Source organism: Balaenoptera acutorostrata, chromosome 1 (assembly GCF_949987535.1).
Source record: "Balaenoptera acutorostrata chromosome 1, mBalAcu1.1, whole genome shotgun sequence".
In the NCBI taxonomy this organism is placed as follows: Eukaryota; Metazoa; Chordata; class Mammalia; order Artiodactyla; family Balaenopteridae; genus Balaenoptera; species Balaenoptera acutorostrata.
This window is the reverse complement of record NC_080064.1, coordinates 159,536,260-159,820,025: the sequence shown is the minus strand read 5'-3', so window position 1 is coordinate 159,820,025 and position 283,766 is coordinate 159,536,260. Positions and strand designations below refer to the sequence as shown.

Below are 283,766 nucleotides of genomic sequence, written 5' to 3'. Positions count from 1 at the left end.
TACCCAAAGGTTACATACTGTAAGTTTCTGTTTATATAACATTCTTGAAATGACAAAATTATGGAAATGGAGAACAGATTAGTGGTTGCCAGGGGTTGGAGAGAGAGGGGTGAGAGGGAAGAAGGTATGGGTATAAAAAGGCAAAATGTACACCTGAAACTAACACAGTGTTGTAAATCAACTATACTTCAATTAAAAAAAAAAAAAAGGCAACGTGAAGGGTTCTTGTGGTGATGAAAATATTCTAAATCTTGACTGATCAATTTCCATATCCTGGCTATGATATTATTGTACTATATGTTTTGCAAGATGTTACCATTGAGAGAAATTGGGTAAAAGGTGTTATTTCTTACAACTGCATGTGAATCCACGATTTATCTCAAAATACAAAGTTTAATCTAAATCAAATAAGGAAACTGAGCCTCGGAGTAGTTAAATAATTTCAGAGCCAGAATTCAAACCCAGGTCTGTCAGACTCCCAAGCCTGAGCATTTCAACACTTGGCTCTATTCAAGGGAACCATGTGGGAGGACCCCACAAGCCTGCAGTTCATCACACCAGGTGGCTCACTGGTGTCATGGGCAATTTTTTTACTGGGGACTACTGTCCTGATAAGGCCATTACAGAATGGCTTGAAAGAATTATTTGGCAAGACCTGTGGGTTGGTGCTGAGGGCCAAGATTTGATAACCAGGTTTTCCCTTCCTAAGGTGTGATGTGGGAGGGACCACTCACGTGTTTGCGTTTCCACTTTTGTCTCTGGCTGTGTGTCCACATAACTGTGCACTTTCTGTCAGTTTCTCCGTGGATATGACCATTTCCGGGTGGAGGGTGAGGTGATGTGTAAATTATGCATCTGTACGCAGGTCGGTGTGTACATTGTTCGGATGCACTCGTGTCAGGTCTGCGTGCGTCACACCCACATAACTTGCTTCTATTAGGTTAAACCATTTGATAATACCTCCCCCAAAGCAAAGCCGACTATTGAGCCAGGCTGTCACGAACTGGGTCTGTGTACTGTAGATAAACTGGGTAATTGGACTCTCCGCCTCCTCATCCAAAACAAACACAAACCGCCCACCCCCACACTGGAGGGAGTCTAGTCCCCGTCATCTGGGTACTTGGCTCTAGTGCCCCGCTTTCCCTGAACAGTAGGCAAGGTGAGCGTCTCCCGCCGGGCCCTTTCCCTCCCCAGCAGGCCGGGCGCCGCCAGGGCTTCTGTAAAGAGGTCAGGGCTCGCTTCGCCGCGGGCGCACGCGGGTTCCTGCACAGGTGTGGCGGCTGATGGTGGGGATGTGCGTGGAGCAGGCTCGCCGGCCTCCCCGCACCCCACCCTCCGGCGGCGGTTCCGCTTCTCCTTCCTGCTGCTCATTTATTCTCCTCTTCTGCGTGTGACAGCGGTGTGCGGACCGGGGAGGACAGAGCGCCCTCTCCCCTGCTCCCCGCGCCGCTCTCGGGTAATGCGCTGCCTGCGCCTCGCCGCCGCACTCCTCTGGCCTGGCTGTGTAAGTGGCGCGGGGGCAGGGACAGGAGTTGGCGGGGAGGAAGAGCCGGGGGAGGCAGGCGGCGGCGCCGAACGGTGTTAACTCCTTGCTTCGCCGGGAGGCAGCCTGGCACCCTGAACCCCGGAACGCCCCCGGCCCCGGACGCGTTCCACGCGTTCCACGGGTTTCCGACCAGCTGGCTGGGAGCGGCGGGGGACAAAGCGGTGCGGGTTTGATGCCGCCGCGGGGTGGCGCCCTCGCCGCCGCGTCTTCCCTTGAAAGTTGGCGGGGGGTTGGGAGCCCGCTCGCCCGCCCACGCCAGGAGGCCCGGGCGCCGGGCCCGGCTGCCCTTGATTCGCCCCATTCCTCCCGCAGGGCCAGGCTCGGACGCCGCCGGACCGCTGAGTCTTGAGGGACAGTGAAGCGCTGGCCGGCGTCGGGGCCCTTGCCGGGGGTCGGGCGGGAGCCGGCGAACAGGAGCGAGATGGAGGCGGCGAGAGGGGGCGCGGAGTAGCCGGCGGACCCCTGGCTCGCACCTCCCCCGGCGCTCCGCGGGGGCGCGGCGGGCGGGGCCCCCGGGGCTGCCATGGAGGTGCCCAACGTCAAGGACTTCCAGTGGAAGCGCCTGGCGCCACTGCCCAGCCGCCGGGTCTACTGCTCCCTGCTGGAAACCGGGGGGCAGGTCTATGCCATCGGGGGATGTGACGACAACGGCGTCCCCGTGGACTGCTTTGAGGTCTACTCCCCCGAGGCCGACCAGTGGACCGACCTGCGCCCCCTGCCCACAGCCCGGGCCGGGGTGGCTGTCACCGCCCTGGGGAAGCGGATCATGGTGATCGGGGGTGTGGGCACCAGTCAGCTGCCTCTGAAGGTCGTGGAGATGTACAACATCGATGAGGGCAAGTGGAAGAAGAGGAGCATGCTGCGCGAGGCCGCCATGGGCATTTCTGTCACGGCCAAAGGCGAGTGGGGCCAGGGCTGAGGGCGGGCAGAGAGACGGGAGTGGGGGGCCACGGGGAAAGGGATGGAAGCCAACACTGAGTTGGAGGCCACTATCACACTCCTGATCCCCAGTTGATCTTTACAATGGACACTAAAACTAGAGACCCGCTGGCCTTATTTTACAGATGGGAAAATTGAGACTCAGCAAGTGAAGCGTCTAGTAAATCCATATGATGCCAGAGCTCCACTCCACCCCACCAGGTTCCTCCCAGCAAGCTGGGCAGGCCGGGCCAGAGGGGAGAGCCAAATGGGGTTAGTGCAATGTCCCTGTACATCCCTTCATTCAGCAGAATGATTGGGCCTTCCACCCACAGCACCAAATCCCCTGAAATCTTCCTTGCAAGCGCCACCACCTCCAGACAATTATTTGGGGTCCTGGGGATGTTCATGCCATCCTCGTACCATCACCAGGCCCCACTGGGAGGGCTTTGGGACCTGATTCCAGGACCTTCTCCCCACCATCTGCCTCCTAATCTCAGAGACACTGATGAGTGGACACCAGAATGTTCCTGAGGGTCGTGCTTCTGTGGCATCTTGCCCAGGTTCACTAGGTTCTCAGGGCATGCATGTGCTGATCACATAGCTTTGATTCTCATTTTGCTTTTTCCAAGCCCATCATTTCTTTCTTTTCAGGCCTGGTACAGCCCAGAGCACAGAGGGGGCTCTGAAAGCTCTTTTGCTAAAACACACAGGGTTTTATGGAAAATGGCCCAGCAGGAGTTAGGAGACCCCAAGTGCAGATCAGACAGGCTTAGTGGGATGCAACCTTCCCTTCTTCTCTTGCAAAACCATTTCAGCTGCCTGTCAGGTCTACTGTAGATCAGAAACCAGTATTTCTTGAGCACCTGCTCTGTCTCTGGCACAGTTCTAGGTCACAGGGAAGAAGGAAAGAGGCAGAAGATCTGATCCCTGCCTTTAGGAGCCCGGGTCTTACCAATGAAGGTCAGAGAGAGAAACTCTTAACTCAAAATCCCTGAGGGCAGAGTAGCCAATGCGGCCTCCTGAATTCCCAGTAAGAAAGATGGAAGGCACGGAGGCCCATGGGGAAATAGAGAGGGAAAGGGTAGTCCTTTATCTGCAGATCTCAATAAGTGGGGCTGAATGATTAAGAACCAACATTTATTGAGTCCTTACCATAGGTGCCTTATAGGTATTAACCCCTTTGACCCTCACAACCTGTCTGATGAGGTAAGTGCTATTATTATCCTCATTTTAGAGAGAAGCAATGTGAGGCCCAGAGAGGTTAAGTAACTTGCCCAAGGTTACGCAGCTAGCAGGTGATGGTCGAGTCTGTGCCCTTAACTATGGCATTGAATGGGTTCAATAGTTAGTTTACTAAGAATTTACATGCCTGTGTGCCATGCTTTCTAGCAGCTGCTGGGGCCACAGATTAACAAATCTCAAGAACCTAACAATCTATTGAAAGAAGAAACATACAAAGGTTATTTCAGTAACGTGTGGCAAGTAGGGTGATGCAGGTGCCACAGGAGGTCCTGAGCCGCCGCTCTCAGCCCAGCCTTGCAGTTCAGGGACACCCAGGTGACTCTGAAAGGATGAGTAAGAATTGGGTGCAGGAATGGTAATGTGGTCTGGATGTGAGGGTTCCCAGCTGGAGGTGTCCGGGTGAAAACAGGAATAGAAGAGGCGGAGTTTGTGTAAGGTAAATTTCTCATTAGCAGGCCCCATCTCCCAGCCACAGGCTAGGGTTGGGATTTTTTTCCCTCTCTTTAGTAAGATTGGAAAGTAGAAAGAAGTAGTACTCATCCCTGCAATCCCCTTGAAGAATGAAAGTCTCATAGAGCCAGAAGCGGGGAGGACTGGCTACTAGGAGACAGAATCCCGGGTAGGGGTGAGTCCCTGGGTAAAAAGAGGGCCCTGGGGGTAGGGCTGTGTCCTTAACAGGCTGCGTGAGGTACTGGGGTGAGGCCCAGGGAAACATGGAGGCGTTGCCTATCCTCTCTGCTGCGCTGTGTCACCTGCAGCCAAGAGCAGTAGAGAGTGGGGGGGAACTCACTTCTCTGGGCAGGGCTTCTTATAGGGGCCAGTTTTCTCTCCTCCAAAGCCTCTCCCTCATTCACCCCTAGCCCATTCAGTGCAGGGTGCCTCCTGGAGCCCAGAGCTTTCCTGTGCATGAAGGAGGATAGCCTTCTCCTATCCGGACAAAGAAAGAGACGGCAGCAGGCCAGTGTCCCACAAGGCCAATAACAGCAGGGCTGACCTCATTTCCAAAGGCTCCTGCTAGGTCTAGAGAGTTCTGATCTGGGAGTGCCTGGGGAAGAGGCCACTATTGGAGGGTATCAGAGGAATACCCCTCCTCTTTGGCATCCCTCTGGCTGCCCAGGAAGGAAGAGAATGGAGGGGATAAGACCTGCAAAGTGTTGTCCAGGCCTAGACTCCACTGCAGTCTACCTCTGTGCAAGTATTTCGGGTTTAACCAAGGGCCAGACACCAAGGGAGGCTAAGGCATGTAGGCCTGACATGGCTTCAAGAAGACCCAGGCTTGACTGTGGCAGGAACTTTTAATGGTGCCACCAACCCATTCTCGGGCAGAGCGGTGGTTGGGACCTGGCCGGGCTTCAGTGCTTGTGTTCCAGGGGTTAACAGAGCCTGGCCATGGTAGGAGCTGAGTACAATGGGCCTGTCTCATAGTGTCTGTTGTATGGCCTTTCTCCTTAGATTACCGAGTGTACGCGGCAGGCGGGATGGGCCTGGACCTCCGTCCACACAACCACCTCCAACACTATGACATGCTCAAGGACATGTGGGTGTCTCTAGCACCCATGCCCACCCCGAGATATGCTGCCACCTCATTCTTGCGAGGTTCCAAGATCTATGTGATGGGTAAGGACAGGTTGTCTGGCCCACGTCTGGCCCTTCTTCCCTCCCCCGGGTCAGTTCCGGTTGGAAGCAGTGCCTGTGTGCTGAGCATCTCCTGGGCACTGGGGGTTAATCATGCTGCCCCACCCCTCAGGGAGCTTCCTATATGATCTGATAACAGTCAGAAGGGGAAACCCAGCCCCAGTCCTCAGGGACTTACTCTTCTGCCCAACCTTTGCCCTACTCTGGCCTCCAGGGGGACGACAGTCCAAGTACGCGGTCAACGCCTTCGAGGTCTTTGACATCGAGACTCGCTCCTGGACCAAGTTCCCCAACATTCCCTGCAAGCGGGCCTTCTCCAGCTTTGTGACCCTAGATGACCGCTTGTACAGCCTGGGTGGCCTGCGGCAGGGTCGGCTCTACCAGCAGCCCAAGTTCCTCCGGACAATGGACGTGTTCGACATGGAACAGGGTAAGCTGGGCACCAGTCCCCGGCTGCGCACCTCCCTTCTGGCTGAATCCCCCACCTTACCCCCATCCCATCCATCCACCCAGGCTCACTTACCCAGCTGGGTGAGCCTTTCAGAGTCTGAACACCCTTCTCCATTCAAGGCTACTCTTGGGATCAAATTCTTTCATCTGTACAGGGTTCCCTTTGATTGGTTGGTTGGTTGTTTTTATCAAAGCCTTTTCCACCTATTGTCCATTCTTACAACATCCAGCCAGAGTCAGGTGAGGAAGGGCTTTTTCCTGTTTTTTACTCGTGGAAAAACAGAAGGATCCTGACTCTGACACTCTCTGCCTCTAGTCAGCCTCCTTTCCAGCTTAAAGCCCGTGAGAACAGAGGTAGAACAAGGTGATTTGTCATAAGAGATTATGGTTCCTTGGATTGCAGCAAGCATGAGAGAGGGTAGAGTGTCATTTCAGACAGCAGGAGACATTGTATATGCACTGAGCACACAGGGTAGATGGAGTGGAGATGCTGCCTTGGGTGAGAGCAGTTTGGGACTCATGTGTATTTGGAGGGGCGGGTGGTCAGCATCTGATTCTCTCTGTGTATCTCCTGCCATCATGCATGGCCTGTAGGGGGATGGCTGAAGATGGAGCGCTCATTCTTCCTTAAGAAGCGGCGGGCAGACTTTGTGGCCGGCTCTCTGAGTGGACGGGTCATAGTGGCTGGAGGACTTGGTAAGGATAGATCTTCCGGGCTGGCACTGTGGTTCTGGTGCTTGGACTCTAGGCACTCTGCATGAGCAGGAGAGGGTGCTGGCTCCTTGCACACCGCCTGCCTACTGCTTTACTCCAAAGAATTTCAAAGCACTCCCCTCCTCCCAGCCTAGATGTCATGTCTCCATGGACAGGCCTCAGTTGCTGTCTATCTGTCCTCTTACACAGGAGAAACTGAGGCCCAGAGAGCATAAGGGACATACTGATAACCATGTGACACAGGCTTGCCAAGCACAGGTCCCTGGGGCCCTATCCAGGAATGACTGGAGGTGAAAGTGTGGCAGGAATTGGCCTTGGTCCTCTTTCTCTTCTCCCTGGATACCCAGCTCTGTCACGGAGTAGAAAAGCAGTCTGATCAAATCAGTTATTCTAATGAATTCAGGATTTGCTGTATAAGACCTCCCAGAGATTAGGGTATTTTGAAGGCGGGACCCCAACATCAACAGGGGAGAGACAGATGGGCAGCAGAGCTTCCAGGAACCCAGAGTTTACTCAGTGTGGACAGACACCCTATTTACCCACACAGGAAAGCAGCTTGATGTAAGCTAGACCATGTGAGCAGCTTTCTTAGTAAAGGGCAGAAGAGAGGCAGTAGTGTCTAGAAACTTCTGGTAAAAGCAGGCGGTGGGGAAAGAAAGTTACTCTTGAGATGAAAAGACAGAGAAGGCAGGAAGAACAAAGCAGCTGTTTGACAAAAGGGTGGGGAAGGAGCAATTCTGTAGCCAAGGAAGTTGAGGTTGATTGGCTTCTGCTTGTGCTTCCAGAGGCGGGGAGCCAGATGGGGGGACTTCCCCGGGGCAGATAGGTGACTGGACTCCTTTGTAAGGTCCGGTTCCCTTGGCACTTTCAGGGAACCAACCCACTGTCCTGGAGACGGCAGAGGCGTTCCACCCGGGGAAAAACAAGTGGGAGGTCCTCCCCGCCATGCCCACGCCCCGCTGTGCCTGCTCCAGCATCGTTGTCAAGAACTGCCTCCTGGCCGTGGGGGGTGTCAACCAGGGTCTGAGCGATGCGGTGGAAGCCCTGTGTGTCTCTGACTCCTAGCTGGCTCTGGGCCCAGCCATCGTGTCCTGGACCGGATCACCCCACTCTGGACAAGAGGAATGATCTCATCAAAGTAGTTTGGGCTGCTTCCCCGGATGCCAGCTCCTGTCAGCAGCCAGTGGGGTTAGGCCCTAGGGCTCTAAATGACCTCCCCACCTCCAAACCCTACCAATCCGAGAAAACTGTAAGAAGTCTCGATGACTCTGCCATCCCCCTTCCCCTGTTGGAGCTCAGGTGACCTCTGGGGAGAGCCCTCACTTACTGCTCAGGCAGAGAAAGGTAGGTAGCAGGAGTATATGCTACCTCTCTTCCTGTGGGTTTACCTCTCCCATCTCCAGGATAGGGGGTAGGCAGGGCAGTTCTGACCCAGAGGATAGCTACTTGTAGCTGTCCTTTCCCTGGATCTGCGCTAGTCTGAAGGTCTCTTGGGATGGAAGATGGAGAAGGGTTGCAGGGGTCCCAACCCCTCTTCTCTCCATTTGTCTACATCCCTTCCCCCTTTGGTGACCAACTGTGGGCCTGCCCTGGACCTCATCTACTCAGCAAGAATTGGCCCTGAAGCTGGAGGCGGCTGACTTGGAAGGGAAGTCGGGTTCACGTGCACTGGTCCAGGTCAGAAGCCCTGGCCAGGAAGGACCCATGCCTCTCGGGGTCCTGATGGGAATGTAATGATGGGACTGGAGCAGACTCCCAGCCCAGGGTCTGCTCCCCACTCTTCTCCTCACTTCATTTCTCCTTCGGTCACCCCTCCCCACCAGAGGCACCAGAGGCACCCCTCCCCTTTGTCACTGACAGCCCCAGAGTGTTTCTGTGTGAAACCTTATTTACACTGTGGCATCAAAATCCACAAAGGATGGATTAATTGCACTCTGGTTAACAGCAGCAGCACAATGATTAAAATCTATATTCCTATCTTCTCTGGCACCCTGATGCAGGGGCGGGGTGGACGGTGTCTTGATATGCGGAGGGGACCGCATGAAACAGTCCCTCTGACATTCTCAGGCTAAATGGGGCCCCAAGGGACCACTTGTTCTTGGCTGTTCCCTCTGAGGAGGTTCCACCTTCAAACCACCCTGCCCCGACCAGTCACCTCACTCCTAGGAAAACAGCACACTTTCCTCTCCTGAGCGTTGATGCCCACAGGCGTGTTGGGAAAAGGCTGCACTCATTAACTGACTTCTTCGTTGGGTTACTCCTGTGACTGGCCTCAGTTCATTCAGCTCGAGCTCATTTCTGTCTTGCCCACAGTAGAAAGGTAATTGCTCACTGATGTAAAAACGTGAAGGACATGCCTCCTTTTAGCTGGTATAGCTGCTTTCTAATTCCAAGTTATTTTTAAAAGCTGTGCTAACACGGGGGATACAAAGATGAAAAAAATACGTGCCCTGGAGGGGTGGGGGGGGGGGTCAGAGAGCACTCACCGCACGCTGGTATGACTATTTCTCCTGAAGCAGGAACACCCGTCTGAGGGGTCAGGGGGAGCCTCCTGGAGGGGGTAACACCTCCACTGAACCTTCACAGACAAGCGGAACCAGGGTCTTTATGGGACAGTCGTTTTGCCTCCCTTTCTCTCGTACCTGATCTTTTTCTTTACTTGGGCACTGGAAGGACACTGCCACCTGCTGGCCCAGCCTTTCCCTCCCACCTTGGCATCCTGTGGCCACGGGTGCCCCCTGCGGAGCAGACTGCAGAGAGGCCTTCCCTACTGCTTCCAGACCCCCACCCCCAGCCCATTTCCGTTGAGCCCCCTGAAGTGATTGTTAGAAAGAGGGGCTGGGGGAGCAGGTTAGGGGAAGCATTGCAAAGCCCAGCCCTCCATTCCACTTCAGTCTCTGCACTGCCTGCTCCCACCCTCCCCAATCCCTCCCCAAGAAAGGCATTTACAAATGGGGTCCCTCCACCCCTTCTAACAGGAAGCCTAGCCTTGTGTGTAGGAGGCTTTCCAAGCACACCAAATGGCACCAGACCTGTGGATGGGACTGAGGCATTTTAAATAGTTGGGGTACCTTATGGCTGTAGCCACCCCTAAAGGTTCTTCCCATTATGAGAATGGGGGACTGACCGCTGCAACCTGTGAGGGCCACTCAGGGCTCAAGCTGGTATCTGCTGAGGACTCACCTCTTGGAGGTCCATGCTGGGAAGACTTTGGGTGTGGCTCACCGAGGAGCGAGGGAAATACGGGGTGTCAGCGGCACACCTCATGGCTGTACCTCATGGTGCTGCAGAGGCCGCTCAGGATCTGGGGTCCAATGGCCTGGCTCCGGGCCTCACTCCCGTCCCCGCCATAGGCCTTCTCATCCCCGTCCCTCTCTGGGAAGTTCCCTCCCCTCTCTTGTCTTCATTTCCCAATGTGGAAAACAAAAGCAATGACAATGCCATCTCACAAGTTGGCAAAGCACCAGCTTCAATCCTCAGATCAACTCTGTGGAGAAGGCAGTATCCTCGTGTCTTGCACATGAAACAACTAAGCCTCCAAGAGGTTATATAACTTGTCCAAGGTCACAAGCTAGTAAGTGACCGAACCAAGTCTGATTCTAAAACCTGTGACCACAGTACTGCATTGCCTCAAATGGAATAGCACGTAGGAAAGGGAAGAAAATCAGCTGCTCTGTACTATGTAAGAGTTCAGAATGTCAAACCTGGAAAGATGGAGGGCTCCAAACATTCCTATTGTTTCCCAAGGAATGAGTATGAGGATTAGCAAGGAAAGATTGGGAAGGGCTCCCTAACGTGAAATGAGCATAGAATATTCCTAAATTTACATCCCAGGAAAGTTCCCTTCTGGCTCTGTGACTGTGTCAGCTATTCCAAAGCATTGTTTGACACTGAACTCCAGTCATGTGTCTGGCATGGTGCTGGACTTGGGATTCCTGCCCTCCAGTCGTTGCAGTCTTGGGAGGGAGACGGGGACTAAATCTGCAGTTAGTATTTGATGAGACAAGTGTCAGCCTTTGCTAGTGCAACCCAGAGGTGCCCCATCCTTACTGGTTACAGAGAACTGAGAGGAACTGAGGGGATCAGAGAGGTTTCCAGAAAACAAATCTCAAACTGCACTTTGAAAGAAGAGGGAGGACAGCCAGGCAGAGGAGGATGACCCCAGGCTTTGAAGCAAGAAATATGGGTTCAAATCATAATTGTCATGTGCGGATTGATCTTGGGTACGTTGTTAACCCCTGAATCTCAGTTTCCTTATTTGTAAAATGAACAAAATAAGGCCTCACTGAGGTTAAGAGCTACCTGCTATACACAAAATGATTTGCATATATAAGGTGAGTAGCTGCATTATTATTTTTTGTTGTTGAGGGAGAGACAGAGGTGTTCTCAAGTCCACTGAGGGACAACATGCACATTGCAGAGAATCTAGGGAGATGGGCTGGAAGTACAGGCAGGGCAGATCAAGAGGCCTTACGTGCCTTGCTAAGGAGTCTGGACTTTATCCATATGGGAAACTGGGAGCACATTAAGGATTTTAAGTGGAGAAGCATCATGATCAGATTTGTGCCATTGGAACATAGGATAAGCCAAGTTCCTCTTCTGAGGAAAACGAAGTAAGTAAAATCACCAAGGCACCATCTAAGATCAGAAAGAACCCCAGGGACTTCCCTGGTGGGGTAGTGGTTAAGAATCCGCCTGCCAATGCAGGGGACCCGGGTCCAAGAAGATCCCACATGCGGCGGAGCAATTAAGCCTGTGCGCCACAACTACTGAAGCCCGTGCGCCCAGAGCCCACGCTCCGCAACAAGGGAAGCCACCGCAATGAGAAGCCCGCGCGCCACTCATGGCAACTAGAGAAAGCCCGCATGCAACGATGAAGACCCAACACAGCCAAAAAAATAATAAATAAATAAACAAATTTTTTTTTTTTTTTTTAAAAAGAAAGAACCCCAGTTGGGGTTGGTATCCTCAGAAAAACACGTGGGCCGAGCTTGTCAGGCCTCCTCTGGAGGAAGGTCCATCTGCTGGGCAATTAAAGTGCCAGGAGGGTTTAGAACCACAGAAAGTGGACAAGTCCCTCCCTTCCACGGCTTCTTCTCCTGCAGAATTTCTAATGATCTCTTGCATTTGCTTTGAGCTTTCTGGGCCACAGATACCCTGAACAGGAGGTGGGGTGTCATCGGCCTTTTCCAAGCCCCATCTTGTAGAAGAAGAAACAGAACCGGGAACCCTATGACTAACCCAAGTGGCACAACTAACAAGTGATGGAACGGAGATTCTAATCCAGCTGCCAGGGTGGAGGGGAGTGCACACCCCCACCGCCCACCATTCTGAGCTCTGCAGTAAGAGATGGCATCCCCGCCCCTGGGTGGCGGCAGAACAGGACCAAAGCCTCAGGCCAGGCTTGGTGAGATCAAAGAGTTGCGTGGGCAGGCGCTTCTTGTTGGCATTAGACAACTGCAGAAGTGAAGGCATGAGGCAGAGCACAAGCAAGAGCTGAAGAGACGGGCACATAAAAGGACCCAGACAGGTTGGGCAGATAAGTTTCCATTTTATTGGTTTCCTAGGGCTGCCATAACAAAATACTGCAGACTGGTGGCTTCAAAAACAACAGAAATGTATTGCCTCACAATTCTAGAAGTCTGAAATCCAGAGGGAGGGGGAACCTTCCTTGCCTCTTCCTGGCTCTGAGGACTGAGCTGATCTGGGAAGGCTTCCTGGAGGAGACTGCTGTTATAACTGGGCCTCAAGGGAAGGGAGACTTGGGTGCCAAAGTGCACACAGGAGTGGGGAGTGATGTGAAAAAAGATTAGAAGGCAAGCTGGAGCCTGTGCCGACCTTGAATAGTGGGTCGATGCCTCGAGAAGAAGGGTTTGAGGAAGGTCGGCATCAGTGTGATATGATGGTTGTGGCCGCCTCTCCAAGCACACCCCTCTCCATCGGCGGTGCCAGGAGTGACGGGGGTGGGGGTGGGGAGTAGGGGGGAGGAGCCCATCTCTGGGAAAGGGTGGCGAGCCAGCTGGCTGCAAGGGCACAGTGTCTCTAGAGTGCCCTGTGTTACGTTCTTGTAGAGTCTGCATTCTCCCTCAGGATGTGACCCTTTAATAATTTAAACTGTGGGGTGTTTTCCCAAATATCCAGTTCATTTGAGCTCCCCAGGCAGGTGTGTGCCTGGTTCAAAGAACCCCCAGAGCCCACGTGTTCCTGACGGCATGAAGCAGAGCACCAAGAAACCACCGTCCACAGCCCAGAGGCCAAAGTGTCCCTCTTTCCAAGAGTGATGGACCCCTTTACAGATTATGTGCAGTTGGTATTTCATACCAGACAAACTTCCTGCGACTCCACCCAGCATGCTCTGGGCCAGCCTGAGCCCTGCACATGCGCACACTCACAAACATACACACACACACACACTCACCTCTCTCCCTTTCCCCTCCCCTCTCTCTTTCATGCTCACACACACCTCACACACCCACATCACACACCCACATACCCCTCAGTCTTACACAGACCTTACATGTACACTCGCAGATTTACATTCACATAATCACTCATGCTCACATACACAACTCACACACCTCACTCTTATGCTTCACACTTGCCTCACGCCCTTACAATATAGCTCACACTCACACATGCCTTAAACTCTTACACCTACACACTTCAAATACACCCCACACTTTTACACATCTGCATGCACCTCACATGCATGTGCACACCCGTTCACGCACATGTTTACGCTCTTACACACGCCTTGCACTCACACATATGCCCCTCACACTTACACTCTGGTACACACCCTGGGAGCAGGCGCCCGGGCTCAGAACCCCTTCAGTGTGGACGGTGGGTTGCCAGCTCAGGAGCATTCACTGCTTTGACATCCACACTGCCGGCCCCTCCAGAACCTCGTGCACAGTTTGCTGTAACAGCCAGGGGGACCTTTGCACCCTCAATTCCCTAGGACCTTAGGAAAGACTGGGATCCATCTATTTTACAGGGGAGGAAACTGAGACCCAAAGGAGTCCTGTGGCTTCCCCAAGTTGTCACGAGTTCCGTAAACGGGGCGGGGCGGGGCGGGCGGGGGGAACCGTTTGTGGCTTCCCTGCTTACCTTCACATGCTCAGCACCTGGTCCGTGCCCGGCACGCAGCCAGCACTTGATAAACCTGGACTGAGACGGTGAATGGGTGAAGGGAAAGAACGGGGAAAGACCCTGGTGCCCCAGTCCAATTCCTAATTTAGCCAGACTGAATTCTTGAGACTTTTCTTTTTTTCATGCAAAACCTCCCAGCCGCCTACCTCCTCTGAAGAGGAAATATCTGGCAGATGACTCAGAAGGTCAATGGGGTGAGGGGCTGGAGGCCCGGAAGTGTCTGAAGACTTGATGCCTGAGGTGACACTTTAGAAGTGGTGGCTTTTCTAGGTGGTTCAGGGAGAACTCCGTCTCCCCCAGGCTCGTGGGGTCCGCCTCCCCCTCCCCGCACCCTCCACATTGCTGCAGTGTGGAGACGGGGCGGGCGAGGAACTCCGGGCTTGCGGTTGGTGGCTCCAGCCTCGGTCAGCCTCGGAAGGGAGGGTGTGGATGCGCCGGGAGGTGAGGGACCCCTGAGGCCCCATTCACTGTCGCCAGAAGGTGGCCCACCTTGCCTGCCTTACCTGGAGGACCAGAAGGAGGACTTTGGGGTGACCGGCCTCCCATTCAACAGACAACGGGCCTTGGTCCTAATCTCAGTTTAGCAATTCACATTCTTAAAAACAAACGTTTATAAGGCAATAATAATTTACAAATCCCTTTCCCAGGCTCCCCACTCCAGATCCAGCGTCCCCATCTGTAGGAGAAGGGACTGGATTGGAGCTGCCCTTCCAAACTGGTCTTACTCTGCCTCAGACCTCAGGTCCCAGCACCTCGGGGAAGCCAGCTCAACCCTGGGTGGAAAACGACCATCTCATCCCTCGCCTCCAACCCCCTCCACATGGCGGCTGAATTCCTCTGCCCTTTCAGTAACCGTTCTCATCTGCAAACCTGCCTGCACCATCACAGCTGAAACACCCACCCTCAGCTGCCCCTGGTCCTCCAGGTGATTCCCAGCCTCCATCTTGACTTCTAAGACCCTTCACAAAAGTCCTGCCCTTCCAGCTTCCCCTCCTTACCTCTGCCAAGTGTGGCTTGTGGGAGACCACTGGGAGCAGGCAGTTCCCTAAACTGTCCCTGCTGTTCCCCTCCCAACCCTGCCCCAGCCCATCCCTCCCCGCAGAATGCAGAATACCCCCTCCTTGTGTACCCCCACCTCACCCCCATACACACAGGGCTCCTCAGGACACGATGAGATTGTTAACCCTCGTGGGCCCAGAGCATCACCGCGCTGGGCACCAGAGCCTAAATGTGTAACAAGTGACTGAATGGAATAAATGTGTAGCAAACGACCAAACAGAATGAAAGTCAGACAACCAAGGGCCCAGAGAGCACCAGCTTTGAGAGTAACCTTTACAAAGCCCCCCTTCCTCTGAGCACATCTGGCTGGTATGAGGAACCAGAGCCAGGAAATCAGCAGTATTTCAAATCCCCCTGCTTATGGGGTGGGCTCTCTCTCCCCTTCTCCCCGGGCTCTGACAGGAGTGATAGGTCAGAATTGGGCTTTTCATAAGCTGTGGGTGACAGCCAGCCTATTAATCCAGGCTGGTGGTAGCAGCCCCAGCACCAGATTGTGCTAGTGTCATTCAGGGCCAAGAGAAATGCTAGCTCCCGCCTTCCCTTCCCAAGGGCCAGGAGCTGGTGACCTGGCTAAAGAATGTGCTTGGCTAGGGGTTTACATTCCAGGATCAGTTTGGGAGGCAAAGGGCTTAGGTTGCCAGTGGGAGCCAAGCATGGGCAGGGAGGCGGCACCGGGCAGACCTTCCTCCCTCGTCCCTTCTGGGCATACCTCCCATGCCCTGCCCTGTCTGGTCCTGCCTGGACCTCTTTGGACCTCCCTGAGTGCATGGTGACAGCTGTGGAGGCAGGGCCAGGAGGAGGAAGACACTCAGCCCCCTCAAGGGAGCAGCATTTAAATGGAATATAAAGTACTGAGTTCTAAGCCACAGTACCCACAGCCATAAATCCCCAGCTGCTGGGGAGCCTTTTCCAGTTTACAAAGAGGCTCCACGTTCAGGATCTCCTTTGGCTAATAGGAACTGAGCCTTGAAGGGACTGAGTCACCTGCCCTAGGTCATGTGGCCAGCAAGGGGCAGAGCTCGGTATGGAAACCCATTCTCTGACTGCCATTCTGAGGCTCATGTACCCCCTTCTTCATCTATATCAACAGCCTCTGTACCCCAGAATCTAACCCAAGGCCCTGACTTCACAGGGTCAGTGAAGGATCAGGGAGTATGAAAGTATTGACCCCTGTAATGATAGGGGTTTATTTTTATTTACTTATTCTCCATCTCATTCCATCAAGGATCTCAGATGACTAATGGCAACAACACACCAGGGTTAGTTGGTGGAAAGTACTTGGTGACTGGGTACCCAGTGGAGGAATCCCATGAAAGCTTTTGTCCCAGTCATAAGCATAGGTGCCCCCCTCTACCTCCCAACCCCACAGCAATGGGAATTACACAACCTCAGAGACTGAGAAAAGAACATAGAAGTGAGGGGCAGAAAAGGAGCTCTTTTTGTTTTGCCGTTAACAATGGGGTAAGGAGACCCCTTTCCAAAGTACTGACTAGAAGCCCTAGACTTTAAAGCTACACAAATATCCACCCACCCCACCTCCCAACTCTCAACAAGAACCCTTGTCTGGCATTAAAAAACAAGCAGTGAGAGTAATTCAAAAGCCCTTCCTTTTCTCCCACCAAGTGAGACTGCTCCCTCCCTCCCCCAGCACAGAGCTCCAGCCTTGGGCAGTTTCAATGACCACTTCCTAGCGCTGAACGCTGAACTTATCTTAACAGTCCTTTGTCCCAGATCAGATCAGCTGTAGCTCAGGGGGACAGCCCCTTGCTGTCATAGCTCCCATCCACACAAACACACACTTGGGTCTCAGCCAGAATGGGGGTTGGGGGGAGTGGACTTGGGAGGACCAGAGCCCAGCAAAACCCCAAGCAGACTGAGAGGAAACCATCAGTCTGACAGCTTCACATCTTGTTTCATCCCACAGCAAGCCCACGAGGGGTCCTGAGGCACGTTTCAGGTTGAGTGAACTATGACTTAGAGAACTTAGTCTACTTGAGACTTGGGTAAATCAAGAATCCTCTCCAAGCCAAAGTATGATGGTTGAGAATGCTATTTCTGGAGCCAGATTGCGTAGGCTCCAAACTGGTTCCACCACTTGCCAGCTCTGTAACCCCATGTGGGCAGGTATTTAATTTCTCTGTGTCTCAGTTTCCTCATCTGTGCGATGGGGATAATCATATGTTAGAACCTATTTCATAGAATTGTGGTGAGGACTGAATTCATTCATACAGTGACTAGCACACAGTAAGTGTATTAGCTGTGCAAAAGATAATAATTCTTATCCAGAGAGTTGCCGAGAGATAAGGGATAGTCATAGTCAGTTAGTGGCAGAGCAGAGCCTGGAGCCCAGGGTGTCAGACTCCTGAGCCAAAACATCATGCCAGGGGTGGGAGCGGGAATGGGGGTCCTGAGTGTCCTGTAGTGAGGGAATCAGTTGCCAGGTGGGCAAAAGAACAGGTATGACTGAGATTTCTAATTTGTCCCTACTTAAACATTGCAGAGAAGTTACAACAGAGTTGAAATGGAACTCAGAGTTGATTTATCCAAATCCCTTTCTATAGATGAGGAAACTGCCCCCCAAAGAGAAAGTCCTTGGCCATGACCACAATGTGGGTAGTGGTAAAAGAGGAGCTGGAACCCAGGACTCCTTTTTTTTTTTTTGGCTGTACCGCACAACTTGCGGGGTTCCCCGACCAGGGATTGAACCCGGGCCCTCGGCAGTGAAAGCAAGGAGTCTTAACCATTGGACCACCAGGGAATTCCCTGGAATCAAGGACTCGTGACTCCTGTCCGTCTGTGTGTAATTTCCCTGCTGCTCCAGGTGGGAGACAGTGCAAACTCTCTGGCTTGGGGAGCAGAGCTAGCTTCTCCTTGGTCACATCCTTCCCAGGCCTGGCCTGTGAATAACATTCAATTTCCCATTGTAATTGAGAGCTTGGGGACTGTTTTCAGTGTTTGCAGCACAAAATTCCCCAGACTCCTGGTAAGGCTTACTAAATTTATATTGTAAGCGGCTCACCAGTTCCATCTTGTGTTTCCGAAGCCCATGTGGGCACCACAAGACAATGTGATTCTTAGGGACTTGAGTTGTGATGTAAGACTGACAGGGTTTGCCTCCCAGCTGTGTTACTCGTAGCTAGGACTGAGTGGTCTTGGACATGACACTATATCTAAGATGCTTAGAACCAGGGCTGGCTCAATAAATGTCAGATAACATTATACCTATTATTGTAGTTGCTCAGTATATATTTGTTTAATGAATGAATGAATTAATTAAATGAACAAATTGCTCATTAAATGAACAAATTGCCTAAGCGGACCTCCACTTGGAGTCACAGCATCGGGCATCCCATAAAAGTTGCTAGGCTTAGTTCGGTCAGCAGAGGGCAGCATTGATTCAAGCATCTCAAATTGCCAGAGACTTGCAGAATTCACAATCCTGTTTTCGGATGCCCAACTCCCAATCTTGGAGGGCCACTTCTAACGTGCAGGTTCCTAACCAAGCAGTTCCACCAGTCCCTGAGAAAGAAAGGTCAGCACCTTCAAGGCCATATTGTCCACCACCTGAGAGTGTCAGTTACAGAGGGCTGTAGCTCAGAGCTCTGAGGAAGGGAAATATAATGGTTGAGGTCTCAGGCAAAGAGGTGGTAAGCTGAGCCCTTTAGCCTGCTGCAGCCCTTTTTCCAGAGAGAAGGAAAGAGGGGCCCAGGCATCTATACTGAGATAAATCCCAAGGCAGGAGATGCTCTAGGGCCTGGGAGCTCCCCTGCAGATCATCAGATCCAGAAAGTGCTTAGCTGGCCCTCTACTTTCCTGCCCCCACTACTCTCTCAGCATCTCCCCTCACTCCTACCCCAGCCCCACCCCATCCCTGAAGGTCTTTCATCACAGTTTACCCTCCCTTCAAGGTCCAGCTGGCCTCCTGTGAGGCCCTCCCTCAAACCCCTGAGCCAGAATAAGACCCATCCTTTCAGCCCCACATGGCATTTTGTACCTGCCTTTTTTTTTAAATAAATACATAGTTTAAATTTATTATAGTTTTCATCTCTCCAAGGGAATGACTGAATTAACAGTGTAGATATGGGGATGTGAAATTTATGGTATGAGACCAGACATAGGGTAGTTGCAAGAAGTTGCTTATTTTTTGGTTAACACTCATAAAACTTTTTCCCTCATATTTTCTTCAAGCACTTTTAAAAATAAATTTATTTATTTAATTTTGGCTGTATTGGGTCTTCGTTGCTGTGCACGGGCTTTCTCTAGTTGCGGCGAGCCGGGGTGGGGGGGAGCTGCTCTTCTTTGAGGTGCGCGGGCTTCTCATTGCGCGGGCTTCAGTAGTTGTGGCTCGCGGGCTCTAGAGCGCAGGCTCAGTAGTTGTGGTGCACGGGCTTAGTTGCTCCGCGACATGTGGGATCTTCCCGGACCAGGGCTCAAACCTGTGTCCCTTACATTGGCAGGCAGATTCTTAACCACTGCGCCACCAGGGAAGTTCCTTCAAGCATTTAAGTGCCTCTCTTGTGCCCTAAATTTGTGCTACTGACCAAACCACCTATCTAACCTTCTTCTTAGCTTTTATTTTACTTTTCAAAAATTTTTATTGGAGTATAGTTGACTTACAGTGTTGTGTTATGTACGTGTCTTGAGAGCCTTCCCACTTTCTGCTTTGGATTAGATGGTACTTTATCTTATTTCCCTTACTAAACTGTAAACTTCCTGAGAGCAGGGAGCTAATTCTTAGTTGCCCCTCAAGAGTCATCTTAGATGTATTTCTTTTTCAGTAGAAATACCCCAGAGCATGGCCTTGGTACCCTCACCTGCCCTCCCACGAGCACCCTGCACTTCACACATCACAGCAGTCCTTACCCTGAGCCACATTAACATCCTCTTCTGCTGGTCTGGACACACACAGACACACACAGATTGTGAAGTGCGCAAGGACTGGCACAGATGTTTGTTCCTAACTCTCCCCAGCGAAGCACCTAGTAGGCTCAATAAATGGTTAATCCCAGAGCCCCTCACACAGTGATCACCAATAGTAGGCTTACCCCCAGCGCCCCGCAACTGGCTGGTGGGGCGGGCAGGATTGAGATGGCTCAGCTCAGCCCAGATTCCTGGGCACATCCGAGCACATGACCCAGGAATTCCCCAATATCTGCCGGCAGCCAAGTCCCCTGACGTAATCAGATTCTCTGTCAGGCATTCTCACTCTGAGACAGACCAGGTCTCCCTTTAAGGAATCTGAGCATTGAGTTTCAGCAGTTAAGATCATTTCCGAGTTGTATGCTGTTCCGGCTCTGTGTCTGTTTGTCTGCCTCCCTGGCCTGTCTGCTGTAGGCAGACAGCAGCCAGGTCCATTCATCACTAAAGCCCTCTCTTGTAGTTCCTTAGAGGCTGGAAGGCTGCATCTTGACTGGAACTGAGATCTCTTTTCTCTGCAGACTTTGGCTATCATGGCTTGCCCCCTAAATGGGGATTCACATTCTTTTTTTTTTTTTTTTAAAGGCTTTTTTGTTTTTTTTTAAATTTTATTTTTATTTATTTATTTATGGCTGTGTTGGGTCTTCGTTCCCGCGCGAGGGCTTCCTCCAATTGCGGCAAGCGGGGGCCACTCTTCATCGCGGTGCGCGGGCCCCTCACCACCGCGGCCTCTCTTGCTGCGGAGCACAGGCTCCAGACGCGCAGGCTCAGCAACTGTGGCTCACGGGCCCAGCCGCTCCGCGGCATGCGGGATCCTCCCAGACCAGGGCTCGAACCCGTGTCCCCTGCACTGGCAGGCAGACTCTCAACCGCTGCGCCACCAGGGAAGCCCGGGGATTCACATTCTGATCAAAGGAAGCTGAAGTGAGGGCAGGGAACGTCCAAGAGGTACGGGAGATCTACCCCCAACTCCCCACCGCCCCCCGCCCCCTGCAATAGTCAGTTTAGCTGGAAACAGAGGGAAATCACTTTAGCCTTTGAATTCCACTGCACATGCATTCCTTTAGTTCATAAGCATCTATTGAGTGCCTTTTTTGTGCCTAGCAGTGGGCTAAGTGTTAGGGATACCTGGAATCTAGATAAGGTCTAGATTAATCTAGATTTCATAGAAGTTTTGATTAAGCTTGAAAGGGAATTTTAGGCTCATCTGTATGATTCTTTCATCTTACTTATGAGAAAATATTGATTCATCTGGCTAACTGTCTCACATCCTTCAGGTCTCAGCTTAAAAGGCTCTGTCTGCAGGAAACTGCCCCAGACCAACCTCCTCCTCTCTGGGCTAGGGGCTCCCTCCTGTTATATACCCCAAGGGCATTCTGTTCTTCCCCCATTGTGGACACATCTTCCTCTGTCTAGGATTTGCTTATTTCTCACTAGACTGAGAACTCTCAGAGACCATGTCCACCCTGGCACCATCATATCCATAGGCCAGCACCTAGTGGGCACCAGTATTTGTAGAATGACTAAGTGATGGGGTAAAAGGCCACAGACATGGTTGGTGTCAGTCAGAACTAGAACTCAGGGCTCCTAACACTCAGCCCTGTGCTTGCTCTTATATTACCCATGCTTCCTCTTGAGAGCCCTAATCTATCTAGATGGCCCCAGCTACCTGGGCCCCAGGAATGGATGCAGATCTCATTGGGGAAAGGAAACAGCACGTCGGGGGAACTTTCACCTGGGCCTCATTCTATTTTCACAGATAACCCAGGGGAGGCCGGCAGAGAGAAGAATGCCAAACTGGCTATCACCTCCTGTGGTCCTCCAGATTTGGGGAAGCAGGGTTGGTTTCCTGCATAAGTGGATCATCTCCAGCTATAAAGGAAGCCAACGGCCCCATTCTCCCTCCCTAACTCTCAATAGAAAGGATCAGTGGAAGTGGGAAAGCGGGCAGACACTAAATATAAATTTCAGTCACTGGGGATCTAGTCCTTCTTGATCTTCAGCATGTCCTGAATACACAGCTGGAGGCACCATCCTCCCGAAGCCTCTGAATCCCAGCTCTGCCAGTTTCTCACCAGTTGTGTGGCTTTGGGCACAGGATTGAGCTACCAGGAAGACTCAAGGGGAGATGTTCCTTTCTCCCCATTACACTCCACATCTAGATGGAGGAGAGCCTGTAGATATTCTCATTTCACTCTAAATGACACTCAGTATGGGGATTCTGGACCTGGGGATTCTGCTCCAGGCCTTAAAAACCAAGGCATATGTCATGACCTACCTGGCTCCAAAATCACAGAAAGGAAAACTTGAGTGGGCAGCTATTTACAGGTTTAGGGACACAAGTTAAATAGTAGGAGTGAGTGTAATATATTTTTTAATGAATGAATGTTTCCCTTTGTTTCTCTCCACCTCCTCCCAATGCTTCGTAAATTCCACCACATCTTGAGGGACCCACTCAAACTTAGAGCCTTATTTGCTGAAGAAGTAAGAACTTTCCAGAACTGCATTTCTGGGGTACAATTAAGGTTGATCCAACTGAAGACAGCTGAATACAGAACCCTGAAACAGCTCTCCCCTAGCCCTCCAACTTGACAGTCTGCCTCCATCCCATTCCATCCCTCCTTCCTCCTTATGGTCTTAAAGAAGTGGTCAAGCGACTTTACAGATTTTGACTTGAGAGAAGCAAATTACTCAGGATGGGGAAATACTTTGGTGACCTCTAGTACTGTCAGATTGCCCCTTGCTAACTGAGAACAGCACAATGGAAAGACAACAGGTGCCTCTAACCAGGACCAAGAGCCTCTCAGGGGCAAGAGCTGTTCCAGGGCCCCTCAAAATTTCTGGACCCCAGTGGTATCAACCCCCGCCGCCACTCACCCAACCCCCCCTCAACACCCCCCAACATCTCCGCCCCGCCCCGCGTAGCCGCCCCTGGCGTAAGGTATTCCCCTTGCCTGCCCCTCAGGGGCCCAGGTGGGCGGGGCTCCATTGACACCTTTCCCAGCCGCTCCGGGAGGAGGCGGAGCTGGGGACCCGGCAAGCCAACGCTGGCGGCCCTGGTCACGCGCCGCCGGCGATCAGGCCAATGGGCGCCGGGGGGTGTGGCCAGAGCCTCTACTTCACGGCGTTTATAACAACTTGGAATTCGGCGCCTGGTTGCGCGCTTTGCTGCGGCTGTGGATTCTCGCGCCGGGGGTGGGCAGGCACCCCGGGCTCTAGCTCTCTCCGCGCAGCCGATTCCCCCTCCGCCCTCGCTCACCTGCTCGCCATGGAGTCCTTGGCTTTTCCCCGGCGCCTCGGCCCGGCTCCCTCGGCCACCGCTGCCCTGGCCGCGGAGATCGTTCGGCCTTTGACCGACGGGCTCCTCAAGTCGCCCAAGCCCCTAATGAAGAAGCAGGCAGTGAAGCGGCACCACCACAAGCACAACCTGCGACACCGCTACGAGTTCCTGGAGACCCTGGGCAAGGGGACCTACGGGAAGGTGAAGAAGGCGCGGGAGAGCTCGGGGCGCCTGGTGAGTGCGGCTCCCTCTCGCGGCGCCAGCCGGCCGGGCTCGGGACTTAGCCCCAGGAGGCGGGTGATGGAGGGTGGGCCGGGAGCTAGTGCCTTGCTCGGTGGAGTTGCCCGCATTCAGTCTTTACCGCGGTGAGGTTGCGTATGTGTATGGGGTGCTGGTAGTGTTCACTGTAGATTTGTCTGTCCATGGTTGTAGGGACAATGGTCGTGGACCTGAGAACCTCACCAACTCCGGTTAGCAAGTGATGATTGCCAAATAAGTGAGGCGGGGTGCACAGAGGACGAAAAGTGTCCTGAGATGAGAAGGCTTCCTAAAGACGATGAGACTTAAGTGGAATTTTGCTTGTAACAGACTATCCAATAGAGTGGGATGGGAAGAGGAAGTAGAAGGCACCTGATCTTAGCAAGGGGTTAGTAAATGTGTGTAGTTGAATGAAAAAGTGAATGAAGTGTCCAGTTCCTCAATTCAGTTCTAATAGTCTGGCAGCCCAGCATACTGTGGAGATATCACCCCCTCCCGGGGGGCGCGGGTGGGTTTGACATTTAGGTCCTTTCCAGGTCTAAGATTGAGTCAGAGTTTCATTATGATGGGTTTTTAATTCTGGTAAATGTGAAACCAGGCTCTGGTGAAACATCCACTGTGCCCCAAGATACCTTTGGGTTTGGGGCCTTTTCAGGTATGTGTCCTGTTCATTTGGGATGTGTGTGTGTGTGTATAGTAGTAGTAATCTGTGGTACCTTGTGTAATTTACTTTATCTCTGTACTCTGTTTCCCCTTCTGCAAAAATGAAGAAAACACAGCCTCCCTCACAGCTGCTATGAGGTTTGAATGAGATACAAATATGAATTTAAATTGTTGCTGACAATAGAACCCGCAATGAGAACTGGTATTTATATTTGAAAAGGCCAGCTCCGAAGGGATAGCAGTTTTGCCAAAAGTTAACAATGGTCCCCAAACTTGAGTTTAATGTGCCTAGGAATCACCTGGGTGCTTGTTTAAAATACTTCTCCTCTAGTTCCACACCCAGAGGATTTTATTCTGAAGGTGTAGGATGGGGCCAAATAACCTGTATTTGGGGGGACGGCTGCGCCCTGCAGGCTTGGCATGCGGAATCAGGATGCAGATCAAACCTGTGCCCCCTGCAGTGGAATCGCAGAACCTTAATCACTGGACCGCCAGGGAAGGCCCTAAATACTCTGTATTTTAACAAGCCTTTTAGGGCAGGTGGTTTAGGGATTGTTTTGCCAAATCCAGTTGGGTGCTGGTTATGAGATGTGCATGTATGTGTGTGTGCCTGCGTGGATGGCCATGGTTTGCCCTATCAGCTATGGCAGCAGTTACCTCCCCAGATTGTTTGCTTTTGCAGCCAGTAGCTGGTTTGAAATTCAAGAAGTCATTTCATTGGTGAAGGAGAGTGGATGCTGGGGAAAGGGAGTGGATTATGGCCTCATCAATAGGACCGAGTATGTTTTTCCTGCTAACACCTGGCACGGTCCCCAGTTGCCTGCTGCCAGGTTACAGCTATTGGGCAATCATGTACTTCCTGGCTTTCCTTTTCTTTCTCTTTCTATAAAGTGTGAGGGCCCGGTGAGGCTCCAGGCTGGAGACAGCTGGGCCCAGGCTTTGTCAGGGGCTCAGCTGGAAAATAGCTGCTTGTGGCTCTTGCCTCTTTTGGGGGGCAGACTGGATTGGGGGGACTGGGGTGGCCTGGAAACTGAGAATGAAGTTCAGAAATCCAATTAAGCTCTTGACCTGGGTCACCGCATGTGTGTCTCTGTGTGTGTGTGAAAGAGAGAAAAGGAGAGATCATTGATTCTGGAATGAGATAAACCAGCTTTCAGTTTTCAAACCTCAGTGGCTGTAGGCAGAGATTCCAGCTCTTATTACATCAGAACAGAGAGAATTCAGAAGGTGCTCCCTGGCTTCATGTCTCTTGTTGTATGCAGGGAGCCAAGATCAGGAGGAGTGGAACCTACCCTAAAGCTCCCTGATCCATAGACCACCCTGTACTTCTGCTGGGAGCTTGCTCAGGGTCTCCCTCCTCCTTGGAGAGCAGCTCTACGCGCTGCTAATGGTTTCTCAAAATTCTGGAGAGGAATCTTCCCCCCACCGCACCCCCATTCCTGTCTCTTCACTGTCCTCCCTGAAGAGAGACCAACCTGGTGCCCACAACCTCCCCTCAAAGTGAACTGAGGGTTCAGAGGAAAGCCCGCTGGGTGACTTCCATCTCAATTTCTCTCCACCACATTTCGCATTCCCACCCTGCCTGGATAGGAGTCTCAGGGGCCAGATGTGATTGTCCGGAGGGAGGGGCAGGTGGGCAGGACTAATGGCTCCTCCAGGAGGGCATTAAAGGAAAAACCAATATTTGCTCTGGATCTTCTAGCTCTGACTACACTCCTGGTATCCACATGGCATTTCCTCCTTTGACTCTCGCAGCTCTCCTGACCACCCCTCCCCTAAAAAGAAAAACACCTGCTAGGGTCCCTGGAACGGTGGCGTCCCCCAAAGCCTTTAGGTTGATCTGCATGGAATTTGTACTCCATGAGGAGCACAGGGGAGTCCAAGGGGACAGTGATCTGGGGCAGGGGTACTTCTGTCTCATATATTGGATTGTTGCGTGGGATTTCAAAATGTTTGAAAGTGACTGAGATGGTCTGATTCCTTCATTGACAGATGGGGACACTGAGGCCCAGAGAGGGAAGGTGACATGTCCTGTGGCTGGTTAGTGGCATGCCTGCAACATAGGCTCCTGACCTGACCACCCCAGGCGCTAGATGACCAATACTGAGTCTTGGACTGGGAGTTGGCTTTGGGCTGAGCCCAGGCTTGCCTCAGTGTGCTTTGTCATTCCAACAGCTAGCTCCGACTGCCTTTCCCAGAGCTCCAGGCACGCTGAGGGTGGGAGGAGTCACTGGGAACAACCCCCACCCCCATACATACTGACAGCGTCGAGAGATCCCGAGTAGGTGAGCTACACTACATTCAAGGCTTTTACTTTGTCAGGAAGACTGCTCAGCTCGGCATCAGAGTGCAAGCATTCAAAATCCTGGCTCCACTGCTTACCAGCCGTGTGACCTCTGTGTATCTCAGTTTCCTCATCTGTAAAGTGGGGATTATAATAATTCCTACCTCGTGTGGTCCTCATAGGATTAAATAAGATAATATATGTAAAGTGCTCAGCACAGTAGCTGACACACACAGTGTTATTATCCCAGCAAGGCTGGCTTTGTTGAGGTCCTACCCTCCCTCTCCTGGGGGAGGGAGAGTCCCCCCACCCTGGGTCTGTCCTGCCCTGAGCAAGAGAATGGCTTGTGCTCAGCTTCCCTAAGCCCTTTGGTCTCTGCTTTGTTCAAAGTCCCAGTCTCTCCTTTAGCCCCTGATCCAGAGAAGGGCTTCCGCCTGGCCAGCTGCCAGAGGCCTCTTCTGTGTGATGCTGGCCTCCCAGCTCCTCCTGCACCTGCCTGCTCAGCAGCAGGGAGGGAGACTCCAGCTGCAGGTGACTCTTGTCCTTGGGCTCTGGCCAAACCACACAAGAGGGCTGGGCAGGGAAGCACCTTGCCTGGCAGCCTGGCAGAGTGGGCAAAGAAAGGGTGGGCGCAGCATGGGGTTTAGGGGAAGCAGCTCAGCCTCCCCTCGGAGCCCATTCCTGCTCCCAGCCTGGTTCTCTGGCAGGCTTGGTGGGATGGTGAGCCATCCCCACTCTGCCAGCCCTGGCCAGCCCAGCCCAACCTCTCCTCCATTATCTAAATGGGTCATCCTCCAGCTCCTTGCCCCACCTCCCAGAGGCAGCTGCTCCGTGAAAGGCCAAAAAGGAGTCAAGGATCTTGGCTCCAACTCTGGGTGATAGCTATGACCAGAGATGCCCAGCTTGTACCCTCTCTCCCGGCACCTGAAACCAGTACCTCTAGATCTTCTTTTTCTAAGACCTTTCTGCCATCCTCTCCTGAACCCAGATTATTCTTGATCTGAGTTCCTGTGGGGACTGGGAGGAGAGAAGGTAGTGTTTAACCAATTGAGCCCCAGCACCCATCTCTCCAACGTCTTTGTATATCTGTAAGTGGGATAAGGGTGGCTGGTGGTACTGCACAGCCTGGCCCATGGCAGGGTGTGGGGCATTCCCTTCTCCAGGGGTAGGAAGCAGGGAGCTGGAGGCAGGGCAGAGCATCTGCAAGGAACTTTTGTCTTCTGAGGTGGTGGCTTCTCCAGGCAACACCCCTCCATCTTGGGTCCTGACAGCCTTGATATGTTGAGGAACCTCGGAAGAGTCACCTTTCTGGACTTTAGTGTTTGCCATTTGCAAAATGGGATAAGGAGTTAGCCCTGCTGCCTTTCCAGCATGCAGGGCCACAGGGGCAAGAAAATCACTGGGCTGGTATCAGTAGGAATTTTGCTCAGACAGGTAAACATAGATATAGCATGGGGCCTCTGAATAAACCTATTATAACAATCCTTGGCTAGCACCTTCCTGGCATAGTAGCACGTGACCCATTTCTGAAGAAGCTCAGCAGAGAATGCTAGAGTTTGGAAGGGAGCTTAGAGATCCTAATGTGCAAATTCGTATATAGTTCCTTTCCTTTCTTTCTGGCTTGTGCTCAAACCTTTCTCTCTGCCTGAAATGCCCTTGTTGCACTGCCCCCCTCAAAGGCCTGCCCGCCTCGGCTTGGCAAACCCCACTCTTCCTTCAAGATCTAAAACAGAGTTTTCTCCCAGGGGTGATTTGCCCTGCTCCTCCAGGCAAAGGAAGCTCTCCAGTGCTTCTGGAGCCCCTGGGCATGCAGGGATCTCAACCGTCATGTTCATCACACTAGACTGGACCGAGGGCCTTGGCGCGGGGACTATCCAATTTTTGTCTGAATCCCCAACACCTACCATAGCGCCAGGCACGTAGTAGGCATTCAGCAAATGTTTGGAGAATAAATGTCCTTTTATTTTTCAGATGAGGACATTAAAACTAGCCAGGCCAGTTAACCGGATCATTTAAGTGACTTGTCTTGAGTTACGTAGCTCCAAAGGGGCAAATAAAGACTAGATACCTGGGCTCTTGACACCCCTCCACTGATCTGGTGTTCACATTTATATTCTCATTGTTGTGCCTCGGTTTCCTGCCCCCTCTGAGTAGGGTGGCCGTATAATATAACATCTCAACTTGAATACTTTGTGGAGTAAAAGGGGGCACTATTAATAATTCTACGGGATGACCCAGGATTGTCCCCAGGGAGGTGGCCTTCCTACCTCTGGGTGATCCATTCAGCGATTGTTTTTCTCTTCCTTTCCTCTAGTCACTATATTTTAATTCTAAAGAATGGTTGCTCAACTATCTTGCAGATGAGAACAAAGGTCCCTCAAAATGAGTTCTCATAAACATGGTTGACTCTCCACCCATGCCTTGGAGAAAGGGCAGAAAGTCTTATCTGGGCACTGGTCCCATCAGTCAGGGATCAGCCCAAAGACTTAACAAATAAATATTTATTTGTGATTTGTGTTCACCAGTAAACAGTTGAGGTCTGTCCAGTGGGACTAGGATAGGTGGGGGAACAGTGGCCCAGCCCCACCAGGGCAGTGATACATGGCTCTTCTTGTCTGTCACCTGCTTGGGGACTGGTGGAGGCCTGATGACATAACTTGTTTCTTTCCTGGGAAGTGCCAGCCAAGCTGTGGTCTCCTAAGACCTAATACAGACAATGGGGGGGGGGGGCGGTCCTTGACCTCACCCCCTGAGGCCAGAGCATGAGCTTGCAGGAGGACGGAACTGTCCACTGAGGATGAACAATTCTGATTTTAAACCGTAGGCTTCCAGAGTTGAAAGAAACAGATCTCAGGATCTAACTTGTACACCCTCTACCCATGCAGGGACTCCTTCTAGCACCCCTCAGAGCCCTTTATTTTTTTGAAACCTCATTTCTTTTAGGCCTTGTCTTCTTTAGAGCTCTGCTCCCTAGCCCACGATGATTTATCTCATTGTATATGTTTGTGTGTGTACTATTGTACATCCAAGATATGCCTAGTTTTTGCATATGTGTGTATCTTAAGCTCTCAGATATTTGTTTCATTATCTAGGTATGTGATTTACATGTGATTTTTTTTTTTTTTACTATCTATTAATTCAGTTTCATGGGCCTTTATCTGAAGAGCTCATGGCATTTTATCTATTGTCTGATTTTTTTTTTAACAGGAGAAAAACAAATTTAATTTCACATGTACAGGAACCCCCCCAAATATGGGGCTCCCCAACAGTCTGGCAGTTGAGGTTTACATGCCATCCTGAGCTAAGGAGAAGGGGGTAGGGGTCTGGCACTTGAAAGGGGAGGAAGGCAATTCACAGAAAGATGGGAAGAGCAAATGCTTGGTAGATAAATGTTTGCTGGGCCATGCAGATAAGTCTTCCTGATGAAAAAAGTTATCTCTGCTAATAGCTCTCTCTCTGGTACAAGCCTCCTATCTAAATTCTTTCATGCAGTTCAGCGAGGGATAAAAAGCTCTTCTTGAGTCTGCTGAGCCTTCATTGTCTTCAGCTCGAAATCATCCACATGCCAAAGTGACAGTTTGGGGTAGCCTGCCCTGAGCCCCACCACCAAGTAATGCAATTACGTTTCAGTGCAGGCATTTATGTTCATATTTATTATCATCATAGCCTTTAAAGTCTTGGCAAACATGTTCAGTTGCCACTGGATTGGTGTGTCCTCATGTACAAATGACAACTCTCTTTCATTTGTACCTAGAGTTCATTTTTTGCAGTTATAAGACCATACTTCTTTTCTGCAGTGATAATTCATAACTGAAAAATTATTAGAACATTATCTGATATATCAAGACAGTTGCAGCTCTGGAGCTTCTATGTAGGAGAGACTTTAATGGCTCTAGTGGGTTGGAATTAGGAGCAACAGGAGTTGTCTTGAAGCTTCACTGTATTGTCTGATTTTTAAAACAAAGAATTCAGAGAGAAAAGAACTAGTCCATAGAATCTCCCCTTCAGGGAGAGAAAAAGGGTATGGAGAGGTGTTCAGGAACCAAGCTCCAGGCTGGTTGGAGGAGGATTTAAGCCCCTTCCCCCCATCCCCACCCCCTGGTCAATTCTAAGCCAGGGATTTTTCTGCTTAGCTCATTGGGGTGGTTTGGAGCAGAAGGGGTGGGGGGCGTGAAGAGAGCGCCTGAGGCGCAGCCCGGCCCCTGCAGCTGCAGCGTGGGCCCCTCCAGGGGCTTGGGCAGGAGACTCCATGGTGACCATCCCTCCTGCTGCCATTGTCCTGCCTGCCCTGCTCTGGGAGGGCGAGAGAGCCGGGCCTCCACTCTTTCATGGATGCAGCTCCAGGAGAGGAGCGGGGTGGAGGGCACGCCATCCCTGGCCCGTTGCCGGGGTGACCAGGCCCAGGGCATTGTGAGCTGCTCCTCTTAGAGGATTACGGCTGTTCCGCATTCTTGTCTGAGGGGGACGAAGGCCCGAGGCCCGCGGTCCGGAGCGGAGCCGGAAGCCTTTGTCTGCCTCCAGAGCCCTGTGAAAGGGGGATTAGCGGCCCCGCCCCTTGGGCTCTGGGTTCCCTTTTTTCTGCCTCCTTTTGAACCTTGAGGGGAGGCGAACCCTCCTGGGAAATGAATGAGAAACTGTTTTCCTCAGCCTGTGCCTTGGGATTTCTCATAACTTGCCCGGCTCCTATGAAGGGGAAGTCTTATATTTACCATTTGTGTCCTTGGACAGGACTTGTTGGGAACTGACCAGCCCTGTGACACCCCCACCCCATACCCGCCCAGCACCTGCTGCCAGCGTTGTAGCCTCCGAGGGCCCTGGGGCATTTATATGGTCATTTCACAGAGTCAAAGCAGGAAAGCACCCCAGACATCTTAGTCCAGCCTGTTTATTTCACAGAAAACGAGGCTGGGGGAGGGCATGGGCCTTGCCCGTGAGCACAGCCACAGAGCCTGGAGGGCCCAGGTCCCCTGACTCACCACGCGGTGTCTTCCCCACACTGCATGCGCCGTTGGTACTCTGTCACCATCGCTGCTCAGTGAAGTAGAACAGAGAAGGGGGCGAGCTGCCTTAGCCTCTAAGAGCTTTGCTTAAACTGCTTCTTGGCAGTTCATTCTCCACTTCCTCTTGCCTCCCTCCACCCTTCCTGAACCCACCACATGTACCAGCCAGAGAGTTTAATCCTTAAATGGCATTTTCACCTTTATGGACAAGCTAGCAAAGCCCAGAGGACTCTGTTTAACTGTCTAGTTGTTTGTTTGTTGCTGGGGGAGAGACATTACTAACCTAGACCGAAGAGACTAGCATTTTTTTCATAATGTTTTTGGGTGATTTTTTTGTGTGTGTGGTAAAACATATATAACATAAAAGGTTCCCTCCAGCCTCTCTGCTGCCCGCCCCAGTGAAGGATGGAGAGGCTTCTCTGGGTGCACGCTGTGGCCTTTGTAGCAGCTGTAGGCAGATCACCAGGGTCAGGGCTCCCAGAGTGTCCTCAGGGACACCTTTACCTGCCAGACCTTTCTCCTCACTCTCCTGCATTCTCTGCTCCCAGGTGGCCATCAAGTTGATCCAGAAAGACAAAATCAAAGATGAGCAAGATCTGATGCACATTCGGCGAGAGATTGAGATCATGTCATCACTCAACCACCCCCACGTCATTGCCATCCACGAAGGTACAGAGGCGGAGCATTTGAAGCTGTGTGTGTGTGTGTGTTTGTGTGTGTCCAGTCGGAACAAATGACACAGAGGTAAAAAAGACACAGGCTTTAGGCTTGGGCAAAAGCTGGATTTGAAACCCAGCTATGTGACTTTGGGCAACTAATTTAATTTAGTCTCTGGGCCTCAGTTCCTCCTTTGTAAAATGGGATAATCCCACCTACATCACAGGGTTGTTGCAAAGATCAAATTAAATGTCACCAGGGAATTCCCTGGTGGTCCAGTGGTTAGGACTCTGAGCTTCCACCTCAGAGGGCACGGGTTTGATCCCTGGCCAGGGAACTAAGATCCCGCATGCCCTGTGGCACTGCCGAAAAAAGAATTCAAATTAAATGTCACCAAGTGCTCCGCTCATGGGAGGAACTCCACAGATTGTAGGCATTTTTGTTCTTAGGTTTTCTGTACTGGAACACTGTCTCCCCAGACCAATGAGATCCTTAGCAATCTGGGGGAGGCTGGAACATACGGGGACCTGCACCTGTCTCAGGTGTGTGGGTGCTGTTTTTCTTCATACATCCAAGAGCCAGGCCTCCTGTCCTCTGAATCATTCCCGCCATGGGGCTGGCTCCTACTTCTCGTCTCTTGAAGCCTCCTCTTGCTCTGACATCAGTGCTGGCTTTCCACTACAGCTGCCCTGTTCCCTGTGACCCAGACAACAAAGTAAGCAAGAGAGGGTGATGAGGGAAAGAGCGGGAGCAGCCTCCCACACACACCTGTCTGCTTCCAGCCTTTACATAATATCAGTTGGACAGGAAGCGAGGAATGGCAGGAGCAGCAGGACGGAGGGAAGGGAGCCTGTGGCTTTGCCCTCGGTCTGAATATTCCTGGTAGGAAGGAAGAGAGGTCTCCTCTCTCAAGTTCCCTTTAGGGGAAGACTAAGGGCAGAGCCACTGACATGGCCCTGTGGCCTGAGCCTGTCCCATGAGGAGCCCCGGCAGGTGGCTGGAAGGCTAATTGTTTCTCTGTTTATTTCCCCCAGGGAGGAGTGGGCAGATGACAGAGTATTGGTTAAGCCAGGCTAAGCTTGGTGATTGGGCTGTGTGTGTGTGTGTGTGTGTGTGTGTGTGTGTGTGTGTGTGTGTGAATTCTTCCCCCCACCCATATCTACAGCTAGGTGTGGGAACTGAGCTCTGAAGCTTAGGCTGTAGCTGCTACTTACTGCACCTTCAGATTCAGCAGATGTTGGGGTGTCATAGTTACTGTGTATCTGGTAGAGCGCCCCCAGATCCATCCCCATCCACAGACTTTAAGAGATATGGACTTGGGGGGAAGGCTGCAGTCCTAGGAACTGACTTCTAACATAGCTGCTCTCCAAAATGTGCCCGGGCTGGCTCCTGACCCCCAGTTTTATGGCACAAGGCTTGCACACATCCTGCAGAGATGTGGAGAACCACAGGGGTGGAACCTCAGCTAGGCACCCCCCAGCAGTCTGGGCCACTGTGCTCCCCTAGGAAAAAGCACAGTCCTCCTGGCCATGTGTCCAACTGCCTGGGAGCTGGGACTCTTCTTGGGAGAAGCCTCCTCTCTTAGCTCCTTCTCACAGGCTAGACAGTAATCTCTCTGGGGCTGGCTGAGCAAGCCAAACTCATAGGACTCGTTTGACACAAAGATGCAATGTCACAGACATACATGTTTTGACACACACCCTGCTGAAGGGCCAGTTTGGTGAACCAGCCATTCTCTACTTTTCCAGGAGGCAAGACAAGGCCTGAGGTGGCCATAGGACCCCTCCCTCACATGGAGATGAGCCGGCTGGAGTAGGCTGACTGCCAGGAGCCCAGCCAGTCAATTAATTACCAAATATTTATTGATCGTTTCTATGTACAAAGCCCCAGCCTGGATATTCTGGACGGGAAGTCAAAGATGTTAAGGGTGATAAATATCTCAGCTCTCCATGGTACTTTACAGTTTACAAAGCACTTTCATATACTTTTATCCCTCTTCTGAGCCTCGAGTCAGGCATTATTATGGGCATTATTTTTCAAGTTTATGCATGAGGATGCTGATAATAAATATAACAGTAGGTACAGTCTATTGAGTGCTTGCTTGTATGTCAGAGCCCACACCAGCGTGCTCAGCCAGCCTGAGAGCTGTGACTAACTTTTATCTATTTCTCGCCCCAGCTCTGTGACGTTGCTATCATTATCCCTCTTCAAATCAGGAAACTGAGGCACACTGATTGAATAACTTGCCATGGTCACCCAGCTAGTAAATGATGGGGCCAGGATTCAAATCCCAAACCTACGTTCTTACTGATGTATCTAGAAGAGATTTGCCCAAGGTCACGAGGCAAAAAAGTACTGGATTCTGAACCAGAGAGCCTGATTTTTCATTCTCATCCAGTGATGTCTCAGAATTTGCAGGGTAGTGTTAAGAATCCTCAGAAGCCTGAACTTCCAAGGAAAGGGAGGGTGAGCCAGTTCCCTTGGCCTTAATTCGTTGCTACTGGAAGGTGTTGGGAGCATCAAAGGGCACTGTCCTGCCTCATTAGCAGATGTCTCTGGTGGGAGGTCCTGTCTGGTTTGGGGGCCTGGGAGTGATACGTGTTCCCTAGTGGGGAGCAGTGCACTCTGGAGGGGCCTGACATTCCTGCCTTGCTCTGCCCCAGTGTTTGAGAACAGCAGCAAGATCGTGATCGTCATGGAGTACGCCAGCCGGGGCGACCTATATGACTACATCAGTGAGCGGCAGCGGCTCAGCGAGCGCGAAGCCAGGCATTTCTTCCGGCAGATTGTCTCCGCCGTGCACTACTGCCACCAGGTGAGCGGCACCTGCCTCAGCCCTGTGCTGAGGGGGTGGTCCCTGGGGCTCGGGGGCTGGTTTCACCAGAGAGATTTCATGACTGGTCCAGGATCACACAGGGAGATCGAAAGAGGCAAGACTCAATTCTGGACTCAGCCTAGGGAACGTTGGTGTCTCTGGCTTCAAGTCTCTTGGCTGGGGTTGGAAGGACCATGATTTGTTGTAGTATGTACCAGTAAAGATGGGCCTCCCAGCCTACCTGTGCTCACCCCCACTCGGCCCCCTTTGTGTTTCCCTCACTGTCCAGACCAGGTCCTCATGTCCTTCCCTCCCTGGTGGCCTTCCCCTGACCCTCATCCCTCCCTCTTTCAGAACAGGGTTGTCCACCGGGATCTCAAGCTGGAGAACATCCTCTTAGATGCCAATGGAAATATCAAGGTGAGCCTCACTTCTTGTTTAAAGCTGCTTCTCTCCCCCTCCCCAGCCTGTCTACACTGTCCCTTGCCAAGCATCTCTAAGCCCCTAGGGGGTTCCAGAAGGAGTTGAGCAAAGCTCAGACTCTTATATGGGTACTGATAAGGACCTTAGCCATCATCCATTTCAGTACCTCATTCTATGGATTGAAAGCTGAGGCCTTACGATAAGCAGTGATTTGCATAAGGTCCCATGGCTAGCGAGTTGCTGAGCCTCAGCTAGAACCAAAGTCTTCTGACTCCCTGACCAGTGCTCTTGACGTCACAAGGCTGAAGTAGTCTAGATCTAAGGTTGGCTTCTGCTCACGGCCTTGGGACTGGCATGGAGAGGCCATGGCCTGAGTTCTCCCCACCTGCATGCATGCACATACACGCACGCATGCGCACTTTAATCTGCCGCAATTAGGTAGCCCTTTAGCACCTTTCACCACAGCAAGCACTCCAGAGCCAGCTTCCTGCTTTCTGCAGCTGCTGAATTCCCGTGTCTAAGTAGTTAAATTTAGCCCTGAGAAGTTCAGGTTGATGTGATAAACTCAGGTCTCAGGGCTGGAAGGGGAGATGGCAAGGGCTGGCCCCTGCAGATACCTGGAAGGGCTCTGACTCTGCAGTCGGACCCTCCTCAGAATCTTCCCGAACCCAGATCATAGTCCTTTCCCCAGTGACCCCTGACCTGTGCCCTGAGGCGCCCTGGCACTGAGTTCATTTTCCTTACCAATTCCCGGAGTAGGTGGGGCTCTCTTTGATGTTGACCAGGGAGGGGGAAGCCAGAGCCAATAAATCCACACAACCCAGGCAGGCACGAACTTTCCCATCTGCACCAATCATCTGCCTCATTATAGGCTTCAACTGATAACTGCTTGATAGGAGGGCAATAAAACCCATAAATGAAGGAGCCAGAGTTCATAAACAACTTCTCCCCACCCTGGGCACACATGACCCTCTGCTGGGGATGAAGAGGTTGGGAGCAAAAGGGCATTGGCCTCAGCCTTTGTCTGAGGATAGCTGGCGGAAGGGTCTTTCTGAGGAATGAGAAGATGGGCTTGGGGCCCCTCAAACCCTCAATATCAGAGGGCTCAGGAAGTCCTGTAAGAAGATCCCTTCTCCTGGGCTATAACCATGGCCGTAATCTTTGTTCTTCCTTCAGTACTGCTTCTCAGCTTTACTGGGCTGACCCCAGTCCTGCCACCATGTTCCTGTCCGGGTGTGGGCAGAGAGATGTATTCTTTGATGGGAAGGGCAGCCCAAGCCCAAGTCATGGGGTAGCTTGCTTCTGAGGTTCATGGCATTGGCATGAGACATTGTCTGTCCCCCTCCAACTGGTAGACTCTTCCTTCAGTCAATAAGTGGCCATGAGTCCCACCCATGAGTCACAGCTGTGCTAGGAGTTGCAGGAGGGGTGGGGGCAGGAGGTCGGCATGGGGAGCATATTGATGTGGCAGTATGAGGAGACGGAACTGACAAGCAGGGGCTACCATGAGCCACTGGAAATTGTAGGGCTTCATGGGAGGAGGAGATCTCAGGGCAATGGAAGGCTTCCTGGAGGAGGTGGGCTTGCTGGGTCAGGAGGATGTGTGTAGGCAGAGAGAGCATCCCTGGAGTAGAGTACAGCGTGAGCAAAGGGGCCTGGGGAACAGTGAGGACCCTGGAGCTCCCGCACACCTCTGCCCAGGCTCTCCTCATTGACACAACTTCCAAAGGGCTCTTTCTTCCAGGGCCTGAGCTGTGTTGGTGGTGCCTGGTATGGGGTAGGGGTCATGGGCACCCTTTCCTCCTGCTAGGGCCTGGGTTTCCCCGGGGTCTGGTGGGGGGCAGACCAGGAGCTATAGAACAACACAGGCCTTGGTGTGACCCCTGCCTGTGTTTGACCCAATTCTGCAGATCGCTGACTTTGGCCTGTCCAACCTCTACCACCAAGGCAAGTTCCTGCAGACATTCTGTGGGAGCCCCCTCTATGCCTCGCCCGAAATCGTCAATGGGAAGCCCTACACGGGCCCAGAGGTGAGTGTCTGGACTCCTCTGCCAGCCTGCCTCAGCTTAGATCCTGAGAGAGGGATGAGCTAGTTTTCTAGTTATTCCCTTTCTCAGATCACAGAACTCACTTCCCCGCCAAAGTAGTGTGTGGCCGGGTCTCTAGCGGGAGTGGCAAAACTGGAACAAGAGCTTAAGTCTTCTGACCCCCAGTCTGGTTCTGGGCCCCTCACCTTCCACATTCCCATTACCTTTCCCAGCCCCAGCCAGCCTCCCTGGAGGGATGGCATCTGTCATAGCCACCACTCCTGGCCCAGAAGGGATGACCTCGTCACTGATCTTGTGTTTGTGGCTGCTTCTCCCAGGGGGAGGCAAATGACAACAGCTCTCCCCATGAACCTCAGTGCCTTCTGCAGTGTCACCCTCTCTGCCTCTGGTACTAGAAGGAGGTGGTCCTCAGATACACTGGGCTCTGAGTTCTCCAGCATGGGGTCCCTTTTCCCCACGGTATTGAAGGTGAGGCTGGAAGCCCTCTAGCCTGTGGCATGAGGAAGTCCTGGCTGATCCTCTCTCTCCCTCAGGTGGACAGCTGGTCCCTGGGTGTTCTCCTGTACATCCTGGTGCACGGCTCCATGCCCTTTGATGGGCAGGACCATAAGACGCTGGTGAAACAGATCAGCAGTGGGGCCTACCGGCAGCCGCCTAAACCCTCTGGTGAGTGAGAGGTGTAGGTGTTCTCATCTAGGTGCTGGGTGTCCTTTGCTAATTCCTGAGGCACGAATTAAACAGTGACAGTAAAGTGAAGAGGGCAGCCCACTGTAGATGGAGTGTACCTTCCACCTCAACTCCTGCTGTCATCTCTTTGCCTCCTATGTCTGTGACCTCCGAGGAAGGAAGGGATAGCTCCTTCCTTCCTTTATGGGCAAGCTTTATCATATTTGGAAAGTGCTTCCTAAGGTCTAACTTAGATCCTCTTTGCTACAATTGTCTCATTTCCTACTGCTTTTGTCCTTGTCCTCAGAAATCTTTTTGTCCTTTCACGTACGCTGTATAAGGCGAGAAGAAAGGTGTGAGGACCTTGGTTTACTCTTGAGCAGTCCCTACTCTCCGAGGGTTGCATGTCAGTGGAGCAAAGGGGGATACACACTAACACATAAACATGGCTGTGGTCCTGAGGGGTGGTGGGATGGAAGAGGAAATCGACAGTCAATCCAGGAAAGCTGGAGACTGGGGAGCCAGCCTGGGCTGCGGCGTATATGGAGCCCTAGGTGGGAGTGGCATATCTGACACAGGAGTGAGCAGTGTCTTAGCACACATGGGGGTAAGCCAGTGAGGGGGACTGTGGGTGCCCATGCTCATGGCTATGGATCTGAAACCCTTCTTCTTCTTTTAGACGCCAGTGGCCTGATCCGGTGGCTATTAATGGTGAACCCTACCCGCCGGGCCACCCTGGAGGATGTGGCCAGTCACTGGTGGGTCAACTGGGGCTATGCCACCCGTGTCGGGGAGCAGGAAGGTCTGCACGAGGGAAGGCACACCGGCAGCGACTCTGGCCGGGCCTCCGTGGCTGACTGGCTCCGGCGGTCCTCCCGCCCCCTCCTGGAGAACGGGGCCAAGGTCTGCAGCTTCTTCAAGCAGCATGCGCCTGGAGGCGGGAGTCTCGCCCCTGGCCTGGAGCGCCAGCATTCGCTCAAGAAGTCCCGCAAAGAGAATGACATGGCCCAGACTCTCCAGGGGGACCCAGCCGCTGACACCTCCCCTCGCCCTGGCAAGGGCAACCTCAAGCTGCCGAAAAGCATCCTCAAGAAGAAGGCATCAACCTCCTCGGAAGGGGCAAGGGAGGGCCCTGAGCTTGGCCCCGTCCCTGTGAGCCCAGGACAGGCTGCCCCCCTGCTCCCCAAGAAGGGCATCCTCAAGAAGTCTCGCCAGCGGGAATCCGGCTACTACTCCTCTCCTGAACCCAGTGAGTCTGGGGAGCTCTTGGATGCAGGGGACGTGTTTGTCAGTGGGGACGCCGTGGAGCACACGCCCCCCCAAGCCTCAGGGCTGCTGCGCCATCGCAAGGGCATCCTCAAACACAACGGCAAGTTCTCCCACGCGGCCCTGGAGCTCACAACCCACACCACCTTCGGTTCTTTGGATGAACTGGCCTCACCTCACCCTCCAGCCCGGGCCAGCCGCCCCTCGGGGGCAGTGAGTGAGGACAGCATCCTGTCCTCTGAGTCCTTTGACCAGCTAGACTTGCCCGAACGGTTCCCTGAGCCCCCACTGCGGGGCTGTGTGTCTGTGGACAACCTCATGGGGCTTGAGGAGCCCCCCTCAGAGGGCCCTGGGAGCAGGGGCCTGAGGTGCTGGCGGCAGGACCCCCTGGGGGATAGCTGTTTTTCCCTGAAGAACTGCCCGGAGGTGACAGAGGCCTACCAGCAGGCACTGGGGGTCTGCTCAAAGCTCAGCTGAAGGTGGGGGGCACTGCCCCATCCCGGCTAGCTCTAAGATGCAGCTGGCTGCACCCTGAGGGGAAACTGCCTTCCTCCCTGCCTCCCAGGACCAGCATCCCAGCCCAGAAGGCTGAGATGGTTTGCAATTGAGCCCTGGGGAGGGCTGGATGTGGGAAATGGGCAAGTGAAGTGCACTGAAGGTTCAATGTCTTCAGCCCCATGGATCCAAGAAGGTAGTAGAAGGGAAATGAGTAGAGAAGTAGAGAGGAAGGCCCAAGGCTGAGTCCAGGTTGCCTGTTTCTCGTACACATAGTAGGGCCACAGAGAGCTGGAAAGAGCGCTCTCAGCGCCCAGCTCCTATAAAGGGTAAGTTTTGTGCCTGGTACCTTCCTGCCAAGGTGGGGATGGAAACTCTTTATTCACATACACATTCCCATCTCCGCCGACCACTCAAACTGGAGTGTGGCACCCCCTAATGTGCCTGGGGTGCCCTGGGAATGGTCTTCTAGAGTGTGCCCTTCCTTATTTATCTGAGCAGTAAAAGAACACAGCCTCTGTTTCCTCAAAGGTTCTCTCCCCTTTCACATCCTCCAAACCTGGCCCAAGCCTCCTGGAGTCGCTGCTATGAATCTAAAAGACTTGAAAAGGCTCAGGCTGCTATTGGACATCATCTCAAGGGGCCCAGATTCCCCTGGACCCCACCTTGGACCTCAAAGACTCTGAACTTCTCTAGCCTCCAAGCTGCTCCTGCTACTGAGAATGGATGTATCTGTTTCTCTGGGCTTTCAGGGCCTAGAATGTTCTTATTTATTTTTATGTTTTCAGCTCTGCATTTTTAAAATAGTGAATCTTACTGTTTTCAATAATGTGAATACTATGTTCTGGGGAAACGCACTATGACATCTAAGTTTTGTGTACAGGGAGATATTTTTGCAATGATTCCCTACTGATCAAGGGGAAGCCGGGGGGCTTTTATAAATCTACATGTCCCATCGCACTATCTGGAAGGGGTCTCTGGCTCCCTCACTCCACGCCCTGATTCTATCTACCTGATGGTCCCTCTTCCCTTCTGTGGTGGCTAGAAAGAGCCACCCCATTAAAAACCAGAACGATGATTGGAAAATAGCTTCTGTGGTTCTATTTGGGGAAGTGGGGCACAGGTCTTCAAGTTTTCTCTTAACACACACTCCCTTGGGCTCTCACAGGTGGGAAAAAGAGAACCTGCTTAATAAAAACAAAACACACACCAAAAACCGAGCTCTTAGCTCCAAAGGACTCCCTGTTATACCTCCATCAGCGGTTCTGCCCTTGTAAACACACAGCAGGGAGGGTGCCCTGGGCTGAGGGTCCCAATTTGCTCCTCCTGCCTTTAGCACTAAAGAACTGGGTTTGGCAGATTATACAGCCCTGCCCCCACCCTTCCCCCTTCTCTCCCATCCCTCCCCCATCTAGCTCCGTCCCCTGCTGTTTGTAGGCACCTCCACCGCCTTTATTCTCTCCCTCCAAAGAAATCCCTTTCCCTCCAATGCAGGCAGCTGCTCCCCACTCCGCCCCCCAACCGCCTGACGCTTAGAGGAAGTAAAGAATGCGTGGAATGCCCCCCTCGTTGGCCGTCCCTCTCCACCCCCTGCAGAGCATTCCCCGGACGCCCGCTCCATTGAGAAACTCCCAGGCTCTGAGGGCTAGGATGAAAGGGAGGATAAGGACAAAGTGCAGGCGGGCAGCCGGCTGGCTCCAGCTTCAAGCAGGCTCCCTCCCCCATACCTCACCCGGCTCTGGTGTTCGCAGGCCCCCAAACAGTCTGCTCCCCGTACACCTGCCCTCCTGCCAGCCTTCGGTGCCTGCCGGTGTGGAGCATCTGCACTGCCCTCCCCGTCCCTGCATCTGGGGAGCTGGCAAAGTTGCTGAGTCTGGGGAAGAAGTGGGGAGGCCAGGCAACTATGGGATCAGGATGGGAGAGTAAACAAGAAACCGTTTAGGCTACAAATGGGGTATTTCAGTCTGATAATTTTGAAAAGGCTCCATGTCTCCTGGTGATGGGGTTCCCACCTCCAGCCTTTTCATGGAGACTTTTCAAAGCTCTTGCAGCCCCGAGGCTCCACCACTTGAAAACAAGGCAGGTCCAACTGAGTGCTGGAGCTCTGGGCTAGACTGTGGGTAGACACAGGAAAAATATAAGGGAGGGTCTTTACCCAAGAAGCATAGAGTTCAGATGTGGAGTTAACTGTGTTCATTTATTCATTGACTCAGGAATCAAGCCCTATTGTGTGCTAAGCTCCGTGGAAGACAGAGGTAATTGCTCTGTTTCTGGCGCAACGCATAAGATCCTAACCTCAGAGAGGTTGCAGACTGAACAGCAAGCCAGCATGCATAAAAATAAGTAAAATTCAACAGAAAAATTTTTAGTTCAGAGAATGTTGAAGGGGAGTTGGGATGATGAGAAAGAAGAATTGCAGCTTAGGAGATAACAGGGCTACCATTTATTAAGTGCTTACGTATCAAACACTTGATATGTTATGTAATGCCCAGGAAAGCCTTGTTAGTTCGGTACAATTTTTAATCATTCTTGGGTCACAGAGGAAGAAATTGAGACTCAAAAACATAAAGTAACTTGCCTAGTTAGCAGGTGGGAAAACTCAACTCAAATCCAGGTCTGAGGGATGCCAAATCTTAGCGGAGTGGGCGATGGGGGGCTCATTTAAACTAGATTGGGTTGGAGAGTTGGGAGAATATCAGTGAATGGAACTACAAATACTCATTGAGACACTATTACATGCCACACTCTTGTCCAGGCACAAGGAGTACGGCAATTCCTTCTGCCCCAAATGCCTTCCCCTTACCTCCAAAGCCCCAAAAGGGAGCTGGGAAATAAAGGGTGAGTGAGAACACGGAGAAGCTAGCGTGGGGAGACAGGACGGGAGGAGAGAAGGGACGCCAAGCCCCTGCAGCCCATCCTACTAGCACTGCTGGCGGGGTGGATTTCTAGGAAGAGGAGGGGATGCAAAGGTACTTGGTCCTGAGATCTTTGTCCTCTTTGAGGTCTGTTTGCTTAACCTCTTCCAAGCCAGGGGCTGGGAGGGGTGGGCAGGAGAGGGCATGGATGTGGCGGAAGCCCGCTGGGGAAAGAGACTCTGGGTGGGAAGAGAATGTCTATTACTCCAGCCCCTAGAGACCCAGGCTCAGGGATTCCATTTGCACGGAGCTTCCCCTCACTTGCCAGGATGCTTCATACCAAAAACATTCCAGAAAGCAGGCTCAAAGAGATGACTCTGGGCCCCAGGGGGGGAAGGCTGGAGCCCTAGGAATATTTAGTGCCACATCAGTGCTTCTGGAATGTGAATAACCCAGACAACCACCGGGGGCAACTTTGGGAGACAGGAAAGGGCCTTCAGAAACCAAGACAAGAAAGTCTTGGTCAGAATTCTCACCTTACCCTCAGCCCTTTCCTGGGACAAGTCCATCCAGGCTGTCCCTGAGTGGAAACCCCCTCACTGGGTAGTACCGAGGCTCCTCTGCGCAGAGCGGGGAGACCCCCACGGCAGGCATGTCAGGAGGAGCCCTTCCCTTCTCCCCAGACCCCATCCAGTCAGGCTGCCTTGGACCTTCTGATGGGCTGGTGGGAAGGGGAAATGGCACTGCAACAGTCCCCCGCATGACACAGCGCCCACATCCCACTAGAGCTTCTGCTCAGCTCTGCAAGTCAGAATCCAGAGACTCACTGACAGCCAGAGCATGTCTGGACCGTGATGAACCCAGGACAAAGGGCTAGCTGAGGAGCCTGGGCATTTTTAAGAGGAGACTGCGGTTGGGGGGATACAGTTGTATACAAAACGGACAAAAATCTCTACCCTTATGGGGTTTCCATTCCAGTGGAGGAAGATAGACAAAGCAATAGATATAGTAAATAGGTGAATTATATAGTATATTAACAGGTCATAAGCATGAGGAGAATGGGAAGTGGACAGGGAATAACGTTTTAAAATGGGGTGATCAGAGAAGGACTCATCGAGAAGGTGGCATTTGTGCAAAGACCTGAAGGAGGGAGGTGCTAACCACATAGATATTTGGGGGAACAGTGTTCCAGGTGGCGGGAACAGACAATAGAAATGCCTTAAGGTGGGAGCAGGTCAGGCAAGTTCTAAAACAGCCATTGTGGTTTTCGGGCGAGCAACGCGGCGCCTGCCATGCCGGTGGTGATGGTTCTGCCGTGGCCCGCAGCCCAGGGACTCCTCCGGAAATGTTGGGAGCAGCTGCAGCGGAAACTTCGGCAAAGCCAGCCAGGCTTTCCCAGTCTTCAATGGGGACCAGCATTAGCGGTCCAAGGTCCAGCTATACTTACAGAACCAGCAAATGATACCAATGGAAGTAAGGAGATTTCCAGCTTCTTGGAGAGCATCTTTTGGATGGCAGCTCCCCAAAACAGACACAGCATTGAAGTTAACAGGTGTAGGAGAAGAAACCCTCATAAGCTTATTAAAGTTAAGAACAATAGAGACATTTCTCCTGAATGTGGTCACCTGAAACAGAAACACGTCCTCTGTGGCTATTGCTATGAGAAGGTGTGTAAAGAGACAGCGGAAATCAGACGACAGATAGAGAAGCAAGAGGGAGGCCCTTTCAAGGCTCCTACCGTGGAGACCATGGTGCTGTACTTGGGGGAGACACCTTCCAAGCAAGATCAGGGCAAGAGGATCATTGAGAGAGAACGGAAGCGGCCATCCTGGTTCACCCAGAATTGACACCAAACATGTTTCGAGAGGATAACTTCACATAAGACGTTTCTCCTGAAAAAGAGGAAGATTCTTTGTTTTTATGTTGGTTGTGTGCTTGTTTTTAAATCATCAGCATAGCCTAAAACATTCTTTATAAGCAGTTAGTTTTTTGTGGGTAATTTGAAGAATGCATCAGGAGTAAAGTCTGAAAATGTTTGTTTATGCAGAGGCTCAGTGGATTTATGTGTCTGTTTCTATTATACTATGAAGTTTTAGTAAACAGAATTTTCAGGACAGAAAAATAAAACCTAATTTAAAATTCGTAGCCAGAATTATGCGTCCAGGCTCTGGTGTTGTTTGTTTGCCACTGGTTTTTCTTACAAGAATACTTACACAAATGCTTTTGTTTAAGTAACACCTGAAAATAGGTTATTTAAATTCTGGGTGTCGCTTTTTTAAGATGGTAGATGTAGCAGTAAGAAGAAGTTCGTTTTGTCTGGTTTTTTTTGTTTGTTTGTTTTAGCAAATTAAAATTGCCTTTGTGTGGCACTTTAAAAAAAAACAAAAACAAAAACAGCCATTGAGGCTGGAACAGAGTGAGTGAAGGAGAAAGTAGCAGAGAGAGGGTCAAGATAGGCAGCAGGGGTCGGGGAGTAGAGCACCTAGGGCCTTGTGAGCCATTACACAGGTTATGGTTTTTTTCTGAGTGAAATGGGGAGCCAGTGGGAAATTTAGAGCAAAAGGAATGGCGTAATCTGACTAAGGATTTTTTTTGTTAATTCCTCTGGCTGCTTGTTGAGAATAGCCAGGGGGTGGGGGTGGCCTGAAGGACTTGAGGGATGGCGTGTCCACTATTCGAGAGGGGGAAAGGAAGGTTGCAGGTGGAGGGGGGTGGGGGAAGCCAGGGAGTGCTTCGACCTCCAGGGGCGATAAGAGGTATAAGGAGTCTGGAATTTGGGAAAGAGATGTGAGTTGGAGATAGAGATTTAGGAGTTGTTGCTAGGAAAGAATTTCTGCTTTGGGTGGAAAATCACCTTAGTTGATCTCTGAAGTCCCTGAGTTCTAAAGGTTCTAGGGTTTTATTGAATAGGAAAGCAGTTATTTGTATAGCCGATCAGTTGTTTGTGAAAGCTTGACAGCGGGGGAGGTGGGTGTTGCTGAGTTGGGAAGGCAGGTCTGTCTGTTTGGAAGACAACTTCCTCTCCTGAGGAAGACAACGGGGCTTCTCCCATCCTTGGGAGAAGGCTGGGGGGCAGGGTGGGGGGGGGGAACAGTCCGTTGTAGAACCGAGTCTTCCTGTGCGAGAGGGCTGTACTAAAAGACTTCTCAAGACCCTCCCGCTCTGAAACTTTACGACTGCGCATCTCCTAAGGCTTTTACAGATTTTACAAGAACATTGGAAATGTCACCCTTGGGCCAGGGCTCTGCCTCTGACACTGGCAGAGGGGATGGGAGTTGCCTTGTACAACCCAGGCCCCAAAGAACAAGCCAGCTCCCGGATTCCCAGTTCTCTTCCTGTGTTTCAGAGCTTCCTGCTTCAGATCACTGGGGAGCTGGAGCGCAGCCCACAGGGGCCTGGGAATCTGCATTTTTAACAAGCCTGGTGAGTGGCTCTGATGACACCAAAGTTTGAGAACTGACTCCAGGTGAGAGCCTTAACTTACCTCTACAGAGCTGCTGCCTTCAGAGGAATTTTATGCCACTGGGCACACAGCTTCTCTCTGGGATACAAACCTCTCTTTCTCCCTCTCTCACTCTTATTCTGCCTCCTTTTGGCTCTAAAATCCTCCCCTCGCTGATTGTTTCTCAGCAGAATTCCCCATTGCTTTTCAGGCTCTTCCCTCCTCACTCCAGCCACCAGTCCTCTCCCCCAGCTAATCCCACCTTCTCAATTTCACCTTTTCCCCTCTGGGGGCATTTAGGTCAAGTTGGGGGAATGAGTCATCCTAGGGTTGGGGAGAGGGGCTTTAAGTCCATAAATGGGCAAAAACTCTGATTTCAGGTCTCAGTCTCTAGGAAAGAGCCAATTTCTCCCCCACTGTCCCCCGCCCCCAAAGGAATTCCCCAGAGAAAAGGAAGGCGTTGGGAGAGGTGTTGACCAATGAAATTTTAGAAACAGCAGTTTTTTAGGAGATAGGAGACTGACTCAGCTTCCCTGATAAACAGACAGTGCCCGCCAGGATTTTCCCAGCCCAAGAGGCCAAAATCCCATTTCCGGGTGGAAACGAGGGCCCAGCCAGCACCACCCCCTCCCTACTCCTCACCGCTTTCCCCTCCTAGGAGAATGCAGCTCCAGGCGGCGCTGACCTGGGCTCTGGACAGCACAGGCACTCAGCTGTCCCAGCAGGGCTGACCACATGCCTCACCCAGACCCCCGGGGAAAGGGTGCAGTGACCTTTTAAATTTCCCCGGCTGGATTCTGAATCACCCTCCAGCCTGGCCTGCAGTGTCTTCCTGATCCTTGGCTGTGCCCATCAAGCAGCTGGGCCCCTGGTTGGTAGCAGGCCAGCCGCTGGCATGGAGCCCCCCTCTGCTAAGGGACCCCTGGCTTGCTCTGCCTCCCAGCCCAGTGCCCAGTTCTCTGTGAATGGAAAAGCCGTTGGCCAGGTGGCACCTGGGGAGAGCTGGCTGTCTCCTCCTCAGAGCCTCACACAGTGGCCAGGTCTCCCTTGAGACCCTTTCACAATTCAGGGTCTGGGCCTCACGTGGCTGCTCAGAAACCTTGCTTGCAACAGGCCCAGGAGACTAGGGGGCAGACTCACAAAGCTCCAGGAGATGAACAGACCCAGCCAGAATGTCAATTGTTGATTTATAATGAAAAATATAACTGCTGCGAAACCAGCCAGACACTCGGGTTTGCTGATGAGCACATTCGCTGTCTGTTGGCCATTTCACACGAGGGGAAGCCGAGATTCAGTGGGAAGGTTACTCGGGGAGCACGGGAGCTGGGCAGGGAACGCTGTGACCATGAACGGTCTTCGTGGAGTACCAGCCTCTCAGCCAGGCCGCACCAGGTGGCCGTGTTCAGGACGCGCTTCCCCAGTACAGCTCTGGAGGACATCCCACACATGTATTTGTTGCCCCAGAGACAAGCTCCTGGCTTAGCACGTTCCTCCTTTAGGCAGAACACAGTGCAGTCACTTAGAGAGCCCCTTTCACAGCACACTCACACCAGTCCTGTTGCCCCAAGGATTAAACTGGATGACTCATGAATGTGCTTTGTAAGCAACGCCTCCCCAAAGAAACTAAGGAGTGGGAGAAGGTACTCAATAAATGTTTAATAAAGGGCCTCCACCTGCTCTCCCGGCCCCAGCCCCTTAGAAATGGGACTCTGATAGTTGAATCAGTGAAAAGCCATCCCCTAATAAACCCATCCATGTGTATTGAGACCTTACTTTGTTCTAGGTGCTGTGGAAAATACAGAAGCAATAAAGGCATGGTTCCCCCCTTCAAGGAATTTGTATATAATAAAGTTGAAGCTATAAAATAACACCTACAGGATGATCGTGAACAGCCCAGAGGTGAGTGTGCTAAGGGTGTATGTCTGGTACAAAAAGTGTGTAGGACACTCATGTTCCATTGGACTTGGTTGTAATGGGACCACTTGTGTGGACGAGGGATGGACCACTGGCTGTTTTGGGTCCCCACTCTTTTGTCACTAGATTGGTCAGTAAAGGAATAAGCCCCCCACTAACTAAAGTCTCTAGGTGTCTAGGCCCCAAGGCAGGGTCTCACTTGAGTCCACTCAGTTGAAATGTGAGGGCCCAGCCGTCCTTCCTCACAACCACTAGCCGTGGCAGGAAATGAGAGAGAGGGTCAGAATGAGCAGATGAACACCAGGGAGGGACGGGGGAGTAAGGTGGTCAGCTCCCTCCTTGCCAGCCATGGTTGGGGCCGGTTGGGGCAGCGAGGACATTGGTTCTTTGACCCTGTCCCCAGGAGCCCATCCATTCTTTTCTCCCTGCCTGGAGGAGTTTACCTTCTTTAGAGCCTCTCAGAGCCTCAAGATGAGGCAGAATTGTAACTCTCTCTCTGACTCAGCTTGGTCCACTTCATAACTTGTGTGCCACCCCTAGGTCCCTTGGGTCCGAGTCTTTCTAGACCCATTTTTTTTCATCCCTGCTAAGGCACTAGGCAAGATCGGGCCTCAGCCACCTCCCACCCCCACTACCTATCTCAGAAATAAGAACCAGCTTGGAATCACATTAAATTATGTGTGCAGTGTGTCATATCCACCCCAAATCAATGTCAGGGGCAAGGTTGCTGCTACTGATCGCCACTGAAGCCTCTGGTGTTGCTCTAGTGCACCAGCTCTCAAAGTGTGGTCAGGGACCCCTGGGGGTTCCCCCAAGTCCTTTCAGAGGAAAACAAGGTCAAAACTGTTTTCATCATAATATGAAAACATCATTTGCCTTTTTACTTTCATTCTCTCATGAGTGCACAGTGGAATTTTCCAGAAGCTTCATGGTGTGTGATATTATAACAGACCGGATGCTGAAGGAGACATAAGACTCCAACTCTGCACAGCAATGTGAACATACTTAATACAATCAAACTACACACTTAAAACAGTTCGGATGGTAAATTTTATGTTATGTATTTTGTTACCACAATTAAATTTTTTAATTTTAAAGAAAAGAATCTGTCTCTTTTCCATTAAGCCAAACATTAAAAACATTTGCAAAAAATGTAGAACAATGCCACTCATCTCACTATTTTTTTTGTTTGTTTTGGAAAATATAGCAAGTTTTTGTAAAAATGTTTTGTATATGTAAATGTGTAATGAGTTATTACTGTCACTTTTTTAAACTTATTTTAAAATAAATTAATAAATATTTTTAAATTTATGTTTTAATTTCTAATATGGTAAACATCAGTTTACCCATATAAATGCTCTTTGAGTGTCCTCAATAAGTTTTTAGAGTATAAAGGGATCCTGAGACCAAAACATTTAATAACTGCTGCTCTACTGAGAAGGAATACAGCAGGTAGGGTTGCCAGATAAAATACAGGATTCCCAGTTAAATCTGAATTTCACATAAACAACGAATAATTTTTTAGTGTAATATTACCTAAAACATGCTGAACTAAAAAATTATTTGTTGTTTATGTGAAATTCAAATTTAAATGGGTATTCTGTATTTTTATTTGCTAAATCTGGCAACCCTGACAGCGGGAAAGATTTAGGTTAGACTGAGAACTTGAGTCAGATGTTGGGATTCTGACCCAGGAAAGGATGGAGAATTTCTGACAACTTTGAGAAAAACAAATGGGTCTGCGGGCCCTAAATGCTGAGGGCTGGGGGTTACAGCCAGGAGGGGGCGCAGGGACAAAGGGTCTTCCCTGAGCTGGGCCCGAGACTCACTCCAAGAAACCCAGGCAGCTGGAGGATGAGCAAAAGCAGTGGAAAGTGAGACCCAACGTTGGGAGGACTGAGGTCTCCGGAGGATGTCAAAAACATGAGGCAGTGAGGTCATTTGGCCCCCCTGACCTCTGCTAAAAATAGTTGTGGTTGCCATAGGGGTGAGAGCTGTCAGGAAGCCAGGGGTGAATCTCCATGTCTGGTTGGGGCTGTGCAGAGATATAGCTGGGGCGGTTGGGCCGTCAGGCCAGGTGGCAGGAAACCTAAGACACACGTTTGGGGCTAGAAATAACAGAGACAAAGAACTAGTCTTAGGAGCAGCCCAGGGGAGAAGGGCCCACACCTCTAGCTAGAATGGAGGCCAATGACAGGTCCCTCCTCCCATCAGCATAGGGAAGCTCTAAGAAGCTCTTTCCTTTAAGAGAGGCAGGGGTGCCCCAGAAATAAGACTAGGAGGGAGGTTTTGGTGCTTTTTAAAAAAATTATTTTATTTTTTTGCCTTCAACATGTATTTAGCATTACTCTATACTTGGCATTGTACCCAGCCCTGAGGATTCTGAATTGAATAAATGTGGTTCCCACCCTCCAGAGTCCGGTGGAGGAGAAAGATGCATAAAACCAACACAAATTTATGAACTCTTTTTTATAAGAGTTAATGATCAAAGGCCCGAGCAGCAACCCACCTACTGCAAACCAGGCCCCTCCCTTTAGCAACCCCCAGCCCCAGCCTGGGCTGCAAACCAGCTGAGGGTGGAGAACCACCCAGATGCCTGCAGAGCAACACGCCAAGTTCCAGACCCTTTCTCTGCCCACACATCTCTGCCAACTGTTTGGAGCAAAGGAAAATAACCCAGTTTGGGGAAAGACATAAAAATGACAGTATTCTTTCTTGATCCTTCTCCCTCGCCACATCCCAGCCTGGGAAAACCTGTTAGATGTTTCTTGAGAGGGTTTCAAAAGGCCATTATTGGCTTCCAGTTAAAGTGGGTGAGTGTGTGTATTGCGGCGGGCTGGCTTTCGTTGACCATGGAGGTTTGGGACCCAGTTCGAAGTCACAGAACAAGTAGAGACAAAAGACAGTCAGTCATTTCTGGAGTCTAGAGCTTACTGAACAAACATAGATTGAACCCCTATTGCCAGGGACCAGGGTGGGATGTTGAGTCCAGAGCTCCAGCCTGCTAGGGGCACCGTCATTACACAGGACATTGGGGAAAGCTTCATGGAGGGAGTGAGCTGAGTGTTGCAGGCTGAGGAGTTTTCTGAGTCAAGTAGAGGGGTTTTTAAGGAGCAAGAATTCCTTGCAAACTTAAACACTGACCTCAAACAGTCAAGTCTGGTGCCTGTATGTAAACCTCATTCACTCAGATGTGCTCCAATATCCTGACTGCCACCCCCTCTCCAGCCCCATTTTATCCTCGGATGTGCTCCTGCCAAGTAAGGTGTCTGCTCTCTAGGGAGAGGCAGGGTCCTGGGGCTCTTCTTCTGTCCCCCGGGTTCCTGGGGTTCAGGCTCCAGGCCTGGTTTCTGCCCTTGTCTCTCCTCTCTCACAAGCTGCAGCCTGGTAGCTTGGCCCCTCACTGCTGTGCCACGAGGGAGGCTGTTAGAAGCACAGCTCAGCACGGGGGCAGCTTGGGTGTGTCTCTCTGGAGCAGCAGCAGGAGCCCGCTGGGCACGGTCAGGAACGGTCAGGACCAATCTCCCCTGAGGCCAAAGGCAGCCATTTCTCTGTTGTGTCTTCCCCACGGTCAGACAGACTGTGTTGGCTCCTCTGAGGCCCCATGTGAGAAGGAGAGTGTTGGCTCTGCCCAGATTGGCTGTGCGACCTTGGTCAAGTCAGTGGACGTTGACCTCCTATTTGTTCAAGTATAATCTGTACTCTAAGGTCTGTCCGAGGCAATATGTGTGAACACACTTTGTGAGCTGTAAAGCACAGCACTGGTGTGAAAGGCTGTTACTTTGTGGGAGTCCTGAGCACCCATGGTTAGAACAGGGAGGCTGTCTCAGAGTTTACTTTTCAGGCATCATCTTCCAGATGGGGATTCCTAACCTGGGGTCCCGATGTTCTGCAGGGAGTCCTGGTGGCATTTGTAGGTTTTTTGAGAAGGCACGTTTTCTGGGAAGATGATGCAGAGCTTTTCATCAGACCCTCAAGAGAGTGGACAAGTGAAGACCTGTTGAGAGCCACTGCCTGAGCCTTGGGCTTCATCCCTGGGGGGTCATCTGCCAGGGAACCCCGACCCAGGAAGGCCGAGGGGCCTCCGAATCGTTGGAGGCAACAGTCACGCAGGCTGAGTGACCTATGTGTACCCACTCAACAAGGACATGTCTAAACAGCCACATGAGTCCAAAATCGCCAAGGAGGTGTTTGCTGAGCCCAAGTTCAATGCAGGCCAGCAAGACAATAGAGCTCATGGGATCTATATCATGCCAAAGTCTAGGAGGTGATTGTTCTGTACTGTTCTCTATGTTGGCCTTATTTTGACTGGAATGCCAAGTCCCATTCTAGATACCATGTTACTATAAGAATGCAGATAAATGGAAATATTTCCAGGGGACACAGGCCAAGCTGTCAAAATGTCTTGAAACCAGTCTTAGGAGGAATGACTAAAAGAACTGAGGGTATTTGGCTCAGAGCAAAGAATTACAGAGTAGATGGAGACTGCGAGTGGACATTAAATTCTTGAAGTGCTGTCTAGTGGATTCTATAGGGAGGCAGATAGTAACTCAGTAAAAGGAAATATTTTCTAACAGTGAGCTTCATGGGGTGGTTGGACTGGAACTCCCCACTACCCCACATATTTGGTCTTTTGGAAGGGAAAAAATTACAGGGTCTAAGCTCTATCCCAGAAGAAGAGGAAGAAGAGACAATGACCATTCCTCCCCTGGGACTCAGGGAGAATGGGTGTTGCCTTGTAGAGGGGAGAAGGGGCAGGGCAGGGAACAGCAAGCCAGATCTGGGCCCCTGTGGCCTCTGCCTGCTTTCACAAAGGAGTCTTCTCTGACTGCCTGGATCAACTGTGGTCGAATCCCTTCCTCCATGGACCCTGCTGTCTTGCACACAGCGGGGAGCAGGGCTGGGTGAGGAGAGAGGAAGCTGATGGCCAGAAAGGCTGGTCTCCAGCTCCCTTGAAAGACAGGATGGGCTGTCCTAGGCAGGCCAGAGGGGTGGGGATGGGAAGATGGCTCACTGGTGAATCACCCATGGCCATTGTCTGCTCCTGCTCCCTCTGGGGAGGGTTGCTGGGGGAGACAAACCTCTGGCCAGCTGGGCCGATGAGGACAGGTTTCCCACTCCTGTCCTCACAGCTCTTGGGGCCCTCCTGGCCCACCACCCAGCAGGGGAGGGCCTGTGAGTTGGCCTTGGATGGATGTTGAGGGGAGTTCCTCCAACTCCGCTCACCCTTCACGAAGGATGGGGGTCCCACAGAGGAGCCCAGAGACGTGGTCTGCAGGGGAAGCTGCCCGGCCCTGTCTGGCACAGCCGAGGAATCTGGCAGGCGTGCCCCCTCTCTAGTGACCTCACCTGAGCCTGCCAGGCACACCCTCCCTGCCACACCCTTCCTAAACCTCCTTCCAAACCTGCCCTCACCCAGCAGGCCTGTCGAGCACCGCGCCCCACCCCAGGGCCCCAGGGGAGCCTAGGGAGAGTGAGGTAACTGCGGGTCAGCCCCTCACCAGGGCCTGGTCTGGTCTGAGGCGCAGGGCTGGCCTCCTGCCTCCAGTCGAGTCTGGGTCCCTGATGACTTCTGGGGTTGGAGGTCACAGAAGTGCAAAATGACAGACTGTCAGTGTTGTTATATATATGGAGAAACTGAGGTCTGCAGAGAGCAGACACAAGCAGCAGGACACCCAGTCTGCAGTGGGAAGCTGGGGGACCGCGTGACGGGGGACTGCTGCCCTCCTGGCTCCGGCAGGCCTCTGACTTGGGAAAAGTCTGAGGTTTAGAGCCACCTGACAGTTCTCCTGCTGCCTCCCTTGCTTCTTTGCTTTTTTGGACCCATATGAAGGTGTTCTGGAGGGTAGGAGCGAGGTTAAGAAAGGGATGGCCCTGTGGGGTCAGCAGCGTGGGCTTTGGAGCCAGACAGGCATAGGTTAGAACCCTGGTTCCTGCCACCTCCTGCCAGCAGGACCTTGAGAAGTACCTAGGTCTCGCTGAGCCTCAGTTTTCTCATCTGCAAAATGACAATAATTACTATCTCGAAATGCAGAATGTGTTACATCTATTATCTCGTTTAACTCTCACAGCAAACAGTTTGAGGTAGATATTATCTCCAACCTTCAGATGAGAAAACTGAGGCTCAGATACATCGTGCAGGATCTCGGGAATCCTGATGAGTGGTAGAGCTGGGACATAACCTGTGACTGTCTGATCCCAGGGCCCGCGCTCTGGACCACTCTGCTATTCTGCCGTGGCCTCCGAGGATGGCTGGGAGAAATGACGGGGGTGAGGTAACAAGATATAGCGCCCCTTCCCCAGGACCTGATGAGGTGTCGCAGGGAGCAGGGCTGGGTGAGGGAAGAGGAGAGAGGGGCTTCTGGGTCCAAAGCAGAGGCCACTGCGAGGGTCCCGGGCCTGTGGCACTTCGGGTTAGTGGAAGGGGAGGGACCGGAAGTCTTCTCGAAGGTGGATGAGGGCAGAGCCAGTGAAATAGAGATTCTGTGGTTAAAGCAGCCCCTCAGTGTTGCTGAGACCGTGGGGCTGAGGGAAAGGCAGACTCAGGAGGAACACGTGCCAAGCTGCTGACAGGGCTTTCCCCTGCGGAGGGACAACATTTTTACTCTCCAGCCCCCATATTGTTTGCATTTTTTACACCGACTGTGCATTATTTGAATTTTCTTTTAAAGGAAAAATAAAGGCTAGAAAGATGTATGTCAAATGCTAATAGTGGGTGGAGGGCATCATCTGTGACTGAAGTTCCCTTAAATTTTCTACGACAAACATGTATTAATCATTCTCAGGAAATATTATTTAAATGAGATTATACATGTCAAGTGTCTGGAACAGCACTTCTGCCATGATGGAAATGCGTTCCATCTGTGCTGTCCAGTACGGCAGACACCAGCCACACGTAGCTCCTGAGCACTTGAAATGTAGCTAGTGCAGCCGAGGAAATGAAATTTTAATTTTATTGAATTTTAATTAACTTACATTTAATTTTAAGTAGGCCTGGCCTTTGAGGGTTCAATAAGACAGACTGTGAATGATGATGCCGGGCTTTATTTATTTATTTTGGCCGCGCCACGCGGCTTTCGGGATCTCAGTTCCCCGACTAGGGATTGACTGAACCTGGGCTGCGGCAGTGAAAGCCTGGAATCCTAACCACTAGGCCACCAGGGAACTCCTGATGCTGACCTCTAGAAGAAAGTTTGCTGCCCTGTCACCATCTGAGGCCTTCCTGATGAGTGCCCTCTTCTCTGCCCTCTCTTTCCTCCTCGGCTTCAGAGCTTCCTCTACCTTCCTCTACTGCCTCTCCCTCAGCCACCTTACCTTCCTTCTCCGACCCTGTACAGAGCACAGGGGTTCCTCAGCCAAACCCCTCCAGGTGTGCTTGCCGTGATGTGCACAGCTGCAGGTGAGAGCCCAGGCTCAGCACCGCCTCACTGTGGCAATCTCAAGCAAGTCACCACCTCTATCTGGGCCTCAGTTTCCTCATATGTATAATGGGAGTCTTGGCCAGAGATTCCATAAAGGCCTCATGGCCCTTCACCTAGCTGCTGAGGTCACAGGCTGGGATCACTGGGCATGGCCAGGGGTACTGGGCACTGCTGAGCAAGAGAGACTTAAGTGAGGTGACAGAAAGGACTGTCTGGCTGGAAGGCTTATGAGGTGCTGGGATGGGCGAAAAATGTGTGATGAAAGATGTGTCATCGAGGGAAGAGAACTTTGCTAATCCAGCTCCCCTCCAGCAGCTAGCTGTTCTTTCTTAGATCATAACTTCGTTTTAGCAGTTACCAAGCTCCGTTGTCTTTTTTTTTTAAATTTATTTTCGGCTGCATTGTGTCTTCGTTGCTGCCCGCGGGCTTTTCTCTAGTTGCGGTGAGCAGGGGCCACCCCCTGCTGCAGTGTGCGGGCTTCTCACTGCGGTGGCCTCTCTTGTTGCGGAGCACGGGCTCTAGGCACGCAGGCTTCAGCAGTTGTGGCACTTGGGCTCAGTAGTCGTGGCTCACGGGCTCTAGAGCACAGGCTCGGTAGCCGCGGCGCGTGGGCTTTGTTGCTCCGCGGCATGTGGGATCCTCCCAGACCAGGGCTCGAACCCGTGTCCCCTGCATTGGCAGGCAGACTCTCAACCACTGAGCCACCAGGGAAGCCCTCCGTTGTCATTTTTTTACCTCTGTCTTCCTGGATAGATTTTGAGATGTTTGAAGAGAAAGAGTTTGTCTAGTTCACCTCAGTATCCTCCATCTCTTACATAAAACATGTTCATGTAGGTTTGATGAACAGATGAATAAATTGTTCCTTTGGATCCTCCCTAGGCTTTTCCCTCTGGGATTGGCATTAAGCTCTGTGGCTCAAAGGACTTAGCCTTGGGAAAAAATAGAAAGTCAATGGAATTTGTAGAAAATTTTTTTTCCCTTTCTGCCTCCTTGAAAATGTTTTTTCTTCAACCTCTCAAACCCTAACCTTCTCTTTCTCTGGCAGAGTAAAGAAAGTGTTCAGTGGGATAAACGAATTCATACTAAGGTGTGAATGGCTCAAGGTTTACCCCTCGTAGGGGCACCTGCGTTTGTACATGTAACAAGCAACGCTTAGCCTACCTGTGGGTGTCAGGCTTCAGCTACAGCTGCGACACGCAGAATGTCCTCTCTCCTGCACCCCAAACCTGTGAGCCAGATGCCATTTGCTTTCCTATGGGCAGAGGAGGAGGCTAATCTGAGCTGCGGTGGCGTTGTCAGCAAGCCTGGGTTTGTCCTGGGGCAGCCATTCACCAGCTGTGTCCATGAGTAAGTTCCCCTCATCTTTCTGAGACTCGGTTTGCTATCCGTAAGTGGAGTCTCATGTCACCTCTCTAGCTACCCACTAGGGTTATGGTGGAGATAAAATGAATCCATGTACACAAAAAGCATTGTTAGCTGTGAGGCCTTGGATAGGAAAAGGGATTGATATTGCGATGACTTTGGGCCGGGGGGGGAGGGGTCTCCCCACACCCTCAAAATCATACCTGAGCAGACCACGGCTGTGCGTGGAAGTCACCTCCCTTTTAATCTCACAGCTGCCAAGTGGAGAAGAGAACCCTGGCATTCTCTCATCTTTTGCCCTGCTCCCGGGGAAAGGTGAGAGGGAGGCCAGGAGAGCCTTTGGAGCCAAACTTGCTCTCCGACTCACCTCCAGATGCCCTCCCCCCAACCTGGGCGTCCAGCAGTGAGGACTCCCCACGGTTAGAACACCGGTCCCGACTCCTCTGTCTGCATGCATTCCTGCTCACAGACCTCACCCAAACCAAGCCGCCTCTCCACCACACTGGGAGCCTGCCCTTGAGTCTGCTTCACAGAGATACTTCCTGGATTTCCCAGAAACTCACTAGCTTTGTCAATCTCTCCATCCTAAATTCTCCATTTGTGTGGAGGTGGGGACCCTAAAGCCCAGAGAGGTTGCATGACCGTCTCAGTATCACACAGCATAGTTGAGTGTTAGCCCCCAAGTCCCTAGACTTCCGGATGGTCCCAGATCTTCCTGAGGAGAATGCTCACCCTTTCCCTTCTCTCCCCAAACTCCCCTCACCTTCCCTTTCTCTTTCAAGCACCAACACCCCTCTGAAACCCCCAAGTCCCATAAGTTCTGGAGTGGGGGTTCCCTTCCCCTCTTCCCTCTCCCTCTCACTGGAGTGGCCTTAGAAGCCCCTTCCCCAGGTATCCTGCCCTCTGGGGTGTAGGCTGGGCAGTACTGATGCCTGAAACACCGCATATCCCTTCAAACCATGTAACGATGCCTCTGTCTCACCTGCAAGCCCAGAACCTGACCAAAACTATCTGCTTGGGACACTCTCCCTTCTTGCCTCTTGCCCATCCTTCAGTGCTCTGAGAAACCTCCCCAAAGGTCCCTATCAGAGTGGAGCTCTCCCTCCCTGGACTTCCCACCCCATCCCCTGCTGTAGCATTTATCTCTTCCTGCCTCTGTGTTAGAGGGCTGTGTGTGTGTGTGTTTGTGTGTGTCCCCATGTGTGTGTGTGTATGTGTGTCCCCACTAGGCTGTGAGCTCCATGAGGGCATGGACCATGTCTTACTTTTCTTTGTGTCTGAGTGCCTGGCACAGAGCAGGTGTTCAAAACTGCATTTCTTGAATTTCATTGAACCTAAAGCTAGTGGTTTGGGTTACAGGCTACCTGGACTACAGGCTGCCCATCTCTGATGAGAGCTCCAAGACCAGCAGAGAAGGAAATGCAGAGGAAGGAATGGGACCCCTGGTTAGCCCCTTCCTCCTCAGCATCCACGCTGCCATCGCTCAGGTCTTCCCATCCTTGGCCTGGCCTGGCCCTGCCTGGCTGAGAAGATGAGGAGGGGACCAGCCAGAGACATATAACAGGTCTGTGCTGGTGACTTGTCTCTTGCATGAGTTTATTTAATGCCCAATTTCGTGGGAAATCTTCTCCTCCTCACTTCCACCTCAACTCTGGGTGCTTGGGGCTGGGCTCAGGTAGAAAAAGAACAAAGGGACCCAAGAGAGTGTACAGAGAGAACTCAGCCTTCCTGTAGAAGCCCAGAGATCAGAGCGCCCAAACCAGCTGGAGACCCAGATCTTTCTAAAGGATTTACTTTAGTCTTCTCTTCAGTGAGCTGAAATCGCTACAAGAACAACCAGAGTAAGGCAATTAAAGGACCTTTAGGCTGGGAGGTTGGCCGGCAGCAGGGTCCAGGCACCCAGAGCTTGTGGAATCTCCTCCGGGTGCTTTTGGAAGCAGAGCCAACTTGGTGGGTGGCTGCCTGGGGGCAGGGGCATGGCAGAGGTGGTCTATTGAGCACCACTGGGCCCCTCATCTTGACAGTTAGACTTTGGAGGGCGGGGGAACCAAAGACAGGGATCGGCTACCGGGGAGGGAGGGCTCTTCTGCGAGGACCCGAGTGTGGGAAGCAGTGCCGCCGTCACCGACCTAGACTGTCCTTCTAGCTAGCTGGGTGACTCAGGTCCTGCTGGCAGGTTTGGATGTGCTGGGACAAGTCCCAGCCTTCCCTCCCTCTCCAGCTCTGTCCCCGCACGCGTGGTGGAGGCCGAGCCTCCTCCTTCCAGCTCCACTGGGGGGTTGGCTACAAGCCTTCAGCCTGAGGGGCCACTGCCAGCCACTTTCTCAAGCCCTGCCCCAGGCCTGGCCCCGAGCAGGTCAGAGCCCTCTGTGGGGACCCCAGATGGCCCAGCAGCATCCTGACAGTTGTCTCCCTTAGGGAGAGAGATCTGGGAACCTGGGGTGCAGGCACCCATATTTGACATCTCCTCCGAGCCTCACGAATGCCCTGCCACTTGGGCAGCCCAGGCATCCTTATTTCGACGAGGAGACGGAAGCCTGCAACCTCACAGCCAGCGCTGAGTGGCTGAACCTCCACTCAAACCTGGGCCTGCTGATGCTGATTCCTGAGCACACACCTGGGCCCGTGGTCTGGAGGAGGCTGGGCCCCAAGCACTGATATACTCACAGGACCCAGGTGGAGGCAGCCGGCCTGGGCCAGGCAGGCCTCATTCAGTCCTGTCTCAAGCTGGGGCCTGACTCCCTGGGACTGGGCCGGCTTTGTCTGCAAGTCCTAGAGGAAAGGTGTCTGGAATAAGCAGGCTCTCAGCTCGCAGGGAAGGGGAGTTGTGAGGGCCTCTACTGAGCCTTCAGGAGTTGGAGGCCAAGACCTCCTCAGTCACCCTCAGCCTTGCTCGTTTCTGTAGGGTCTGCCTTAGACGTCTCTGAGCAGTTCTGCACTTGAACATCCCCTTGGCTTCAGGAAGGAGGAGGAGTCATAACTTGCCTTGGTTAGTCCCTTATTACGTTCTAGGCACCAGGCTAAGGTGTGACACGCAGAATGTCCTCTCTCCTGCACCCCAAACCTGTGAGCCAGATGCCATTTGCTTTCCTATGGGCAGAGGAGGAGGCTAATCTGAGACTGGAACCTTGTCTGAGGTGAGTGGCAGCACTGGGACTGGAGCCCAGAGCTGCAGGCTCCAAAGCCCAGGCTCTTACATTGGAAACCAGACCTCACTTAAGGGCCCTGTCACTGACGGGGGTCTGCCACGTGGATCCATCCAGGTGTCCCGGCTAAAGTTCCCCTCCTCTCCCACCCTGTGGCCCCAGGTCTTTCCTCCTTTGCCTCCCCCTCTCCCCAGAATCACCCTTGAGTCACCTGGAGGTGCGGGGGTCAGGTCACTGCCCTCTGCCCCGTGCCGTCTGAAGGCTTTGGTGTGGGCCCAGGCTGCACCTGCTGCAGCGCCACCGTTTCCACGAGGCTGGCAGGGAGCACCAGCTGTGCACGGGCACAGCGAACATGGCACAGCAAGTATGCCGGCTCCAGGCCAGCCAGCTGCCCGCCAAGTGCTGCTGGAGCACTACCGCACCAAGCAGAGATGAGTTCTCAGCTGCCCCCAGCCTGGGCCACTGAGGCTGCGGGAGTGTGCTGGCCTGGCTGGGCCCTCTGAACCCCAGGTGTGGGGCTGGGACCTGCAGGATGGACCCCCGGGGAGAAAGCCTGCCCGTTGGTCCTGCAGTCTAAAGGAGGGCGGTCCCCTGCAGAGGCCACCCTGACTCAATGTCCCACCCTGTGACCCCTGGTGGGAGGGGCAGGCAGGTCCAGATTGGAGCAATTTGTCCCCTTTTTACAGAGTGGAGAGAGGCTCAGACATAAACAAGGAATGGCAGTGACTGTCAGAGGAATGAAACCCAACTCCTAGTCGGGGCTTGGGCTTAGCGAGAAGCCCCTTGTCACAAAGAGGCAAATATAGGGTCTGCCTGTTCCGTCCTTTTTTGCAGAAGATGGCTCTGTAGCCGGGGCTGATGTTCCCCTCTCCTAGGGCTGTTTGTTTACTTTGCAGCCTCAGGATCAGCTGAGAATGTCATCCCCCAGCCTCCCACTTCCCTCCTCCCTTTCAGTGTGGACTGTGGCTGGCAGTGACATTTAAGAACCAATGCAGGGAAGGCACCTGACCTTGGGGAGGAATGTGGGAAATGTCTGCAGCCTGGAGCGGCCACCCCCCACCTGGGGCCCAGGAATGTGGGCTCCTGGCCCAGAGCCCGTGGCCCCCAAGGGAGGTGTGCGTGTGGTTGAAAGAAATGGGGGGTGCAGGGCCCAGGAGTGACATTGTTGGAAGGCCCTGTAAGGTCACCTGGTGAAACTCCTACCCGGTTATAGAGGGTGAAGATGAACCATCAATGCTGCCCTCCTGCCAGCGCCAGCACAGCACCCTCTCTGATCCAGTTAAGGGCACAGTCCCTGACTCCTAAAGTCCCCTAAAGCCCAAGGTCATGGATACGTCTGTAACCTGACTTCTCAGACCTACAGAACCACAGAATGTCAGAGCCCTTTGAAATTAGCAGCTACTGCATCCATCCATATTACAGATGTAGAAACTGAGGCCCAGAGAGATGGGAATTGACCACAGGTGCACTAATTATGGGCCAGGGGTCTGGGGTAGGTGCTTTCCCTACAGCCCTCCTGCCTTCATGAACTGGGGGCATCTCCTTCTCGCAGTAGGGAAACTCAGGTGGGCCCACTGAGCTCCCACAGGGTTCCTGCTGGGAATCCAGTGCCTTCTGTGGGTGCCCTCAACTGTCAGGGGTGGGAAATACAGTACCAGAGCAGACACTGAGGGCCTGGCCTCTATGCTCAAGGCAGGTGATCTCTGCTCTGGCTGGACAGAATTGAAAGGCCAAGCTAATGCCAACAGATGCTAGTCTTTGGAGCTGAACCCTAAGAAAGTGCTGAATAAGGACTCTGCTGCCCTCCTGTGGCCATACCTGGGCATGACTGCTGTCATCGAGGCCTCCAGCTGCTTATGTTCTCCAAACTAAGGAAATCTCTCCCAATTCCCCTCCTCCTAGAAAGCACTCCAGCGGGGCTGGATGGGGTGGACATCATCTCACCTCCGTATCACCCAGGCCAGAGCTTTGGCTGTGGAAAGCAAATGGGAAGGGTGGATGACGCTTTGTTCAATGTCAGATCCTGGAGGATGAAGGCCGCAGGCCAACAGGTGAGGTCCAGTCTGTGTTACCCAGAGTGCTTGAGTGTTGGGAGAGACTCAGTGGTTTCCATGGAAACAGCCTAATCAACCAACGCTAGACGGGATGGTTTGAAAACTTAGAGGATATGGATGGTTTGAAAACTTAGAGGATATTTATTTCTCGGGAAGGTCCACAACAGCTGGCAGGCACTGCCCTCCCCTGTTCCAGGGGATTTCTCTCTCCTTTTCCGAGAAATCCCCTCTCTTCTTGGAAGTGCGCTTGGGGAGGCTGGGATGTGAAGAGAAACCATACACAACACTCCAGAGCCTTAAAAAAAGGAAAGCAACAGACAACCTCCCCCACACAAATACACACATACAGAATAAACAGACGTATAAAAAGAGGCTGAGGCTCTGCTTGGGAGAGTGGGGTTGGGCGGCTCTGCCCCACTTCCCCCAGCCAGGAGTCTCCAGATCTAAATGGCATGGAAGTGCCTGACAGCCAAGCAGCAGCCCTGGCTTCAGAGAGAGGACCGGGGAGGGAGGTGGGGGGGGACCTCTCCCTGGAGCTCAGGGGGATAAGGGACAAAGGAACAAATAAATAAATAAATAAACAGAACCCTAAGAGTTTGGGCTGAGGCTCGGGACCCCTGGGGTCTCTTTCCCTGAAAAGAGCAGATCCAGGGACAGGCAGAAAGAATAACAGGGAACACACAAATCCAAAGCCACACCCAACTGGCCTCCAGAGCCTGCATCCTTCAGATCCCAGAAGGGCCCAACCCAGAACCCAGCCTCAACCCAGCTCTGGAGGAGGGAGGGGTGAGCTGGGGAGCTTCCCCAGGGCCAGTGGAAACTCTTGCCTTCATCCTGACCATCTCCACAAAGAGGGAGCCGGAGCTGCCTCCAGCATGGGCTGTTCCCTAGGAAAGCCAAGGCATGGCCCTCTCCTGCCCCTCTTCTCATTGGCCTTCCTGACCCATGGCATCTGCATCAGCTGGGAGGAGCCCTTGTGTGACTGTAAATAATCAAAACAGTCCATCCGGGTGTCCTCTGCTCCATTTGGCCACCGACGCCCCCACCACCTCCAGCCAGGGCTACACTTACGGCTCCCTTCAGGCCAACAGGGAGGAGGCACTGGACAGAAGAAGCAAGGACAGAGAAGGGGGCAGAAGTTGCTGGAATGGACAGTTTGGGCAGGAAGCCAAACTGGACATATGAAGAAGTCCAAGGACTCGGGAGTCCCAGGGTCCCCCCGGAGAAGCATGGCCAGCGGGGGGCTGGGGAGAGCACGGGGTCAGGACAGGCCGGCCGCTCAGCTGGGCAGTAGCACGTGCTGCAGGAGGTAGGTGAGGGAGTCCCAGTGCTTCCAGAGGAGGAAGAGGACGAGGACCAGGAGGGCGGTGCTGGTGATGCGCAGGCGGGTCTTCATGAGGGGTGTGATGAAGTTGGCGAGAGTGGACACGAACACCAGCAGCACGGCCATGAGCGCCAGGATCACGTTGATGAACTTGCCCAGCAGCGCCCGTGCGTTGGCGTTCTCCACACCCTCCAGCTGCACCACCTGTTGCTGTTGCTGCTGCAGCTCCAGCTTGGTGACCCGGGTCAGGCAAGACTCCACAGCCTCCTGCAGGGACACAGGGGTGGGTGCATTGGAGCTCAGGGCGGGCAGACCCCCAGCCTAAACCCTACCTGCCCCTCAGAGGAGGTGACAATGCTGTGCCCCCTCTGAAGGCCAGGCAGGGTAGAGGGTGATCAGCTGCAGCTAGGGGCCCGAGTTCTTTAATGATGACTATCTGGGGAGGCTGGTGGGAAGTGGAAGTCTTGATTAAGGGGAAGGGGTGGAACCAGCCCACTCCCAGATTCCTCTTGAGGCTGCTGTACCTGGATGTCCCGGGCCCTTTCGTAGGACTGGTAGGCCACCTTCTCCTCCATGCTGGCCAGCTCCTGCTTCAGGTTGGTCATCTCATTCTGGTGAAGCTCGGTCAGGTCGTTGAGCTGCTCCTCCAGCCGCTCATACCTGGCGGAGGGAGAAGGTATGACACCAGTCCCAGCTCCCCAAGCCTCTTGTCTCCCCCCAGGATCAATTTCACTCATTCTCAACAATGACTCAACCCACCCCAGGTGTCCAGCCCTGTCCAATTTTAACAGCAACAACAATGAAAGCTACTACGTACACAGCACTTCTTACATGCAGGCTCTGGGCTAGGCACTTTAGCCACATTATCTCATAGGATCCTCCCCACAAACCTTCAAGATAAGTACTAGTGTCATTCCCATTTTACAGATGAGAAGACTGAGGCATAGAGAGGTTGAGGAACTTGCCTGAGATCACAGAGCTCATGAATGGAGGAGTCAGGGATTGACTGACTTCAACAACCTCGGCCCTTAAGCCCTGGGCTAATAGGCTCTCCTGGGTACCAGGGACACACGGATATAGAGACACAATCCCTGCTCTGAAGGCACAAAATATCAGAAGATGACTACTATGTGGGGGCGGGGGGGTAGTTAGTTTTCAGGCAGGTTTCCCCCTCAATTTTCCAAACCTTCTTCACATATAAAAAGAAGAAAAAGTGCTAACTAAAGAAAAGATCCCTAAGAATCCCAAGGAGCAAGTGCCAAATGCCACACGAGAGGCACAGAGCAAAAGCAGAGCAGACAGAAGGAAAGGAGGGGACAGGCTGACTCAGGACCCTCGGCTGGATGTTCACATGGACCATGCCAGACACCTACATACGGTGACTTTACAGGTTTGGACTCAATCCTCACAAACCCTATGAACAGGGATTCACGTTATTCCCGCTTCACAGATGAGGACACCAGGTACGGAGAGTATTAAGAACTTTGTTCAAGGTAAAGAGTAAATAGTAGAGCTGGGATCTGAACCCAGGTAACCTGGCTCCAGAGTCAGTGCTCTTAGCCAGAGTCTCTCCAGATAAGAGGCCATGTAGCTGGCTCCTGCCTCGGTTTCCCCTTTTGTACAACAACCATGTAATCATCAAGTAGGGATGCTCAAAGCTCCTGAGACAGGCAGAGCCTTCCTTCCACAGGCCCCATAATCCTAACTTCCAGCTGCCCTGGAAGCTGGTGGAAGGGTCCTCGGAGCCTCTTCCTGGCCCCTTCCAGCAGCCCAGGACCCTTCTAGATGCTCCCCCGTCTGCTGCTACCACCAAGTGTGAAAGCCGGTGCTCGGCCCCTCTCCCCAGGGGTGGGCCGGGCGGCACACACCTGTAGCGCTCCTCCTGCAGGCACTGGGTCATGTAGGTGTAGTCCCTCTGCAGCTGAGCCTTCAGGTCCTCCATCGAGTCCTCCAGGTGGGACTGGCCCTCCTTGATCTCCCGCAGCTCTTCCAGCACAGCATCCAGGTTTCCGGGGGCTCCGTACAGCATGTTTGACTTGGGGCTCCCCAGCGCCGCAGCGGGCCCAGCCCCCGAGTTGCTGCCCGCCCCGGCCGAGCTGGCGCTGGCGCTGGAGCACTCATCGTCGCTGCCGTACTTGGGGCTGGACACGAGCGTGGCACTGCCGCTCAGCGCCCGGGCCGCCTCCTCGGGGGGCCCGTCGTCCAGAGGGTCCTTCAGGTGGGCGATGTTGTCAGCGCTGCCAAACTTGTTCCGGATGAGGCTGGCGAACTCCCGGGGCTTGGACACCACGGCGGTGTGGGTGGCCTGTGAGAGGCCCGAGAGGCTGCCCTTCACGCCCTCCACCACGCCACCCCCAAAGCCGCTGATGCCGGCGCGCATGTTGGCGCCCACGTCCTTCAGGCCCTGCTGCATGTCCCGCAGCACATCTTTGGGCTGCCGCGAAGGCCCGTTCTGCTCAATCTCCCTCAGGCGCCGGCGGTAGTGCTCCAGCTTCTTGTGCAGCTGGGCGATGGTCTGGGCCGACTTCTGGTTCTTCTTCTCGAACACCTGCTTGATGCGGGACACCTGCTGCTTGTCGGCGTTGTTGGCGAGCTTCAGGTACTCTGCCACATTGTCGTCCCGCGCCTCCTGCTCGATCTTGATCTGCTCTGTGATCTTCAGGATCTTCTGGTGCAGGTGGTCGATGGCGGCCTTGGTCCGCTGGGGGTCCGGGGCCCCGTCCGGCACGTCCAGGCTGATGGGGCCATCGGTGTCACCATGGCCAGGGCCGCCAGGGAGGCTCAGGGCCACGAGGTCCCCCTTGTCGACCTGGGGAAGAAGGCAAGCAGAAGAAGCGTAAGTCAATCAGGAAACCAAGGGAGGGGGCCCACAGGAGTCTCTCGTGTGTCCCTGGACAACTCTGGACTTGGTTTCACTGCCTGGAAAACGGATGTAGGATGAACAGGAAACTTTAAGAGTCCGAAAGAATAACGGCAATGACAACAGGATTCCCTCACAGCTGCCGTTTAGGCAGGGCTTGCACATCTGCTCTTTACCCGATCCCCACAGCAAGCCTAAAATGCAGTCTAGGAAGACCTGCTCCTCCTTTGGCCCAGAGAGTTCAAGCACGTTGCTCGGGGACAAACAGCTTCAGGAAGACAGAACTGGCAGCCCAGAACTCTTTTTGCCCCATCACATGGACCAAGCAGGTCTGAGGCTTCACTGCAGTCACGGGGTTATTTCTCAGGGATGAGACACACTGTCCCTCTGGACTCAGCCCTCCATAAGGCTCCTGCCTGGAGCAGGCCTCCCCCTCAGAGCTGACCAGAGCCTACACTCGGGCCCCATGCAGGCACAGGAAGCACTCCCCTGCACCCTCCCCACCTGGGCTTCCCCAGTGCAGCTCAGCGGGCCACCTGCCTCAGCGGACACCTCTCCCAGCCCTGCCCTTACCTTCCAGCTCCCTGGAGCCATCAGCAACCTCTTCCGCTTCATGATGGCGGGAGCGCCCAGCCCTGCCCGGTCTCCCAGGACAGGGAGAGGAGCACACCCCCACCTGCCTGCTGGCTGGGTCCCCAAGGGCTCGAGTCCCAGAAGTAACCCACAGGCCGAGGGAAGCAGGGCCCAGGCTGGGGGCCTGGGGGTACCAGCCATCCAGCGTGGAAGGAGGTGAATGTGCAGGAGGGAGAGGACAGCGCCTTTTCCTCGCAGGCAGGCAGGCAGGCTTCCTGAGTGCATCAGGGTGGCACAAAGAAAGGAGCAGAGAGACTGAGAAAGGATAGGGGGCAGGGAGAGAGGGGAAGGAAAGGTCACAGAAGATAGGAAAGATGGGAAGCAAGGTCGGATGAAAGCAGGCGGGCCTGGAGCCCCACTCTCCCAGGGCCAGACCCGCCTCAGCCTGTTGGAGGACCACTGTCCACAGCCGAGTCCCAGTGTCTTATCGCCATGCAACAACGGAAGCAGCAGGAAATGGCTCAACCCCATGTATTTTTACACACAGCACATCCCTGGCCGGGTCAGATATTCGCTCTTTTTGTGTATGCGGGGGTGGGGGCAGGGTGAGGTACACATGGGGGAAGGGGTTAAACACAAAGAAAGTGGCCCCAGCTCACAGCTCACGCACCGGAAGCAGCCCGTGCCAATTGCAGGCAGAAGTCACTGGGCTCCATTTCTGCCGAGGTGCAAAATTACTGGCAAACACTTAAAAACAACAGCCCTGCCAAACTCAGGAGCCAGGGGAGGGTGTCTCCTCTGTGGGCTTCCTCTTCAGCCTTTTCAGGTCCCAGTTCCACTGGGGATGCTGGGTACAAAACCCATCCCTTCCCATACCTCCTGAAGTCACGACTTTCCTCTGACATGTGTTTTGGGTCTCCCCGCATGTCCCTTTGCCCTCTGCCAGGTGCTGATACCTTCAGGACCTTGTATATCAGAGGAGCCAATTCCACAGTCTCCCTTAATGACCTGTCCCAAGGTCTACTCGTTGCAGCAATCTGACTTCAAACTGCATCATGCAGTGAAACCCCTTCTTCCTGTGCTGTTCCCTGCAGTGACAGCAAACACCCCATCTCTCGATTTTCCTGACCCTCAGTATTCCCCCCTGTAAAATGGGGATAATCATATATACTCTCAGGGCTTTGGTGAGGGTTACACAAGATGATGTCTGGCAAGCACTCGGCACGGCACAGGCAGACAGAGGCACTCATCGGTGCTGTCTGGATCTGGCAGCACAACGTTTTTTGTGTGTGGCGGAGGAAATGAAGTTTATTTAAAAGATTATACTAAAAAATTTGCTCAACATTGATACTATGAGACAAAATTTAATTCTATATGCAACACAAAGCTTTTAATATTAAAGAACTTGACCCCTTTATAAGGCTGCTGTGCTTTCCAAAGACGGTCAACACTTTCCCTCTCTTCCACCCTCTTTGTGGGAGAAAGAATATCCAGAAAATGAGTTGGGATCTGGCTGCCTCACTGCCCGATGCTCAGCTAGGTTGTGGGCTCATCTTTATAAAGAGGAGAGTGTCGGTCCCACCTGCTTGGAGGAGTGTGGGAGGACCTAATGAGACACGGACTCGCTGTGAAATGCAAAAGTGCTTTGGACTACGAGGGAGTGTAAAAGAGCAAATTCCCTGCCTGTCTTGGCTCCAGTCTGGCAGCTTAGAGCCTTTTACCCTTCAATTTGGTGGCTGTCTGGCTTACAAATAGAAAAGCAGAGTTGAAGCTGGCTGTGAAATCCCCATGCATGAGAGAACAGACACTCCGGGAAAATCAGCAGGGCCTGGTGGTGAGCTGAAATGGGCTGGGGTCCCACCCGTTTCCCCACCGCCCGCCCCTCTTCTCTGCCCTGGGGCCCAGACTCAAGCCTGGGGTTCCTGAGGCAGTACCCCAGCTCCTTCCTGCCCCTCCACTGGGTCTACAATGCCTGGAGCCTCTGGCTGGCTCCAGTCACAGAACATCCCTCTTTGTCCCTGCCCCCAGGGAGTTCTCCACTCCCTCCCCTCCCCAAGCTCACCCCCCCCCCAAGGCTGCAGCGCACTTTCAGGACGAAAGGGAGACAGGGTGACCAGGGAAAAAGAGCCAAGGAGGCTGCAGACAGACAGGCAGAGGTACAAAGAGAGATTATGCTTTAACAAAGGAAGGAAAATTAGAGCATTAGAAGAAAAAAGATGAGGAAGCTGTTAAGAGGGATGAATCAAGCAGAGCATGAGGAGAATGAGATTTGCTCACAAAAAATAAAAGAAGAAGAATCGCAATGGGACAGGATACAAGGCCCATGCAGGGCAATGGAAAGGGCACTAAGTGTGGAAGCAAACACCGGCTTAGAATCCTGGCTCTGTCACTTACCAGCTGTGTGCCCTTAGATATGTCATTAACTTTTCTGGGACTCAGCTTTCTCATCTAGAAAAAGGGGGTATTTCTACCCACCTCAACGGATTGTCAGGAGGATAAAATGAGACCGTGAAGGCAATGATCACAGTACAATCTCAGGGCACACAGCAGGTGCTCAGAAACAAATCACAATCAACTGACACTTCACATCCACTAGGACGGCTATAATTGAAAAAGGAAAATTACAAGGTTGGCGAGGATGTGGGGAAATCAGACCCTTCACACCTTTGCTGGCGGAATGTAAGATAGCGCAGCTGCTGTGGAAAACAGTTTGGAGGTTCCTTAAAAAACTAAACATGGATTTGCTTTATGACCCAGCAATTTCACTCCTAGGTGCAGCCCCAAGGAATTGACAGCAGGTATTAAATAAGTACTTGTACACATATGTTCACAGCAACACTATTTACAATAGCCAAAGGGTGGACACAACTCAAATGTCCGCTGATCGTTGGATAATGGGTAAGCAAAATTGGTAGAGTCACACAATGGACTCTTATTTGATTATAAAATGAATGAAGTACTACAGGCTACAACTATAGGCTACAACGTGGATGAATCTCAAGAGCACTACACTAAGTAAAAGAAAACAGATACTAAAGGCCACATATTGTACAATTCTATTTCTATGAAATGTCCAGAATAGTTAAATTCATAGAGACAGAAGGCAGACTAGTGGTTGCCAGGGGCTGGGGAAGGGAGAAATGGGGAGTGACCGCTTAATGGGTACAGGTTTCCTTTAGGGATAATGAAAATGTTCTGGAACTAGATAGAGGTGATGGTTGCACAACCTGGGTGTGGAAGGCCAGGGCCCTCAATCTGCTGGCCTAGGTTGCAGGGCCAGCCCATGTCCTATTACAGAGTGGGTCTGCGGGACGGTATCTGGGTCCTTCATCTTATGGGCACATTTTTAACACAGCAGAAGCTCTAGCTGGGACTTCCCTGGCGGTCCAGTGGTTTAGACTCTGTGCTTCCACTGCAGGCATGGGGCACAGGTTCGATCCCTGATCGGGGAACTAAGATCCCACATGCTGCTCAGCACAGCCAAAAAAAAAAAAAAAAAAAAGGGAAGAAGCAGCTCTAACTCACTCACTAAAAAGAGGAGCAATACAGATCACTGAACTCCCCGGTCACTAGCAGGTGAAAACTCCCAGGGTCCCCCAGCCTGGAGCACGGCAGTGGGTGGGCTACACAGGCACTGCTGTTCCTCTCTCGAAACTGACACAGAGCCTCACACGGTCCAGGCCACCCAGCCCTCTGTCCATGCCCAGCCACCAGCACCATGGCCTCCTTACCCTACTCTCCTGCCTGAGAGGGGCCGGACACTCCGCAGGCACCTGACCCCAGGAGGAATCCCTTTGCACAGGGGGGCAAGTTCTAAGAAGAGGAGAAACGTGGAGAGTGGCCCATGCTTCTTCCATGACCCTTATCCACACAAGGCAACCCGGAGGCCGGGTCACGCTCCCTGCTCAGGGTGCCCACCAGCCAGGGCTGAGGTCACTGACACTGTTCTACACAGACAGTGATGTCCGAGAAGTACTGATGAATGTTCTGGAAGAGCCAGAGCTGGGACGTTGTCAGAAGTGTCCGGGGCACAACTTTCCCTATTTGTCTCCCTGCTCTGGCGAGACACACCCCTGGGAGCACCCCCTCCACGAGGCTTCACAGCCCCTCAGACTCTTCTCCCTGCCCGCTTCCAGCAGAGCTGAGCAAAGCCGGATTAGGCGCTCTGCCAGATTACAGGGCTCCCACCTCCTCCGGGGCCTGAGCTCACATCTCCATGTTAACCCGGCCAGACACAGGACATGGGTCTTCCTCTCACACACTGGCCCGGCAGCCTGGGTCCCTGAGGCAGACACTGTTGGGACAGAAGCATCCAGGCTTACATGAAGCTACTCAGTGCAAAGGGGAAGGACGCTAGCCATGTAAGCTGTGAGATGTGAATCATGGGTCTATTGCTCCAGCAACAGTACAAACACATTATAAACATGCTTCAAGATGGACCATATCAACAATCACACTTGCAAGGAATGTGTACTCCACACCTGCACTCCCAGGCTCCCAGGAGACCGCAGATGGCTCCCAGCCTGTGACTCCCCTCCCCCAGGGACAGGCAGCCCCTTCCTACATTTACAAAGTGCTCCTGTCAGGGTCCCCAGAGCAAGCTGACACAGAAGATGATTCCTGTCCTAGCTACCTGCTCAGGGGTTGGAAAGCCAACACTAAGGTCACTCTTGGGAAAAAAAAAAGAGGAAAGAAAAGAGCTTTGGGGCTCCTATGCTTCCCTTTAGGAGAGCAGGGTGGTCCTGTCATCCCGGGACAGGTGGCCTGTGTGTCGCCTCCCAGGGTGGAGAGCAATGGAGTCAGGTGTCAACCCTGCTTTGTCTGTGGTTCTGACCAGATGGGCCGAGGTCCATGCAGGGTGCTGCTCCTGGGCTGCAGTGACTAAGAGCCCCGCGGGTGAGTGTGACAGGCCTGTCAGGCCCGGGTGACTCAGCAGAGATGCTTCCATCTGCTGACTTCTGGCCCTGTGACTCTGATTTGAGCACCCTTCTCAGGATGGAGAACACACAGATTCCCCTCTTCTACTAGTTCCCCGAGGAAAAGGGAGGTAAGCCAGGCCAGGATGGAGAGGAACAGCCATGGCCAGCTAACACCCCGCCCCCTGCCCAAAGAGGCAGTGTGACCCTACAATGAAGCTGGGAGGGAGGCAACCTGACATCTCCCACACCAACCTGATGTCCCAACCAGAGCAGACTGGGAAGATTATGCCAACCCTTGGTCCTTAGCCAGGGGCTGCCCCCAGTCTCCCAGATACTGCAGGCCCCGGCTCTGGAGGCATTATCACAGCTAACCCAAGCCAGGTGGGGGAGGGGCGGGGAGGGGCAGGAACAGGCAGGGGGGGTGGGGAGAGGAAGGCACCAGCTCATCCAGTGGTTCCAGTGGTGCCTGGGAGCCCAAGTGGCTTTTCTCCAGAGGACAGGGAGGCAAATGCTTAGATAAAGGGGTACACGTGGAGGAGTATATATTATATATATACACCTGGGTCTGTTCCCTGGGGAAGAGTAAGATGAAAAACTCCTGCAGTGAGACCCCAGCCGCCACACGAGGGATTCAAGGGCAGGTGCGTGAGGGACCTGGCTCTTCCTGCAGTGCCCCTTCCTCGTTGCATGAGTGCCCTCAGCGGCTTTACAAGGAATTTTACGCTGCTTCAAGGGACTGCAGGGTGCAGAGTCCATACAGATGAGGAAACTCACTCTCGCATCCTTTCATGCAGCACCTACGACCTCCAGGCAGCCGGGCACTGGGTGGAGGCTTCAATCAGCCTCACCTGAAGCCAGCAAGTGCTTCCTCCCACCCTGATCCTAAGGGTGACTCTTCCTGGCAGAGCCACCCTCCTCTCATCTAGCCCTCGGATTCCAGTCCTTTCTGATAGGTCCACCCCTTGGCTCTGGTCAAAACTACACCCTCGGCTCAGCCACCTCATTCCCTGCCCTGCTGAGAACAATGCCCTTTTGTCCACACAAATGTCCTGCTGTGCGGTCCCCTCTGCCTCCTCATACCCACACCCTGGCTGGAACCCCGGGGCTGCCCTCCCACCTTGGCGCCTCCTTTGTTCTCAACCCTCCAAATTCTCCCAAAGCTCTAACTACCCAGCACTTTGCTCCTTCCGGACCCTCCTACTGGGATCGTGCTCACTGGCCCTCCACATTCCTCCCTCCCGGTCACTGTTTCTCCATAGACAGAGGCAACCACAACCAGGAACACCCCTTCCACTTAATTTCATGTCAGCTCCTCTGGCCCCACGCGGAGTGACGTCTGGCCACTGGTTTCTGTAGGTTTCTGTGCCAGGGCTCCCTCACCCAACCCCAAGGGCCCTGCCAGCACCCGTCAGCCTAAGCCTGGAGGCCTGGTGTTTACCCCTCCTCCCTTCTCCCATCTCTATAATGGAGAGAGAAGAGGAGAGGGGGCCACAACCCAAGAGACTGGAGGGGAGCACAGCCCGCCTGACGAACTGCAGAAATGGCTTTCTTCCATCCCCCACCCCCACCCCCATCCCTACCAGGGCCTCACCTGTGTGGGTACTGTTTCCCAAAGCCGTGCTGGTGATGGGGTACCAGGGGCCCTGAGGCCCCAGCTTTCTGCAGGCTGTGCCAGGCCCCCGGGATCACAGTCCCTGGGCAGCACGGGGCTTGCCAAGGAAAGCCGGGGTCTGCGAGCAGGTGTGCCGGAGCTCCCAGGCTCTGCAGCCGCCATCTCCAGTCTGAGGCCCAGCCTGGGGATTAGGGGCAGATTGCGCTGGGAGATTTCCCCCTCCCTGGGGCTCATGGCTGCTCCTTCCCATCTGGGAGGAGAAAGGGAGGATCACCAAGTGGGTGCCCTCCTCCACCCTGCCCATCCCCAAGTCCAGCTGTTGCCACTATGAGTCCAGTGTTCATGAGGACATCCAGGTGTGACAGACAGCAACTCCTGCCTGGGGGGCAGGTCGGGGAAACACATGGCAACACGTGCACCTGCATCTTTCACACAGCTGGATGGATGCTCCGCCCCTGCCCTCCCCTCCCCTCCTCTCCCCTCCCCTCCCCTCATGCACGTACACAAATGCCTCTCACTGTCAGAAGCCCCTCTCACAAACAGGCACAGTCCCATGAACTCCCTTCTTCAGCCTCAGAACAGAAGTGGACCTCCTAGCCAGGCTTCCAGGATGGAAGCGAGCTTTTCAAAGCCAAAAAGGCTGGAGCCTGGAGGGGGCTCCTTGGCAGATGCTAACACAGCCAGCTCAGCCTGCAGTCTTCTGCCTCTTTCCTTGCTGCCCTGTCCACAGGCTGAAGGCACCATCACTCCCAAGGCTTCCTCCCTACTCTAATAACTGCCTGGAGGAAGCAGACAGCAGCCAGCCTCACCAGGGGATTTCCTCTTCTCTGAGATCCTAGAAATCGACTTTCTGCTCTGGACACCGCTGAAGCTACTTCCCCGCTAACTTCTGCTTCCCATTCGTCACCACCCCCCTCCACCTCGCCCCCCCCCCCCAACACTCAGCAAAAACACCCAAGATAAAACATGGATGGTAAACTCACAGCCGTCTCTTCCTCCTTGGACTTCATCTTGACAGTCCCAGCAAGAAATCCCGTGAGCGGCCAGCAGAGGGGGCCAGAGGCCCACAGTAGCGGAGAGCAAGCTGTGAGGAGGGTGCCGGGGTGGCCAGCAGAGCTCAGGTGTCTGCTGGGTCTCTCTAAGGGCAGCTTCCCACAGCAGAATCACCAAAGACGACGCAGATTCTGCACCCACTTGAGCCTGGTGAGAGACTCAGGGCTTAAATATTAAGGATCGGCATGGATCACGCTGACGGGGCGGCCCAAATTCAAGAAGGTGCACGGAGATAAGGGCCCAGTGCTATCTCTAGGGCCCAATGCCAGGGCCCTCAGCCAGAACACCAAAAGCAGAAGTCCCCACACCCTAGGCTCGTGGAAACCTTACAAACATTTGTGGTGGCAATGACTTGGGGTTTGTGAGGACAGGGGCCTAGCAAGGGCACAACGCTCAGGTCCCAAGTTCTGGGGCCGGCTCAAGCATAAGCAGTCAGGGACATGTGGGGTCAGGGACACTTCTGGCAGCTTCCCACATCTGTAAATGACCTCCCGCCTATGGTACTTGAGTTTTTTCTTTATGCTTTGGGCATGTGCACTGTTCCTATTGCATAAACAAGTCTTAGGTCTTAATGCTCCCAGGAAGGCAGGGATCAGATCTTAACTATATCCGGGCCCTTCACTGCGTCTAGCATAAGACTGACCCTCCCTAGTATTGACGTCTGTAGATGACTGCCTGATCTATCCCACTGAGCTGAGGTGGAAAGCAGTCCATCTACTGCAGTCTGTCCTAGGTAAGCCACGCAGGTGGCCTGGTCTTCTCACACTCAAGACATCCCTCCTCTGCCCCCCTCCTCTCCAGGCTCCGCCAAGCTAACATTTGTAACCTTTTCTTACAAGCAAAACAGGGGGAGGAGAAAAAGGAGAAGGCAGTAGCAGCAGAAGCCCAGAGGCGAGGAGGGGGCTGAGTAAGCCGAGCCCTGGGGCTCTCATGACACCTCACAAGGTCTCACTCCCCAGCTGTCCAGGATCATGAAGGCTCAGAAGCACCAGAAAGAGGTTCCTTCGAGGCCTCATTGCACCACCAAGATGACCCTGAGGTGGTGGTATCTGGCATCTCCCTAATGGGAGGGTTCAGCTCCCCTCCAGGGACAACTCACCCATCAGCACAGTAACTGAAGGACAGGAAAAAGGGGGGTGGAGCTCAGGGTGAACCATTAGTCTGCTAAGAGAAAAGGGACAAACAGGAACCAGGGGGATGTCTGCCAGGCAAACCAGCAGGAGAGAGGTCCCTTTTCCTCTAGAGTATGTTCTTGTCTTAACATGTCTGAAACGTTCCCAAATCTGCCAAGGAGGTAGAGCTTCCTGCTCTGGGGGTGGGAAGCAGGAGCCCAAGGTGCCATGACGTGGTGGAAAAGGTGATGCCCAGGGTCTGGGTCTCAGCTCCATACCTGCTATGGGAGCTTTGGTGGAGTGAGCACAGGCTCTGAGACTCAGTGTCTACCACTGCACTGGGAGGGGTGTGTGAAGGGAGGGGGGCTTGGAAAGCCCTGGCAGGAAATGAGAGTGCTGCAGGAAGACACCTCGCTCCCTGGGGGCAGGTTACACCTTTCAGCCCACGGCAGAGGGCTCGGGTCAGAAGGCCTGCTGTGACTCCTCACCCCGCCACTCGCTAGCAATGCGGCCTCCACAGGCCCTGTACACGCCTCTTCACAACCGCAAGAGGAGGCGGCAGCACCCACAAAACAGCAGGCTGGAGAAAAAGGCCTCAGGGATGAGACCGGTGGCATCAGGAGCTGGAGGAGAGGGTGGGTGAGCTGAGCCCTGGAGATTCTCTGCAGCTCAGCTGCAAAATCGTACATATGATCCTTATCTCCCAGGGCTGTAGGGAGGGGAGGATCAAATGGGAACATGAGTAAAAACGCCTGACACATCGTAGGTTTTACTGAAATAAATGACTGACGACCCAGCAATCCCACTACCATCCACCCTGAGAAAACTATAATTCAAAAAGACACATGCACCCCAATGTTCATTGCAGCTCTATTTACAATAGCCAGGACATGGAAGCAACCTAAGTGTCCATCGACAGATGAATGGATAAAGAAGACGTGGCACATATATACAATGGAGTATTACTCAGCCATGAAAAGAAACGAAAGTGAGTTATTTGTAGTGAGGTGGATGGACCTAGAGTCTGTCATACAGAGTGAAGTAAGTCAGAAAGAGAAAAACAAATACCGTATGCTAACACATATATATGGAATCTAAAAAAAAGAAATGGTTCTGAAGAACCTAGGGGCAGGACAGGAATAAAGACGCAGACGTAGAGAATGGACTTGAGGACACGGAGAGGGGGAAGGGTAAGCTGGGACGAGGTGAGAGAGTGGCATGGACATATATATACACTACCAAATGCAAAATAGATAGCTAGTGGGAAGCAGCCACATAGCACAGGGAGAGCAGCTCAGTGTTTTGTGACAACCTAGAGGGATGGGATAGGGAGGGTGGGAGGGAGATGCAAGAGGGAGGAGATATGCGGATATATGTATATGTATGGCTGATTCACTTTGTTATAAAGCAGAAACTAACACACCATTGTAGAGCAATTATACTCCAACAAAGATGTTAAAAAAAAAAAAGAAAGAAATGCCTAGTCCTGAGGCTCCTTCACATGCGTATGTATACACACACACACACACCCCCCACAGTTATTCTAGGAGGTGCCTGGAAGACTCCGCCTGGGACAGAAAAAGCCAAAAAGTAGCTACATATGGAGCAAAGTTGAGAGTGGCAGGCGGACACAGGAAGAGCTGCAGCTGCACTAAAGCGACAGGCTATGGAAAGACATTAGCCACCAAGCAACTGTCCTTGTGCAAAGAGAAGTGCTGCTGGGTAACTGCCACCAAGTGTGCTTCCTGGCAAGTCCTGGCTACCCTGCCACCTCCTCTCTGGCCTGGCAGAGACAGGCTCCATCTGAGCAGGGGACAGGGCAGTTGCTGGCCCTTTGCAGGCTCAGGCAGCTGAGCCAAGGCAGGTGTCTCTGGCCACACTCTTTCCGCTCTCGCAAGTTAGCCTGAGTCCAGGGCGACAGACAGGTTCCCGTCATCCTGGAAGGGGACCCCTGGAGGAAGCCTGGACCCTGAAGGAAGCCCAGGTCCTGTACGCCAGGCTCTCCTCTGCACATCCAGCAGGTTTCAGCCCTCTCTTTCCCTGGGTTCCCCTTTAGTTTTTTCTTCCTCTTCCCCTCGTTTTCATGCAGTGCCCCTTCTTTCTTTAATACTCTTAAATATTAAGTTTTTTCTTGTCTCTTCCTTTGCCATTGTTATTACTCTTCAGGTCCCCACACCCGCCCCCCCCCCAACACACATTCTTTAAAAAAATCTTCCTTCTTATTTTTCTTTCTCCTGGGGAAAAAAAAAAAAAAAAGCACAAACCACACACACATTCTGAAGGGTGGGAAACCTGAGAAGTCATAGGCTTCAAGAGCAAAGACTAATGCTGAAGAGCAGCTAAATTTAGTAGCTTCAAATACAAGGTGAGGTCTTCAAAAAATTTCAGGCTCCAAATGTGCTGTGAAAATCTCCCGGTTAGAATTCCTCCATGAAAGGCTGGCAGCTGCTCCAATGCTCCCCTCTTGGAAATGGGGGTTTGGGAACTGGTCAGTACCCAAAGGTCCCTCCCCTAACACTCACTCTTAGAGTCAGCCAGTTGGTGCATTTTCTTAGAAACTCATGTCACCAAAGAGCCCTACTTCCCTCTGGGGACACACAGGAGGAAGGGCCATCTTCTTCAGGATGAACTAGAGCAACTAAGGTGGGCGCATTTCCTAGGAGCACGTGGAGAGGCTCGGCCACATGAGCTGGCAAAGCAGACAGGAAAGGCCAGAGTAGAGAACGCTGTGGGGCGTGCACACACCACACCACCTTGCAGCTGCTTCCAGGGAGGGAGGAGGCCATCTCTCTCGCCCATGGGTCCTCGGCCTGTCTAATGACATGGACACTCCTGTTAGAGTTCATGTCATGAGCCAGACGCCAGGCAGTGGAGAGGACCACACACCTAGGTCCCTTTTAGGAAAATCAAAACTGGTGCCAGTTGGGTAGGAAAGAGGGACGATTTCCGTGCCTTCTATAGCCACTCTATTTCCCTGGGGGAGGCGACATTGGGAACAGGACTGGGAGAAAGTGACCCAGAGAGGAAGCAGTGTCTCCTTTTTGGGCAGTTTTTAGGTAGCAAAGCGCCCTCCACCCCACCCTATTTGCCAAGAATGATTTAGGACGACTCCCTTCTAAAAGCAGAGGACTGAAACACAGAGCTCTTGGGGCGTCCTGCTGACTCAAGGGCTCAGAGCTTACCATGAGCTGACGTGATTCAACGAGAAATGTATGTGAAAGCAAAGCAGTCTGCAAACTGCAGCATGCTGCCCAGTGGGCTCAAAGGGACACGTCAAAGGCCATGGTGGGCATGGCCTGGGGGTGCCCACAATGCCCTGAACCCTTGAGGAGCCAGTAGACAGGCATGGCACCCAGATAATATTTGGGTCTGAAGCTGCCTTCTCAGGCAGCAAAGAAACCTTATATAATGAAGTTAATATTACAGAGTACTTTTCTTTCCAGGGCAGGGTTCGCCTTTCCGGCCACCCAAAGGAGGCCTCCTGGTCACAGTATCACTTAGGATCTGATTTAGCTTCTGCGGATCATGCTGAATTATTCATTAGCTATGGATACTGGCCCAGCTCTGGGGTCCCGGTGGTGGGGTACCTGAAGTGAGCACACTCCCCAAATCCAGACTTGGAGGAAGGTCAGAGGGACAAAAGAATCAGGGGCATCAGACTCAGGATGCGGAGGATGTGGGTGCAGGAGCTGGGGCGGCGGGAGGGCTGGAGGCAAAGAACAGTCAGACAAGCTGCCTGCAACACCCCAGCGCCTGCCACTGGAGAGAGAAGGGAAGTCAAAGAAGGCTTCTGTTCCCAGGAACTTTGCTCACTGCCTCCAGCCCCCACTGCAGTTCAGGGGAGCCCTCGGTTCCCTGGGAGCCTAGAAGGAATGCAGTGGGGTGTGTGCACGCATCACTGCTCCTGTTTCAGAGTCCTCTGCCCTGTGGCGCACAGAGAAAGCCCAAACTGTGCCTATGAAAAGAAAGAAGAAGCAGAGCAGGGATCAGGTAAGTGATACTGTATTTCCATTGCCTCATCTGGCACCAGAAGAGACCAGGGTCACGTTTCGCATCTCAGGGATGTGGTGCATCCAGAGAGGAATGTGCCCGGTGGCTGGGGAGACCTGTGCTAGCTGCCAGGACCCATGCCCACATCACCACTGCTGGCTCGTCATCATCTGGAACCGCTGACAGAGAGCTCCTCTTGCTGCTGTTATCAGCTCTGTTATCACCCAAACCTTGAGCACACCTTCCACTGGGGCGTGTCTGAGGGGGCTGAGGCTCCTGGGGGGGAAGGCTGGGGGCCTGACTGCTGTCTCCCACCCGTGTCTGGGCTGGCAGCATCTCACCCCCCACCCCTGGGGCTGTGGATAGAGAAGGCATGACATCAGGTCTTGCTAGGTAACTTGGACATTATCTAACTTCACCCCCTGTACCTAGGGGAATTTTGTACTCCCAGAAGCCAGAGCTAATCCGGAGAGCACTGGGTACTTTCTATCTAGAAAGAAAGTCATGGATGTCAGTAGGGAAAAGACGAATAGAGGCTAGTTCCAGAGGCCAGCTGCCTGCTGGGGCAACTGAGTCCAAAACCCTGCTCTAAAGTCAAGAGGCTGCTGCTGCCTATGATCTCCGGTGTCAGAGCTTTAGGTAAGGGGTAGAGTCATTTTTTCGGCCCCTCTCCTGATTGGACAGGACCCCTAAAAAGCAACGGGGCTTCACCTGAACTATGAGGAACTCAAATCGGACTAAAGGAAGAACTTAACTCACCAGGTACCTCAGATATACTGGGCAACAGGGGCTTTTAATCACCGAGACAGGGAGCAGCGGTTCATGGCGAAGCACAGAGCTGCCCTGCCGTGGCCTGGCGGGCGGCTGGCAGTGTGGGCACTGCCTTGGGAGGCCCTCCTGAGGCCGCTGGGCTGGCTGCCCCTCTGCCTAAGGAGCCTTTCCACACAGAGGAAGAGAGAAGGGAAGAGGGGATGAGAGAGGGTGGAAGAGGGGAACAGAGAAGGCAGCTGTCCTCCCCCAGCCACTGCATGTGAGTCCAGGCTGGCACAGACCGGCGCATGTACACGAGCGACTGAACAGAAAGAGTGTAACGCAGCTCTAAAGGTGGATGCGTCTGTGTGGACAGGCCAGTGGGCCAGCCGGACAGGGCCCCGTCGGCCTCCCACGGAACCTGGGCGACAAGCTCAGACACATCAGGAGGCCTCACAGATGAACGGTCCAGCCTCCCCCAGCTGCCGAGGGAACCTGTTCGGAAACCTCTCTCAGCAGAGCTGGCCCCACCCACCTCTGAACTGGTAGGCTTCCAGACATAAAAAAACCAGGCTCCTCGACACCTGCCAAGATCTGTCTTCTTGGCAAAAGCCTAGGGCTAAGGGCAGCCCCTCACTTGCCATTCCTCAGAGTAAACAGGGGTGCTTATTTATGCCCCTTATTTATTAGGGCAGAGGAGAAATCTTGTTGTTGGATAAATCCGGCGGGGGAGTGTACAGGACAGGCTGTCCAGAGTCTGCTCTGGTTTACGTGATGGGCGGAACGTCCCTGGTCTCCCCGTCTGGGGCCTGGAGATAACACCTCCATGAGGCCACGGGGAAGCGTCCATCGTGGCATCATCTCCACACTCTCCCCCTCACCTCTCAGCACCTGGTCCTCTCTCCCGCCCTGCCTGCCCTCGAAGCCAGGGGGCAGCAGGCTGGCCTGTCGGTAAAGTCCTCCTGCCACTGAGCACTCCGTGCTGGTCTCCTAAGGCTCTGGACATCCTCTGTGAGCCTCAGGCTCCCACCACCCCAACCCATGCTGCTCCTCATCCTCTGGGGACCAGCCACGCTGCACAGATGGGGAAGGATGACCAGGGCAAGGTCAGGGGCCAGGCTGGTAGAGCTGGCTGTGAACTCAGCACTTCTGCTCTCTTCCTCTCCCAAGACTCTCCAGCTGGAGCACCTTGCGCAAGCCTTCTGAATGCGGCGACAGCTGGAGAGAGCTTTTGAACAAGGCCGAGAGGGAATCAATGACCAAGCCAAACGTGGGAGAAAGGGAAAACAAGCCTCTGACCCCTGCAGGGGCTAATCCACTCTCTGAAAGTCTGGGAGCAGGTTATCAAGGCAGGACAGAAGAGTTGCTAGATTTTCCTGAGCATACACTACGTTTTCTAGGGACTGCTGCTCAGCAAAAGAGAGACCGGGAAGTGGGGTGAGACTCATCCGCTGAGGAACCAGGAGGTCCAATTCCATTGCCACTGCACATATAACCAGTGGTTCCTGCTGAAAACTCCAGGGCCCAGATTTCCAGAGGTTAAGGCCACACACAGATGGGGAATCCAGATGTCACCTGCATTCTCTATTTACCTGCCAATGCCCCAGTGCACCAATAATGATGGCTTAATTTTTCCACTTTATAGACATAAGACAGAGAGTGGTTATCTTGCTCAGTGTCACACAAGTAGTAGAAAGCAGAATGGCGAGGTTGAGATGACAATCTGGTTTTGTTTTGAAAGGGGAATCATTTAAGAAACAACCTTGAAGACAACCAAGTAGATCTGGAGGGAACAAATGACAGGCGAACAACATCACTAAGACTGAGCTGCTTCCTGGGACTGTGAACCCTTCTCTGTGCCTCTGCTGCACCCTTGCTCTCCGTGGGGCTCCAAGTCCCCTACTTTCTTAGGGAGGGGCCAGGGTGAGCCTCACAGGACAGCTAAGGAACTTTAGCTGCCTCCAGGGTGTTTCAGTAATTCAACCCCTGATAGGGCCGGCTCTGGTCTGAAAGTCAGCTGCTAAGTTCTAAACAATGGCAAGGGGTGTGGGTAGTGGGGGAGGTTTATGAATTAAAAATAGATGCTAGTAATCACCAGGGAGCTTGCAGAGAGCATGTGGGGCTATGTTTACTAGAGAGAGAAGAATCCCTTCTATTCATGCCCAGAGACCAGGGTGGAACCACCACCAGCTTATCACACCAGCCAACGGCCTCTGGGTTTGGGGAAGTCAGCTGACCATGCAGGGTTTACTGATGGCTGGAAGACCCCCTTCCTCAGGACATAGAGGCACCCCCTCTTCTCAGCATCCCCCAGGGCCACGCCCATCCCTGGGGGGACAGTGCCAGATCAGAGAGGATGTATAACTGAAGGGGAAATTGCAACCAAGAGACAAAGCCACCGTCCTTGGGCTGAGGCAACCCGCTCATGATGGAAATTGCATAAAATGGTCCCTGGTGGTTTTAGTGACTTCAGATCTCAGTCTGGTCTTGTGGACATGCTAGAAACATGGGGTCTAGTCTCCTCTCTGCCATGAACTGGCTGGGTACCCTTAGGCAAGCAGCCTCCTGATTCCTGTAGGCCTCAGTCTGCTCATGTGTAAAATGGAAATAACAGTACCTGCTCTGACAACTTCACAGGGATGTTATTAGGAGTAACCAGGGAGTATATGTATGACAAAGCTTTGGAAAGATGAAATTTCTAAATAAGGATATAAAGGTCCTTATTAGGTCACAGGAATAACCATTTTCCCCATTCCCACCCTGAACCCAGGGACCCTTCCCCCAGTGAGCTCACCCAAGAGTCTCCTGGCCTGTCTTCCACCAGCAGCAAGAAGAGAACCCTGCCTGCCTCCTGGATACCGTGGGGACAGTGTAAAGACCAAACAGGAGCCTGCGGAGAAGCTCCCCAGCTGATGGGCTCCCCACCCCGTCCCCACTGCATTCCCAATCAGCAAACATCAACAAACCCTCACCAGCCTCCAAGAAAGTGCCCACCGCGCACCCACTCACACAGCCTCAGGACTACAAGGTTCCCATTCTCCCTCCTCGCTAAACAGCTCTAGGACCAGAGACCCTGGCTTGACAGGACTGTACTAATTTGACTTTTAAAATGCATCCGCTGACTCGGCAGTGAGAGGCGGACTTGGCAGCTGCTGCAAGCAAAATACTTGCTCACTGAGAATTCCCTGCGGTCCAGTGGTTAGGGCTCGGCACCTTTCACTGCCGTGGCCCGGATTCAATCCCTGGTCGGGGCACTAAGATCCCACAAGCCACGCTATGCGGCCAAAAAAATAAATAAATACTTGCTCATTAAGGGCTGAACAACTGGTTCATCCTGTGGGTCCCTCTGGGTCTCCCTTCCCTCCACAAGGCCACATTTCCCTTTCAGCCGACACATCCAGATCTCACTCTTGGCACAGACTTTCTCTGTAGTTGAAACTAAGCTTGCAGATGGTCCAGTGCCATCGTTTTAAATACTCTCTATATGCTGACAACCCCCAAGTGTCTGCCTCCAGCCTGGGTTTCTTCCCAAGACTCCAGACTCCAACATCTGACTGCTTATTTGGTCTCTCCATGTGGACGTTTAACAACCATCTCAAACGTAACGTGTCCAAAGACTAGCTCTTATTGCTGCCCCACAGCCCCTCCAGATATCTGGTCCGTGTGCTGTCTTTCCCATCTCAGTTAACGGCAATTTCTTCTTTCCAGCTGCCAGGCCAAAAACCTGTGAGCCATCTCTGCCTGCTCCCCTTCTGTCGTGCCCCAAATCCATCAGGAACCTATGTAGCTTGATCTCTGAAGCGAATCCAGAATCCAGCCACTTCCCCCACTCTCACCCTGCAGCAAGCCACTGTCAGCTCACCCCTGGAGGCTTCCAACAGCTTCCTAGCCAGACTCCCTGCTCACGCTGTGGCTCATAGCCTAGTCTCCACAGAGCAGCCCAAGCGGTCTTCTTCAAGGGTGTCACTCATCTGTACAAGACCTAATGACTTCTCATCTCACTAGAGAAAAAAGTCAAAAGCCCTTTTCCTGGCCTACTAGTGATCTGTAGCCCTCCCTGCGCATCTTTTAAAAACTAACAAAAACCAGACTGCCTCAACCAATATTGGCCTCCTTTCTCCTCCCCGGAAGAGGTGACCCTCCACTTCCAGAATCTCCTCAATCTACTAAAACTGGCTACTTGCCACGGTTATCAATGACCCCCACTGCTTGATACTATCTATGTACATTTCCAAATCCAGATCTGACCTGTCACTCCTGCTGCATTTCACTCCGTTGAATACTTACTTCCTCCCTCTTTAAACTCCTTTCTCCTTATACTTCGGCATCATTTCTCTCCAGGTTCACTCCTGCAGACCTGGCTGCTCTGCCCCTTATACGTCGTCTCTGTCCTTGGTCTCAGCACCCTCGACACATGCCCTTCGACCGTCTCATCCGCACCCAGGATTTCAAGCTCAGTACTGGCTCCCAGAGTGCTCGCCCCAGCCCAGACCTCTCCCCCAAGAACCCCACTGCCAGTTGGTGCTCTTTAGATGGACAGCTCCCAAAGGCACCTGCAATTCAACATGTCCAAAAGTGAACGCATCACTTGGCTCCCAAAACATGCTCCTTGGGCTTCCCTGGTGGCGCAGTGGTTGAGAATCTGCCTGCCAATGCAGGGGACACAGGTTCGAGCCCTGGTCTGGGAAGATCCCACATGCCGCGGAGCAAGTAGGCCCGTGAGCCACAACTACTGAGCCTGCGCATCTGGAGCCTGTGCTCCGCAACAAGAGAGGCCGCGATAGTGAGAGGCCCGCGCACCGCGATGAAGAGTGGCCCCCGCTCGCCGCAACTAGAAAAAGCCCTCGCACAGAAACGAAGACCCAACACAGCCATAAATAAATAAATAAGTATTTTTTTAAAAAAAAAACATGCTCCTGTGTTTCCTCAACTAAAGAATGCCCCATTCCTAAAGTTGCTAAGCCAGAAAACTAGAGTCCTCCTCTACTCCTCTTCCTTCGTCTTCCATGTCCACTTTCTTGCCTATACTATTGATGAGAACTGCCAAAGGTCTTCTGAATTTATCTCTGCCTCTCCATCCTCACTGCTCAGCCTAGACTCCGGCAATAGTTCCAATAACAGTTTCTTTGACTCCACTCCTGTCCCGCTTCCTAATCTACTGTCTACACTAAGACCCAAAGGGACCTCCTCCTGCCATTTTCCTGCCTAACACCCTTTGATAGCTTCACACTACCCCGGACTCAACATGGCAAGGCCTTTTGTGATCTAACCCCTGCCTACCTATCAGCCCCCAAAAGTACTGGACACTCCAACGACAATGAACCCCGGGCAGTCCCTGGCATCAGCTCGCTTGCCTTTGTACACACTATACCGTTCCTCCCCCCACCCTTCCTCCCAATTCTCTGGCTAAATTATACTCCTTCTTCAAGATTCAGCTCAATGGCTTCCTCTAGAAGGTCTTTGCCAACAAGCTCCCATATCCTCTATCACAGCCTCATCACCCTACCTTGTCCATTCACCAGCCTGTCTCCCCTCTATTCAGTGAGGACAGTACCTCCGGCTTATTCATTCTTATAGCACATAACAAGTATGCAAGAAATATCAATACTTATTATATGAATAAAAGAATGAATATAGAAATTCAGAAAGTACCAAACTAGATTTTCTCCTTACCCAACAGCCCTTCATGGACTCTTCCTCTATCTTCTTTGGTTGGTAACAATAATAAAAACCATACTGTGCCAGGCTCCATTCCAAGTATTTGACATATATGAACCCATTTAATCCTAGAGCAATTCTACTATTACTATCCCCATCTTCAATTGAGAAAACTGAAGTACAAAAAAATTAAGTGACTCAGGCAGTAAGTGGCAGAACCAGGGTTGATGCTAGTCTGTGCTCTCAACCACTGCATGTATTGCCTCTTGAGAGCATGTTTAAGGAAAACAAACCAAAATTACTATCAGCCTGAGCAAAAGATAATTTTCAAAAACAAATCCCCAAACAAACAAAAATCAGCCTTTTGGGGATCATCTCTTGCTTTTGGCTTGTCCTACCTCTGGCTCCTTCCATCAGACACACAACTCTGCAGGCGGCAGCGTGTCCACACCCACCAGGCCAGGCCCCAGCTCAGGTCCTCAAGGCCACAGGCCCCTGCGCAGGTGGCTCCTGCCTCTGAGTAGCCCGGACCCGGAAGGCCCTCCTCTTGCCCCGCCTCACCTTGTCGCTGAGACCCTCCGCCTCCTCGGCCAAGAGGTTGCCACCGTCAGCCAGCAGCAGGGCCGTGTCAGTGGTGGAAGAAGACCGGGGGCGGCACTGGTGCTGGTGCAGGATGGCGGCCAGGCTGCTGTCCTGGGGTGTCTTGCGTAGCAGGTGGGGGCTGCCGCGCTGAGGCTCCAGGGAGCTGCTCTTGGTGCGCCGGCTACTGCCCCCGCTGCCGCCACTCCCACTGCTGCTGTGCAGGCTAGCACCCCGCTTGATGGAGGGCCGGGAGCGGATCTGCTGCAGCACGCGGTTGAAGGCAGTGGGCCTGGCGGGCAGGTCGTGCAGGGACATGGCGTAGGAGACGCGGTGCATCTCCGGGGAGCGCTCCTTCTCGTCCGGGGAGTCATGGTCGGACATGCCCTGCTGATGCTGCTGCTGGGAATCCTGAGACGTCTGATGCTCCCTCTCGCGTGACCGGCGGCGGCCGTGGAACAGGTGCTTGAAGCCGTGGCCAAACATGGAGCCCTCTGAGAGCTGCTGGATTTTCTTAAGGAGGAAAGATGAAGAATCTGGTGAGTGGAAAGCTCTCGAATGCCTAGTCGGTTGCGGGCAGAGGTGAGGGGTCCATTCCTGGGATATGAGTGTAGCTCCTACAGCCATCTGAATCTGGACGATCCCCATGAATGTCCTGTCATGCCTTAAAGGTCACCTTGCAGAAAGGTGGCAACCAGACCAATTCCTCTCATTCACACAGAAATGTACCCGTATGGCTTCCCACAGGACATTCCAAATCCACACATGGTTCAGGATTACTGGTCATGATATCCTTGTGGCTATAGTCTGGGGCTCAGTGGCACGTGCGGGCAGCACTTGGCTCATGAGGTTTATCCCTCTGGACTGATTCTCCCTCCATCCCCTAGTCCCTTTCTCCTTCCAATTAGGTCCTTCCTCCAGATGCTCTTTTGGCCCACCAAGCATCCATTTCCAAAGACGCCTCATTGCAACACTCCCTGGGAAAATCAGGGTCATACAATCAGGTTATACAATTGTAGCAGATATTGCTAATGACCTACCCAATAACTATTCTCCTTTTTTTCTTACCAAATTGCACGGCCTTATTGTGCCATGCTAAAAATCCTTGCTTCATCAGACCCCCTTGCAGCTAGGAGTAGACACGTGACATAGTTTGGGCCAATGAAAAGCAAGGTGAGCGTTTCTGGGGAAACTTTTGCTTACCTAATAAAGGTACTAGCCCTTTTCACTTCTTCCCATCTGGAATGTGGAGGTAATGCCTGGAGATGCAGCAGCCACCTTGCAACTGCAAGTAACTGGCCTGATGATGAAGACCTACACACAGATGGTAAAGCCCCCAACAACAGGCCTGGGAACTTGATGGCCCGATGGAATCACCAACCCAGCTGTGAATGTCTACCCTGGGATTCTTGGTTCATGAAATAAACAAGTCTATCTTTATCTATACAACTCTAGAATAATTTCCTCTTATTTATAGCCAATCTCATTCCTGACATAGCAATAAAATAAATTTTACTGAAGCTTCCGAGTTGGTGAATACTTCCACATGCCAGGAGAGTGGCACACCCCAGTCCCAGGGCCACAGAAGCTCCTGTACTCAAGACCTTCCAAACCTCACCGTATGTGCCTCTTCATCTGGCTGTTCATCTGTACCCTGTACAATAAACTGGTAAATGTTAAAAAAGTAAATAAACTACCTCAATGGGCATACCTTGTAGTGCGGTCAGTAAGGTGACCACTTCTTTAGAATACGGTCTTAGTGTCTTTCCACTCAGACTGGAACAAACCAAAGGGGCTCTGGAGCCCAGTGCTGCACTGGCCCCGGCTTCCCTCTTAGCTCTGCCGCTGAGATGCTCCACCTGCTCCCCAGGCAGCACTGCTCAGCGAGAGGCAGCCCCACCACCCGGCCAGGGCGAGGCAACGTGTGGGATAACTCCAGACAGCTGCTTCTGTCAGGGGGTCGGCTCACGTGGTGGAGCTGAACCCTCGGCAGAAAGCTTCAGAGCCAACAGCAGGAGGGGTGGGACTTTGAGGACCAGGTGAGAACGCCCATTCTGTAACTCCTGAGAGGGAAACTCAGAGCCCAGCCACATGGGGTTCAATGTCTTCATCTGTAAAACTTATCACCTCAGGAGGCAGCCTCGGTCACCTAGGAAACCTTGCAAAGAATTCCAAGTACTGGCTTTTCTTTTTTTTCTAGAAACAAACTTACAGAGCAGAAAACTTGAACCATGCAGACACCAAGGAGAAAACCAGCTTCAGATCTTCTGAATTAGCTGACCCCACTCTCACTGTTAACTTTACACCTCAGCGTGCTTTGTGCAGACACTACTGTAAGATGTAAGCTGCACTTACATCTGATGTCAATAACAATATGCACACTACTGTGGATTATGTCAAAGTGCAGGATTTTCATTTTTCACCTCGTTTGAGTAGCCCCACAATCCTCAAAGTAGATGGGGCCCCTGTAAAACCCATTTTACAGGCCAGATAAGTTATATCATCACAGCTCACCGTGAACTAACGGTTTACAGTTTTCAATATGCTCTTTCTCCTGCATTCTCTCACTTGATTTTCCCAGAAACTAATAAAAGCAACAGCAGCAACATTTCCATTTTTAGGTGAGGAAATTAAGGTGACCATTACTCCTTCTCAAGAATTTAATCCTGGGGCAGCCCCGCAGACGCTAGGTTTCACAGTGCCAGGTCTCCTGATGGGAGCTACCATCTCCTCAGGGCCAGCCTGAGGCAGAGTCTGCTCAGGGTAAAACCACCACATCCAAGGCAGGCCGGACTGAGGAGTGCACTCCGCCAGACTTAGCAATGGCCAGATCCTGCAGCCTCTGGACCAGGGACAGGCCAGGACACCCCCCTCCTCGTCGGGCCCAAGCTGACAGCAGACCATCCTCCAGGCATCGTAGATGGGGCCAGCTGGCTCTGGCATTTGTCCAGCAACTTCTGCCAAATGGTCACATTACATATTACAAATTGTCTTTCTAGCATTCTATTCCAAGCCTCTTTCCCCTCTCCCCACCACTCCTAACCTAGCTTCTCCAACACTGAGGCCCCTCTTCCACATCCACTCAGATACAGGGTTCCCTTCAAGACGGCACCACAGTCCCAAGGCATTTCCTCTCCCTGAGCCCCAGGAGAAAGGGGTAGGCACTGGGGACAGCAGCCACCACTGTCTGCTATACTGCACTGAATCCTAAAATCCTTGGTCAAATTACTTTTAATATCATACAACAGCATTTTTCAAAGTGCTTTCCAATGTATGCTGTCACTCTAACCTGACGCTAGCCTAATGTCACAGAGCATCAGTGTCTCCATTTTGCAGATGAAGAAACTGAAGCACAGCACAGTTAAGGGGCTCATCCCAGTCACACAGAAGAACCTCCAACTTCTAGTCTAAGTTACCTTCACTGGCTCACACACTGATTCCGAGACTAAAGCAGATACAGTATTTACGTGTGTCCCAGAACAGTATCACAGGCAGGATCAAAACAAAACAAAAATGCCTGGGCCACGGGGGGTTCCGCCCCCTGAACTGCAGTGGTGAATCTTCCCGTGCCACACCGTAGGACTGGGGCGAGACCTGTAACCAGTGTGGGTCTTCCTTTCCCACCTTCCCATCTGTTCTGCAGGTAAAGGAAAGCCAGGGTGACCCCAGGACCTTTGCCCCAGCAGCGCTGAGGAGTCTGCTAAAGTCTATGGTAGAGATGAAGGAAAAGAACAAAAAAGAAGACAAAGAATAATGGGGGGAGGGAGATGGCTCCAAATGCAGGGGGTTTTCCTCACTTATAAGGTGCAAGGCAAGAAAGCAGGGTAACACATGGGCTGGGCTGTTTCTGCATGTGGGTGTCAGGGAGGAGAGAGTTAAGGAGTTTTGACATAACACGGTAAGTGTTCAAAAAAAAAAAAAAAAAGAAACCAGCACATACACATAACCAGCCACAAGTTTTGGAAATGAGGAAAACCATGGTGACTAGCTTGAGGGAACTCAGCCACCAACGCGGCAGAAAGCACCACCTGCTCTGACTAACAGGTTCCAGCTACTAAATGTCACTTGCTTCTCCACATTGACTATTGCTTTTCCCCCGCTGCCAGAAACCATTTTGGTGGCCAAACGAAGCCGTGTATTTATTAGGGGAAGAGAGCTGAGATGTTTCAGAGTTAGAGATGGGACACAAACAGGTCTCCCGATCCATGAGCACGAGCAAGGGCTGTCCCAGAACTGCCCAGAGGCCAGAAGCAAGGCAGAAAGGAGAGCATCCTGGGGCCAGGTGCCTGTACCTGGGCAGGTAAATGAGAGAAGTTTGCTGTCGTTCCCTGAACTATCTTTAAGGGCAGAAAGGGTGCCGCCTCCTTGGAGTGCCATCGTCGTCTCGGGAAGAAAGGGTAGACTAGATGGTTTCCGAAAGATCCTTCCTGAGAAGGCTGTGGTCTCTGAACAGCTAGGCTTCATCTCCTTTCCTCCCTGGGTGTGGGTCCCCCAAAGGGGAAGTCTGCTCCAAAAGCTGCAAACACAGCTGCCTGAGGTCAAAAGTAAAATGCTTCGGGGTGCAGTGACTTTGGCACCATCTGGTTAAAAACAGCCGAAAGCAGCTTCTAATTCCTCCAGGTCCCTGTCTTCTTAACAACTCCCATTAGAGCTGAAAGGATCTGTAAAAGTGACACTACCTACAGTTAATTATCCCACCTGGCAGCTGACTGCATAGCTGACTGCACATCCCCTCCTCCTGCCTGGGTTTGAAACTCCCTCTGCCCCACCACAGGTCCGGCTGGGAGGGTTCAGGGGGTGATTGGGTCACCGTGAGCCTTAGCAAGCCTAGGTCGCCAACGTTCCTCTATTTACAGGGTCTCTATGGAAACAGGGCCAGCATTAGAGAGCTAATCGCTGTAAAAAACCCACAGAGTCCTACTCTTGAAATACAAAGTGGATTGCAGAAGTCTTCAATTGCCCTTAAGAGGCCTTGGGTGGGGAGCCTGGGGTTGGAGCGGGAGAGGAACTGCCACCCCAGGTTTGGCGCTGACGGCCACAATGATGAAGAGTGAGCGGCTGCAACTGTTTCTCTTAGAAACACAGTGAAGAAAGATTTTTGGAAGCATTTTTTTCTTCCCCAGCATCCCAGCTGACATTAAACAAACAGATCTCAACTCAGGGGCAAGTGATTTCCCCATTCTCAATTTTAGTTTAATTCCTCGTTCCTTTATTGCTCAGAGAATTCTGCCTGAGCCAATGCAAGTCAGGCAAGGTGACCTCATGCAGCGGATCTGAAGGCAGAATCAGCTCAACATTTATCAGCATAAAAGATTCTTTTTCTTTTTTAATGATTTTTTTTTTTGATGTGGACCATTTTTAAAGTCTTCATTGAATTTGTTACAGTATTGCTTCCGTTTTATGTTTCGGTTTTTTTGGCCGCGAGGCATGTGGGATCTTAGCTCCCCAACCAGGGATTGAACCCACACCCCCCGCACTGGAAGGTGAAGTCTTAACCACTGGACCGTCAGGGAAGTCCCAAAAGATTCTGATTAAAGTTATCTTCATGGTGTGCCCTCTCTCTGCCTCTTATCCTACACCCCGTTCACTGCCCCCCGCTCCATACAGCCCTGTCTGACTACGCCGGTCGAAAGTGACCTCACCACCCTGCTCTGAACTCCAGAGCGCTCGTCATCTACACCACTCATCTTGCAATTAATCATGTTCTGCCTTGTGACACGGCTCTGTCAAACGGTTATCCAACTTTTCACCTGCTTCTGGATGGAATCCTCCATGAGCAAATGGAGGGCAGGAGCTGTATCATCTATTATCTTTGTGCCCCCAGTAGTAGGGGGAGAGACCTTAACACAAACATGGCCAATGCTACTTAATTATTTTTTGAGTGGAAACTCTGCACATCTACAAGACCATCTTCAAAAGGCGATTTAATCCTTAGACAACTATCTTTTCCAGAGATTTAAAATGCTCATTCGCACAGTTTTTTGTGTCTAACCCAGATCCCTCCTGCTGCAGTTAAAACCTTGTCTCAGTCTATCATCTTAGTAATTGCCTGGAAAAGGATGAACACAGACCCAGGGGCCCAAATGTGTTTCCTGTCCTCACAAATGGCTCAGGTCAAGACTTAATGTTCTCACAGCCAGCTTTGTTTTCCAGGTGGACATCATTCAGCCAGCTTGGCTGGAATAAGGAAGCCTTTAGCCATTTGGTTTGAAAAGTCAAATACTGTCTTTCTCACAAAACATAACTGCGATCCCTCAACAGCTTTGTTTTAACTTTTCAACACGGAGAGAGGCTTAAGTGTTTGGCTGATAAAGGGGGACCCTGTCCAGTATGGCCTCATTCTAAGAATGCACCCTCCTCATCCATGAGCATTTCAAAGCGAGACATCTTTCTTAGAGGAGAGATGAAAATAGGCATGAATTTAGAGTTGGCCTCCAAGATCACCACTGAGAAGCCACCTGAGATATTTTTTCCCCAGCTCCTGACACCCACACTTTTTTAAAACTTCAACCCCAAATTCAGGTCCTATCAAATGTTTCAATTCCTTGTTGACGGAGAGATTCTTGTTAATGGGATTGGCAGTTAAGACAATTAAATACACGAAAAGTAGCACATTCTGTAAATGCCGAGCCTGCACGACAGTTCCCACTGGAACAAGGGCAGCTGGGAATTCATCTAGAACCCAATATGTGGCAGGAGAACAGACAGCTTCATTCACCACATGCTTTCCTGTTGGCCACCAATTCCTCCCAAGCCCATATCCAGGGCTGCTCTGAAAATTCCTGATGGCAGAGGGGGTAGGAGAGGGGCAACCCCAGGTCTCAGGACCCTCTGCCCTCCTCACATTAGGTCCAGGTGGGACAAATACAGGCACCCTCCGCATTCTTCACCACCCTCCACTGTCCCTGGCTATTTACAGGGCTGGGGAACTGCTGTCCAGTCAAAAAAGGGCACTGGCCTTACAAGGGACCTGGCACTTGCCCTTTCACTTCCCCCACTTAGAAAGTGCCCTCCTCTTCTTTGGTAATTAATGTTTCCACCCTTTAAAACTTTCTCTAAGTGCACCTCTTCTGATGAATCCCATATGTTTCTGATTCCATCAGTGATGCTGGAAGCACCCTCAAACTTACATGTGCTTCGACAGATGACTTTCTTGCAAGTGTTTCACTCTGTTTGCCTGGAGGCAGAGGCAGTGCCTGCTGCCGAAGAACTGATTTCCCATTTCCTTGTGCTTAGGTCTACCGCAATCCTACCTCCCCTGATGAAACATCTCCCAGGGGTCCTGCTCCCACCTGAGACTGTGGGAGTCTTCACACCTGAACATATCACCTCTGAAGGAGAGCTGGGGGCCTCATGACGCAGCAAGGCCACAAAGAGCCCTGCCCTACCATCGGAACCCTTCCCCAGGGTCCCAGAGCACACACAACCCTCCATCCCGCCCGCATTCCCATGAAGTCGCCTGTCTTCTCCATTGAAAAAGTGGAGAAACTGAGGCCCATTAATTTTACTAAAACCCTGGGCCTTAAAAATAAATAAATAAGAGAAAAATAAGCAGGGGCTTCTTGGGAATGTCAATGTTCTCTCTCTTAACTTGGGTGGTAGGTAGATAGGGTGTCTGTTTTGCTGTTGTTATTTAAGGGGTACATATGTTTTCAGACACTTTTATATGCACGTCGTGTTTCACAATTTAAAACATGCCTTCCCCCCTGAAGCCATCAGTATCTGTTAACCCATGAACCCTTTGCCAGCAGGCTCTCTACTGGACCGCTGAACGAACAAGGGGCATCGGGCGCAGGTGACGCACCTGTGATCAGCACAGGCTGCGAGCCAGCAAGGAGAATCATATAGGATTAAGTTGTGACTTTCCCTCAGATCTTTGGTTTCTAATCGCTCTTCACTCTGAGCAGACAGGAAGACCAGTGAATGGTGTGGATGAAAGAACCCAAATGAGTCCTGAGTCCAAAGCACTTCGAGGGGCTTCCCTGGTGGCGCAGTGGTTAAGAATCCGCCTGCCAATGCAGGTAACAGAGGTTCGAACCCTGGTCCGGGAAGATCCCACATGCCACAGAGCAACTAAGCCCATGCGCCACAACTACTGAGCCTGCGTTCTAGAGCCCCAGAGCCACAACTACTGAGCCTGTGTGCCACAACTACTGAAGCCCGCGTGACTAGAGCCCATGCTCTGCAACAAGAGGAGCCACCACAATGAGAAGCCTACACACCGCAATGAAGAGTAGCCCCCGCTCAACGCAAATAGAGAAAGCCCACACTCAGCAACGAAGACCCGGTGCAGCCAAAAATACATAAAATTTAAAAAAAAAAGCACTTCGAACCAGGACTGGAATGGTGCAATTCAGAATACCCCCTTCTTCTTCCAGGAAAAAATATTAGTACTGTTCAGAAATCCCTGGAGAAATTATTTGCAGGGGCTTTTGTGAGGGGATAGAGAACCTCAGGGGAAGGCCTCCAGCCAGCAAACCCAGAGCCTTCCTTTCAGGAAAGGCTGGGGAGAGGTGGAGAGGTCTGCGATTTCCTCCCCTGCCCTCGGGCTTCTAAAAGGCATCAGGACAGAGCCAGCTGACTCTCGTGCTTAGCCACTCATCCCAGGCCTCAGCAACATCTACCACATGCTGTATTTTTAACAGGAATGTGTGCTCCATCCCTTTCTGCAGTTTTCCCCTGAGCTCCTCCCACTCCCACTCTCACTGGCACTGCATTTACTTGCCGGAAAATCTTGATGTACTTTTGGTCAGCCGACACTCTCTGTGACCAGCAATCTAGCATCTCCTCCCAACTAGCAAGGAACCTGGCAGCAGCAAAGGACTGGATAATGATCACAAATGAATCAAGACATGAACTCAAGTGGTTCAACAGGAATTCAAGCCATAGGGGGCAGGGGATGTGACTCTGAATTGTTGGGCTCCTGTTGCAGGAGCGTCTGCTGAGATCGCCCCTGAAGGTCACATCAAATGTGTGGAGTAGCTGAGAAGGCCCCCAAAGTACCTGCATAAGCTGCCTGTGGGGCAATGTCCATTTTCAGGCTATTTTTCAGTTACAGTTTTATGATTGCTCCTTTAAGACTGCTGCTTAATTATTTTTCCTTCTTTTCACTGGTCCTCCCCACCCCATAATCACGGATCCCAGGCCACCATAGGAGAAATTTACAGTGCAGTTCTCCACAACACTGAAGGACCATGGAGGGAGACCACGGGAGTCCCTGAAAGCTCTGGCTGCCACTAGCTAGGGCACATTCAGACCAAAATTCTCTCCTCTCCCTCCGCAAAACTTCCACGGAGGTGCTTCACACAAAGCCTTTTTTTTTTTTCCCCCTTTCTCAAGATGATTTCCTCCATTGCACCTAATCCATCACAATGCCTGGAGCTGTCACAAGAAAACAGAAGTGGGACTAAAGGACCAAAAGTTCCTATCTCCAAAGTTTAAAATGAAAACAACAGCAAGCCAGAACTGCGGCTTGCTCCAGGCCAAACACAGGTATGAGGCAGGGGGGTGTTAAAAATCAAACTTACCCCGTTCTGGTACCACCATCAAATCTAAAACAAGTTAGCTTCTACCCAGTGCTAGAGCCAAAGATGGAATTTTTCCATCATTGGAAAACTGTGCCAGCACTGGTAAACAAGTTTGGACACACTTCAATATTCCTGGTCCCTTTCCCCCAGAAAAAGGCTCAGAAACGTTGAGTGATATGCCTGAGATCACAGAGCAAATCAAATTGCGATAGCCCCCAAGTTCATGCCTGGTTCTGAAGTCCCTATGCTGTAAACACGTGATAAAGCAGACAGAGATAAACAGGAAAAGGCCCTGATTGTCTCCCCGTGCTCCCCCTGAGCAGGCAGCAGCTAGGTTTTCTCTGGGCTGCCAGCCTGGGTCCACATGGCGGTGGTTACCTCGGTGATATGCTTTCTGGTGGAGGTGGAGGATAACTTGGAAGGACAACGTCTTTTCTCACACCTGATGTCAATTTTGGTTCGGGGAAAGTCAGCATTTAACATCAAGTGTAGAGTTGTTGCTATGTCTGCCCCAACCAGAATGAGTGTCACAAAAAAAAAAAAAAAAAAGAGAGAGAGAGAGAGAGAGAGAGAGAGAGAGAGAGAGAGAGAGAGAGGGAGTATAAGAGGGTGGAGATGAACGAGCTTCTTTAAGCAGCTTTATCTACAAAGACACTGCAGCCCCACACCACAACCAGTCCACCTTCCCTCATGAAGGCAGCTGGGGGAATGAATGGAGCTGGTCGTTTCCACTGCTGCCTGAGCTGAAGAGTCCGGGAGTTTCCAAGGCTGCTGCTCATGGACTCAGCGTGAGAATCCCACCTGGTCAAGGAATCAGGGTTTGCTGGCCAGACCCATCTGGATCGGCCCAGAATGAAGATGAAGTCTGCAGCAGAAGGCTGGCCCCCTCCCCACATCAGCCTTAAGAGCAGCTCTTTTCCTTCACCATCTCATTTAAAATAGGAACCACACCTCCTGACCACACAGGGTGGGCTCAGAAGTGGCAGGTGTGCCAGGTACCAAGGACTTAATGCGCACAGCCTACCCAGTGGAGCTCATCTTAGACATAAGGCTAGCCCCAAAACTCTGAAAAGGACAGCAGCAAAACCAGAGGTCACATTCGAATAACTACCACAAATTTTTAAAGTACACACATGGAGGTAGCAGTCACCTTCTCAGCCCTCCCCAAGAAACACAGACAGGTAACACACAGGTAAGAGCACACTCACCTGCGCTCTAACTTCCTGACTCTGTGCCGCTCAGGTCGAACGAGGAATGTCATTGGTTTATTCTGGTGAGCTCCTTAGTGGCTGCTGCCATAGGATACAGGCTTTATTTAACATAAGGGAGTCCTTTTGCTCCCCTAGCTAAGACCTTGCACCCCCTCTGGAGAAAATGTCCCCCAGGCATCAATCTCCGATGCACCTAAGTTCCTTCCTTGGGCTGACATCTCTCTCAGCCCTGTGGTGAGCTGGCTTGAGAAGCCTGAGCCTGCAGTCCCTGTGGCAGCTCCAGCAAAGGTGCATTATTTATCACAGCTGCTGTTTTAATTAATATAGAGACATCCAATACAGCTCAATAATTGTCTCGGCGACCTCAGGCTGGAAAATAAAGGACTCCCAGCTGCATGCAATCGCCTCTTTCGGATCCTGGTTCTAAATGCCGGCTCTGCGTGTGTGCAACTTGAACCGAGGCCCCAAACCAGCCTAAGCACTAAGCTGCCACCTGTCAGTTCTCCACCCTGGGGTTGGTTTAGCAAGCGGGCAGGGATCTCCAAGCACTAGCTTAACCTCTGGCTCCACCTAACGGCAAGAAACCCACACTCCCCTTTCACAGATGGACAAACTGAGCTTCACTCCAGGAAGGTCCCAAAAGGAGGAAACTAATTCAGCAAAGGAAACTAACGGTCTTTTGCTTGGGCTCCCACGCTGTAATTTTCTTCCCCTGCCATTTTACAGGAGGGAAAGTGATGTCAACTTTTTAGTTAGCATCTTGGATTTCTCCAGCCCTTTGTCTGCGAATAGCACTTCACACACATTATTCAAACAATCTCGGATGCGTAAGTCACTAGAACGTCTGCTGAATAATGAGGAACAAACACAGAGGCCCGAAACGAGCTGAAAGACAGAGGCACAAATGGTACCTGACGTCCAGCACAGGGTCTGGCCCAACATCTGCTCATTCTCTCTGACCTTTGTCTGGCTTCCCCATCACTTTTATTCTGTTAAAGCACTTCTGCGTGGGGCGGGGAAAGCTAAGCCGCCGGTTGGACTCGTAAGGGGAGGGTCTGCGCTCACCTTTAAATCGGGAGGCTTGCTTCGGGGACCCGGGTTGGGCGCCGCGGCAGCGCCCGCATCCGAAGTTGGCCCGCCAGCGGAGTTAGCACCCGTGGCCTCCCCAGGCCGGAGGTCCGCGCCCGGCAGGTGGCAAGCTGCATCTTCCAGCCCAGCTCCATCCTCCTCACCCTGCTGTTGCTGCAGCTCGTCCGATTTGCACCTCTTCATGGTGTATGTGGGTCGGCAAGGGGAATCTGTCCTTCCAGCGCGCCTTCTTGGGGGAGACCGCACCCCCTCTTACACTCAGAAACGAGGCTTGGGGTCTAAATTATTAACGAGGAGGGGAGTCGGCGGATCACAATTTCTTGAATTAAAAAAATAAACCTTTTTAAAGGAGGGTGAGAGAGGGGAGAGGAAGGGGAGCCTTGGTTACAGCTTGCAATAGTTCATTACGACCTGGGGAGCGGAGACAGGTCATAACCGAGGATGGGCAGCAGGAGTCCTTGGGCAGTCATTGGAGCGGGAGGAGATAGCCCCCAGCCCCCAAACTTTCTGCTTCAGGGCAAGGGCCGGGCGGAGCGGAGCTGGGCTGCACAGCGCATCCCTCCCGGCGGGCCGGGCTGCTGGGCGCGGCAGGCATGGCGCGGCCGGCCGGCCAGGTCCTCGTCGGCAGCCCTCGGCGCCGACTGCGGCCCCCAGCCCTGCCGCGGGCCCCCGCCCCACACTGGCCGGCCACGGAGCCCGCAGCTCGCCGCGCCCCGCCCCTCCCCCGCGCGCGCGCGCGCGCGCGAGACCCGCTCCCCGCCCTCCGCGCCGCCTGCTGCAAAGCCTCGACCGCCGCCAGAGCCAGCGGCGAGCGCGCAACCTACCCCGCCCAGTGCCTCGGCCCGGGAGGGGGAAGGCGAGGCAAGGAGGGAGTGACAACGGCAACGGGCCAATGGGAAGCCCGGAGGGCTGAGGGGGTGTCGCGCGGCCACGTTTTTAGGGTTGGTTGCATCGTGCGATCCCCCAGGAGAGGTCTGGAGGGTAAGGCTACTGCGTTTTAGCATTGCAGAGAGCGGGCTGCGGAGTAGAGACTGGGGGCGGCTGGCCAATGGAACGCGGTCTTAGCAGATGCGTGAGAATCTGCTAAAACTCACTCAGATGCGTGAGTCTTCCAGGAAAGACTCTGTCGGGGTTCCCCCCACCCACTCATTTTATTTGGCGGGGAGGAGACGAATAGGGATGCTTATCATCGCTGCTTTTTTGCTCTAACTTTGCACATTATAACATCTCCTCAATGAGGAAGACGCGGATCCCCTCTGACACTTGACCTGAAACACCTACCAATGCCTACATTCAGAGCTGCAAATGCAAGGAGAAGAAAGCGGGTGTTCTGCCCCATCGCCCCTTCCCTTCCCCCCACTTCAAGTAAACTATCTCATGAGTCTCAGCTTTATGCTCAGAAATGAGAAAGTATTTCATTTTTGAACACAATAATGTATGTGACAGTTTTTTGCAAACTGTGAAGCAGCTTTGAAATAAGAAGGGGTATTTATGGCAGGAGGTTGAGACATGGAAGAGAGGAAAGGAATGCAATCTCTTTTTCCCATCAATCTCAGCCAAAGTGCGCTGACTAATCTGGAGGCACAAGAGAGCAAATACTGGGGTTACCAAAATATGCAACCTAGTAATAATAACAACCCCATATGAGTGCCTACCCTGTGCTTACTGTGGATACCATGGTTTTTGTCCACCCAGCAGCCTAGACGAACAGTTCTCAAAGTAGGGTCCTGGGACCAGCAGCAGCAGCATCACCTGGAAACTTGATAGAAATGCAAATTATTGGACACCATCCAGACCTACTGAATCAAAAATAGTGGGCCCCAAAATCTGTTTTAACAAGTCCTCCAGGTAATTCTGATGCAAGCTAACATTTGAGAAGCACTGGCCTAGACTGTAGTGAAGGGGCCACTCAGTCAGTGAGTCACAGTGATCTCTAAAGTGTTTCACAGTTTCCCAGTCTCTTTCACACCCATCATACCATTCTGGCCTCACTTCAGTCCTACTAGTCTGCGAGTCTCCTGACTCTGTTCTGTCTTTTTCCCATTCCAACCACTCATTTTAATGTGTGTCCTAGAAGAGCCTAAGTTGTTAAGAATTTACTTCAGTCTAGCAGCTACTTTCTAAACAAGGCAGCTCCATTTCTAGAAAACAGGAATTTAGGATGGGCTGGAAATGTAGAACCACCCCCACCTCCACTAGACAGTATCAGGCACAATGTGGAAGCACAAGGCCACAAGCCTTTAGCATTTTCAATGGTGAGGGAAAGGAAGAATGTGCCTTTGAAGTCGGTGGCAGTAGTAGACAGAACCAGTGGGGGCAGATGACCTCAGTGCAAGATGTCAGACAGAGTCTACTGCCCCCTGCCTGACTCGCCCCAGTGAAGTGTAGGGGCCCTACAGACCCTGGGTGGCAAATAGTGAGCACATGTGGACACATGTTCATGACCTGACTCTAGGCTGAAGAAAAGTGGAGGCAGTCGGTGTGAAGCTTTAAGGGAGCAGAGACCATAATCATTTTGAATTATGTCTCATTTCCATACTAGGTTGAAGTTGACCTTGAGTTTGATGTTTATAATATTTTCATGTACCCATAGCATGATGGACAGATTTCCTGTTTGTGGCCATATTTAGCAGGTCAACAAAAAAGTGGTGGGTTTCATGAAATCAGCCAATACTTTACATTCCATTTTGGAGAGGCAGCGTTGTGCAGAGGTTAAGAGCTCAGACTCTGTGGCCAGACTGCTTGGGGACAAATCCTGGCTCTGCTCTCCACTGACCATGTGATTGGAGGCAAGTTGTCTAACCTCTTTAAGCCCCAGTTTCCTCTTTCAGAAGTGGGGATACCAACCTTATAGGGTGTTGGGTAATATATGTAAAGCACTTAGACATTGCCTGGCACAGAGTGAGGGCCATGGCTTTAAACAGAGATGTCATCCAGCTTCAAAAAGTTGAACATTCCTCTCCAGTGGTTCTATCCTTGGGAGTTCAAATGTGTCTCACCCATTTCTGACTTTCACTGAGTGTCATATTATAGAACAAATATGCTACTGCCAAAGAAGTTTGGGTGAGAAGTTGTGTAGAGAGCTGTGTGACCTGCAACCACCAGTTTGAAACTGATGACAAATTTTCGATTCTTGAGTACCTAAAATAAAGAGAACTTGAAAATACTTTGACTGAAATTTTGTTTAAAGGATTAAATCATTCTATCATTCTAGGTTTCTTGGGAAAATATAGGCACATACTATATTTTGACGTTCAAGATAAGACAAAAATTTACAGGTTTACAATACAAGAGATTATATTCAGTATGTAGGAGTAGCATTTTCCATTTTGCTTTGGTACCACTGGTTAATTATAAATAAATAAGTAACATGGTGTAGTGGGAAGGACACTGGTCTTGGTGTTAGAAAATACATGTAAGAATTCTGGTTCTGTTACCCCCTGTGTGTTCTTGGGCAACCAAATCGCTTAACCTCTCTCATCCTTGGGTTTCTCATCTGTAAACAGGGGCTAATAATATCTATCCTCACATGGTTATTTTAAGGATTAAATTAGATAATGCATGTGAAAATACTTGACACATGGTATGTGCTCAGTAAACCTGAATGAAACAAAAATAATTAACAAACTTGTCCAAGCCCACTGTCTGCCACATGAGAAAGGCATGATTATCCCACTAAGTTTAATGCTTTTTGTGAAAGGAAATCCCAGTTAGGCTAATGGAAGGGGGCAATCCTGGTAATATCAAATTTGCTAAACCAGTAAGTGTATAATCAAGGAGGATAAAGATTAGGGTTATGGAATCCTGTTATCCTTGTCGACAGCCACTGCATTTACCTTGAAAAACTGATGCAGCTTTAATTGTAGAAGATAAGGTGCCAAGATCAACAGGTAAGCATAAAGTAGATTTTTTTTTTCTTTTTGTAAGAGCAATTAACTCTAAGAAATAAAAGCCTTCTCTTTTTCCAATAGCAAGAGGCTTGTAGATTATCCAAGGATAATTAATTATCCTATTCTGCAGGAATTCTTTAAAAAAAATTTAAACATCAAATGGGTTGTCAGAGAGCTATTTTAAGATTTAACATACTAACTAGAGTTCTTTGCTTAGAAGGTAAAAGTACTCTCTTGAGAAACCAGATATAATAATTTTGATCACTGTATTTTGATACCAATATCATTACAAGTATTCCTTTGTTAATGTAATTTTCTTCCCTTTCTTTTGGAGATTTCCACTTCCACTCAATGCTCTCCCTAAAAGAAACTGGGTTCCGTTGGATTAGGAGGTGTAAACTACGCAAATAATCGTCAGGGAGATTGGCTGGATTGTTGCTGATGTCACAATCCCACCACCTAAGTACAGGCTTTTTATTGGCTATTGTAAGAGGCAGGCAGGACTGGGAAGGCTCTGCATCACTCGTGAGTTGGAGAAAGCTCTTGAGTCTAAACTAAATTTTCCCTGTTTTTTACTTAAAATGTACTCAGAAGCATTTTCCAATATGTTATTCTATTTTTCCATGTTATTCCATATGCTGTTACTTAGACATATTTCCATATGTTTTGGTAAACATTGTAAATGATTGTTTACCATCCTATCAAGTGAATGTATCATGGTTTATTTAACCACTATCCACTTTATTCTTAGCTATTTGTTTCAATTTTTTGCCTTCAGGTATAAAACTGTAGTTACTATTTTTATTGAGAAATAATATATATTATTTCCTCCATAGCGTAGGCTCTCTGATACCTAACTAGCAATGCTATAAAGGCGTAAACAAACCCAGATTGCCAATTTTGTAAACATTTTTCTAGCAGCTTTCCTAAGACTTGCATGGGAGATCCAAAGTTTGACTCTTTCCTTGGCGCAGTGAATCTCCCATCTGTAATACAAAAAAGGGGAAGTTCCTGCTTCTCATTTCAGGTAGGATGCATATTCTTCATTCTGGGTGCTTGTTGCTTCTTAGTAATGGGAGAAAAGTCACAAGCATCATGGCCATGAACAGAGGAGGTTTGTGAAGCATAAACTTAAACCCTGATTGTACTGCTCTCTGTGAGAGCCTGGGACTGGTAAAATGGCTGCTTTGTGTCCTTTCCCATCTCCATAGGGAATCCATACAAACCTCTGGACAGTCTGTTACTTAAAGCTGAAAATGCTAGACCTTAAAAAGTCAGAAAAAAAGAAGAGAAAATATCAGCTTTGCTCAGAGAGAATCAGTTGTTTATTATTTTTCATCTGAAGATAAATATCTATGGCAGTTCCATCTATTATTCTATGTGGTACTTTTAAATATAATAATAAGAGTAAGCACAGAGAACTATACGTGTTTAAAGAGAATCATAGGGGCTTCCCTGGTGGCGCAGTGGTTGAGAATCTGCCTGCTAATGCAGGGGACACGGGTTCGAGCCCTGGTCTGGGAAGATCCCACATGCCGCGGAGCAACTGGGCCCGTGAGCCACAACTACTGAGCCTGCGCGTCTGGAGCCTGTGCTCCGCAACAAGAGAGGCCGCGACAGTGAGAGGCCCGCGCACCGCGATGAAGAGTGGCCCCCGCTTGCCGCAACTAGAGAAAGCCCTCGCACAGAAACGAAGACCCAACACAGCCATAAATAAATAAATAAATAAATAAATAAACAATCTCTAAAAAAAAAAATAAATAAATAAAGAGAACCATAGGTGTTAGGCATTTTGCTAGGAACCTTGTGAACTCTCTCTTAATCCCCATGTCAAATCTGCAAGGTAAGGGTTATTCACTCTACAAATGAGAAAACAGGCTCAGAGAGATTATAGCACTTTCATAGGCCTGAGAGCTACACTCTGCTCTGTCTGACTCTAAAACTAAAAGCCTAATAGTCCTTTCACAACTGTAATTTTGAGCCACTCTTGTGGTAAAGAATTTATCAATGAGTATTAGACTACAGTTAGATGTATCTCCATTCATTCAAATATATTTATGAAATAAATATCATTTACAAAGGCTTTACAAGATGCTTGTGGAAGATAGAGAACAAAGAAAGACATTGGTCCCTGCCTTTGGACTTAAAGTCCAGTTGGGGAAATGAGACACAAATGAAATGTAAAACAACAGCATAAGATTGAAGTGGTGATGACTGTCAATACTCCAAGGGGGAGACAAGTACCACAGTCCAGAGAGAGACGGATCTCTATGAGGGATTAAGATGACTCCAAGGAAGAGTGTTATGCACATTCATCCATATCACGAGTGTTAAAAGGATAAAATGTCACTTTAGAATGATTCTGGGGCTTCCCTGGTGGCGCAGTGGTTGAGAATCTGCCTGCTAATGCAGGAGACACGGGTTCGAGCCCTGGTCTGGGAAGATCCCACATGCCACGGAGCGGCTGGGCCCGTGAGCCACAGCTGCTGAGCCTGCGCGTCTGGAGCCTGTGCCCCGCGACGGGAGGGGCCGCGATAGTGAAAGGCCCGCGCACCGCGATGAAGAGCGGTCCCCGCACCGCGATGAAGAGTGGCCCCCACTTGCCGCAACTAGAGAAAGCCCTCGCACGAACCGAAGACCCAGCACAGCCAAAAATAAATAAATTAATTAATTAAATAAATAAATTTAAAAAAAAAAAGAATGATTCTGAAGCCTTTAAGTAGGAGAGAACTATATAAATCATCTTGAATATAGAATCACTCAATATTTGAATCTCTTTAATTTTACATCTGCATGCTATAGAATTTTTATGGCACATTAGTGATGGGAAAAACTTCTTTTTTCTTTTTATTCCCTGAGACCATAGAGCAGTGTTTCTCAAAGTATGGTTCATGGACTATCAGCAACACAAATCACCTTGGAATTTAGTTACACATGCGGATTCCTGGGCCCCACCCCAAACTAATGGAAACAGAATTTCCAGGGGTGGAGCTTGAAAATCTGCACTTGAAATAAGTATCCTAGGTGGTTCTTTTTTTTTTTTTAATTTATTTTTGGCTGCATCAGGTCTTTGCTGCTGCGCGGGCTTCTCGTTGCGGTGGCTTCTCTTGTTGTGGAGCACAGGCTCTAGGTGTGCGGGCTTCAGTAGTTGTGGCACGTGGGTTCAGTAGTTGTGGCTCGTGGGCTCTAGAGCGCAGGCTCAGTAGTTGTGGCGCACGGGCCCAGTTGCTCTGCGGCATGTGGGATCTTCCCGGACCAGGAATCAAACCCGTGTCCCCCGCATTGGCAGGTGGATTCTTAACCACTGTGCCACCAGGGAAGTCCCCTAGGTGGTTCTTATGCTCACTAAGTTTGAGAACCACAGATGTAGGGGAACACTTGGTTGATCACATTTATTGATAGATTTGTGAATTAGTAGTAGCTCCTTTTTTATCAAGCACTTACTATATGTTTGGCACACACTCCCACTTAGTCTGTAAAACAAACTTTGTAGATAAGTATCATAATCTCCATTTTACAGTAAAGGAAACTGAGGCTTGAAGAGGATTAAAAATTTGCCCCATGTCACCTGGCTAGAAGAGCTAGCCAAACCATTTTTGTTTGACTTCAATGTCTATACTTTTCCCACAGTGCCTACTGCACTGTTACTTTGGGATTGAGTGCCTATTATATGTCATATAATTTCAGTCTAAACCTTTCAGTACCCTCCAATGGTACTCTTGCCATGTAAGATAACTAAGATTCAGAGATATTAATATATATCTCAAAATTACCTTCCACCAGTTGGAACAAAGCTTCTTATTCTAGTATGACTTTTCCTCAATTTTACTTCCTTCTGACACTTCCTTAAACCTTTTGCAGCTCTGACTATTGGGGCTTCCTTTCCTTGTTGTTATTTATCCTGACCCTTTGCACCTAGTTCGGAATAGCAAACCATAAGTTGAAGTCTATGCTTCGTTTTTAATAGCTACCACACCTCTTCCCGACACAGGAATGGAGAGCTTCGGTCTGTCTGAATCAAGAGGGAAATGTCAGTTGCTTGAAAAACCCTCTGCTGATCTTGTGACTGCAAAGAGAAAAAGACAACTTAATCAAGGAAACCTTTCCTGGGAAGGGGGAATCACAGTATCGCATGTGAGATCTTATTCTGGAGCATGCATGCTTGTGTTATAAATCATTTTCAGGGAGTCTCATATGGCCTTGGGGCATATCCAAGCAGATAGAGGGACAAAGGGCTGTTTTCATTGGTGAATCTTCCAGGCGTGCCTTAAACCTCTCACAGGGTGCTGGTGAAAGAAGACAATACTCTCTTTCAAGATACAATGACATAGCACAATTCAGTAATATATAGCTAGAGCCATATAAATGTCTGTACCCTTTCACCCAGTAAAACCCTCCTGGGAATTATCCTGGGAAATAATTCAAAAGAAGAAAACAGGCAACAACACACCAAAAAATGTTTATAACAGTGAAAAACCTGAAGCAACCTAAATGCCCACGAATAGGCAGTGAATGACTAACAGTGGCATAGCAGTGTAATGGAATATCAAGCTGCTGTTAAAAGAGAGAAACATGGAGAGTATTTAGAGACACGAAAAGCCTTCTTTAAATAATATGAAAGGAAAGCATTAGAAGGCAAAATTGTGTTGAGCTAGAATAAGGGCTTTGGGGTTGGATGAACCTGTGTTATTAGCTGGATGAACTTAGACAAGTCACTTAACCTGAGTCTCAATTTCCTCATCTATAAAATAGGGATAGAAATATATATCTTTCCAGTGTTGTAAGAATTAAAGATGATATAAACGAAATGATAAAATTTTGGATAAAGCCTGGATAAAGATGGGAGGGGAGTGCTAAGAAATAATCATAAATTTTAAGCCAAGATACGGGACTTTGAAAATTTTATTTGAAATGAATTATTTTTATGATATTTTAAATTTAATACTATTTTTTTTTCCTTTATTCCTCCTCACCCTTAAAAAAAGGTCATACTCCCTGTGCAGGACATGTGTGTGCATGTCATCTGGAAACCTGCTTATGGATCACTAAGCCCTATTTTGAGAAAGTTCTAGATCAGTGCTTCTGAAATCAGCTCCAGAAAAATGACAGGAACCCTAATCACTGACACACAGGAAGGTCACTCAGCTAGGTTCAGGGCCTGCTTTTCAGGCACTTAGAGATTTTTTTTTTTTTAACCTCTTTATTGGAGTATAATTGCTTTACAATGGTGAGTTAGTTTCTGCTTTATAACAAAGTGAATCAGTTATACATATACATATGTCCCCGTATCTCGTCCCTCTTGCATCTCCCTCCTTCCCAACCCTCCCTATCCCACGCCTCTAGGTGGTCACAAAGCACCGAGCTGATCTCCCTGTGCTATGCGGCTGCTTCCCACTAGCTATCTATTTTACGTTTGGTAGTATATATATGTCCATGCCACTCTCTCACTTTGTCCCAGCTTACCCTTCCCCCTCCCGTATCCTCAAGTGTCCATTCTCTAGTAGGTCTGCATCTTTATTCCCGTCTTGCCCCTAGGTTCTTCATGACCTTTTTTTTTTTTTTTTAGATTCCATATATATGTTTCAGCATACAGTATTTGTTTTCTCTTTCTGACTTACTTCACTCTGAATGACAGTCTCTAGGTCCATCCACCTCACTACAAATAACTCAGTTTCGTTCCTTTTTATGGTTGAGTAATATTCCATTGTATATATGTGCCACATCTTCTTTATCCATTCATCTGTTGATGGACACTTAGGTTGCTTCCATGTCCTGGCTATTGTAAATAGAGCTGCAATGAACATTTTGGTACATGACTCTTTTTGAATTATGGTTTTCTCAGGGTATATGCCCAGTAGTGGGATTGCTGGGTCGTATGGTAGTTCTATTTTTAGTTTTTTAAGGAACCTCCATACTGTTCTCTATAGTGGCTGTATCAATTTACATTCCCACCAACAGTGCAAGAGGGTTCCCTTTTCGCACTTAGAGATTTATGTGAAGCTTGTTGGGTAGCGCTCCCTCTCTCCTCTACAGTTTGGGGATGGGGAATGTTCTCATGACCAGAATGCCTTCCATCCACCTTTGCTTCAGAATCCTAACCCTCACCTGCATTAAACCTCCACCTTGCAGAGCTTGATTCCTGAGAAAGGGGATAGACAGGAGGATGATATGAAATATTTTCTTTTGGCTAAAATATATTGAGCATACTCTTTGTGTCAGGTATTGTGTTTGACACATGTGGAGAGATACATACTAAGCCAGTTGGAAAATGTTTTGGAACTCAGGTTTCAGAATTTTCCAGAAAACCTCTACCAAGATAATGTAGACAGGGACTTCCCTGGTGGTGCAGTGGTTTAAGAATCCGCCTGCCAATTCAGGGGCCACGGGTTCCATCCCTGGTCCGGGAAGATCCCACATGCAGCAGAGCAACTAAACCCATGTGCCACCACTACTGAGCCTGCACTCTAGAGCCCGCAAGCCACAACTACTGAGCCCGTGTGCCACAACTACTGAAGGCCACGCACTTAGAGCCTGTGCTCTGCAACAAGAGAAGCCACCACATTGAGAAGCCCGCGCACCACAGCGAAGAGTAGCCCCGCTCGCCGCAACTAGAGAAAGCCCGCGCAGAGTGACAAAGACCCAAAGCAGCCCAAAATAAATAAATAAATAAATAATTTTTAAAAAATCCTTTAAAAAATAAATTTAAAAAAATAAAAATAAAAAGATAACATAGACAAAGAAAAGGGTGTTGATAGGTTTTCAGCTATCCACCTTTCTCCTTCCAGGATCAGCCCAGAAAGATAAAAACATGTGTTACAAGGTCTTATGCTGGGCAGGTAAAGAAATTAACCAAAAACGAGTTCCACCAAAATGCCAGGCAACATAGTGGAAAAAGGATCAGAAACATTTAGACTTGGAAAAGCATTACCAGTCTTCCAATCTTACTGATGAGAAATGAATTGTGGCAAAGCAATGTTCAGCACTTCTTCTGGAAAGCTTTGGGTCAGTTACTCTAAAAAATTTCTGGAAACTTTGTTCTTCTACTTTCTTCTTCTACTTGTTCTTTTTCTTGGCAGTAAAACAAAGATTACCTCTATTTGGGGTTATACTAAATTTCTTTTGATTGTTTTTCCTTCCCATGCTCTGCATCCTAACAGCCAGGGATGCCACTGATGAAATATTCAGCATTGGAATGATACTTGATGTATAATTAAATAGAATACATTTAGCAATTCTGTTTTATAGACCTTTAATCTTCAAGTTAATAAACCTACATGTAGAGAATCTCATAAACAAAACCAAAACATTCTTGGAAATACATAATTTCCTTGGAAAAATACATAATCCTGAATATATTTACTACAGGAAGGAAAGAAAACATTTATTAAGCACTCTTATGTGCCAGGAAAGTTACTAACTGCTTTACACATTATGTCATTTAGTCTTCCCAACCCTGTGAGGTAGACATTAGCTTCACTATACAGATGAAGTAACTGAGGCTCCAAAAAGTTAAGTGATTTGGATCACAGGATCCAGGATCACAAAGTAAGTAGCATCACAGCTCAGACCAGAACTTGGTCAGATTCTGACTCCCGTGCTTTTTCCTAAGTTTTTACAGGATTTCATTTCCAAAGCACTTTCTCTTCCTATGGCTCATTCCATCCTCCCCAAAACACAGTGAGATTAAACACAATCATAGAATTCTCCCTTTTAGCAAGTCACAGAGCCAGGATAAGAACCTAAGCTTGTAGCAATCATCAGCATCTCAGTTATCATTTATTGAATGCTTTCTATGTGCAAGCCTCTGTACTAAGCATTTTTAATACTTTTTTCCCTGTTTCAATTCTCATGATAACCTTATGAGGTGGTCATAATTATTATCCCATTTGATGGATGAGAAAACCAAGACTCCGAGGGGCCAATGACTTGCCCAGTAGCAAGTCAGGACTAGAACTCGGGTTTGTAAAAATGATACCACAATTGATAAAAGCAGTTGTCATTTATTAAACACATCATGTGTCAGATACTGCTTCTTAAAAAGACTTTTTATTTCTAAATACTTTGCGATTTATGATTGGCATTGATTTTTTAAAATATTTATTTATTTATTTATTTAGGCTGCGCCGGGTCTGGACTCTTAGTTGCGGCATGCGTGCAGGATCTAGTTCCCCGACCAGGGATCAAACCCAGGCCCCCTGTATTGCAAGCGTGGAGTCTTACCCACTGGCCCACCAGGGAAGTCCCGGCATTGTTTTTTTAAATGCTCACAATAACCCTATGAAGAAGGTACTATTATTCCCATCTTACAGATGAGGAACTAAGACTTATAGATAATAAGTAATGTCTCCAAGGGCATACAAATGGGAAGGGGTAGAACTAGGATTTGAACGCAGGTCTCTTTGACTCCAATCCTATTTCCTTAATCCTCAGGCTTTGCTGATTCCTGTTCTGTCTCTGTACACCTTTTCTACCCAAAGTGTGGTCCACAGACCAGCAGCATTGGCATCACCTGAGAGCTTGTCATAAATGTGGAATCCCAAGCCCTACCCCAGACCTACTGAATCAGATGTGTATTTTAACAAGATGCCCACATGAGTCTTGTGCACATTAAAGTTTGAGAGGCACTGCTCTGCAACACACCAGCAATATACAGAATAAGCAGAGAAGGGAGCAAGATTGTCTAGAATAGGGCTTCTCAAACAAGTTCCCTTGGAAATCAGTTTTGAGCTGGAAAGAGGTATGTTCTGCTGCTCAACTCGATAATGGTGATCTTTTCCAATTTATAAATAAAATTAAGTTAATGAATTATATTTTCTCATCTTCCATAATTTCCTCTCCTCTTTGGAGTTGAATATCACTTGCCTGTTAGTAAGTTTAGACGATGACAATTGAACAGTAGTAAAGAAATACCTATGGAAAGCTCAGAAATGTTGTTTAATTGTTTGTTGTATTTTTCTCTTTAATTTGTGGGTTTTTTAATTCTTGGACTTGTGATTGTGATTTTATGGTGCATAACAGAGAATAGTCATATTTTCTCATAATAAACTTGTTCCTAACTCACATTACAGAATTCAATGTTAATGTCTTTTGGTGTTCCACAAAAAGCACCTGATTCTCACCTATATGAACATGAGGATCAAGTCTTCAGAATCTCTCTAGAAATCATCTAACCTAGAGGAACTTGCCATAGAAAAGTAAAGTTAGAAAGAGTAACGTATTTCTCACCTATTCCTCTTCCTTCAAAGAGGATCAACATTAATAGATACAAATGTAACCTACTGTTTTTTTCCGAATAGAAATACGAGTGTTTTTTTTTTTTTTTTTTTTTTATTTATTTATTTTTGGCTGTGTTGGGTCTTCGTTTCTGCGCGAGGGCTTTCTCTAGTTGCGGCAAGCGGGGACCACTCTTCATCGCGGTGGGCGGGCCTCTCACCGTCGCGGCCTCTCTTGTTGAGGAGCAGGGGCTCCAGACGCGCAGGCTCAGTAGTTGTGGCTCACGGGCCTCCTTGCTCCGCGGCATGTGGGATCTTCCCAGACCAGGGCTCGAACCCGTGTCCCCTGCATTGGCAGGCGGACTCTCAACCATTGCGCTACCAGGGAAGCCCCACGAGTGGTTTTTAAACCATGTTCTCCTTTGTGTTTTTCTAAATATTCAAAAATATCTACAGTGAACATCCAACAAATATCTAATGAACACTTACTAAATGACAGGCACTCTTTTAGGTGCTGAAGACACAGCAATGAACAAGCCAGACAAAAATTTCTCTTCTGGATTGGTGGTTGCCAGAAGCTGGGGTGAGGGTGAAGATGAGGGTCAGGGGAAAAACGGATGGAGTCAAAATGTACAAACTTCCAGTTATAAAATAAATAAGTCCTGGGATGTAATGTACAGCATGGCTACTAGAGTTAATAATACTGTACTGCACATTTGAAAGTTGCCAAGAGAGTAAATCTTAAAAGTTCTCATCACAAGAAATAAATTTTTTAAACTATGGATGGTGATGTATGTTAATTAGACTTACTGTCGTGATCATTTTGCAATATGTACAAATATCAAATCGTTATGTTGTATACCTGAAACTAATGTAATGTATGCTAATTATACCTTAATAAAACCCAAAATCTTGGTTCTGATGTCAGTGTCTTTGGGCGTTTCCTCTTGGGCTGGTCAGATTCCTTAAAGAAGACACTGCAAGTTTCCTCTCTGGAGGGTAAACATCTTGTAGCTAGAGATCTAGGAATTGAATGGAGGAGGAGGGTTGGGAATCTTCACATTCAGTATCCATTAGTTCATTTAATCTCCCATTTTATACAGGGACCTCTGATTCAGCCCTCTCTGGAGAAAAAATACTTCAGTCTTCTTTTGGAGGAGTGGGGTCAGGGGGACAGTTGAAGAAGGGGAAGGTGACTTGGAGATCTAACTGCTCTTAAACAGCTTTCAAAATCCTTGTTTTAATCACTGCCCATGACACAAGCTGTACATGGCAGCCCTGTTGTCCTATAAACAGTAGCTAGGGGGGGAACTACTGTTACCAATTCCTGAGACTTGAGGGATTCTGCAGTGTACATCAGGTTGGGTCTCAGCTTTTCCCACTTTGGGTTTTGGATTCAGGTTTTTCCAGGCTAGTAACTTAGTTAACGCTTCTCCATTTGCTTTCCAGCTTCTACTTTGTTTTTGCTACTGGCTCCTCTCATTACTGGGGGCTTATGCTTTTTAAAAAATTCCATTACTGTCATTTTACTGGTGTCCTAGGAGGGAACAAAAGTAGTTCTGTGCGTTTAAGTGTTTAACACTCATCACCTGCAGGAAACACTTTCCTATACTAACTTAAATCCTCTCTCGTTATCATTCAAACCCTTATTCTCCCACATTTGTCCTTAGAATTAGATATTGCAATAAAATATGTATTTTTACTTGTAGGTGATTGTAATTTAGGAAGAGTTCACTGTCATTCACACCCTTTAAAGTTTTAAATAGCAGGAAAAAATTGATCACTTTCCCCAGCAGATCAAAAATGTAGATGAGACATACACATATTAAAAATTATGTATGTAAAAGTTTAGTTACTGCAGCATTGTTCATAATACCAGAAGACTGCACAAAACCTAATGGTCCATCAACAGAGGACCTGTTAATTGAAACATCCCAATTCATATGGTAGTATAATATACAGTCAAAAAGGATGAGGCAGATCTCTATGTTCTGCTGTGGAAGAGTCTGTAAGGGCAGAATAGAGTAAGTATAGTATGCTAGATTTGTGTTTTAAAAAATATATTTATATAGTATCTGTATCTGCAACAGTAGTTACCTCCTGGGAGGGGAACTAAGTGACTGGGAGACAGGGAGTAATAGGAAGACTTCGTTTTCCTTTGCATACCTTTTGCACCATTTGAATTTTATACCATAGTCCTATATTACAGTAAGTCCCCTACATACGAACCTTCAAGTTGCGCACTTTCAAAGATGCGAATGTGACATTCCATCAATGTCAGGCGTGAGTGAAATTGCAGCTTGCCCTCCGTCTCCTAGTGCTGATGATCTTTCAGCTCTACCATCTTCCACCTCCCACCTCCTCTCCCTCCTCCAGTCAATAATTCTTCTTGCCTGTTCACTCGATGCCAGCCCCTGTATGCCAGATGTTGAACTGTACTAGTGTACTTTTCAAGGTACTGTACTGTACGATTAAAAATGTTTTCTTTATTTTTTGTTTGTTTTGTATGTATTATTTGTGTGAAAAGTACTATAAACCTATTACAGTACAGTACTATATAGCCGATTGTGTTAGTTGGGTACCTAGGCTAACTTTGTTGGACTTGCGAACAAATTGGACTTACGAACGTGCTCTTGGAACGGAACTCGTTGGTATGTAGGGGACTTACTGTACTTACTTTAGAAATAAAGAACTAATGAATAGTTTTTAAAAGGATGAGCTCCATGAACTTTACCTTACAGAATGCTCTCCCTGATTACTTCCACCTAGCCATGTTTCACCCCTTCTTCAAGATGTTAATTCTCAATTCCTTTTTTGGACAACTCCAGCTCAACTATTCTCTCATCTGATCTCCTTTGCTAGAAATAACTGTGTGTGGCAAATCATCACACATTGCTTTGTTACAGCACTTCTAAAAAGTAGTATAAACCATCTTGCATTAAACTTTTCATTTTGTATTTTCATTTGTTTCACTGAGCCTTTTAGGGGTTGCAATGGTCTTTGAAGGGGTCTTCAAAGATAAAGAATGACAAATGGAGAATACGTGAGCAAGTAAAAGGGAAGGAGAACATGAGAAGGAATTTGAAGTTCCTCCTTAGGGGCAGACTTCACACGCATTTACCAAGTAGAGATTCATGTAAGCCAGTGACCCCTTTTTATACAATACTAAAAGCCCCTGGATAGGTAAAACCTTCCCATTTTGCACGGAATTAACCCAATTATCACAACATCAATTAGCTAAGAGCACTTGCACTCCAGGAATGAGAGGTTGGAAGACCAAAGCAAACATTTTTGAAGCAAAACTCACAAAATTTTAGAGGGCATAAAGATCAACTAGCCCAAACCCTTACTTCACAGGTCTCAAGGCAAGGCATTGGGGAAGTTCAGACTCCAACTCAGGTCTCCTCTTAAATTCAGTTGGGGAACTACACTATCCAGCCTGTGGGAAAAGACATCTGGCCTGGGTAGAAGATGGGGTCTTTCCATAGCAAGAAAGACAGGAGGGCTCTGTGCCTGGAGAAGAGGAGAAAGAAAGCAGGAAATGAAAAAGAAGTGGTTGTCAAGTTTTGTTTTCTTCCTAATTGTGTCCCGGGCTCCGTCACAGTACATGTCACTAGAAGTCTTCCATATTAGCAGAAGCCAAATTAAGATAATCAGAACTGGTTTGGAAGGCTACTAACCTCAACTTCCCCTTACCCAGCTTGGTCTCTCTACTTCAAGAAACCAACTAAACTTCAGCTTACAGCTCTTTAACGACCCTTCTACAACCCCCCTTCCACACCTGGAGAAGGAAAGTCTGAAAAGGAGTATGCAATGCAAACATGAGGGGTTTCCCTATTTCCGTGGTATTTTCAGCTGCTTCCCCAGTATGTACTGTATTGGAAAGTGAGAGCCATTTAGGGTAGCCATGGAGACAGTACTAGCCTCAGTCTTGTTTCCTTACTTTTCTTTGCTATTAAAATCTTTCGCTCTGATTTCAGTAAGGCACCCCTACTTCTGCCGGAGTCCGGGTTCTGCAGGTGCTCTCTCTCCTCAGGGACACTTCTGTAGGGAGTAGGAACATGTTTTTAAATCGGGAAGAGCGTGTGAGCTCTGTGTGAGAACGGGGGAGATGTATACCAAAGGGCGGTCGGTCGCATCCACAGTCTCCAGGTTTTGGAGCTCGGCCCCGGCCCAGACTACAAGTCCCAGGAGACCCCGCAGTGACGGGGTGCTCCGGTGATCGTTCCCTCACTCCTCTGGATAGTGGAGATAAAGGTTCCGTTCGCGGCGCACTGCGGTTTGGTTTGTTTTCAACGGCGGTGACGGAGGTTGGGAACCCGGCCGACTGCAGGCGGGGGCGTCAGGAGGCGGATTCCTCCTGCCCTAAGCACTGGGGGGCGGGAGGAGGGGAGCCGGACCAGAGGGCCGGGCACCAAGCCGCGAAGGCAGAGCAGGCTGAGGCGATGGAGGGCGACGGCGTGCCGTGGGAGAGCGAGTCGGTCTCGGGTCCTGGCCCGGGAGGCGGCGGAATGATCCGCGAGCTGTGCCGGGGCTTTGGCCGCCACCGCCGCTACCTGGGACGGCTGAGGCAGAACCTGCGCGAAACGCAGAAGTTCTTCCGCGACATCAAAGGCTCCCACAATCACAGCTGTCCCTCCTCCCCCACGGAAGGCGGCGGGGGCGAGCGCGGCCCTGCCGGCGATGTCGCCGAGATCGGGCTGCAGGCGGGTAAGGAGGGTAGCCGTGAGGAAGACAGGGCTGGAGAGGCAAACTGAGGGTGGGCCGCACCCCTGCCCCTGCAAAACCCCGGGAAGAGGCGGAAAGTGGAAGAAGGGCCGCGTGGCGGGGCTACCGGGCCTGAGCTGGCGGGATCCGAGATGCCGTGGGAGGGCATCTCTCGGGGTGGGGGAGGGGAGGGGCTCCAGGGACTCGGCCGCGGGGACCAGGGGGCAAGGGGCGCCCGAAGGCAGGAGTTCCAGGAGCAGGATCCAGGGGGCCGGGCTGTGCACGGGCGGGAGCGCGGAGGGCCCCAGTTTGAGAGGGCGGAGGTTAAACCTCGGAGTGAGGAAAGTTGCTCTGAGTTCGGGGATGAGCAGTTGTGGTCAGAGTCCCAGTTAGGGATGGTGGAATGGAGGGATGGAGGACGGGCGGTAGGCAGGGAGCCCTAGGAGGCCAGGAGACTGTAGTGGATTTTGTGTGTGTCCGTTGTGTGTGTGTGTGTGCGCGCGCGTCTGTGTGTTTGATTATGTATGTGAAATACGCTTACATCAATCATGTGGCAACTCTGTGAAAGGAATGTACTGGAGAATGGGGCTGGGGTCGCTAAAGGAAAGGATGTCTCATGGGTGCCAGGGAATTGCCAGAGATGCGGATTGCGTTTAGGGTGAAGAAGTTAGACAGGGAAAGGATCGTTTTTTGGTCCTGAAACTTGATTCCCTCTGGGATGTGTTAGAGGCCCTAAAGCATTTAAAATCGTGCAGCGTCTTTGACCTTTCCTAATTTCTTGCTTCCTCTTAAACTGCTGTTGATGGGGAACTGGAGGGTTTGATAACTACTTGGTCTAATTAGGAAATAACAGGTTGGATGGAAGAAGGGACTGGCATCCCATGCAGACAGATACCTTGGGACAGTATAGCAGTCAGTGGGTTTCATTGAGTGATTCTCTAACTAAAGTGTGTATTAAGATTAATGTTGAAAATATCTCAGGCTCTATCCTACAGATTGTTTATGTCTAGTGGGTGGGTCCTAAGAATCTAAACGCAAGCCATGGCTAGGGATTCTGATGCAAGTGGGCCAGCAAGCACACTTTCAGAAACACTAATTTAGATGCTGACAGCAAATTTGAACATGAGGCGTAGAATGCAGTGAATTCTTAAACTCTTCAGAGTTTGTGTGTTGGGCCCTATATTTCCAAAGTTGCATGTTTAATATCCTAAATTTGTCTGAGACTCCAGAAATGGTGATAAAAATAAGATTCTGATTGATGATATTCCACTTAGTTGGCCTGGATGTAAATAAAAAAGCTTTTATTTTACCTCATGGAATAAGTGGGATGAGGGGGGATGACTAGCTTTTCTGAAGTTGTGGTTTTGCCATCTTCTGCCCAGAGATTTGTTATTCTTAAAATGGACCCATAGAGGGGACTAATTTCTGTGAGGCTATCAAAAACAATTGGTGAGAAGGGCAGATGTTTTCAGGGATGAGCCCCAGAACGTGTACTTTCACCCTCTCCCTCAGCAATGCTTTCCAGCGGCTTTCCCTGCTCACAAGTTTTTCTTATAGCTTATCTTAAAAAACCCTCTATTGCTGTAATTTTATAACAACTATTTTAGAATTACTACTGATAAAAAATCAGAGAGTAGATTCACCTCAGAGAGATGGAGGTTTTCAAGGCACCTTGGCTGGCTCTTCTTTTTATTCTTTAAAAGCCAACTTAAGAAATACAAATGCACCTTTGTATTTTGCCTCATTGGCTTTTCTAGTTGACTGCATCATGAACTAATCTTTTCGTATTTAACTCTCTTCACCCTCTGGAGTCTGTCCATCTGAAATAAAAACCAGGGGAGGGTACAGATGACAGGACTGGGAGCCATTTGATTTTGTTCCATAAAATGCTTCCATTCCTTTAGTGTGGAGAGTTTTATTTTTGGAGGTGAAAAGGAACATCAGGAGAAATTAGTGAGGTGGCACTTACTATGTATATTTTGGGGATGCCATTTTCCCAGCTGTTTGGGTGATTGTGTTAGAAAGTAGAAACCATTCCTTAAAAGACAACTAGCTCTTGTTCTCTCCCTTTACAGACTATCTTTACAAGGTGAAGTTCATTCAGAGACTGTCTCAACTTTCTTCTGTGAATGTTGGTTTCTGATTAACAGGAACTTGAAATGTTAAGCGAAGGAACACTCAATTCTTAACCTCAATTCTTAAAACCTCTTTTGAAGGTTTTAATCATCGTTTCAGAATGGAAGTATCTTCTAGGTTGGATGTAGTATGGTATTTGAGCAATTGAAGATCATGGATTAACTGTAAATTTTTATTATTTCACTTTTAACCACAAAAGAGATGGGAAGGACCCCCCCAAATAATGCTTCTTTCTTAATTTTCACAGTTTTGAATTCACTGAGGGCAGTGTAGTGAGTATATAAGGTACATGATGTTTTAGAAGTTAAAAAGTGGGTGGAATCTAAAATGAGAGTAGCTCGACCTGTACAGGGAAAACTGAATTATAAGTGAAATTGCCTTGATTCAGGTCCTCCTTTTCTTCCCAAAGCATTGGCCTTCTTTTCACTTAACTATAGGGAATGACAGCCCCTCTATCTGTTGATTTTCCTCTGTCAGAGGGTTCAGAAGTAATGAGATAAAGGCTTTGAGCACTTCTGAAGACAGGCAGAGTGGAGTATTACAAAGTAGCAGAGGGAGAAGTATTTTTCTTGTTTTATGATCTATCAGAGTTCCAAGCTGTTGCAGTGTATCATAAACCTCTCAATTTTAAGAAATTGGAATGACTCAAATGTATTTAGTTGGAATGCTTTAATCTGTGCTACATTCCTTTCTTCCTGGTTCCGCTCCTTACTAACTGAGTGACCATGGGCAGATCACAATGGCGCTGTGCCACAGTTTTCTCATCTGGAAATGAGGATTATAATAATAGTAGTTGCCTCTAGGGTTGTTGGGAGTTAATATATGTGTTTAGAACAGTGCCTGGTAAGGTGCTGTGTAAGTATTAGTTATTACTAGTCAATAAACATTTGAGCACCTGGTAATAGGGTTAAGGAGTCAAATAAAAACATTGGTCTTGGCCTTGGGTTAGTGGAGATCAGTCTTCCCCTTCTATACTTTTCTCCTAAGAAAGAAAAAAAATTATAATTATCATTACAGTGCACCTGTTTGTTTATGTTGGATGAGGGAGGAAAAGGACTAGGAAGATCTGAACCTGGCCCTCTAGAAAGGGATAATCTAATCTCAGCCATATGCATATGCAACATATAAAGTAGAAAAACTGCAAAAAGCTAAAGGTAGATTATAGGCATTTTGTGTGAGTTACAGTTCTTAGGTTTTTATAGCTCTTTGCCATTGGTTTGGTAACAACTTCGTTTCTCCAACATCCTTCACCCTCTTTTGGTTGCCAGAATTAAAAGGGAGAAGAAAAACACTAATGTACTTATTTATTTAAGAAAAGCCCTAGTGCACATTTTTCTTGGGCTTGTTAGACAGAAATTTGTATGGATAATACACTCTAAGTGGCAGAGTGACATCTGGGCAAGGGATGGAAAGTTGGGAAAGAGGATATTCTTTTTTTTTTTTTTTTTAATTTATTTATTATTTTTTTATTTTTGGCTGTGTTGGGTCTTCGTTTCTGTGTGAGGGCTTTCTCCAGTTGCAGAGAGCGGGGGCCCCTCTTCATCGCGGCGCGCGGGCCTCTCACTATCGCGGCCTCTCTTGTTGCGGAGCAGAGACTCCAGACGCTCAGGCTCAGCAGTTGTGGCTCACGGGCCCAGTTGCTCCGAGGCATGTGGGATCTTCCCAGACCAGGGCTCGAACCTGTGTCCCCTGCATTGGCAGGCAGATTCTCAACCACTGCGCCACTAGGGAAGCCCGAGGATATTCTTTACAGCCTGGTTTCTTATAGTTGCCATCTTCAACTAGGGCTGAGGGGTGGAGGGAAGTTGGTTGTGGGGTAAAACAGCCAGAGACTGTGATGGGTGTGCTTTCTAGTAATTTGCCATGGTCTGTTTAGAAGAGCTGCCTCAGCATTTCAACAGAAGCTTAGCAGAGATGGTGCTATAATTGTGATTCTTATTTATTACTTTTATTACCTTAGATGAACAAAACCCGATTTCCCCAATTATATCTAAAACTTGCACTTTCTCTCAATTTTCTTCCTGTGTGGAAGCAGCATATAGTAGTCAAAAGTTTTAACCACCATTGTTTTTTGGTATAACAAGTGGAAAATAAAAAGTAGTCAAAAGCAAGCACAAGCACTTGAATCAGACCTGAGTTCCTCTTCTAGTTCAGCCTTTTATTAACCGTGGGACTTGGGGCAAGTTACTTAACCTATTGGAGTCTTGGTTTCTTCATATGTAAAATGGGAGTGATATAGAATGCCACATATTGTATGAGTCCATCTATTTGAAATGTCCAGAACAGGCAAATTCATACAGACAGAAAGTAGATTAGTGATTGCGGGGGGATGGGGGGAGAGGAAAATGAGGAATAACTGCTAATGGGTATGGGATTTCTTCCTGGGGAATAAAAATGTTCTAGAATTAGATAGTGGTCATGGTTGTACAACTTTGTGAATATGCTAGAAACCACTACATTGTGTGGTTTAAAAGTGTGAGTTTTCTGATATGTGAATTATATCTAAATAAATAAATAGAATGGGAGTGATAATGTCTACCTCACAAAGTTGTTGTGATATTTAGAGACAATATACATTAAAGCACTTAGCACAGGCTTATAGTTAGCACTAAACATATGTGACATTTGAGTGTGTGTGTGTATGTGTGTATGTACTTGGTGAACATCAGATTAGGAGGCTGGAACAGGGGGGTCGGGGGAAGAATAAGAGGAGTGACGAATGGAATGAGGGACAGAACCGTTTTGAGCTGAAGCCAGATTTAGGCCCAGGTCTCTAAGCTCCCAGTCCCATTCTGCTTCTGTGACTCCTCCCTTGTTCTTTCCTGGTCTGGCCACGGGAATAGAAAATGCACCCTGGCAGTGGAGAGATTACGTTACAAGTGAGTCATGACCCGGGCTCCATAGCTTGACATGGAACCATAATCTACTTGGGCGGGAGATTTTATCTGATTGAGTGAGTATAATGTGACACTACCTACTCAAGCCTTTTATTCCAATTTCCAGTCCCTTTCCTTTCCCCTTCCTAATCTTCCTTTGCTAGGATAATCTGTTTCCCATGGCATGGGGCAGCGCACTCCTAAAAAGGCTTGGATAATTCTTCCTGCTCTTGAAAGAAAAGACATTATTACCTTTAAGATTATTATCATTTGCAATATGTTTAGTTTAGTCTTAAAAGGCATTACTGATTTCAATACGGTCAGTTCTTCAGCCTTGCGAGTAGCATTTAAAGAAAGCATGGATTTAAATAAAAATCCATCTGGCCTTTAGATTTTGTTTTGCTCTGTCCACTTTCCAAGCATCAGCATTTATTTCTCCATGCTTCTCTGTCTCACTATGTTAAGTCAACAAAGAATCTTCCTGCAATAAATGTCCTTCTCAAAAGCAATCTTTTGAAAATAAAACCTCAAAAAATATGTTACTGAAGTAAAGGGAAATATGAATTTCACCTTAAACCTATTGCTCAATTCCTATAGGCTCTGGACATACAGATCATGTTTTTATTTATTTATTCATGTGATAGCTATGGATATATTTGTCTTATCTCGCTTACTAGATTGTGAACTCCTAAGGGTAAAGACTGTTTTACTCATCTTTGTATCCCCTGCAATGCCTACCATAGTGCTTTGTACATAACAGGCAAGTAAGTATCTGTTAGATCGTTTACATATCTGGTAGATATTGGAATGATGTTTTTTTCCACTTCAGAAGGACCATTTTTCCCCCATGAAAGATATGGGATTTTGTATCTTTGCCCACATTTTCCTGTCTGCGCCCCTAAAACAGAACATTTGATAGATGACTAATTAGGCTGGAGCTGCCAGTATCCCAAAGAATGATTTTCACGTCCCAAAGAATGAGTTGCGTGCAATACTGGAGCTTCACCACTATATGGGAAGTAAATATTCATTCACTCAACAAATCTTTATTAATGCCTAACTTTGTACTGGGTACAGGACACACAATGGTGAAACATTGTCCAACTAATTGATATTTTTAATTCTAAGCTGATGTTATGAAAGAAAGAAGGATTAGTGTTTCATCATGTTCCCTCTAGAGGATTTCCTACACATTGGTTTCCTGCTTAACCATTAGTCTTTGAGGACAGGAGGATAAGGCATATGAGAAATTCTAAGATTAAATGGCATTGATAAAAACAGGAGTTGAGATGCTTTACTAACTTTCTGACAGTAAAGGAAAACTAGCCCCAGTCTGTCTCTGGGATGGAATAACTATAATTGTCTTGTTTGCATGGTTCAAAAGCAGAATGCATTCATGAAGATTGTTGTTAAGAGTATCTTTTATCTTCATCAGAGGTTACTCACAGGGATGCCAATATGAAGCGTATGAGGAGTGTGGGTAGATGTGGTTTGTTCCCTAACAGTTTTAAGACCTAAGGTGAATTTGCTCTTTACTTTTTGTAGGAAAATAGTTCACCTCTAGGGATAGTGGGTTTTGCTTCCTACGTGGTCCAGGGAATCTGAATGGTGTCATTCATAACAAGAGCGTAGAGTCCCTGTGAAAGATGCAGCTTTTCTTTCGTGACTCTCAGAGGTCTGACTGGAGTCCCCTGTAGGATTTTCAGTCTAAGTATAGGCCACCCCATGCTTGAAAATTGATTCCATTCTTTGCCAAACGGGGAGTCTGGTAATCTTGGGGATCCTGGAACTTGACACTTTAACAGAGGAGAACAGATGTAGCAGTGGTTATGTGCCCCCTTGCTTAAAGCTATAAATCAGCCTCTCTGAGAAGGTCTCCTTATAGATAGTATTCCTCCAAAGTCCAAACTAAAACTCTCTGAAGGAAAGTTGGTCAGAGCATGGGGACTCATCAGAATCCCCGGTGGGCCCCTGGTTGAATTGCCCATCACATGCGGTGCCTTCTTCTGTCGTATTTAGTAGGCAGTGTGCAGTGTGAGTGGTTTGGACGTATCCCCAGCCTGTGGGGTGCCATGTGGCTGCGGGAACCTTTTGACTGCAAGTCTTTGGAGTTGGGCTTTATAATGTGCTTCCGTTCCCTGGGGTGGTGTTCTCTGGGCAGGAAGATGGGAAGTAGAACTTGAGGATTGTTTTGCTTTTCACTTGTTTAATAAGACATCAAAACTATCCCAAAGAATAGTAATAGCTTATGTATTCATAAAAGCCTTTGATTATTTAAAAAAAAAAAACCCTCATACTTCTTTTTTAAAAAATGCTTTTATCACTTTTATTTTACTCAGATATAAAAAAAGGTCTAATTTTAGCTTCATCAGATTAAGACTTCAGTGTGTTATTTATGCCAGACAGATTTTACCCTTTCTAGTTTATATAATGGGAGAGAATTACATTTCCCAGGATTTTTTTGGTTAAGCCAAACTTTCCAGACTAAAGACTAAGTAAGGCCGTATCATAAAAGCAACTGGATAACAAGACTAATTTGAATAAAAGCTCTGTTTTTATTCAAATTAGAGGGACAGTGACTGAACCAATATGGAGCTTACTTTTTAGGAATATTCTGTGCAATATACTGTAGCCTTAACTTTTAATATTATGGAGATATGTAGGAGCAAGAAGGAACGAAGAACTTGGGGGAAAACAGCTAGTAGGAGAAAAGTCATTTTTATTCTTTTGGCATATAAGAAGCCCCCTGGCGAAACCTATCTCAGTTTCTCCTGATTGAACAATTGGCCTGCTCTGCTGGCTTATATTCCATGGAGAGAAGTGGAGAAGTTCTGCTGTTGCAACTTGGAAATGTGGTTGGTTAGTCGAGGATAAAAGTAGTTAGTTGGCATGTGATAAAGAGGCCTGAGCTGCAGAAGAGGTGGAGGTGTGTTCCCTACTGCTGAGTCATCAGGAGGCTGCTGCAGGCAGTACAAGGTCAAGCTTCTTCTGGTGGCTTCTTGTTCAATGAACTGGATAGTTATAGGTAACTTTCATCAAAGTGTCCTGTCCTGGAGTGGGTGTTTGTCTATACTGCTTAGTCTTGAGGACTTGGGTTCTAAATCTGATCCTGAACTGCTTGTTTAGATGAGTGCCTTGGACTCCCCAGACTCAGAACTGGCATCAGAAAACGATCACAGGAAGATTGAGGAGAAAGAAGGTAATGTGCAGGGCAGAAGTGGGGACAGTGAAGAAACTTATTGTTTAAATTGTATTATTACTGTATATGATGTGTTTTTTACCTGCTAGGTTTTTTTGATGAGTAGAATTCTATCTCTTAATCTCTTTTCTCTGAGATCCAGACCTGGATACATTTTGCTAGTTACCTTTTTGGCCAATATTTTAAAAATTATTTTGAAATAATTTCAAATTTATGTAAATGTCACCAGAACAGTACAGAGAGTTCTCATACCCACTCCATGCAGGTTCTCCATTTATTAAGATTTTATTGCATTTGCCCCATCACCTAATCTCTCTCTTTCTATTATATGTATATATTTTTCAGAACCTTGTGAAAGTGAGCTCTAGATAGGTTGTCTTATCTCTTCTAAACACTTCCAGTGTGCATTTCTCCCAAACAAGGACATGCTATCAGCATGCAACTTCCCAAATCAGGAAATCAACATTGAGTCAGTATTACCATCCAGTCTACGGACCCCATTTAAGTTTTGCCAACTGTCCCAGTAATGTCTTTTTCTTTTGATCCAGGATCCTGTCCAGGAGCACATGTTGCATTTAGTTATCATGTGTCTTCAGACTCCCTGAATGTGGACAGTCTCTCGGCCTTTCCCTGACTTTTATATCTTTGGCAGGTTTAAAGAGCAGGCTTTACATTCTATGGGATGACCCTCAGCCTGGATCTAGCTGCTTCCTCATGACTAGACTCAGGTCATGAGCTCTCAGCAGGACTAGGCACAGAAATGACGTGATGTGCAGTCACATCAGGGGTACATGTTGTGGGCCCACCCACCCTTAGAGATGTTAAGCTTGATCTCTGGTCATGTTGGTGTCCGTTAGATTTCTCTACCTTAAAGTCACAGTTTTTCCTTTTGCAATTGATTAGTCTTTTGTGGGAAGGTGTTCTAAGATTTCACTGATGATCTTGTTCCTGAAAATGCCTCCCTCCACTAGACCTAGTGTCCATTGACAATGCCCACCTGCCTCAGTGGTGGTTTTTCTATCCACTATTTCTTCTATATTTCTTAGTTGGTATTTGCAAAGTTAGAGCATTCCTTTTCCATTGTTTGTTTATTATTTATTTATATCAGTGTGGGACTTCTGAATTTTTTCAATGGATTATAATTTCTTATTATCATTTAAAAAAAATTTTATGCTTAAATTGTCCCCAGTCCGGTGAGTAAGCCCCCCTTTGAGGTGGTTCCTGTGTCTTTTTAACACATTCCCACCATTGGGTCATTCTTACTGGTAACTAGCTGAAAGAAGCTGCCTTCCAAATGACAGGAATTAAGCCCTGAGTGAAGCATGGGGTCGGCTTCCTCGAAAAACTGCTTCCATCTCTGCATCCCATAAATTACAGCTTCAGCTGCCAGCTGCCTTTCTATTCCCCCTGCAGCTCGACCAGCCTCAGGAGCAGTTTCTCCCAGAAGGGAACTTGTCAGCAGGCTGCTGAGTATGGTCTCTTCATGTCACATGGCTCCCAGGAGATATAAGCCTTGGGGGGGGGGGGATGGGCAGGGAAAGGGTTGGGAGGAGGTTATGTCCCTCTTCCCAGGTACCAGTACAGTCTGCTTTTCAAAAGCTGTTCAAGATCTTAACATGACCACCAGGTAGGATAACTTTAGTGACATTTCTGCCAGCTTGACTTTCAGCTTCCAACAAGAGGTTTAGCTGCTTGAGTACATTTCCATCTCTAATCTCCAAAAACCATCCCCTTCAACCAAAATACCTTGTATTATTTGGTCCTGAAGATTCTGAAACCCAGACTCCCTAAGCATGTGTTTTCCTTAAATGGGGATGCCTCCTCTAAAATTCAGAATCCTTTAAATTTAGCTGAAGGTCAGAGAGCTTGTTTGGGAATGATAAATAAATGCTTCTTGGCAGAATTATTTCTCTCTCAGCTCCTGGGGTTTTTGTAGCTCAAAACTGTGAAGCTTGTAGTAGAATTGATTGTAGTAGAAAGACTGTATAATGTTCATTTCTCAATTTAGGATTTGTCCTTTACTCTTGGCACATGTAGTTAATAAGAAATAAAACATCACTACTTATTTGTGGAAATGCATATTTGTGTCACTGATTACTTCAGTGACTTATAAAATCCTTTGTATTTCAGTCTCTTTCAGAGAGGACTTCAAGTTCAGTGCTAAAGGTGAGGTAAAAAATTTTACCGAAGGAGGGAAATCCTTGGGTATCAGGAACAAGTATTGCAGTAGTAACTCTGTTGAGACCTGAATTGACTCTGAAGCCCCATCAACCTTATGAGTTTCAAGAATAGGATAAGGCAAAGATAGAGTTCCACTTCACTTATTCCATATAGTGCCTTCCCTCCTTGGCCATGGACTATACCTTACCCTGGCCTTCACTCATATTATCGACTGGGATGGAAAACAGGCAAGAAGGAGAGTGTGATTATATAAATCCATTACTCCAAAAACAATTTAAACAACGTATCTAACCTAATGGGTCACTAGAGACATCAAAAGTTCATTAATGAGAGATTGGTTCAAGACGACGGAGTAGAAGGACGTGCTCTCACTCCCTCTTGCGAGATCACCAGAATCACAACTAACGGCTGAACAATCATCGACAGGAAGACACTGGAACTCACCAAAAAAGATACCCCACATCCAAAGACAAAGGAGAAGCCACAATGAGACAGTAGGAGGGGCACAATCACAATAAAATCAAATCCCATAACTGCTGGGTGGGTGACTCACAAACTGGAGAACACTTATACCACAGAAGTCCACCCACGGGAGTGAAGGTTCTGAGCCCCACGTCAGGCTTCCGAACCTGGGGGTCCAGCAATGGGAGGAGGAATTCCTAGAGAATCAGACTTTGAAGCCTAGTGGGATTTGATTGCAGGACTTCGACAGGACTAGGTGAAACAGAGACTCCACTCTTGGAGGGCACACACAAAGTAGTGTGCGCATCGGGACCCAGGGGAAGGAGCAGTGACCCCAGGGGAGACTGAACCAGACCTACCTGCTAGTGTTGGAGGGTCTCCTGCAGAGGCAGGGGGTGGCTCTGTCTCACCGTGAGGACATGGACACTGGCAGCAGAAGTTCTGGGAAGTACTCCTTGGCGTGAGCCCTCCCAGAGTCTGCCATTAGCCCCACCAAAGAGCCCGGGTAGGCTCCAGTGTTGGGTTGACTCAGGCCAAACAACCAACAGGGAGGGAACCCAGCCCCACCCATCAGCAGTCAAGTGGATTAAAGTTTTACTGAGCTCTGCCCACCAGAGCAATAGCCAGCTCTACCCACCACCAGTCCCTCCCATCAGGAAACTTGCACAAGCCTCTTGGATAGCCTCATCCACCAGAGGGCAGACAGCAGAAGCAAGAAGAACTACAATCCTGCAGCCTGTGGAACAGAAACCCCATTCACAGAAAGAAAGACAAGATGAAAAGGCAGAGGGCTATGTACCAGATGAAGGAACAAGGTAAAACCCCAGAAAAACAACTAAATGAAGTGGAGATAGGCAGCCTTTCAAGAAAACAATTCAGAATAATGATAGTGAAGATGATTCAGGACCTCGGAAAAAGAATGGAGGCAAAGATCGAGAAGATGCAAGAAATGTTTAACAAAGACCTAGAAGAATTAAAGAACAAACAGAGATGACCAATACAATAACTGAAATGAAAAGTACACTAGAAGGAATCAATAGCAGAATAACTGAGGCAGAAGAATGGATAAGTGACCTGGAAGACAGAATGGTGGAATTCACTGCTGCAGAACAGAATAAAGAAAAAAGAATGGAAAGAAATGAAGACAGCCTAAGAGACCTCTGGGACAACATTAAACACAACAACATTCGCATTATAGGGGTCCCAGAAGGAGAAGAGAGAGAGAAAGGACCCAAGAAAATATTTGAAGAGATTATAGTCGAAAACTTCCCTCACATGGGGAAGGAAATAGCCACCCAAGTCCAGGAAGCGCAGAGAGTCCCATAGAGGATAAACCCAAGGAGAAACACACCGAGACACATAGTGATCAAACTGGCAAAAATTAAAGACAGAGAAAAATTATCGAAAGCAGCAAGGGAAAAAAGACAAATAACATACAAGGGAACTCCCATAAGGTTAACAGCTGATTTCTCAGCAGAAACTCTACAAGCCAGAAGGGAGTGGCATGATATACTTAAAGTGATGAAAGGGAAAAGCCTACAACCAAGATTACTCTCCCGGGCAAGGATCTCATTCAGCTTCGATAGAGAAATCAAAAGCTTTACAGACAAGCAAAAGCTAAGAGAATTCAGCACCACCAAACCAGCTCTACAGCAAATGCTAAGGGAACTTCTCTAAGTGGGAAACACAAGAGAAGAAAAGGACCTACAAAAACAAACCCAAAACAATTAAGAAAATGGTCATAGGAACATACATATCGATAATTACCTTAAACGTGGATGGATTAAATGCTCCAACCAAAAGACACAGGCTTTGAATGGATACAAAAACAAGACCCATATATATGCTGTCTACAAGAGACCCACTTCAGACCTAGGGACACATACAGACTGAAAGTGAGGGGATGGAAAAAGATATTCCATGCAAATGGAAATCAAAAGAAAGCTGGAGTAGCAATACTCATATCAGATAAAATAGACTTTAAAATAAAGAATGTTAAAAGAGACAAGGAAGGACACTACATAATGATCAAAGGATCAATCCAAGAAGAAGATATAACAATTATATATGCACGCAACATAGGAACACCTCAATACATAAGGCAACCGCTAACAGCTATAAAAGAGGAAATCGACAGTAACACAATAATAGTGTGGGACTTTAACACCTGACACCAATGGACAGATCATCCAAACAGAAAATTAATAAGGAAACACAAGCTTTAAATGACACAATAGACCAGATAGATTTAATTGGTATTTATAGGACATTCCATCCAAAAACAGCAGATTACACTTTCTTCTCAAGTGTGCATGGAACACTCTCCAGGATATATCACATCTTGGGTCACAAATCAAGCCTCAAAATTTAAGAAAATTGAAATCAAGCATGTTTTCTGACCACAACGTTATGAGATTAGAAATGAATTACAGGGAAAAATATGTAGAAAACACAAACACATGGAGGCTAAACAATATGTTACTAAATAACCAAGAGATCACTGAAGAAATCAAAGAGGCAATCAAAAAATACCTAGAGACAAATGACAATGAAAACACGACGATCCAAAACCTATGGGATGCAGCAAAAGCACTTCTAAGAGGGAAGTTTATAGCTATACAAGCCTACCTCAACAAACAAGAAAAATCTCAAACAATCTAACGTTACACCTAAAGGAACTAGAGAAAGAAGAACAAGCAAAACCCAAAGTTAGCAGAAGGAAAGAAATCATAAAGATCAGAGCAGAAATAAATGAAACAGAAACAAAGAAAACAATAACAAAAATCAATAAAACTAAAAGGTGGTTCTTTGAGAAGATAAACAAAATTGATAAACCTTTAGCCAGACTCATCAAGAAAAAGAGGGAGAGGACTCAAATCAATAAAATCAGAAATGAAAAAGGAGAAATTACAGCAGACACCACAGAAATACAAAGCATCCTAAGAGACTACTACAGGCAACTCTATGCCAATAAAATGGACAACCTGGAAGAAATGGACAAATTCTTAGAAAGGTATAACCTTCCAAGACTGAACCAGGAGAAATAGAAAATATGAACAGACCAGTCACAAGTAATGAAATTGAAACTGTGATTAAGAATCTTCCAACAAACAGAAGTCCAGGACCAGGTGCCTTCACAGGTGAATTCTATCAAACATTTAGAGAAGAGCTAACACCCATCCCTCTCAAACTCTTCCAAAAAATTGCAGAGGAAGGAACCCTCCCAATCTCATACTGTGAGGCCACCATCAACCTGATACCAAAACCCAGACAAAGATACTACAAAAAAAGAAAATTACACACCAATATCACTGATGAATATAGATGCAAAAATCCTTAACAAAATACTAGCAAACAGAATCCAACAACACATTAAAAGGATCATATACCATGATCAAGTGAGATTTATCCCAGGGATGCAAGCATTTTTCAATATATGCAAATCAATCAATGTGATACAACATATTAACAAATTGAAGAATAAAAGCCAATATGATCATCTCAATAGATGCAGAGAAAGCTTTTGACAAAATTCAACACCCATTTATGATAAAAACTCTCCAAAAGTGGGCATAGAGGGAACCTACCTCAACATAATAAAGGCCATATACAACAAACCCTCAGGAAACATCATTCTCAATGGTGAAAAACTGAAAGCATTTTCTCTAAGATCAGGAACAAGACAAGGATGTCCACTCTCACCACTATTATTCAACATAGTTTTGGAAGTCCTAGCCACGGCAATCAGAGAAGAAAAAGAAATAAAAGGAATACAAATTGGAAAAGAAGAAGTAAAACTGTCACTGTTTGCAGATAACATGATACTATACATAGAGAATCCTAAAGATGCCACCAGAAAACTACTAGAGCTAATCAATGAATTTGGTAAAGTTGCAGGATACAAAATTTATGCACAGAAATCGCTTACATTCCTATACACTAATGATGAAAAATCTGAAACAGAAATTAAGGAAACACTTCCATTTACCATTGCAACAAAAAGAATAAAATACCTAGGAATAAACCTACCTAGGGAGACAGAAGACCTGTATGCAGAAAACTATAAGACACTGATGAAAGAAATTAAAGATGATACCAACAGATGGAGAGATCTACCATGTTCTTGGATTGGAAGAATCAACATTGTGAAAATGACTATACTACCCAAAGCAATCTACAGATTCAATGCAAACCCTATCAAATTACCAATGGCATTTTTTACAGAACCCGAACAAAAAAATCTTAAAATTTGTATGGAGACACAAAAGACCCCGAATAGACAAAGCAGTCTTGAGGGAAAGAAGCGGAGCTGGAGGAATCAGACTCCCTGACTTCAGACTATACTACAAAGCTACAGTAATCAAGACAATATGGTACTGGCACAAAAACAGAAATATAGATCAATGGAACAAGATAGAAAACCCAGAGATAAACCCATGCACCTATGGTCAACTAATCTATGACAAAGGAGGCAAGGATATACAATGGAGAAAAGACAGTCTTTTCTTTTTTTTTTTTTTTTAAACATCTTTATTGAAGTATAATTGCTTCACAGTGGTGTGTTAGTTTCTGCTTTATAACAAAGTGAATCAGCTACACATATACACACGTTCCCATATCTCCTCCCTCCCGCATCTCCCTCCCTCCCATCCTCCCCATCCCACCCCCCCAGGCGGTCACAAAGCACCGAGCTGATCTCCCTGTGCTATGCGGCTGGTTCCCACTAGCTATCTATTTTACATTGGTAGTGTATATATGTCCATGACACTCTCTCACCCTGTCACGTCTCACCCCTCCCCCTCCCCATATCCTCAAGTCCATTCTTTAGTAGGTCTGTGTCTTTATTCCCATCTTGCCACTAGGTTCTTCATGACCTTTTTTTTTTTTTCCCCCTTAGATTCCATATATATGTGTTAGCATACGGTATTTGTTTTTCTCTTTCTGACTTACTTCACTCTGTATGACAGACTCTAACTCCATCCACCTCATTACAAATACCTCCATTTCATTTCTTTTTATGGCTGAGTAATATTCCATTGTATATATGTGCCACATCTTCTTTATCCATTCATCCGATGATGGACACTTAGGTTGCTTCCATGTCCTGGCTATTGTAAATAGAGCTGCAATGAACATTTTGGTACATGACTCTTTTTGAATTATGGTTTTCTCAGGGTATATGCCCAGTAGTGGGATTGCTGGGTCGTATGGTAGTTCTATTTTTAGTTTTTTAAGGAACCTCCATACTATTCTCCATAGTGGCTGTATCAATTTACATTCCCACCAACAGTGCAAGAGTGTTCCCTTTTCTCCACACCCTCTCCAGCATTTATTGTTTGTAGATTTTTTGATGATGGCCATTCTGACTGGTGTGAGATGATACCTCATTGTAGTTTTGGTTTGCATTTCTGTAATGATTAATGATGTTGAGCATTCTTTCATGTGTCTGTTGGCCATCTGTATATCTTCTTTGGAGAAATGTCTATTTAGGTCTTCTGCCCATTTTTGGATTGGGTTGTTTGTTTTTTTGTTATTGAGCTGCATGAGCTGCTTGTAAATCTTGGAGATTAATCCTTTGTCAGTTGCTTCATTTGAAAATATTTTCTCCCATTCTGAGGGTTGTCTTTTGGTCTTGTTTATGGTTTCCTGTGCTGTGCAAAAGCTTTTAAGTTTCATTAGGTCCCATTTGTTTATTTGTGTTTTTATTTCCATTTCTCTAGGAGCTGGGTCAAAAAGGATCTTGCTGTGATTTATGTCATAGAGTGTTCTGCCTATGTTTTCCTCTAAGAGTTTGATAGTGTCTGGCTTTACACTTAGGTCTTTAATCCATTTTGAGTTTATTTTTGTGTATGGTGTCAGGGAGTGTTCTAATTTCATACTTCTACATGTACCTATCCAATTTTCCCAGCACCACTTATTGAAGAGGCTGTCTTTTCTCCACTGTATATGCTTGCCTCCTTTATCAAAGATAAGGTGACCATACGTGCGTGGGTTTATCTCTGGGCTTTCTATCCTGTTCCATTGATCTATATTTCTGTTTTTGTGCCAGTACCAAACTGTCTTGATTACTGTAGCTTTGTAATATAGTCTGAAGTCAGAGAGCCTGATTCCTCCAGCTCCATTTTTCGTTCTCAAGATTGCTTTGGCTATTCGGGGTCTTTTGTGTCTCCATACAAATTGTGAAATTTTTTGTTCTAGTTCTGTGAAAAATGCCAGTGGTAGTTTGAGAGGGATTGCATTGAATCTGTAGATTGCTTTGGGTAGTAGAGTCATTTTCACAATGTTGATTCTTCCAATCCAAGAACATGGTGACAGTCTTTTCAATAAGTGGTGCTGTGAAAACTGGACAGCTACATGTAAAAGAATGAAATTAGAACACTCCCTAACACCATACACAAAAATAAACCAAAATTGATTAGAGACCTAAATGTAAGACCGGACACTATAAAACTCTTAGAGGAAAACATAGGAAGAACACTCTTTGACATAAATCATGCAAGATCTTTTTTGATCCACCTCCTAGAATAATGGAAATAAAAACAAAAATAAACAAATGGGACCTAATGAAACTTCAAAGATTTTGCACAGCACAGGAAACCATAAACAAGATGAAAAGACAGCCTTCAGAATGGGAGAAAACATTTGCAAACGAATCAGCGGACAAAGGATTAATCCCTAAGGTATATAAACAGCTCTTGCAGCTCAATATTAAAAAAACAAACAACCCAATCCAAAAATGGGCAGAAGACCTAAATAGACATTTCTCCAAAGAAGACATACAAATGGCCAAGAAGCACATGAAAAGCTGCTCAATATCACTAATTATTAGAGAAATGCAAATCAAAACTACAATGAGGTATCACCTCACACCAGTTAGAATGGGCATCATCAGAAAATCTACAAACAACAAATGCTGGAGAGGGTGTGGAGAAAAGCGAACCCTCCTGCATTGTTGGTGGTGATGTAAATTGATACAGCCACTATGGAGAACAGTATGGAGGTTCCTTAAAAAACTAAAAATAGAATTACCATATGATCCAGCAATCTCGCTACTGGGCATATACTCAGAGAAAACCATAATTCAAAAAGAGTCATGTACCAAAATGTTCATTGCAGCACTATTTACAATAGCCAGGTCATGGAAGCAACCTAAATGCCCATCGAGAGACGAATGGATAAAGAAGTTTTGGTACATATATACAATGGAATATTACTCAGCCATAAAAAGGAACGAAATTGGGTCATTTGTAGAGACGTGGATGGATCTAGAGACTGTCATACAGAGTGAAGTAAGTCAGAAAGAGAAAAACAAATATCGTATATTAATGCATATATGTGGAACCTAGGAATATCGTACAGATGAACCAGTTTGCAGGGCAGAAATTGAGACACAGATGTAGAGAACAAACGTATGGACACCAAGGGGGGAAAGCGGCGGGGGTGGGGGTGGTGGTGGGATGAATTGGGAAATTGGGATTGACATGTATACACTGATGTGTATAAAATTGGTGACTAATAAGAATCTGCTGTATAAAAAAAATAAAATTCAAGAATTAAAATAAATAAATAATTAATTAATTTTAAAAGGTCATTAACATTACTTCCCACCAATTCTCCCTTTTTAGAATAATCTTAACCTCACCCCAAAGGGTAATACACACTAACTGATGAGAGGAACATTAAAGGTTTCTCTGAAAAGTACCTACTGTTTCTTTTAGAAAATGGACTCTAGAGCTCTTAGGTAGAATAAGAATAACATTTTTTAAAAGTGTTCACCAGCTAGTGTTAATGCTGTTTTTTTCTCCCAGGCCTCATCGTCTTGGGCGGTTTCCGTAAGGACTCTGTCAGTCTGCTTTAAATTGGGGTTCTACAACTACTGAGTTGTGTTTGGCCCTACATTGGGAGAAAGTGTGGTAGGGCGGGTAGAGGAGGAAGAATTTCTCCTCGGTCTTCTTATTATTTCCAGCTGGGCCTAAGAATTAAACTGACATAAGACAGATAAACAGGAGAAAAGCATCAGCACTTTGTTAAATTTTACATGTACATGGGGGTCCTCACAAAAGAATGAAGACCCAAAGAAACAGAGTTGAACTGGACAAAGAAGTAAATTATGAAAGCGTGACAAGACAAAGGGCCTTGGGCTAGGGCAGTTAACGGTGGGAAAGTAACTAGGAGGGTACTGGTTAGTTTAACAAGGCTTATTTGTACAGATTTTTCTTGATCTCGACTCCCAGTCTCTGGTGATAAGAATGTTGCTTTCCTTCTGTTATAGGGAGGACATCTTCCCAATGGGGGTTTTATCTCTTGCTTTCAGGAAGATAAAGCGGAGGTCAGAGCGCCCTTCTTATACCTGCTGTTTGTCGAGTGCCTTTAGCTCAAAATAATCCTTATGCCAAAGTGACATTTTGGGGGATGGCATATTCTGCCACCCTTCAGGGACATTGTTTACCATTAAGTATTCACCTGGCCCCCTGAGACCTAAGAACAGTTCCTGCTCTGCCCTGTGTTCCACTTTTTATCTGCTTAGAGAAATGGAGAAACATGGCTTCTTTTTTGTTCTGTTTTGCCTTTTAAGCTACTGCTTCCTCATCTACAAATGGGGATAATAATAGTTTATGTCTGGTAGAATTGTGAGCATTAAATGAAATGGGGCAAATAAAGTGATGTACTTAGAAAGGGCTCAGTAAATATTATTGTAGGGAAGGAAAAATAATTTCCCTCTACCCTTCTAGGTTCTTGGCTGAGACACTCCTGTTATAAAAAGATTAATGGGAGAAAAACAACCAGAAATTTAATAACATGTGTACCTCCTGTACACATGGGAGATACCCTGGAAAAACTGCGTGACTCCAAAATGGCCCAAGCCACTACCTTAAATACGATTTCCAGCTAAAGATAAAACACTCGGGTGGGGTGAGGTGGGGGGAGTCATTTATGGGTGTTTATCAGGAAAAGCACAGTAAACAAGGGTAAGGTTGTTATGCAGTTTTAAGTGGTTGCCTTCTGCATTGATAAGAGTTTCTAGAGATTTTGAGCCCTCCTCTTCCTGGTACTGGAGGAAGACACCATTACAAATGGAGATTTCCCTTTTAAATATGTCTCGTACGAAAGGGTAACGTCTCAGTTTCCAGAGCTTCACCTGTGTCTGCAGTTTCTTAAAAATAACCTGCTCAAAATAATGTCAAAGAGGCATATTTTGGGATGATATATTTCGTTCCCCTTCATTATCTAAAACAGATAAACAAAATGCGTTGCTACTTTAGCTGCTCTTCTCCTTGTAGTTTGAAACGTTTGTTTAGAAGTAACGCAAATCAAGATAATCTGTTTTTAAGAATCATCAAGAAAAAAAAAGTCTTGCCTTGCATTTAAGACAATTTGATTTGAATTTTCCTGCAGCCAGAGTTGGCAGGGTTAATGTGCTCCAGCTGAGAGGCCGTGCTGTTACCTTCCGGCAGCCCCATATGCAGATGCTGTTATATTAATTACAAAAGGAAACCTGATTAACTCGAAGTCCTTTAACTGTCAGTGAGGCAGCTGCTCTAGCTCTGAAACAGATTTTCTTCCTCCCTCCTACCGTCAGTCTACAGTTTTTAATCTCTTCTTTAGAAAACTGTTGAAACTGCCTGGTAGGTCCTCAGAGCCCCTGGCTAGTTCAGTCAGCTTTTTTTTTTTTTTTTTTTTTTTAAAGAAATTCACGTTCTTTTATTTATTTATTTATGACTGTGTTGAGTCTTCGTTTCTGTGCGAGGGCTTTCTCCAGTTGCGGAGAGTGGGGACCACTCTTCATCGCGGTGCGCGGGCCTCTCACTGTCGCGGCCTCTCCCGTTGCGGAGCACAGGCTCCAGATGCTCAGGCTCAGTAGTTGTGGCTCACGGGCCCAGCTGCTCTGCGGCATGTGGGATCTTCCCAGACCGGGACTCGAACCCGTGTCCCCTGCATTGGCAGGCAGACTCTCAACCACTGCGCCACCAGGGAAGCCCCGTTCAGTCAGCTTTTGATCTGCCGTTATAGTAGTCCAGGGGGAGCTCGAGTAATTAAATTCAGGTACAGTTTAAAAGAAAAACTATCAGACCAACTGCCCATCCCCCTCAGTTATTTTTCTTTCAACAGTTAAAACCTGATGGAATCCTGGAATTTCAGAACTGGAAGGGATGTTAAAGATGATCTAATCCAAGTCCCTTAGTTCACAGATGAGAAATCCAAGGCTGAGAGAAACAAGTAGGTTGCCAGTCAGTGGTGAAGCCCGGGATGGGAGCGTGTGCCCTCGGCTGGTGCTCTGCCCACTCCCTCACCGACGCATTTGCCGAGAGGAGCAAGGAGTGAAACGATCTCGTTTCAGCTTCATTTCTCTCCATGCTCTTGTTCAAATCTTGTAGACACGTTGAAGAGCAATGAAAAAGCTAAAGATTAGTGGGAGAAGCAAAGGCCTTGGATAATGACGTTTTGAAAAACAGATGGCGATATCCATTTTGAAAACCTTTTCTCAGTCCAGTGGGTTGCACGCAGAACCCTAGCAGAGTGCGTGGAAACGAAAATTAGAACTGGTTTCGCTGTCAGCCCACTCTCCCATTGCACTGGCCTATGGTTGTTTGACTCTAGCGGGTTTATTTATAGTGACTATTTTTGTCACTACAGAGATGGGGGTGTGATAATTTGGACCAGATGAGTAATGGGGTATGTCCGCTGTGGTTTTGGCCAATGCAGCATGGTTTACTGGCTTTCCTATAGTTGACCCTGAGGTCTCAGAGGTGTTGAGATCTCTCCCTCTGGTTCTGAAAAATGGTTACTTGGTTTTTGTTCTCTGTTACCTGCTCTCCAAGCAGCAGCAGTCACAAAACTCATTTAAGCTTATTTTTATTATGGCTTTTATTTAGGCTTATTTTTATAACTTTTGTTATAGGAGTTTGGACACCCGTCTGAGATCTGAGGAAGACTGGGAAAAGAGAAAGAACAGGAAGGGTAGATAAGAGCGAATCTAACTGGACTTCTCACTGCTCAGGCTGAGACTGTGGTCTGCAGGTGAATGGGGAGGTACTATTCTGTTGTCCACCTCTACTCTCCATGTTGAGATGAAGGAGGTTTTTAGGAATGACAGTTGCTCCTATACTATTCACGGTACCAGACTGTTCATCATGCTACTGGACTTTTCTCAGTACTTAGTAGAAACACTTATGGCTTTCTGTAGACAATTCTCCATGGTAAATGGATTCTTACACAGAGCAAGCAAGCGTATAACAAAGCGTGTAACAAAGCAAGTGTATAACAAAGCATTAACTATTTTTTAGTCATTGTGTTGGGTGTTGAGGATACAGAGGGAAATATGGTTCTTCCTGCTTTTGGTAATTATAAACATACAACTGGAATAGTCTGTATAGGGGAGCAAAATTTACCATCCCAAAATGTGTCTCTGTGGTACGAAGATTACTTTAGGCTTGGTTGTTTTAAAGAAACAAAAGGCTCAGGAAGAGCTTTTATCTCCTCTGCCTTAACTGCCTAAAATAATTTAGATAGAGGGCCTATCCCATAAAGAGAGCTATCACCAGGGTTAGCTACAGTGTAATATGAACCAGGTGTAGTAGTCAGGGGAGGAACCTAGCAAGGCCTGTTTGGTCAAAGTCCTCTCTATGTCCCGTTGTTTCTGGATGGCCCAGCAAACATTTGTTTACCAAACATTCACTCTTCATTCTTACTGTGAATTGCCTTGTTTCCCTTTGAAGACCCAGCCCCCTACCCCCTCTCCTTAGTCCAGGATGACATATGTATCTCATTTAACCCGTCTTTGGAATCTCATGTTCAGATTCCCCATGTGTACCTAATTAAATTTCATTTTCTCCTGGTAATCTGTCTCATGTCAATTTAATTCTTAGACCCAGCCAGAGGAAACTAAAAGGGTAGAGGAAAATTGTTTTTCCTCCCTGACAACTGTGGTAAGTGTTGTTTAGTTGTCAATAAGATATGAAGGGACTCAGGACTCACTACTTGCTAAGTGGTTGCACAGCAATTGGCTGTGTCCCCTTGCTTTTATTTTATTTTATTTTTTTTTAAATTTATTTATTTATTTATTTATTTATTTATTTTTTGGGTGTGTTGGGTCTTCGTTTCTGTGCGAGGGCTTTCTCTAGTTGCGGCGAGCGGGGACCACTCTTCATCGCGGTGCGCGGGCCTCTCACTGTCGCGGCCTCTCTTGTTGCGGAGCACAGGCTCCAGACGCGCAGGCGCAGTAGTTGTGGCTCACGGGCTTAGTTGCTCCGCGGCATGTGGGATCTTCCCAGACCAGGGCTCGAACCCGTGTGCCCTGCATTGGCAGGCAGATTCTCAACCACTGCGCCACCAGGGAAGCCCCTCCCCTTGCTTTTAGATTGTATCAGTGGGTCAAATATTAGACCAGTTGTCTGGTGTTTTACTCTCGCGCTTAGTAAATACCTTGCACACAGTTGGGCACTCAGTTAACACTTTGCTTTCTCATCTCTGTCCCAAGAGAACAGATTTCCTGTTTCAGTGTCTCGTATCACTGGTTTACATGTGCTGGCCAGGTGATGTACTTATAGGCCGACATGAAAGGAAGGGCTTAATGAAATTCATAAAGGGGGCTGGGTGAAAGCCAACTTCCTTAAATCTTTTGGTGGTGCCATTTGTGGGAGAGAAAAAGATTTGAGGATTTGAAATACTGAGTTTGAAGCAGGATAGGTAGAGTCTGAAGTAGGACAACCTCTTAAATGAATCAGGCCTCTCTTGCTTCAATTACATAAACAAAATGAACAGCTCATGGTTAAGTGACTAAAGCAAATACTGTTTCACTTGGTGCCACCCTAAATTTCAATTAAGATGTATGTATTTGGCTCCGAGATTGGACTTCTAACAGCCTAAGAACCGTGGGTCTGTGCCTTTCTGGACAAACACAAAGTTGCCTGAATCTTAGACTTGGGCAGGCACTGCCACTGAACAAGCTGGGGAGTGATCAAGTTCAGAATATGAGAGTTCTAGTCAACTAATTTCTGGTTCTTTTTCCCAAATAGATGTTCTCATACTTTAGGAAGACTTTTGTTTTCTCTCTTTTTAAAAAAAATTTTAATTTATTTTTTATTTTTATTTATTTATTTTTGGCTGCATTGGGTCTTTGTTGCTGCACGCGGGCTTTCTCTAGTTGCAGTGAGCGGGGGCTACTCTTCATTGTGGTGCACGGGCTTCTCATTGTGGTGGCTTCTCTTGTTGCGGAGCACGGGCTCTACGCACGCGGGCTTCAGTAGTTGTGGCACGCAGGCTCAGTAGTTGTGGCTCACGGGCTCTAGAGCACAGGCTCAGTAGTTGTGGCACACAGGGTTAGTTGCTCCGAGGGATGTGGGATCTTCCCGGACCAGGGCTCGAACTCATGTCACCTGCATTGGCAGGCAGATTCTTAATCACTGTGCCACCAGGGAAGTCCCTTGTTTTCTCTTGAGTATTATTTGATCTGTTTAGATGAGTGTGGTGTCCTGAAAGGATATTTCTGAGATGGATCACACCTCTGCCTAGATTTGCCTGGATTTTATCCTAACAGGTAGTTCTTTCCCTTTGTCTTATTCAGGGTCTTGTCCTCCATAAACTGAAAGAATGTGATTTGATTAGGAGATATTGATCTTAATTGAGCACCCAGTGTTTTTTTTTTTTTTTTTTTTTTTATTTATTTTTGGCTGTGTTGGGTCTTCGGTTCGTGCGAGGGCCTTCTCCAGTTGTGGCAAGCGGGGGCCACTCTTCATCGCGGTGCGGGGACCGCTCTTCATCGCGGTGCGCGGGCCTTTCTCTATCGCGGCCCCTCCCGTCGCGGGGCACAGGCTCCAGACGCGCAGGCTCAGCAATTGTGGCTCACGGGCCCAGCTGCTCCGTGGCATGTGGGATCTTCCCAGACCAGGGCTCGAACCCGTGTCCCCTGCATTAGCAGGCAGATTCTCAACCACTGCGCCACCAGGGAAGCCCACCCAGTGTTTTAAGAAAACAGATTACTTGGCAGCTGGGATGCTGTCACCAGCCATCAGTGAAATGAACCAGAAAAGATTCTAGAGCTTATGCACACTTGAATAACATTTTATTTCAATACATGCGTATTTAAAGACTGGCTCATACATTTAGTTATAAAATATGTTATAAATGAGGAAAATAAGCTAAAACTGCATGTGGTAGAGTCATTTTAAAGGGCCTTTATATGTTCAAGTATTAGGTCTTGTGTCACAAGGAAAGTTTTCATTTTGATATATTCGGGTCTTGGATCCCAGTTAGTGTGGTCTTTTCTGGCTTTGTCAATTTAATGATCTTGTACCTGAGTCCTTGTAAACTCCTTAGGCTGTCCCTCCACTGGTTGAAAAACGAGAGGGGAGGGTAGATCAGGTCACTGCCACCTTTCTGGATAGAAACAACTGTTCTGGGAATGAGCCAGAGAGGGGAATCCTGTTTGATATTTGAGGAACCTTTTCTGACTGGGATGTTTTCCTGGTATCTCCTTCAGCCAAGAGCTTCCGAGAAATTTCTTTTCTAGGAGCCTGACATCCTAATGGGATCTCCCTGGCAGTCTTTCCCTACCCCTCCTCACTCTTCTCTCTGTACTCCTTTCTCCTTCTCCACCCTCCCCTTCCCCAACCAGGCCAGCTGAGCTGCATTTCCTTCCCACCTAAGGAAGAGAAGTACCTCCAGCAGATTGTGGACTGCCTCCCCTGCATCTTGATCCTCGGCCAGGACTGTAATGTCAAGTGCCAGCTGTTGAACCTGCTCTTGGGGCTGCAGGTGCTTCCCACCACCAAGCTGGGCAATGAGGAGAACTGTAAGCTTCGGCGCCTCCGCTTCACCTATGGGACTCAGACTCGGGTCAGCCTGGCACTCCCTGGCCAGTATGAACTAGTGCACACGCTGGTTGCTCACCAGGGCAACTGGGAGACCATCCCTGAGGAGGACCTGGAGGTCCAAGAGGACAGTGAGGATGCTGCCCATGTTTTAGCCGAACTGGAGGTGACGATGCACCATGCTCTCTTACAGGTACCAAACTCACACTTACATAGTTGCACAGATATATACCAGCTTTCCTTGTATTTGAGCTTTCTCAGAAAGTAATTTGGCAATATGTACTCTGGGCTCTGAGCATCAGCTGATAGAGTCAAAGGAACATGATCTAGGAAGTTGAAAACCAGACAAGGCTGTAGCAGTGCCCATCCCTGCCCCTACTACCATGCTGCAAGGCCCTGGGCAATTTGCTTAATCCCTGTCTAAAATTGAAGGACTGTGGTACTTTCATCTCAATGTGCTTTGACAGAATTAGGATCAGGGTTAGAAATCCTTTTTTCATTTCTTAGCAGAAAGGTGTTGCTAGAATTGTCTCTAGCCATCCCTTTCTAAAAGGTGCAAGTAAGATGATTAATGTTCTTATTTGAGTTGAGAACAAGTGAAGAACTTTTGAAGTTTTCCTTAGACCTGCCATTATTTACTAAGTGGGACAGATCATGTCTCCTACTTTCTAAGGGACTTCAGAACTTGAGGACAGGTCTGGCTCAATGTAAGGAGATATGGAGAGCCCGTCATCTGAAGAATATCTTTGCTTTTCTCAAAGATATTCTTCCAACTCCCAAACAGAACACAGGTCTTGCGGCATCTCCTAAAAGATCATATTGTCTATCTGGTATTCAGATCTCCATTTAGGAAGGACTTGTCTCTTGTGCAGGGCTTCCCTTGCTACTGTATAGCTAGGACTGGGCTGTTTGATTAGGCCAAATGGGGATGAGCAGAGGACGTGACTATGTCGGGGGTCAGGAGCTGGTAGGAATAAAAGAATGCAGACATGCTCAAAACAGAGAGTCCATCACCATGGTTAGCTGTGCCAGGAAGGAAGGGCTAGTTTGGCAGGACTAGGAGAATGGTTTCTTCTTCTCTTCACCTACCCCTGTTCTAGAAGGCTTGATCTCTCAGTCAGTGAGTGAGTGCTTTGGTTGTGGCCTCGGCCTGTGATCCTCTAGAAGTAGAAACTGTCATCTCATTTCCTTCCAGAGTCCAGATTTCTTTTATCTCGATAAATGCTAGAGGGGGCTACGTATACCAGCCAGCATTTCCTCTCAGCTCAGTTTCAGTGGTGGCTTTCCTCTGTGTTCAGACTGGGAGCGTGCACTGCTTAGCTCCAGGACGATGTTAGAGTTCTTGGATAACTCTGACAGTAGCTCTGACAATGATCTTTGTTTATTGACTGAGCCTGCTCATTTGACCCACAAACTTCTTCACAATTCATAAGTATTTGATCCATACACAATCTCTATAGTATTCTGTTCTGGTCTAGTTCCTTCAGTTTCCAATAGCTTGGTGGTTTTCAAACTTTTTTAGATTTTAATTCACTCTAAGAAATAACATTTTATTATCAGGACCCAGTACATATATACATGCATACATTTGAAATAAAGTTTCATGAGACAATACTTTTACTTCTTGCAAAACACACTGATATTTTCTTCTCTCTTCTATTTGACTTCCTTTTTTTAAAAAATGATGGTAGCAACCCACTAAATTGATGATCTGACTTAATGTGTTGTGACCTGCAACTTAAAAAACACTGTTAAGTAGCTGAAATGACTGCTATTAGTTGGGTGGTGATTTTTCCTGTTCTTGCCTTTTATAAACAGTCTTGGAATGTGAACAAAGCCATCTGCAGGACAGGCACATTATTTGATTGATTTTTCTGTGTCCCTTCATTTTATTGGTTTTAATTTTTAATGCTCATTTACTTTTGTCCCATGAATTGAGGCGATAAAATAGTCAAAGAAAAGAAAGTGAGAGTCATTTCCCAAGTGCATACCTGAGCACGTATCTTACTGGTGAGAGTTCCCAGCGCTGCTCCAGGTGTATGTAGTAAGCACTCAGACTGAGTTAACAGTTAAGGAGGCTACTTGGCTGGGAGGAAAGTTGAGATACCTAATCAACTTTCTCTCTGCACAGTTGAAATATATATTCTCTTTCTTGAGAAATATTCTTCTCTTTTCTTGTGGAATTCTCCAGCCTCTCATGTTCTGTTTCATGTGGTTTGTGAGGCTTCCTTAGCCAGTGTTTCTCCGGATCTGCTTTATACTCCAATGGTTTTGATGTGGAAACAGCATTTCTAACTTTAGAATCCCTTGATGCTGAGCCTCAGAGGGGCCTTAGCAGCCTTTGGGGCGCTCAGGCCCTGCTCTGTCACTATAGTCAGGCTCCTGTCTCCATTTAGTGTTTCAGGGATGCTCAGCTTACTGCTGGGAGCATTTCCTAACTACCTTGAAGATTCTCTGTGCCAGTGAGAAAGATCTTTTTTTGTTTAGCTCCAGTTATATTTAGGACCAGGGAGTTAGCTCTAAACAGCCCTTCCATTTGGTTTGTAAAGGGAGTGGTAAAGAAAGGAAACATTTAGCTAAAGGAAACCAAGATTGAAATAGGGGAAGTGAGATGTTCATTTTTAACTGTCAAATTATTAAAACAGAATTTCCCCTTACCCTCTTATACAATGGTCATTCTTCTAATACGTTACTTTAAAGGCCTCATAAATTAGCCATTTTCAATTTGTTCTGGAATAGGCCAACTCACATGGTACCCACATGGAATACCACAGTATTCCCAGCTTTTTAGCTCTGGGTCCCCTGAGATTCTCAGTTCATAATTCAATAATAGAGGAATACTATCAAGCTGTTAGTTTCTGAAACCTCATTTAGTGTTAAAACATAGTCATTTTCCAGCTGGCAACACATTTTACCATTCACCATATTCACTAGTTCTGTCTTTTTTTTTTTTTTTTTTTTTTTAATTTATTTTTGGCGGCATCGTGTCTTTGTTGCTGCGTGTGGACTAGTTCTGTCTTCATTTACATACTTCCCCTTCCTAACCTTCACCCCCTTTCTGGTACATACATCACCTCCTTTTCTTTTTTGTTCCTTTTACAAGTCTAGCGGAACACAGCTGTCTGCCTTAGAGTTGCCTCAGTCTGATGTGTGAGTGTGTATATGTTTTTCCCTTTGAACACCTGTAAGAAAAGGAATAAAAAGAAGCAGAGATGACTAAACTTCTTCAGGCTAAGATGGGATTCCTGCAGCCTAGCAGTGGCATTTCATTTTCTGTGGCAGTTTCATAGCTCTCAGTTTTCTGCTCTAATCAATAGCCTGTTTATCCCTACCAGGTGTTTTCTGGCCCTTTGGACAAACGTACATGTCACCTGGCAGCCAGGCTGCCACACACTGTCATGGTTACTGGCTCATGGTGATGTCTGGTAGGGTATAGTTCAGGGAACTAAAGTAGACTAATGTTTCCAGGAAAGGTCTAATGAACTTGCAAATAAACTTTTTTTTTTTTTTTACTACTTTGAGCTCTTAACCATTTGGAGTAGTAAAATTTTCTCTTTATAACCCTCAATCAGTAGCCATCAATGGAAATAATCTGTTTGTAATTTCATACAGACATTGATATTTTTATTTTTTAATTTTTAAAAATTAAAAGTTTTAAATTTGATTTATAATTTTTTAGTTGACTTACAGTGTTGTACAGCAAAGTGATTCAGTCATATATGTATATTTTTTCAAATTCTTTTCCATTATGGTTTACTACAGGATATTGAATATAGTTCTCTGTGCTATACAGTAGGAGCTTGTTATTTATCTGTGTTGTTTGTATCTGCTAACCCCAAACTCCTAATTTATCCTAATTTATCCCTCCCCCACCCTCTTTCCCCCTTGGTGACCAGAAATTTGTTTTCTTTGTCTGTGAGTCTGTTTATGTTTCATAAATAAGTTCATCTGTGTCATATTTTAGATTCCACATGTAAGTGATATCATATGGTATTTATCTTTCTGACTTACTTCACTTAGTATGATAATCTCTAGGTCCATCTATGTTGCTGCAAATGGCATTATTTAGTTCTTTTTTATGGCTGAGTAGTAGTCCATTGTGTATATGTACCACATCTTCTTTATCTATTCATCTGTCGATGGACACTTAGGTTGCTTCCATGTCTTGGCTATTGTAGATAGTGCTGCTATGAACATTGGGGTGCATGTATCTTTTCAAATTCTAGTTTTCTTTGGATATATGCCCAGGAGTGGGATTGCTGGATCATATGGCAACTCTCTTTTTAGTTTTTTAAGGAACCTCCATACTGTTCTCCATAGTGGCTGTACTAATTTACATTCCCACCAACAGTGTAGGAGGGTTCTCTTTTTTCCACACTCTCTCCAGCATTTGTTATTTGTAGACTTTTTAATGATGGCCATTCTGACTGGTATGAGGTGGTACCTCATTACAGTTTTGTTTTGCTGTTGTGATCTATTTTATTCATTTATTTTTTAAAATTTTTATTGGAGTATAGTTGATTTACAATGTTGTGTTAGTTTCAGGTGTACAGCAAAGTGAATCAGTTATACATATATATCTCCACTCTTTTTTAGATTCTTTTCCCATATAGGTCATTACAGAGTAATGAGTAGAGTTCCCTGTGCTATACAGTAGGTCCTTATTAGTTATCTATTTTATATATAGTAGTGTGTATATGTCAATCCCAGTCTCCCAATTTATCTCTCCCCCCTTCATCCCCCTCTGGTAACTATAAGTTTGTTTTCTATATCTGTGACTCTATTTCTGTTTTGTAAATAAGTTCAATTGTATCATTTTTTTAGATTCCACATATAAGTGATATCATATGATATTTGTCTTTCTCTGTCTGACTTACTTCACTCAGTATGACAATCTCTAGGACCATCCATGTTGCTGCAAATGGCATTATTTTGGTTTTTTTTGTGGCCAAGTAATATTCCATTGTATATATGTACCATATCTTCTTTATCTATTCCTCTGCCGCCTCCTTATAGTTTTGATTTGCATTTCTCTAATAATTAGTGATGTTGAGCATCTTTTCATGTGCCTATTGGCCATCTGTATGTCTTCTTTGGAAAAATATCTATTTAGATTTTCTGCCCATTTTTTGATTGGGTTGTTTGTTTTTTTGTTATGAGTTATACAAGCTGTTTATATATTTTGGAAATTAAGCCCTTGTCAGTCACATCATTTGCAAATATTTTCTCTCAGTCTGTAGGTTGTCTTTTCGTTTTGTTTATGCTTTCCTTTACTGTGCAAAATCTTATAAGTTTGATTAGGTCCCATTTGTTTATTTTTGCTTTTATTTCTATTGCCTTGGGAGACTGACCTACCAGCTTTCCCAACACTACTTGCTGAAGAGACTGTCTTTTCTCCATTGTATACTCTTGCCTCCTTTGTCGGAGATTAATTGACCGTAGGTGTATGGGTTTATTTCTGGGCCCTCTATTCTGTTCCATTGATCCATACAGACACTGTTAGTTTTAATTTATCAGCAGTTAATACTTTCACAACCCCAAATCAAAGTATCTTACTAAAAATCACAAATTTATGCAAAATTTTAACCCCCAAATTTACTAAACATTGTTTGTTGCTAGAAAACTAGCTTCTCTCAATTTTTGTCTTGTTTTTGGCATTTGTTTTGGCGCCTTATGAAACTAAATTTATGTGTTGCTTACTTTTAGTTAGATGCCATGTCTTCTCTTGAATGTATCTAGATTGAAAGATAATAGTTGACTGGTAAAAAGTTGGAAAGAAGCTTGGGTGACTATCTTCAAGGTAAGCAGATACTTTTGTAAGGAGAGAGTATATAGAATTAGGTCAAAGATGGCCGTTTCTAAGGGAAAAGAAACAAAGTTGGGGTAATATGTAAGAGAAATAATGCTATTCTAGAAATATAATTAAAGAAACCCTGATTTTATGGGGCAAAAAGAAAGGGGAACTAAAGTGATGTGTTAAAAAAGGATATGGGAAGTTCAGGAAAATGCTAAATTATAAGTTCCTTCCAGGCAGTAATTCTATGTTCTTTGAATTTAACATCGCTCTTGCCTTTCCCCTAACACACACTAACATACATTGTGAAATATAACCAATACATTGCTCTTTGCCAAGAAACCTGGTAATACTTTTAATAGGTTTATTGTACCTGTTAAGGATATATGTGGTTTAGAGGCAAGATTCTTTTAAAAATCCCTATGCTCACTATAGTAGCCTTGATCCCTCTTAAAAAGAACAGCTTAAAGCTGAGGCTATATTTTCTCAATTCACCACCACTGATTCATTTTTGGCCTTCTAAGATTAGCTCTTTGGGGAAAAATCTGGCAAGAGATTATGGTCTTAATCTTCCTCTTCTGTTTTCTCCCTTTTTAAGGATCCTATCTACCTCTTTCCTGCACCAAATGGCGTCTCTTTCTGTTTTCACTATCTCAAAGATCTGTTTGTGTTTCCCTTTGGGTAATGGATGGTGGCCATAGGGAATCCTCCCTGATTCAGAGATGCAGAGGTTGAAAGTACTGTCAGCAGGCAGAAATTCTGTTATTTGGGCAATTAAAAATATTTTCTTTTTGACTTCTTTTGCAGCATTGTTTCATAGCAGAGCAGGGCTTTTACTTATAGCCAGTGTATACTTTTTAACATAGACAGTAGGACTGTTAGGGTCCCTGAAATCATCTTGTCCATCCTTTATTCTTCTTTCAGAACTTTCCTAACACCAGCCCAGACAGTTCCTGACACAGTGGACCTTCAGTTACTGTTTAAACACAGTCTTTGTAGTTAGGTGGGCCTGGACTTACATCCTGGCTTGGTTACTTAACTGTGTGACTATGGTGCTGGGGTGTCCCGCATTTGTAAAATAGAAGTAGTAATCTGTATCTTTTAGGACTGGTGTGAGGCTTAAATAAGAGACTAGATGTAAAGCATCTAGAACAGTGTCAGGCACTTAGTAAGGCTCCCTTTGAATGATTAATCAGTGTCCTTGAGAAGAGGATTTCCTATTCTCTCAGTCACCTGTCCCTTCTCTGACAGCCATCCATGGTGGAACTCCTTCCTTTTGTCAAACTTAAGTCCTTCTGGTTCCAGCTTACTTAGAGTTATTCTGCTCTAGTTAGAAGCAAAGTTCTTCATAATTATTATGAAGTGCTTTTGTAATAAAATGAAAGGAGAGATGTTATAAAAAAGGTAAAAAATACAAAAGTTAAAGTTATAAAGTTAAAAGGTAAAGTTTCCCCTTCTTCCTTCTTCTGCATTCTACTATTGTCTCTCTTGATGGGTCTAGTAAGTGATAAGAGAATAAAGCTTCACTTTCCTACTTTTATCTGTATATGTGGGTACCTGGATGTTTGAATATCCACAAGGTATTGAGTTGTCAAAAAAGTTCATTTGGTTTTAAGTAAAAATAAAAGACACGTTTTTCATTTTCACCAAGAATTTTATTAAACAATGTATCCCCTCACCGAACGAACTTTTGGCCAACCCAATAGACTGCACAGACGCTATTCAGTACATTCTTGTCAACTTGTCTGTTATCTCATTCATCACAGTATGAAATCAGATAGTTCTGATCCTTAAGGGCTTCATGCTTATGAGTTGAGACACAGAGCTAAAGCCTTCACTTTGGGCTGTTTGGGATTGTAAACATATTTCCACTTTTAGCATGATGGTCTCATGCTTTCTGTGGCTAGTTCAGGGCTTTGGTTGGGATTATGGTTTTTCCCAAGTCTTGTTATGGCCTCTGAGTTACCACTCCCTACTTTTTACTAGGTAGGGAGATGAGCTTATATTTGTTCTATGCTGACTGCTGGGGTAAAGCTCTGGGTTGACACAGTTGCTTGTGGCCTGTTGTATTCTAGAAAGCATCTCAGTCAGTCGCAGCTCCCCAGTGGAGAGTGTTTGGACCAAAAGTAAAGGGATTTTCTACAATGTAACAAGAAGAGGGAGGTATTTGCCTTAATATGTAATTGACATTTAAGAGTGATAGTTCAGAGAACTGTATAAAAATGAGGAAAAATCAATCCTGTGTAAAAACAGATGGGAAAAACCTCCCATTGCCCTGTGAGAGTGGGCATGGGAGGAGAATTGATAGTGACGATAGGTAGCATACAGAGACAGGGATTGGAGTCGAGTCTGTGTCAGTTGCTGGGCAAGGGCAGGACTCTTATATAGTTAGGTACTTCTCTTCTGTGTGATGTAATGAGGCTTCAGAACTATAGAGAAAGCAAAGATATTTATGACCTACCTGAGTATGTGATCATCTTCTGTTTGAACCATCAGTTAAGATAATCATCCTTAGCTATCATTGAGTTTCGGTAATGTGCCATGAGCCATAGAGTAAGGAGTCCTCACCAGTAAGAGCCAATATTCTTAGGAAGTGGTCAGGCTTCAGTGATTGAGCCATTTCTTCTTGGCACTTAAGGTAGTGTCATTTTACATAAAAAACTTTCACATAAAAAACAAAACCAGAGGGCTTCCCTGGTGGCGCAGTGGTTGAGAATCCGCCTGCCAATGCAGGGGACACGGGTTCGAGCCCTGGTCTGGGAAGATCCCACATGCCACGGAGCAACTAGGCCCGTGAGCCACAACTACTGAGCTTGCGCGTCTGGAGCCCGTGCTCCGCAACAAGAGAGGCCGCGATGGTGAGAGGCCTGCGCACTGCGATGAAGAGTGGCCCCCGCTCGCCACAACTAGAGAAAGCCCTCGCACAGAAACGAAGACCCAACACAGCCAAAATCAAATTAATTAAATAAATAAATTTAAAAAAGAAAAAGAAAATTCATGGTGCTGTATTCATTCACTTGAAAAAAAAAATTACAATAATTAAATGTCTGACTTTAAAAAAAAAAAAAAAAAAAAAAAAACAAAACCAGAGAGGTAAATTCTGGTGTTTGCAGAGTAGCAATCTCCTTTCTATTACATTCTCTTAGTCTTGCCAGAAAAATTGATGGTAATATATCAACTTATGTAGATTCGACTGATTTGTGCAGATGTATTCTAAAAGAGAAATCTCTTTAGAAATTTGCTGTGACTCAAAATGGGAATTATGGCATACTCTCATGATTCCCTGGGATTCTTCTTCCTTGATTGAGTTAGGAGCAAAATGCTTACTCACTGCTTCATTCTTGGAGTAGATGCAAATAGCAGTTCCAGATAAATGTGTGGGATATGGGTTAAAAATAGAAAATTTTATATATGGTGATTGAAAGTGGTTTTGAGCAAGTAGTAAAGGCATCATTTATTCATCCAGTAATTGCACATTTATTTATTTATTTACTATTACTGTTTTTTTGGTCACGTCAAGCAGCAGGTGGGATCTTAGTTCCCCGACCAGGGATCGAACCCGCACCCCCTGCAGTGGAAGCACAGAGTCTTAACCACTGGACCACCAGGGAAGTCCAATTGCACATTTATTTATTGGATGCTCATTAAGTGCCAGACACTGTTCTAAGTGCCAGGAAGGAATACAGCCTTCCATGAAACAGTCTGAGGTCAGTCTTCCCTCTCAGGTGGCCATAATAGGGCCCAGAACAGGGCTCATCCTCTCTGTGAATTTTTTTTCACTCCCTGTCTCCAGGAGACAGTGCTGGCTTTCCTTTTTGTTTATAACCGTCAGGCATGAGTCATCCCTTTGCCGTGAGTATTGCAGAATCACATATCACATTCCAGTCTAATTTGTACTGCTGCCAGGGTCTCAGCCAGCAGCTCTTTTTGCCTGTCTTCCAACAGTCTTGATAGTCAGAACAGTGAGACCGACTGCACAAGTTAATTAACTGGGGAACGGAGAAGAGAGAGCATGGTACTTGTTTTCTATCCATTTTTGTTTAGTACAAGATGTATTTAGGAGTAGACAACTTCTTTCTAGGTGCCAATGTACCAGGCAGTACCTACCATCAGAATTCATTTTTGGGGAATTTTTAAAAATTGAAGTATAGTTGATATATAATATGTTACAGGTGTAAAACATAGTGATTCATAAGTTTTAAAGGTTATGTTCCTTTATAGTTATTATAAAATATGGGCTATATTCCCTGTATTGTACAATATATCCATGTAGCTTATTTATTTTATACATAGTAGTTTGTACCTCATAACTCCTATCTTGCCCCTTGCTCCTTCCCTCTCCCCACTGGTAACCACTAGTTTGTTCTCTGTATCTGTGAGCCTGTTTCTTTTTTGTTATAGTCACTAGTTTGTTTTATTTTTTAGATTGCACATGTAAGTGATATCATACAGTATTTGTCTTTCTCTGTCTGACTAATTTCACTTAGCATAATGCTCTCCAAGTCTATCCATGTTACTGCAAATGGCCAAATTTCATTCGTTTTATGGCTGAGTAGTATTACACTGTGTGTGTGTGTGTATATATATATATATATATATATATATATATACCATATCTTCTTTACCCACTGAATCAATTTTTTTAAAAATGAATTTGCAACTATGAGCAAATAAAGTCAACTGTCCCTTACAAAGGATATTGGTTCTACAAATGGACTTGGCAGCTTTGGCTGATGGTTGTGTTACACACACAAAATGGTCCTTTGAGGAAAACCTGTAAGTTTATTTCAGAATTTTAAGAAAATCCATCAAATAAACAAGCAAACAAAATTCTTCCTGAAAACTTTCTAAACAACACTTAACTTTGGTTTTGAATATTTAGGCTTTCTTCCCTTAATATTTCTATAATAAGTTTGATTGATTTATACCTTTAAAAAGATATATACTTAAGACAGAAGCAATTTTTAAAATATTTTTAAAAACCACTGTCATCTATAATTGTCTTGTTATAAATTTTCAGTTCTTGGGATTCTCTTCTAGCCTATCTAATTATTATATGTAATTAAAGTGTTGGCATTTAGGCAATTGCATGTTGTACTCTAAACCCTAAAAGTTCTTACTTACCCACTTTTTGAATGTGCCTCATGAAGTGACTGATACTCCAGCAGTGTGACTCAGTGTAGTGAAGGGGCTTGTTTTGAATAGCAGGGTGAGTGTCACACTAGTCTTCCAATCAGAAAACATTCCATGCAATTCGAGGCACACATGAAACAGCAAATTTCTTCTTGGCCTAGGCTTGGGTAGAAAGCACGTGGATTTATACAGTGTTTGCTCAAATTACAAATGCTGAGATGGTAAATTTTATCTTTAGGGAGTTCAAAGAGGCCAGCCAAATGAAAGTTCTGTGACCTACCTGAGAATAAAATTTATGAGTTCTTTGTTGAGGAAGAAGGTGAGACCTTTGTACTTTGCTGGAAATAGGAGAGCGCTGTCTCTCTCTCTCTCTCTTTCTCTGTCCTTCAACACACACACACACACACACACACACACACACACACACTACAAGAAACAATAGGCTGGCATTTCCCAGCCCTTTCTTCCTTATCTGGAGGAGATCAAAAAGGAAAAGATCCCAGGTTTTGATTTTTAAAAATCTTTCATCAATAATACCTCTTGCTCAAAAAAGGAATAAAAACAGAGTATTAGTCTGAAAGAAAATAAACAAATTGCATATCTTAGATTTCAAATAAAGTAAATTTGCAACATCTGATAACTGTTAAGAACACAGACTTGAGCAGATTTGTGTTGAGTTCTTTCATAACTCTTTAAAATGTACTAGAATTCTGCAAAGGATTGATTTTGAGTCTGCAGACTTTGGAGTTGGTGTGCCTGCAGTGGTGATATAGGCACAAGTCTCCAGGTCAGCACTTAGGTCTGGAGTGCCAGGCAAAGTAGGCAATTTCAGAGATTTGGAGGAACCTATGCATGGATGGAAATACATGCTCTTAAGTGCTTCAAGATCCTTAGGAAAGAAGTAGAACAATAAAAAGAAACTACTAGCTAGGGAAAGGACCTGTGGAAAGTTGTTTCTAAACCAAAGATCATTCTTGAAACTCACTTTAGGCGTTGGGTTTATCAGTTATGATTGGTTTCCATTGTATGTAACAATCAGAAAAATAGGGGCTTGCTTAAGCAAGACAGAGGTTACTTTTTCTCCCTCATATAAATGAAGTCTAAAGCTAGGCAGTTGAGGGCTGATGTGGCAGCTCTGTAGTCATCAGAGATCCAAGCTCCCTATTTCTTTCTTTTTTAAAAAATTAATTAATTAATTAATTTATTTATTTATTTTTGGCTGCATTGGGTCCTAGTTGCTGTGCGCAGGCTTTCCCCAGTTGTGGCTAGCGGGGGCCACTCCTCGTTGTGGTGCATGGACCTCTCATTGCAGTGGCCTTTCTTGTTGCGGAGCACAGGCTCTAGGCGCGCAGACCTCAGTAGCTGTGGCACGCAGGCTCAGTAGTTGTGGTGCATGGGCTTAGTTGCTCTGCGGCATGTGGGATCTTCCTGGACCAGGGCTTGAACCCGTGTCCCCTGCATTGGCAGGTGGATTCCCAACCACTGTGCCACAGAGAAGTCCCCCTATTTCTTTTTGCTTCATCATCCTCAGGGCTGGCTTCTACTCTCACGTTTGCTCAAGGACTGCAAGATGATCACTGCTGCTCTGTCTGTCACATCTGTGCTCCAAGCAAGAAGGGCAAGTCCAAAGGGTGTACTTACTAGTAGAATCAACCCTTTAAAGAGCTTTCCTGTTGCCCCACCTGTTATTGGGCACCCCTGTCTATAAAAGACATTGCCTTCCAAATAATGCAGAGGTTAAATATTGGATAGGCAAACCTTAGTGTCTGCCAGAGCAAGTGAGCATGAGCATAAAGGTATTACTAAGACTTAGGTGGCTAAGACTTTGGGATGCCTGCCAACTCCTAGAATAGGACGGTAATGTTTGGCAGATATAGCCTTTAGTTTGCTGCTTGATTGATTGATTCAACAAAGTTAAGGACTTACTCTGTACTAGGCACTGGAGTTATAGTAGTGAACAACATAGACATGGTCCCTGTCCTCAAAGAGTTTATAGGCTAATGGGAAAAAATTAGGTTTTAAATAAATAAATTATAAATGTGTTGAACATTAAGAAAAGGAGAAGTAGAGAAGTGCTCGGGATTGTGTAATAGGAAAGACTCCCGAGGGGTATGACACGATGTATACATTGAGATTTAAAGAACCTTGGGAATTAGCCAGGTTAGAAAGATAGGGATGAGTTAGTCAGGTTAGAAAGAAGGGGAGGAATGTTCTAGGCAGATTCACTCCCAGTCTGTTAAGAGTTCTTTCTTCATCTACTATTTGTCTTATTTCTTCATCAGAGGGAATTAATGGGAGTTTCCAAAGCAACAAAAGGGACTAAATATTCTTTTTTATCTAAAATGGCTAAAAGGACTGCCATCCTTTCTACTTATTTGTTTTTCCACTCTCTCTAGACGAGTGCCTGCCTGCATAGGCTGCACCGGGGAGTCTTGGTAACCAAGGAAGGAGGTGGACAGATGATTGGGGCACACCGAAGTTCAGTTGCCCCATCATAGATCTGGATTTTGGTCTCAGTGTGGGACTTTGGGGAGGCAAGGATTGGTTCTGACCCTGAAGTGCTGATATGACCCCCTTCCCCTTCTAGGAAGTGGACATTGTGGTAGCACCGTGCCAAGGCCTCCGGCCCACAGTGGATGTTCTGGGTGACTTGGTGAATGATTTCTTGCCTGTGATAACCTATGCACTCCACAAAGATGAACTCTCTGAAAGGGATGAGCAAGAGCTTCAGGAAATCCGAAAGTATTTCTCCTTTCCCATATTCTTTTTCAAAGTGCCGAAGCTGGGCTCGGAGATAATCAGCTCCTCCACCAGAAGAATGGAGAATGAAAGATCACCACTCCATCGCCAGCTAACTGACCTGGGCTATCTGAGCAGCAGTCACTGTAACTGTGGGACCCCCAGCCAGGACACCAAAGCTCAGAGCATGTTGGTGGAACAAAGTGAGAAGCTGAGACACTTGAACACATTTTCTCACCAGGTGCTACAGACTCACCTGGTGGACGCAGCCAAGGCCCTGAACCTGGTGCACTGCCGCTGCCTCGACATCTTTATTAACCAGGCCTTTGACATGCAGCGGGACCTGCAGATTACTCCCAAACGTCTAGAATATACACGAAAAAAGGAGAATGAGTTGTACGAATCACTGATGAATATTGCCAACCGAAAGCAGGAGGAAATGAAGGACATGATCGTTGAGACGCTTAACACCATGAAGGAGGAACTTCTGGATGATGCTGCCGACATGGAGTTTAAAGGTAGGTCCTAGAGAACTTGATGGGGTGCGGGGACTACAGCATCCTCTAACTCTTTTCCAGCTGGAAGTTGAGTACATTAATTCTGAAGCCCAAAGGAACCTCAGGATCATCTCACCTACCCCCACTGTCATTAGCAGGAGCCCACCTTAAATCATTTAGCCTAGGTGGCCTCTCTTGTTCTGAGAGACCTTCCTGGAAGATTCCACCATCATTCCTTCCTAGGACTGTTAGTCCAGCTTTTGGTAAATTCATCCCAGTAGTGCTCTTTAGTCTCCAGTTTATATCTGTATCCCCTTGACCTTGATAAAACTGGAGAGGAGCTGCTTGAAGAATGTCACTAAGTCATGCTTTAACCCTGGCTCCTTTGGCATGGTCCATGCTTCTTCGTCAGTTCTTTTTTGTGTGTCATGGTCTCATTTTCTTTTCAGGCTGCTCCTGAGACCTAACTCAGAAGGATTTCCCAAAGTAGCGGTTTTAGCTTTTCTGACGTTCCCATTCTTCATGAATGACTGTTAACAAAACTGGGCCAAATGCTTAGTCTGGTCTTTTGGTGTCTGAGGTTTAGATGCTACGGACTTTGTATACTGACTTCTGCATGAACATTAGCTCTACTACCTATTAATTAAAGTACGTGGTTTGCAAGTTACCCTTTAGGTTCTCAGTCATGGCTATGCATCCAAATAACCTGGGAGGCTTTTTGAAAATGTAGATGCTTGAGACCATTAAAGACCACTCCAGACCTACTAATCAGCATTTCTGACATGGGACCTAGCATCCGTTTTTTGTTTTTGTTTTTTTCTAAAACAACCTCCCTAGGTGGATTCTGCTTATTGCCATTTTCTAGATGAGGAAACTCAGGCTTAGACAGGTTAAGTAGTTTGCTCAAGGTCACACAGCTACTAAATAGTAGAGGCAGAATTTGAATCTAGACAGTCTGATTCCTGAGCCCATACTCTTAATTTCCATGCTTTACTGCTTCCTAATCTGTTCCCAGTTACCGATGCTACCATCTTCCTGGGAACCAGCTTCAAAACCTCAGCATGGGGACTTCCCTGGTGGTCCAGTGGTTAAGACTCCGCGCTTCCAATGCACGGGGCATAGGTTTGATCCCTGGTCAGGGAGCTAAGATCCCATGTGCCGCGTGGCTCGGCCAAATAAAAAAAATAAAAATAAAAAAATTTTTTTAAGTAAAAAAAAGTCTTAAACAAACAAACAAAAACCTCAGCATGGTCTTTAACTGTTTTCTTTCTCTTGTCCCCATAACCAGTCAGTCGCCAAGTCCTGCTGAGTCTTCTTCCCTATTTCATATATACCTTTGCTTCTCTATTCCTTCCTCTTTAGTCTAAGTGAACTATTGTTACCTGACTGATCTCACTGACATCTTTCTCTCCTTTCTCCAGTTCATCTTTACTGGCTCTATTTCTACAGACTGAGTTAAGACTCCTTAGCCTAGTATTCAAGATCTTCCAAAGCCTAGCCATTTCCAACTTTCTCAGTCTTGTTTCCCACTATGCACCTTCCTGTAATTTCTTTTTTGGTTGGTCTCAACTGCTTCCTGTCCTCTGCATGCTTCCTTTACTTTTTTTTTTTTTTTTTGCTTATGCCCTGCCCTAAACCTGAATGTCTTTTGTTTGTGAATTTTCAAATCCTACGTACCCTTCAAGGCCTCTTCCAAACAACATTTTTCATGAAGTTGTCTTTAATTTTCTTAGCTAATAATGATCGCAGTTCATCTGGACTCCCATAGAATTTCATCTGGAACTGAAATTTCTGGTGTATTTCACTTTTTTATCTTATTATTATATTTATGTTCCTCTATTTTCTAAAATCCTAGAAATGAAGAACAGGATCTGGGTCTTTATTCATCACTATATCCCTTGCAGCAAATAACAGAGTCTGTGTATAGTACATCTTTGGAAAATGAATGAGTGTGTGAGTGATGGTATATGTTTGTCACACTTATAGATACAAAGGAAATATACTTTAGCAAGCATAGGATGCTTGATTTCTTATCGGTCTTTCTAAAGATGAACAAAGATACCTCTTTGGCGAATTCCCATTGTAGGGAGGAGTTGCTGAGAAGTGCTCACTTGCAGTGGAAATCCTAGGAAATCTGAATGTTTAATTTAATTCAGTGCCTGAGTAAAAGACCCTGGAGCATCAATGCCAGCATCAGAGTAGACATGATAAAGGGTTGTCAGGGCAGGTAGGTGGAGCAGTCAATGAAACATTTGATTGTCTATCATGTACCAGGTATACCACGTTTGGTACCTGGGACACAGTGGTTAGCTCAGATGTGGAGTAACTGGGAACAAGTAGATCAAATGTCTGGCTCTGTTAACTACATCGTGGACTTGTGGTTCTACTTACCTAGTTGGCTACATCTTAGACAGGACTTACGTGCTGCTTCTTACCTTGTTCTAATACATTCTGGGTATCCTTGAGGCAATGACAAGTAGATTTAGAAGAGAGCTGCCACATATCCTATGGAGCCAGATTTTTATTACTGATTTTTGTTTCTTTTAAAATAAAGGTAATGCATGCACACTAGGTATCATGACATACATACTTTATAAATTATTTATGTTTTGAAAAGATAATACCTAGAAACATGGTACTTTACTCAAAGATATAAAGATACTGTCTTCTAGTCATCTAGTTTTCCTCTATATGTTCTTCTGCCCTTGCTTTTTCACTTATCCCATATCTTAGAGATCTCTCCATAGATGTGCAGAGAAATTTATCTTCTTCTAAAGGATATACCTTAATTTATTTAACTGTTCCTCTACTGCTGGATATATAGGCTGTTTCTTGGTTTCTTTTTTTTTAAAATAAATTTATTTATTTTATTTATTTATTTTTGGCTGTATTGGGTCTTTGTTGCTGCGTGCGGGCTCTCTCTAGTTGCGGCGAGGGGGGCCACTCTTCGTTGTGGTGCACGGGCCTCTCATTGCAGTGGTCTCTCCTGTTGCGGAACACGGGCTCCAGGCGCACAGACCTCAGCAGTTGTAGCACGCGGGCTCAGTAGTTGTGGCTCGTGGGCTCCACAGCGCAGGCTCAGTAGTTGTGGCTCACGGGCCCAGCTGCTTCACAGCCATGTGGGATCGTCCCGGAGCAGGGCTCGAACCTGGGTTCCCTGCATTGGCAGGCGGATTCTTATCCGCTGCACCACCAGGGAAGCCCCTTTCTTCCTTCCTTTCTTCCTTTCCTTCCTCCCTTCTTTTCCTCCCTCCCTCCCTCCCTCCTTTCTTTCCTTCTTTCCTTCCTTCCTTCCTTCTTTCTCTTTCTTTTTCTTTCTTTCTTTCTTTCTCTTTCTTTTTCTTTCTTTCTTAGAGTATACTGCATTGATCATCATTGTGCATGCATATATTTGAGACTTGTAAGGGTATATTTCTAGAAAAGTAATTCCTAGAAGCAGAAACAATAGTTGGGTCAAAGGGTGTATAGATTTCTTTTGTTAATTGGCTGGTTAGCTTAAATTTTTGATAGATATTGCCAGATTTCTTCCAAAGAGGTGGTACCAATATAAGTTTCTAACATTAGAGAGGGCCTTTTTAGGAGTGGAATTTTTATAGGTGATTTGTCTTCTCTTAAGTTCTTCTATCCTCTGGTTTGCAAAACAGACTTTTCTAATCCTGAGAGCTAGTAGCATAGTGGGGACAACGTTCCAGTTTTACTTTTTATTTCTCTAGTAGTTGATTAAAATTGAATTCTTGACTCGTGGATTTTTCTCATTAATATGCTAGGAAGTGTGAATTATTACAAAGATCAGAGGTTTTGGAATCCATGAGCTTTGGGTTCAAATGCTAGCTATATTACTTCCTAACTGTACCATCCCCTCCCAGTGCCCACTTTATTCTCTCTTTGAGGCTTTTTCCTGACATATAAAATATAACCAGTAATATACCCCTGACAGTGTTGTTGTTGGGATTAAATTAGATTACATATGAAAAATACTTACTGTGCATTTCAAATAGTCTGCAGTCAATAAATGTTGTTCCTCCTCTTCTATAAATGTGATATAAGAGCTGACAAAATCAATAGGTTCATTCTGTACACAGTTGCTCCTTCTCACGATTCTTAGATGCCTTAAGTAGTTGAGGATTGCATGGCCCGTGGTCATGCTGAGAGTCAGTTTGTCAACCATATGCATTTTAGTAGCTGTTGTTCATGGTAGCTCCTTGGGTCTGACTTGGAAGCTGCCTTTATTCAGTGTGCCTGCCCCTTCCCCTCACAGCCAACTAGCTTTTTGCTCTGCCTCCATAGATGTCATTGTCCCTGAGAATGGAGAACCAGTGGGCACCAGAGAGATCAAATGCTGCATCCGACAGATCCAGGAACTCATCATCTCCCGGCTTAATCAAGCAGTGGCTAACAAGCTGATCAGCTCTGTGGATTACCTACGTGAGAGCTTCGTCGGAACCCTAGAACGGTGTCTGCAGAGCCTGGAGAAGTCTCAGGATGTCTCGGTTCACATCACCAGTAATTATCTCAAACAGGTACTCAAAGGGTAGTAAAGAGTGTGTCACAGATAACACATGAAACAGAATCCACCCACGAACACAGCTTCAAGTTAGTCAAGAATTTCCCTTTCAACTTTTTGCCAGTCCAGTTTGAATTTTATTTTGTTTTCCTATCTCATGACCACTGCTTGTGGGAGGTGCTTGTGAATTGTCAAATTGCAGTTAAGTCAATGAGCAAGAAGATGAAGATGAAGTAAAGGAGCCCAAATAGTCACCAAATAGATGATCAGCCTGCATTGACTCTGCACATATACTGAGGGATAGATTTGGGAACCTTGGAACTGGACCATGTTCTTGAAATAAATATCATTTATTGCATTTTTAATTAGCCACTCTACTCAGGGAATATTGACTTTCGTTTGTGTACTGTCTTTCAGATCTTAAATGCTGCCTATCATGTTGAAGTCACATTTCACTCAGGGTCCTCAGTTACAAGGATGCTGTGGGAGCAAATCAAACAGGTAGAGGTTGTTTAGGGAAGTGTTTTTCAGCCCCTAGTTGGCTTAGGTGAATCTTGGTCGTTCCAACAGAAACTGATGTCTAGGATGTCTGTCCTAAACAAACTGATGTCTGTAAGGGCAGGTGGCCCTTTGTCCTGGTTTGCCTGCCTGGGAGAATCCTGGTTTATGCCTGTTCTGAAATAATTATTAACAGTGCCCCCTTTAACTATTAAAAGTGATGTGTCTAAATGATATTTTATGGAGCCATAAAACCTTACTTCACTACCTTCTTCATATTTCTTTTCCCCAACCTAAGTGTTTTCTCAGAACCAGGCTTTGTTGCCAGAGGCCATGAGTGTGGTTTCCTTTCTGATGTTCCATCTGACTCTTACATAGAGTTATTTGCTGTATTTAGAAAGGGATTTATCAGGCACCCCCAGTACTGAATGTAATGTATTGATTTGTGAGCATGCAGACTAGGCCTAGTGTTCTTTGATGCTTTCCATTGGGCTGAGCCCCGATTTTGAGGTAGATGGAATTGGAGAGTGTTGGACTTCATACAGCTCTTATCTTAAGATCCTGGCCTAACGAGTGGGTAACCCAGAGAGGGAGGGGTGTTGGTTCTTCCTGGTGGTTCCTGTCTCCCATCCCTCAGTGTTCTCACTGTCCTCATCCTGACAGATCATCCAGCGCATCACATGGGTGAGCCCACCTGCCATCACACTAGAGTGGAAGAGAAAGGTGGCCCAGGAAGCCATCGAGAGCCTCAGTGCCTCCAAGTTGGCCAAGAGCATTTGCAGCCAATTCCGGACTCGGCTCAACAGTTCTCATGAGGCCTTTGCAGCCTCATTGCGGCAGGTGGGTATATAGGAAAGGACATACAGCTGGATCAATCGGAGAGGAACCTCATCCTCTTTGGAATGTTTTGTCTACTGCTGTCTACATAATTTTTAAAAAATCATCAGTATATTTCCTTTCTATTCTGTTAAAGGATAATACTAAGTTACAGGGTGTTTCATCAGTAAATTTTTCATGTGGATATTTTTCTAACTCTAGAGAGAATGGAGGGAACTCAATTTCTCCCCACTTCACTGAGTGAGGAATGAAAATCGAGGGGTAGGAATTTTATATGAGTTTATATAGTATTTTAAGAATGAGTGACAGAAAGGGCTGACATTCCAACTTCCATAGTAGTTTGCAGTTATGTGACATCTGCTTATCCCTTTGGGGTGTGCGCGTGTGCATGTGTACATGTGTGTGGAGGGGAGGGTAGGGAGATGTGATTATGCATCCAGGAAGAAAAATTATTACTTAATGAATGCTCACTATCTGCCAATCTCTGAGCTATGTTACATATATCTTATTTAATTCCCACAGGTATCCTCATGAGGTAGATATTATTATCCCTATATAATAGGTGAGGAAGCCAAAGCTGGGGACCTGATAAATCATATTTCTTTCTTCTTTTTCCTTCCCAGCTGGAAGCTGGCCACTCAGGCCGGTTGGAGAAAACTGAAGATCTATGGCTGAAGGTTCGGAAAGATCATGCTCCCCGCCTGGCCCGCCTTTCGCTGGAAAGCCGTTCTTTACAGGATGTCTTGCTGCATCGTGAGTCCTTATATTTTTTCCCTAGTAAATTGGAGGAGGAAGGTTCTGGATACCTGACATCCTCATGTTCAACCCTGGAGAATCCCAGTGTCTAAAGCTGCTTCCTTGCGAAGCTGCCTAAACACCCATTGATGTATTTTTGAATTTCTGATGAAGTCTGTTTGGTCCTGCTATTTATATAGTTCAAATAATACAACCAAAGTTTATTTAAATTAAACCAGTTAGGTTACTACTGGTTTAGAAAACATCCAGATTTCTTCCCCTGGCATAATTATGACTTCCTGCTTCTAGGCAGGTCCACGTCTAAGAATCTTAGGGAGGTTGCCCAGCAAGTTCCCATCCTTCCTGCCTTATCTCTGTCTCTGTACCTTATAGGTAAACCTAAACTGGGACAGGAACTGGGCCGGGGCCAGTATGGTGTGGTGTACCTGTGTGACAATTGGGGGGGGCACTTCCCTTGTGCCCTCAAGTCGGTTGTCCCTCCAGATGAGAAGCACTGGAATGACCTAGCTTTGGAGTTCCACTACATGAGGTAGGTTCTGGTCTCATTCATCTTTGTGGGGAACGATCCAGAGAAGAAGCTAGAAGCCTGGTATAAATTTTGTACCAAGAGCTATAGTATGCCTTGTCTCTCCATTCCTGTGTCTCAGAATGTTGTAGACCAGTATTTCAGTGTCTGGCCCAGAAATGTGCTCTCTTCAACGCCTTTCCTGCTTTTACCTGCCCTTTCCCCACCATCCTAATTTCTCAGACCCATCCTTCCATTTGACTTTCTTCCTTAGTCCTTAAGGCCTGTCAGTTTTTAGATTCCGTAATTCTCTGTCCTCGTTAAGAGAGGCCATTCTCTTTGCCCTCTCTCTGTACTGAGGGCTATTACCTCTGGGCCTGGACTATGCGTGGTCTCAGGGTTATTTCTTCCACTGTGGTGACATGCTATGCAAGGCTAGCTCTAGCCCAGACCTTTCCGCCCCTCACCAGGTCTCTGCCGAAGCATGAGCGATTGGTGGATCTGCACGGTTCCGTCATCGACTACAACTATGGTGGTGGCTCCAGCATCGCTGTGCTGCTCATTATGGAGCGGCTGCACCGGGACCTCTACAGTGGGCTGAAGGTGAGGCAGGGCAAGGAGGGAGTGAGGCCCAGCTGGCAGCCAGACCCACGGGTTCCTTTCTGGCCTTTCCTCCTTTCTTCTTTATTCAGAGCCCCTAGCTCTCATAAGACAATGTTGGAGTAATCAAGCTTTATTACCTTCATTTCCAAAAAACCTTAAAAATGTCTCAGAATATGTTTTTTTGCCCAGTTTATATCCAGAATACTGCAGTTCACCACTTTTACCTCTCGTGGTAGTGGTAAAAATCTAGACTACACAGAAGAGCAGAAAAGCTTCCTATAACTCTGCTATTCTTTCTCATTTTTGTTCTCAGTGAATTAAGCTAGTTTTTGTTGTCAACAAATATTTATTAGTGACTACTTTGTACAAGGCCCTGTATTAAGCAACATAAGGGGATATCAAAAAGTATAATTGGCCAGGGGCTTTTAAAAGAATTGTAGGGACTTCCCTGGTGGCGCAGTGGTTAAGAATCCGCCTGCCAGTGCAGGGGACACAGGTTCGAGCCCTGGTCTGGGAAGATCCCACATGCCGCAGAGCAACTAAGCCCCCACGCCACAACTGCTGAGCCCGTGTACTGCAACTACTGAAGCCCGCACGCCTAGAGCCCATGCTCTGCAACAAGAGAAGCCACTGCAATGAGAAACCCATGCACCGCAACAAAGAGTAGCCCCTGCTCACCACAACTAGAGAAAGCCCGCACGTAGCAATGAAGACCCAACACAGCCAAAAATAAATTTTAAAAATATTTTAAAAAATAAAATAAAATAAAATAATTGTAGTCAGTGAATATTTCATGAACAGGTGGCATTTGAGTTGGATAAGTGAACCTTGATGGGTAAAATTTGGGCAGATGGAAAGAAGAGGTCATGGCAGGGGGAAGGAATAGCATAGTGCCCAGAACATTTGAAGGACACTGACTGTGTTGGAGCAGCTGGTTCATTTGGGGAATAGAGGGGAGATAATATGCAAAGAAATGTTGGGAACAAGTTATAGAAGACCAAAAATGTAGAGTTCCATAGCATTCAAATTCCGTCATAGACAGTGAGAAGCGAAAGATTTTGAATGAAGGTGAAATACCCTCAGTTGGATGTTGAGTTCCCCTCATCTAAAACAGCCACCAGCAGGGAAATAGAGAGGTTTCTTTTGTTTGTCCTCTACATTGGAGCTGGAAAAGCTAACCCCAGAGTATCTGGTAGGTCCCTTCTCACAGGTGCCTCTTGTACCAGTTTATATGGAATAAGACAGAAGAATCCTTAGAAATGCTTGCAGGAGCCATGAGAAATCAATACGGTGAATAAAATGACCCTGCAGGTGGCTTTCCTTCTTCATTTCAGGGGAGTTAAGCTCAGCACCATGTGATGCTTTTCCATAAGTGGGTTAGAGAACCATATATGGGCTTTTGGATGAGTGATATAACATTCTCCAGAATTCAAGAGACCCTAAATTGGAGGCTTGGTAGAAGTAAGATGAGTGACTTTGGTATTTGAATCCATAAAACCAAAGGCTAACCAGTCCTACAAAGCAATGGAAGTAAATCTGCCTGAGAGTCCTAGAAATACTCACTTTGAGCCTCTAAGGCAGTTCTAGAGTTTGTTCAGGATTAGAGATGCACTCATGCCTTCAGGCGTTTGGTTGTGGCTCTCCTAGTCACATTTGGGGATCATCCACCTGACCTAAGTGCTGCCTCCAAGGGATTTGATCTGGCCTTTATAGCTTGCCCTTCCTTGCTTTTCCTTTATTTCCCTCTCCTACCTTCTTCTTCCCTTATTCTCATCCACTTTTCTGTCCTTGTGTACCCTAGTGTGGTCAGTCTTTCAGTATCTCACAGAAGAAACTCTTAGTTGGTATAAGCAAGTTGGATTGAGGAGTTGTCTTCTTAGTGACAAGTAAACCCTTTTGTCTCCCCAAGGCTGGGCTGACCCTGGAGACCCGTTTGCAGATAGCACTAGATGTGGTGGAAGGAATCCGCTTCCTGCACAGCCAGGGACTTGTCCACCGTGATATCAAACTGAAAAATGTGCTGGTAAGTAAGAGCTGTTTCCCCAAGATAACTCCCTGTCTCTATGTGTAAGTGACCTTTGGAGGGAGGTACACATAAATGTAAATTTGGTCACAGGAAAAGACTGTGACCAGTTAACAGCAGAGTGGATGGATGGTTTCTTGGACTTGAAGCTTAGGGAGGAGTTGCATCATAGGCCTAGCTTATATTGCTTAAGATTTTTTCTCCCAACACTGGTGAGAAAATTTAAACTTACAGAAAAGCTAAAAGAGTGGTACAATGAAGATTCACATACTATTCACCCAGATTCATATTCTCTTTCCTAGTGTAGTCTCTCTTTGTTTCTGTCTCTCTCTTTCTTCACACACACACATACACACACACACACATTTTTTACTGAACTATATGAGAGTAACTTGCAGATAAAACTTTACTCCTACATACTTCAGCTTGTATCTTCTAAGGAAAAGGACATTCTTCCACTTAATTAAAATGCCATTATTCACACCCAAGAAGTTTAAATTGATACAATATTATTAGTTAATACACAGTCTATATTAACATTTTCCAGTTGTCCCAAATATGTTCAACTATCCCAAATATGGTCTATTTGTTTGTTTGGCCCAGGATCCAATCCAAGGATCATACAGTGCATTTTGTCATGTTTCTTTAGCCTCTTAATCTAGAATAGTCCTGCCTTTTTTTGCTTTTGTGACATTGATATTTTTGAGGATTCCAGGTCTTGTTATTGCTTAGGGTTTGAGATGCTGGATGAGGACTGAGATGGGTAAACACACCTTAAAAGGTAAGATAGTCATGAACCTGCCAGTCCTGTTATCTAATTATAAAGAATCTTTTGACATACTCCTTTTGAAAATATATTGGATTATCATTGAAGTGTCTCTGGTAACACTTAAATGATATATAAAGAGGGCTTTCCTGGTGGCACAGTGGTTGAGAATCCGCCTGCCAATGCAGGGGACACAGGTTCGAGCCCTGGTCTGGGAAGATCCCACATGCCATGGAGCAACTAAGCCCGTGAGCCACAACTACTGAGACCCACGTGCCACAACTACTGAAGTCCGCGTGCCTAGAGCCCGTGCTCCAAAACAAGAGAAGCCACCACAATGAGAAGCCCACGCACCACAACGAAGAGTAGCCTCCGCTCGCCACAACTAGAGAAGTCCCACGTGCAGCAATGAAGACCCAACACAGCCAAAAAATAAAAATAAATAAATAAATAAATTTATTTAAAAAAAATGATATATAAAGATGATAGCAGTTTTGGGGGGAGGGAAATATCTTCCTAAAATTATAGGCTGAAACCTAAGAGGCTTGTCAATAGCCAAATGAGACAGATTTTTTTTTTAATTTTTATTTTTATTGAAGTATAGTTGATTTATAATGTGTTAGTTTCTGGTGTACAGCAAAATGATTCAGTTCTACATATATATTCCTTTTCGTATTCTTTTCCATTTTATGTTATTACGAGATATTGAATGTAGTTCCCTGTGCTCTACAATAGGATCTTGTTGTTTATCTGTTTTATATATAGAAGTTGGTATATGCTAATCCCAAACTCCTAATTTATCCCTCCCCTACCCCCTTTCCCCTTTAGTAACCATAAGTTTGTTTTCTATATCTGTGAGTCTGCTTCTGTTTTGTAAATAAGTTCATTTGTATCATATTTTAGATTCCACATAGAAATGATACCATATGATATTTGTCTTTTTCTGTCTGACTCACTTCACTTCTTTTGATAATCTCTAGTTCCATCCATGTTACTGTACTATTTCCTTCTTTTTTTTTACGGCTGAGTAGTATTCCATTGTGTATATATACATCATCTTTATCCATTCATCTGAGACAGATTTATTGTCTTGGACCTCAGGAAAGGAAACTAGAGGGAATTAAAAAACCCTCCTCAGCTGACCAGAGGACCTCAACCTTCTTATTTAGCAACTTTCTGCCCTGGGTTCTGGAGGTCAGAGGAGAATAATCAGGAACTAATAATACTCTCCTCAGTGTCCTTCATTTATTCATTCTTCCAAGATTTGCTAAGCTCCTGATACGTGCTAGGCACTATGCTAAGTGCTGGGGATACAAAGATGAAAAAGACAGTCCTTGCCATCAGGTTGTTTACAGTATGGGGAGGAGACAGTAATGGGAGTGAATCTGGCGACAGGGAGAATAGAGGCAGAGTTGATTAAGTACTGCTGTGAGGAAGATGCCTACTTCTGAGCTTGGGTATGCAGCTGAGCGCTATGTGCAGGGCCAGGCATAGGATGACTCTCACCCTGCTTTGTTGGCAGTTGGACAAGCAGAACCGTGCCAAGATCACTGACTTAGGATTCTGCAAGCCAGAGGCCATGATGTCAGGCAGCATTGTGGGGACACCAATTCATATGGCCCCTGAACTTTTCACAGGTAAGCTGGAGGGCAGGGAGTGGGTTTGGGCAGGGCTCCGTGTTTTAACCAAGTGCTACCCTTTGGGCTAAGTAGTATCCACAAGTACTACTGGCAGTTCTGGCATAGGCAGGGGAGAAATCAGAACAGGGGAAACCTAAGACAAGTAGGGGGACAAGTGAAGAGGTAAAGGGTCAAGAAAGAAAAGTGTAAATGGGAGTCACCAACTATTCTACTGGATGTCTCTCTGGGCTATTAGTGCCATCATTGCCATAGTCAACCAATTATTTAATCCTAAAGTATTGATTGAATAACTCCTATTAAGAGTTGTCCTCTATCATTAAAGAACTTACAGTTGACGGAGATATATTGAGAAGTAAAATAATTAAGAAGCAGTATAAGATAACATGTGATTGAAATGTTAGATGGTTTTGTGGTAGAGGTGAAATTCTGGATAGAAACTGAATGAGATCTGGAAAATTTGGTAGGTGGGAAGGGAACTCTATATTTATTAATATATTCTTTGAGCTAGGCACTGTGGGTATGTTATGTCATATATTTTGTTCCATTTAATCCTCATGACAATTCTGTGGTGATATTGATGCATTTTTATGTCCATGTCATGGATAAAGTTGAGGCCAGATTGATGAAGAAACCCACCCCAAAACACTGAGCTAGAAGTAATGAGGCTGGGATTGGAATTTAGGTCCTTCTGTCTCTAGAGTCCAACCATGTTAGTTAGGAGAGAAAATTCTGGAGGCTGGGGGAGAGGAAATAGGAGCAAAATTGCCGATTAGAAATAAGCATGACAGGAAAGAAATCAGTTCGGGAAGTAATAGCAAACAAGTTGGAGATAAGATATATTTGAGCTTGAAATTCATGCAGTGGAGTGAAGGCTTGATGTGGAAGAAGTAAGGAGCTACTGGGCTTTTGAACAGGTGAGGGATGAAAAGAGATGTTCATGGAAATGTTTAGTAGCAGTAGGTAAGGCAGACTGAGTGGCAAGAGCCAAGTAGGGAGACCAGTGGTGGAGACCAGACCTAGGATTAAGTTGGTAGTAGTGCTGAAACAAAAAATGTTACAGATTTGAGATCAATTCAGAGGAAGGATGGGCAAGATTTTGTAATTAACTTGATATGGGTGATGAACAGAAAAGAATGACTAAAAGATGACTCTGAGGTTTTGAGCCTGAACGGATGAGGAAGGTTGCGTCATTGCCAGGGAAGGTGGAAAGGGAATGGCAGGTCACTCGTTAGTATTGGTAAGACTTAAAATTAGCAATTTATAATATTTGGATTTCTCTCATTAGCCACAAGTCTTCCCCCAACCCTTCATTGAGTGATACGTATAAGGATTAGGAGTTACTTGGATAGCTGTAGTCCTACGCACATTGAAAAGTAGACAGTCATCATTTTTCTTTCCCTGACTTTTAAAAAAATTTCTATTCCCACTTTTATTATTTTATCTTGGCTACTTCATATTTAAATTCATTTGATTATTTCTACTGCAGTTCATCCTACTGCTGTAAAAATAATCTTTCTAAAATATTTTCTTCATGTGACCTCCCACTCTAAAGCATAAATGACTCCTGCTGCCCACCAAATCCAGACTCTTCTGTCCGACTTTAAAAATCTTTATGTTATGGTTCCAACCTATCTACCCACCTGTATTTCCCAACCTTATTTCCCTAACATAACCTTTCAGGATTAATCTTTTTGACTGTCCCATTAAAATAAAGGCCCGGACTTCCCTGGTGGCTCAGTGGTTAAGAATCCGCCTGCCAGTGCAGGGGACACGGGTTCAATCCCTGGTCCAGGAAGATCCCACATGCCGCAGAGCAGCTAAGCCCGTGAGCCACAACTACTGAGCCTGCGCTCTAGAGCCCGTGAGCCACAACTACTGAGCCCGAGTGCTGCAACTACTGAAGCCCGCATGCCTGGAGCTGGTGCTCCGCAGTAGGAGGAACCACTGCAATGAGAAGCCCGTGCACCGCAGCGAAGAGTGGCCCCTGCTTGCTGCAACTGGAGAGGGCCCGTGCGCAGCAACCAGGACCCAACACAGCCAAAAATGAATGAATGAATGAATAAATAAATAAATAAATAAATTGATATAAAAAATAAAATACTTCACACAAACAATAATCAAATACAAAATATAATGAATATCAATGAAATATAAAATAAACAAAATAAAATAAAAGGCCTGTTTTCCTTCCCCTTTGTCAAGTTCTAGTCTTGGCTCTTTTAATCTTTAGCCCTCCCAGTGCCATAGTTTTTCGTATTATAAAATGGGCATTATAAATGTGTCCTGCCTAACAGGGTTGTTATAAGAGATAATGGGTATTAAAGGCTTTAGGACAAAATGTGTAAAGACCTCTGCAGATGCAAGTTAGCGGTGATGCTGCTGATTCCCTCCCTGGCTCACTACTTGTCACCCTTTCTTGCTGTAGGGAAGTATGATAATTCTGTGGATGTCTACGCTTTTGGCATTCTTTTCTGGTATATCTGCTCAGGCTCTGTCAAGCTCCCTGAGGCATTTGAGAGGTGTGCCAGCAAAGACCATCTCTGGAACAATGTGCGGAGAGGTAAGAGCCACGAGCCTTGCTTTGCCCTGACTCCCCAGGAGACAGCAGACTGAGACCAGGCACTGCCGCAGCGGCCTCCCGTCCTCCTCTCTGGCCACTCCACAGCAGGACCTCATACACATTTAAACCATCATGGAATCCAGAAAAGACATTTAAGTCAAACCTTTGCTTCCAGGCAGCGTGGTTCTGAACTCTCAGAAAGGTTTTTATCTTTAAAATTTCTAATTCTTCAACATCCTATGCCAGTGTATTCCAGTTTTTCATCACAGTTACTATTAGGTTCTAACCTAGATATTTGCAGTTGAAGCCAAAGCTCACTGCATTGTTTAGCATCCCGAGCCCCAACTGGGTAATCAGCCTGTGAGCTGATCATGCCTCTTCATTGTGTTGGTTCCCTTCTCGCTGCCTCTGGTCTTATTTCCATGCTCCTTTCTCTAGGGGCCCGTCCAGAACGCCTTCCTGTGTTTGATGAGGAGTGCTGGCAATTGATGGAAGCCTGCTGGGATGGTGACCCCTCTCAGAGACCTCTCTTGGGCATTGTCCAGCCCATGCTCCAGGGCATCATGGACCGGCTATGCAAGTCACATTCTGAGAGGCCAAACAGAGGACTCGATGATTCTACTTGAAAGCAGAGACCTTTCTCTTTCACTCTTTATTTCTTTCCTTCCCCTCACCTTTTGGCTATGGGAAGAATTTGACATTCATTACAGAGAGCTCCCAAGGGGACTGATGCTTGCTGGGCAACTTGAGACCTTCCCAGGCAGAGATGACTCCTGGATAGGGAAGAGTTGGATGGCTGTGAGCATATCCAGTTCACTGATGCCCAAGCTATTTCTTTAGCCAAAAAGTCAGTATAAATCTCTTCTGTATGAAATTTCAAGAAAAGTCTTACATAGTTCCCTTTTCCAGACTGTCTTTTAACTCCAGCCATAATTAGGACTCTGTGCTCCCATTGTGGAGCTCACATTCCTAACATTCTTTGGAAGTCTTAGTTCATAGCTCCATTTACACCTGGGAGGTTAGGTTTTTCTCCACCCAGAGTCCCTTTTCAGTTTATCCCCCGTGGCTTAGTCTGCTCTCAGACACCAGCAGATTGCCCACATTTTTTGCCTGAGCAGGGAGAAGCAGGGGAGGGGCTGATGCTTAGTAAGGAGATGAGTGGTTGCAGTTCATTTTTCTGAGAAAAGGCGCAGGCCAGCCAGAGTCCACATGTAGATATTTGGAAGTGTTATTTAAACACTCAGCAGGCTGAGTACAGGAATACATATGTATGACACGCGTGTATACTTTGCTTTTGTTGAATAACAGTGTCTGCTAATTTGGGGTTCTTTGTTCCTTGGCATCCGTTATTTAAGTGATGCAATGCCATGAAATGTACTGTATTGTATATTACTTGGGAAGACACTAGATATTCAAAGAGGCCTGGCAGCACTTGGGCTGTAGAGGGCTCAACAAGGCCAAAGTCCTGAAGATTTTACCTCCTAGCTTTGGTTGTCTGTGCTCCCACGTGGTGAGGTGAGATCGTGGCAGGGGGAGGAAGAAGGATGGGATGAAAGAGTTACCCTTACTGTGTTCCATCCTTCTTACCAACTTAATTAGGGCAATTTACCCCAGCCTGAAAATGATTACCTGGCCATTTTTAATGTGCTTGAGGTCTGGTCGCTTCTGTTGCTTCAGAATTGAGTGACGGACCTTCCTGCAGAGCAATCAGAAGACGCAGTGGAGCCTGGGGCTCCAGAGTAGCTGCCTTAGTGCCTAGGGAGCCAGTGGCAAGGTCAGTCTGGGGGCGTTGAGGAATGCACGTCGGGGTGAGGTTTCCACAGGCATGCCCTTGTTCCCTGGATCCTCTGCAGAGAGTGGCTCATTGATTGAGCGAAAGCCTTTCACTTCTCTGGGAAGGAGGACTGTGCTGGTTCTTCCCAGACCAAAGAAGTCATTTGTGACTCCATCAGTTTCAAGGGGACAGAGCCTAGGCAGCAGCTTCTCCTAATTTTTAACACTAAAATTCAAGGAAAGAGTGAAGGGAGGGATATATTACTACCACGGATAGAAACAGGGGACTGGTAGAACTCTCAACTAGTACCTGTCAGCTCTCCAATGCATTTTTTTGCATTTTCACTTGAGCTGCCAAAGAGGTGTTGACAAAGTTTTTTCCTGATCAGCAAAGTGGTTTGGGGTAGCAGGGCTGCAAAGTGATAACTGCACTGAATGACACTTTATTTTTTGGCTTATTATTTAGCACTGAGAAGCCAAAAGGGATTGGTGATTATAACAGCACTTTGGGGAATAGACTCCCTCTGGCCTTGCTTTGGAGAGAAGGCATGCGTGGTATTCCATCTGACTAATCAGGGAACCTCCTAAGTTCATACTGCATCAGAGTGGAATAAATGGCCCTCGAAGAGTCCATTGCCGAAAGAGTAGTTGCTTTCTTTGAGTTTTCAAAGCTTGATTTTTGGATTTGCTGGATCAAATAACCCACTTTTTCTTTAAAAGAAAAAAAAAAAAGAAGGTTTATCCTTCTAAATATGGGGGTGGGGTGGGTCAGGGCTAGTGTGATGTTTAAGTGGGTTAGGAGGGAGTCAACTTGAGAAACCTGTATGGCAAACTCCCTTGGGGGTTTTAAGTACACTACTGTTCTGAAAAGTGTTTTATTTTTAACTTTATCTGCTTTGTTAACATCCAGTCCACAGAGCTGACTGAAGAGACTGTGTGTGAACATCTGACACTGGGGGGACACCTTACTCAGATGGTTGAAAAGGAAATTGGTCTGGACAGCTTGTTGTCTTTTGTCTTTATGTAATGTTTCTGTTTGTTTCAAAGGACTAATGTTTATTATTACAGTGTTAAATAAAAGTGTAACATACTAAGTGTGTAGAATAAAAGTGCAATAACAAGAGAAAATTACTTTGGCACAAACTTCAGTTCTTACACTCTCTCCCTCCTTGTACTACCTGTCTCTTTCCAAGATATTGTTACAGCAGGACAGTGTTAATTGTGTATATTTTTAAGAGATGCAGCTATGGGTTAAGTCTTCATTTAGTGTAATTTTGAATGGCTGGGTTTGGTTTTATAGAGTATTGTGTATACTTCTGGGGTGCACAAACACCAGATGTGCTGTATAATAAAGATCACATTAACGTTTTAGGTTTATATCTGTTTGGCTTTTGTTTTCCCTTAACCTCACTGTGTCTGCAGAATGCTCTCTATTCCATTCCATTTCCACTGGGACCCTAGAGGTCTTTCAGTTTGCCTTGGAGATTGATGGAACATGTTACTCTCCCCCATGGATTGCTCTCGGTCTCTGGGCACTTGACATGACCACTACCAGAGGGTAGGGCCCGGGAATGGGAGGTAGGAGAGCGAAGAAGAAGGGAGCAAAGTGGAGTGATAGCAATTTATTTTTCAGAGCCTCTCCTGGGTTCACACCCTTTCCGCCAGCCTCTTTTCAGCATGAACTTGCAACATTCTGAACTTCTGCACAAGCCTATCTACTCTTCATTACACTGTGAGAGAATCTGGGCATGGAATCCATATATGGGCCTATCTGCATGTGGAATATTTGAATTTTCTTCTTAGGCTCAGCCTGCTCTTCAGATTTGCTTGCTCGGCAGTGCCTGATGGACACCATCCTAGGCCTCTACCAGCAGAGCAGCGCTATCTGTAGCCACCAGGGACTGTCAGTCAGCATGCAGCATGCCTTCTCCCAGGGGGTGTGCGCGTTTGTTTTGTTTTGGATTACCACATCATACTCAGGGCTGCTTCACTTTTTGCTGTAATGGCTTGTGATCTGACTGCAACACAAGTTTGGCCAGGAGATGGCAGCACACCTTAAACAGTTGATGTGTTTGTGATTAAGTCTTAAAGGAAAAGCTAGAGTTGAATCTCTGGTTCTCAGCCTCCCCTACACAATAGTCATCTAATGTAGATAAGCCTGTCACACTTGTGAAACTCTCCGCTAACTCCAGCCATCCTTCACAGCTAACTATATCCCATCTTTATGCATATACCGTATATTCTCCTACTATAAAGTTCAGAATGACTGAGTTCTCTTCCTCATCATAATTATCTTGGAGAAATCAGTCTGTGGTGTACACATTTTTAGCCTGGGTATGCTTCTTCGAGAACACAGTCCTCAGCAGCCTTGCTCTTTAAGCAGAGCGACTGGGGTGGCCTTCCTAGCCTTCCAAACCCGTGTTTGGGTGGGGCTCAGAGGGGAGAGGCCTAGTTTCTGAACATTATTAAATTCAACTTCAGAATTTCTGTCTTTAACAGGTCCCCAAGGAGTCCACAAAGTGCTAATTGAATAGCCTCCTTTCAAGTGTAGTTATCACAGGTGGCCATGTACTGGCTGAGACCTCTTAGGGCACTTCTAGGGATGGCCTGTTCCTTAGCATATTCTAAAGGTAGCATTTCGTTATTGAGCTGCTTGTAAATTTTGGAGATTAATCCTTTGTCAGTTGCTTCATTTGCAAATATTTTCTCCCATTCTGAGGGTTGTCTTTTGGTCTTGTTTATGGTTTCCTGTGCTGTGCAAAAGCTTTTAAGTTTCATTAGGTCCCATTTGTTTATTTGTGTTTTTATTTCCATTTCTCTAGGAGGTGGGTCAAAAAGGATCTTGCTGTGATTTATGTCATAGAGTGTTCTGCCTATGTTTTCCTCTAAGAGTTTGATAGTGTCTGGCCTTACATTTAGGTCTTTAATCCATTTTGAGTTTATTTTTATGTATGGTGTTAGGGAGTGTTCTAATTTCATACTTTTACATGTACCTGTCCAGTTTTCCCAGCACCACTTATCGAAGAGGCTGTCTTTTCTCCACTGTATATTCTTGCCTCCTTTGTCAAAGATAAGGTGACCATACAAGCAGCTCATGCAGCTCAGTAACAAAAAAACAACCCAATCCAAAAATGGGCAGAAGACCTAAATAGACATTTCTACAAAGAAGATATACAGATTGCCAACAAACACATGAAAGAATGCTCAACATCATTAATCATTAGAGAAATGCAAATCAAAACTACAATGAGATATCATCTCACACCGGTCAGAATGGTCATCATCAAAAAATCTACAAACAATAAATGCTGGAGAGGGTGTGGAGAAAAGGCAACACTCTTGCACTGTTGGTGGGAATGTAAATTGATACAGCCACTATGAGGAACAGTATGGAGGTTCCTTAAAAAACTACAAATAGAACTACCATATGACCCAGCAATCCCACTACTGGGCATATACCCTGAGAAAACCATAATTCAAAAAGAGTCATGTACCAAAATGTTCATTGCAGCTCTATTTACAATAGCCAGGACATGGAAGCAACCTAAGTATCCATCAACAGATGAATGGATAAAGAAGATGTGGCACATATATACAATGGAATATTACTCAGCCATAAAAAGAAACGAAATTGAGTTATTTGTAGTGAGGTGGATGGACCTAGAGTCTGTCATACAGAGTGAAATAAGTCAGAAAGAGAAAAACAAATACCGTATGCTAACATATATACGGAATCTAAGAAAAAAAAAGAAAAGGTCATGAAGAAACTAGGGGTAAGACAGGAATAAAGACACAGACCTACTAGAGAATGGACTTGAGGATATGGGGAGGGGGAAGGGTAAGCTGTGACAAAGTGAGAGAGTGGCATGGACATATATACACTACCAAATGTAAAATAGATAGCTAGTGGGAAGCAGCCGCATAGCACAGGGAGATCAGCTCGGTGGTTTGTGACCACCTAGAGGGGTGGGATAGGGAGGGTGGGAGGGAGGGAGACGCAAGAGGGAAGAGATATGGGAACATATGTATATGTATAATTGATTCACTTTGTTATAAAGCAGAAACTAACACACCACTGTAAAGCAATTATACTCCAATAAAGATGTTAAAAATAAATAAATAAAGGTAGCATTTCAAATCAGTGGGAAAATAGACTATTTAACAAAACTGGCTATCCATCTGAGAAAAAAATAGACTCAAATCATCATGCAAAAAAATGTATACCAAAGATCTAAATGTGAAAAAAAGGCTGTAAAGGAACTAGATAAGAGCACACATATTATTTACCATGTGCTCGGCACTATTCTAAATGCTTTACCTATACTCACTAACTTAATCCTCACCACAACCCCATTTTACTGATGAGAAAACTAAGGCACAGAGCGATTAAGGGTCATGCAACTGATACGTGCCAAAACTGGGATGTGAAACTAAGGAGTCCAGCACCAGAACCTCTGCTTCTACAGAGGACCACTGCACTGTGCTGCCTCTAGGAGAAAATGTATGTAACTGTGTTCACTTATAGTTGGGGGGGTCAGGAAGAACTTTCTTGAATATGATCAGGAACCCAGAAGCCATAAGGAAAAAAAGTGATAGAAATTATATAAAGAACATATATAAGAGCCAAAGACACCAAAACCAAATTTAAGACTAATCACTAGTTTAGAGAGAAGAATTGCAATATATAACTGATAAAAAGTTCATACTCCTAATAATATGAAGAAATGAATCAAAAAAATCTAAAGGCAAATTGGTTAATAAATATTTGAAAAAAGATGTTCATCCACACTAACAATCGGGAAAAACCAAGAAGATATTTCATCTATTAAATTACTAAAAATAAATATTAAAAACCTATTCATAAGTGTGGAGGATGAGCATACCTATGTTGTCGGGAAGTGGATACAGCCGCAAAAGGGCAATTTGGCAGTAAATATTACAAAAAATGTTAATGTATATATCCTTTGCCCCAGAAATGACTTCCAGGGAGTCCCTACCTACAGAAGTATTTGCACATGTGTGCAAAGCTATGTAAGTACAAGGGTGTTTATTGCATCATTATTTGTAATACTAAAAAGTTGGAGGCAGAGTTAATGTCTGACAACACGGGAAGATTAAATTCTGTTGCTCATACCATGGAATGCTATACAGCCACTGAAAGGAATGGTGTAGATTTCTCTGTACTGACAAGGAAAGATGTTTATACTATATCATCAGGTAAAAAAATAATTTATATAAGAATATATTTAGTATGACCCCTTTTTTGGTAAAAATCCCTTCCATTCTTCCATAACCCCAAATTATCTGGAGATCTAGTCCATCTCTCTCTATATATGCATAGAAAAAAGTTTGTAAGGATATATATCAAAATGATAACAGCGGTTTTCCTAGGGAGAGAACTTCCAACTTTTAGTGTATTGAATTTCTGTTATTGTATTGTTCATCTGCTAGGAACATCATTTTTTTTTTTTTGTAATTTAAGAAAATGAATGAAATGGCTAATTTAGGAGAAGGGAAATATGTATTGGAAAGACTTTAGGGGCTCACAAAATCAACAGGAAACTATAAGTTCAGGCTCATAGATTGAATCAGTGGGTTGGAACCAGAGCAACTCTTCATCGTGGCTGTGAAGAACCATCTTCACTCCTGATGCGTCCACAGCCAGGGAGGATTTTCTCAACTGGTCCAGCACAGGCCCCAGGCCTATCTCCTACCTGTACTGGTTCTGAACTGGAAGGCTCTCTCCCCTCCAGATTCCATGGTGGGAGGCAAGCGCCTGGATTTGCCTGCTCACTAAAACCGCATTCAATGGAGAAGTAATTCCTGAAAGGTAATCAAAGAACAGTTAGAAAAGGCACCTAGATTCAGGACAGGCTCCAGGTTGACAGATGTCCACTATAGTTCACCTCTTGGGCTGCTCGACATCCATATCCACTCTTCTGGCACTACTGGGAGGCAAGGTCGTGGAAGGAGATTTATAGATTGGAGCCTGTGCATGGAGGGGAAACAACTAGGTCTCTGGTAAGTTCATTTTTATTTTATTTTTTTTATTTTATTTTATTTTTTAATAAATTTATTTATTTATTTATTTTTGGCTGTGTTGGGTCTTTGTTGCTGTGTGTGGGCTTTCTCTAGTTGCAGTGAGCCGGGGCTACTGTTTGTTGCGCTGCGCAGGCTTCTCACTGTCGTGGCTTCTCTTGTTGCGGAGCACGGGCTCTAGGCGCGCAGGCTTCAGTGGTTGTGGCACGTGGGCTCAGTAGTTGTGGCTCACGGGCTATAGAGCGCAGGCTCAGTAGTTGTCGTGCACAGGCTTAGTTGCTCCGCGGCATGTGGGATCTTCCCAGGCCAGGGCTCGAACCCGTGTCCCTTGCATTGGCAGGCGGATTCTTAACCACTGTGTCACCAGGGAAGCCCTCATTTTTAAATCTCTGGACTTTTTTTCATTGTAAGAAGACCCCCTTAGCTTTTGTTTCCTTTCTTCCGCCTTCCTTGTTTTCTTGGCATGGCTTCCCAATGAGATTAATCACAAAGGCCCTCTGTGCTCTTCCCACATGCCAGTCCCCTGCCTCTCTCCCCCACCTCAAGGTTACTATTGTGCTTATCATTCTCTTGCTTAAAAAAAATTTTTTTTCCCCAAATACACATGTACCCTAAACAATATATAATTTGGTTTTGCATGTTCTTGAGCTTTACAAAAATGCTATCACCTGTATTTAACCTTCTGTAACTTTATTTTCACTCACATGTCTCTGATTTTTATCCAAGCTAATTTGTTGTCACTGTAGTACAATACACTTCACTGCAGTGTATTATTCCAATGTGCACATGTACTGGAGTTGAGCCATTTGCTTTTTCTCAGAGAACCAACTTTTGGTTTGGTTGTTTTCCCATTGTATCTCTTGTTTTCTATTTCATTAATTTCTGCTCTTGTCTTAGTTATCTTCTTTGTTCTCCTTTTTAGGATTATTCCATTGTCCATTTTCCCAGCACCTTCTTTTTTTTTTTTTAATAAATTTATTTATTTATTTATTTTTGGCTCCCTTGGGTCATGGTGCGCAGGCTTCTCATTGTGGTGGCTTCTCTTGTTGTGGAGCACGGGCTCTAGGCGTGCGGGCCTCAGTAGTTGTGGCACGTGGGCTCAGGCTCAGTAGTTGTGGCACACGGGCTTAGTTGCTCCACGGCACGTGGGATCTTCCCGGACCAGGGCTCGAACCGTGTCCGCTGCATTGGCAGGCGGATTTTTAACCACTGCGCCACCAGGGAAGCCCCTCCCCCCATTTCTTGAGTTGGATGCTTAGCTTATGGATTTTCAATCTTTCTAATGTAAACATTTTACAATCTTTCAACCTTTCAATCTTTCTAATCTTTCAATCTTTCTAATGTAAACATTTACGTTCAGAATTTCCCTTTAAATACAATGCATCCCATAAATTTTAATATGTAACATTTTTTGTTATTATTCAGTTTTAAGTGTTTTCTCATTGCCATTGTGATTTCTTCTTTACCCTGAGTTTTACATAGGCATGTTTTAAAATTTCTAAGTGTGAGGATAAATTCCTTTATGTTTTTGTGGGCAGACAGCATGGTCTGTATGATGCCAGTTTTTAAAAATTTGTGGGAACTTGCTTTATGAACTAGCTCATGGTGAATTTTTTTTTTTAATGGTTAAGATGATAAATTTATTTTATGTGTATCTCACTGTGATAAAAAAATTGGTAAAAAAAAAGGATTGAAGTTCTGATACACATTACAACATGCATGAAGTTCAAAAACATCACACTAAGAAGCCAGTTACAGAAGACCACACATCATATATTCCATTTACATGAAATGTCTACACCAGGTAACTCCTCAGAGATGGCGCAGTTTGGTGGCTGTCGGGAGCTGAGCGGAGGAGCTGTGACGGCTCGTGGGCACGAGGTTTTCTTCCTGAAAGTGTTTCAGAAACGGCAGAGGTGGTGAACCTACTAAATGCCACTGAATTGTTCAGTTTAAAGTGGTTAAAATAGCACATTTTATGTTAGGTGTACTTTACACCATTAAAAAAAAACCCTATAGAACCGATTAAATTCAGGCTGACAACCTGCACAGAAGGTGCTGGAAGGGGCTTTGCTGCCACGAACACAGGCCCGGCCGGACATGCCCAGGCATGACCTCGAGGCTGCATCTCTGCCGTGTGTCCCTGTCTGGCTACCGCCCGTCAGACCCGCCAGCATCTGCATGCGGTCCTGACCCGGGTCAAGGGTGCCATTTGTCCCACCAGCCTGACCCTTCTCACTCGCCCGGCCTTGGCAGTGAACACCAACGCCCACGCAGGTGCCAGGATCACGCCTGCACCCGGGCCATCGGGGGACCAGCGCAGGGCCGTCCTAACTGGCCAAGGTCATCGTCACGATTGAGCCAGACGAGCAGAGCCCGGGAGGGGATGCCACCCCCACCCTCCGTCCACCCCAACCCCCACCGGCCGCCGAGAGGCTGCTGAATGTTCCAACAAAAGCGAGTGGCCCGCAGCTCGGAGCCGCCCCTGGTGAGCATCTCAAGGACCTGCTTGCGAGTGGGGATGGCCGCACATTCTCCGCATTCCGCCGCGGTGATGCAGCCCCTGCCCACGCGTCACCCCACGTCACCCTCCGGCAGAGACCCCGTGACCCCCACGACCCCAGGAGGGCACCACATCGGCTGTGCCGACCCCCATCACCATCCCCTACATGAGGCCCCAGACAGGGCGGCGTCCACGCGGGGATGAAGCCAGGAGGGCACCGAGTCGGGGACAGAACGGGCAGGCCCAAGCCCCTCGGGGCGGCACTGCCAGGGCCCTGGCCTGAGCTGATGGTCGGGCAGCCGGAGACCGAGATGCAGAGATGCTTGGGCGACCCCCGTGCCGCGGGCCAGCACGGGCTGCTGGCGACGGCTCTGGGCAGAGAGACAGCCTGTCACTGTGGGTGAGAGCCATCAAGGGAGCACAGGAATGAGCTGGGGGACGCCTGGTACAGAGCACAGTGGAGGGGACCCTCCTTCCAGCAGGAAGGTCTACCTTATTTTATCCTTTTATGTGTCTGAAAAGACAACGTGAACTATCAAAAGTGTGCCCCTTCCGTGAGACGTGGGTACCCCGGGGCGGGGGGTCACGGGGAGGGGCACCCCGCGGGGATGAGGACCCCTGGGAGGCCCACCCGCCTCCGAGCCCCCCACCGACGAGCTCCTCTCTGGCCACCTGGGGCTCCTGCGGGTGGGCTTCTGCTCATGGGGTCTGCTCCCAGCTGGCCGCACTCCCCACCCCCTCAATGTCCTGCCTTGACCCACACCCTGGCAGGTCCAAAGGCCGCTCGCAGCGAAACCGCACATGCGCACAGGAGCCTGCTGTCCTGGACGGGGGGGGCGGCGGCCAGAAAGTCTTACCCGTGGGACTGACTCCCCCCACCCACCTTCTCAGGGCGGCTTCCAGGCCTCAGAAGCTCCAGGTTCGCCCCCCACCTCTAGCTTTATCTACCACCATCGGACATCTGCCTCCCAGCCAGGACGCACTGGGATTCCTCAGTCTCCCCCCAGTCTTCCCAAACCTGCCCTTCACGTCCGCCCCCACATCCACCTGCTGGGGCAGCACCTCCCGCCGGCCCCTGGGCTGCTCTGGCCTCTTCAGACTGCCTGCTCCACTCCCGCCAGGAATCCACGGTCGGGATGTCTCCATGGCCTTGCTGACTGCTCCTCCAGGGTCCCCTGTTCTCTTTGGGAGACCCCAGGGCCTGGCCCTCATCACTGGCCACAAGGGCTCCCAAATCTCTCTTCAGCCCCGACTGCTCCCCGAAATGCAAGACTCACGCACCCAAGTGCCCACTGAACAGCTTCACTGGGTCTGACAGACCACAGACTGAGGCTGGCCTCTGCTCAAATCTGCTCCCACCCCACACAGGACGCTGCTGGCACCCAGAGGCCGGGCCCAGGGACCTGATCCGGAGCCCACCCTGGGACCCCTGCTGGCAGGAGGCTGAGCCAAGTCCCCCTAACTGAACAAGAGGCCACCGTGGTCCAGAGCCCCTCAGCACCAGGCCAGGTCCCAAGGAGGGTCTGGTGATTGGTGTAAAGTTTCTCTATGCCCCATCCAGTGGGGGCCCTGCCCTGAAAGACGAGGCAGGGCACACTGTTCAGGGTTGGGGGCCTCCGGGGCGTGGTCAGAAGCTCTCCTCTGACCCACAGCCCCTGGGACTCTATCTTCAACCAACAGACCTGCCGTGGAGGAGGAACGGATGCCTCCCTGGGGGGCCCAGTATGGACTGGGAGGGGCCGATGACCAGGTCTGGGGGTGGCCGCAGCTGGGACAGACACACGGGAGCAGTGTCCAGCCAGCCCAGCCAGGGCCCTTCCCGCCGGGGGCAGCAGGGCTTCTCCTGGGCTTTACCTCATGGCACCACTGACCGAGCCCGTGCCCTGTCTGATGGTTGGTACACCCCTAGCCAAGGGCGAGGACACCAGTGAAAACCCCACACGAGGCCACACCAGCTGCCCACTCTGCTTTCAGACTCTTCGCGAGGAGCACCTAAGCCTCGGGCCACCAAGCTCCATCCTTCCCCGCCTTGCAGAGCAGACACGTCAACCCATCACCGTGACACACGTCATGGGAGAGGCGGTACTCACTGTCTTCTCCCGGACAGGGCATGCCTGGCTCCTCGGAGGTGCTGGGGAAAACGTGAAGGATGAGCCCTTCGTCCTTGCGCTGACACGACAGGCGGAAGGGCTCCTCCAGCTCCATCTGGGAGGACACAGTGCAGGGGTCACCTTCACTGTCCACCCACCTGAGGGTGAGCGGGTGGTCCTGGTGGAGGTGGCACATCTCCCGCACCTCCTCACAGAGCTTGTCAAAGGTGGTGGCGGAGTCCGGGCCGGTGATCAGAATGTCCCCGCTGTAGTGCGCCTTCAGGCGGCCACGGCCTCCGCCCCCGTCCATCTTGCGGCCGGTCCTGCTGGGCATGGCGCGCTCCGCCGGCCGCCGTCAGCGCCGCACCCCGGACGCTCGGGCCATGGCGCGGGGCCTCAGCGGCCGGGCCGGGGCGCAGGTTGGGTAGACGGCGGAACGCGGAAGGGAGCGCGCGGCGCGGGCACTGAGAGGCACGGGTCCAGCCAACTCCGCGGAACTTGGCGGCAGGCGGGGCGGGGCCTCATGGTGAATTTTAAATAAGAGTTTTATGTGAACATGAAAATAATCAGTATTTTCATTACTTTTTTTTTTTTTTTTTTTTTTTTACACTATACTAGGTGTGCTTTATTTATGGCTGTGTTGGATCTTCGTTCCTATGCGAGGGCTTTCTCCAGTTGCGGCAAGGGGGGGCCACTCTTCATCATGGTGCGCGGGCCTCTCACCATCGCGGCCTCTCTTGTTGCGGAGCACAGGCTCCAGACGCGCAGGCTCAGTAATTGTGGCTCACGGGCCCATTTGCTCCGCGGCATGTGGGATCTTCCCAGACCAGGGCTCGAACCCGTGTCCCCTGCACTGGCAGGCAGACTCTCAACCACTGCGCCACCAGGGAAGCCCTTCATTACTTTTTAATGATTCATTGATGGAAGTCCATTTTCCCCTTTGAGACTGTAAACAAGACGAGGGCACTGCTATTCTGTGTTGTTCAGTGTCTGGCACACAACAGGGATTATGCTGAATGATTTCTCCTTGCCCCTCCAAATCTACTCTTTTACCTCTCCACCCAGCTCTGTGGACCACATCATTTCTTCTGGGGTTTCCAGCTGGGTTCAGCTATACCAGTGGGAGTTTGGAGGGTGGTGGGAGAGAGAGATTGGGGTATTTTTCACCGGAGCTCGCTTCCAGCTGGGCTGGATTGGCAATGGCTGCCTGCTTCCTTAAGGTCACAGCTCCTGTCGGATGGGTCTTGCCTGTAGCTACAGCTCTGGCAGTGTAGCTTCCACTAACCACTCTTCCCTTTACCCCATCAAGCCTAGGAGCTTCCCACTGCTATTAGTCTTAGGATGCTTTGCTGATTTCCCATAACCCTGCTTACATCTTTTAAATAGTCCCTTCATTAAACTTCCTTCGGTTCTTCCTTTTGAGTATGCCATCTCTTTTCTGATAGCATCATGATTGATACAGTAGCATAATGAATATTTGTTGAATGAATTATATGAAACCATCACACACAAATTTGCACAGAGCAAGAGAGAACTTGGTGTTTGAGTGATGCTCAAGTTGAGTGATGCTGCAGAGTAGAGTGCAAGGGGCCACTGGAGAGAAATAAGACTAGAAAGATTGGCAGGGACCAGATCATGAAGGACCCTGTAGGCCATGAGTTATGTTCCTATAGGTCTAGTTCCCTGAGAAACAGACTCTGAGATCGATATTTATATGCAGGAAGTTATTGGGGAGATCTCTAGACCACTTAGGATCAACACCTTAGAGACGCAAAGGAAGCGAGAACAAGCAGAGGAGAAATCTGAAGTGCAATGAAGCTGCAAAGGAGGCACGAGCCGTTCCATGGGGAGCTGTGGACCTTTAAGAATACTACAAAAAAAAAAAAAAAAAGAATACTACAAAACTGTCCTACCTTGAGGCTGCAGGGAAGAAGTCCATGGTCTCTGCCACTTTAAATGTCACACAGTACTCAGGAGAGGGCACAGCCCATGTCCTTGGCCCCAAGGCTGGAGCCGGAGCTGGCAGACCTTGGAGCCTGCGTTCTTCAGCAGAGAGTTACACTTTTTTCTCCTTCAGCTTCTGGTGCCAGAACCAATTCTGGACATGCTTCATCATTTAGCACCATGAAGACCTAGAAAGTGGAATGAGAAGCTGGGAAAAAGATCTCTGCTGTTTCCTCTTTTCTTTCCTAAGAGAGGTGATCCCTGGGCAGCAGCTCAGGCTTTTAGAGACAGACTTGGAGTTGGAAAGACTTTTTAAAGCACCCTGTTTTAGCCCCTCTCTTTCAGCAGAGGACACTGTGATCCAGAGAGGAAAGGTGGCCACACAGCTAGTTAGAGGCCAGGACAAGACTAACACCCATGTCCCTGATCCCCAGGCCAGTTTTGCTTTTTTAATTATTCCCTTTGGCCCTCTGAGCTGAAAGGAGGCTGGCAGATGGGCTCCTTCATCTCTTCCAGCCATGGGGTCTGGCATAGCCTCATGTATGGAACCCCCATCCAATGTCAGGCACTAGAAAGGAGTCTGTGGCAGCTGATGTCATCAATCCCATGGGCCTGGGATGCTAGGATGTGAGAATAGCTCAAGAAGAACAGCTTGCTGAATCAGAAGCTAAGGTGAGGGATGCCGGCCAGGGCAGGTAAGGGGAGAGGCAGCCTGAGGATGTTACCAAGTGCTCACAAAGTGAGGGTTGGGGGATGGGGCACCAGCTGGGCCAGGGTTTCCCTGAGGGGTACCTTTTCCCTCCCCAGACACAGGGGAGGAGGACCTTTGGCTGGACAACACTGCAAGCTGGATCCAGAAGAGCCAACTGCAGCAGGAAGAGAAGGGCCTGGCAGAGAATGAGGGCTTTGGGCAGCTAGAGAAGGTATCTGTCTTTGGTGGGCCTGGCGAGCTGAGTGAGGTTGGAGACAATCTCAGAAGGTCAGGCTGGCCCAAGGAGGTGGAAGATTTGTGCCATTCGTGGCTTTCAATTGTCAGCTGTTGGCTGCAGGTCCTGGAATTCTTGAGCTTGTATTCAGGAGAGCTTGTGTTCAGGAGAGCTCTGTGTGCTGTCTCTGGTGTGTGTGGTCCTAACAGATGTTTCTGAGTAATGCAGAAGAATCTGTAAGTCATAGGCCTGTTCCATGGGCCAAGCCACTGGACGAGAGGGACAAAGGTTTTCATGTCAGCATTTGGATAGAGGAAAAATGTGGCAGAGGTTAGGTGGATGCCTTCCCTGATGCTGGAACCCTGGAGGGGAAAGAGATCGGGGTAGATGTGAACCTACAGGTCAAGCCCGTGACTGCCTTTCCTTCTCTCCCTCTTGAACCTGTACTATGTCCAGACTTGCAGGACCTGGCCGTGGGACCTACCATTGTGTCCTTTGAAAACAGGAGCCCCTGATCGTCATGCTCAAGGACAAGGTGGGGGGAGGGAGAGTGACTGGTGTCCTGCTGTGATTAAGTGGTGAGTCTGAGTGGTCATTACCTCTTTCCCTTCCCTAGACTGTGAACCTGGTAGGCAGAAAGGGCAGACTGCCAACACAGTGGGAGGACGAGAGCATGGGTGACAGAGCATGGGCAGGAGTAGGCAGATGGGCAGGGAAGGTGTGGTGTCTAGCAGGGAGCTCAAGCCGCTCATTCTCAGCAGGCTCAGTGGGACAGTAAGGTGGAGGCTTTCTGAGAGATGCTCATCCCTGTGTCTTATCCCTCCCTGGCCACACACAACAAGGAGCTCGAGCAAGAGGGCTGCACTCAGGCCTAGTGGCCCACGTGCCCCAGCTTGTCCTTAAGTATCTTAGTGTTCAGGAAATGTGCAGTTCCTGGTGAGGAGCCCCCGGCTGCCCACCCACATTCTGGAATTGGGAGAATACACCCATCTCCTTGGGGTGAAGTGCTGATTCAGCTGAAAGAGGTCTAGTGTTCGCCACAGTGCTTGGGGCACAGTGGAGTAAACTGCAGCCCTTATTAGTCTCTAATTTATAGGAAGAGCATCGCCTTGGGGTCAGACACAGCTGAATTCAAATTCAGACTCTGCCCCTTAGCCAGGCTACGTGTCAGGCGCAGGTCATTTTTCTTCTTAAAACCTCAGCACCTCATGTGAAAATAGTGATGTCAGTGGCTATGTTTTGCAGAGTTATTGTGAGGTTGTGAGGACTGGTGATATAATATGTGAAGAGTTGTTTGTGTGTGTGTGTGTGTGTGTGTGTGTGTGTGTGTGTGTAATATATTTATATATAGAGAGAGAAAGATAAAGCGGGAGAGAGATCAAGCGAGCCTGTTGCCGGCCCTGCTCACCTTTTTTACCCTCCTCATCTTTTCTTTCTTCACTCTTTTCCCTCTGTTCTCTTCTCTCACTCCTTCTGCTTCAAGTGATCCTTAAGAAGCCAAAGTAGAAGGAGAAGAAAAATGACAAGGAGGAGAAGGAAGGGTGGTATAGATTGAAAATCTGCGCATTTCGATGACTACAGTCAAGGCGGGATTGGCTCCAAGGAGCTGAAGCCACTGTGATGATGGTGGGCCTATTAAAGAAAAAACTATTCAATGACATTTGTTCAAGACTTTATCCTGGACCATCGTGATAGGCATAGGGACCACTGCAGTGGGATTCTTACAGCAGGGGAGAGAGATTAGGCTCAACTCCAAATACAGCATGGGCAAGTGGGAATTTACAGCCAAGGAGCTAAGTGGGGGTCAGTGGATGGAAAATTACTAACAGGAAACAAGGGGGTAATAGGAATTCTGGCTAAGCTGACCTAACAGGATTCCTGCTGAAGACAAGGCCAGGGTGATCAGACATCACCTGGGGGATGGGGGAGGATGAGGAAACTGATCAGATATCGAGGGTGATCAGATATCGAGGTCGGGGATTCTAGTTAAACTAACTTAGCAAGGTTCTTGCTAAAACTAGATTTTACAAGGAAGTGCACAGATGGCCCTAGGAGAAGGTTCAGGAGCCTGACTAATGTTTGGTCAAGCAAAGAATCTTTGTCAGGCCCCATTCAGGTAGATTTGAGGACTATATCTGTTGAGGGATGGCAGGCTTCCTGCGGAAGCCTCTGTCCCTCATTCTGCAGGCTGGGGCTATCAGTGAGTTCTTCGGGCTAAAGAGAAGTCCCCGTGAGGGAGAAAAGGAGCCTCCTCCTCAGCTCTCCCCTTCCCCCCCATCTGATGTCTGCTTCACAGAGAACATGAACATCTGAAAAAGGTGAGCAGGGTTGGAGGAAGCAATTGAGGGCAGCAGAAGAGAAGGGAGGAGGGAGCCGAGGGCAGAATGGAGGGGGAGGTGTGTAAACAGACATCCCTGCTGCCCCATCAATCCTGAGTGGAGACCCTGGAGCAAATCTTCTCACTTCAAGGTAACCGAAGGGGAGCTGTAGCTGTAGAAACAGCTGGAAAAGGCCTGCAGGCTAAAGCAGCTACAGCAGCTCAAAGACAATGGTGAGAAGGTGAAGAGGCATCTCAAGGCTGGATACTGAGCTGGACATTGGTTGGGACACTGAAGGCTAGAAGCTTTGTTCAAAAGTGTATCTGTGGTACCTTTCAGTTTTTGTGCCCACATTGGGCTCATCTGTAATTTGGATTCTTTTCCATTTATTTTATTTATGTCTTGTGGCTTTTGTTTTCTTAACATCATCTTATTAACAGATTTCCAGGTTTCTATAGCATCTTCACAGTTGAAGTCTTAATGTGACCTCTCCTCCCTTCCCCCTCCCTTTCCCTCTCTTTCCCTCTCTCCATCCCACCCCCATCCCCCTGAACCATCCCTCCCTTCTTTCCTTCCTACCTTCCTTCCTTCTTCTTTTCTCCCATATTAGTGAGTTACTACTACATTCCAGGCCCTGTTCTTGATGCTGGGGATACAATGGAGAACAAGAAAGTCCCTCTTGGGCAGCAGTCCCCAAACTTTTTGGCACCAGGGACGGGTTTCGTGGAAGACAATTTTTCCATGGACGGGGCTGGGGGATGGTTCAGGCGGTAATGCGAGCGATGGCGAGCGATAGGGAGTGGCAGGTGAAGCTTTGCTCGCTTGCCTGCCACTGACCTCCTGCTATGCGGCCCAGTTCCTAACAGGCCACCGACCAGTCCTTGTCCATGGCCCAGGGTTTGGGGACCCCTGCTCTTGGGGACTTCCCTGGTGGTCTGGTGGCTAAGACTCCACGCTCCCAGTGCAGGGGGCCTGGGTTCAATCCCTGGTCAGGGAACTAGATCCCACATGTCACAACTAAGAGTTCGCAGCTCACAACTAAAGACCCCATATGCCACAACTAAAGATCCCACATGCCACAGCTAAAGATCCCGCATGCCGCAACTAAAAGATTCGGCGTGCCGCAATGAAGATTCCGCAAGCGGCAACGAAGATCCTGTGTGCCGCAACTAAGACCTGGCACAGCCAAGTAAATAAATAAATAAATATTTTAAAAAAGAAAGTCCGTCTTAGAACTTATTTTCCAATGGCAGTTGATATAAAATAACATACAAAAACACAAGAGAATAAGTTAATACCAGAAAGAGGTAAGTGCATGGAAAACAAGATGGAAGACAATAAAATGAAAGGTGTCATTTTAAATTAGGTGGTAAGGAAATAACTCTATGAGGAATAACTCTGTGACATTTGAGCAGAAAAATGAATAACAAAATTTAATGAACTATACAAAGTTGGAGGGCTACAGAGAGGGCAAGGGAGATTGGATGTTCTAGGCAGTAGGAGCAGCAAAAGCTCTAAATGGGAACAAACTTGGCATGTTTATGAAACAAGAGAGTAAAGGTGGCTGAAGCCCAGAAAGCAAGGGAGAGAGTTTGAGGGTGAGGTAGGAAAAGAAGTTAAGATCAGCTTATGGGCTGTGAAGGCCAGGGTAAGGATTTTAGATTTTATTATTAGTGCAGTGAGAAAACACTGGAGCAGAGGAATAATACATTTAACTTATGTTATGAAAAGGTCACTGCCTGCTGGGTAGACAATAGGTCATAGAGGAGCCATAGAAGAAGCAGAGAGATGTCCTGAAGAATTGTAGTGATACAGCAGAGATGGAGCAGAAGAGATGGATTCAGGTTAGATTTTGGAGATTGAGTTAATACAATTTGCTTGTAATTTGGATCTGGGTGTGCTGAGGAAGGGAGCATTGAGAATGATGCCTAGGTTTTGGCTTGGGCAGCTGAGTCCCTGATGGTGCCGTTTACTGAGATGAGGGAGATGGGAAAGGAACAAGTCTGACAAAGAACTCAAGACTTCTGGTTTCCAGTCTGGTTTGTAAGACTTCTGGTTTCCAGTCTGGTTTGTAAGACTTCTGGTTTGTAAGAAGCTTGGAAATTGGCACTCCATTCTAACAACAAGTAAAACACTGAACAGACTGAAAAATAAACAGATCCATCAGAGAAGTGAGGTCACAGAGCAAACCACTGCCCCTAAAATTGGAGAGAGAGATAGGCCAATACAGAGCAGAAACCTGCAGGAGCCAGTGCCAGGGTATGAAAACTTGAACTGTAACTGACGAATTGCTGGAGGCTCAGTGTGGACAAGTCTGAGAGCTAGAAACTCCGGGGGGACCCAGTCATAGGGGACCCCCACACTTTTATGAGTTTTACCTCCAGTAGCTTGGCCATCTCTCACAGTAAATATTGAAGAAAAATCCCCTCTTGCTTCCAGCAGGGGTGGGGGAAAAGGAACCATTTCGAACTATGCCAGAACATTCTGTTCTTCTTAACAAGGCTTGCCCTAAAGAGAAGTTATTTTACCAGAGTTTAAACTATCGGGGTTTGTTTTTTAGAGCCCAACCAACCTGGGGGAAGGGAAATACCCAACTCCAGCCCACTCTAGCCATCCTGTGCCACCTACGGGGTGGCTAGGGGAGGACTGAGAAGCACTTGCGAATTTCACAGTCCAGCGGCACGGGCTCATTAAAAGACTGACACCTAATCACAGGACTATAGAACAGTTCCTCTCCCCACACCACATCATCACACTACTAAAGGCCTATTTACCATAGCTCCTTTTACCCAGTATATCATGTCTTCATCAGACAAAAATTGAGGGAATTTGTTGCCAGTAGACCTGCCTTTCAAGAAATGTTAAAAAAAAAGTTCTTCAAAGAGAAGGAAAATGATATAGGTCAGACATTCAGACTTATAGTATGAAAAAAAAAAGAGCACCAGAGAAAGAATAGTGAAGTTAAATAAAAAGTTTTATTTATCTTATTTTTAATTGATCTCACAATAAGTTTCTTCAAAATAATAATAGCAATCATTTATTCAACTATATATTCTTATGTATGTATAAATATATGTATATATAATTTATATGTTTACGTATAATTGAAATAAATGACAGCAATGATATAAGGAATGAGAGGAAGGAATAACGATTATTTTGCTATTATAAGGTACTTGTATTACCCATGAAGCAGTACAGTTGACCCAAGGGTTAGGGGTGCTGATCCTCCATGCAGTTGAAAATCTGCATATAACTTTACAGTCCGCCCTCCATATGTATGCAGATCTGCATCCATGGATTCAACTACTGTGGATCATGTAGTACTGTAGTATGTATTTATTGAAAAAAATCCACATATAAATGGACCCGTGTAGTCCAAACCCATGTTGTTCAAAGGTCAACTGTATAGTGTTACTTGAAGGTAGACTTAGATTATTTATAAACATATATTGCAAACTCTAGGAAAACCACTAAAAAAACTTTTTTTTAAAGAAATATAACTGATATGATAAAAAAGGAAAGAAAATGGAATCGCTTCTTGGCCTTTTGGCTAAGATCATGTGTAGGAAAGAAAATGGAATAATATAAAATGTTCATTTAAAACCACAAAAGGCAGAAAAAGAGTGGAAGACAAAAATAGGAACAAAGAACAGGGCAACCAATAGAAAACTGTAACAAATTAGGTAGATACTAATCCAACTATACCCATAATCACTTAAATATCAATGATCTAAATATACCAATTAAAAGACAGATATTGTCAAAATGGATCAAAAAAAAAAAAACCCAACTATATGTTGTCTACAAGAAACCCACTTTAAGTACAAAGACACATATAGTTTAAATTAAGTGGATAGACAAAGATATACCATGCTAATACTAATCAAAGAAAGCAAGAGTAGCTATTTTAATTTCAGATGAGCAGATTTCAGAGCAAAGGAAGTTATCAAATATAAAGAGGGGCATTCCATAATGACAATAGGGTCAATTCTCCAAGAAGACATAATAATCTTTAATGTGTATCTGCCCAACAACAGAGTGTAAAAATACACAAGGCAAAGCCAGATAGAACTGCAAGGAGAAATAGATGAATCTGCTATTATAGTTGGAGACTTCAACACCCCTCTATCAGAAATGGACGGATCCAACAGGCAGAAAATCAGTAAGAACACAGTTGAACTCAACAGCATATCAATCAACTAGATATAATTGACATCTGTAGACTACTTCATCCAACAACAGCAGAATACATATTCTTCTCAAGCTCACAGGGAACATTCGCCAAGATAGACCACTTTCTGCGCCATAAAACACACCTTAACATATTGAAAAGAATAGAAATCATATGCTTGCTCTTAGACCATGATAGACTTAAACTAGGAATCAATAACAGAAAGGTAGCAGGAAAATCCTCAAATACTTAGAGATTAAACAACACACTTCTAAATAACACATGGGTCAAAGAAGAAACCTCAAGGGAAATTTTAAAATATTTTGAACTGAAAAAATATGATTTATCAAAATTTGTGGGATACAGCAAAGCAACTGTCATGGTTAATTTTATAATATGTCAACTTGACTGGGTTAAGGGATGCCCAGAGGGCTGGTGAAACACTATTTCTGGCTGTGTCTGTGAGGGTGTTTCTGGAATAGATTAGCATTTGAATTGGTGAACTGAGTAAAGCAGATGGACCTCCCCAAAGTGGGTGAGCATCATCCAATCTACTGAGGGCCTGAATAGAACAAAAAGGCAGAAGAAGAGTGAATTCATTCTCTGTTTAAGCTGGGATATCCATCTTCTCCTGCCCTCAGACATTGGAACTCCTGGTTCTTAGGCCTTCAGGCTCAGACCAGGGCTTATGCCATGGCCCCTACCTGGTCCTCAGGCCTTTGGACTCTGGCTGAATTATACCACCAGCTTTCCTGGTTCTCTAGCTTGCAGATGGAAGACTGTGGGACTTCTTGGTCTCCATAATCACGTGAGCCAATTCCTATAATAAATCTCTCTAAAAATATATGTTCTGTTTTTCTGGAGAACCCTGACTAGTACAGCAGTGCTTAGAGGAAAATTCATAGCATTGAATGTATATATCAGAAAAGAAAAAGGATCTAAAACCAGTCATCTAAGCCACCTTAAGAAGCTAGAAAAAGAAGAGCAAATTAAATCCAAAGTAAGCATAAGGAAAGAAATAATAAAAATATAGAATCAGAAATAAATTACATTGAAAACAGGAAATCAACAAAACCAAAAGCTGGTTCTTTGAAAAAATCAGTAAAATTGATAAGCTTCTAGCTAGGCTAACTAAGAAAAGAAGAGAGAAGACACAAATTACTAATAGCAGAAATGAAAGAGGGGACATGACTACAGATCACATAGACATTAAAAGGATAATAAAGGAATATTATGAACAACTCTCTGCCCACAAATCTGATAACCTTGATGAAATGGACCAATTCCTTGAAATACACACTTTGCCAAAACTCACACAAGAAGAAACAGATAATCTGAATCGGTCTGTGTCTATTAAAGAAATTGAATCAATAATTAATAACCTTTCAAAATAGCAAGCACCATGCTCATACTGGTTCACTGGTGAATTCTGCTAAACATTTAAGGAAGAAATTATATCATTTTTCTACAATCTTTTCCAGGAGACAGAAGCAGAGGGACTGCTTCCCAACTTATTCTACCAGGGCATTTCCCTAATACCAAAACCAGGCAAAGACATTACAAGAAAAGAAGACAACAGATCAATATTTCTCATGAACATAGATGCAAAAATTGTCAACAAAATATTAGCACCAACAATGTCTGTAAAGAATTAATTAATTAATTAATTATAGAATTATACCATGATTTAGTGGGATTTATCCCACATATTCAAGGCTGGTTCAACATTTGAAAATCAATTAATGTGCAGTCATCCTTCAGTACCCATGGGATATTGGTCCTAGGACTTGCCACGGGCACAAAAACCCTCGGTTGCACAAGTCCCATAATCGACCCTCTGTATCCATGGGTTCTGTATCTGTGGATTCAATCAACTGCAAGTTATTTTGTGGAGATGGACAAATTGATTCTAAAGTTTATATGGAGAGGCAAAAGACCCAGAACAGCCAACACAATACTGAAGGAAAAGAACCAAGTCAGAGGATTGACACTACCTGACTTCAAGACTTACTATAAATGTACACTAATCAGGACAGTGTAATATTAGTGAAAGAATAGATAAATAGACCCACATGAATATTGTCAACTGATCTCTGAAAAGGAGCAAAGGCAATACAATGGAGAAAAGATAGTCTTTTCAACAAATGGTACTGGAACAGCTGGACATCCACATGCAAAAAAATGAATTTAGACTCAGACCTTATACCTTCACAAAAGTTAACTCAAAATGGATCACAGAAACTAAATGTAAAATGCAAAATTATAAAATTCCTGGAATATAACATTTTCCTAGGAGAAAATTTAGATGACCTTGGGTATGGTGATGACTTTTAGATACAACACCAAAGCCATGATCCATGAAAAAGAGAAAAGAACTCTTAAAACTCAACCTGATTAAAAAATGGGCAAGGGATTTCCCTGGTGGTCCAGTGGGTAAGACTCTGCTCCCAATGCAGGGGCCCACGTTCGATCCCTCGTCAGGGAACTAGATCCCACACTCATGCCACTACTAAGAAGCCCGCATGCCGCAACTAAAAAAAGATCCCGCATGTCACAACTAAGAAGCCTGCGTGCCGCAACTAAAAGAAGATCCCGCGTGCCACAACTAAGACACGGTGCAGCCAAAATAAATAATAAAATAAAATAATAAATAAAAAATAAATATTTTTTAAAATGGGCAAAAGATCTGAACAGACACCTCACCAAAGAAGATATACAGATGGCAGATAAGCATATGAAAAGATGCACCACATCATATGTCATCAGGGAAATGCAAATTAAAACAATAAGAGATACCACTACACACCAGAAAATTGACAACACCAAATGCTGATGAGGATATGAAGCAACAGGAACTCTTATCCATTGCTGGTGGGAATGCAAAATGGTACAGTCATTTGTTTTTTGTTTTTTTAAAAATATTTATTATTTATTTATTTAGGCTGTGCCAGATCTTTGTTGAGGCATGTGGGATCTTTGGTTGCGGCATGTGGACTTCTTAGTTGCAGCATGCATGTGGAATCTAGTTCCCCGACCAGGGATTGAACCCAGGCCCCCTACATTGGGAGCGTGAGGTCTTACCCACTGGACAACCAGGGAAGTCCCAGTGCAGTCCCAGTCACTTTGCAAGACAGTTTGGTGGTTTCTTACAAAACTAAACATATTCTTAGGGTACAGACCAGTAATCATGCTCCTCGATATTTATCCAAAGGAACTGAGAACTTATGTTCACACAAAAACCTCCACACAGATGTTTATAGAAGATTCATTGACAATTGCCAAAACTTGGAAGCAACCAAGACATCCTTTAGTAGGTGAGTGGATAAATAAACATTGTCTGGTACATCCAAACAATGGAATACTATTTAGCGCTAAAATGAAATGAGCTATCAAGCCATGAAAAGACACGGAGGGAACCTAAACACATATTACTAGGTAAAAGAAGCCAACGTGAAGAGACTACTCACTGTATGATTCCAACTTTATGACATTTTGGAAAAGGCAAAACAGTGGAGACAGTGCAAAGATCAGTGTTTGCCAGGGGTTGGGGGAAGGGCAGGATGAATGGAGCACAGATTTTTAAAGCAATGAAGCTATTCTGATACTATAATGATGGATACATGACATTATATATTTGTCAAAATCCATAGAATATACAACACAGGAGTGAACCCTAAGGTAAACTATGGACTTTGAGTGATAATGATGTGTCATTGTATGTTTACCAATTGTAACAAAAGTACCGCTCTGGTGGGGATGTTGATAATGGAGGAGGCTATGCCTGTGTGGGGGCAGGGGGATGTGTGGGAAATTCCTGTACCTTTTGTTCAATATTGCTGTGAACCTAAAAACACCTAAAAAATTTTTAATACACTTTTTAAAAAGTGTATTAAAAATTAATAAAGATATTCACTTCTGACTTAAAAAGAAACTGGGTTCTGGCCTGGCATGAGGTGGACTTCAGATTCCATTTACAGAGCACTGAGGGTGGAGATATTGGGGAATAAACTTTTCTTCTTCCTCCTATAAAGATTTATTGCCAAACAGAACAGTTGTTCTCTTTTTGGAAGCACCCATAGCTTGAACTCTGACTTCTCTAACAAGTTATCTAACTTTCCTTAAAAAAAAAAAAAAAAAAGGCCCTGTTGGACTAGAGGGTAGAGAGGGTAAACAGAAAAAACTGGGTAAGGGAAAAAACTGCATTGAAAATCCCATCAGGTTTTTGTCTAATGTTCCTAAAGGGCTTTAATTTGAACTTCATCAAGAATATTAGCATCCAGTCCACAAAAGTTGATCAAAATAATTAGAATTGGAAAGTCAGAGAATTGAGAAGAAACCAACCTGTTCTTTTCATATGGTTTTTCTTTGTTGCTTTTTCCTTTATGCAATGTTTTCCTGTTTTTGAAGAGGAGCAACTGTGGATTTTCTTTATCAAAGTGATTTTGAATGGCTGGGTTTGGTTTTAGAAATAGTTTTGTAAGTCTTTTCAGTTTGAAATGATACTTCCTTCCCTAACCCCTTCCAACACAAATGGGGTTTGAACATTCTCTGTTGTTAAGGAGTGGAATTAGTTAGGACCCTTGTAATCAACAGAAATGTTTTGGGATAGCACAAGCAAAAGGGTTGTCTTTGGGACTTTCCTGGTGGCCCAGTGGTTAAGACTCCGTGCTTCCAAGGCAGGGGACGCGGGTTTGATCCCTGGTCAGGGAACTAAGATCCCACATGCCACGTGGCCAAAAAAAAAAAGGTTGTCTTTTATAAAGGTCCAAGGCTATTTAACAGAATGAGAGGAATTTAATGCAACATGTTCTGGAAACAAGTTGGATGCAGAGAGCATTATCTTTGACTTGTTTTTGAACCTCTTCTTTATTATTCAATCTGCAGCCAACTACCATGGTTTAGGAGCCAACGGCCCTGTAATACAAATCTATTCTCGTCAATAGATGTATCAGACTATGGAGGCCAATTAGTTCCTACTTCAAATTCTTAGGAAAGGAGTCTAACTGGGTTCAGTTTGGATCAGGGTCTTACCCATAGAGCAATCAACTGTGGCGGGGAGACAGGGTGCACCACGTGCATGGGGTTCTCTTTCTGCAAACTTGTGGTTGATGAGTAGAGGCAAACTGGACTAGCTGTGTAATTTGTGGGGCCCTGTGCAAAATGAAAATGCAGGGCTCCCTTGTTCAAAGATTAAGACTTTCAAGATGGCAACAGCAGGACATTAAACCAAGTGTGGGGCCCTTCTAAGTGTGGGGTCCTATGTGACTGCACAAGTCTCATGCCCTGAAGCTGCTCCACGCTCTGGTCCTAGAGGAAGAGCCTCCAAAAGGAGTTTCAAGACTCCATATGTTGGAACTAGAACCAGTGTTTCCTGTTTTTTGGAAATCGTAACTTTAGATTGACTTATGTTTTCCACCATTTTTCTAGTTCCTTATCGCCTCTTCAGATCCAGTAACTTTATGTGGAATTGCTTGAATGTAAGTTAGTTGTATTTTTAAAAGTCTTTCGTCCTTTCCTTTTATTGTTAGGCAATGATCTTCTGGAAGGTTGTGCAAAATTTGATTCGGGTTAACCACCTTCATGAGAAGAGTTGAAGGAGAAGATAATGTCCTTTTTCTTTCTTTCTTTTTCTTTCTTTGGCTGTGTTGCCCAGCATGCGGGATCTTAGTTCCCCGACCAGGGATCAAACCCGTGCCCCCTGCAGTGGAAGGGCGAGTCTTAACCACTGGACGGCCAGGGAAGTCCCTGTTCTTTTTCTTTTTAACTTTTTATCTTGAATTAATTTTAGACTTACAGAAAAGTTGCAAAGATAGGCTTAAGAGTTTCCATATATCTCTCCTCCATCTTCCCCTAATGTTACCATCTTACATAACTACAGTACAATTATCAGAACCCAAAAAATTAACATTGGTGCAATACTACTAACTAAAGGCCTTTCTTGAATTTTACCAGTTTTTCTACTAATGGCTTTTTCTTTTTCGAGGATCCTCTCCAGGATCCCACATTGCATTTAGTTATTTCTCCTTAGTCTTGTGCAGTCTGTAAAAGCTCCTTAGTCTTCCCTTGTCTTTCATGACTGACTTTTTTGAAGAGTACTGGTCAGTTATTCTGTCAAATGTCCCTCAATTTGAGTTTGTCTGATGTTTTAGAATAGCTAGACTGAATATTACAGGTATGATGTGTGTCCTCAGTGAATTATATCACAGGTTCATGATGTTATGTATCTTATTACTGGTGATATTGACATTTATCACTTAAGGTGGTTTATACTGGGTTTCTCACTGTAAAATTACTATCTTCTCCTTTATAGTTAATAAATATCTTGTGGGAGATATTTTGAGACTACGCAAACCCTGTTTCTTCTCAAACTTCTGCCCACTAATTTTAGCACTCATTAAAGGAACTTGTCTGCAACAATTACTAGTGTTTACCTAATGGTGATATTTTCTATAGTTCTTTTTGTCTTTAGGCTTATAGTATCCCATCAAGATGCTGTTTCCCAGAATTCATCTTAGTTCTTTTCCTCCCATCCTTTTTAGTGTAGTTATGTTATTGCTTTACAGTAGGTTCATTTGTTAGTATTTTTATTCCATTTGGGTTCTCTCCACATCCTAGTTGGTTTTAGTTGTTTGTTTATTTTTGGGGTATGTGATACACCACTATGGTTCTAAGGGTCAAAGCAATACAAAAATATACACTATCCAAGATGGCGTACTAGGAGGATGCAGAATTCGAGTCTCTTCATGACTAGGGCACCTACCAGGCACCAGTAGGGGACCACGGACACCTAAGGGGACAGGAGGAACCCCCAGCGACCAGGTAGGATGTGGGGCGTGAGGGGAGTGAAGGGGGAGGAGAAGTGGAGGCAGGACGGAACTGGCGCCCCTGAGGGGCAGCTGGGGGAGGGGAAGGGATCCCACGCCTGAAGGGGAAAACTGGGGAACAACTGGGAGGGCAGAGGATCAACAGGGAGCATGGCCAGGTTTCCCCTGCCCACTTGGGCCCCCAGGAACCTCTGCTGAGATCCCAGGCCTGATCCTCTGCCCACCAAGGCCCCCTCCAGATGCACGGGTCTTGAGGGAGTGGGAGGGGGGGAAGGGGGAGCAAAAGTAAAGGCCGGACCTCCAGTACCAGCACCCCTGAGGGGTGGCTGGGGGATGGGGAGGTGTTCTGACACCAAGTGGGACCCCCCCCCCATGGTTAGGGGTCCAGTGGCGACGGGGGAGGCCCTCGGGGAGATGGTGGGGGAGAGGCACGAAGGAATGGAAGGGAACGCGGCCAGCGCTTTCCCTGTCCACTTAGGCACTGGGGAGCCTGTTGGGCTCCCAGGCCTATTCCCCTGCCTTCAGAGCCTCCCTCTTGCCGCTCAGAACCCAAGCCCTGCCCCTACCCCGCATCCAGACCTCTACACTTGGAGACCCCAACGTGCTGGGCCTAAACCCCACCAACACACCCTCACTCAAGGCCCTACCTCCAAACTCCAGAACTCCTCACTCCAGACGCCCTCCTTTTGACGGGCTGCCTCTCCCCTTCCACCGCAGGTCCTAAGCAGAAGCACCGCCCCACGCTTGAACGTCGCCCGGCCTAGGCCCCGCCCCATGCTCAAACGTCACCCCCCACACACCTAGGTCCTGCCCCACCATAAACCCCACCCCTGCCTAAATTCCACGCCCACCTAAACTCCGCCCCCATAGCCAAGGCTTTTCTTTTTTTTTCCTTTTTTCCTCTTTTAGATTGGGGTTCTGTTTTACCTTGTTGATTCATTGTTGTTGATTCTTTTATATTTTTATTTTTCCTAATAAATATTTTTCTAATTTTATTTTATTCTTTATACTTTGTTACTGTTCTCTCCTTTTGGCTTGTTCCACCACCCCCCTTTTTTTCTTTTTTCTGTTGTGGTTTTATTTTACCTTGTTGCAGTTGTTTCAATTATAGTTTTATTTTTCCTAATATATACTTTTTATCTTTCTAATTTAATTTTGTTTTTTATTCTTTGATATTGTACCACTGCTTTTTTCTTTCTTTCTTTTTTTTTTACTGCGCTACAAAGCTTGCGGGATCTTGGTTCCCAGGCTGGAAGGTCAGCCCCGAGCTCCTGTGGTGGGAGCTCCGAGTCCTCCCAGAGGTCCTCATCTCAGCACCAAGACCTAGCTCTATCCAACTGCCTGCAAACTCCAGTGCTGGACGCCTCAGGCCAAACAACCAGTAAGATAGGAATACAGCACCACCCATCAAAAAAAAAAAAAAAAAAAGAAACGACAAAAAAATATGTTACAGATGAAGAAACAAGGTAAAAACCTACAAGACTAAATAAATGAAGAGGAAATAGGCAACCTACCTGAAAAAGAATTCAGAGTAATCATAGTAAAGATGATCCAAGATCTTGGAAACAGAATGGAGAAAATACAAGAAACATTTAACAAGGCTCTAGAAGAACTAAAGAGCAAACAAACAGTGATGAACAACACAATTACTGAAATTAAAAATACTCTAGGGCTTCCCTGGTGGCGCAGCAGTTGAGAGTCTGCCTGCTAATGCAGGGGACACGGGTTCGAGCCCTGGTCTGGGAGGATCCCACATGCTGCGGAGCAACTGGGCCCGTGAGCCACAACTACTGAGCCTGCGCGTCTGGAGCCTGTGCTCCGCAACAAGAGAGGCCGCGATAGTGAGAGGCCCGCGCACCGCGATGAAGAGTGGCCCCCGCTTGCCACAACTAGAGAAAGCCCTCGCACAGAAACGAAGACCCAACACAGCCAAAAATAAATAAATTAATTAATTAACTAAAAAAAAAAAAAAAAAAAACACCACTCTTAAGAGCCCACTCTTAGGAGGAGTTCCCCACACTTTAAAAAAAAAAAATACTCTAGAAAGAATCAATAGCAGAATAACTGAGGCAGAAGAATGGATAAGTGACCTGGAAGATAAAATGGTGGAAATAACTGCCAGGGAGTAGAATAAACAAAAAAGGAATGAAAAGAATTGAGGACAGTCTCAGAGATCTCTGGGACAACATTAAATGACCCAACATTAGAATTATAGCGGTCCAGAAGAAGAAGAGAAAAAGAAAGGGTCTGAGAAAATATTTGAAGACATTATAGTCAAAAACTTCCCTAACATGGGAAAGGAAATAGTCAATCAAGTCCAGGAAGCACAGAGAGTACCATACAGGATAAACCCAAAGAGAAACATGCCAAGACACATATTAATCAAACTATCAAAAATTAAATACAAAAAAAAATATTAAAGGCAGCAAGGGAAAAGCAACAAATAACATACAAGGGAATCCCCATAAGGTTAACAGCTGATTTTTCAGCAGAAACTCTGCAAGCCAGAAGGGAGTGGCAGGACATATTTAAAGTGATGAAAGGGAAAAAACTACAACCAAGATTACTCTACCCAGCAAGGATCTCATTCAGATTTGATGGAGAAATTAAAACCTTTACAGATAAGCAAAAGTTAAGAGAATTCAGCACCACCAAACCACCTTTACAACAAATGCTAAAGGAACTTCTCTGGGCAGGAAACACGAGAGAAGGAAAAGACCTACAAAAACAAACTGAAAACAATTAAGAAAATGGTAATAGGAACATACATATTGATAATTACCTTAAATGTAAATGGATTAAATGCTCCAACCAAAAGACATAGACAGGTTGAATGGATACAAAAACAAGACCTGTACATATGCTGTCTACAAGAGACCCACTTCAGACCTAGGGACACATACAGACTGAAAGTGAGGGGATAGAAAAAGATATTCCATGCAAATGGAAATCAAAAGAAAGCTGGAGTAGCAATTCTCATATCAGACAAAATAGACTTTAAAATAAAGACTATTACAAGAGACAAAGATGGACACTACATAATGATCAAGGGATCAATCCAAGAAGAAGATATAACAATTGTAAATATTTATGCACCCAACATAGGAGCACCTCAACACATAAGGCAAATGCTAACAGCCATAAAAGGGGAAATTGACAGTAACACAATAATAGTAGGGGACTTTAACACTCCACTTTCACCAATGGACAGATCATCCAAAATGAAAATAAATAAAACACAAGCTTTAAATGACACATTAAACAAGATGGACTGAATTGATATTTATAGGACATTCCATCCCAAAACAACAGAATACACTTTCTTCTCAAGTGCTCATGGAACATTCTCCAGGATAGACCATATCTTGGGTCACAAATCAAGCCTTGGTAAATTTAAGAAAATCGAAATCATATCACTTATCTTTTCCGACCACAACACTATGAGACTAGATATCAATTACAGTAAAAAATACAAACACATGGAGGCTAAACAATACACTACTAAATAACCTATAGATCACTGAAGAAATCAAAGAGGAAATGAAAAAATACCTAGAAACAAATGACAATGAAAACACAACGACCCAAAACCTATGGGATGCAGCAAAAGCAGGTCTAAGAGGGAAGTTTATAGCAATACAATCCTACTTCAAGAAACAAGAAAAATCTCAAATAAACAACCTAACCTTACACCTAAAGCAATTAGAGAAAGAAGAACCAAAAAAACCCAAAGTTAGCAGAAAGAAAGAAATCATAAAGATCAGATCAGAAATAAATGAAAAAGAAATGAAGGAAACAATAGCAAAAATCGATAAAACTAAAAGCTGGTTCTTTGAGAAGATAATTAAAATTGATAAACCATTAGCCAGACGCATCAAGAAAAAAAGGGAGAAGACTCAAATGAACAGAATTAGAAATGAAAAAAGAGAAGTAACAACTGACACTGCAGAAATACAAAGGATCATGAGAGATTACTACAAGCAACTATATGCCAATAAAATGGACAACCTGGAAGAAATGGACAAATTCTTAGAAAAGCACAACCTTCTGAGAGGGAACCAGGAAGAAATAGAAAATATAAACAGACCAATCACAAGCACTGAAATTGAGACTGTGATTAAAAATCTTCCAACAAGCAAAGGTCCAGGACCAGATGTCTTCACAGGCGAATTCTATCAAACATTTAGAGAAGAGCTAACATCTATCCTTCTCAAACTCTTCCAAAATATAGCAGAGGAAGGAACACTCCCAAACTCATTCTACAAGGCCACCATCACCCTGATACCAAAACAAGACAAAGATGTCACTGAAAAAGAAAACTACAGGCCAATATCTCTGAAGAACATAGATGCAAAAATCCTCAACAAAATACGAGCAAACAGAATCCAACAGCACATTAAAAGGATCATACACCATGATCAAGTGGGGTTTATCCCAGGAATGCAAGGATTTTTCAATATACACAAATCAATCAATGTAATACACCATATTAACAAATTGAAGGAGAAAAACCATATGATCATCTCAGTATATGCAGAAAAAGCTTTTGACAAAATTCAACGCCCATTTAGGATAAAACCTCTCCAGAAAGCAGGCATAGAGGGAACCTACCTCAACATAAATAAAGGCCATACATGACAAACCTACAGCAAACATCATTCTCAATGGTGAAAAACTGAAAGCATTTCCTCTAAGATCAGGAACAAGACAAGGATGTCCACTCTCACCACTATTATTCAACATAGTTTTGGAAGTTTTAGCCACAACAATCAGAGAAGAAAAAGAAATAAAAGGAATCCAAATCAGAAAAGAAGAAGTAAAACTGCCACTGTTTTCAGATAACATGATACTATACATAGAGAATCCTAAAGATGCTACCAGAAAACTACTAGAGCTAATCAATAAATTTGGTAGAGTAGCAGGATAGAAAATTAATGCACAGAAATCTCTTACATTCCTGTACACTAATGATGAAAAATCTGAAAAAGAAATTAAGGAAACACTCCCATTTACCACTGCAACAAAAATAATAAAATACCTAGGAATAAACTTACCTAAGGAGACAAAAGACCTGTATGCAGAAAACTGTAAGACACTGATGAAAGAAATTAAAGATGATGCAAACAGATGGAGAGATATACCATATTCTTGGATTGGAAGAATCAACATTGTGAAAATGATGATTCTGAAATACTACCCAAAGCAATCTACAGATTCAATGCAAACCCTATCAAACTACCAATGGCATTTTTCACAGAACTAGAACAAGAAATTTCAAAATTTGTATGGAAACACAAAAGAACCCGAATAGCCAAAGCAATATTGAGAAAGAAAAATGGAGCTGGAGGAATCAGGCTCCCTGACTTCAGACTATACTACAAAGTTACAGTAATCAAGACAGTATGGTACTGGCACAAAAACAGAAATATAGATCAATGGAACAGGATAGAAAGCCCAGAGATAAATCCATGCACAAATGGTCACCTTATCTTTGATAAAGGAGGCAAGAATACACAGTGGAGAAAAGACAGCCTCTTCAATAAGTGGTGCTGGGAAAACTGGACAGCTACATGTAAAAGAATGAAATTAGAACACTTCCTAACACCATACACAAAAATAAACTCAACATGAATTAAAGACCTAAATGTAAGGCCAGACACTATAAACCTCTTAGAGGAAAACGTAGGCAGAACACTCTATGACATAAATCACAGCAAGATTCTTTTTTGACCCACCTCCTAGAGAAATGGAAAGAAAAACAAAAATGAACAAATGGGACCTAATGAAACTTAAAAGCCTTTGCACAGGAAAGGAAACCATAAAAAAGACAAAAAGAGAACCCTCAGAATGGGAGAAAATATTTGCAAACGAGGCAACTGACACAGGATTAATCTCCAAAATATACAAGCAGCTCAATATCAAAAAAACAAAAAACCCAATCCCAAAATGGGCAGAAGACCTAAATAGACATTTCTCCAAAGAAGATATACAGATTGCCAACAAACATATGACAAGATGCTCAACATCACTAATCATTACAGAAATGCAAATCAAAACTACAATGAGGTATCACCTCACACTAGTCAGAATGGCCATCATCAAAAAATCTACAAACAATAAATGCTAGAGAGGGTGTGGAGAAAAGGCAACCCTCTTGCACTGCTGGTGGGAATGTAAATTAATACAGCCACTATGGAGAACAGTATGGAGGTTCCTTAAAAAACTAAAAATAGAACTACCATATGACCCAGCAATCCCACTACTGGGCATATACCCTGAGAAAACCATAATTCAAAAAGAGTCATGCACCCCAATGTTCAACGCAGCACTATTTACAGTAGCCAGGACATGGAAGCAACCTAAGTGTCCATCGACAGATGAATGGATAAAGAAGATGTGGCACATTTATACAATGGAATATTATTCAGCCATAAAAAGAAATGAAACTGAGTTATTTGTAGTGAGGTGGATGGACCTACAGTCTGTCACACAGAGTGAAGTAAGTCAGACAGAGAAAAATACCGTATGCTAAACATATTTATGGAATCTAAAAAAAAAAGGTTCTGATGAACCTAGGGGCAGGACAGGAATAAAGACACAGACATATAGAATGGACTTGTGGACATGTGGTGGGGGAAGGGTAAACTGGGACAAAGTGAGAGAGTGGCATGGACATATATATACTACCAAATGTAAAATACATAGCTAGTGGGAAGCAGCTGTGTAGCATAGGGAAATCAGCTTGGTGCTTTGCGAGCACCTAGAGGGGTGGGATAAGGAGGGTGGGAGGGGGACACAAGAAGGAGATATGGGGATATACGTATGCATATAGCTGATTCACTTTGTTATACAGCTGAAACTAATACAACATTGTAAAGCAATTATACTCCAATAAAGATGTTAAAAAATATATACAGTATCACTACCTCCTCATCCCTGTTACCCCATTCTCGTTTACCTCCCCTTTTTTCCATTCTTTTCACACCTGCTTCCTATAGGTAACCAGTCTCCTTAGTTTCTGATTTATGTTTTCTGTATTTCTTTTGCACATATGGGCAAATGCAGTATGTTTTCTTATATTCCTTTCTTTCTTAGGCCAGCATTGTATAGATAAATCTTTTGTGCTTTGCATTTTTCTTTTAGCAGTATGTCTTGGCAACCACTTTATATCAATTCACAGAGTTCTTCCTTGTTTTTTAAAATAGCTGCTGAGTATGCCATTGTATTATATACCATAAATGTATGAACACTTAGGTTGTTTCCAATATTTTGCAATTACAAACAGTACTGCAATGAATAACCTGTGTATGTGTATTTTTCCATTGTTGGAGGTGTACATTCAAGTGAATAGCACAGATCTTTCTTCGCCTCCAATTCTTCTTTTCTCCAGGGAACCAAGAGCTATGCTGATGTTACTGCCCATATAATGTTTTCTTTCTTAGCTCTACCTTTGAAGTCTGTAATCTCTGGCAATAAGCACAGATTGTGGTCAAGTGTACACTTTCTGAGAAAGCCTTCACCCCCTGTCTCAGCCAATAATTTGGGTGGCACCCCCAGCCTTGGACTACAGTAGTGGTTTTCAACCTTGTCTGAACATTAGAATCACCTAGGAGCTTTTAAAATACCATGCCTAGGAATGCTCTAGGTAGATTCTGCAATTAATGCAGGATCTCTGGGTGTGGGACCCAGGCACCTATATTATTTTGAAGCGCCCCAGAAAGTCCAACGTGTGGCTAAAGTTGAGAACCACTGGTTATATCTTTGAAATGCTACAATAATCTCCTGGCCCTCACCATACTGCCTGTGATTTGAGCCAGCTGCAGGAGTGTATCCTAGCTGATTGGGAGGTGCTCCACTCAGAGAATTCCTGATTTTTACCTGGAGAAGAGGTAAATACCTGCTGGCCTAATTTCAGGAGGATCTGTAAAAGTCTTTAATGAAACAGAAGTTCAGCCTAGCTAAAAAAAGTTCTTTCTCACATAGAATCTGAATGACAGGTACAAGTTGCTTCAGGGCGAGAAGGAAGAATATTAAATTTCCCTTTCTCCCCTTCAACACACAAATATGGGTACCTTCCTTTGTAGTTGGTAGTATTAATAAGACTTTGTAGGGAATTCCCTGGTGGTCCAGTGGTTGGGACTTCGCACTTCCACTGCAGGGTGCATGGGTTCGATCCCTGAATGGGGAACTAGGATCCTGCATGTCGCATGGCGCAGCCAAAAAAAAAAAAAAAAGACTGTAAAGCAAAAGTCGACCAATAACACTGTTTATCATCAAATCAAAGATGCCGCAAGTTATGACACATGATTATCTTATCTTAGTGATTCTTAGCACTAAGAAACAAACCCACTGCTAAATATGAGATATAATCAAATGTAAGATATATCCTTATTTCATAGATTTTTAAATGTGGAAAAGTGTACATATTAGAATTGATGAAATACAGTAGATCTTTAGACTAGACTTCTTCTTTGAACTCCATGCTTGTAGGATCACTTGAATTTCTCACAGGCTCCTTAAACCCAACTTGTCCCAGTGGGGTACTCTTCATCTACATTGCCAAAGCTATTCCTTTTCCTGCATTCTCTACTTTGGCAAATGGAACCACCAAACTAGAAACATGGGAGTCACACCAGCCTCCTGACCTTCTAATACTTTCCACATGCAAAAGGTCTTTCCCATTCAGTCAGTTCTGTCTGGTACCTCTCTCTTGAATGCATTGCCTAGGTCTTCCTCATCTCTACAAGATTACTATAGTAATCTCCTAACTGCTTTCCACCCCTCTAATCAAGCCCTGCTCCACACTGTCCTTGTTTTCTTTCTTTAAGCATCAATCTGATCATATTATTCCTTGCTTAAAAATCAAACAAGATGAATACGCCATCCAAAAAATAGAGGATATGAACCGGTCACCTCACAGAAGAGAAAAATACACACTTATACATGTGAAAAGCTGATCATCCTTATTAGGAAATAAATGTAACAATGACATTTTTTCACCCACCCAGTTGGCAGTGTTTGAGAGAACTGATAATAACGAATGATTACAAAGGTGTGCAGAAATACTCCTACATACCATCGTTGGTAGTACAATATTTTAGATGCATTTTGGCCATGTTTTGGATATGTGAAGGAATGCAAACTGCCTGTTAAAAACCAAAATTCAACCGAGTAAGTTTGAAGATCTAATAGGCATTATTAAACTAGATGGGCAGCATCCCATCTTGTAAACAGAAGGGCACTCTGAGGGATGTACAAAATGGAAGCTTTTTATAGGAAGAAGGGTAGGGTAAGGGAGCTATTAGCAAAAGAAAAGAAAGGATTATTTTTAGGTCAACAGACCTTCTTTCTGGGAGGAAGGGAATGGCAAGGGTTTTATCATGCAGATTGCCCCTTCTGGGGGGTGTTGGGTGGTAAGCAGAGGTGGAGAGGGCCCAGGAGACATATTACCTCGTTGGTGCTGAAAATTCCAGACTAGCCAATAAAGATTACATTTCTGGTGAAGGTTGAAACTGCATTTAGATCAGGTATTAGATCTAGATCTGGTATCACGGGCTTTAGCACAAGTGACGCCATTTTGGGCCTGTGGTTTTCTCTTTAACATGTCTAATTTCTCTGAGCCTCAATTACTGCACTTGGTCAAATGGGGCCAGTAGCTACCCTAATGTTCTCAAGGAAGTGAGATAATTTTTTTCTTTTTTTAATAAATTTATTTATTTATCTTTGGCTGCATTGGGTCTGTGTTGCTGCACATGGGCTTTCTCTAGTTGCAGCGAGCGGGGGCTACTCTTCCTCACGGTGCGCGGGCTTCTCGTTGCGGTGGCTTCTCTTGTTGCGGAGCATGGGCTCTAGGTACGTGGGCTTCAGTAGTTGTGGCACGCAGCCTCAGTAGTTGTGGCACACGGGCTTAGTTGCTCTGCGGCACGTGGGATCTTCCCGGACCCGGGCTTGAACCCATGTCCCCTGCATTGGCAGGCGGATTCTTAACCACTGTACCACCAGGGAAGTCTGGAAGTGAGATAATTTAGGGGAAAGTAGTAACAGCTAACATTTACTGGGCACTTGCTGTTCTAAGCATTTCATATGTGTTCACTCATTTAACCTTCACAATAACCCTGTAAGCACTACCCCCATTTTACATATAAGAAAACTGAGACACAGAGAATAAAATACTGCCCAAGGGGTGATGTTAGTACTAAGAGAAGAGCTGGGATTACTGGCTACATAAGAGGCCACGTAATCTACGTAAGAGGATCTAGCGCCAGTCCTATTTTTTTTGCAGCCAACCTACGCCCATCTTTCCTTTTAGTCATAGCCCACAGCATTCATAGTCAAAACCTGTTTATACAGAATTTGCCCATTCGCTAGTTACATCAACTGGCCTCTAGTTGCTTTGGGTATCTCATCACAGTTCTGTCTGATTGAGTTCCAGGGAACTCAGTCACCTCCCATTCCAATTCACTTCCAGGGTCCTGGTCAACGCTGGGTACACGGTAAATCCTTAGATAAATTCTATCAGACGTTTCTGTGGGATCGATGGCATACCTTTACAAATGTGAAATAATTTTCACAAGACTGAGACAGATACACGATAACTAGCCTACATACAGGGTGAGTACCGCTTGTCGAATACAGCTGCGCTCCACACCCGAGCTCTGGGGCCGACTGTTCCTGCTGTGCTACTTCAGACACTCGGCCGGAACCCTTCCGGCGGCATCTGAGGCAGCCCGCCGGGACAACGCCGCTGAACACACAACACGGGAAGGATTAGTAGTCTAACTATGTGCCTAAACTCTCTAGCTGACTTACATGATCCGAGAGAAAACAGCCCCAAATTCTTGCACTTTTAAAAAAACCTGAGTGACGATAGCATTTTTATCCATTAAAAAATATCATAGTCAAGTGATTCCGAGAGAGTTTTTTCTTCTTTTTGGTTAGGCATATATATGGACAGCCCACTTGAAACGAACAAGGAAGGCGAGGGAAGAAAGCGGAAGCCGTGGGGTCTTCTAAACCAGAAAGTCTCCGGAGCTTGCGCCAGGCTCTTTGCGGCGCCCCCCAGTCAGACGCAGGTTTTGGAAGCGGGCGGGAGAGAAGGTGTCGTTGCTGGAGCTGAGACCGGACGGCCAGAGTCCTCAGGGATGAACCTCGAGTTACTGGGTGAGGAGGACTATGGCTGCTTCTTAGAGAACCTTTTGGTCCTGGAAAGGAGGGAACCCAGGCGGAGGGGACTCAGGCTGCAACATTAGGGACACAGTTCTAGATGCATCTTTGGGCGCCTTGATATGGAGCAGCAACAGGGAGAGGAAGGCTAGCTTCTGCCTGAGCGGAATGCATTGCTTTTCCCGAGGCCACTTTGCAGTTCACTTGTGAAGCGTTAGGGACAGATAGTTTGTGACTTAGTTTCGGTTACAAGGATTACAGGTGCTGAAGTAGCCCAGAGCAGGCAGGACCAGAGTTACTGGGGAAGGAATCTGAGGAAGTGAGGCTTGAGGTAAAGCTTTGAACACTTGTCAGGGTTTTGGGTGAAACATGGGTTTTTGAAGAAACATGGGGTGCCTAAGGAGGGAAACGTGTTTATCTTCTAGTACAAGTCCCTCATTGAATAAATTTAAAAAGCCTCAGAGGGTACTGACTTGAAGGCACTAGGCAAGTAAATGGTATAGTTGGCATATAGTTGGCACTGGAATCCAGTTACCTTGACTTTCTATTTAAGGTCTTTATCAGGGACGGTGTGTAAAACACTGAGGGGTGAACTACAAGGCAGTTTCCTTTTGTCACCCTCTCTGATTCATTTCCTCCTTACCCTTTACCCAAGTTGTTTATAAACTGTAGGTTCTTCTGGGTTTTCATTAGGGAATGTTTAGCATCGTAGCCTAAGGATGTCTGAGGTTTTCAAGAACTAAGCGACTTGCTATTTTCAGTGGTTGTGTTTCTCTTTAAAAAAGTTAAATTCAGAAGATATAGTGGCAGTCCTAAAGACTGTAAAGCTATTTAAGAAATGGTCTTTGCTTTTAAGGAGCTTTTTGTTAAGTGTGGAGAATAAGGTGTTTATGTAAATAGCCATACTATATTGCAGAACATAGGTTACCCTTTTTTAAAAAATTTACTTTTTATACAGTAGGTTCTTATTAGTTATCTGTTTTATACATATTAGTGTATATATGGCCAGCCTTAAAGAGTCTTTACTAAGGGCTAAGAACATTTGGAAGAGGGAGTGAATATCTTTGGGGCAGGGGAAGAAAGGTAATCAAGAAAGAACAAAAACAAGCAAACAAAAAAACCAAACCTGTGGAGGATTTGGAGTTTTGAGTGGATATTTAAGCTTGGTAAAATATTGACAGACTGATGTATGAAGATATTGGGAGGAGTGTTTATTAGGAATACGTTTCAGCTAAGACATCAGTGAGATGAGTCCTAAAGATATTTTCCAGCTTGGCGAGGTTGTGGGTACTGTGAATAAGGAGAAGGCCAAGAGATGGGGTTGGTACCATCTACTCCTTGGAGGCTTTTGAATACCCAGCTGAAAAGCTGTGCTTTTTAAGGAAAGTAGGGCAGATCCATTGAAGGGTTTTGACCTGGTAAGTAATTCAATCAGAGCTGTGATTTTTTTAAAAAAAGATTTATCTGACAACAGTGTGTAGTTGAGTCTGCCAATTTGGAGGGCTAGAGTAGATGAGGGATAAAGAAGGTCTGAACTAGAAAATGGAAAGAAAAGACATTGAGAAGGTAGAGTTGACAATTTGAAAATTGACTACATATCATGGTGGTAGTGGTGCTGGTGGTGGTGCTGGTGGTGAGGAAGAGAGTGAAGTGAAAAATGGGAACTATGGTGGTGCTATTCATAAACATTTAAGGACATTTGGAAAAGACAGTTAGCATTGGGTATGTTGAGTGTGAGCCTGTGGTTCAGGAGATGGGTTTGGATTTATGAGAGAGGAGGATTTATTTATCATCTCCTCACAAGGTTTTGACTAGCTCTCCTACAGGTGGGCTAGTCAAAACCTTGTGAGGAGACGATAAGACCCAGGGAGAAAGTGGGAGGGGAAGAAAAGAAAACTGCTGAGGACAGAATCTTGGACAATCATCTATATTTAGGGAATAAGAGGAGGAATAAATGATAATGTATCAACTAACAGTTACATAGTACTTACTATGAGCTAGGCCTATTTTCAAGTGCTTTTCATATGTTTATTCATGTAGAGGTAGAAGAGAATGCAGGTTGGTGTGGTGTCTTCCATAGAAGCAGTTGTAGAGCAGTTGAGGCTAAGAGCTGAGAAAGGGCTACTCTACTCAGTTCATGGGCAACTTAGTTCTTGGGCAACTTGGGGCTCCTTAGCAACTTGAACAGAAGCTGGGTTACAATGATTTTAGGAAGATGTGTGAGATGGACTGGAGGCAAAAGGTTGATCCTTATTTTTAAAAACTTAACTATGGAGAAAAGGTGATAGATAGGCTCATACCTTGAAAGAGAGAGCAGATGGGAAAGATTTTTCTTGTATGATACAGAAGATTCATGTGGGTAAAACTTAGGAAGGAATATTTAGCATTGGAAGGTTAGACAATTTAAAAGAAGGCTGGCTGGATTCAAAAGATATAAATCTCTATGGGAATGACTTGAGTTTTACAGCGAGAAAGTTAATTATTGCAGATATAAAGGAGAAAGGAACAGAAGTGATGTGATTGTGGGAGCATATTAAAGCATATCTGGCCAGATAAAGGAAAGGAATGATAATGTGTTCTTAATGTGGACACTCAAATACTTTTACCTCTGCAACCACTTTCTGAGCCCTTGCTGTGTATTAGGCAGTAGGCACTGGAGGTAAAAGTTAAATAAGAGTTTTTCAAACTTACTTTTACTACAGCTCATAGTAAGAAATGTATTTTCTATCACAATCCGTTATATATACACACACATAACTGTTTCTGAAAATGATACTAATTGTTGTTATGCTCAGTGTCCTCTGATATCTTCTGTTCTGATCTATTAAAAAACTTGTATGGTATGGCTCACTGCATGATTTATCCATTTGTGGTGGATTGGCTCCTAATGTTTGATAAACACTGAAATGAGATACAGCTTTTGCCCTGGATAAATACATAAAACTAGGAGGATAGGGGCATAAACAAATAACTAGGATATGGAACCACAATAAATAGTGGGAATCCACTATATTATCCACTATATTATGGGAATCCAGCTGAAAGAGCAATTAATTCTGCATTGTTGGGGTTGGCGGTAGAATTTGGGGATGACTTTATAGAGCAAGTGCCATTTAACGCAGACAGTAAACATGGAGGAGGATTTTTCCAGAGGGACAAATGGAGAAGGTAATTACCAGTGCAGAGAACAGTAGGGGTAAACATTCTGAGGCATGAACATGTGATGTATATTCTGGAAATGGTTAGCAGTTTACAGCTGGTGCTTAGGGTGGATTATGCAAGGTTCTGTCCCAGGTGCTAATGAGGAGTTAGTCAAAGATAAAATGGAAAATACTGGTTGGGGCCAGATTATTGCTTTTTAAAATTATACTTAGGAGTTCAGCATATTGTTTAACAAGGGAGATTTTTGAGCAGGTAAGTGACATGATGAGATTTGGGGCTTAGAAAGTTGGCTGTAGCAGCTTTGTTAAGGATTGATGAGGGAGGCCAGACTGGAGCCAAGGAAATATAGTAATTATGGTAGCGATGGCATCAGATTGGGGTGTGGTAAGATGAGTTATATAGCCACCTGCAAGTTGCATTTCTCTAAAAAGAAATGCTGCTGATTGTGTCATCACCTGTTAGATTGAGGAAGTGGAATGGAAACTGCTACTCTGTACCTAACTATTACGGTAGGCAGGAATTGGTTGGCAAGTCGAAAATACTTCCACTGGGAGAAAAGGACCACGAAATTTTAGAGTTCATGATAACCAAGTTTTTAAGGAGGTGGATGTTCAGCAATTTAGAGAATAGGTATTATTCCAAGACCTAGAAAGCTAAAAGGCAGTTTGGAGAAAGAGTCCTAACTGGGAAAAAAGGAGGAGGCACCTGAGGGAACTGGTGTGCTTGCACTGGAAGCAGTCTAAACTCAGATTCCAAAAAGGCACGTACAAAAGAAGGGCACGTTGCCGAAGGTGAATACATGAGGGTGGCACTAGCTTTTAAGTATAGTGTCAGGAAAGCTAATGTGACTGAAGGCCAAGATTGTAAAAACGAGGCAACTAGAAAGGGTTTTTAACATTATGTGGAGTGCTAAGAGCAAAGAAGTTTCCTGCTTGTTTGGGCTGGATGGTGTAATACCAAAATTATTCATTCAACACTCAACAAATATCTTTCATGTGCCTACTCTGGGCTTTTATAGTTTATAGGCAAAAGGGAAGTGGAATGCTTAACTTCTTTTTTTAAAAATTTTATTTTATTTATTTTTTTATACAGCAGGTTCTTATTAGTTGTCCATTTTATACATATTAGTGTATACATGTCAATCCCAATCTCCCAATTCATCACACCACCCCCCCGCCCCCCCCCCCCGCCACTTTCCCCCCTTGGTATCCATACGTCTGTTCTCTACATCTGTGTCTCTATTTCTGCCCTGCAAACTGGTTCATCTGTACCATTTTTCTAGGTTCCACATATATGCGTTAATATACAATATTTGTTTTTCTCTTTCTGACTTACTTCACTCTGTATGACAGTCTCTAGGTCCATTCACGTCTCTACAAATGACCCAATTTCATTCCTTTTTATGGCTGAGTAATATTCCATTGTATATATGTACCACATCTTCTTTATCCATTTGTCTGTCGATGGGCATTTAGGTTGCTTCCATGAGGAATGCTTAACTTATTTTTCTTTTGCCTTCTCTGGGGAAAAGGATTTTTGTTTGTTTGTTTGCTTTTGAACAAATAAAGTGATCATTGGTTATTGCCAAGAAGAGTCCTCAATAGGTAGGGATTTTAGGTGGGTCACTTAGCTCACTTCTCTTGGTCGAATTATATTCCTTGGCCTTGAAGGAACTTGCATGTGAAATAATGTCGGTGATCTTTGAGATTTGGGGAGAGAAAAGAAGACATGCTGAAAGAAAGAAGATGGGCAGAATTTTGACTATTTTCAATAAAGGGCAGATGTGTTTTGCAAATCATAGACTAGTGACCTTGAGGTCAAATTTGGGCAAGATTATAGAGGCTTTTTAGTGCAGTTATAGTTAAGAGTAGGGTTTCTTGGTCAGGTTCCAGTTTTGCCAGTTTTTAACTGTCAGCTTGGGGATAACCTTTAATCCTAACTTTCTTTATCTGTGAAATGGCGTATGATAGTACTCAATAGTGAATTGAGAGGATCAAAGAGACAGTATGTAGAAGACCTTAGTTCGGAGTCTGACACATAAGCATTCAGTAAGCGGTAGCTGCTAATGATAAATGCAGGCTTGAGCACTTCAAAGAAATGATAAGCCAGCATGAGTTTAAGTCTAGAAAACTCATTAAAGTTCTTTAAATTCATGCTTTTCAAATTAACATATACAGTACATATTTATCACGACAGTGGAAACAATACAAATATGCATACATAAAAAATTACCTTTTTCCTCCTTTTCAAATGGTAGCTGTCTGGAATTTATCCTTTTATACCTTTTCCTTGCTCATATGAGTATAATTAAATACAATTTGTAAGGGCTTTGTTTTTGCTTTTTTACAGAAATAGAACTTTTTATACACATTTTTTGCAACTTGCTTTCTTCACTTAATGCTACGAGACACTACTCCTACACATTAGGAGATAATAGAACTAATGATTTTTAATGCGTTCATGTAGATACACACTCATGATATCACATTTTAACTTAACTATAAATGCTTTTTTATTTTTTTTATTTTTTGGCTGTGCCGTGCAGCTTGCGGGATCTTAGTTCTCTGATCAGGGATTGAACCTGTGCCCTCTGCCTGGAAACACGGAGTCTTAACCGCTGGACTGCCAGGGAATTCCCTATAAATGCTTTTTTAAAAAAAGTGTTCTTTTTTTCCCTTGCCTCCTCCATCCATTCTGAAATTTATTTTTATATGTGATATGAGAGAGGAATTGTAACTATTTTTTCTTTCAGATGGATAGTCAGTTGTCCATCCCTGTATATTAAGTAAATTCCCACTAAATTTAAATGTCATCTTTATCATATATCAGAAACCTTACAGTACATTTAGATTTTTTTTTTAAATGTTTGTCTTTAATCTGTCTGGAATTGCTTAAAATTTCTTAGTTTTTGGAGAAAGCCATTAAGCTTTCCCACCCCAGAATGTAGATTGTCTTTTCACTTATTCATATTTTACAGCCTTAACTAAGATTTTATAGTTTTCTTCTTCATACATGGCATGTCTTTCTTACTACATTTTTTCCTTAAATAGTTATGTCTGTAGCCATTGTGAATGGAATTTTCCCCTTCATTTTCATTTCTGGATATTAATTGCTAACCCAAAGAAAAGCTGTTAATGTTTGAATGTTTTTCTTGTATCAAACCACCTTGCCTTATTTTCTTATTAATTTGGGTGGTTTTTAAAATTAGAATTTCTGTGTTTTCTAGGTATTCAATGTTATCAGCAAAAGAAATAGTTTTATGTCTTATAGTCAATGTTTAAACCAATTATTTCATTTTCTTATTCCATTGGCTGGAACCTCCAAGAGGAATATTAACTAATAATGGTGATATATCCCTTTCTAGTTGCTGATACTAATTGAAATGGTTTTAACATTTCACCTTTTAGAATGATAATGTTGTGTTTTTGGTTAATAGTTTTTATCATTTATTGTAGTCTTCTGTCAGATGTGGCTGTTATTAGAATGAGCTATTGCGTTTTCGCAAATTTTTTTTTTCAGCATCTACTCATAGGATTGTATGGCTCTTAAATATTCTTGTCCAAGGATATATTGAATACATTAGAGTGCATTGTGCTATTGTTTGTTCCTTTGGAACGAGTTTGGAGTAGGCCTGTTTTTTTTTTCCCCTTGCTATTCCATTATGCTTTCTTACATGGTAGAATAATAAACTCCAGATTTTTTGTGTTTAGAATTTGGTTATACTTATATACACTGCTAGAAATTACTTTTCATTTCTGCAGAATCTAGAGGTGAAATACCCTGTACTATTTATGTTCTTGTTTTGTTTGTTTTTTTTTTAAAGAATCAATTTAATTTATTTATTTATTTTTGGTTGCATTGGGTCTTTGTTGCTGCGCGTGGGCTTTCTCTAGTTGCGGAGAGCGGGGGCTACTCTTTGTTGCGGTGCGCGGGCTTCTCATTGCTGTGGCTTCTCTTGTTGCAGAGAACGGGCTCCAGGCGTGCAGGCTTCAGTAGTTGTGCCACACGGGCTCAGTAGTTGTGGCTCGTGGGCTCTAGAGCGCAGGCTCAGTAGGTTGTGGCACACAGGCATAGTTGCTCCACGGCATGTGGGATCTTCCTGCACCAGGGATCGAACCCATGTCCCCTGCATTGGCAGGCAGATTCTTAACCACTGTGCCACTAGGGAAGTCCCACTACTTATTTTCTTAAGTGAAAGAGGCTCTTGTTTTCTTTTTGTATCATCTTATCAGGTTTTGGTATCAGCTATGTTGGCTTTATAAAACACTAATACATATTTTTTTCTGCTCAGAAATAGCTTGAATAACATAGTAATTATCTGTACCTTGAGATTTAGGAGAAATTGCTCATAAAACCATATGGGCCTACTGTCCTTTTTTTTATAATTAAACATTTAAAAAATTTTTAATGGTAGGTCTTTAACAACCTTTCAATGTGTTCTTTTCTCATTGACCCAGTCAAGGAATTTTCTTCTGTAATCAGTTTTGGAAATGTGTCATTCATGTTTTTTGAATTATCAAGTGTATTATGAAGTTAAATCTGACCAGGGTTTATTTCTCTTCGGCAGCTACATTTGGGCATCTTTTTTCCCCCTTTCCTGGTCTTTAGAAGCAAGCCTAAGAATCTAATTGTAACAAAATGTTAAATGTTAGATGATGGGTGGTTAGATGGTGGGAGGATAGAGAATATAAAAGTGGCCTTGAGCATCTAGGGGAGGTGGCCTTGTGCTACCATAACCCTACTTGACAGCATTCTTGCTCAGGCTCTTCAACCAAAGTGGCTCAGACGAGCTTAGTCTTTTTTATACACACTTTTTCTTTGTGTTCCTTTAAACTCCTTATTATAATCCTGTTAACTAGGATGACTCTCAAAAAAAGGGGAAAAAAACCAACAACACCTAAAACATAAAGGAAAAATACAAAATCAGGGGTAATCTGTGTTGAAGGGTAATCATACATTAAAATGGTCCCAGGATTCTGGATTCTCTCAGAATCTTTTTGTTGTTGTTGCTTTTTTGGCCACACTGTGCAGCATGCCGGATCTCAGTTCCCTGAACAGGGATTGAACCTGTGCCCTCTTCAGTGGAAGCTCGGAGTCCTAACCACTGGACTGCCAGGGAATTCCTCTCAGAATTTTAAATATGGCTTTCCCATCTCTGAACACAGCAAGTCATACTCTGCTCCTTCCTGAGTACTTCATATTTTTAGGTTGTGTTTTTTTGTTTTGTTTTTAATTTTTTAATGAATACTCCTTTTTTCTCTCAATCATGTGAATATAGATCTATATTATTGCTTTGGAAATATATATAAGATATTTTGTTAATACATATATTACATATAATACATATAATATGTGTAGTATTTTATTTAAAAAACAAACCTTAAATATGTTAATGGTTGTGTAAGCATATAGAAATATATGGAAGCTTTTACCTGAGTGAGTGGGTTGCAGGGAGGAAACTATCATTTTTTAATTACACATATCTGTATTACCTACATGTATTACTTTAGTAATTTTAAAAAGGTTCTTTCAGAATAACCTGTCTTAATCTGGTTTCAGCTTTTCATTTCATTCTTGTCTTTAGTATTTGAATGCAATCAGACACTGAAGTCTGGTGCACATTAGAGAAACCAAGATAATTGCCTTTTGCGGGGGGCAATTATTCACCTTTATTTTCATCTTTCTTTTAGTTTTCTTAGCTTTAGGGCCTGTATTTCTTCTGATTAGTTTTAATGTTTTCACTGTTTTGATTTCTATTAATTTTTATAAAACACAAAATGTAATAAAACTGGTTTTCAGACTTTTTTTTTAAATCAAGTGTCTTTTTTAAAAAAATGGAAGTACAATTGATTTACAGTATTATATTAGTTTCAGGTGTATGACATAGTGATTCAATATTTTTGTAGATTATACTCCATTTAAAGTTAGTATAAAGTATTGGCTATATTCCCCATGCTGTACAGTATATCCTTATAGCTTATTTTATACATAGTAGTTTGTACCTCTTAATACTCTATCCCTATATTGCCCCTCCCCCTCCCCTTTCTCCACTGGTAACCATGATTTTGTTCTCTATATCTGTGAACCTATTTCAGTTTTGTTATATTCTTTCATTTGTTTTATTTTTTAGATTCCACATGTAAGTGGTGACATATAATATTTGTCTTTCTCTGACTTATTTCACTAAGTATAATACCCTCCAGATTGATCCATGTTGTTGCAAATGGCAAAATTTTATTCTTTTTTATGGCTGAGAAATATTTTATTATCTATATAAATATTCATAGCTATATAAATATTCATATATATACACATACTCTGCATCTTCCTTACCCATTCATCTGTTGATAGACACTTAGGTTGCTTCCATATCTTGGCTCTTGTAAATAATGCTGCTATGAACATTAAGGTGCATGTATCTTTTTGAGTTAGTATTTTCATTTTCTTCGAATATATACTCAGGAGTGGAATTGCTGGATCATATGGTAAAAAACTAAAAATAGTGAACTTATTTTTTAGATGAAATCTTATTTGGATGTCCTAAATGTAAAACAGCTTCCTTGGATCTGTAGTTCTCAGAGTATAGTTTAAATATCATGCTAATAAAATGTTTAGATAATAACATAAGTAAATACTGATAAAGATGTTGCTACTGCATTAAACTTCTAAACATTAAACTTCTGACAAGCAGGCAGTATCATGCTATAGCTCAAAATGTTTATCACTAATGTACAAATACCAAATTTAATATAGGAAAAGTATTCAGGGATGTCTGTACCAAAATGTTATTTGCTTAAGAAATTAATACAGAGAATTGTGTGTTTAACCAACTACCAGATTATGTTACAGCCTAAATGCTATTATTAGGAAGGGAACCCTGTTGGTTGGCTGTTCTTAATAAAGGTTTTAAGAGAGTAGTTGGGATTTAAGATAAGTTAACTGATTTGATTTTTTAAAGTTTGTTACATAAAAATAACCGTAAAAACACCCCGTTACATGTTTACATTAATAACATTTTTATGAAAAATAACTTTTCTAAAACAAAACTTATATAGTGAGAAGAGTGGCATTGTTTTGCATTTTTACAAATCTCTTTAATGTTTGCCTAAATATCAATAGAAGTTGGCTGGATTCTGCGTTCATACTGTTTCAGTATCACAGCTCGTATAGCCTCAGGAGAACTCATCTGTAAACTTGTGGAATAATGAGAGTAAAAAGGCACATACCATCTTGGTGTGATAATGAAAATAGGTGTGACCTCATGGAGTCCCTGAAAGGGTGCCAGTTCTTCATCCACACTTTGCAAGCCACTACTGTACACTGTTTGTGAGCTGTAGTTGTGAGCTGTAGGATTCCTGGTATGTTGCACATGTTCCATCAATTCTCTTTCTTTGCTTTGTTGCAGAGTCCTTTGGGCAGAATTATCCAGAGGTAAGAGTATTGTATTGTGATTTTAGAAAATGGTAACTCCCTAGCTTTTATGTTTGAGTGGAAGCTACGTTTTCATCTTTTTAATTTTTTTTCTTGACAATAGAAGCATTAAATATTGATGATCCTTTGCTATAAAAGGGAACTAAATGTTTAATTTTGAGCAGGGGTGGAAGTAGATAGGCAATGTTGGCTGGAAATTTCAACATAATGTTGTAAATCTTACAGTTCATTTCCCTTTAAATTAAAAAAATACTTTTGATTGAAGCATTTTTCACAAACAGTACTATCACCTTCATGTAAATTATTTTTCTGTGTGCTTTTATAGTTTTGATAAGTGTTTTTGCATAGTAATAATATGTATGCTATAAGTGTGCTTTACATGTAAAAATATTTTGTAATACTTGGAGTGTGTTTAGTGTAGTCATGATTATTTTAAATGGCTTGATATTAATATAAATTTATTTGACTTTCCTCATGTTACACAGGGGTTTTGTTTTATTTTTCTTGGAATAAATTTCAAGAACTATGATTACTTGATCAATAAGATGACTCTTTTAGTGAATCCTGTTTTATTTTGCCTAATTGCCTTCCGGAGAATTTGTACGAAGTTATAGTAGTAATGTAAGGGATTGGTCACATCTGTTTCTAAAAATTCTCTGTTAGCTTTTATAAATATTTCTCCATTTTGGCTAGTTTAATAGATATGAGAACACACATAGAGATTATTTTGGTATACATCATAATTTAAATTCAAGAGAATTATCATAGATGTTAGAGAAACTTTAAGAAAGAATTTGGATACCTGGGTGTTATTGTCTATATACTTATGTTCATTTTAATCTTTAGGAAGCTGATGGAACTTTGGATTGTATCAGCATGGCCCTGACTTGCACCTTTAACAGGTGGGGCACACTGCTTGCAGTTGGCTGTAATGATGGCCGAATTGTCATCTGGGATTTCTTGACAAGAGGCATTGCTAAAATAATTAGTGCACACATTCATCCAGTCTGTTCCTTATGGTAAGGAATTTTAAAGTTAATGTATTAAATATGAATTAAATTGGGGGGATGAACGGTGACTGTCTAGTTTCCAGTCTCATTGGATACTTTTCTTTTTTTTAATTTTTTTAATTTATTAATTTATTTATGGCTGTGTTGGGTCTTCATTGCTGCACGTGGGCTTTCTCTAGTTGTGACGAGCGGGGGCTACTCTTCATTGCGGTATGTGGGCTTCTCATCGCAGTGACTTCTCTCGTTGTGGAGCACGGGCTCTAGGCGTGCAGGCTCAGTAGCTGTGGCGACGGGCTTAGTTGCTCCGCGGCATGTGGGATCTTCCCGGACCAGGGCTTAAACCTGTGTCCCCTGCATTGGCAGGTGGATTCTTAACCACTGCGCCACCAGGGAAGCCCTCATTAGATAAATTTTAATATTTAGAGTTTTAAATATACAGCCATTACTAACATAATTTCTCATAGCTTATGGAGACCTTGAATCCATGCTGCTTTCAGCACCTTTGGGGGGAGAAATTCATTGTAATATGGATCTGTATCAGGCTCTGTCTGAGAATAGTTCAGTACTGAAATGAGACATTTACAGATTGCAGCTGTAGTATATTTGTGATATTGACCTTTCATTTAGAATAAAAAAATCTTGGTTAGGAGGGCAGCTTGGAAGTCAAAGTGTCCAGCCTTGCCCATCTTCTTGAATTACAGTAGTTTTAGTGATCACAAACATGCCTGTTCCTTCACTGAATTGTAGTTATTAAGGCTTTCCATCAAATATATTGAGCTGAAATCGGGTATTATATAAATCCCATTGATTTCATTCTTATTCTCAGGGACGTCTGTTTCAGAAAATTTTATTTTGGGGCAGCACTTCTTTTGAATGAACTTGGGACCAAAAACACCTAATCAGATCTAGATTTATTAAACTAACATATTTCCTTTTGTCGAAATATAAGCAGCAGTGGTATTATAAAGCACTGGAATGAGAGGAGGCCTGAATCCCAGTCTAGGTTTGGCCATTGGATTGGGAGGAGGCCTGAAACCCAGTCTAGCTTTGGCCACTAATGAACTGGCGGCTTTGGCCAAAACGTTTCTCTAATATGCAAAATGAGAGAACTGGCCTGTATGATTTCTTAGGTTCTTTCCAGTTCCTTTGCATTTTATTTATTTTTTTATTGTTGTGCTCTTGCAATAAAGATTTAAGTAGATACATACATTTTTATCAGCTTTATTAAGAAACATATAATTCACATGCTGTAAAATCCACCCAATTAAAATGTACATTTCATTGTTTTTTATATATTCAGAGTTGTACAACGATCATCACAATCTAATTTTAGAACTCCTATCACTAAAAATATACATGTATTTTTATTATAAAATAATAATAATTCAGAAAATTATGGAAAATACAGCAAAGTAGAAGATAGAAGACTATCTCCCATAGTCTTACCACTCTGATATTACTACTGTAAGTATTTTGATTTGTTACTCTATATCATTTTTAAAAAGCATAGGACTTCCCTGGTGGCGCAGTGGTTAAGAATCCACCTGCCAATGCAGGGGACATGGGCTCGAGCCCTGGTCCGGGAAGATCCCACATGCCACAGAGCAGCTAAGCCTGTGTGCCACAGTTACTGAGCCTGCACTCTAGAGCCCATGAGCCAGAACTCCTGAGCCCACGTGCCACAACTACTGAAGCCCGTGCACTTAGAGCCCATGCTCCTCAACAAGAGAAGCCACCACAATGAGAAGCCTGCACACCGCAACGAAGAGTAGCCCCCGCTTGTGCAACTAGAGAGAGCCTGCGCGCAGCAATACCCAACACGGCCCAAAATAAAAAATATAAATAAATTAATTAATTTTAAAAATTAAATAAAAAGCATAGTTTGTAAGTGTGCTATGTTTTATTTTATATTTTGCTCTTTTCCTGTCTAACACTGTGACCAGACATTTTCCTGCTTGTGTAGCCTTTAAAAACTTTTTTTTTTAACGGCTAAATATCTTCTGATAGATAAACCATAATTTACTTAACCATTTTTGTTTCTCTGCTACATAATGTTCAGTCTTTGCACATAAAGATTTTCTCTCATACAATCATTTCTTCAGCAAACATTGAACATGAATTATATACCAGATAACTGCTTTAGGCATTTACGATTAGGGTTAGGGTTAGGGTTTTGGGGACACAAAAACAAGTAAGGAGAAATTCTTGATTGGTAGGGGGAGGTACATGTGCATACAGCTACGTGTACTAAAGCTTTGTAGGTCCTACATAAGAACTATATTTGAGATTTAGTGGAGGCAAAAGTGCAAAGGAGGAAATGATCAATTGTACTGGAGAAGAAGTGTGGTCAGAAAAGCCTTCAAAGATGAGGTATTTTCTAACCTCAAACTTGTAAGATGAGTAGGTGTTTGCCAGTTGTATTCCAAGCAGAAGGTGCTGTACAGGCAAAAGCACATCACCTTGAAACAAGCATGGTAAGATGGGGAACTGCAGGTAGTTCAGATTAGCTGGATTGTGGTATCAGAGATGTGATATGGCAACAGCCAAGGTAAACAGGTCCTCATGGAGCACATTGTGTGCCACACTATGAATTTGAGCTTTATCCTGTAGGTACTGTGAAGCCATTAGAAGATTTTAGGAAGGAAAGTGACACGATGAGCTTTTTATTTTAGAAAGATCTCTAGAACAGCATGTGGGAAAGAGATTGAAGGGGACAGTGAATGAAGCTAGGATTGCAGTGGCCTAGGCTGGAGCTGATGAGGATAGGTGCAGTAGGAATGGAGCTGAATGGTACAGATGTGAGAAATGGTCGAAATAAGAGGTCTTAGGTATTAATTAGATAAGGGGTGTAAGTGAAGTAGAGAAGTTAAGATGATCCTCAGGTTTCCTGCTTGGATGAAGATGTTAAATGTAAGATTTGAGGGTGACAATGCTGAATTTGAGATCACGGTCATGTGTCTCCTGTTGTATTTTATTGCAAGTAGTTGTTTTGTGAGTATCTTCCCTGGAACATGGTAGGTGCTGTGATACATGAACCTTGTCTGCCATTTTACTGCAGCATTATACCTGGTATGTAGTAGGCATGCAGGTACTTGTTGGATGGGTGGGGATATCTTAGTGAAGATGCCCAATAGGCATTTGATCTATGTGTTTTCATTAGTGTAGACTTCCAAAAGTATGTTACTGCTAGGTCATACGGTTTGAACAATGAGAGATTTTCCCCCTCTCCCCCCAACATTTTAAAACTTTTTATCACAAAACTTGATTATTAAGAACTTTAAAACATTCAAACAATATATGAGTATATAGAGTAAAAAACGAAAGCCCTTTGTCTACTCCTTAAGATAAGTAGTATTAGAGTATATGGAATATATCTTTCATCTGTAAGATATATCTGTATCTCTCTCAGCATGTATAAAAATAAACATACACATATACATGTGTATGTTTTTTAAGAAATGGAGACATACTATATATTTTGTTTCTTAGCTTGCTCTTCCACTTAGTATATAGTGGATGTTTTTCTGTGTTGATATATGTGTGTGTGTGTACATATGATATATATAGTATTGCTTAGTATGTATGCATCATAATTATTTAACTGTTCCCTCATTTTTGGTATAAGTATACATGAGAGTTATGATCAGTAGTTATGTGCATTTTGCATTTTTCTTTGATTCAGCCTCATTTAGAATATAACTATTTATTACTTTAATTGTTGTGTAATATTTGAACATGTTAGGGACTAAGAAAATTTCACCAAAGAGAAGTTTTGGGTAGGCATGATAGCTGTCTTCAACTATTAAAGAACTGACATGTGCAAGACAGAAAAATTGACCTAAGGAGAAGAAGCAGGACTAGTAGGTAGTGAACGGGATTTATAGGGAAACAAATGTTACCTTAGAATAGAGATGAGCTCCCAAGCAAAGGTGCCTATGGATGGGATGGACTGTCCAGGAAAGAACTTACCAGTGGGACTGGCCCTGCTTCATCATGCTGTCTCTTCATAGGGATGCTACAGAAGATATTCAGTCACTGGATACGGGCCATAGGTAGAACGAAATGATGTTTAAGACTCCAAGATATTAGACTTAGTAAAGACCTGTCTGTTTTTTGGAAAGAAACAGTATTGTCAGATGTGAGGATGTATGAGAATCCCTAATTTTTGAATTTACGGAATTTGGAATTGAAGAATATATTGTTAGTTTTAATGGGAAAACCCCTCTTAGTTTCACCTCTGATTATAATTTAATTTCTAAAAATAGATTTCCCTCTATTATAACAGAAATACAAGCCTGCTATGAAAGAAAAAGTTATTAAAATGCAGAGGGTTTAAAGGAAAAATGGAATTATAGCTAACATTCTATTTTGTAGTCAGATTGTGCTAAAATGCTTAGGGGAACAGCAGCAGAAGCTGTCCCTTGTTTCTTCCCATTCCCAATATTCCAATAATGTCCCATTCCCAGTGTACTTCCATTCATTTGGTTTGTTTCTCTTGATATTTGTCTTCAGATTTCTAAAGTATTTATGCATATTACTTCTTCTTAGTTTGTTAATTTCAAGAACTTATCCGTGACTTTTTATTACAGTATATGTGAGTTTTATCTCACCCTTTTACCCTCCCATCATCTACTGAAATTGGGTGGACCATTGGCTTTTTTGTTATCAACTCTCAAGTTACAGTATCTGCAGGCATCTTCTTTTTTAGGTTCACATTCTCCAGAAAGATCTTGTAATTGACTGGGAGTGTTCTAGAGGTTGTGGGAGAGAGGCACCGGAGTCCTTTGTATTCAGACCTGAGATTAGTCCCTCCACATTCACTTCCTCAGTTTACTCCTGCCTTCCTCTGCTGTGAGTTACAAGTCTGGGAATACATTTATCTTGTCTCTAATATAATTAATGGTTTTTGAGCGCTTACTGTATTGTACTGAGAGTTTTATATGTATTAAGTCTCTCAAGAGTCTGCAGGTAGATACTATTATTATTTCCATGTTATAAGTGAGAAAATTGAAGCTCAGAAAGGCTGTATAACTTGCCCAAGACCACACAGCTAGAAGGTTGTAATGTCTAGGCTTGAGCATAAATCTGACTTGAGCCTCTGTTCTTAACCATGGAACTGTGTTACATCCTCTTAAGTTCCTCAGTAGCAACTCCTCTTCATTGCAAAATTTGAATAAAGACTGATTTGGGGTTTCTTTTTCTGTTTGTCTCTTCTGTTTTTCATTTCTCTGTTGTCTTTTTTGCCTTCCTGTGGGTTACTTGAACTATTTTTAGAATTCCATTTTGATTTATCTGTGGTATTTTTTATTCTTTTTTTTTTTAATTTATTTATTTTTGGCTGCACTGGGTCTTTGTTGCTGCTCGCAGGCTTTCTCGAGTTGCGGCGAGCGGGGGCTACTCTTCGTTGCGGAGCACAGGCTCTAGGCACGCGGGCTTCAGTAGTTGTAATCCACAGGCTCAGTAGTCGTGGCTCGAGGGCTCCAGAGCACAGGTTCAGTAGTTGTGGCGCACGGGCCCAGCTGCTCCGTGGCATGTGGGATCTTCCCAGACCAGGGCTCGAACCCACGTCCCCTGCATTGGCAGGCGGGCTCTCAACCACTGCTCCACCAGGGAAGCCCCTGTAGTATTTTTTAGTGTATTTCTTTGTATAGCTTTACAATGGTTGCTATGGTATATACATAACTTATCATAGTCTACTGGTGTTGACATTTTACTAGTTTAAGTGAAGTATAGAAACCTTCCCTTTACATCCCTTTACCCTCCCTTGTTTATAGTATAGTTGTCTTAACCATTTCCTTTATGTATGTTGATACCTATATAAGTTATAATTTTTGCTTCAAACATCAAAACTCTAGAAAAAAATATTTAATTTTTTAAAACCCTTTTCATTATTCTTTCTTCCTGATGTTCTAAGAGTCCTTTTATTGTCCTTTCTGCTTAGAGAACTTCCTTGAGCTGTTCTTTTAGGGTAGATCTGCTGGTGACAAATGCCTTGATTGCCCCTTTGTTCTTGAAAGCTAGTCTCTCTGGATGTAGAATTGGGGATGACAGTTCTTTTCTTCAGCACTAGAAAAACTGTCACTTTCTTTGGACCTTCACGGTTTCTGGTGTGAAATCTGCTGTCATGTGAATTGTTGTTCCCCGTAGGTAACGTGTCATTCCTCTTTCTGCTTTCAAGATTTTTTTCTTTGTCTTTAGTTTTCAGAAGTTTGTGTCTTGGAGTGGATTTCTTTGAGCTCATCCTGTTTGAAGTTTGCTTAGCTTCTTGAGGTTGTGTGTTTTATATCTTTTGCCAAATTTGGGAAATTTTCAAACATTATTTCTTTTTTTTTCATGTTTATTGGAGTATAATTGCTTTACAATGTTGTGTTAGTTTCTGCTGTACAACAAAGTGAATCAGCTATATGTATACATATATTCCCATATCCTCTCTCAACCATTATTTCTTCAAATACTTTTAAGCCTTACTCTCTTTCTTCTCTCCTTCCAGGACTCTGATGCCATGGATATTAGATATTAGATCTTTTGTTATAGTCCCACAGGTCCCTGAGGCTCTGTTCGTTTTTTTCATTCCATTTTTTCTCCTGTTGTTCAGATTGGGAATTTTTTATTCTGTCTTCCTCTTTTCCATTGGCTGCTGAACCCATCTTTTGAGTTTTTTATTTCAGTTTTTATATTTTTCAGTTCTAAAATTCCCATTTGATTCTTTTCTCTATATTTCTATTTCTTTGCTGAGACTTTTTTTTTCCCCATTTGTTTCAAGCATGTTTGTAATTGTTTGTTGAAGCATTTTAATGATGGCTGCATTGAAATCCTTGTCGGGTAATACTAACACCTGTGTCATCTGTGTGTTAGTATCTGTTGATTGTCCTTTCCTAGTCCTTTGGCTCTTCTGGAGACTTTTTGTGTGTGCCCATTGATGCTAATGGGTTGTTGGCATCTCCGTCACCCGGTCCAGGATGTATGAGGCAAAAAGAAAATATGAGGACCTCACTGCTGTGTCGTTCCTCATATCCTGTAGTCCCGAGACAGTCTGTCTTCTCTTTACCTTTTTGTGTTTGTTTTCTATATAATGTTCAGGATGTTTAACTGTACTTAGCAGGAGGAATTAATTCCTTCCTTAATTCTTTTCTTAATTATTTTAAATGACAGATACCTATCTGTACTGGTTCGTTTATACTATGATAGTGCTACTTCTGGGACAACTTCAGAAAGCTCAACTACTCCTCCCCCTCCCCCAAGGGGAAGAAAACCTGTTTTTTGTTAAATCAACACTTAAGGGCCAGCTGATTTTATACTTTTCTAAAATGTTTGAGTCTCCCTTTTTTCACTGAGCCACTTGTACTGTTATCTTGAACTGTTAAGAGCTTCTATTACTAGATATGAAGATGTCATGAAAACATTCTTTTTTATTGATTAGTTAGGAAAGCTTGTTGTGGATTTGAGTATATGTTTAAAAAATAAAGAAGAAGAAACGTTGGTGACCCATGCAGTTAGGGCAATAAGTGAGACTCATGCATTTTTATCTGTAAGGGTGGTATGATATACTTTAACTTAGAATATGTGCTAAGTTACCCTTTTTCCTTCTCAGCTGGAGTCGAGATGGTCATAAGCTCGTGAGTGCTTCCACTGATAACATAGTGTCACAGTGGGATGTCCTTTCAGGCGACTGCGACCAGAGGTTTCGATTCCCTTCACCCATCTTAAAAGTCCAGTATCATCCGCGAGATCAGTATGTTTAATCTGTGCTATTCTCTCCTGGGGTGGGTCTAATTCTATCTCCAGGCTCATGACAATTTCAGTTTAAGGTTTTAGGATGCAAAAGCCCACATCTCTTCAAACCTCTTCTATATAAAATAATCTTTCCAGATTATCTGGATCTACTGAATAGATTTTAAAGAGACTGTTGTAGTATATAATTAAAAACTGGCCTATGTTAATTAAGACTTCAGAAATGGGCAAAGGTAGAAATAAGTATAATAACTGTTCTTTACCTGGGGTTTTCCTCCAATTTGAATTTCTTTAGTACGGGAAACAGTTCACTATGAAAACTATATTTAAGAAGAAGAGCTACCCATCATTCTATTACTGAGATATAACTATTTTCATTTCTCTAGGTTTTCTTTTAGTCAAGTTCTCTTTAAGTATAAAGTTTATTGTATAGTGCTTCATAACTCACAAAGCACTTACTAGCTCACAAAGCATTTGTCTATTAGATGTACACAAATATGTATTTTTACATAGTTTTAATTGGTATTTTGCCTTTCACTTTATTTCATACATATTTTACCAGTTTGCTACATCTTCATATTTATTTTTAATAATTACATTTTATCTTGTCAAGGTAAGATCTCATAACTTTACTCAGTCATTTCCCTATTATTAGGAATTTAGAGTTTAGGCTTTTTCACTATTTTAAATATGCTTGGGCTGGGAGAGTTGATGAGGTAGTAGATAGGAATTACAGAAAAGAGCAGAGAGTCAGCCTTCTGATATCATAGCAACAGCCAATGTACTATTCATATTTTTAAACAGGAACAAGGTTCTCGTGTGTCCCATGAAATCTGCTCCTGTCATGTTGACCCTTTCAGATTCCAAACATGTTGTTCTGCCCGTAGACGATGACTCCGATTTGAACGTGGTTGCATCTTTTGATAGGCGAGGAGAATATATCTATACAGGAAATGCAAAAGGCAAGGTAAGCCTAGAAGCTTAGAAGCTGGTGAAATACGCATCAGTCATCCTGTGCATTGGCTCATTTCATGTTTGCTTGTTCTCCTTTCTTTGAAATTTCTTTTATCCCTTGACTAAGCATGCCTCCTGCCTGTGGCAAATATAGCCTATTTTTCTCTCATGCCTTAATAATTTCTGTTCTTTGGATTTAGAACAGTCAGAGGTTATTTGACCTAGAGAAGGATGGGGGTCCTTTACTGGATGCTAGTAATGAAAGGCCATTACTAAATTATAAAATTTAAAAATCATATCATCAGTGGAATACTGCTGATAAAATATCTGATATCTTGGTCTGCAAATATTGTACACTTTAGGCTAGCTTAATCTATAGTTTTGTGTAGTAAGTTGGGTTAGGTGAGCTTTAGGGTCCTTTTCAAGCTTATTAGAGTTTGAGTTTCATTGCACTTTGATTTTTTTTTTTTTTTTTTTTGACTGGGACGTATGGGCTAGTACAGTTTCATGGCTACTTTAGAGAGTGGCAGTTTTTTTTTTTTATTGTGGTAAAATGCACTTAACAAAATTTACCGTCTTAACCATTCTTAAGTGTACAGTTCAGTGGTGTAAAGTACATTCACATTGTCGTGCAGTCATCACCATCGTTTATCTCCAGAGCTCTTTTCATCTTGCACTCACTCACCTAGTACTTACTAAATAATAACTTGCTATTTCCTACTCCCTTTCACCCCTTGGAAACCATCATTCTACTTTCTATCTCTATGAATTTGGTTATTCTAGTACCTGTATAAGTGGACTCATCCAGTATTTGGTTTTTTTGTGACGGGCTTACTTCACTTAGCATAATGTCCTTAAGATTCATTCATGTTGTAGCATGTGTCAGAATTTCCTTTCTTTTCTAGTCTGAATAGTATTCCATTGTATGTATGTGTCACATTTTGTTTATCTGTTGATGGATACTTGGGTTGCTTCTACTTTTTGACTCTGGATAATGTTAAACATTATCTTTTAACAATAGGTTAAGACACTGTCCTTTAATTGAAGAGGTAAAAGGCAATAGCAGTTGATCAAGTTGAATACATGGGAATAGAGATATTCATATTAATATTTTCACCCAGTCTTTGCCCAGTTTTAGAAACAGAAGCCAAATCTAATTACTGTAAGTTATCAGAATACTTATTATTTTTCTCTTTTAAACTTTAGATTTTGGTCCTAAAAACAGATTCTCAGGATCTTGTTGCTTCCTTCAGAGTAACAACTGGAACAAGCAATACCACAGCCATTAAGTCAATAGAGTTTGCCCGGAAGGGCAGGTAAGTGAGACCTGTCTTTTTAGAGACAGTTTTAAAAGTGAGTAGAATGCAAAAATACGTTGAGATTCACAGTTTTTGTGTATATTATCCTTAATTTTTTTTAAAGTTTACTTAAAAAATAGTTATAGAAACTGTCACTATCTGGTTGTTAAGTTGATAAGATTTACTGCTTTGAGCCAGCAGTCACATCTTATCGGGAGGTTAACAGGCAGTTCCTTTACAGGAAAGATGTCTGAGTGGTCTGTGCATAGAACCAGAATGCCTGGCATGTGGTGAGCACTGGGTAAAGATGAGCTGCTATATTATAATCAGAATTGATGTCACAGAATTCACGTAGTAACTGCACTTTACTTACATAAAACCTATTTATTTACCCTTTTAATTTCAGATGTTTTTCTGATGTTTGATTACCCAGCTAGAAGTAGATTTATGTATCAACAGAAACAAGAAGGAAATAGGTGTCAGTAAGAGAAGTAACAGTCATCCTATTTTGTATGGGAACCACCATACATACTTAGAGGACATTCACGTTCAAATTCTCTTGAAGCAAGAGACAGTTAGTGAAGTCTGTAAGAAGGTGGTAAAATAACTTGTATTTTAGACAGGTTTCCAACACTCAGTGTTATCACAGTAAAAAATTGGACAATCCAGAATGATATATTTAGTTTGTTAACTCATTAAGAATGTATTGTATATAAAGCAGGCCAGAGGAATGAAGTATTTATATATATTTAACTGTAACCTTCTGAATTCGGGAAACTGGTTTCAATTTAGAGGTTTTGGATTTTAGTCAAATACTGCTGATTAGTTTGTGCATCTAGGGTTCAGGGATTACACAGGAAGGGAAGTAAAGCGTTTTCTCACTTCACGTTATATTTTGGCTTGGAAGGTGACAGGTAGATACATAAGTAGTCTAGTCTATTACTTAGATTTTCACTCAGTCTCTCCCTGATTTGTTAGTTGTCTTATGGTACTGTTATAAGTAACTGGTAGCTATGGAAAATGTTAACAGGAACAGATTCTGACCTCTGGTGTTGATATTTTTATCCTTTCTGTAGTTGCTTTTTAATTAACACAGCAGATCGAATAATCAGAGTTTATGATGGTAGAGAAATCTTAACCTGTGGAAGAGATGGAGAGCCTGAACCCATGCAGAAATTGCAGGACTTGGTGAATAGGTATGTATCACAACCTAGAAGAATATGTGGTAATTCATGGCCTGGGGTCGGGTTCCGGTTCTACTTGGGTACTTTCTTTGTCCTTTAGGACCCCATGGAAGAAATGTTGTTTCTCTGGGGATGGGGAATACATAGTGGCAGGGTCAGCCCGGCAGCATGCCCTGTACATCTGGGAGAAGAGTATTGGCAACCTGGTGAAGATTCTCCATGGGACAAGAGGAGAACTCCTCTTGGATGTAGCTGTGAGTAGGATGAGAGGTTGCTGTTGTTACTTATGTAATACAGAAAATCTTGGATTCATTCTTAGAACTGATTTTTCTTTGCTTCATTAAAATTTAGTGGCATCCTGTTCGACCCATCATAGCATCCATTTCTAGTGGAGTGGTATCTATCTGGGCACAAAATCAAGTAGTAAGTATCTTTCTGGTTTAACCGCTTTGAAGCTAGATACCCTTTCCTTTTATCAAAGAACTTTACAACTAGTAAGCCCAAAATTACCTTTTATACTTTCTTTTCCATATGATTCTTCTAATTAAATAGTTCAGTGCATCTAGTTTTGCTTTATTTTAATGGTAAGGTCTTGGTCCAAAGTCAGTTTACCAGCTCTGTTTTCAGGGAGAAAATCTAGTGTACTTCCTGGTACGTTTTTCTGTTGCTCATCTGAGATAGAGTTTTCTTGTGCTTTTCTTATTTTCAGCTCAGTTAGCTTCTGTTTTACATCTTGGTTTTATTTTGAACACCGTTAATTATATTTGTAATCAGTGTACTCATAAGAAAACGTAACATTTTACCTCAGAATTACATCTTAAAAAGATTAAAGAAGGCAGTTATTTATGAAAGAACCACAGTTAATAACATGGAATGTTTAAGATAGGAAATGCCTTAAGGTAGTGAAACTGTAGATACCTAATTTTTATTATCTGCCAAATTTGATCTCAGAATTTTGAGTCTTGTTCATGCTCAATCCTTTAATTTATATCATTAATGTCTAGGTTACAGACCGCTGCTTTCTCATACAGTTAAGTAGTATATTTTGTTTGTGGCATAGGAAAATTGGAGTGCATTTGCGCCAGACTTCAAAGAATTGGATGAAAATGTAGAATATGAAGAAAGGGAATCAGAGTTTGATATTGAAGATGAAGATAAGAGTGAACCTGAACAGACAGGTAATATTTCTCAATTGCAGATAGTATTTCCCAAAGGAAAAATGATTGTTTTACTCAGTACTCATTCTTAATTTGTGTTGAAAATTCACTTCAGCACTTAGTCTAATTTTTTTTTCTAAGCTTACACAGTTTTGACAGTGTTTTTTGAATATTTATTGGTAAGGCATTGACTCAGGGCTTACATGGGCATTACTAGGACTCAAGCAGCTCTCTTAACGTTTCACTTTGTATTTCCTGACTAATTGCAGATGATTAAATGAGGATTTGCATGGGGCACGTAACAAAGCCACCCACACGCTGGGTGCTCAGCTGCTGTTTGAGTATTGTCACTCCTTTGTCAGTAAGGTGAAGGTAAAGAGCGTGGGCTCTGGAGTCAGACTGCCTTGGGCAGAATACTTATTCTGTAAACCTAAACTTCCTTTTCTGTAAAATAAGGATAACAATAGTACCTGCCTTTTCGGGTTGTGGGGAATAAATGAGATAATTCACGTAAAGGGCTCACTATAGTGTCTAGGCCATAATGAGCATTCAAATGTTGTCTTCTACTATGATTATGATCGTGATCATTGTTATTTTTATCTCTTGGCTTCTGAACTTCTAGATAGGAACTTACTTGAGAATAAAGATTTCACTTTATAGCCCCATCGTTGTCTAAACACAGGGCTTTGCGTCTGGCAGGGGTTTGTGTGTATGAATGCTTAATGTGCCCAGTTGGCACTGTCAGCTTGAGTAATTAATGCCACGGGTCATTGACTGCTGGGCCATTTGATGGTGTCAGGAATCAGGGAATTGGGATTGAAATTAGTTCTCTCCAGCTTGAAAGTGCTGGTCCTCACTTCTGTGATATTAGATAACTTACATGCCTCCTGTGTCTTAGGAAGACCGTCAGGGCTGCAGTATATTCTGGATTGTATTAGTGTTATTGGACTGTGTTGTACGAAGCCTTCCCAAACTTCCACAGAAGTTGTTTCTCCTTCCCGTCTCCTTGGCACATTGCACATACCTTTACTGTAGCACTTACTGTATGGAACTGAAATTATCTGTGTGTATCTGTCTCCCTAATTAGACTTCTAAAATTTTTACTGAAGAACCGTTCCCAACTTTCTGGGGGATTGCTCTATTCCCGGTGCCTAGCGTGTGGTGGAAATTCAGCAGATATTTGCAGAACGACTAAGTAAAACGAACTGTTTGGTTTTCCTCCTTTGTTTCTCCTGGATTTCAGTTTATGAAAACCATAAGCTATATGTAAAAAGCAGTTTTCTACTTCTTCTCACACCTCTGCTGTGTTTTTGTCCTGCAGGGGCTGATGCTGCAGAGGATGAGGAAGTGGATGTCACCAGTGTGGACCCTATTGCTGCCTTCTGTAGCAGGTGAGCTGCCGCCGAAGGCTGGGCCTGGGGTGCTCCTCCTCCTCAGTCTCTGGTTGTGCTGCTCAGTTCCCCGGCTCTTCCTTCAGGCCCATCTGCCTTTTACCTCAAAGAGATAACTCCTCTGGTGCGCAAGAAATCCCTTCCCTTCTCCCTTGATAGAAAAATCTTAAGAAAGTGAAATAATTTGTTTATGCCATTTATTTTACTACTGATTTTATTAATCTGATCTCCTTTTAAAAAATTTTATTTATTTATTTATTTATGGCTGCATTGGGTCTTTGTTGCTGTGCGTGGGCTTTCTCTAGTGGCGGCGAGTGGGGGCTACTCTTCCTTGTGGTGTGCGGGCTTCTCATTGCAGTGGCTTCTCTTGTTGCAGAGCAGGGGCTCTAGGTGCGCGGGCTTCAGTAGTTGTGGCTCGCGGGCTCTAGAGTGCAGGCTCAGTAGTTGTGGCGCACGGGCTTAGTTGCTCTGTGGCATGTGGGATCTTCCCGGACCAGGGCTCGAACCTGTGTCCCCTGCATGGGTAGGCGGATTCTTAACCACTGTGCCACCAGGGAAGCCCCTGTCTGATTTCTTTTTATTTGTCTTGGCTTTCTTGAAATTTTAGATCCATACCTGTTGCTTATGGTTAGATGATTCTGCCCTAGAGGAAGGGTTCATGGTTTAAGCAACTTTCTCCTCTTTTTTCCTATCCCTTTTCTGATCCTGTTCCAAATAGTGATGAAGAGCTGGAAGATTCAAAGGCTCTATTATATTTACCCATTGCCCCTGAGGTAGAAGACCCAGAAGAAAATCCTTATGGCCCCCCACCGGATGCAGTCCAAACCTCCTTGATGGACGAAGGGGCTAGTTCAGAGAAGAAGAGGCAGTCTTCAACAGATGGGTCCCAGCCACCTAAGAAGAAACCCAAAACAACCAATATTGAACTGCAAGGAGTACCAAATGATGGTAAGAGCCACATTTTCTCTCCCTCACCTGACAGACGCCACTCTCCAGCACAATCTGGTAATTTCCTGTTTGGGTGATTTTCCTTTAAAGGAATTTTCCCATGAGTCTTTTTTATAGTGCTTTACAACTTTGTAATAATTTCATCTGCTTTCACTTCTCTTTTAAAATGGGGAGATTCTGCTCTCAGTACTTTGCCTAAGATGACATACTTTAACTCTTCTGACATCTGGCTCAGTTTGTTTAAATATCCTACCTCTCCCACAAGATTCTCATTAGGTAGTAAAGTACTAGTCAGACTTGGACAACCTTAATTCTTCCTACCTACTTTTACAGTCTGACTCTAGAAGCCTTTTTAATTACATGGTTGAGTCTGGATTCTTACCCTGGTCTGTCGCGTACCAAAGCCCATTCCCTTTCTGCTCTCACATGCCAGTGTGCACATGTGCATTCCTGTTCTGGCTTGTGTGATAAAGTATCAGTGTGTCTTTGAGCTACCTTTTCCATTTAGAGCTGCTGTGGCTTCGTATGAATCACATAGGCCGTGTGGCCAAGGAACTGTTTCTCATTTAATGGCCACTCTTCTATAGTTTATAATTAATAAACAAAACAAAACTTTTCTTCTTGTATTAGTGGACCTGAGACACAAGAGCAGAATTCTTTGCTCATGGATAGGTGGCATGGCACATGGTCAGTTGGGGTGACGTGTGGATTTCTTTCTGTGCCTATCTGTCCTTTTACAGAAGTCCATCCACTACTGGGTGTGAAGGGGGATGGCAAATCCAAGAAGAAGCAAGCAGGCCGGCCTAAAGGATCAAAAGGTAAAGAGAAAGATTCTCCATTTAAACCGAAACTCTACAAAGGGGACAGAGGTTTACCTCTGGAAGGATCAGCGAAGGGTAAAGTGCAGGCGGAGCTCAGCCAGCCCTTGACAGGTAAGGACACATTGGGAGCACTGTCTGGCTTGCTTCGTGGCCTTGCTTTGTACAGCCCCTGACTCCGTTTAACTGCAGCATTGTTTCCTTCCTTCCCTCCTTTTCCCCAGTGGCAGATATTCTCTGAGTTTTAAGCTACTGCCGAGGGCAGGCTAAACCAGATTTGGCTTAATTCAGTGGCTCTTAACCTTGGGTCTATAACCAGGGGATCTCCGTTCCCTTGGTCTTATGCAAAATATTGTGTGAATATTTTTTGGGGGAAGGTGCCTGTATATTTCACTGGATTCCTGTAGGAATCTGTGACCTGAAAAAGGGTAAGAACCCCTGGTTTAATTCATTTTTTAATCTGTGTTTGCTCCTAGGTTTTTTGTTTTGTCTCAAATGAAAGATCCAGACAGATTAACCAGAAATATGAGCTTCTTTATACAGCCCCTGACTATTTAACTGTAGCATCTTTTTTCTCTCTCTTCAAATTGTTGAAATCCCAGAGGTGGTGTTTTTCTCTCTTTCCGTGGTCTAGAAGCAATGATGGAGTTGTTAGTAGTACTATCACGTTAAGGAAGAAGATGAGGTGTTTTGTTTTTTCAAACAGGAGATTACCAAAAAGACAAACTTTGTAGCTTCTTAATACCTAAGCCTCTTGAAACTTACTGTTTTCTCACTTTTATATATGATTGAGGGATTTTTATTGGAGGATGGAGAGCAGTTTCAATTTCCAGTCAAATACTTGTGAATCTAGGCTAAATGGTCTTTTGTTTGGAAAATAGTAAGCAAACTCAAGTTCATTTCTGCTCAGATATTGTTGGGTTTTGGAAACTTTTTGTTTTGTTTTCTATTTAGGCACTGCTTTAGTTAATACATTACTCTCAGTTTTCTGTGGCTAGGTCAGTAGATTCAGAGGCAGGACTAACAAAATATCAGTGTTTGTATTTAGGTTTTTTTTTTTCCCCCACTTTAAAATTTTAATTGTGTTAATCCAAATGTGATGATATGCAAAACAGAATTCCTTAAGCCAGTTAATCATTGTGAAGATGAATTCTCTTCTACAGAGAAGCTGAAAGAGACTCAATTACTCATCATTTTGAGTATTCTCCCTCAAGTTCACTAGATTTAGACTTTTCATAGTACAACACCATACCATTGGAGCACTAGCATTTTTTTTCCCAGCAACAATATTTATGGTACTCCACTGATAATCAGTTACCACCTCCACATTCAGTCCACTTAGGGCCATGTCTGTATATCTTTAAAAATAGCCTGGAAGAGTTATATGGGCATTGCCAACAAAGATTGCATGTCAGTAATTGACTAATGTAAATAAAAACCATCCTTCCATAACCCACTTCTTGCATAAGCAGATGCCACTATAGAAGAAACAATTTAAAGTTCAAATAGATTTCCCTGGCCCCAAGAGCTGAAGTGCTTCAGGGTGATTTAAAATGTAGGCAAACATATTGAATTAATTGAAATACTCTAAGACATACTTTCCCAGCATCTTCAGAATCTATCTGTAATTAATCATTTGCTTTTTAATACTAAGCATATGGCAAATAAACCATTTGAAGTTTTTAAAAACTAAAATTTTCTCTCTATAATACAGTGATTTCAACTTTTAATTATAGTTGATATGGTCACTAAAAGTTACTAAATATTTTTGGCATTTCCCAAATCGGGTTTTTGTCAAAGGTACCAGGAAGTACTGTTATATTTTACAGCTTAGAGTATAATAGCAGTGGTATTTTTTAGCTATGCTTCAAAAACATCTAAATGAGATGTTAGAAAGTTTACTTAGCCGTACAGGAATGGGCCTTTTTATTCCCTAAAGTTTTCAAAATACTGCATTGAAATGTTGATCTGTGTGTAAAATTCATAGTGTTTGTACATATCAGCATTTCAGAACTCCTTCTAGCAAGACTGGATATCATTATCAATGGCCTATTAGAAGTTTATTCCCACTCACTCAGCTGACAAGGTTAAAAGAGGTACCGACCTCATTAAAGGCTAGAACTTGTGTCTTGAAACAGCAGGGTGCTTCAGACTGGATTTTTATTTTCTGCATTATTGTTATCAGGGACTTGAGTTGGTCAGCCTTAAATAGAGGCAGCTATTTTAACGGCTTCACCCTTTGAAAGGACTAGAGGAGACTTTTACATAACAAGGCCAGGGTGACGATACGCTTTCTGATAACACACAGACAAAACAACTCTAGATTACTGCAAACATTTTACCAACTTCTCATGATTGTCTGCATCGCCTTCTTCCCCGTGTAATCTATACTTCATTCTTCCCATTTTCTCCTTCTCTTGCCTTGGTTCCTTGGCCTTTTCCTGAATGGAAATGGCCAGATCAAACTCCCAAGTGTGCTGAGGAGCAGGATCATTAAGAAATCTGAAAAAAGGCACTGTGGTCTAGTCCTAACCCTTCCTCAGATGGGCTTTCAGCCACTAGCTGCAGTGTGGTTTGGATCTTTATGAAGGCTGTGAATCTGGGGGAGAGTGCTGAAACTGAGTATCATAGAATGCGCCATTAGAAGTCTCAGTTTCAGGACAACCTGGCATATCTTTTGTGTGGGTTTCTTTGGGCGAAGGTGGCGCTTCATCCAATACCATTTTCAGCTTGGAGGGCCCAGAGCAGGCAGAGGCTGGCTGACACATGCTGTTCATTTTCACATGGCTCCCCCAGGCCTCTGAGGTAATAAAAACTCTTATGTCTCATGTTCTTCCACACCTTGGAGAGTTTCAGTAAAAAGCAGCATGCTGTCATTGTGGATTTTCCACCAGATATTAAGAAATGAATCCTGATCCTCAGTGGCTGAGGCTGAACCATCTTCAAAGATTAATTCAGTCTGATGGGTGTATTTGTAGATTCAGTGCTTTGTGGACCTCCCCTCCCCGCAAATGCCTAGAGCCAAATCGTTTGAAGGCAGATTGTAGGTGTAGGCTATTGCTCAAGTTAGATAAATGCCAACTGTTTGTTAATATCTGCAATTTATCAGTTACTGAAGAAACTGTTCAGTAAGCCCTGATAGGCCTGACAAAGCTGCATGTTGCATGTTGCAACAGGAGATTATGCATTTCAGGTGACAGTTGGAAGACACATAGACTGCCAATAGAAGTAATCTAGCCATCTGGAATCTGGGGCTGTAGAAAATTCTTCCCTGTCACACAGCTCATCAGTATTGAACAGTACCAGTGGACCCACATCCACGAAGACACACTTTCTGTGATGAGTGAGGACCCATCAGTGAAGCTTGAGGGTAACCCTGAGCTGGGGACTTTTCAGAAAGTCCAGATCGACATAGCACCATCTATCAGATTCCCCCTGGTTACCTCATTAGATACTCTCCAGAGGGCAGTCCTCAGGATCGAAACTTGAGATGTGAGCAGAACCACCAGTGTCCCGGTTGCCCTGTGACTGCTCAAAGATTGCCCAGAAGTAGGGCTCCTTGGCAGTAAACACCATCGGTAGCAAGTGTGACCAAGTTGTGGTCTGTCACATATGTGGTCTAAAGGCCTTGTGGGATGGTGGGCATGAAGGGAATGGTGTGCACCTGGGTCTGTTGAGGGTGGCAAAGGCCAAACTGAGCAGAGGTGCCACTTCTGGGGGCCGACAGGCCCTGCGCTGATTTCCCTGCCTTTGGCTGCACCACTGCCCTCCTGGTACTGGCCCCCCACCCTGGGCCTCTGAACCATATTCTGTTCACTTGCTGAATCTGATTGTTTTAAATGATTGGTAGGGGCTTCCTCCCCCACCTTTTTGAAAAATGATCAGTTTCTCAAAGACTAATTTATGAATTCCTGCTAAAATTATATTTTTAGATGGCTAGTTGGGTATTCTCATTCTGTGTGGTCTTATTAGCTGACTAAGGTAATGTTTGAAAATTAATATCCAGTGTTTTCTTAGGCCACCCTGGCTTGGCTGCTTTGGAGAGGTACCAATAACAGCTGTTTACCATGAGCTGAATTTTTCTTGATTTTATATTACTGGAGATTTCTGTCATGTTGCGGCTAAATAATACTTGGGGCAGATTTTTAAGTAGCCTGGAGATCTTCTGCTTTGTTGCTGTTTCTGTGTATCTTATCTTGCTCACAGACTTGCTTGCTCTGGTATTGGTTTGTTGCCTGATGCCTCAACAAGCTTCGTTTTTGGTCTGTTCACAGGAAAGAGAGCAATAAAGAAAAAACATTAACTGACCTCAGATAATCAGTATAATAATGTAGCTCATTAGTCATCTTGAGTGCCCATTATTAATGCAAGCCACTTTTTCCTCTTATGAGTTAGGCTTAAAATATCAATGTTGTCTATTTTTAAACTGTTAAACTAGATTGGTCAGAGTACCTGTGGAAACAGAGAAACTAGCCTTAAAGTGTTAAAGGCCCGTTACTGAGTCCTCTGGAGTAGATTCTTTTATCTCACGATTTTTAAAAAAAATCAATTGAAGAGGTTAATTATTACGTTTTATGTTGAAAGATCTGAAAAACTGATGCTTAAATATACTTTTTATCTTACTGAACTATATAAAGTTTAAATTTGATTTTTAACATGTAGCATCCAGGAGAGTTTGTATCTCATAATTTCAGTCTCTTCTCAGGCAAATTGGAATTTATTTTTATTGCCAGTTTTCATCTGTGCTTGAACTTATTTAAAATCAGGTTAAAAGCAAGGTTTATAAGTGGGTACTTTTTTTTTTTTTTTTTTACAACTTGGGCAATTATTTTTAACCATTTTACCTTCAAGTGGCATGTTCTTCCCCATTCCAGATGACACTGGGAGGACTTTCTTCACCTTGTTCTCTTTTTACACTTCCTAGTTAATATTTCACAACAACCCATTTAAGGATGTCCCTCAGAGATTGAACAGCTTCTATGGAGTAATCAGGGAAGTGTTCATTTGATTTTACTATTTAGGATTTTATTTATTGATCAGTTGTTGGCGCATAGAAATGCCGACAGTAGTTTTCATTAACATTTCACCATATTTGGGATTCTGAGGAGCTGAGAGTATCATTTAAGGAAGAAGGATGTTTGGAAAAGGGTTTGTTGCTCACCGTTAATCATTTAGTGGCGATGTAGTCTAGTGTATATGAAAGATTGAAAGAGGCAGTACCCTAGAATTTCCTTTCCTCTACTTACTGCACCTTTTGGAATATGAAGCATTATATGTTAACACCTTGGAGAATGGTTAGAAGCTTGGAAAATGTGTAGAAGTCTGATCATTTTGCCTTTTTTTCTCCCTTTGGGGCAGTGCTGAGAAAAGTACTGAGGGAGGGGGTGGGGTTTGGATTATTTGTTGCTTCAGTAAAGAGTAATTGGGAGTTGGAGTTGGTTTTAACTTAAAGGGGGGAAGTTCTTAGCCCATGTGTGCTTGTAATGCATCATCCAGCATCTGTATTTGTGTTCTTGAAAATAACTGGTCTAAGTTGATGCTAAAAGAAATCTTTTTATTTCTCATCTTTTTAGCAGGGGGAGCAATCTCAGAACTGTTATGAAGGCCCTTGAAGTTCTTCGTTCTTCCCTACTTTGCCATCGTGTGGCCTCTGGACACTGTGGTCAGTCATTTGAGATTGACTTTAATTTAAAACAAAGGCCTCTGTCTTCCACCCAGGAGGTGGAAGGAGTGAATTTTATGTTTGAATGAAGAAGTGAATTATGGAAGAAGAATATATGTCCCTTCCCTTTCAAGCATAAGTCCAAATAGGCTCTCAGGAATGAGGATTTGTGAAGACATCAAACAGGAGTTTTGACTCATTTAAACTTTAATGCTTGTTATGTTGCTGGAGAAGAGATTCCTGTTTTGCTCGTCTGTCTTTACTGTACCCAGCATCATTTCAGCCTGTCATTTCCTATCTCCTACTTGCCTTCCCTCCACAGTGCACGTCCTTGTGTGACTTGTTCTTATCTGAAATTTTGCTGCCTGTATCCTAGGAAAACTTCTGTTGCACATTCTTTCTTCCATTTTTTTTTTTTTTTTTTTTCCATTTTTAAACTTACCCACTCACCAGATACCTCCTATATTTCCATATTGTGTTACAAAGATGGGCAGAAAAGAAAGTGCTGGAAAGATTTCAGATTTTCCAAAAGGAAAGAAAGATAAGAAAGGCCCCCTCTTTTTTAACATACTATAACATTTTGCTCAAGAAGTTGAGCTATAAGAAGGTCAGGTTTTTCTTTGTATTCTTTTCATTGCATGTTTCCATTATTGGTTCATTCTCATTAATCGTGGTTTTTGAAGATAGCTAGTTCATTTGTCTCCAGCAAAGAATCATCAGTAGTTTATATTGCTTTACCTGTACTGGCTTCCAGAGCCAGAAACAAACCGAGGTGTCTCTCAGCAGGCTTCTTTTTTACTGGGGGTGGGGGAATCTATGCAAGGACTAAAATAAAACCGTCCAAAATCAAAGCAACGACAACACAGTTCAAATAAAAAAAAATCAAAGAACCTTTTTTTTTTTTATCATTGCTCATGGACATCTGTCCTTCCCATCAGTCATTGCATTTCCCCTCCTTGTATCCACACCCCTTTTCCTTCCTACATGTTTCCAGTCACTTCCTTTCTGTGAAAGGTTGCTTAGCTTTTTAAAAAAAATTTTAATTTTTGCTTTTGCTGTTCTTTGTATAAAAAGTAGCAGATTGGATGGATGTGTACACTAGGTGTTTGAAATTCTCTGAAAATCCAGAGTGAAGAAACCAGGTGTGGAGGGGCCTCTCCAGCCTCTCTTGAGTAGAGCTTTGAGCTGACTGGAAGTGCTTAATCTGGATCATCATTTTCACAGTATTTTCAAAGGAGAGTTAAACACTGTGCTTATTGCTAAATCTCTGTCAGTTGGTGGTTGCTCCGATAGGTAGCCAAACGAGGTGATTACCTTTTGGATTTTAGCATAGAAATCAAAGTAGAACACATCAGCAAGAGCCTCTTCCATTCCGTCTTTAGAACCAAAACATTCAGTAGTTGAAGCAAGAGCTCTCCCTGAGTCAGTGGCAAAATGTCTATATTTTAAGATGCCACTGCTTTTTCCTCAGATGCTCATTTTGTGAATTTCATTTCCTATTTCATATTAGACCAGTGGTTGAGATTGGTAGGTGGGTCACTAGACATGTTTTTGTTTTGCAGACATTATTTCCATTTTGTTTCTCTTTGTACTGTACAGTGCAGTAGTATGCAAACTGTGTGATACAAGAGGTTTCTGCCTTATTTCCACATGCAGAGTAGCTGGGTGTCCTCTGCCTGAGCATTTGGATGTTCAAGCTCTGTCCATCTCCTAAACTGGCTACTGAGAAAATCAACTTCAGCCCTGTCAGAGTGTCTCTGGCAGCAGCTCCTAATAATTATTTATGCTTTTGGAATTTTTTTTCAGCTCCTAAAACCTTCTGTCTATTTCAGTTTGATTTTCTCGATTTGTACAATATATGCATATTCTCTTTTTCCCTTTTGTCTTCTGCCCACCCCCCAGTGTTTTGTTTTCTAATGTTCTGTAGTTTTGTACGAGATGAGACTTAGCCTTGGGTACTTCTTGCTGAAGCTTTAATGCTTTGTAAATAAAATCTGATGTTTATTAAAGAACAGGTGTAGGTGTGTGTTTGTAGACACTGGTCACTTCTGAGAGTCACCAGCCACTTCACTGTGTACAACAGAAAAAGCAGCTTACTTTGTTGATGTTAGATCTTCTCCGTGTAGAAATAACAGAGCTGGAAGGGCTAAGGGGTGGCCAGGTAGTCCAGATACCTGCCTTTGGACAAGATTATAAATAAACAATTCAAGCAAAAAGTTAGTGAAAAAAAGATCATGTAGGAATGACCTCTCTTCCAATTCCTTAGCTCAGTAAGTGTGTAACTACTCTGTAGAGGCCGCAGTGCTAGGAGACATTCTGGAGCTTACAAAAACACTTGCCAAGAGGGTCCTGCCTTCCAAGGATCTTTCTTAAAGTGTAAGTACAGATAAATTCCTCTTCATTAGCACTTTTTCTCCCTAGATTAAATAGCCTTGAAATCCATCGAATACTTATTGTCTCCTAAAGAATAAGATGTTTCATAAAGTCGATTTAAGTCTTTGATTTTAATCATCTCCAAATCTGAGTGTCTACTTATTAATCCTGTTATGTGACTGAGAATCTTTTTGACATCATAGCTGTTTCATAGCAACTTTGACCCAAGTGAATGATGAGCTCCTTCCTCGTTCTGTGGGGTGGGGGGACTGGGCTGAGAGGCAGGAAGAATTATGTATCCTCTCCCCCAGAATATATCTTCGGTACCCTTGGGAAGGAAGAGTGCCTAGAAGTGGGAGACAAGCTGCATTTAACATCGCCTGTCTTGCTGCTAAGCATTGATTCTAAAAGACCTTTTGGCCCTTGCCTTCATGAATTTTCATTTCTATTTAAAATTCCTTACACACTTTACAAAGTGTTTTCATGTACAGTTTGTCACTTTTGATGCTCAAAGTGACCTTCCTGAAATAGGCAAGGAGGTCTTAATTTACAAAGGAGGAAACAAATTCAGGAAGGGTAAATCACTTGCCTCTCAGTCCAGAGTTCTTAATCCTTTTTATAGAAGGTTTAGGAGCATTTTAAGTTAATAATAACTTAATTCAAGTTAATCCTCTCTTTTTTTTTTTGGACTTGGTATTTGATTTCTTATTTGGGCAGATTTAGCTGGTATTTTGAAACCTTTGAATTCAGATTCTACAATTTGGAGCGGAGGGGAAAGGGTGAGGAATGGTACAGCTTTACTATGCATTGAGGTAATTTGGAAATTCACTTCAGCTTCTGACGTCTTTTCATCTTTGTTTCCCAAGAGGTGGATTTAAATTCATTAAAAGGATGGGAAAAGAATGAAGACTGGTAAGGTGGTGGTTAACAAGCAGTGATAGTAAAGCAGCAACCTTGTGACATTTTTTCTGCCTTGTGGCCTCACCTGTTAATAAGGACTGGACTTTTATTAAGTTGTATTTTATTGACAATGCATGCATCATATCTTTTGACTTTGAAAGCTATCTCATGTCAAAGGAATTAAATTATGTTGTGGAGGATTTAGCTGGAACACCTCGGGTGTTGGCTGAGGGTGGTGAAATGCCTACTAAGACATGAAGAATTTGGCCACTGGTTTCATCCTTGGGAACCTGGTGTTGGCCTTCTATCTACCTTTGGTGGTGACTTTACCTAAAACACTGGCCATTCCTGAGAAACTGCAAGAAGCTGTGGGGAAAGTTATTGTCAACGCCACAACCTGTTCTGTCACCTGTGGCCTTGGCTATAAGGAGGAGACCGTCTGTGAGGTGGGCCCTGATGGAGTGAGAAGGAAGTGTAAGTCTCAGCGCTTGGAATGTCTGACCAACTGGATCTGTGGAATGCTCCATTTCACCATTCTCATAGGGCAGGAATTTAAGCTGAGCTGTCTGAGTTCAGACATCCTGGAGATTGGACAGGAAGCTTTCCGATTCACCTGGAGACTTGCTCGGGGTATCATCTCAACTGATGATGAAGTCTTCAAACCCTTCCGAGCCAGTTCCCACTTTATAAAGTTTCAGTCCGCTCAGGAGTATGACTCTGGAACCTACCGGTGTGATGTGCAGCTGTTAAAAAACTTGAGACTTGTCAAGAGGCTCTATTTTGGGCTGAGGGTCCTTCCTCCTAACTTGGTGAACCTGAATTTCCATCAGTCCCTTACTGAGGATCAGAAGTTAGTAGATGAGGGCCTGGAAGTGAATCTCGACAACTATTCCAGGCCTCAGCGCCCACCGTGGAAAAAGAAGGTGACCATAGCTGTGGGAATAGGAATTGCCAGTGGTGTGTTGGTGAGCGTCGCCCTGTGCGGTGGGCTGAGGGTGATCGACAGCAGTGCCAGCCTTGAGACCTTGCAAACCTTGCTGCCGAAGGGCTGGCTGCTCAGGAAGCCAAACTAGCTTTTCAGGGGAGTGTTCTGGCTGCCTGATTGTGGATTAACTAAGAGGCAGGCTTCCACTACCAAAGGAGTGAGTGGGGGTTGTGATGCGGGGCAACATCGTGGTAGCTGTGGGCAATATTCTCTAACTCTGTGTCCCAGATGGATCTCTTCCAGATCTTCCCTGCCCACTAGGTACCCAGGAAACCTGACTGCAGGTATCTCCCTGCTCCTGGGAAGAGTTCTGTCTTCCAAGTTTACATTTATTTTCTACCCTTTACAACTTGTATGCCTCCCTACCTTGATCTCCCTTTTGAGCAGTATAATCATGTAGAAGGATATAATAGCTTTTCTAGTAAAAGTGTTTTTTTCCTCTTCAATAAAAACCATTCCCAGGTGCTGTATGGAGACCTAACCTTTTCTGCCCTTTAGTTTAAAATTTCTTGCAGTTGTTTAAATTGTCCCATAATCAGTCTGGTTTTGGGTTAAACTCACACACCAGCGTTTTTAGAATAGACATTGAACATATCGCTTTGTAGGGGGCATATGCCCATTTGTGGCAGAGCCGAGGATGTTAGTAATGACTTCTGACTCAGGTATGTAAGAGACAGTCACTAAATGTTAATAAATTATTTGCACCCCTTATACCTCCCAGGTGAAGCCTCTGTGCTCAGTGCTAAATTGAATTCCTGGTGAAACACTGGATTCTTCAGCTGGTAGATTGCCCCTGAACAGTTCCTAGGCTTGCTCCATGCTCCTGTCCTTCTAGCTCTTTGAGTGCCCTGAAGCTTGTGTTGCTGGATGTTTCTTACAGCAGCCAAGGCCCCCTAACGGAGGACTAGTACCTTCCTTCCTCAACAGGAAATCCAATCTTAAGACCTTCAGAGGCCATTCAGACTGTGTCTGAGATAATTGGCTTGGCTTGTGGAACTATCAGGGAAATTGCTCTTGGGCCACCAGCTGAGCTAATTCTATATGAGAGAATTAGCATTTCTTCCCCTCACTTTTTTCTCAGCACAGAGGAAGTAGCAGAAGCAAGACTTGGACCAGTGGTTATCTTCTCTGGCCGTGTGTCTGAATCACCTGAACGAGCTTTTGAAAAATAAGATTCCTGAGCCCTAACTTGAGGATGCTAATTCAATTTAAATTATGACCAATGGATCTCTGTTATTTCTTCTATTTTAAATTAAAAAAAAAATCCAACCCGTAGAAAAGTTGAAAGAAAGGTTTGATGACATCCACAGACCCTTTATCCGGATTCACCGATTGCAAACGTTTTGCTCCAGCTCTCTTCCTCTCTAAATACATATTGATTTTATGTGAAGCACTTGAAAGCTAGTCACAGACATTGTGACCTTTTACCCCTAAATCATGTATGCATCTCCTAATAAGGACGTTCACCTGTATAACTACAATGACTTCATCACACTAACAATTTCCTAATCTTACAAATAGTTGATACTTCGTTTCTCCCAATTTCTAAAATCTTAGAGCTTTTAACTTAATGTTTGATCTAGGATCAAATGAAGGTTCACGTATTACATTTGATTATTATTCCTCTTAAGTCTTATTTTACAATAGATCCCCTACTTTTTTTTTTCATGACATTCATATTGAAGAAGCCATTTGTCTTGCATAGTGTCCCACAATTATTTCCTCATGATTAGATTCCTGAGGAATGAATCTTAAACATTTTTGACAAGAGCCCAACGAAAATGATATGTACTTATTGCATGACCTCGGGAGGCACAATGTCAGGGTGACCCATGGTTGATGATAAGCTTGATCGTTTGGTTAAGGTGGTGACTGCCAGATCTCTCCAGTGGTGTATCTGTATATGTTTTCCTTTTGTAATCTGTGGGGTGATGCTTTGTGATTATCTGGTTTCTGAAAAACGTTCACAAGCGTTTTAGAATCCATTCATGGTCTTTGCCTTATTATTACATGCTGGGGATTGCAAAATGATGGATTCTTTAAATTCATTTTTGTATTTATTACCCTGCATTTTTCTGTAAAGAAATGCTATTCTTTTTATTCTTTTGACGTTTCAATGAATTCTCTTTTTTATTCAGTGAATTATATATAATCCATTACTGTTGTCATATTTTTGATGTTCAAATTGTTCCCAGTTTTGGCCAGAAGTCCCTTCAAGCCAACTCTTTTGTCTCTTTGGTGTGGTCCCACTTGACTTTGAGCATGTCCTTGCTATAGCAAGATGCCTCAGATGCACATTTGGACTTTACTTTCTCCAAACCTGAATCTCCAAGGGAGATTCTCCAAGGGACTCTGTTTCTCCAAGGGGCTCTTGTTCCTTTTAGTGTGGGGAGTAGTATTTAGAAACCATGGTCTGGGTGCCAGATGTGCTCATTGCCACTGGGGAGTCACTGCTTCTAGGCTGTTTGAGTGTCCTAGGTATATGTAAATCATGAGTTCAGAAGCATCTTTGTTTTTCAGAAGTTTTGTAGATAATTCTCGTATATAGCGAAGGTTGAAAACCACCGGCTTAGACTCATGCATAGGGAGTCTTTAACTATTGCTCTTATTTTGAAAAGGTCTTAAAATTTCCACACACCCTTTCACCCATTCTTTCTACCTCAGATAGGATGTTATTCAGAAGACCTGTTGTGTTCCTGCTATTGACTGTGTAATGGAGCAAGCTAACTGAGGCTTATCTTTGAAACACATGATTGTGAGGATCAAATGAGATCCTGTGAGTAAAACGTCTCTGTAAACTGTGAATGACCAGACATGCATGAGTTGGGAAATGTCACTAATGAAGCTCATTACTTTAGACTTGGACACTTCGCTGAAGCAGTCAGGAGAGAGCTTGCTCTGCTTTGAGAGAGGACTGTAAAACATTAATATTACATTGCTGAGGAGGGTTGAGGGGTACGGTGTTTCCCATTTTACAGATGGAAAGACTGAGGCCCAAGAAGAGCTAAATAACTTCTCCAGCATACTGTTGTAAGCTGGTAGTCGAACAGGGGATGGAATATTGTACAGCTCTAGGTTTACAGCCCTCTGTGCATTGGGATCTTGAATTTTGACTCTGAGGATGTGAGGGGATTGAACAGGGAAGAGAACAAAACCCCCTCAGATGTGTTAGTGCAGACCAAAGCCCAGTTTAGTTCTTTGAATTCTGTGCATGTGGTCTGCCTCTGGGTCAATTCTGGAGGATCAAGGAGATGCTGCCTGGACTAAGATTTGGGCTCCAGAGTGGCCAGCGCTCCTGACGAGGCTGTGTTGTGGTAACTACCACTATCTATGTGGCCCCCTCAGGGGCTCGTCAGCCTGGGCTTCTTGTGCTGAACAGGCCCTGGGCACACAGCTCAGCACCAAGTAGTGGGGCCTCTGCTTGCCTTGCTTTCTTTCCCTCTTCCCTGAAAAAAGCTGTCAGGCTCAGTCAGCACGGAGCCCTACCTGCTTTGCACCAAAAGAATTGAACACTTACACACCTGCGTAAGTGTATCACACATCTCAGGTGTAATAGAAGTTGTGATAAATGTTGAATGCATGGTAGTGTTGCAGCTGGAAAATGTGACTAGAAATTCATATTCTTTTGGCTGTTGTGAACAGAGGCTAGAGGCACCTTCTCACCAGGAGGAGGTCACTATGTCTCTGCAGGGAGAAGACGTCCCTTTGGTACTGTTGAGTCAATACAGGTATCCCCCGCTTTTTGAAAGTTCACTTTCCACCACTTTGGTTTTACGAGAAACCTACATTCGTACCTGTTTTCGCTAACTGAAAAGAAGTCTGAAGAGGATTTTCACTGTTTCAAAAAAAAGGTAATTGCTTCTTTGCTTTACACCATTTCAGCTTAAGAAAGATTTCATAGGAACACTCTACTTTTGAGGAGCGGGAGAAACCTGTACCTCAAATGTCTTAAAAATCAGGGAAGCTCGGAGCAGTACCATCAGATGAGCACTGTTTACTGCCCATCCTGTTAGGTAAAGCCAGCCAGCCTAGGAGAATGCCTGCTCTGATCTGCTGAGGCCTGCCTTAAAGCTGCTTGGCCTAGTTTTTCTCCCCTCCCAGGACTGAATAAAGCAGTATGGACCGTGTGTTGTGACTTCCTTAGAGGTGACTGTGTGAAGGCTGAAGGTGTTGGGTAAAAGCCTAGGGTTAGAGAACAGGACAAGGAGATACTCTTGAGTCTGAGGATAAAAACACCCGCAGCTGGTGCCAGCTGCCTCGGCAGGTTGAGAAACCATCTTTATTTAAGAACTGCCCGCTACCAGAGTCAATAAATAACTACCATTGTAAGACGTGTAAGAGAGACAGACAATAGGTCAGTGGGAGCGGGTCCATTTTAACAAAAACTGAGATAAGTCAGTGGTCCAATGAAGCCCCAACCCTTGCCCAGCTGTGAGCTTTTCTAAGCTATGCAGGCCCTGGAGGGGGTGGGTCAGTTGGAGTCTGGGGGCCAAAGCAGGGTGCACCCCATCTGAGGGCATGAGGCTTCCTAGGGCTCTGGGGAAAGCTATCAGACCCATTTGTTTTTTCCTCTCCAGTTTCCCTTTATTGTCCCGCCTTCCCAAAGCCTATGACCATATATACAGCTACCAGGCACCTCTTTCCATGGAGCTCTTTGAAGTTCCTTGAAAGTGCCCATCTAATGCCTCATGCCACTCCAGGAGCCTCTCTGGCAACCTTGCTCATCTCCAGGATGAAGCCCAGGTTAGGTCTGAGCCAGGGAAATAGCTACACCTATGCCTCAAACCCAGGTTTGAGGATACGGCTATCCCTCCGATACAGAGGAGCCCAGTAGGCGATCGTATTCTGAGATCAGGAAGCACACAGTCCTCTAGCTGGGGAAGAGATGAAGGGAGTGAAACATTCTAGAGCCAGCTCGGGCTCTTGCCCAGAGTAGACTAGCCTGGCTCCTGCGGCTGCCAAGAGGCAGCGGTGTGTGCTGGGAAAAGAATGCCTGGGGTGAGCCTTGCCGCGTAAATGACTGTGACTGCAGTCACTCCCCCCTGCATGCTGCAGGGGCCCCAGCAGGTAGGAGCTCCAAGACTCTTCCTGTGCTGAGCACATTTTGATTCCAAGAATCCCAGCCCTGAAGGACACTTGCAGCGTCCCCTCCAGTCTTCACCTACCCTAGACCCCAAGACAAACAGCTGTCAAAATTTCTCAAAGGTCCCTACAAAAGGAAGAAGCCTCTCAATTACTCAGCCCAGGGTCTCCTTGCAGACGTTTTTTTCTGACGTCTCTCCTGTCATTTTATCAAAAAGAGCGCCCCCCCACCACCACCACCCATGGCCCTCCTGTTCCCTGCGATCACCTGTATCATTTGATTCCCTGGATGAAAGTAGGTAACCCAATCGCGCTGGGCCCTGAGGCTCCACCTGAAGAGAGCTGCCCCCCCCCCCAAGGGTGAGGTATACATCTGGGCTGTTGGAGCAACCAGGGCCGAGTAGCCAGGGCCGGGGCAAAGGGCGCTATAGGCTGAGCCCCAACGTACGCAGAAAGGAGACTCTCCCGAGCCCTGAAGCGCTGCCTGTCCCTAGTCCTCAGGCACTTGCTGGCCACTAAGCTGTAGGGTGAAGTACTGGTTTGTGGCTGTTTCCCCTTGGTTGCCTGTCTGGGGCTTGGCATGTGAGAGGGGAGAGATCCAGGATCGAGTCGTTACCACAGCAGGAGCGAGCCTCAACCCATGCGGGCAGCGAAGGCGACAGTCAGTCCTCTTGGGCAGGAGGGGACTCTGAGAAGCTGTCTGATCTCTTCTTCTGCCTCCACACCAGCTCCTGTGCAGTCACCTCACCAACAGGCTGTTCCCTTTTACATGCCTGCGTGTCTTCAAGCCACCTGCTGTCTTATTCAGTCTTAATCAGCACTCTGCCTGAGTCTTGGCCTGCAGGAACATCCATTTTAGTCCAGCTCTGTGTCCCCCAAACAAGTTCTCCCTGCATGGGGCTTACGTTTTCCTGAGGCTGAGTTCTCCTGGTTAGAAAAACCCTTCCTGGGTTTCCCAGAGGGTCTGTCTGCCTCCACAGAACTAATACTCTTAGTCGTTCTCTCTTGCCTCAAGCAAGCTTAGGGGCTGCAGCCGCCAGCTGCACAGGTGAGTTCCTGTGCCGGTCCAGCCCAGCCCTCTCGGCCCAGCATCTAGACACCTGTCCCTTTGCTGCTCCTGCCGCAGCCAAGGCAGTGAGGAAAGAATCAGCTAAACTTTGGAAGAAGGTTTTCTACTTTCAGCATCCCCTTTCTGATAGAGCTGGGTACAGGCCAAATCACAGCCATGGGGGACCAGGATGGATGCTAGACCAAGTTTGGGTCCCTGCAATGGAAGAATGGTCACTCAGCTGAGCCCCCAGCACCTCGCATGGGGGTGAAGGATGGGAGCAGGTGAGGAGGGTTTGATTGGAGGGCTCCAAGGAGGCAGTCCTGGGCCAGGGGCAGGGTGGTAGGTTCAGTGGTGGCAGGGAGAAGGCATGTGAGCTTACATTTTTAAAAAATTGTAGTGGGTAAACACCAACATAAACCTGCCCAGGAAAATAGAGCAGGACTTAAAAAATTTAAAAACCATAACAAAATAGAGCTCTAACTGTAAACTACAGAAACCAGGCTCAGGGGGCCTGTGCCCTACAAGATGCCTGTCCCGCTGCTCCTATATGTGAAGGGCCACCTGTCACAACATAGGCTTTGGAATTTCCTGGTTGTGCCACCACTGCTACCTGGATTTGGGGAATCCCTGTCCTTGCTTTGGCCTCTTTTCTTGGAGCAAGGGCAAGGGGAGCAGGGGGCTTCAAGCCAGCACTGCATATTGAGGTCCCAGCAGAAGCTAGGCTCAGAAGGCAAAGAAAGACTGGGTCTCCTGTAGTCTGCATACGCCTTGGGTTGGGACCCAGCCATGCCGATCACCCAGCCATGCCATCACCCACCTGAACCTCTTGAAGCAGAATTTTCATAGCCCACTGCCCTTCTTAACCACCTTCTTAACCAGGTCATAGCCATTCAGCACTGCCCCCTTCCTCTGGATAGACAAAGAGCCTGGGACAGGAAGGTGGGGGAAGAGTGCTATCCCAGCCCCATCACTGACAGGCTGTGTGACCTGAGGAAGGCCCTGCCTCTTCCAACTCCGTTACCTCACCTGTAGAGTGGGGGCTTGGGCCCAGTGAGGTCTAAAGCCTCTTCCAGCTCTGACGTGCTGTGACTGGTAATACACCCAGAGCGCAAGCTAAGATGTCCCATTTATTTACCCCTTTGTCTTCTGGGGGAGTGCAAAAGAGCATCCGAGGCAGCCTGGGGGACGGGTTGCCAGGTGGCCCAGGGCATTCCTGCGAACAGGTAGGGCCGCATTTATCCTTTGCCCTTCTCAGAAGACTCCTGACTCCAGACACACAGAATTACAGCTGCATTCTGCTGGAGGAGGACGGTGGAGGCACTCCTGCCTCCTACCCAAACCCGGGAGGGACCGTGCAGGCTGGGGCTTGGTGCGGTGGGGGACCTGCCCAAGACAAGCCCTTTAGTCACCCAGCCACCTGTAGTGGCTTCTGTCACTCTGGGGTGACAGGGTCGGGTTGGCAGTATTGGCTAAGAGGGCAACGTCACCTGGATTGTGACTGTGCCTCAGGCCAAGTCTGGTGCCCCTTTCCACCAGGAGTCTCAGCTTCTCAACCCTTCTTAGCTCCCACCCAGCAGTCGCGAGCGTCGCCCCCCAGAGCTGCAGGGGCTCAGGCTCCCGGCCTCAGACACCAGAGCACTGGTTCTCAGCCATCTAGGCAGGTGGCAGGGGCCTCCAGGGAGTTATCCAGGACAATGTCAGGGTCCAGCCGTGCTGTCCTGTAAGAGGAGAAAGTAGGAGAGTCCCTGGCCCCCAGGTTTGGCCCTCTCCTTAGACTGAGAGATGCTGCTGTGTAAGCTTTGTCCTGTTCCTGTCCAGTGTTCCCGGGCTTAGGACTCCGCTCTCTGGAGCAGAGTCCATATGCGGCCCCAGAGTGCTATCTCCGCTGATGCGCAGATACATGTTTAAACCCTCTTCTTCCTGTAGGTCTTCCTTCCATCCAGGCACCCTAGAGGGCCCAGGCATAGGGTTCAGTATCATCATGGAACTTACTGTCTGGTGCCTCTTGATTTAAAGAAAAAAAATCCTCGCATGGGTTCTATCCTGTGGCAGAATATGAAATATCCTACCTCCTACGAAAAGGGCACTGTTTAAAGTAGGTATTTAAAACCAGTCATTCTCAGGCACAGTTTTGGGCCACCTTGGCATTGGGAAGGGACTGGGGCCAGCTGGCTGTGTCCAACGGAGGTGGGTGTCCAGCTGTGGCAGAGAGGGAGGGGTGCCGAGATCAGAGCTCCAGGTAGCCTATGAGGATCAGCGTCGCCACGGAGTGACAAAGGACGGTGCCAGGATGTGGGACTGGACAGCCTGCCGAGTTCTCCACCATCATGCTCGTGCCTGAAACCAGCAGGCGGAAATGGGCTGAGTGAGCTGGGCCTGGGACCTGCACATCCCTGTCCCACCCTCAGGACAGAATCCAGACCTTTCCTAAGGAGATTCACAGCGGGCTGGCTTCAGGACAGGGAGGTGTTCTCAGCCCTCCTTCTGCAGTGTTTTGTAGGACCTCTGCTTTTGTTCCCGTGAAAGGAGTGCACTCACCTCTCGGCCCTCAGGGATGTTTGGGAGTGGGAAGGAGGGGGCAGCAAGGGCAGTTCCAGGGCTACTTTGCACTTGGTTCCTGCCTGCCTGCTTTTTTCCCCCTTGGGGACTGGCTGGGTTGGGGTCTGGCTTGGGTGGGAATGATTCCTGCGTCAGGCATCTGGATGGACCCTGATACTCCTGGGGGATAAGGGGAGAGACAGCACCTCCATTCCTCACGATGTGGACTTCTGCCGGGACCCCGTCCCCCCCTGGCCCTGTGGTCCGAATCTGCACCAGGGCATGGCCAATGTCTTCAGGAGCCGCAATTTCTATCCAATTCTTGCTGGTGAGGTGGAGCGTGGGAGTCGGGTGTAAGTCGTTCTGGTACAGCATCTGTGGGAAGGGGGTTAGCCAGGCAAGAGTTTCCTTACGCCAGGACTGATTCTCCTCTTCCCTAGGCCCAGGAATGGGAGGACCCCATACGGTTCTGGGCCCTCGAGGTCCTGCCTCCTCACCCCTCCTGTTTCCTGTTGACCAGGTCCAGGCTCTTGAACAAGCTTCTCACTGGGAGGAGAAAAGCTTGCAAGCAGCTGAACTGGTTTTGCAGACTCCTTAGACCAGAAGGACCCAGACTTCACCCAGTCCATTGCTGCCCCCGTGAAATGAACCCTGCCTTTCCGCAGTCATACCATTTTCTTCTAGTCTCTACTACATGCTCCCTGAAGAACTGCTCGTGAATTTCACGCCACTCACAATCCCAAACTCTTTGCTTACACCTAACTCAGATCCTTCTGGCTAGAAACTGCAGCTCCCTTGTGTTTGCCGGAAATACAAGTGAGCTCTTCCTCAGCGTTCAATGCCTGGTTGATCCCTTCCTTACCTTATAGCCGGTGACTGCAGACTCATTTCGGAGCGGGACCACAGGGTCCCACTTAATACTAAGACTGGAGCTCGAGAAAGTCCAGGAGATGTTGCCAGGGGGTCGCCGTGGAGCTGCCAGAGGAGGGAGAGAGTCGGGGAGACCTCCTAATGTTTCCCCACCACTCACCCCCTTGCTTTTAGCCAGCCTTTTTCTAGACGTCTGCCCAAAGCAGTTGTACCCAGAACATTCTGTCACCACTGCCTGAGAAACAAACTCCAACAAAGGTTGGAGAAAAGGGAGGCATTTCAGAGGCCATGAATTCCATTCCCTTATTATTATTAGACGTGCTGCCTCGTTTCTGTCCCGCCCAGGGCTTGTGGGCTGGAGCATTTGTCTTTCGGGGAAAGAGTGATCCTAGAGGCACCCCCTCCAAAATACACCCCTCCACCCCCATCCAGGCTGACGGACTCACGGGGCTTCACGGTCGTGGCATTGGCGGAAGGGCTGGCTGGCCCAGTGCCGGCCCGGTTGTAGGCCCGCACAGTCACATGGTACTTGGTGTTGTAGTGTAGGCCGGTGACTAGGGCACTGGTGTCTAGCCCTGCTGTCCTCACTCGGTCAGCAGCTGCTTCTTTGTCCCCGGCTTTCCAGTAGCGGATCTGAAGGGGGCAGGGGTACCCTAGGGTCAGCCGTCAAACCCAGGACCTCGGGGCTACCCTGACCCTGGCTCTGGACTTGCATCCTGCTCCTCGCTGGTGCTTGTAACTCAGTCTCAGGTCTCAGAACCCAGACACTAGATCATGAGCTCCAAGAGAGCAGGGACAAGTTGATGTAAGTTGCTGCTCCCTTCTTGGTGCCCAGCAGAGTGCCCAGTTCAACGAGAGAGCTTAATACGTGGGCTGAACGAGGGAGTGGGGGTGTGGGCACAGACTCAACCTAGTGATGGCCTGCTGAAACCAACCCCATTTAATTAATTCAAGGAATCCCGTGGGGACTCTGTTTAAAGGCTATGAAATGCATATTGTACTTGCAAAGTAGTCCCCCAGCCCGCACTCCAGCAAGCTTACGAGGGCTGCCTAGTAAATGCAAACCCATTGTCATAGACCTTGTAACACCAAGGCCTTCTAGATAGTCTTCCAAATCAATGGCAGAGTTTGCAGCTATCTCCTCAGTGGGGTTCGCCTAACCCATCGTGCTAGAGCCCAGAGCTGACTCTCCTGAATGGAATTTACAGCATCACTAGTATGATGATTCTCCCTTAGACAATGACATTTCCTGCTTGTCCTTCTGTCCCTTCCTCTCGCTTTCTCTCACTCTCCATCCACCCCCACATGTACCCCAGTGTGGAGTCACCAGTGGGCCCAAGTCTTGGGTCAGAAGCTGCCGGGCCCCGAGTTCCTCAGGGACAGGATGAGCGGCTGGTACATAGAGGAGGCCGTGCTGTTCTCTGCAGGCCTGAGGATGCCAGGCTAACTGGGCTCTGGCATGAAACGGGCAGGCCGTGCCCCTTCCAGAAACCGCTCCTCCTCCCCTGGGCTCCCACAGCGTCCAGGGCCGGCTCGAGCCAAGCAGTAACGTCAAGGCTGTCCACAGGCATCAGCCAGAGGGGCTTAGCTGAGGTTGCGTCCACGGTGCTGCATAGACTGCGTGCTGTGTGCCTGGTTAGTGGATGAGTGAGTCCAGGAGGAGGACTAGCAAGCCATGAGGTGCCCCCGCGTCTTGACCCCCCGACCCCTTCCTCTCCCAGCCCAGGTCAGTGCTCACCTCGTACCCCAGGAGGATACCATTCATGTCCTGCCGCACCGGTTCCCAGGTCACGTTCATCTCTGAGGATGAGACCCCTTTGGCCCAGACCTTGGTAGGGGCCACCCTAGGCTCTGGGGACCGACACAGAATATGGGTTTGGATTCCCAGGCACTCCCTGTGCCCTACAGAGCAGCTGCCAACTGGGACTGCCCTCTCTTAGGATTTTAAAGAGCCCAGGGTGCAGGGTGCAGAGCATCTCCCGGGGCCCACTTCTCTTTCCAGAGAGCCTCCCTCCTCTAGGCCTGAGGGGAGACGAGGTAGCGAGGGCTGGGAAGGAAGCCAGGGGCTTAGAAGCCAGGTGTCCTCCCCACCCCACCTATGGAACCCAGCAGGGGTGTGAGGAGCACTCCGCCACCCTACACCCCGTGGACAAGCTGCTGGGGTGGGGACGCCGCACGGGCCCCGGGGTGGCCCACCTTCCTCAGCCGAGTACACGATCGCGGTGAGGCTCTCAGGCCCATCCCCGCGGTGGTTGTAGCTGCGGATCTTGACCTCAAAGGGCGTGTAAGGCCGGACACTCTCGTTGCTGTAGACGAAGTACTGGGCATCGGCGCCGGGCACCCGCGCGGTCTGCCAGCTAGTGCTGCCCTGCCTGCGGAAGGACAGCAGGTAGCCGAAGCCGTCTCCATTCTGGTACTCCCGGGACATGGGCTGAGGGGCAAGAGCGTGGCGTGGGCGAGGGGCCGCGGCTGCGTTTCCCTGCCCGTCCTCCAGCCCCCCCCAGCCTTCACCGAGAGGGGTGGCCCAGGACTGCGGTGGTTCCACCCTGCAGTGGGTACCAGGGGAGGGGGGGGACCTTGTCTGCTCTGGAGTCAGGACCGTGCAGTGGCTCTGTCTGGGTCCTCTCTGCGTGCCGCTCAACTCCTGAGACGAGTCCCACCAGGTGCGGGTGGGGGTGAGGGTGGGGTAGAACTTGTCCCCCCAGAGAACTGGAGGCAGAGTCCTGCCTCTGTCCTTGCAGCTTACCGTCCAGTTGACACTGAGCTCTCCAGGGGCTCCACCACCTCCTCTGAGGCCTGAGGGTGCCACCGAAGGGGCTGTCAGGGCCAAGGGACACAGGCAGTTAATGGGCAGTGAGGGAACAAAAGCTCTGAGTCTGAGACCGAAAAGCATCCTAGGCCAAGGACACTCTTCCAATGGGCCCTGGCTATACGCCAATAAAATGGACAACCTAGAAGAAACGGACAAATTCTTAGAAAAGTACAATCTCCCAAGACTGAACCAGAACCAGGGAGAAATAGAAAATATGAACAGATTGATTACCAGTACTGAAATTGAATCAGTAATTTAAAAACTCTCAATAAACCAAAGTCCAGGACCAGATGGCTTCACAGGTGAGTTCTACCAAACATTTAGAGAAGAGTTAACACCTATCCTTCTGAAACTATTCCAATGGGCCCTGGTTTTGTCCTTCAAGAGTCCCTCTGGACGTGGGCTTTGCAGTCAAGCAGACCTGAGATCAGATTCCACCTCTGCCACTTACTAGCTGAGTTTCTCTGGGCGAGTTACTTAACCTCTCTGAGCCTCTGATTCCCCTCTCCGTAAGATGAGGATAATAATGTTTCTCTCAAAGGCTGTAAGAAGAATAAAATTAAACAAGACAGTGGCTAGCATATACATACAGTATACACTCCATAAATGATTATCCTCATCCCTCTTGTTGGTTTAAACTAAGTAGCAGAGACCAACTCCAATTTGCTTTAAATTAAGGGGAATAAATAATTCAGAACTGCAGTTAATCCAAAAAACATTTCTTTTGGGTTACAGGGTGTTTTATTATTATTATTTTTTATTTTCATGGCAGACTTAATTTCCTAATTGTCTCTAGTATTCAAAAGGCTGATATTAAAACAAGAATGTATTTAATTAGATAGTGAAGCTTGGCAGGGGGTAACTTGGCTGAGGGTTAAAATATATCTGTAGATGATCCAGCAATTGGAGACTTATCACTTGGTTCTGATGATACTTTAAGGCCTTCTCATTTGCAAAGGGCACTTAAACACATTACCCATTTGATCCTGTGAGGTGGGCATTAATATTACCCTTTTCAGAGTGGAAAGATTGAGGCCCAGAGCAGTTAAGTGACTTGCCTAAAGTCACACAGCTAATAAATGTCACAGTTTGAATTTGAACTCAGCTCTTCTGATTTGAAATCTCATCGTCTTTCTTCTGCACCATAGCTGTCTTTGTGCTCAACTCCTGGATACTACAGTGAAGGAGACCACTCCTCACCCTTTGACTGTCCAAGAAGTTCAATCAAAGAAAGTGCTCCTTCTGGAATTCTTTACTCAGGAGAGGTACCAGTTAAAAATATTGAATGATTCCAGAAAGAGCCTGGAGAGTCAGCATGGGGCACATAGGAAACCATGTTTATGGACACAAAAAGGCAGACCCTCATTACACATCCAGCGGGGCAGGCCTGGGTGGGTGTGGAGGGGAGGCAGGTCCTGATTCCATGCTGCTGGTCTCAGGATCCCAGGGTTCTCGTTCTGGGCCTTCACCTTCACCTCTTCCCTTCCTTCCCCACTCAGGTTCTGACACCTACCTGCCTTTCAGGGAGGGTTGTGGGCAGATTGTCCATTCCTCCTGCTCCCAAAGAAACCATCTAAAGAAGGACTTAGAGCACCGGCTGCTTACTTAGTGCCCTGCGCAACACACACACACACACACACACAAACACACACACACACACACACACACACACACACACACACACACACCCCTTCCTCATTAACTGATTCCTGCAGCTCGTGCACTTCCAGGGAGGATATCTGCCCATCACCCCATGGTCCTGGGTTCAAGTCCAGGCGCTGCCAGTGTGACCCTTTCTTCCTCCAACCTTTGGTTTTTCCATTTTTTAAAAAATTAAACTTTTTACTTTGCGACAATTGTAGATTCACATGCAGTTGTAAGGTTGGCCTATTTTTTAAATGAGGGGTTTGGACTGGCTGGCTTCCAGCCCTGACAGGCTGTGGCCCAGGGCACAGTACGTTGTGCAGTGTTGCGGCCTCGCTCTGACTTGTGTTCCTTTCCCATCTGTTTTGTTAGAGTCCGAAGCCTGGTGAGCAAGGTTGGAACTCCATGTAATTGCTGCTTGCTTGGGGCTCCCTTTAAGGAGTGCTAGGGTGTGTGCCCTGACATTACTTCTCACCCAGGGCTCTGACCTGCTTCCTTGGTCCGGATTTTGCTGGAGGGCCCACTGGGCTCCCCAGTGCCCAGGATGTTGCTGGCTGAGACCCGGAACTCATAGTCCATCCAGGGTGTGAGGCCCAGCACCTGGGCGGTCTCGGCGTTGCCCTCGATGTTGGTGGGATCTGCAAGGCACCAGGGAGTCAGTGTTCTGCACTTCATTTACTGATCTGGATGGAAAGGGGCAGGGACTAGGTATGAATCACTTTTTTATACCCAGCTTTCACGGTGGTACCCGCTATATTAAGAGTTCAATACCTTTTTCAGGAATGATTGGGAAACTCGTAGACCTCCCTGCCTTGGAGCCTTTGTAAGATGTTGTGTGCACCCCACACCCACATGAATGTTTTCATTGACCCATTAATAGTTCTGCCAATGCTTCAAGGGTGCAGACTGAGTGCCTCCCCCTCCAACTCTCGTCCCCATTCTTCTGCCGCCTGTGTGACCATCTTCCCTAATGGCCTGGGAGCTCCCTGCAGGCAGGGGGTCTACACTTGTCCCTCTTCGAAGATCCAGGCTCAGCCTTGGCCTCTGACCCCCAGCCCTCCCCGCCCCCCCTACAGCCAGGCCTAATCAGTACTGACCTGGGTGGGGCCTCACACTTACTGGTCCGAACCTGCTTCCACTTCCCTGCAGGTAGAGTGCGAGCTTGCAGGGTGTACTTGGCAATGGGGCTGTGGTTGTCAAAGCCACGGCTCCAGCTGAGCTGGACAGTGGTGTCACCGATGTCTCTCACAACCACGCCTCCTGGGGGACCTGGCGGACCTGCACCAAGAGGTCAGAGCAACAAATTTGAGCCAACCTCCTTCAGGCTCGCTTGGGCTGGTGCAGTACCAAGAGGGAGCAACAGAGGGCGCAGGAAACACACACCGGGTTGGGAGGGCAAGAAATGGGGGCAGTAGTGAGTGGTGCATGGGGTGTTTTGAGGAGGAAGGATGTGTCCAAGGCTGGAGGGGTCACAGAGGCTCTCACACAGAGAGGTGTATAGATTTCCCAGCACGAGGCTTTGAAACTTCTGGCCTCAGCAAGTTCTCCAGTCTTGGGATGTGTTAGGAGTGGATTTTTTACAATTTTAGCTTTGGAGGAAGAATATTTTATTCATTTAGGACCTGCGAAGAACCACGGGATGAGTTCAGCTCAACAGACTTGTTAGGAGCCCTTCCCACAGCTTTCAGGGAGAGGTGGGAGTTAGGGAGCGAAGGTCAGACTAGCCCAGCCGGCCCCTGAGGGTGTCACGGTGGGGGAGGGGTGGGAAACCCCATCACCTCGGACCAGGACTGTGGCCTCCTTAGATGCACTGTCCACCACCGTCTGGGCCATGCATGTGTACTTCCCACCGTGGCGCAGCTGGGCGTTCAGGATGGTCAGATCCCCAACCGTCTCCTTCTGCACACGGGGGACAGGAAGCGGGGCAGGTCAGAGGAAGCAGCCCTGGGCTAGTGCCTGAGTCAGGGCACAGGAGGCAGGGCTCAGAGTGCCCTGCTCTGCTACTCCCCCAGACCCCTTGCACCTCGCTCTTCCTCTCTGTTCCATGGGAGGGATCGGCTACTCTCTACTTGGTACCACTGGGGATTAAATGACATTTTTTTACAGAAGACAGTCAGTGATGGTTCAAGTTAATGATATCATCTGCGCTAGGGGGCAGGATAACAACAGTAGGGGAGTGAGTCTTGTTCGGTGTCTGGAATTCCAGGTTTGACCCTAACCCTCTTCTAAATGCATAGATGTCGGGTGGAATCCGGGGAACTGCCCGTTTAAGGGAGGGTGCTTATGAACCCAGGGATGAGCTTGCCGTCATGGCATTCCCGGGGGAAGGGGGAAAAGCTTTGGGGGTGTTGATGGCTCTCGTGGGTCCCCTGTCTGCCCAGAAGGAGGGAGGAGCCCTGGGTTCTCTGGTCTCAGGCCTTACCACACTGGCCCTTCGGTAGTGACCCCCAGGCTTGTCGAAATCGATGGGGAAGTCGTCCAGGGTCCAGATGAAGGTGAGGTCCATGGTGGGGTCGTGGGAGGCGTGGCACTGCAGGGTCAGGTTATCTCCCGAGTTGATGTCGGCACTCGAGGGGGCTAGAGTGATCTTGGTTGCATCTGCCAAGACAAAGGGCCCCTGAGTGGAAGGGGAGGAAGTAGGCCCAGGCCAGGGCAGCAGGGCAGGGTGAGAGGCTCTGTCTTGAGCCCCAGGAAAGAGAACAGGCAGCGTGGCCAACAGCTGCATCCCAGCAGCCCCACGAGTGCGTGGGAGGGAGGCAGGAGCATATCCTGGATGGCGGTGTTTGGGGGCAGTCCCAAGAGAAACCGAATCCTGGGGTAGCCTCAAAACCAGACTAGGAGGAACATGGGAACACAAGAGCCCAATGGCGAGGAGGGATGGCACCCCGTGGTGGCTGAGTCACCAACCTCAGCCAAACCATGGTCCTTACCTCGCACAGACAGGATGCCCGTGCTGTTGGCTTTGCCCATGAAATTCTCAGCAAAGCAGGTATATTTGCCTTCATCTGACCGACTGATGTTTCTTATGATCAAGGTGCCATCCGGAGTTACAGTCACTCTGCAGCAAGGACAGAGCAGATCTGGCCAACCCAGTGACACACTATAGTCATGGGAAGGGGACTCACCTCCAAGGAGAGTGAGGGTGGGCAGGTATTTCTCAGGTGGGGTGGGGCTTGTACCTGCTGCTGTTGACCAAAATCTCAGTGCCTTTGCTCCAGAGCACCACGGCCTTCGGAGCTGCCCTGGGCTGACAGGGGATAACGATCTCTCCCCCTCGGGCTGCGGGGATCAGACGCCTTACAGGATTCAGCCTAAAGTCGGGGGCAAGTGCTGAAAGGAAGGGGGAGTGCCCCACAGTCATGCAGGGAATCAAACCAGTACTCGTTGGCCTGGAGTCAGATGTCACCTGGCTACATGTTAAACATTTTATGTTCCCTCTATGGCCAATCCACGAGTGACCCCTAGCAGCACCGCTTCCAAAATAGCCAGAATCCAGCCCCTTCTCATCACCCCCACTGCCACCAGATCTCCGCTGGTTGGCCCTCCTGATTTTGCATTTTCTTTCTACAATCTCTTCTCCACCCAGCTGCCAGGAATATCATTTTAAGAACACAAAACAGACACTCAGAAAAAGTCCAACGCCTCCCAAGGGCTCACAAAGGAGTCCCTACCTCTCTGATTACATCCTGCTCCATTCCTTCCCTCACTCATTGTGCTCTATCACCTGGGCCATTTGCTTCTTCTTCTTTTTTTGGTTCCGTGAAGATGCGATGATTTTTCCTGCCTCAGGACCTTTGCACTTACTATACATTTCGCTTGGAAAGCCCCCAGATCTTCACATGGTTGGTTCACATCCCAAATGCAACTTCTTCAGAGAGGTCTTCCCTGACCATCCCCTCTAACTGGCCCACCTTACCCCCAGCATTCTGCGGGAATTTCTTTATACTGTATTTTTTATGGCTGTCTGAAATTATCTTATTTAATTGTTTGATTTTGTGTTTATATGCCCCCCTCTCTCCACTGGATTGTAAGATACTTGAAGGCAGAGACCTTATCTTCCGTGTTCACTTCTTAGGAGGTGTTGAAGAAATATTGGTTGAATGAATGAATGAGTCTTAGTTAAGCCTCACTACAATTGGATGAGGTAGGTACCGTTCTGTCCATTTTACAGATGAGGAAACAGACTACAAGCTTAAGTCACACATCTAAGGATACTGGACTAGCTGACATTTACTGGGCACCTGTTATGTGATGGGCAGGTTCTTCATGCTTTAGCTCTATCATCTCCTTTAATCCCCACAGCAGCTTATGAGGGCTGGGCTGTTATTGCCCACATTTTATTATTCAAGAAACTGAAACACAAAGAGATTAATAACTTGCCGAAGGTCACACAGGCAAAGGGGCTGCATTAAACCCAAATCTAGCTGATTTGGTGTTCAGGGACTTTTGCCACCTTTTTTTCATGGCGGCAGACATTTACTTTGTCCACGTCAGACGCGGGTCAAGCCAGAGACCCTGTCCTCTGGGAGCTCCATCTAGTGTCTCATCTCCTGTCTTAAATCCCTGAGTTCTACTCAGAAGCTGTTGGAAAACTAAGGAAAATTGCCAGGTGAGCGTGTGCATTTAGAAATGCTGCAACTCACAACCCCTAACGCCCCCCACCGGGGTGTCCCCGGGGACGTCCTCTCTCCCTGGGCCCCTTACCTTGCACGGCCAGCTCGGCACTGGCGTAGATGGTGCCGTGCTTGTTCTCCGCCACACACTGGTACATGCCTGAGTCCTCTAGGCTCAGCTTGGAGAATCGCAAGTCCCCGGCCAGCACTTCTACCCGGGCCTGTGCAGAAGATCAGGACCACTGGGTGGGGGCTTATGGGGTGGATGCAGTGGAGAATGGGCTGCCTGGAGGGAGCGCCTGTATGCCCAGTCCTATCCAGGGCCACCTGGAATCCCAGGACGCAGAGATTCCCCAGGCCTCCCCGCACGTCTGCACACGGAAGCCAGAGGGGGCGAGTGACACACTCAGGACCACATAGTGCTTTTGTGGCTGAGTTGGGCCTGGACTCAGGTCCCTGGACCCTCCAGACTCTATCCAGTTGACCAGCCTGAGGCCATGTGACTCTGGGATGGAGAGAAGCACCTAGAACTACCCTGTGGCACCCTAATTGGCCCAGAAAGGTTGCCAGTGTGCGGAAGGGGAGGAGATCTGGAGGGTGAGGGAACCAGGTGAGCAGAGGACGGTGTGCTGGGTGTGTGGAAGAAAGCCCCAGGTCTCCTACCTGGGAGGCCAGAGGATCCCCATCCCGAAGCCAGCGCACTGTGGGCCGGGGCTTGCCGGCGGCTGCGCATTCCCAGTGCAGGTTGGAACCGATGTCAGCCTCCATGTCTGAGATCACCTTGAGCCACTCGGGCTGAGCTGCGGGGAGCAAGGGAGAGCAAGGCTGGGGAGGGGCTGGGGAGGAGCTGGGAGGAGCTCCGCGGATTAACTGGACTGGATTTGCAGGGCTGCAGCTCCTGTGCCAGACAGCAGAGGGCGCTAGCCGCATTCCGGGATGGGGGGGTGGGGAGAAGCAGGTTCAAGACAACTGGCACTTCGTGCCTGTGTCAGTAACTGTTTTAGCGACTTAAGTCATTCTAATCCTTTCCATGTGCTTTCTGCAACCCTGACTGAAGCTCTGAGCTGACCACAGCACCAGCCTCATCTGGTCCCATACCCAGTGCAACCCGTGGGCAGGAAAGTTTCAGCAAGGGGCTGCCTAATCTCCTCCCTGACTTTTGGGTCGGCTTCCTCAAGGACAGGGGAAGGCAGGGGGTGAGCGTGTCCGGCCCTGTACCCTGCACGATGATGCGGCCCTGGACGGTGTCGCGGCCCTTGGAGTTCTCCGCCTCACACTCGTAGGTGCCTTCGTCCTCAAAGCCTACGCTGGGGATCTGCAGGGTGGGCTCGGCTGTGGCCCACTGTGGGGACAAGGAACCATCCACTTTGCGCCACTTGATCCTGGGGACGGGGCTGGCAGGGGAGACAAAGCCAGAGGGGGTGTGCTGAGCTAGGCAGACTCCCTTGTGCCTGCAACTCCTCCCCCAACCCAGGCCCCCCTGAGATGCTGGGCAGGTGGGGACGACGGGGAGGAGGGCCGGGAAGAGACAGAGGGAGAGCGGCCAGGAGAGGAGGAGGGGCCTCTCCCAGGGAGGCTCAGAGCATAGGTGGTCTGTTCCCTGAAGCTGACTTGCCCTCCCTGCCTGCCCCCACCCTGCCCTGGCCTCTTCTGAGCCTGCCCTCCTCAGCAGCGGCCTGCAACCTGGTTCGTTATGGGTCCCCTTCCTCCTCTCCCCAACAGGGCCTTGCCTCTACTTTTCAAAGGGGATTTGGTTGTTAGTAATCTGTGTACGAAAATGGACTGAGGTATCAGTGAGTTTTAAAGGGTAATGTATTACCCTTCATGTGTTTTAAATATGGATTTTCTGGAAGACCAATAACTTTCCACAAAGCAGGGGGCATCTTGGGTAACCACAGGAGATATGTGAGGGAGGAGGGGACCAATGCACAAATCACATTCTTTCATTCATTCTACAAACATTTATTGAGTACCTGCTATTTGCTTAGCCCTGTTCCAGTGAGTCCTTTTTCTGAGAGAGTAAGAGTTCTATTATGTATTTTCTATTTTAAGAGATAACTGTTAGCATCCATAGAATACTAACTAAATACCAGATGCTATTCTAAGCACTGTACATATATTAGTTCATTCAATCCTCATAACAACCCCACGAGGTAGGTACTATTATTATCACCATGTACAAATAGGGAAACTGAGGCACAGAGAGGTTAAGTGGTTTACCCAAGGTCTCCCAGCCAGTAAGTGACAGAGCTAGTATTTGAACGAGGCAGGCTGGGTTGGGGTCCACACAGCATGCTACCTGCCCCCAGCCTGGGGTGTTGTATAAGCTGCCTGAGCCTATCATGCACGTTGCTGGGAAGATGCCTCACCCAGAGAGTTAGTGCCCAGTGAGTGGCGGTTGCTACCCACTGTGGGTCCGGCACTCTGCTAGACCCTGCGAAGGCACCAAGATGGCTGAGAGCTGGCCCTGCCTGCCCTCTCCCTGAGGGGCTCTGAGAGGCTGTGCCCTAGCCTGCCCCCTCCTTCCCCTACCACTCACTTCCCGAAGGCGAAGCACTCCAGGGTGACCTGCTGCCCCACCAGTGCATAGGTCTCTGCTGGGAACCGGGCCTTGATGCTGGGGGCAAAGAGCCTGGTGTCTGGGGAGAGAGGGTTCACATGTCAGATGTAGCTGATCCAGATCAGGTGCTCCTGTGCTTAGGATCTCAGCACAACTCAGAGCCCACACTTTCTTGACTCCCTTTCCCCTTGGGGGCATGCAGCAAGGGTCTGAGGCCATGTAGCAGGAAGACCCTGGGGTCCAGGCCCAGACCCCGTGCCCTTTGAGCTGCTCTTCACAACTTCAAAGGGAACGCCCCCTGACCCCTTCAGCTCCCTCCTCCTCGCCTTGCCCGCTGACCCTGACCTTCTGCAGCCAGGTTGAGCTGAGCAAACTTGCTGAAGACGCTCTTGGTGGAGAAATCCATGTGGCTTGTGGCCAGGCAGGAGTAGTTGCCCAAGTCTGAGGCATTGGTCCGGGCAATGTACAGGTTCCCTGTGGTCTGGGACACGAAGTGACGCCCATCCGTAGGGATGAAGTTGGGGAACTCGTTGAGGAGCCAGCGGTAGGACAAGCCTAGGAATGGGGAGTTTGAGGAAACCGGGGGTGCTGGGCTAATGGAGCAACTCTGGGTAGGACCTCAACGCGCTGCTGGGGATCTGTAGACCCTGTCCTGAGAGCCCCTGTGCTCTGAACTGGGGCTGAGGGGAGACCTAGAGGGAAGATGCGACTTTATCTCTGCCCTCAGGGAGTGCTGTCTGCTGGGGAAACAGCCCCTGCCCTTGGGGACCTCCCAGGCTGATGGGGGTGGGGCACAGAATCATTTAGAGTTGCCACCCAGGGATCAGTGCTTCCAAGGGTCACTCACCACCTCTTATTCCATCCCTCTTCTGCTGAGTGGCCAGAAGCCCCTCCTGTGCCCTCCGTCTAACATGGTCCAGGGGCCTGACTCACCTGGGTAGTGGGCGGGTGGGTTACAGGGCAACATCACACCCCAACCTTCGTGGGTTTTCACTGGGTCTCGCTCCTCCTTGGAGAATTCCTGCAGGACTGGAGGTGGAGACCATGTGCTCAGGCGTTGTCCTCCAAGCCTGGGGGACCCTCCCCAGCTCAGGCTCCATGGGGAAGTAGTCACCCGCCCTTTCTGGACACTTTTTCCAGCCCTTTCTTCTCTACCCCCAAAGCGTCCCGGCACCCCGTGGCGCTCACAGCCAAAGCGGAGGACGGCCTCCCTGCTGACAACGGTGCCCACTGGGTTGGAGGCCAGGCACTGGTAGACGCCGGCGTCCTGGGCTTTGGTGGGGTTCATGATGACCAGGTTGCCCCCAACCAGCTTGTGGCGGGAGCCAGGCTCCAGCTTCATCTCGGTGCCGTTCATCTTCCACCTGCAGTGGGGCGGACAGCGGCTGATGTGACGAACAATTGCCCACTGCCCAGGGCCTCCCAGCACCACTGCGGGGGTCTCACCTGTAGGTGGCCGGAGGGCTGGCCCGGGCACGGCATGCCAGTGTCACCTTCTCCTCTGTGGACTCCTCTGGGAATAGCAGACCGAGGGGCTGGTCTTCAAAGACAGGCCCAAAGGTGGCCGGGGATCCCCAGGCTGAGCTCCAAGCTGCAGATGGGGGGAACCACCTGAGGTCTCAGGGCCTAGGGGCCAGCTGGAGCCTGGCCTCCAGGGCAGTGCTGTCCAATAGAACTTTCGGCAGTGTCGGAAAGGTTCCATTTCCTACCCTGTCCGGTACAGTAGCCATTGTGCCCCTGAAATATGGCTAGTGCAGCTGAGGAACCAGATTTTAAATTTTATTTAATTATAATTAATTAAAATTTGAATTTCAATAGGTTGGGCAGACCCCATCTAGTCAATTAGTTCAGTCAGTCACCCCTCCTATACTCAGATATTGAGTACCTGCTGTATACTTAGCACTGGGCGAGGCACTGTGTAGCAAAATGAGTAAGACACAGTCCCTCTTCCTCAAGGAGCTTGCGATCCAGGGAAGACGACAGAAAACTGACAGTAGGCGAGAGCCGTAATAGTGGTTTAGGTTCAAGAGCAGGGACCCTTGGAGTGGAAGCAGTCAGGGGACTCATGGAAGAGCTGACCTGCAGGGTGTGAGATGGGCCTTGAGAGATGCATGGAAGCCACTGGCTGAAAAGGGGGAGAGAGGAGGTGTGGCCCTGGAGCCTAGTGCCCCTTCTGGGGAGGGTGTCCTGAGAGAACGTGCTCTGGCTCTGGGCCTCTATTAGCTGTTACAGGACCCTTCTAAGCCTCAGCGTCTCCACCTGTGAAATGGAAAGAAGATGAACCCCCCTCCCAGGGTCTGTAGCAGGGCTCAGCCTGACACAGGGTGTGTACTCAGCCTCTGTCTCCTGGACCCAAGTGAGGGGGCCGGGTGGGGGTCAGGGGAAGAGGAAGTCTCAGTGGTGGGTGGACGACGTACAGGTTGCTTTGGGGCATTTTATAAAATTCCACTGTGACATTTCAAGAAAGAGAGGCCCAGAAAAGGGAGCGACTTGCCCACGGTCACAGGGCAAGCCTGTGGCACGCGCAGTTCTAGACCTCGGGTTCCTGCATTTGCTGGGCAGATGGGTATCCCACATGCAAATGGCATTTTCCTGCCTGGCCCCCTCCCGGGCAGATGCCTTGCTCTTCACGTCCCCTCGTCCAGGCTTACCGGGGCAGGGTCTGAGAGGCACAGGGCAGCGTTTCACATCTGCCTCTGTTTGCTGACTGGTGTGGCCGGTCATTCTTTGCCTTTGTGGTGTCAGGCAGGAGCCAGGCCACCCCTAATTGGCTCCTAACCCTCCATGAAGCTGATTTCAGGCCCTCCTTGGTGGGTTGTGGGGGGATCCCCATTAACCAATTAGTGCCTGCTCTCCTGGTGCACCCAGCTGTCAGCCTTAGTCCAGGGGTGGGGGTGGGCCCCATGCCACAGCTGAGGCCCAGCCTTGGACCCCTGGGAGTGATGGCAGCTGTTAAGCAGCTCTCAGAATGAGGAAGGAGGCACGGCTCCCTGAAATGGCATCCCCCATCCCCCCTCCCCACCACCCATCACTATCCCTCATTGCCGCCCCAGGCCTCAGAGATGGCGGAGCATCTTCTCGGCTGGAGAGCCCAGCTTAATCCTAAGTTAATGATGGTGGTGGAGGGTAGGGACCCTGCCCCAGCTGGGACTGCCGGGAGGGGAGGGAGAGGAGGGGTAGCGGAGGCGGCCAGGCTGCTGGGAACAACCTTGCATAATAGCAGCTTCCAGTAACTCTGTCTGGATGGTGGTGGTGGTGCGGGGGGGGGGGGATGGTGGCTGAGTGGGCCTGGGGCACACTGATAATTTAAGCTTCCAGAAAAAGCATTCTCCCCGGCATTCAGCCATATACACACCCTCACCCCAATATCCACAGACACATGCTTTCCACCTCTCACGTACACACACTTCCTTACAGGCACACAGACACCACACATATATACATACATGACTCTAAGCTACTCCAGTAGTCAGATATACACATTTATACACACATCCGTTCCCATGCACATATGGCTACAAATGTCCACATATACTTATTTATATCTACATCTAGGCATTCATAATAACAAAATAGATGCTATTTATTGAGGGCTAACTCTTTACCAAATACCATGCTCCACATTTCTTTCTCATAACCTCTTTACAAGGTAGGCAGTGCCATTTTCTCGTTTGGCTAATGTGAAAACTGAGACTTAGAAGGTTAAATAACTTGCCCCAAGTCACACAGCGAGAAGGAGCAGATCTAGGGATGTGGACCCTGGCCAGCCTCCCCCCATAGCCAGCGTCCTTAACCACAGGGCTCAGAATTCTTGACTTCAGTTTCCCATCAGGACCATCAGAGATACTGTTGCATCCTGGGGGTACTGAATCAGAATCTCTAGGAGTGAGGCCCAGGAATCTAGATTTTAAAAGGGCCTCATGGGCATTCTGAAGAGCAGATAGAGTTGAGAGCCATGGCACTGTGTGTAAGGCCTTCTATACACATTCATCATCCCCCCAAATGTAGCATGCCCTCCATGCAATAACTCACTCACATCTCCATCCTCTCAAACATCCACAGACACACCCTCACTCACCCTGCACCTCCCTCTGAAGCTACACACACATCCACCCACACATGCACTTTCTCACACACACACACACACACACACACACACACACACACACACACTCCCAGGGAGAGCCACCCACTCTGTGCTGTCCTTGTTTGGCATCCTCTCTGATTCTCTCCTGATTCCCTATCCTGACAACTCTGCTCGCCCAAACACAGGTATCAGGGCCTCGTGGAGGAAGGAGATTAGGGAGCTGAGACCGTGGAGGGGAAGCCACGCTGCCCTTCTTTGCACTGGGGTGCAGGAATCCAAAGCTGCATCCCCAGGGTAGGTGAGCAAAGACAGCCAAGAGCTGAGGCCCCTTCCTACGGGGTGGGAGCAGCCATGGGATGTTCCACTCCTGCCTCTGCAGTTGCTGGAGGTGGCAGACCAGGTCCCGTCTCCCTTGGCCTTCCTGCCTCTCGGGGTCTATGGACCCCGGAGGCTGCACATACTGCTTACCTCAGATGATGGGGTCCCAGCACTGACTGACCCTGAGGGTGGGGAACGTGGAGGAGCCCAGGCAACTCTCCTCCACTCTCTCTGGGGTGGGTGTCTCCTGCTCCTTGCAGCCTGGGCTCCCCACCCCAGCAGTTCCTCCAGACCTGGGGGGCCCTGGCACTGGGAGCTAGGCCTGGAGCTGGGAGCCTGGGAGGCTCCCCTATTTCCCAGCAGCCTCACTGACTTGGATGCTGGGTTGGGAGGTGGTTAGGACATAATGAGAACATCTGAAACTATGCCAGTGGAGTCCTTCCCTGGTGAGACGAAGAATTTAAAATGTGCTGGTTTCAGCCTTGCAGGGGATGTGGGATGGGGAGGTGGAGCCTGAGGTAGCTAGAACTCCAGAAGGACACCAGAGGATGGGTACTCTTTCTCCCATGGAGATCTTTAAGGAAAAAAGAAACATCTATTGATCTGGGCTGGGGGTCAGGGCAGAGAGGCCAAGCAGCGGTTCCAGCAGGCCCCTCCGAGCAGCAGCAGGCTGTTGGAAAGTTCCCCCAGCTCAGACAGGCTGGGGCTCCCATACCGCCTCCCTAGCACACTCTCCAGAATCCAGCCAGCCCGGGCCTCTTGGCCTGCACTGCTCGGTTTTCCGTGCCCTCCTTTTCCTTCTGTCAGCCGCCTTCCTCCCCTCTCCCCACTTGAAGCACCCCTGGCATGAGAACTTTTGCTTGGGTCCCTCTTGCCTTTTTCCTGGGCCACGCCCTGCTCTGCCTCATCTCTTCCCAGATCCCATTCCACATTTGGTCCATTTGCCAGGCTTCATTGTTGCCCTGAGGAACCCTCCCAGAGTTGTGTGGTCAGGGGACCCTAGAGCAGTACTATCCAATAGTACTTTCTGTGATGATGGAAATATTCTATACTCTGTGCTATCCGATACGGCTATGAGGCCTTGAAATGGGGCTAGGACAACTAAGCAACTAATTTTAAATTTAAGCTTGCAGCCTTCAGAGGCTGCAACTCTGGGCTGATGTCATGGAGATCTGGTTGTGCCATAGGCTTGCTGTGTGGCCCAGGGCAAGTCCCTCACCCTCTCTGGATCACGCTTTTCTCATCTACAATACGACAAAGACTCATTCCCTCTCCTCCTAATCTCAAAGGGAAAGTAAAATCCACAAGCAGGAAAATTCTATACGGAAATGGCCTCAAACTGAAGTGCCACAGCAGTGCAGTCAATTATTTCTGTGGTCATCACTAACATACTAGCGATGATATAAAGCTATGAGCATGCCTGCTAGGCTTTGGAGTCCAGACAAGCCCTCTTACCTGGAGTGGAGACAAGGGCCACAGCGGCCAGCATTAGCAAGTGTGATTTCCTCCTGGTAGGTGTCCCCATGGTGAGCGTTGCAGGCAGAAGTGGGGAGCGGAGGAGAGGAGCCTCAGCCCTGCCCAGGGAGAGTCTGGCTGGAGGCTGAGAAGGACCTAGGGAGGCAGAAAGACAGGGGGGGACTCAGCGGAGGAGCGCCCCTCCCAGCTCCAGGCACATCTGGGTCGGCGATGCTTTTGCCTCAGCCTGGGGAGAGGCTGGAATTGCTCTCACCCTCCCCAGGGCCCCAGGGGAAGGGGCTTGGCCATTACCAAGGAGCTCTTCCCAGGGCCGAGTGCCTCCTGCTGGCCCCCTGGGAGTCTGGCTCTGCCCTGTACCCTCACCGCACCTCCCGTGCAGCCAGCAGGGTGTTGCTCAGGGAGTGAAAGCAGTGACTAATTGGGAGGCGAGCAGCCACCGCCTGCTCACCCGGTAATAGCTCTCAGCGCAGGGCCAGAAGAGAGCAGGGCCCGTGCCTGGGTTTGGGGAACTAGTGACATCTTCTAGGAATCGGCCCGCTTTCCCCTGCCCCGCACACAGCTGCCTGGGTGGGGCGTAATAAGCCCCTCTGGGAGCTGCATCAAGTCTCTGGGAACCAGCCTTGTTTTTCTACCAGTGAGGAGGAGTTTCATTGATTCGTCCACACCCTCTCACCTGGGCCCCAGGTGAGGCACTTAGGTACTGTGCATGATGGAGCCATAACCTTGGCCCCCTTAGTACGGCTTCCCAACCAGATGGGCTAGAGGGCCTGGACAGGCCTTCTGCGCTGAAAGAGTTAACGCAGCTCCTAGAGGAGCCTCCCTCTTGCCGAGATGAGCAGAGATTTGCTTAAATCCCGGAGCCCTGGAGAACCCGCTCCCTGGGGGACACCGAGAGCAAGTCAGAGCCCCCCTCCATCAGTCTGAGAGAGGGGGGTCTCATCCTGGGGGGAGAGCAGGTCCAGCCTTCCACCTACTCCCCATCTCCAGGCTGTCTTGCCCAGTTTGGGGCGGGGAGAGTGTGGAATCTCAGGGGCCTGCTTCTTGGTTACCAGACTGAGTCTGGGTCACTGGGCTCCCAGGCTACTGGGAGCCAGATCACCCTGCTGCATATTCTGCTTCTCTGCCCTGCTACCTGCTTTGCAGAAAACTAAGAGCAGAAGGTGGGGATCTAAGGTTGAGGGAGAGAGCCCGGCTGGGGGCTCTTCCACTAACTGGCTTCAAGACCCATGCCATCTCTGTGCCTCAGTGTCCTCATCTGTAAAATGGGTGCTCTCTCGCGTCTCTTCCAGCTCGGAGACTGTGATGCTCCCAGAGAGTGCAGGGTGGCCGAGGGCCTGGGAATGCTGTCCCTGGATGGGAGTGGGGAGGTGGAGGAGGCAGGCTGCCGATGACCTGAGTCTGCCTCTAGGGCCAGTGCAGAGTCCGAAGACCGGTGCAAGCTCAGGATCTCCCGGCCTCACTGCGGGCTCTATTCCCCGGGAAATAGAGGGCTCCCAAATGCCCTTAAACCTCAGTGTTGATCACCACCACCCCGTTCCTGCCTTCCCAACAGTCACAGCTGGCACCGAAGGAGCAGGCGGGGGGTGGGGGGAAGAGAGGGGAGAAGTGGGCCCAGGGCCCGTCAGGGAGGATATAGGCTGAGAAGCTTGGTGTTCCGGTGCGAGTGGCGGGAGTAGTGTTTAAACAGATGGCACTCCCTCCCCCGCCCCAACTCCAGTCTCATACCTACCTCCCTGTGTCAGGAAGGGGGCCAAGTGCCACCTCTCCACCCGTCCCTCCCTATCCTTGCCACTTTCAGTTCCAGGCTTGAACCCAGGGGTTCAGCACTTCCAGCCCGTCCAACACGCCCCCAGCACCCTCAGCGCAGAATAGGTATCACTTGTGTGTTGTATTTAACTGCTTGAGAACAGCTGTGATTGTATGCCTCCATGTCACATGCTCACACTCACACTCACACAGGGGTTTGACCAGTCTTCAGTGCTGCCCAAAGGCAACCCCAGGGCACACACACACACACACACACACCCCTCATACTCCCTCTCACACACATTGTCTCTCACTCACACACTCCCTCCCTCTCTCTCATACACACATACACTCTCACACAGGCTCTCAGGTTGCTGGGGTCAGCAGGGTGCTTAGCCATGGAAGAATCTAGAAGCAGGACCCTGGATGGTACACAAATGCAGGAAGCTGTCCTCATGATAGGGGGCCACTGGGGCACTGGGAACCACAACAGGCTTTGGAATCGACGGACAGGAGTTGGTGACCTTGGCTTCATCTCCTAACAGTGTTGGGAGCTTGGACAAGTTACCTCCCCTGGTGGACCTGTTTTCTCATCTGTGAAGTGGAGATCGTAACACTTCCTTTGCAGAGCTGTTCTGAGTGTTGAATGAGGTACGGAGTGCCCTGCAGAGGCAGTCTTGGGGCTGTTTGGACTTGCCTTGGGGTAGCGGTGAGGATAGGGGCGTGGAGAGAAGATGGGGCACCAGGCCCCCTCCCCACTTCAGCCAGAGCAACTCCACTTATACTTGCTTTATCTGCTGGACTTCCCTCCGAGGTTCCCTTTACACAAAGGTTTCCGCAGCTCCGAAGAGTTTGAAAACGCCCCTTTGGCACAGGTGTGCCCCGTCCGGAGTCTGGCACAGAGAAGGTGCTCAGTCATCGTTTGCTTCCTGCCCTTTGTCTGACTGCCAGTCTTGAGAGCTCAGCAAGGGGGTAGGGTGTGGGCTCGGGGAGACAGGCACTTATCCTGAGTGTGTCTGAGCAAAGCGGAAACAGACGGGCAGGGACCTGCGGCCGGGGCTGGAGACTCCGGGGACGAGCCTGCTGCTGCCCGTCTGCCGTTGCCCACCAGCAGTGCTGGAGAGAGTGGGGTGGGTGTGCCTGTGTGTGTGTGTACGCATGTATGTGATGTTTGTGCATATCTGTGTGTTCTGTCTCTATGTCCCTGTGTACATGTGTGGTCTAGTCTTGTGTCTCTGTGTATATGCATGTGTCTGTATATGAGTATATCTGGTCTTTGTGTATTGAATATATGCCTCTGTGTGTGTGTGTGTCTGTGTCTTGTGTCCCAGCCCTGCCTTGTTTCCCGGTGATCTACCAGGAGCCCTGCACCCTGGATCATTCACCTCTACCCCACAGTGGTCAGAATTATCTGTTATCTCTCTTACCATAAGTAATTACCATACATCATGGATAATACAATCCCTCTGCTCATCCTAAACTTCGATGTAATCCAGACTTTTATCAGTCACCTCTGGGCTCAAGGGCCCTGGGCACCCCCTGGGTCCTGAGACCTGCAGCCTCAGAGGAGACATGGGTCAGGGAGGGCCTGGTACCAGGAAGAACCTAGGGTTGCCCTCGGGGAGCATTAGAGGCTGATCAACCCAATCAGATGTACATTGAGCCAAGGCCACTGTGTCCTAAGGCCTTGTGTGAACGCACATCCCCACACCGCCAGAGCTTGGGTCAAAGGTTGGAGCTTATTTCCTCCCTGACACGAGGCAGTTGGTATCCAGTCTTGCCCTGCGTCCATTCCCATTGCGTATTTAACAGCACGTGCCAGGCATTGTGCTAAGTGCTGGGGAGGCAGGAATAAAAACACTGCCTTTGCCGAGCTCCCTGCCCAGCTGAGTGCAGCGGGAGATGTGCTCACAAGCTGCATGGGCCAGTCGTCTCCCCATAACATCTGCCCTGTGACACATTCTAGAATACCCAGGATGGAGGAGGCCTTTTTGTCAAGAGCAAGGCCGGAGTGGAGCTATGCCAGGCCTAGAGCTGGCCCTGTGGACCCTAAGCCAGCCAAGCCTGGCCCCGGCCAGCTGCCCTGGTGCAGGGGTGCAGGCACAGGCTGGCACAGGCGGACACAGGCTGTCACCATTCAGGGCCGGTCCTGGGAGAACGTGGGGGGCTCATAATCTGCTTGGGGTTCCGGGAGACCAGGGGGAGCTGGCCGAATTGCTGGGCCCAGGAGACAAAGGGCCTGGAGGACAGCTGGGGGATGGAAGGCTGTGAGCTGGACTCCAGGGTTTGCTGGGCTGAGGAGCCTTGCACAGAGGCGTCGGAAAATGAAAGACGCACTCCGCCCAAGTGCTTTCCCTTGGGGTACTGAGCTCCTGGCCCCAAGCCTGTCTCTCCTTCCCCCTGGACAATGGACATTTGAGCAGCTTTGGGATAGAAGGAGTTTGGAGCCCATTTGAGGGCAGAGACTAAGTGACTTGTTATAAGCTGACAGGTATTATAGGAGCCCCTCGGGTCCCCACCGTGCTCCACCTAGCAGCGCAGCACACTGGCTTAGTGCGGTGGGCTCTTGCGTTGACAGGCCTGACAATTACTAGCCAGTGTAACCTTAGTATAACTAACCAGCGTAACCCCAGTTATTACGTTCATTACTTAACCTCTCTGAGCCTCAGTCTCCATCTGCAAAATGGGGATGAGAGGGGTAGTACCCACCTCCCGGGACCCCTGTGAGGTCAGCACAATTCCTAGCCCACAATAAGTGCTTGGGAAAGATCAGAGCTCATCACTGAGAACCTTCATGGGCCTCGAGCACAGACCCCAGCACACCGAGGGACACACAAGTGTGTCGACAGACACTGTGCCCGGCTGTGAGTCGGGCTCACTTCCACACAGTCGCGACATCCGGCCAGGCTCACATGTGTCGAGAACGCTGAGAGTCTCCCACAGTCTCCCCGGGCGGGTGCCTTCCTGCTGTACCCCACAGGCGTGGCGGGCCTGGGCTAGCACTGGCGGGCATGCCGTTCCAGACAAGGCACAAGGACACACAGAGACACGCCCAGACACCATGTGTTCAGGAGAGCACAGGGCTCGGACACCCACGTGGGCTCCCCCAAACAGGTGCTCCTCCTCAGCCACCCCACCTCCTGCCTGTGGTGTGTACGATGGGAGGGGGACTCTACCTACAAAAGGAATTGCCACCTGGGATGGGACCACTGTCTTCCGGGAAGGTCTGAGCCATGCCCACACCCCATGGGAGGATGGGGTGTCCTCAGTGGCCTGGTGGGCCCACGTGCCTGGTGGCAGGAGATGGCAGGAAGAGGACTGGAGCTGAGAGGCCTCGGTGCGGGCGGGGCCGGTGCCCTGAGCTGGAGGAGGTCCTTCGGGCATATTTGGGTGGGATAGGGACCTTCCAAGTCCCCAGGGGGGGACAGGGACTGCTTGGTGACAGGGCAGCCTTGCAGCTGCGTCCCTCCCCAGCCTGTTCTGTGTGCTCCCTCTCTTCCCACCCCTCGGTGTTCTCTGCAGGCTCTTTGTATTTGCAGCTGGTTCCCTGAGGCCCCAGCCCTGGCACTGCCGTGCCCTCTGGGGAGAGCTGTGACTCCCAGGCTCATGGGTTTGCCTGAGCTTGCGGCACGGGGCCGGGGAAGTCCGGCCCTTGATCTGCAGCCGGGAGTCTTTGGCCCTTCTGTCCCCACCCTCTCCACTGAAGAGACCCCTCAAAGTGGGGAGTGGGCAGAAGGGGAGAGCCTTGCATTCTCCTGGGAGGACCTGGGGGTGGGCAAGTAGCACCCAGACTCGAGGTTTTCCTACTTGCCTGCCTACTCCGTGTGGAGTCTGGGGGCAGAACGAGTGAGGGCTTTGGGAGGAGGGCCCCTTTTGAGACATCAGGCGTAGGAGCAATTGTTTCAACTTGGTTCAGAAGATCCAAATCGGGAAGAAACTAGTGGAGCAACTTTTCATGTCCCCTCATCTCTGCTGAGAGGTGACTCCCTCTAATTCCTGGACAGGCTGGTTCAGAACCAAGCCTGGTCCAGGTGGGTTTGAACTTGCTCCTCCCCTCAGGCTAGTTTCCGCTCTAGGGCCCAGATTAACTGCACCTGTTGGGCTGCACCGCAGGAAGGCCACCCTTCAGCCAGAGCCAGGGTCGGGGAGCCTTTTGGTCTATGAGGTCAGCGGACATTCAGAGGATGTGGGCTGGGCTGGAGGAGACCCAGCAGGTTTCATCTGGATGGGTGCCCCAAGTGCGGGGTGGGGCTCATCGGATAAAGATGCTGAGGTGCACTTGGGTCTGCATGTGTTCTGGGATGGAGTGTATTCAGTTTTGGGTGAGAATGTCACACACTTTTGCCTTTGTTTGCATCCTCTCTGGGTAAACAAGGAAACATGGGCTCATTTTGTATCAAGAGAACTCATTAAACCCATGGAAGTACTTCTTTACTCCAGGACAGTTACCACTGGGGCACAGAACCCATGGAAACTCCCATGAATGTTCCAAGTTAGCAAAGTCCTGGGGGGTTTGGTCTAGATTAGGGAGGTCCAGAAGGTTGAGAGGTGGCCAGCATGCAGGAGGGAGAGAAAAGGATATCTGTCTTCTTATGGATTCCTGAGTCACCTCCCCCTGTACCATTTGCAAGAGGATAACCTGAGGCTGGGAGAAATTAACAGGTCACCTAGCCCAACCTCTACTTCTAGGCGGGACTGTCTCTAAGCTTGGACAGACTCCAGTTCTCCACACCCTCATAGAGTCATTGGAAAGGAGGTTGCCCTACTTCCTCATGGCACGTGTTCCTGGTGAGGAAGTGTCTCCTGCAGTCTAGCTTCAATCCCTCCTGCTTCACTGGCATATCTTTTGCTCTAGTTCTTCTTTCGCTGTGTATCAATCCTCAACCCTGTGGTTCCAACCTCAGGCATAAATGTGTGTAGATAAGCTTTGTCACAAACATATGGCTGAGGATGTTTCTGGGAGGTGAGGCACAGTGCATTCTCCAAACCACCCCAAAGGTATTGCTTCCCTGATGGCCTTAAAGTCAGAGAGGATACCTTGGGGGCACCTCCTTCTTTGTACTTACTCCTGAGGAGCAAGTCTGGTCAGTCGGTCAGAGACAATGTGTGCAACCATCCCGTTGAGCACACTTCTTCAGAGGCCCATCCCACGTGTGTCTCTATTTGAACAACTGCTGGCAGAGAAGGTGCTGGAATGGAGTTGCATAAGGAGTGAAATCTGGCAGGGGGAACGGTGCGGGGTAGGTGGAGGAGTGCATTCGACCAGGAAGGGAATGTGAGGACAGAGCTTGGCCGGGTGGGGCATAGAAGATGGGTGGGGAATAAGAGAGAGAGAGCAGGGGACACCTTTCCTAGGTCAGTGTGCCCCTGCTTCCCTCACGGCTCACGGTGAGCCCCAGAAGGACAGGTGGATCTTGGGTGACTTTGATGCCATGGGCTCTGCGGCCCCTCCCTGTCTGTCTCACCTCCCACCTCCCTCTTGCTGGCTGGTGACTCCTGATAGATCTCATGGGAAATTAGGAAGAACTTTGACCTTGTGGTCAAAGCCTTCCTTGAGTGGTCCTGCAGCCTGGCTAGAAGGGGTTAACTGTGGGGCACCCTGGGGAAGGGCTTGGATGCTGCTGTGTCTAAGGGCAGAACTCCCTCCCCCCGAGGACAGGAGTCAGGGCACCATCTCCCTGCTCCACCTCCAGCCTCTCCCACAGGTGGCCCACCCTTTGCTGCCCTTGATCTCCAGTGGCTCTGAGTGCAACTGGGAGGCGGGGACTCAGAGGCTAAGTGGAGGTAGGGGCTCTCTGGCCAGGAGGTTGGGAGAGGAGCCTGAGACTGCTGCCCAGAATGAGGTCAGATCACTGACCTCCTGGGTTATTTGGGCTCTTCCTCCTCCTGCTTCCCTTTGAGCAGAAGAGAAAGGATGCCAGCTGGACTGGGAAGGGAGTTTGGGGCCTTGGGGAGTCAGGCTGAGAGGAAAGGGTGATAAGAGTCTGACCAGTTGCAGGCTGGACATGAAGTGGGGGAAGTTAAGGGCAGGAAACCTGGGGGCTAAAAAAACCTGCCCTTCTCCAGGGCAGGGGCCATGGGTACTCACAGCTCACTCCATCCTGGTCTGTCTAGATTCCCAAACCTCCAAACAACCTTGACTGACAACTTTTCCTCCTGGGACACAGGCTCAGCCCCCAGTGCTCTGTGGCTGAAGGGTCCCTGGCTTTGTGCCTGTGTAGGGTCAGGACTCTCTCCTTCCACAGGCACTGTCTCAGCTCACCTGTTTCCTTGCCTCCCAGACCTGGGAATCCCTCCTGGAGAAGGTGATGGGATTCACCTCTGGACACTGGCTGGGGCTGCTTCCCCCACCCCTGGCTATTATGTAAGCCCCACGGTGCTGGACAGAAGGATTGTCCTCTCTTTCTAGACTCCCTAAAAGGTGCCCCTCCCTCTTCTAGCCTAGCCCCTTTCCCCACTGCAAAGCCAAACTTCTGCAAATCCTTTCTTCCCACCAGTGAGGATGAGGGGGAGGGATCTGAGGAGAAGATAAGGTTGGGGAGGGGGAAAGGGATGTGACTTGCCTCAGTTTCTCCTCCCTATGTCCCCGCTCCAGGACAGGGCTTTGCCCAAACTTGTGCTCCAGTCTCTCCTTGTCTCCCACAGCCTTCCCCTCTGTCGAACAGAAGCAAGACTTTGCAAAGAGGCCACCCTGCACAGGCAGAGCCAGGGGGACCTCAAGTCTGGGCAGTCAGGCTCAATTCCATCCAGGGATATCTGGGGGCAGGTCAGGGTCTGGGACTTGGCCTCATGGACGGTCAAGCCCTGGACCAGGGATGCGGGGCAGGCCCATAGCCTCTGCCCTCTCCGGAGGCAGTTGTTGCTACCAGCCTGTGGCTTGAATTCCTGGACACACTGCTGGGGTCCAGCTTCCGGGCCAGGCTTGGCCTGCTAGGGCCCTCAAGGATGCCACCCACGTAGGGCGGAGGGGACCTCCAGTCCTGGTGGCCCCTGTGGGGCTGGGGTGAGAAGTCAGACTGGCCCCTGCCAACCAGCTGGGGTTCCTGCCCTGTCCCTGCCCCCTCCCAAGTTGCCAGGAAACTGAACGCGGAGCCCCTGCCCACAGCAGCGCCCTGGGAAGCCCCAGGACTGGAGGAGACAAAAGCGGTTGGCACCTACCTGGGGTGAAAGAAGGGTGTTGGCTGCGGTAGGTGGACGCTGCTCATGCCGGGGAGCCAGAGCCAGCCCAGCCGCCAGCCCCCTGGGCCGCCCTCCTCTCCTCCCGGCTCGCCTCAGCCTCAGCTGATCCCTGCTGTCCTGGCGCGGCAGCGGCGGCAGTGGCGGTGGCGGGTGAGGGCGCGCGTGTGCGTGTGCGTGTGTGTGTGTGTGTGCGCGCGCTGGAGCCACTGCAGCATCTCTGCATCAAGATGTGCTCCTCCCTCTCCCAGGCTCCGCTCACTGGCTGGCTCCCGTCCTCAGCCAACGCTCGCTCGGGGCCCTGGGGACGGCTTCCTTCTGCCCCCCTCCCACCCCCTTCCCGTCCCCACCCTCCTGGCTTTACCTCATTTGCTGTCATTTAAGGGCTAGGGAGCGAGCCAGGGCGCCCGCGTCTTCCATAATGCATGGGCAGCTCAGCTCCTGGCGCTGTCTGGCCTGCCTGCCCCCACCTTCCCTGCCCAGCCCAGAACGGAAGGGCTGGAGAGGGGTGCGGTGAGGAGGCAAAAGAAAGTGGCTCCTATCCTCAAACCCTAGAGACCTATGGAGCAAACTCCTTGTTTCCTCCAGAAATCCCCTATTAGAGGAAGGGCTACAAATCAGAAATCCCCAGTTAGTGATGCAAAGCAAGTGGGGTGGAGGGCTGCCTTCGTTGCCCACCTTACGTGTTTATTTTTATTGTTTCCCTTGCTTATAAAAGTAACACGGGCTCTTGGTCAAAATATCCAAACATTAGAGGAAATTTAA

At 46.8% G+C, this 283,766-nt stretch overlaps 9 protein-coding genes and 1 long non-coding RNA gene across 22 annotated transcripts; 6 read left to right on the top strand and 4 right to left on the bottom strand.

The window, feature by feature from the left end:
* The first annotated feature begins 1,324 nt into the window (after positions 1-1,324).
* KLHDC8A (kelch domain containing 8A) lies at positions 1,325-8,490 on the top strand. Of its 4 annotated transcripts, XM_057533737.1 has the most exons (6): positions 1,325-1,504; positions 1,859-2,445; positions 5,162-5,326; positions 5,559-5,774; positions 6,389-6,490; positions 7,380-8,490. In XM_057533737.1, exons 2-6 carry the CDS (start codon positions 2,070-2,072, stop codon positions 7,571-7,573), a joined length of 1,053 nt encoding a protein of 350 aa, XP_057389720.1. In that variant the 5' UTR covers positions 1,325-1,504; positions 1,859-2,069; the 3' UTR covers positions 7,574-8,490. The 4 variants fall into 4 exon arrangements, with proteins under 4 accessions (XP_057389720.1, XP_007182863.1, XP_007182862.1 ...); XM_007182799.3 differs by lacking the exon at positions 1,325-1,504 and having other exon boundaries at positions 1,780-2,445; XM_007182801.2 differs by lacking the exons at positions 1,325-1,504; positions 5,162-5,326 and having other exon boundaries at positions 1,773-2,445.
* A 14,370-nt stretch (positions 8,491-22,860) lies between these two features.
* NUAK2 (NUAK family kinase 2) lies at positions 22,861-40,548 on the top strand. The gene is made up of 7 exons (XM_007182798.2): positions 22,861-23,150; positions 31,670-31,790; positions 34,442-34,593; positions 34,948-35,013; positions 36,927-37,046; positions 37,598-37,730; positions 38,410-40,548. Exons 1-7 carry the CDS (start codon positions 22,905-22,907, stop codon positions 39,471-39,473), a joined length of 1,902 nt encoding a protein of 633 aa, XP_007182860.2. The 5' UTR covers positions 22,861-22,904; the 3' UTR covers positions 39,474-40,548.
* A 173-nt stretch (positions 40,549-40,721) lies between these two features.
* LOC130704823 (39S ribosomal protein L32, mitochondrial-like) lies at positions 40,722-44,506 on the top strand. Its single transcript, XM_057528389.1, has one exon. The coding sequence runs from the start codon at positions 43,639-43,641 to the stop codon at positions 44,191-44,193; it is 555 nt and encodes a 184-aa protein (XP_057384372.1). The 5' UTR covers positions 40,722-43,638; the 3' UTR covers positions 44,194-44,506.
* A 17,295-nt stretch (positions 44,507-61,801) lies between these two features.
* Positions 61,802-98,683, bottom strand: TMCC2 (transmembrane and coiled-coil domain family 2). Of its 3 annotated transcripts, none has more exons than XM_007182797.3 (5): positions 97,919-98,683; positions 86,098-86,628; positions 64,878-65,818; positions 63,534-63,669; positions 61,802-63,276 (listed from the first exon to the last, which is right to left on the bottom strand). In XM_007182797.3, exons 1-5 carry the CDS (start codon positions 98,123-98,125, stop codon positions 62,965-62,967), a joined length of 2,127 nt encoding a protein of 708 aa, XP_007182859.2. In that variant the 5' UTR covers positions 98,126-98,683; the 3' UTR covers positions 61,802-62,964. The 3 variants fall into 3 exon arrangements, with proteins under 3 accessions (XP_007182859.2, XP_057392136.1, XP_057392142.1); XM_057536153.1 differs by lacking the exon at positions 97,919-98,683 and adding an exon at positions 96,851-96,882; XM_057536159.1 differs by lacking the exon at positions 86,098-86,628.
* A 16,646-nt stretch (positions 98,684-115,329) lies between these two features.
* Positions 115,330-173,420, top strand: DSTYK (dual serine/threonine and tyrosine protein kinase). Of its 3 annotated transcripts, XM_007182796.2 has the most exons (15): positions 115,685-115,754; positions 120,731-120,840; positions 123,890-123,962; positions 141,220-141,608; positions 154,930-155,599; positions 159,866-160,098; positions 160,500-160,583; positions 161,244-161,420; positions 162,041-162,170; positions 162,546-162,702; positions 163,149-163,281; positions 165,191-165,304; positions 167,593-167,707; positions 170,136-170,270; positions 170,709-173,420. In XM_007182796.2, the coding sequence occupies exons 3-15, from the start codon at positions 123,890-123,892 to the stop codon at positions 170,894-170,896; spliced, it is 2,598 nt and encodes an 865-aa protein (XP_007182858.1). In that variant the 5' UTR covers positions 115,685-115,754; positions 120,731-120,840; the 3' UTR covers positions 170,897-173,420. The 3 variants fall into 3 exon arrangements, with proteins under 3 accessions (XP_007182856.2, XP_057382124.1, XP_007182858.1); XM_057526141.1 differs by lacking the exon at positions 120,731-120,840 and having other exon boundaries at positions 115,583-115,754; XM_007182794.2 differs by lacking the exons at positions 120,731-120,840; positions 123,890-123,962 and having other exon boundaries at positions 115,330-115,754.
* Positions 173,421-179,859: 6,439 nt separating this feature from the next.
* LOC130704586 (protein kinase C zeta type-like) lies at positions 179,860-183,009 on the bottom strand. The gene is made up of 2 exons (XM_057526183.1): positions 182,676-183,009; positions 179,860-179,972 (listed from the first exon to the last, which is right to left on the bottom strand). The coding sequence occupies exons 1-2, from the start codon at positions 183,007-183,009 to the stop codon at positions 179,878-179,880; spliced, it is 429 nt and encodes a 142-aa protein (XP_057382166.1). The 3' UTR covers positions 179,860-179,877.
* A 25,539-nt stretch (positions 183,010-208,548) lies between these two features.
* On the bottom strand, positions 208,549-209,579 carry LOC103001406 (uncharacterized). The gene is made up of 2 exons (XR_009004991.1): positions 209,470-209,579; positions 208,549-208,869 (listed from the first exon to the last, which is right to left on the bottom strand). It is a non-coding gene; the product is annotated as an uncharacterized LOC103001406 (long non-coding RNA).
* A 290-nt stretch (positions 209,580-209,869) lies between these two features.
* RBBP5 (RB binding protein 5, histone lysine methyltransferase complex subunit) lies at positions 209,870-243,175 on the top strand. Of its 5 annotated transcripts, none has more exons than XM_007182793.3 (14): positions 209,870-210,021; positions 220,592-220,617; positions 221,464-221,519; positions 229,219-229,359; positions 230,163-230,325; positions 231,519-231,628; positions 232,687-232,806; positions 232,895-233,048; positions 233,146-233,217; positions 233,855-233,972; positions 235,273-235,342; positions 236,061-236,290; positions 237,031-237,222; positions 242,682-243,175. In XM_007182793.3, the coding sequence occupies exons 1-14, from the start codon at positions 210,003-210,005 to the stop codon at positions 242,708-242,710; spliced, it is 1,500 nt and encodes a 499-aa protein (XP_007182855.2). In that variant the 5' UTR covers positions 209,870-210,002; the 3' UTR covers positions 242,711-243,175. The 5 variants fall into 5 exon arrangements, with proteins under 5 accessions (XP_007182855.2, XP_007182853.1, XP_007182852.1 ...); XM_007182791.2 differs by having other exon boundaries at positions 221,464-221,636; positions 237,031-237,108; XM_007182790.2 differs by having other exon boundaries at positions 221,464-221,636.
* A 2,942-nt stretch (positions 243,176-246,117) lies between these two features.
* On the top strand, positions 246,118-247,157 carry TMEM81 (transmembrane protein 81). The gene has a single exon (XM_007182789.2). The coding sequence runs from the start codon at positions 246,298-246,300 to the stop codon at positions 247,114-247,116; it is 819 nt and encodes a 272-aa protein (XP_007182851.1). The 5' UTR covers positions 246,118-246,297; the 3' UTR covers positions 247,117-247,157.
* Positions 247,158-251,288: 4,131 nt separating this feature from the next.
* Positions 251,289-283,448, bottom strand: CNTN2 (contactin 2). 2 transcript variants are annotated; one of them, XM_057535915.1, is made up of 23 exons: positions 283,366-283,448; positions 274,059-274,214; positions 269,645-269,789; positions 269,387-269,562; positions 269,132-269,227; positions 268,544-268,753; positions 268,178-268,277; positions 266,857-267,032; positions 266,302-266,438; positions 265,730-265,859; positions 264,205-264,355; positions 263,956-264,083; positions 263,448-263,623; positions 262,804-262,924; positions 262,145-262,303; positions 261,514-261,663; positions 259,316-259,386; positions 258,766-259,000; positions 258,308-258,420; positions 257,016-257,202; positions 256,562-256,674; positions 255,906-256,074; positions 251,289-255,498 (listed from the first exon to the last, which is right to left on the bottom strand). In XM_057535915.1, exons 2-23 carry the CDS (start codon positions 274,126-274,128, stop codon positions 255,389-255,391), a joined length of 3,123 nt encoding a protein of 1,040 aa, XP_057391898.1. In that variant the 5' UTR covers positions 274,129-274,214; positions 283,366-283,448; the 3' UTR covers positions 251,289-255,388. The 2 variants fall into 2 exon arrangements, with proteins under 2 accessions (XP_057391898.1, XP_007182850.2); XM_007182788.2 differs by lacking the exon at positions 283,366-283,448 and adding an exon at positions 282,984-283,084.
* Positions 283,449-283,766: the final 318 nt, after the last annotated feature.

Bases quoted from the DNA above. Each gene is read 5' to 3' on its own strand.
- LOC130704586 (XM_057526183.1), bottom strand. From the start codon at position 183,009: ATGCCCAGCAGGACCGGCCGCAAGATGGACGGGGGCGGAGGCCGTGGC. The intron at 179,973-182,675 runs GTGAGTACCGCC...AAACACTTTCAG, and splicing joins GCCCTGTCCGGGAGAAGACA to GAAGAAAACCTCGTGCCCAC.
- TMCC2 (XM_007182797.3), bottom strand. From the start codon at position 98,125: ATGAAGAGGTGCAAATCGGACGAGCTGCAGCAACAGCAGGGTGAGGAG. The intron at 86,629-97,918 runs GTGAGCGCAGAC...TTCCTCCTTAAG, and splicing joins GCAAGCCTCCCGATTTAAAG to AAAATCCAGCAGCTCTCAGA. The intron at 63,670-64,877 runs GTGTGTGCCGCC...TCCCTCCGCCAG, and splicing joins CTGCAGGAGGAGCGCTACAG to GTATGAGCGGCTGGAGGAGC.
- CNTN2 (XM_057535915.1), bottom strand. From the start codon at position 274,128: ATGGGGACACCTACCAGGAGGAAATCACACTTGCTAATGCTGGCCGCT. The intron at 265,860-266,301 runs GTAGGAGACCTG...TCTTCTGCACAG, and splicing joins GGGATCCTCTGGCCTCCCAG to GCCCGGGTAGAAGTGCTGGC. The intron at 258,421-258,765 runs GTGGGCCACCCC...GTCGGTCCCCAG, and splicing joins CGTGTACTCGGCTGAGGAAG to AGCCTAGGGTGGCCCCTACC.
- NUAK2 (XM_007182798.2), top strand. From the start codon at position 22,905: ATGGAGTCCTTGGCTTTTCCCCGGCGCCTCGGCCCGGCTCCCTCGGCC. The intron at 31,791-34,441 runs GTACAGAGGCGG...GCTCTGCCCCAG, and splicing joins CGTCATTGCCATCCACGAAG to TGTTTGAGAACAGCAGCAAG. The intron at 34,594-34,947 runs GTGAGCGGCACC...TCCCTCTTTCAG, and splicing joins CCGTGCACTACTGCCACCAG to AACAGGGTTGTCCACCGGGA.
- DSTYK (XM_007182794.2), top strand. From the start codon at position 115,490: ATGGAGGGCGACGGCGTGCCGTGGGAGAGCGAGTCGGTCTCGGGTCCT. The intron at 115,755-141,219 runs GTAAGGAGGGTA...TTCCCCAACCAG, and splicing joins CGAGATCGGGCTGCAGGCGG to GCCAGCTGAGCTGCATTTCC. The intron at 163,282-165,190 runs GTGAGGCAGGGC...TGTCTCCCCAAG, and splicing joins ACCTCTACAGTGGGCTGAAG to GCTGGGCTGACCCTGGAGAC.
- TMEM81 (XM_007182789.2), top strand. From the start codon at position 246,298: ATGAAGAATTTGGCCACTGGTTTCATCCTTGGGAACCTGGTGTTGGCC.
- RBBP5 (XM_007182790.2), top strand. The intron at 231,629-232,686 runs GTAAGTGAGACC...TCCTTTCTGTAG, and splicing joins GAGTTTGCCCGGAAGGGCAG to TTGCTTTTTAATTAACACAG. The intron at 233,973-235,272 runs GTAATATTTCTC...TTTGTCCTGCAG, and splicing joins GAGTGAACCTGAACAGACAG to GGGCTGATGCTGCAGAGGAT.
- LOC130704823 (XM_057528389.1), top strand. From the start codon at position 43,639: ATGCCGGTGGTGATGGTTCTGCCGTGGCCCGCAGCCCAGGGACTCCTC.
- KLHDC8A (XM_057533737.1), top strand. From the start codon at position 2,070: ATGGAGGTGCCCAACGTCAAGGACTTCCAGTGGAAGCGCCTGGCGCCA. The intron at 5,327-5,558 runs GTAAGGACAGGT...TCTGGCCTCCAG, and splicing joins TTCCAAGATCTATGTGATGG to GGGGACGACAGTCCAAGTAC. The intron at 6,491-7,379 runs GTAAGGATAGAT...TGGCACTTTCAG, and splicing joins CATAGTGGCTGGAGGACTTG to GGAACCAACCCACTGTCCTG.